This window comes from Nothoprocta perdicaria, unplaced genomic scaffold (genome assembly GCF_003342845.1).
Source record: "Nothoprocta perdicaria isolate Ctin4 unplaced genomic scaffold, notPer1 scaffold_42, whole genome shotgun sequence".
Taxonomy (NCBI): domain Eukaryota; kingdom Metazoa; phylum Chordata; class Aves; order Tinamiformes; family Tinamidae; genus Nothoprocta; species Nothoprocta perdicaria.
The window spans coordinates 1649796-1890137 of NW_020455666.1; the positions used below are offsets into that span (position 1 = coordinate 1649796).

Genomic DNA, 240342 nt, shown 5'->3' on the forward strand with positions numbered 1-240342 from the left:
CTTTATTTTTTTTCCCTCTTCTTCTTCCTTCTTTTATGAATCCTGAGTACCCCAGGTCAAGGAAATAAAGGAGAAAAGCAAGAAGCTGTTTTGCAGCTTCCTTTGTTCTGCAGAGTTGGGACCAGTGTTCCTTTCGAAAATGAAGCCGAGATTTTTTAATATATTCCCTGTTTCATTCTTAGTATGGTTATGGTACCTCTTTCTTTGGATCGTCTCCATATGATGTTTCTAAAATGAGAATCTGTAGATTCTCAGCTGTCAAGTACCGTTTGGTTTAAAGCAACTTCAGAAGGTGGACTTGAGTCCTTTCCCCCTTTCCAGCTGGGATAACCTGGACTGGGAGGAGAGCTCCTGTAGTTGTGGTACACGACGGCATTCCCTGTGTCCCGGCCTGGGAGAGGCTTCCGTGGGCTGCATGCTGCCCTCCCATGGGACAGCCCTGCTGCTGGGGCTCTGCTCCGGGAGACTGGGAGCTGCAAGGTGACCTGAATGTAGTGTGTTGGGTGGGATAAGGAACATACAGAGTCGTATGCTTAGCAGTGCCTTGTCTAAAATACTGTGATTTCTATAGCTGTGCATCCAGTCTCATATGTTCATTCTGCATCTATCCTAGTAATGGTTTGGAAAGTTTCCTCCTCTGACTAGACCATTGCAAGAATCCCCCCAGCTGAAATCTAAGGGCACAAGTAGGAAAGAAATGGTGCTTCAGATCTAAGTTGTTACTCACCCTTGTTGCACAGCAGCTTTGGTCCTAAGAATAAGCAGCTGACGGAATGTTCCACAGGAATGTAAACATGTAACATGCAGTGTAAGCATGGCCAGAGGTGCTTGGAAGCTACCTGGCCACAGTGCTGGGCAGTCTGCTTGGACTACAAGGATTCAGACCAAAGAATACAGTTTTAAATTGATTACTTTGTCTTATTAGTTTTCTTCCACTGACCATCAAGAGAAAACCTTACTATGTGTGAAATAACAAATGATTCTGGAAATGTATAGGTATGTTTTATTCTGTCTTCTACTTTCTGATGTACTTGGTATGTATTACATAACTGGAAATTAAGCAGACTTTCTATATTCACTTTCAAAGTGTGAAGATTAGTTGCAGAGATGATGATGATGGCTAAACATCTATGCAAATGAAAATTTCCAAGGGGTTTTATGTACTGCAATTTAATAGCATCCTAATTACCGCTATTTTGATAACATTTAAAATGAGCACTGAGAAGTGGCAATGGCAGACTAATTAAATGAGAATTTGTTGTTCGTGATTTAATTTATTTTTTTCCTCTGTATTTTTGGATAAAATTCCCTCAAGCTTTAAGTGAAGTCATCTTATGTTGGTGTATAATGTACTGGTAACTCAGGTTAGCTATAACTTCTAACTCCCACCCTCAGTTGTTAATGGTATTCAGTTTTCTTTTAATCCTAAATGAAGGAAAATCTGCATATCAAGCATCCTTTTTGGATCAAATGAATATATACTTCAGGCTTTTCTCATTTCTTGATATGAAATATTTATGTAACCTTTATCATGTTGCTGCTAGAACTTGATCATCTGTAGTTATCATAGTTGTGCATTCCCTGTAGTTCAAAATTATCATAAAATTAAGATATATTTGAAAGAGCAAAAAAAATATACTTGTTCCTTCCCGTGTTTATTGTTGAATGTGGAATATCCTCAATTTTAGCACTTGTTTTGAATTGTCAACGATGAGTGCATTTGCTTAAAAATTTCCATGAGTCAAAAGCCAAGTCCCAAGACTTTGCTGCAGGTTCGTTCGGTCCTTCTAGGGAAGGCCAAAGCTCTGGAATCTCCTTTGCAACGGCAGCGGGTCCGTGTGCGGCGCTCATGCTTGCTGCTCCCTGTGCCGGTACTGGAGCGGCCTGGCCTCTCTGGGGAAGGAGGTTTGGGTTTGCTGAAGTTTCTCCTTGCGAACCAGCGACAGGGGCTGTTCAGGTGTCCCAGGAGTGAGTGGGCTGCTTGCCTGCTGCCTCAGCTAGAATGGGTCTGAAACCATTGCTGGAAAACTCCAGCCCCTCTCAGAATCTGCAATTAGAGACCAGAGACTGTGGAAGGAATTAAAAGGAATCTGGGATGAAAGGACAGTCTTTCCTGTGAGCAAGGTTCATCCTAAATGCCATCTTACATGATTTTGTTGATGTATGGTACAGAAATCTTTGACTTTTTCATTACCTTGCCATGTATAGTTCCTGAGAGAGGATTTTCACAACAAAAGGYTCCCATAATGTGTTTCGCAGTTGAGGTTAAGTTTGGAAGTTGTCTTTATATTGGTTTCTTGTAGACTTTAGGCAAAGAGTGAGAATTCAGGGAAACCTCATTTTGGAATGAGGGAGAAGAAACAAGTGTCCTCTTCTGTAGATGAGTGTCCCCTTTTGGACCAGTGCAGTTGTGTGTCTCAGTTGAAGGTCTAATGAAGTGGTTCCGAGAGAGCCTTTCAGAGTGTTGTGTGCTGCCTATGGCCAAGGCTGGCCTAGGCAGTTGACTTCCTGAGAATAGCAAGTAATGATGTGGCAATATCCTGCCACCTACACTGTGCAGACAGTTACCGTGTAATTTGATTTTTCTTTTTTTTTTTATTTAACTCTGAGTATGTGTGACTATGGAGTTTATATTCTGTTTTTCTGTCGAGCAGCTAGTATTTTTACAGAAATAATATACAGAAGCAAAAATACCTTCATTAAGCCTTCACCTTTTTGCTTCAGATTTTTCTGTCTTGCTTTAGGTCTTCATGCTGAGCATTCTCAGCATGAAGAGCTGTGTTACCTTCACACCTCTGTGTAAGAACCAGTCGTGCCATTCTGTGCCCGCCTAGGGAAACGCAAACCTGCTTAGAAACGTTCTCACCCTGGTTCCCTTCCTACTCTGTTGTGATGATCTGATTTCCTTTGGATAGGAGAGAAAGGAAGGCTTTTTCATTGCAGGAGTGCTCCTACCTTGGTTTCTGAGCACCCTCCTTTTCCCTTGAGGCATGATTCTTGGGTTGTGCACTAAAGCAAAGTGATTCCATCCCTTGCTGTAATACTCTAATGTGGCCTTGGATGTGCGAGGTAGGAGCGTGGGCTTCCTGAGCATTCCCAAACTTCCTCAGCTTTCCCAAACCACATTGTGATTGATTCTTGAAGAAGCCAAGAAAAGAAGGTGGCAGGGGAAGGGCCAGATGAATTACTTCATTGGTCTGTTCCAGAGATTTGCTTCGATCCCTCTTTGATCAGGGGAACTGGTGGCCGTAACTCCATCTGAATTATCTGCAGTCTGTATTATGTGAACACGAGCCCCTTTTAGCTAGGCTACTACCAATTTAAGCAAGACTTAGTGTTGACCAGTGTTAGTTTGACCAGCAAACCAGCCAGTTCTGTGTGTTTGATAGATAACACCAACTTGAAGCAAGAGTCCCTTAGAAATGATTTGAATGAGAATTACAGACATTTGAAGCACTCCTGCAATAATCTCAAAGTATCCAATAGCAACAACATTACTTAGCACACTCATTCCTTCGTTAGCAAAGGAGCTGAATGCATGTAATGGCAGCAGAAGACAAGGAGCCTAGAACCCAGGAGGAACGACTGATTGTCCGCTTGCATGTGCAGCTGTGGTGCGTAAATGTGTGCTGGACCATCTGTGAACAAGAACTTAGGTCTTGTAAATTGTCTTAGATCTTCTGAAGAAATTGCTGACAGTAAAGCTAGAGAGCGGCCCTAAATTTCTTTGTTTCAAACTGAATTTGGGGGTGGGACAGACAAGACAGTGTCAATGCTTTTGGTGCTCTACTGGAGGTATTTCCTAAATCTTTATATATAGATGAAATACGTGACAAAATGCATGCTTGCRAATAGGAACATGTGCAAATCTGAGTTGTGATGTGCTTTGTCATTTAGAGAAAAATTAATGACATAAGAATTTTTTGTTCAGAAGCGTATTTCTTTTGCCTAACCCTTAAGTAGTGAAAAGCAGAGATAGCCTGGRTTGGACTCCTCTTCCTCAATCCTTTCTAGTGTCTGTGTCACTGGGTAGGCTAGTCCAGTTTGCTCTTGTTTCTTGAGTGTTGTGATGAGCACTGCAGTGTAAAGGGAGCGTTTAGCTCTGGTTTAGCTTGCTTTTCTTAGTACCACTACTGTTGATGTTCTCAATTGCCAGTGGCACTCAGAATAAATGGAACCAGCTACATGCTTTAGGGATAGTCATAGTTACAGAGTCATAGTCGTAGAGTCGGTGTCCRAATGGCAAAGCATGGAGTGTTATCTGCATCGCAGAGCCTGCTCTGCATGCATCCAGGGCCCTCTTGCTGCTGCATAATTAGAGCCKGTTTTGCCATCAGCGCCTCTCTGAGCCACCGAAATCCTGAAGAAACTAATCCAGATAGGAATTTAGGATTAAGGATTAGTCCAAATGTTTTTTTGTTCTTAAAGAAAAAAGATTTTTTTTAACTTTTAAGAATATGAGGCAGCTGTTTTCTTGGTAGAACTCTGTTTTAGACTTCTGAAGAACCTTATTTCTTAAGGCCACTTTTATGTGTACAGCTGATAGGCAAGTAGGAAAACGAGTAGAAGCAAGTTTCGGAGCAGAGCACGGGACAAAGTGCAGCTGGAAGAGTTCACATCGTGCATGAACAGCATAGGCAGAGAAAGGAGAAATCTTTGCTCCTTTGTTTTCAGCATTTTTTTTTCCAACTTTCCAAGGTGAAGGGCAGTCACTGTTCTTTAAGGCTGCAGCAGAGCTTTATGGGATCTCACTGCTGGGTATTTTTTTTTTCCCTTGGTGCTAGGCACAAACCATACTTCTTTCTATCTTCAGCATCCCATCTGTTAGCACAGAGTGATGCGTCTGAAGAAAACTGCTTTGGAAAGTAGGGTAGCTGCCCTCACCATGAGGTGTTGTGAAGCCCTGGCAGGTTCACTGCGCCCGTTTGCCTTTGTCCTCAGAGGTACTAAATAGCAAGTGGCTTATTTTTAACTTGTGCAATAATTTTGGCTAGATAGAATGAATTATTTTCATTTGGAGTCTGGGGCTTATAATAAATCTAGTTTGTTGAGATTTCATGTGATTCCACATCCCGAATTCATATTCCCTTAGGAACAGTGCCTTCACCTGAGCTTGTCAGCACTGTTGTACTTCTCTGGCTGAGCTTTTATCTTATTTTTGCTTAATTTATTGCTGTTGGCATGAAGTACTGTGTCCTAGGGAACTAGATCTGTTAGAAGCCTGCAGTTTTCCTAACTATTGGGTGGAAATTCTGGCAATATGCGGAAACGAATGGTCCTCGGTTTTGCTTGGGGAGCTTGTCCCCATCGCTGTGTTCTCATTCGGATCTCCCTGGTATCTTGTGTGCATTCTCCAGAGCACATGCAGGCCTTTAATTTCAAAAGGTAGAGTTTATCTCCTAGACATATTTTGATTTCTGTAATAATCCTAACATTCTGTTTGCCTTAACAGGAAGCAGCTTTTCCTAAGAAAAAGTGTTTTTTAAAAAAAAATTACTGAAAATGAATTTTGCTAAGAATGGAGCGYTGTGGAGCAGGATGCCTGTTTCTGACCGCCAGCTTAGCTGAGGGTTTCTCTTTGCAGTTGCATTTTGCGCTCATGTTCCTCTTAGGTGAGGGCTATGTTTACAAAAACTCTCCGAGATAATTCTGGGCTTGTTTTACATTTCCTTACTTCACGTTTGCTTTCTCATGCTGAGCCCTACACAATAGATTAGGCTTTTTTTTTAAACAAGCATCAGGAAAAGGAAATGATCGAATTTCAAATCTTCGAGTAATATTCTGAAATATTTAAAACAGTTTTCTGTTCAAAGTGGGATATTTGTGTAACATGCAAGTTTGGGGTTGTATAAGGTTCTCTTTGTCCTTTATTATGTTTTTCATAATTTAGTTGTAACTTTGTCTCTTGTCACCTATGTCTCAAAGCCAATTCTGAGCAATCCTCTGTGCCACTTACATAAAACGTATTTTTATATTTAATGAAACTAGACTTCCTGCCTCGAGATATATCTGTGATGCAGGCTGACCTGCCTGAGTTTCCATTATCCGTGGCTTCATAATCATTGTCTAATAGTAGTAAATAAAAAAGAAAATCATTCTTGAGAATATTTGCTCACTGAGCAGGGAAATCACTTTTGACAGACCAAATATGCACTGAACCTTACGGCAAACCTAGAAGAAGGGAGTAGGCAGAGAGGGTTTTTCCTTTCTTTTTCCCCAGTTCTACAAGGCAGGTTGATGGGGGACAGGACAATACAACTGCATGGCAAGATACTTTCTGTTGCCTAAAGCTTTACTCGTAGAAATAGTCATTTTAATTATGTTTATAGAAAGCCAGACATGGGGGAGATAATTAATCCATACACTGGCCAAAAGGAATTTCTGTGTCCATAACCTTCAGCAGTAATTGGGTTCCTTCCCTTAAACAGCCACAGTGAGTTACTATTTCATTTTATAACTTTCTCTTACAGGGTTTTCAGTTGGAAGGACTGCAGGGGAAAAATCCCATTTTCTGCTTTCTTTCTGCCTTTTTTTTGTTGCAGTTGTCTTTGTTCCTCCCTTTCTTCCTGCCCCCTTCTGCTTACCTAACCGCAGCTCCTGTCCTAGCCAGGTAGTCTGGCCAAAATAGCTGCTGCCATCTGGAGCAGTCACCATGAACCTCTTGGTGACTTCCTCTCATTTGAAATGTCAGCTCGGCTTCTTTTTTTCTCCTTTGCTTACTGCTCCTTAATTTTCTTTTCATTTTGTTATTCATTATTCAACAAGGTGACTCTGTTGTTGGGTTGCGCTGATGTACATGAGAAATGTAAAGCAGGAGAGCTCTGGGTTCTTCCTCCTCTGGCTTTCCTGTTGTCCCTGTCCCCATCAGGTCTGGCTGCTAGTGATATGTCACCTCTCCTGTGAGAGGTACTTTGCGTGATGTATTGTGGTTATATTTAGATTCAGTATGAGAGCAGCGATGTCAAAATATTCTTTCAGGCAGTTACCTGCAGTATTTTTTTAATGTATGTAGGCACTTGAATTTCTTCATTTCTAGTTTACATTTTTTTACACTGTCTACACAAAAAAAAATGGCCTCAATCATAAACAATCAGTTTGGTAATACAATAATTTAGTCATATTACATAAACACATTTCTTGCAAGAGACACTGTTTTGAGTGAAACCATATGCACATGTTAATGGGAAATATTTGTCACACTTCTGCTGTGGAAACTGTTTTTCTGCCATTTTTTTGTATTTGTTTCAATATTTATTAACAGCACCATACTGAAACTTCTCAAGAGAGCATACAGCAGATTTTTTTTTTTTTTTTGCTTATTTTAATGCAGTAACTTACTTTAATGCACGATTTAGAACATCTTGAATGTGATTCTAAGCAGAGCTGAGTGAGGATGGAGTCCTGTGCCCTCCCTGATGGAGTGTGTGGCTGTAATTACACTTAGGGGCTCACTGACGTTACATAAATCACTAGAGCCTGATTCCATCAATAGATAAATTCTCATTCTCTGCTTTTGTATAAATCAGTCCAGAGGGACTGTGCCCTGAGGAGCTGCTTCTGAAAAACTTGCCGTGTACCAACCTTGTTTTGACTTCCTGACTTGCTGTTAGAAGTAGCAATACTCACTTGGACCTGTTTCYACTGTTTCACTACAGTAGAGCAGCTGTGTTAAAAACCAGTTTGTTTGGGATTGTGTTGGGGGTTTTTTGGGGCAGGGCAGAATCACAAGCGTGGGCGGGTCTGAAGCAGGTTCCTTTACCTCCCGCATGGAACTTGGCATTGATACTGCAGCACTGCTCCCCATAGCTGGTGACCTGCCGTTGGGAAGGCCTGGCCACTGTCTCTGCTCCCGTTCCCATCTTTTAAGCCTATATTTTGGGAAAGACAAAGACTTTCTTTATTAGCTCTGGCTGTGTTTAGGTTCCCTGCGAGTCTTTTGTGGAAGACCTTTTCAGCAGTCCATTCTCTAAGAGTATCGATAGAGTTGAAGAGACCAACCCGCTGGGCACCTGCTTTTCCCCTAGCAGATTTCTGAGGCATGGCTTCCCTTTAGGAAGGAAGGAACTGGCGCTCCTTCACAGTACAATGTGCTTTTTCCGTACTTTTTTATAATTTCTGCCTGCTTCCTGCTAAAAGTGTTGGGTTAGTTACATGTATTGCCTGGATTTTTGCTGTAGCTTTATAAAGCTGAGCATTGGAAAAGCCCTGCCACTGCAGTGTATTTGCTGTGGAAGAGTCTTTCCTTTCTCATATTAACTGGCATTAAGGTCACATTTTTCTTTCTTTTTTTCTAACCTAGTTTCTGCCCAGGAGGAGAGTTTTATGTGTTTTCAGCTGTCAGGTTTATGTAGTGAAAGATGTTGAACAGGAGGAGCATCTATGGACTGTTTGTGATGAGGAATAGGTGGCACTCTTGTTATTTCTGTTTGGGTTCCTGGAATAAATCAGGTGGATGTGCTCCCTCAGGAGACTCTCCTTTTGTAGGGTAAGTACTCTGGGAAGAGTTATTGAACGTGGAGGGAGAACGTGCATGTGGCTTGCATGGACACAGACTACGTGTCTCAGCCTGGACCTGCTTCAGGGTTCTCTCCAAGGAGACAAAATAGATTATTTTTGGATGTCCTTAGCAATAAGTGCCCAGCTATATGGCTAAGCTAATTTGTCATATGTTTTTTGTGTTACCATATTTCTATACTCTTTCAGGAGGCAAGGAAGAAAGGCACCAAATCCTGTATGGTGTTTTAACTCCGGGTTTTAATACCCCTATGCTTTCTTTGTAGGCTTGTGTAAGAAGCGTAGGTTTATGTTGTCATGATAATAATAGTACTGTTGAATTTAAAATTGGTTTGTTATCAAGTGCTAATTGGTTGATAGAATCTTTATTTATTAATTCCAGGTAGGAAATACTTGTTGCTCTAATTCTATAAGCAGGTTGTAAGATGATAGAGTTTTTCTTCTACATTTGTTTTTGTTCTCAAGAGTGCTATTTTTTCTTGTATTATAAAAATGCTGAAATGTGGAAGAATATGTGCTGACAGAGGGAAGAAATGTTAGGGGAAGCCCACCTGTGCGATGACTGGCGTTTTTGCGCCCTTCCTCGGGGCACCGGTCGGGCGCTGCGTTGAACCGCGCGGCTTTGTTGCTACCATACCAGGCTGGGGGCAGTCGGCGCTGGCCTGGCAGGGCTCACACCAGGTGACSGAGGCGCTCACTGCCCGTCAGGCACTTCTGTTGCAGGAATTAGATAGGAAGCTGGGCAACATTTATCTGCATATCCAAGTCCCTCATACAAAATTGAGCAAGTAGCTTGGAGGAACACACGAAGGTTACAGAGCAGCCCCCACAGCCGAGCCACCTTTGTGGGATTTTCAGCAAACATCTTCTGAGAGATATTGATGCCTCTGAGAGTAATGTTTTGAAAATGCTTTTATTGTGGTCAAGCCCAGAAGCCTAAACTGTGTTTGAGAACATGCCCTGCTGATATATGTGAGCTTAGCTGAAAGAAAATCCTTTCTTTGAAGAGTTTACATTCTCATTTAGATTTATATATTTCTGCATTGAAATACCTAGTTGCAGAAACTCACTGGGGAAAAGAGTTCCTGATTTTAATTGTGATGGTGGTTAAATTCTAGAATTAAAAAAAAAAAAAAAAGAAAAAAGAAAAGATTGAACACGATGTTTTATTTAATGAATGAAGTAAAATTTTATAACTTGTCAGTTTCTTTTGCAGTTGATATTTTTGGTCCTCTCCTCTGTTATCCAGGTTCATGTATTACTCATCCCTCCTTTTCTCTCCTCCAAAGTATTTTAGTTTCTTTCTTTATAACAATACCCTGAAGTATTTGAAATGGAGAGTCCCAAATAAAAATCTGTTTTGGTGCRGGAAGTTTTCTGGATAACTTAGATAATGTTTGTTTTTACTTTCTAATGCCAAAGCAGCTTATAATAATAACAACTTATTAGATGCCATTAAGTCAAATAATTTCATGTGGTTTATAAAATAGCACAAGTCCCAAATGGTGGTAGTTATTGAAGTTAACACTTTTGCCCAACTGTGGGAGTGTTAGCATCGTAGAGAGATTCCAATTTTGGTTCTTATTTATACTTGACATTTCAAGTACTTGACATCCTGATTATTTTACACCTACCTAATTTATTATAGCTCAGAGGATAATGACAATATTTTAAACAGTTGTGAAGTATAGCTATGTGTTATTAAGCAGGTGCCACACTACAAATGGAAGGAAAAAGGTATTTCTAGAATGATTTTACTGCTTTGTGTATCCCAGGGTCAGCTGAATGTGTTGATTGCTTGCTCAGCTCTACAGCTTAGTTAACTGCAGTGTGCTCAGGAAAGTAAAGCCTTAGTAATGTATGATTTACTTTTACTTGCATATATATGTATGTATTTATGCATTTATACACATACAGATATAAACACACATGCACATATATGCATACGCTGGACTGCATGCTTACATTGTGCTTTGTGAGATCTGGGGGTGAAGCTCTGTAGTCACAGGTTTGAGTGGTGCTGGAGGAGGTCTTAAAAGCAACTGTCCTGGATCCTGGTATACACATAATAAGCTATAACATATGCCTGGGATAATGTGAGGTGTTAAAATGCCATAGGAAACTAAAATTATTTAACTGGTTGTAAGTATATGTTGTATAAGGTTCCTTGTTTGAAAGCCATGCTGTGTGTGCAGGTGAATGTGCAGTCGGTGGGATCGTGTCAGACTTGAGTGCATTTCCAGAAGGATCAAACCTGCCTCAGGGAAGGTGGGAAAGCCAAGTGATTTAAAGGAGGAAAACTTATGTTTGCAACTTCTTTGCTTCCTCCAATGTGGATTTTGCCTTTTGCTGCAACTATTGTAGTACACAGACTACGTGACAGGGATGAGGAAATGGCAGAGTGCTTTATTTCAGAGGCACGCAGGGCCCCCTTGAGCACTTGCGGAACACTTGCTGTTCTGCAGCAAGGGCTCCTGCAAACAGTACTAGCTTCGGGCCATGGGCGTGCTTTTTTTTTTTTTTTTTTATCTTTATTTTGCAATCTTGCCACCTGGTGGTATACGGTGGCACTAAGAGTCTGCAGAAATCTGTTTTAGGAAAAACACCTCTGGAGACAGGATCTTCAGTACAGGATTGGAGACTAGATTGTCCTCATGCCTGCTCCCTGTTCTCCCAAGCTTGGCATTTGTGCCACACTGAGGTCATTTCTTCAGGTTGTTAGGAACAAAATTGAGACAGACACTGATTGCTTGGAAAACTTTGTTAAGCACAAACTCAAAGGATGCATTTGGGGGAAATATATATATATATATATATATATATATATATAAAATACATACATATATATATATATATATATAAAAAAGGAGTACAATTAGATTTCCAATAGGTTGAAGTTGGGAATTTGTTTATTTATTTATCCTTTGTTGTGTCCCTGCCATGTGACAGCTGTTGCACTAGGGTCTGTGCAGGTTTTTGCATCGAGTCTGTGTTCTTTCCTGCTCTGATTTCTACAGGCGCAAGAGAAGAGAAAGCCCAGAAATATTATTTGATCCTTGTATGGAATATGTCATCCTGGCACATTATGGACTTTAGACTTCAAAATAAAGCTCTGATACAGTGTGAATAGTGTCGATGTTCAGAATCTTCCAGATAAGAATTATATTATCTAAGAAGTTATCTAAGTTACAGTGACATTGAAGGGGTGTTGTACAAACACAATCACTACAAGCCCAAGCAATGTGAAATGTAAGTAAACGTTGAAGCCATCCAAATATAGTTGGGAACAAGGTGGAGACCGAGGACGTCAAAGAGACCGAGGAAGCGGTGTCTGCAGCGGCCTTGCCTTGGCCCCAGGTGGGCAGATGAGCTCTCATGGATATCTGCACAGAGACCCTTCTAGATGGCAACAACCATTTTCTTTTCTTGTTGGGAGCATTAAACAACCCAAATTCAGCAAGCTGAAGCCAAGCGCTGTGTGGTGTTCCTSTCCATGCTCGGAAGTTCTGCCCCTCGCTTCCTCAGCCTTCTTGCTGGTGTTTGCCATGTCCTATTGAGAGCATGGAGTAGCTCTCCTGGAGCGCCCATGCAGCCAGGAGGGCTCAAAGTTTAGGCTGGTGTTCCTCAACTGTTTTTAAAGACGCTGAAAAATTAACCACTTGAAACTACCCAAAGACTTGCCTTAAAAATACAGCTTATTAAATATCCAAGAGACAAGAGTACTACTAAGGCTGCAACGTTACTAAATGGACAAGGCTGAGGGATTGGTGAGATGGAGGCTCCTSATTCCAAGCTGTCGATATCTATCCTTGACCAAACAGGGCTTTTAACCATGTTATTTTACTAATAGTCTATGCCTATTAACAACCCTGTGTGTTTGCGCTTGTTTCTGCTTGTCCTGCAGGGTGTCTTTCAGGTGGCTCCTTGTTTGTGCTGTTAATTTGCTTCCTTCTCTTGGGTTTGTCAAGTCTAATTCTCCATTTTCTTTCTTCCAGTTTTGAAACCTGCACTGATTAGCTGGCACAGAAAGTTGCAGCGGGTTATGTGACCTGGGACCCTGCCCGTGTGGGACTTGCKCATTCCTACCAGAAGACAGCACTGTAAGTTGTTGGTTTTTCTCCCCATAATTCAATACTAGTTGTTCTAACTTCACTAGAAATCCCCAGGTACCTAGGAAATGCAACTCGTACCTGTAAGTAAGGTCTCAATTTCCAATTTAGTGATAAGAGCCGAGGAAACAGAAGTTGTCTGTTTGCTTTACCATGAAAATGGATAGTTTTCTTCCTCATAACAGGGCTGTTTGTGGGTTTGTGTCATGCAAGAACCTTGGTTATTTCAGAGGCTGAATCTACTGAATGTACAGTGGGTTGTACAGAGTGTGGGATTAGTGACTGTGATGAACGTGCGTTTTAGCACCTGACAGATTGTGCTGGTAAAATAAAAGGCATGAAATATAAAGCACATGTGTAGAGGGGTACTACACCCCTCTACACACACACACCCTGTACCCCTGCACCCTGTACACCCACAAACATAGGTATCCCTAGTGGAGCTGTAGCTTCCTTCCCTGTTCTCCGCTTGCAGCTCAGTATTTTGGGTAAATGTGTTTTCTCTGTACAGTATTTTTCCACAATTACAAATTTATTCTGTATAAAATATTTCCCATATTTTAATTACAAAAGAAAATTGTGTCATTATAGTCTGTGTTCCCAGTGGGAGTGAATAAGTGAAAGTTACAGCAGTAACATTGCGTGGCCTAACCTTTTTTTATATCTAGAGTTACATTGTATTAATTGAAACTTCGTAAAGGTAAGAATTACTAAGTATAGGTAAAGAGATGATACATATGCTATCATAATCTTATCTGAATCTTTTCCTGTTCTTGAAGCTCTCCTGCCTTAACAGTCAAGAGACTTTCTTATTGCATGACTTGTTTGAATTGCTTGTTTGTTCTCAAATACTAAAATTTTGGAAGTGCTCCATTTACGTGATGCTCTAGCAGATGCACTAGCAGAAATCCAAGTAACGCTCTTGGGTACAGAGCAGCATCAGTTTGTTTCAATTTAATGATGAGTCTATTGGAAGGCAGGCAACTAATAATGATGAACCTCATAAACACGTTAACATGAAGTTACCTGTTTTTCTCTGAATGTATGAAAAGCCCCTTTCTTTCCAAATGAAAAGGCTTTCATTTATCCTGAGTTTTCTTTAAAAAAAAAAAAAAAAAAAAAAAAAAAAAAAAAAAAAAAAAGGAGCTCTAGTGATTCAGGAGTAATTATAAAATAAATGCACATCTCTAGTTTGACTCATTACCTTTCATGTTACTCAAGGTTTATAAAGAAGGGACAATGAGTTATAATATTCAAACTTTTATGGAAAGGGGGAAATAGCTCTCAGTGCCTACTAAATTAAATCTTAACCTTATGAAATAAAATCAATAAAGAAAAATTAGTAAGCTTTTAGTCTTGGAGTTTCATATGGTGAAATATGAGATTACTTTTAATTTTGATGATTACAAGGGGAAGTCTGAGCAGATTTGCTTTATGATGGCAATAAGCGTCCTCCCAATGTGACAGTAGCACTGTGGGTTTGGAAGCTATAAGAAAAGGGAAAGAATTAGATTGGCTTATATTTGTTTGTCAAAACTGGAATCCAGAAAAATTTTTTCCTTAAATAAGCAATTGTAGGAAACATAGGAACATAGCAACACTAGCCAGTGGCTTTGCATGACTCTTCCTATAACATGCCCCTGAAATGTGCAGCAGTAAGCAGATGTAGGGCCAGGAGTAAAAAAAGACAAAGAACTGAACAGCAACTGCAAAAATAAAAAGATTTCTAAATTTTACTTAAGTAATAAAGGGAGTTTGCATAGCATATAGCTGCTGTAAAGTGCATACAAAGAGGACTGTTGGAGCTAATATTATTTATTTGCTTTTAGACTGTGTGTTAAACATATATCATTATATCATGAAAGTTTTGAAGTGCTATATTGTACAAAACATTTGCATGACCTTCCACACTATATTGAGAATATGTAACATTTGTATATAGAACTTWTTCAAGGATTTTCCATTTTATCACTAATAATTGCCAGATGAATTTCCACTGGTGCTATACTTCCCACGTACATCATATGCTCATCAATACGTTCTCACAATACCAACTCGTTTGGTCTATAGCTAAAGCTTTCTTAGTCTGAAGAATGCAAATACAGTCCCTGGGACTGAGCTGTTCGGGTAGCGCAGGCCGTGGAGCGTTCCTGGCTGCCGACATCGTGGCCGGGTTTGTGAGCGCTGCTTTAAGGAAGCAGCCGACGGGYGCTGTGGTTGCACCCCTCTTTCGGGATGCCAAGGCGGGAGAGCTCCCCATGAAAGCAGGTGGTCTGTTAGATTTAAATGTCAGGCACTAGAATAGCCAAAAGAGCCTGATAGACTAAAGCAARCTTATTACTGAAAGAGCCTTCTCAGGAATTCAGTTACAAAAATGGACATACAAAAAAAAAAAGGCTTTTCTACTTTCTTGTACAAAGGGCTTGAAATGCCATCATTTTCTTGATGTAATATACAATATGCTTTTCCCCCATCTCTCTTGAAGGGTGAGCTGCARGGCACAGTCACAAAACTTGTATTAAAATCAAAAGACTCTGAAAAACCTGCTTGTAATAGAGCTGTCCTGTTGTGAAGAATACCCTTTGGCCGACTGTTCTAACTCTACCTGGGTTTTGCTGTCTTATAACTTATCTCAAAACGGGAACTGAGATTGAGTTTACATAAGATGTTGTTTGTTTGCATCCATCCCGACTGTGCATATCCTAATGCAAGCTTCGGATAACAGGAGTCAGGAGGTAATGCTGATTTGGCTGGGGGATTTTGTCTGGCGGGGCCACAAGTTCACGGGGATTATTGCATCCTTAGAGAGGTCAAAAAGGCTCTGGCAACTTGCTGCCTTGCTTGCAGACAACCGCATGGCAGCTCCTGCCCTGCCTGGTTCCTAGCAGCTAAGGGAGAGTTATGTCTGTACCTCCTGGAAGTGGGTGCTGTGGCTCCTGCCTCCTGCTCTGCGGTCTCSTAGGCAGCCCCAGCCCCCCTTTGCTTTAAAGCTTTGATGTCAGAGGCAGTCCTGGGCCATCTGTTTTCGTGTTACTTTTCCTGGGAGTATCTGCTGTGTTTTGAAGGGGAAGAGGAGTATGTTCTCAATTTTCTTCCCTGCTCCCCCCTGCCTCGTTAGGTGCCAATATGGTGCTTTTCATTCAGAAAAGTAGTGCAGGAGCGGAGTGCTTCTGTGCCTGCAGGTACCTGTGCGGGTGTCTCTTGTGGTGCAGCTCAGCTAAAGCCAGAGTATCTGTGCCCGTATTTGAGCTGCCCCTCTTAACAGCAGCCCCAGTTTTATTAATTAGCCTCTTATTCTGCTGTCTAAAATGAATGTCCTTCTGTAGCCAGACTATTAGTATTTAATGCCAAATTTGTTGTCTTAAGAGGTTAGTGATGGTAATATCACAGCATAACCAACTCGTTGAGAAAGTTGGCCTGGTCCTGGGTCTGGGACATGGGAATGTGGCAGAAAGTGTATGCTTGGGTTTGATTTCTTCGCAGCTTGATGAGCATTTCTTAATGCCATTGGCTGCACCTTTATATCTCTATTTTAGAACCGATTCTTTGTTTAAAGGCCTTCTTTAAAAATCAGAATACAGGCAAATAGTTACCACACCCTCTAATATTTTAATGAGAAGGATGGGAAGCCCCCAGTAGAAAAGAGCACACAAATTATACCTACTGTTTGCTTTATAACTGTAAATATATAGCCTGCTTTCTGTGCCTTAAATAAAAGACTTTTTCATCATGGCAGTGAGGGCAGCTGCTGCTGGCCCAGGGTGCAGGCGCCATGCACAAGGCTGCAGGTGCAGGCCGCGGCAGAGATGTGTGTGAAGAGCAACGTTCTGCACAGATATTTTTAGCCTTGCACCCCAGAGTCCAGGTCTGATTAGGAAGAGAAAATTGCAACTTGCGTTAACACAGGAAGGTCTTTATAAGCAGGTTGTCTTAGGCAGGAGGAACCTACTTAGGAAGGAGTCTGTGGATGTGCAGAAAGGTTGTCAGTGTGGCCTCGATTACTTCTTGGTGCCCCCGCGACTCCCAGCCCCTTTTTGTCACCTCCTGATGTGTCCCTCTCTTTTTCTGGGTTGCCGACCTTGCTGGGAGTTGCGGCCAGGGCTCCTCCTCCTTGCCGTGCCCACTGCTGAAGAGAGCTGCAGCCTCCCCTCATCCCACAGCTCCCTAGAGAACCGACACAGCCTCGCTGGAGTAGTATGAATCACCCTTGTAAATGTCTCTGTCAGTCTTGCTCGAGAAACGGCACTGAAATGGAAATGAAATCTATGCCCAGCGGGCATAGACATAACTTTCAACAACTAAACTCTATTTTTTTTTCCTTTTTCCCTCTTGTTTCTTTTAAAAGTGCATGCATTTCTGCTTGTCAGTGTGCTCTCTGATGATGTGAAATGAAAATAAAGCACATCCTTTGYGAGGAGAGAGATTAGGGGTGGCGCTGAATCTTAGGCAATTTTTCTCCTGTGCCTTTCCCCAGATTCCACAGAGGAGCATTCCTGAATTTAAAGGCAAATAATTACATTATATACAAACAGTTACTTATATATACAGTATACTAGATATGTTTATATAATACATACATGTGTCTGTATGTATAGAGGTGTGTGTGTGTATATATGTATATCTATGTATGCTGTATTTACATGAATAGGCCAACAGCTGCCCCCATCTGCTGACACTGGCTAGCAGTTGGCATCCAGGGAAGGAATTTAAGTACTAAGGTTCTGGTTTCTGAAATCAGCTCATGGTCAGGAAAGCAGCTTCTTGAATCAGAAATTACGTCTGAATTCTGGCTTTTATAATAATCACAAGTGGGTGGTTTCTAGGCATCATAGATCCCCTGAGCTTTGAAGAGACCCAGTAGATTTGCGTGGTGGATTTTGTGGGTTGGTGGGATTTTGTTCTTAGGAGCAGTGGTCACAGTTGTCCAAAGTGCTGGTAAAGGAGCAGCTGAGGACATAGGTGTCTGTCCGGATGAAGAGGGCATGGAGGGCCCAGGGAGCGAGATGGTGGGTGATGTGATTGGGAAGGAAAGAGGAAGGAAAAGAAACCCGAGGCTAATGCAATCAGAGGGCCAGAGCAGCGCGGTCGTTTTAGTGGTATTGAAGAATAGAATTAAAGGGTAGCAAATTGGGATTTACCAAGGCTAAAGTGGAGGAGATTGCAATAGTTAAGACATGAGATTATTGTGGATCAGAGAATCATTTCTGATTTTTCTGCCCTGTTGTTCTGTGTTGCCTTTGTGGAATCTGAATTAATTTGGGGAAAAAATGCAACAGGAAAGGAAAAGATAAGGGAAAGGAGAAAGAAGAAAAAGAGCTAACCTGAGAAATCAGTTCATGACGATGTGTAGGTGAAATAGGAAAGGCAGAAGTGTGATCCCTGTGAAGCAGTGGTTGCACTGATAACATAAAGTGAGCTTCAAATCATTTTTTCTTTTGGCACATGGAAGCATGTGAATACCCCGGGGTATCTATGCACATGATCATGTGCACGCTGATGTAGCTCATCACCCACAGTGCTACTAAGACTTAAAAGCTTCAGTTCTCTTCCATCTGGAGCCTCATTTAAATCCTTTGATTTCACTGCTGAAAGTCTTGACCCTCGTGATGGTATTATTTTTTCATAAACATTGTGTCCAGTGTCGCTTTTACTAATCTCTAGTTAGATTTCAGAAAAAATTGAATAATTTGGGATTTATAAATTAAATAAGCATCATTAGCTGCTTTTACTTTGAGTTCCCTTTTCACCCTGTGTTTACAAAATACATCAGTGTCTTATGAGGCGTTTTCAAAGTTTTAATGTTGATGGCTCAGTCCTTATCAGTTATAAGAAGTTGGTAACTGGCATAAATTATTCATTTTGGTGGTGCAGCTATTTTGGTGTGCACGCATCATCTTAGATACAACTTTACATAAAGTGGATGGGAAAATGCTAGTTTATATACCTCCTCCACTTATCTATTTAAATGAAAATCCATAAAACTTGGGCAGAAGCCTGTCATTTGGATTTATTTGGAAAGAACATTCTTTAAAAAGACTCTGGGGAAAAACACGGAAGGAGCTTGCGAGCAGTGAATGATGGAGCGGAGGTTTCTCCGTGGGCAGACTCGGAGCTGACCCCCGGCTTGCAGCCATAGATGTTGGCAGTGGGTGAAGATAAAATGATCCAAGCCAGATAAAATAAAATAAAATTGGAAGTGCAGGTAGTCAGTCCATAACATCTGCACGTGCTCTTCGGTATTTTCCACATGAAGCAAGCAACTGCTCCAGAGGGTTTTTCAGAAGGATGGAAAGGAAGGAGAGAGGACAGGTCCCTCGTGACAGATTTTGGAAGAGAGCTGGAAGGGGCTGAGGTTTCTGGAAGTGGATAATTGGAAAAGTTAACCTTCAGTAAACCTTTTCTACGAAGGGACTTTAAGAAAGTATAGATCTTGTGCATCAGTTAGCGTGTTACTCATGTTCCCATATGCCATCTTATGCTGTTCTCCTTGCTGTGGTTGCTGGCTTGAGGTTGCTACTCATCGGTTGTGCAGTGTGTGAAACTCAGCAGCATGAGAAAAATAAAATGCCATAATAATAATATGACAGATAATGTTTTAAATTCAGAAAAAATCCTGAAAATTACAGATCATAAATATATATGCAAAATATAACATTTTTTTCTATAGCTCTCCAAAATTTCATCTTTTTCTAAAATAGTCCTGTAATTCATATTCAGAAATGATGGAAATTCTTCTAAAAGAAAATCTGAATGTTTTTTGCAAAATGGGTTCTAGGGAGCACTCCTGATGCAATTTGACCCGTGTCTTTTACTGCAAATGAAGGAGCAAGAGATTGAAAAATCTCCTAATGTGTTTTTTGAAATCAATGTGTCTGTACAATGTATTTCACAAGCACTGGGCTGCTGGGTTACTGTAGAAATTGTATTTGTGTTTTGATTTTAATTTTATACCTGGAAGGGATTAGAGAATATTTGTTTGAGCTGATGGCCAAGTGATAAAAGAAAATACCTTTAGAATGGGAGATGCATATCACTGGGATGAGTGCGGTATGCTGAGGAATTTCTATCATTTCATCCCTGTATGTGAGTGGCGTCTGAAAAATAGCAGATTCCTTCTACCTGCAGTGCCAAGTCTCCATCTTGTATTTGCTGTTAGTTGATGATGTTTGAACTCAGTGATGTTACATACATTTAGTCTCAATGATCTCAAAGGTCTTTTCTAACCTCTGCTTCTGTGATTCTATGATTAGCGCAATATTATTCATGGTGTTGTTCCCTAGTGAAAAGATACTCTATGCAGCATAGTCCTATCCAAAGAAAAGTGTGGTTTCCTAGAAAGCAGTATTTAGCCATTGATTTCTTTCCTTGTCCTGTCACTCCACCCATTCTTTTTCCAGAGCTGTTCTCTGTTGCTTGTGACTCTGCAAGCTGACAAATTAATTCCAGTGCATTAGGGATTCATGCAAGCTGCTGCTCAATCTCCTATTTTACAATATGCATTTCTAATATGTAACGTTCTTTAATTCAATTTAGATKAGTTTAATTTTGAAGAACCCAAACTCCAGTGCAGCAAAAGCTTCCAAAGCTCATCCATCTTTTTCTTGCTCTCTCCTTAGAATAGTTCTTTGGTTTCTGCCTTGGCCAAGTGTACTTTGCCTCCAATCTCTTCAGCAGCAGAGCAGCGTTGATGGGCAGATTGTAGAGCCTGGCTGGAAGATGTGCCCAAAATCTGTCAAAACTCTGACTAGCCCAAAAATGGGTCAGTCACAACACTAGAGCACAAGCCAGAGCTGTTGCCCTAACTGGCAGAGAGCCTCCTTAAAGGCCAGTGAAATCTGGGTTGCAAAACCAGAAGGAAAATCCCATTTCCCTCTCTCTATCAGACTCTTCTTCCTTGTGGTAAGAGATTTATTGAGAAATCAGMGTGTGCTGAAGCTTTGCTCACGTGGACAGGTGAATGGACCCAGGGGCAGCTGTTGCGTGCAGGTTGGCTTTGTGGTACCTGCCTCTGTGCCATGTCTGACTTGATCGTTGCTTTGGGGACGTTTGTGTGCTTATGTCTGGGCCTAATAAAGATAAGGTAATGGTTTATCACTTAACTTCATTCTGCGAGTGTCAAATATTACGATAGGACAGTAAAAACAGCAGTATCTAGAGGGGATGAAGAAGGAAGGGCAGTATCTTGAGCAAAACCCAATATTTGAACAACAAAATAGGCAGAATAAGAGGAAAAAAAAATCTATCTCCAAACATGTCATGCTTTGGCAAACAACCCTAAGTTACTATTTCTGCTTGGTAACTCTKTTCTGTGGAAAGGTGCTCACGTGCAGTGCGTGCAGCTCTGCCGCAAACCCGTGCGGGCCTCCAGAGAGGCCATGCTGGCTGTATAACCTTCCTGGTGGCTAGTTAATTTTTAGTTTTGTGCTATTGCTCAGGTRCACTGTGCAAATACACCTTGGTCCCGGCTGAGAAAAGCCTGGGCTGGTTTTGAGCACGTTTGTGATGGGAAGGGCACAGATTGCTGTGCATGGATAGGAATAAGCAGGAATTCACTGAGTGCGGAGTGTTTTGCAGCTCTTTGCTCCCTGCCGCACGGGCTGGAGGTCTGCAGAGGGCTGGGCTGTGCCAGGCGCGTCGGAGGCCCAGGTGAGACGAGGTACTGCAGCCACTCTCAGCACGGATGACAGGCAACTGTAGCAGCCCTGGAGAACTGGGTATATTTTTGGCTCTCTGAGAGTGCAGTAGAATAAAAATCATGAATTAGTCGCTCCAATGGACCTTCACTCCCCTTGCAGCACCCGCTCACTATACTGCAAATGCTCCGGATTATGTCAGTTCCCTCCGAGGTATCATTAGCACCTACACACTAGGTGTCAAGTGCTGCTTTCTAAAGAGATTAGTACCTTCCCCTCCCTCCTCCTCCTCCTTATCCTCCTTCTCCCTCACACTTGCTCAGCTAAGTAGAAGAAAATCCAAATTCTCACAACGGTATAGGATGGAAAACCTTTTTAATGGTGCCCCTGATGGCTTGCTGCTTCAAGGAGAGAAATCAGGTACAGGCTTTGCCTCTTCTTCACTAGCACTTTTAAGCTGACCTAATTTCACCTGACRTCAGCAGGTTTAGCTTGACAGGTCAGGGCGAGAGGGCCTGAGTCTTTGCAGCCTTCTCTGCATACCCGGGGTGGTGAAGTGAGGGACAGGGCTCTGATAGGAGGAAGGAAAAGGCAAGTGTTCACCTTCTGTGTAAGGGAAGCAAAACTGCAGTCAAAGCAATGATGAAAACCAAATAAGAGGGAGCCTTGCACCAGAATAGGCTTACTAGGTTTTTTTTTTCCTCTTGTTTTTCTTGCTCTTTGTTAATATGCAATAAGAAGATTTGACTAGTTGGACTCAGTTACTTGCCAGTCAGCTGCAGCAGCCACTTTGGCCTCTTCTAGAAGAATGTGGATTGTAGGACTTTTCTCAGGAAAGACTGCCAAAAAGGAAGGCTAATGAGGAGATTAGCTGAAAGAGAAAAGGGAACAAAGCGGGATTTATTCTTTACCTTTGGTATCGTGTTCATTTGCACACCACCTGTGTGCCCAACARTGAAATCCAGAACTGGAGAGAAAAAATTGTATCCAAGGGGAAAATCCTAATAATGTCCCAAGCAACCTGTGTGGGTATCCAGGAGCAGCTGCTGTTGTAGCAAGGATAGGTAATCGGCCTTCTCTGGTTTAGGTTTTGCTTGCAAAGGTTCAGGACACCGAATAGTCAACTCCTAAGCCCCTCATCGCTGTGAAAACAAGAGGTGAGAAGGAGGCAGCGTGTTTGAGAGCTCCTGGAGGGCCTGTAGCTGTCCTCAGCCCTGTGGGGTGACGGTCGGTCAGCGAAACCTGAAGAGTGCAGGGCTCGAGTCTTTGTAGCAATGCAGGAGATTACAATAAAATCTTTTGTGTAGCCATTTGGCTACTTGKTATTTTGTATTTATGGTGCACTTTGCATCTGTCTATCAAACTCCTTTGTTACCTGAGTATTTAACAGTCTTCGGTTTGTCAAACATTGTGTCTTGTGTGTATAGAAGATGGACCTAGGGAACTCTTAAAAACCTGGCAGAACCCATCTGTTGGGAACTTGAGGAGGTGTTTTCCAGACTGGTTTAGCTGAACATAAACTGTGCTGACCACGTTCCCTTCCAGCTACAGACATCTGTGCAGCCTTGCTGAGCCCAAGCTGACTGAGTGCTAGGGAGGAGATAGGCAGTGTTTCATGTCAGGTTAATGATAGGTAACGGGCACGAGATGTGAGATCTCCCCAGGAATCTTAGTAGAGCTTATAAATGCAAAAGGTTATTTACAGATTAAATGTGGATCAAGGGAGGAAGGGAAGGAAGGATCTCGGTCTCAGCCTTCCTGCGAAGTGCTCCATCTTGGGCTGTTTGTGCAGTATCAGTGAATGTTGAATCCTGCTTTTCCTATGGGGTAGGTCTGCAAAAGTCCAGCTGTTCACCTGAAAGTCCAGAGGGATTCAGGACACTTGCTGTCCCACCTGACCACAGGAGGCAGGAATGGTTAAGTATTGAGGCAAGCCCACGCTCCCACCCTCAGTGTGTTGGCGTCTTGTCACCACTTGGCTTTCGAATACCTTCTTCGAAACACCTCTTCCCCACCCTTGGAAGCAGTAAATTCTGCAGGAAGCGAACGTATCCCGATTCCAACTGGTAGAATAACCTTTGAGTTTGCTTCTGTGTGATTGAATTATTTTTCTTTTACTCTATGAAGGATCAAATGATGTAAAATGAAGCCCTGCTTTTTTAAAGTGTTGAATTTTTCCTTTTTTTTTGTGTGCTTGTAGGGGGAAGGGGAAGYGACAGCTGTCACAGAGATTTTTTTTCCAACTATTTTTGAGGGCAGACTCAGGAAACAGGTCCTGTTAATTTCCTCATAACAAATGACCGTTCTCATATCTGCACATTTTCTCCTCAGTTGACGTTCTGGAGAGCGTAACCACATCTCTTCTGATGCAAGAAGGGTGTTTAGGGCTCTCCCCTGCGCACAGGACACTTACTTAGCTATAAAATGATCTGGCTGACAAGCGAGGGGTACTGTTTCCTCATGTGATAGCTTCCTTATGACGACTTTGGAATGCACATTTTGTTTAGGAGGTGGGATTCGGAATGCAGTTAGTACAAGGAGGGGGTCCAGGTTGAGCTGCCGGCGTGATTTGTACAAGCATGTAAAGCTGCTGTTGGCGGGTTAGTTTGCAGTGAAGCTCATGGATGCACAGTGTTTTCCTCTTCATATCCATTAAATGGCTTTTAGGAGCTGGAGGCGCTGTCGCTTTGCTGAACGCTGTGACCAGGGGCCACACGAGGCTGGTTGAGGCTGCCCCAGGGGCTGCCGTGCTCTCGGTGCCTGCCCCAACGCTCCCGCTTTGTGGGTGCCCCAGCCCTCGGCGTGGCCCAGGGACGCCCCGCCGGCTAAGGGGACCCCAGGACCTGCAGAAAACAGGAAAAATGCGCAGCTCCCGTGAAATCTTGATTTGAAAAATCACCGCCTCTTCAAAAAATATCCAAGCTTGCTGCTAAAATGAGCCTCTCTCCCCAGTTCCAAAAGTTGCATGCTGCAAAATTTCATTTTTTTAAACCGTGGAAAACCTAGTTCTGAGTTGTGTTTACCTATAGGCACTATTTTAACTCTTACATTAAGATCCTCCATTGCTCTTCCTGAGATAAAACTGAAGAAATTACAAGAGGAAAAGCACCTCAGAGGGATTTCATTTTGCAAATAAGATGCTGAGAATTCTCATTGCTGCTTTTCTTGTCTAAATATAACACAGTGAGCAGCTCTGTTACTTATGAATAAGATGATGTTTGGAAGCTACAGCAGCTCTCAGGAAACCTAATTTTCCTCTCCACAAATCGAAGTTATAAGTATTAAATGTAATTAATATGGAATTTCTGTGTTTAACTGTTTTATGGTATGTAAGCACAGAACATTTAGATGTGTTTAGTGAACAAAGTTGAGGGCGTTGACGGAGGACAAAATTTATTTTTATCCTCAAGGTCAACTAGCATCTTCTAGTGCTGACATCAGTGTTCATGAAATACAGGTCTTAATCCCAACCTTGCATCTAATTACACAGTCTCACTGTTTACAGCTTACCAGATATATGTGTTACTCGTTATCTCCCTTTTCCTTGAGATTTTGGAATTAGCTCGGAGCGGTGTGGTTCCGGACCCAGGCATGTGTCTGTGGGGCTCCAGCGGAGCCCTGCGGTGCCTCCCCAGCGGTTAGCGAGGATCCTGCCCCATGCACGCGACACTCTCGCATGTCCGAGGGAGCAGCAGCTGCCGGAGCCGCCTGCTTTCCCAAATGATGACCCACAATGGCAGCTGGATGCCTGACTGCCTACATGACCAGGCCTTTGCTGCCCATGCATAAAACACCCCGCAGCAGTTTAAGGGATGGAAAAGGGAAGGGTGATGCTTTTGTTTCCTTTGCGTTCTTTTTTTTTTTTTTTTTTTTGTGGTGTGTATAGTCATTTCCTATTGGCTTTCTTAAGCTTCCAGTGAGTGGAGATCATGGTATTTACTAGTCAGCTGCTTATTTTCCTTTTTGCTTATTCTTTCTGTGTACATGGAGATCGAGCCCTTAGCTTGCCCATGGCGCCAGGACCTGTGCCTACAACTCTAGGAGCAGGTGCCCATGGATTAGCCCTGGAGCAGGGTGCCAGCAGTACCGGCATCCCAAGTGGCATGTCCCGGCCAAAGGCGGCTCTGGGTCCCTGAACCGTGTGCTGGGGCCCCCCGGCTTCCCAGTTCTCTCCACAGCCTGGAATGGGAGATTTTCCTGCAGGCTCATGAGGGAGCTGACAGAGAAATATGTTATTGTCATTGGATCTTGTTCTTTTTTCCTGTGTAAAATAATGTTTCCTGCTCTTTATGCTAAACATTAGCTGTCAGTTTCTTAGTCTGTCCCAAATGTGCTCCAGGCTTCTGAGTGCTGTTGTCTTTTCGGGCGAAGGGAGAGCACTGCAGTTGTCTCTAAGGAAAGGTGCTTAAAAGTTGCTCAGCAGTCACCCAGGCTTCATGGTTGGTGCTTGCTGCTGAGTTAAGCTGGGGTGTGATCGAGATGCTCCCAAGCCCAGGATGCACCGTGAGCAGCACAAGTGCTCCTGGGGTCTGGCTTGTTTGCCCCGTGCCTTGCAGCTCCCTCATGGGACAGAGGAGACCTGGCTGTTACTTGTATGCCCTACCTGGCTTCTCCCAAGCCCTTTCCTGCCTCACCTCTGACCATCCACAAGCATCATTTTTCTTCCTTTGTGCCTTTCCTGAAGGAAAAGGGAGGGATTGTTTTGCTTTAGGGAACTATGGGAAAACATGCAGCGGGCTACGCTAGGCCTTGTACTGGGCTGTAGGACACCAACTACATATGGGCAAGGTGGGTGCACGTGCATGGTATCAGAAAGCTGGAAATCCTGGAAAAAATCCCAGCTAGTAGATTCAGACTCTTATATTTGGGGCTAGGAAGCAGGTAGTGAATATTGATTACTTTGCTCAGTCCAGAATATGACCCTAACCAATCTTCATTAACAATGTAATTTCACTTCAGATACAATATATATGTGTTACCGTAGGTAGTCTTGGTGTAATATTTAGTGAGGTGAATACATATTTTTGTGTAAATTCTGTTTGTCAGTGAGCATGGCCGCTGTGTGTGCACGGGCCAGTAATTCCTTCCTGAAGGGCCCTGTCGCAGAGCTGAGAGGATGAGAGGCAGCGGAGCCGGCCGCCAGCAGGGATGTGTCCCAGGCCCTGCCAGCGAGGCTGCCGTCCGGCCAGTCCTGGGCACCTCCCTCCTTCCCTTGCATCCCGCTGCCCCATCCTGTGAGCGGCCGCTCTGTGCGCTCCAGGAAGGCCACCATGGATTGTCTTTGGGATGGCTACGCACAGGGCACGCTCAGATGTGGCACTGGCCAGGCTGGTGCCCTCGGCTTACTAAAGCTTAACAGGTCAGGTTGCTTCACCCCATAAGCTATAGATAGGCTTTCATCTTATTATATTGGAAGAAAAAACCTGCAACAGGAGTAATTCTCCCAGAGTGGTTTATGTCTTAGGAAAAGATTTCTTAGCTGTATTGTTTGTTTGCTGAACTATCAAAAGTCCTCATTTAATAGCTTGTTAAAAATTTGTTAGCCCCTTTTAATTGTCGAGAGTGACTGAACCTTGTCCCACCATCATTTCTATTTGTGTTAATCATTTGCTCCTGCTGGCGTGCTATCCGGGCTCGTGCCGATGCAGCCTTCGGCTGTAGTGTGAAGTGAGGCTCTGCTTGTGGCGAGAGTGTCATCCCATGGGATGGATGGGAAGGACAGCAAGGTATGTGGGAGCAACGTGCCTGCTGAGGGATGAAGGCTTAAGGGATGCCTGAGAGGGACATTGCCTTTTCCTGTTTCTGATAATCAGGTCATGTTTGTCTCTGTGGTTCTTTGCTATTATTAGTGTCTAATCTGCCTGAAATATGACTGTGTAACAGTTTAAATAGGACAATTTCAGTTTTCTAAGACAAAACCCAAGGTCATAGTGTGATCTAGCTATGCAAGGGTGGTATTAAAGGCTTGAGGTTGGTATCCATGTCACAGGCTTCACAGTAAAAAAGATGTCTTCAAGTGGATCCTGACTTTGAATATCCTTCTGAATGGAGGATCTGTGTTTTTTGTATGAAGCTTTGACCTGTAAGTGGGAAGAAGAAAGTCTAGAGTGTTTTTCTGCTCTTTTGCATCTGTACTACCAATTATTCTGAGCTTATTCTGAGCCCCTCTGAGCTTTCAGGAAAATGAGTTTTACCAAAAAAGAGAAATGGTTCTCTTACTATATACTAAACCTCACCATATTCCCAATCATCTACAAAGTTTAGATCGAGATCTTTCTCCAAATGCAAATAAGTATACTGTTTTTTAAATCCTGCTGTTTCAATCCAATGCCAATACCCTATCAGTGCCCGAAATGCCACTGAAAGGCCTTAATTTCCACTAAGACCACAAAAACAGTGATTCCGAGAGTGAAGACACAAGTGAACTATTTTCTTCTGGAGCACAGACTAGGGAACTCTTCTTGTAGAAGCCAGAAGTTATTTCAGAATTCCCCTGCTAGTGCCAGTATAATATATTAAGTAAACAGATTAATGCCAGAAGGTATTTGGCAAAAATCCTGTTTCAAAGAGTGTCACTCTTAAACCAGGAGTGTAAGCTGCAGTAAATGAAGTGGTGATTCCTAATCATGTTGAAGATCTCATTCTTCAGATCATCAGGCTTGCGTTGCCCTCAAATTATTCCTCAAAGCTCTCATTAGGCCAGTTTACTGATTAACATTTAGGCATTAAAAAAAAAAAAAAAAAAAAAAAATTCTCACCTGCATGTAATAATGGAAAATTCTGTCTTAAAAATATGGAATGTCTGTATTATTCTGTTTTAATATTTTCAGGCAGATGATGGACTTTTCAGGTCGTGAAGAGGCAGATTTCCTGAAGAGGCTCAGCTAGGGTGAGCTGTATCCAGTGTTGCAGTTGCCGGTGTTTGCTCTGTCAAAGCACAGGTGACCTTTGCGGAAGAGCTCGTGAAGCTGCTGTGCGGGTAGGAGCTCCCTGCACTGCTGCAGCGGCCATGAAGCAGGGCAGCTTAAACTTTATTTGGAAGCTGCTTCTCCAGAGGTGGGATGGGCCCGTGCGCTCCTGGGAGCCTGGAGGTGGTTTGCGAGCAGCAGTGCCGTGACCTGGAGCAGGCAAAAGCCAGAGCAGGCTGCCTCCCACCGAGGCAAGATGTACAAATTGTGTTGGTAGAGCTCATAAGGTACAGAGTTGAGGGATAAGGAGCTAAATGCTGTGTCTTAGGTCCATTGGGTTTGCTTTGAGATACCAAGAACCCTGAAACTGTGAACAAGGAGCGAGGTCTGATCTAGATGACAGTAATTTGTTAGTTGGAAGTAAGATGCGTAAGATGCAGGACGTGTACAGTCATAGTTCTCTTAATGTATGTTTTAAATATGCTTCATATCTTCTGAATTTCATTAACTCACTAAGCAAAGCTCAGATTTGTCAAGTACTGTTCCCTTGAAGGAGTTAACTAGTTAAGCAACTTAAAACCTTTGCCATTTAACATAGTGAATACGCTTATTTTATACTTGGAGGAACCAAAGCACAGTGGGATCAATGACACAGAAACATCCCATGCTCAAGAGACAGCAGGACAAGCCCTTGAATTTGGCTCTTCTGAGCTCTCCTTCCCATCCTGCTTTTATTAGGTCGCATTGCTTCCCAGGGTAACAACATGTTTGTGCAGTTCTGAAATGCAAGCTGTTTCTCTGCAGAAATATTACTGCAGAATGTTACAAAACTGGAGAAACACTGAGTCTGAAAACAGATTTAATTTCTGCTTTTAAAATGTAGCAAATGAGATTTAAAAATATGAAAAGACTGCCAGTCGGCTGTTCTAGTTCATGTATCTAGGTTGGGAATGGAAAAATATTAGATATCTGCTGATGGTTTCCAGTGCTATTGCTTTAATTTTAAGCAACTTCATTGAAAAGGAGGTCTTGGTCCTAAAATCCTGAAAGCAGAATTAAAAYCCTGTTCCTGGTTTTTCTGTCATTAATTATCTCATAAAGACCTTGAAAGATGTTCGTGATGTCCATCAGCAGCACATGTGGAATGAAATATTTCGTTAAAGAAATCTTCTTTTGCCTTTTCATATTTTCTAAGTTGTCAGTTGAAGGGTTACTGGAAAGACAATTTTTCAAGTCGTGTTTCTAGCTCAAAAGCTAAAGTCATCGCCTCTTGCTTCCCCTGAGCATTGCTGTTGTCTTTTTTAAGGTTATTCCCAAGAAGCATCTTGCCATTTGTCTTCCATTTTTTTCTGCTCCATTCCACCCCTTACCTCCAAGTGAAGGTATTAAGCCATTCTTTTATCAGAGCTAAACAATGTGCCGTTAAACCCTGGAATGTGTGCATAGATGAGTTTGCAAACCATTGATGTTTTATTTTAGGAGGCACTGTTTATGTGATGCTGTTTTGCTGGGTTTTTTTTGCTTTGCTATTTTGTTTTCTAATGAGATATCCAGAAAAAGTGGCCGCTTGCACTGTAGCCATACCAGTTGTGCACAGTAACATCCAAGCGAGATGGAGAAGCTCACTTTAAAGTTGTATTAAAAACAAACAAATAAACCTGTAGTTCCTGGGATGACAGTACTGCTGTGTGGCTCGTGCAACCCACCCCTCCCGCTCATGCCAGGAGCCAGGCTTGCGGCAGTGCCCCTGCTTTGCAGCAGCTGTTTGGCCAGGAGAAAAGATGTGTGGCACCTCTGAAGAGCTGGCACTTAGTAGCCGTGAGCAAGGGCACCCGTAAGATGGGTGAGGGTTCATTTAAAGCTGCTTGATTTGGAGGTCAGTGATGAGCACCAGGCAGTCCCCAAACATAGCGGTGCGGCCCTCGCTGCAGCACRCGCCACTCTGCGCCCGGACCTGCCCAGCGGTGGCTGGTGCTGCAGCCCAGGTGTCGGTGTTAGCAGGGAGGACCCCAGCACCAGTGGCCAGATGTGTGCGGTGCTGGCCAAGGGGCTCCCAACTCATCACGCTAGTGGCAAGGTTAAGAACTTGATCGTCGTGCTCTGTGGTACAGGCTGTTGAGACTCGTGTTAAATGAACGCTGGGAGTAGCCATGTAAAGACTCACTTTGTTGGACTGGCTCTATAACATGTTTTTATTTTCCTTTTTGTAACATTTCTCTTCTTATTCCCTTGCATCTTCCATTCATTTGGGGAAAAAAAAAAAAAAAAAAAAAAAGCAAGATGGTCCATTTCCTCCTCAGTGTGATCAGCCATTGCGGTCCCAGACCTGGCCCGGGGTTGCTACAGGGTGACATGTTCTCTGAGAACAGCAGGGCTCAAACTGGCAGTAGCCAAATGAGCTGCTTTTGGATGATCATTATAATTTCTTCCCTCTCTTCATCAAGGAAAGACATTTTGAAAAATCTTTCTAGGTGTATTTTGTTGTGATGTGAATCAGGTTGTTTTTCTTTTAAACTTTTAAAGCTGCTGCTGAAAAGCCAGATTCTCATGCAAAATAATTGCAGAACATCTTGTCTGCTGCTGGAGCAGCAGAGGGTCACCAGCAGGTACCAGCCTTGGACTCAGCAATGCCATGACTGCAGGGTAACTCATTTTTGTTCTGTGATTGTTCTGTTATTGCTTGAATTGAGTTTTGCAGCTGTACTTCCTAAAGCTTTAGCTACTATTGAAGTCTTATTAAGAAAAAATGACATGTCTCTATGTTATATGTAACACCAGGTCTCTGCACACGGTGCCCTGACATGCATGGAATTGCCTGCAGCTTTCTAGTGATAAGGGCAGTTTCATGTGAGGAAAAACACATATGGATTGTAGTTCCAATTTAAATCTCACTTCATTTAAAAAAAAAATAAATAAATGATGAGCATAGATGAAACTCCCTGATCAATGATCCTAGCAGGGTTTTTTTAATAGCTTCCATTTTGGTGCAGTGCAGTACAGACTTCTGGTGTAAGTGGCTGAATTGATATTCTGAGCAGCAAGCGAGGCAGGATGACGGAGCAGCCGCACAGCTCCAGCGAGGAGGGCTCCGCGCGGCGCCTGAAGTCACGGCCCACTGCTGTCCTGGCCTCCACAGAAAAGCTCCCAACTTTTATGTCTATCCTTCTGCACAGACTTGAGGAAAAATGGGGCCATTTTTCTGTGTTTAGTTTACTTGAAGGCTGAATGATTTGAGGTGCAAAATCTGAAGTTGCAGCCCTAGCACACAGGGCATGTACCAACAATAATATCCCTTGAAATAAGCAGCACTGTTACACAGAAGCCCATTAGGCTTTCTAAAGGACTGATTGATGTCCCTCTTTTATTTTTGGCCCTTAGGTTTTTTGGTTAGAGCTTCTCTGTGCTTCCTGCCCAGCTCTGATGTGGTTCATGTGAGCAGCCTCTGCTGTCGCAGGATCCTGCGGCTGCTGGTGTTCACAGGAACAGGTCGATTATTTTCTCTTAAGCAACAGCAGCACAGAGCAGAGAGCAGCTCTAAATAAAATGCACTATTTCCCTAGGAAAGATAAGGCTACTGTTATCCTGAGGGAGATCCCTGAATTTTATGTGGCTACAAGAAAAGGTGGAAAGGTACCATGGCACCGGTGTGTGTGTGTGTGTGTGTGTGTGTGTGTGTGTGTACATGTGGTTTTACAGCAGATGCTAATGGGGCCACTTTGGATGAAGCAAGGAGGGGGCTTTGCCTGCTCCTGCTCTTTGGGCTTCGGGCTTTTGGAAGGCACAGCAGAAACAAATAGAGCAAAAACGTCACAGCCTAAAATAGCTCCTTTTTTTTTCTTTGCTCTTTTCTTTACAATTAGCATGTAAGCAGCACGGGCAAGCTGCCGTGCTGGGAGAGATGATGCTGGAGCCGTGTGGCCCTTTGCCGCAGGGGCTGTCACGCTCCCCACGAGGCGGCAAAGCCAGGGGGCTGCCGGGCGCCTGAGCTCGGGAAGGGCGGCTCTGCGGTGTGCAGCCCGCGCCGGGGCAGAGCCGGTCCCCCCGCGCCGCTGATGCTGATGGAGCTTGACAGCCCTTGTCCTTGACGGTCTCTCCCGCTGCCGAGCCAGTGGCGTGTTCCTGGTACGTTGCCATCTTCCGTTTCTGCCCGCATCCCAAGGGAAGTATTAAAATCGCAAACAACAACATGGTGGCTCAGTCCATTCTCTGGGAGCGTGCCGGCGGCTCCGGCAGCGGCCCGGGCGGCCGAGGCGCCCGCGCAGCCCTCCCCACCTGCCCGCGCGCGTGGTACGGTCTGCGGAGGGGCGCCCGTAACGGCGTGCGCCGCAACCATCCCCTCCAGATGCCGCGCAGCGAGTCCTCCGCTGCGTAACTGAAATCCGCATGGATTTGCCATGATACCTTAGGCAAGTAAGTCGCGACATCCACAGCACGCGAACAACAAGGAAAAGCCCCCTCGCCCTTTTCTGTTCGGAGCATGGTCGTTTGGTGCTTTGCTGGGGACGAGGCGCAAGCAGAGGGGAGGATGGAGCAGAGCGGCTCCGAGCAAGGCACTCCATCTGGCTTGTGCCATGGGCATCTCCGGAGAGGTAATGGGCCCGCAGGGGTCCTCCTGCCGCAGGGTGATGGTGACCTGGGGCCCGCTAGGTGGGAAATTTGGGAGAGATGTGCCTCTCTTCAAGAGAAATGGGCAGGGTTTTGATTTAGCTGTTACTTAACAGTGAAGCAAACACAGGGGGGGRAAAAAAAAGCAGGAGAGATCCTGCTTTTGTTGTGGCTTGTGAGGATCTGATGAGCCTTTTTGTTTATCCAAAAGTGGGGGAAAGATACTACAATGTGAGCACTGCAGGCTCAATTTTTTTCCCAGTCGATGCTATTTTATAACTGGCAAAGGCTTTTCTTTTTCTCCTCAGATGGGTTTATTTATAGAGCTGCTTATGCTTTTTCCTTGTGAACATTTGCAAGTAAAGGGCACACACAAAGACATACAGAAAGTGCAGCACCTTTATGCTGAAGGGGGTTTGAAAATGCTCATGGGGAAAAGGAGGCTTTGGGGGTGATTTCTGGGAAGCGTGCACAGTGGCTCTGTGGCGAGTGGGGAAAGGCTTTCTGCAGTATGCGCTGTGATAACTGATGACTCTTAAAAATAGCTTTATTTATTTATTTTTAAGAAGAATTAGAAGCAAATCCATGCACGCTGCATGGAGAAGCTTTGCCCATCTTGCGAGCAGCCAAGCGCTCGCACAGAAAGCATAAGATTACTGAAGTCCTTTGCTCTTATGTAAAGAGTGATTCTGTGCATTTGATCCTGCCTGCGGAAGGGACAGTTCATCTGTCTGAATCAGCGCAGGCAGCGCTAGCTCTGTTTGCCAGCCTTTGATTTACTGACTTTAAGTTGTCCTGTGCAAGCCCGGGCAGTTGCTCCTGCGTTGCACGTCGTTTCCTAGGACTACTGGGATGATTCCTGGAGGCAGTCCTGAAACACTCGAGCAGCCAGGAGCCGGGGCTTAGCCCAGTGCTTTCCTACCTTCCACAAGGTAAGTACGGAAGTTGCTGCGAGGGAATGGCTGTTCTTTCACGCTAAAACTCTTTCGCCATCAGCTTGCATCCGAAGAGCTGCAGTTATTAGGACTTCTGGTCATTTGACCTCCTCATCCCATTCTGCTAGTGACTCTATTAAAGGATTAAAGCAATGGTAGACTAATTAGGACATCTGGAAGATAGCTGGCATGCCTAATGTGGAAAAATTGTGCTTTGTTTCTGGAATTTTGGGTAAATATGGGATATATGCACTGTGAAATGGATGGGGACTTTTTATTAGTCATTGCTTGCTAAAAGGAGATTGCAGATCTGCTTCATAGTCCTCATTTTTTTAATGCTGAGGTGCATTCCGGATTAGCATTTAATTTGTGAAAGGTCATCCATATGCATGACTAGCTCTCGTCTCCTGCTCTGCAATAACTGTTTGAGTCAGGTATCCAGCAGGTCTTTGATCACGTACAGTTTTTACTTTGTTTCATGTTCCTCTCATTTGATGGAAATTGCTACCTGTGAAGAAGTACTTCATTTTTTTTCCTCAGAGTGCTGCCAAAATGATTGCTTGTGAACAGCAGAATAATATATGTATGTGTTGAGCAATGCAGCATTTTTTTTTTTTTTTTTTTTTTTTTTTTTTTTTTTTTTTTTTTTTTTTTTTTTTTTTTTTTTTTGGTCTTGTGCCTCCCTTTCCCATCCTCTCTGTATTTATTTCTGTAGAGAATTGATTTTGGCCCAGCACATCAATGACAAATGTGCTTGCATTTTTACTGAAAAGGTCATTTTTTTTTTCTGTGTTGCAAATGGGAGCTGAATGAGATGTCTCATGCTTTCTGCATATGTATGAAGGTTTCATGCATGTATATTCATGCAGCTTTAGGAGACAGTTTTATGCCTCTCAATGGTATTACAGGTTACAGAAGAGCTGGCGATGTTGAACTAGGTGTCATACTGTTCTTTTTAAGAGCTTTCAGAAAGTCACTTTTGTAAGTGCATTTTCCTTTCAGGTTTTATGCCGTGTATCTAGGAAACAGTTTTAAAGGATTAGTTCTCTTTTTCCTTTCCCCCCTCCCTCAACATTTAAAGCATACAGCTTCTGTTTCCTGATGCTGTAGAATTTGGGATGCAAACGTTTTCCCCATGGAATTAAAAAAAAACCCATAAATCTGCATTCTGCTTGTATACAGGACCATTGCCGTAGCGTTTGCAGATTTCATTTGCTTTTGTTGTGCAATTTGTGTGCTCGGATGTCCGTTCTGCATATGATAATTTCTTGCTAGACTTGGGAGCGATGATAGAAGTCATGACCTTGTAACTCTGTACCAGCTCTCTGGAGCCCCGTTGTACTGCAGCAGAACTCCAGCAGCTGGCAGCTCTGGAGACCGCACCGCCTCCTTTTAATAAATGTAAATACTTTCACAGGTCAGGCTTAAAATAATGTTCCCCAGGGAAGACAGCAGCCTATTTGACTCACCCTGCTGTGGAACCTTGTAGAGAACGAGCTTGGCTTTTTTACCCCTTTTTTTCCTTGGGTTTTCAAGGAGAGACAAAGAAGGATGTTCCAGTTCACTGGGATTTAGCAAGCAGTGCCAAGCCTTTCTGGCTGATTATAGAAAGTGAATAAAAATTAATTACGCTGATATTATCCATTGTCTGATCAACTGAATAAAATCCATGATTGAAATGACCCATTTCTGAGTAATTTCAAGAAGTCAACTGAACACAGGTTAAAAAAAAAAAAAAAAAAAAAAGCTGAAGTTGATTATGATTCAGTCTTCTGCTCTGGAGAGATATTTTTGCTTAATTCATATATTGAAATGTGGTGCTGCAGCTAAACCCAGAATCCCATGCTTTTAGCCAGCTTCTCTCTGCGTTAAGCAGAGAAGGCAGCAGGGAAGGAGGCCTCCCAGCGCCCGGCTCGGCGCAAGCCTGGCTGCGGGGCCGGTGCCGCTGGGCTGGCTGTGCTGCCTCTGCAGCACCTGCAGTCCCGCCGCGGTGCTAGCAAGGAGGAAACGCTCGCTCAGGCTCGACCTGCCAGGGCTTTGTAATGTGCCCCAGGGAGGCTCAGCACCTGGGGCTGGGTGGAAATAACCTTGCTATTGCATATATCATTGCCTGTATTCCTTTCTCTATAYCCTTATCAAAGATAACCTGTCTTTAGTTGGACAGTTGCGTAATAGAACAGTATTTCTTCTTAGGTCATTTTTTAGTATGTTTTTAATTTTTTATATGAAGGTACATATAGGAAAATTCCTCTAAGCTTGAATTTCATATGTAGAGCAATGAAGGTGATCCCAATAGCATTTGTGATTTTCAAATATGATATGCTTTGAATAGGAAAAATCTGGGTTTTAGGGGGAAATTTTACAGGGTTTATTTATGTCTATGTTTTCATGATTTATGGTCTTATTTTGTGCTTTAAAATGGAAAATCACAGCTGGAAAAAAAGAAAAATTTTTAAAATAAAGTTAGGAACGAATGAAGAATGTTTTAAAATAACATAGTAATAAGAAAATAGATCTGAGAGATGTCATTGTTATGAAGGGCAGGATGTGTTTCTGTACAGCACTGCAAGTCAGTAAAATACGAAGACTCGGAAGCGATGGGGATGCTGGCCCAAGTATCAGACTCTGCCTGGTTGAGATACGGTAACCAAGTTATAAAATACTTTCCTTCTACCATACTGTATGYGAACAAGTTCATCCTGTAGCCAAGGTTTCCTTGTTTTTTAAAAAAGCCCTTGCGCAGTCAGAGCATATATGGATTGTGCACCAGACCATGAGAGAAATCCTAGAGGCAGTGCCTGTGTGAACTGAGAAAAGGACCAACARTAATAACTGGTTGATTTGAAAGCGCTTGTGCAGTCTTAAACTACTGTCTCCATGCGTGAAGATTATGAAATGGGTGGAAGAACTAACCAATTTTATAGGAGTACAGGAATGTGAGACTGAAAGGGAGCTCTGGAGACCATTTAGGTCAACCTCCCTGCTCAAATCAGGGCCAGCTAGAACAAGCTGATCCAGACCACATGCAGTTGGATCTTGAATATCTCCAAAGATGGTGATTCCACCACCATTCTAGGCAACCTGTGCCAGTGTTTGACCGCTCTCACAGTAAAATAAAACAAAAAGAGTCTTTTATCTGAATGGCAGATTCTGTATTTCAGTTTGTGCCCATTGCTTCTTACGCTGTYACTGAGCACCACTGGAAAGGTTCTGGCTCCTTTACTGCCCCCCCTCAGCTGACTGTGCACACAGATAACGTTCCCCCCAACTCCTCTCTTGTCCAGGCTGCACAGCCCCACCTCTGTCAGCYTCTCACCATACATCAGGTGCTGCAGTCATTGCTGTGGACCTTTGCTGGAAAGGTCTCTCTGTCCATGCGTCTCGCCTGGTGCTGGGCTACACAGCCCACCACACACCGCCTGTGCTGGGCGGCGGGGACTGAGCCTCCGACTCCAGCAACACTCTGTCTACAGCGGCCTGTGTTGCTGCTGGCCCCCTTTACCACTGGGGCACTCATTGTGCACCGGGAYCCCCACAGGTCCTCTTGGTCGTAGCTTCTCTCCAGCCAGTTGACCTCCAGCACGTCCCTGCTCCAGGTATATTCCTTCCCGTTTACTGAATTCCATGCAGTTCATCTCTGCTCATTCCTCCAGCCTGTTGATGTCCTTCAGGACATGGTGGCACAGTCCTCTGCTGCACCTGCTACTCCTCCCGGCATTCTGCAAATTCTGAATGTTCTCTGCCCCACATCCAGGTCACTAATGAAGACGTTGGCTATTGCACTGCAGGAGGTCATGAGGAAGGTGAGCAGGACAACTAGGCATATGGCTTTTCCTTTAGATCACCCTTGCTGTGATAATGTCACCGTTTCTTCCTAACCGGTGGTGAAGACTGGAATGTTAAATCTCTGAAGTTAGGGGGACAAATCTTTCCTTTGGCCAAAATGTCTTCCTTGTAGTGTTGTTGGGTTGAAATGGAACTAAAGTTGCAGAATTTGGCCCAGGGATCTCCACTGAACTGAAGCACCTTGCACTAAAAATGCAACAGCATAGTCAATGTCCCGTATGTCTTTACAGTCAACAGTAGGAAAGGTCTAGCACATTGCATCTACATTCTAGATGCAATTTTGCATATATGTACTTTTTATTAAAGACAAAGAAAGGAAAACCAATTACTTGAGTTTACTAAAAGCTTATTTTATATTTTAAAGAATGAAGACTCATAATTGAAGAAATAATTTTAGTTGATAATTTCATTAAGTGCATAATTTCATTAAGTGCATTTCAATTAAGGTGAGTTAAAAATAAAACCATATGAAATGAATTAAAAATGAAATGAATTACAGCCCAGTATGGTTTGAATCTTACTGAAAAATCTATCATGCAAAAGAGGAAATGGGAAAAGGAAGATACTCATTTGTTATGTGTTGGGCAAAAGGATATTTCAGTACAGTTGTCTTCAGTCCAGCTCAGACTTTCCTAGCTCCTGCCCTCCAGGATTATTTAAGTACGTGAAGCAAATGGCTCTCCTCATACAGCCACTCATGTGCAGATTCTTGCCTAGACAAGAGCTGTCTGTCTTCTCAACATGATAAGCTATCTTTCATGTTCTTGTTTAAGTTGTGCTCCATAGTCCATCTCCATGCAATCTTTGTACTTTGATTTTGGATGAGATATCGTGCTTCAAAGCCCTTACCTCTCTATGCCTCAGCCAAAGTTTGATGATAACAAAATAGCCACTTTGCAAGAGGCAACACTCAGCTGTCGCAGTTAAAATAGTGTTTAAATAGATTGTTTTAACAAGTCTCTTGGATGCAAGATAAGTCCCTCTGCATACCACCATAGCACCATTGATTTATAGGTGAATGGGAATTTCCTACTGCTCTTTAAACATGAGGTCAGATGTTCAGTCTTAAGTAATAGTGCCACAAACTATCCCATTAGGCAACAGGTTCATTAAAGCTGACACAGCAGATGAAGAAGCCCATGTGCTGCCTGCTGCTGACCATCCCAGCAGGAGGGTCGCTGCTGGCTGGGCAAGGCGAGGAGGGAGGTTGTGTTGGTTGCCGCTTACAGCTGCTCGTGGTAACTGCCGTGGCGTGTTAACGGCGTCCCCTGGCATTTGTCTCCACGCACCTCTGCTTTCCGGGACCTTCTCCTGCTTTCAGGATCTTTCTTCCAGTCAAGGTCTTCTCTTCCTTGTTTCTGAGCCTTTTTTTTCACTCCAAGATCACTGCTTTTGGGAAGCTCTTTGTGGCCTCCTCTTCTTCCTGGAACCTAAAAGGCCCTAGGTTTCCTCACCCAAGCAGTCTTATGTACAAAAGCACAGCATAAGATCAGCCTCTTTATTGATTGTCTAATGTTTATTAATTGACTCTGCCTCTTCTTAGTTCAGGTATCATCAAAATTTATAGGCAGCCCAGACCAGTTTCAACTAGCTGGTAGCTTGAGAGAGAACCTCAGGTTGGGATATTTGTGCCTCCACTTGTGCCACCTGGTAGCAGTCACAATTTAAACTGCTTTACCTGTGATATTAGCACAAGTACTCTGCTAGTAGGACTAGTGAGAACCTCATTTCCACTGCCTTTTTCTTTTTTATTCTTAACAAAATAGTAATAACAGCTCCTTCTATTGCCTTCTTAAAGCAGTTGTTACTGTCTCTACTCTTTGTTGCCTTGGGTTTCTGTGAGCTCGTAGACCTTGGGCAGGGGTTGCACTCCACAGCAGTGCACTGCTCACTTTGGCGTGTGGGGTATGCGGTTCGGCTTGCAGCTTGGACGAGTAGATTGCAGTAGTTACATTCAGCATCTAACTAACCTTGATGCAAACGCTGATGCTGATGTAGCGTAATAAAAAAATACGCTGCTGCCGTTACGGCTTGTCTCTCTGAAAGGGGCACGCTGTATCACCTCGCCGATCGGGGAGCGCGCTGTTTCCCGTAAGCTGTTCCAGCCTGCCTGCAAATGGAAGATCCAGAGCGGCAGGAGACAGCGCTGGGCTGTGTGCTTTGCAGGCTGGAGGAAGAGGCTCTTGTACTGGCCAAACAGAACCATTTCATGCTGCACTGCGCGTTTACTGCCTTTCTTTCTTCTGCTTGAATTAAAATGAAGATTTTGCAGGTTGCTCTGAAATTATATCAACTAATGTGTAATGCTAAGCCATCATTAGAATGTAATTGTAATGAAATAGTGATTTCAATTTGACTTTTTGTAATTAAATGAGATTGTTATTCCCCCCGCCCCTCCCCTTCTGCTTAAAAGAATGCCCTTTTTGGATAACGCAGCTAGCCTAAGGAAGTCTGCAAAGGTTGGGTGCTGCTGCTCAGTGCCCTCCTCAAGGAGGGTGTTTGCATCGTGCTGTGACTCGCTGCCTCTGTAGTGCCGCAGTGGTTTGTAGCATGAGGTGCCAGTGTTAAATTACTTATTGACTAGGATGGCTGGAAATGCAGGAAAGAATCATTCACTGGAGCAGGAGGATTACAGAAGCACAGAACTAAACAGTATGTTTAATTTCTATGCTGTACACCTCTCTGCTTCCTGTACAGGCCCAAGGACAAGCTCTGAGTTTTGGAAACTGCAAGGCAGTTTCCTGGTTTGCTATTAAATGCTTAGTGCCTCTCCACTCCTCTCTTTGCACTGTGCAGTGTCGGACATGACAGGCTTCCTTGCTACCTGTGCCAGAGGTCTGCCTTGGTTCCCTTAATAGTTGTAGAAGAAGCTCCAAGGGCCACCCCAACTTCCCTCTTGCAGAGTCACCAGTTCCCCTTCAAGGCTTGGGGGTCTGCAGCTGATGTTTCATTACAAAAGCCCATGCAGGGGAGCCCTGGCCCGTGGGTCAGCCATTTCGTATGTGTGCACCACTCCATGCCAAGTTTTCTCTCTGCTTGATTTGAAACCTGTTTCGATGGGTCCAGAATAGCATCAGCTATTTCTGTGTGTTGAGCACTGAGCTAAAATATTAGAGATTGGTACCCTGAGGGGAAGAGGCAGACTTTATTTGCCTAGATGAAAATAGGAGGACAAGAAAAATACATTTTTTTTTCTAGAAAGCTGTGACCTGGTAAGAGGAGACAAGTAGAGGGCGAGTACTGGCCCCCAACTCAAACGCACCTCAGTGTGCGGGGGGGACCTGGCAGGATGGAGCCGGGGGAGGCCCTGTGGGCAGCAGCCCTCTCTGCCGGATGACACAGTTGACCTTGGTGAAGCGTGTCAATGAGGCGTGTTGTGCTCACGCTGTGGCAAAAGCTGCCCTTTGCTGCCCAGGCTGGGTTGCTGCCTTTATTTATTTGGTTATCTTTACCCAAATTTTAACAGGTTGTTCACTGAATGAATTAATAGCCACTGTGCTGTTCCCCATTGCACTGTGGGTCCTTGTAATAAAAAACAGTATGAAAACCAAAGGAGAGATGTATGACAGTCTGCAGTGCTGGAGTGGGATTATATATTTATCCAACTTCCCATGTATACAGATGATTAATATAACATGAACTACAGGGTTTATGGCTTGGTATATCAGTAAGGCTCTCTAGAACTCTAATGTAAAAAGGTAATAAATAGTGTCCTCTTCCCTGCCCTTGTCCTGCTTTTTCTCATTTAGCAATGTACTTAAAAGTTTTAATCCAAAACCATAATGCTGATACCAGAGCTGAGGGCAGAAAGAAATGAAAAAGAAAATGGAAGACATTGGATGTGGTTTTTTTAGGAACCTTTTGAAGACTCAAATTGAGTTGCATGAGGTCTGAATGTAGGAGCCTCATTTACATATCCTTTTTTTGGATTAAGAAGTTATCTATTGCTAGAAAAAGATTTTTTTCTTTTTTTTTATTCTTTTTAAAGATACAATTGTAATACCATGTCTTAAATAGGTCCAGTTTCCTTTTAAGGAAATACTGTTTCCTCTCTAATTATTAGCCTTATCTGGAGCAGATGAAGGTCACAGATACAGAATAGAAGCCAGTTTTAACATTTTTGGTATAATCTGAATGTCAATAAGGTAAATAGCACTTTTTGAGCTTTAATTGGCAGACCCTGAGAAAGGGACAATTGTGATATCCATTTAAAACAGGACTGGATGGGAACACGGTGAAAGAACAAGTAAGTTAGAACTATGCATTATATATTATTTCCTTTAATATATATGAAGAGGGTACTTTCTGTTGAGAGGATGTATTTTTCTGTAATGAGTGAAAAGCAATGAGGAATAGAGTCCCCAATTCCAGGTAAAGTCTCTGCACCAGGTTAGTTGGGTTAAGGAAAACACAGCCTCCCACCCCTTCTCTCTTTCTTCTCTCCATGACCTGGGGTGGGCAGCCTGGCGTGGGCTCTGTGGTGGTGCTGGGCACACTGACACTTGCAGAACATGGAAACTGAAAACTCTGCTAAAGGTTTTCTGCTGATTGGCCAGTTTTCACAGAGATGCTTGAGACAGGTTTTGACCATATGCTGGATTTGGAAAGTAGTAGAAAGGAGAAGGAAAGAGAAAATACACTCTGTGGCATAGAGAAAACCCCAGTTAAGAGTAGCTCTGGGGTGCTGGCTTGCTGCTCAGTTTACTGTGTACTTTAACTCCATTCAAAGTTACTCTTTTGGTGGCTCGGTGGAAAACAATAACGGTTCTGTGCTCCCTCCCACGCGTGCGACCCACTCCCTTCCTTAGCAGTTCTCGTTTGACCTTACAACTAGTTCTCTAGAAACTTTCCTGCTGCCTGCCAGCGATTTCTATTTAGGTCAGGTACACGCGAAGCGGCTGCAAGGGCTGCCGTGCCCGTCTGCTTTCTGCATTTGCTCTGCAGCAAGCCCAGGGCCTCGGCGTTTCAGGTTTGGCTTATTCCAGATTTCACATGGATGTGACTTTCTCCCACATGGCTCTGACTTTTTATAGCAATCAAGTCCCACTATAGTAATAGAAAAAACAAATGGAGGGAAACTTGTGATTGATTGAGATAATAATTTTTGGGGAGCTTGGGAGCTGATTCCTGCAAAGGGTCAGGCAGTGCCTGGCGTGGCCTGCTGGCCCTTATACCACACAGCACAAAAGCAGCCACAGTGCTGCCCGTAAGGGCTTGCTGAAACGCCTTCCGTCCAGATTAGGAAGGAAGAGGGAGCTGACTACTCGGGATTTGCAGTATTGTGAGTCACACATGCACGGAAAGGATGGCCTAAGGAACCTGACCTGGCGGGTGCTTCTGAGGTGGGTGGCCCCATGGAGTTGGGTTCCCCTCTCCCCAAACCTGCTGCAACATGATCTGAGGTAAAGACCTGGCAGCTTCCTGGAAAATGGGGAACAAGCCTGTAAGGGTAGAAATATGGAGACCAGTGATGGGGTTTGAAAGGGTTTAGAGCTACTCAGGGTATGGGACAAATTCTAGTGGAGAATCAGCTTTGTACCACTCTCCACAAGGTCCACATTAGGTCCACAAGGTCCAAAGGCAGAAGGCCTTTGGTGCAGCTCCCTTGGCCTAGAGAGCACCCAGGTGGTGCACCTGACTTTGAAGTCTCTTAGATATGGTCTGACAGTGTGTACAGACCAGCGGAACTGCTCTCAGCCTGCCCTTCATGTAGTCATGCGAGCTGCATGTCCCCAAAGCCGCAGGAGCCATCTGCCTCCCGTGGGCCTCAGCATCCAGGCCTGGCAAGGTTAGTTTTAGCTCTTCGTCTCACTTGAATATATTCCCATAGGAGAAATGTAATTTGCTGTGTGGCTTTGTGAGACTTTTTGAGATGAGGAGTGGAGAATTGAGGTTGTGCCAGTTCAGCCAAGGTCCCTCGTCTTGGTTTCTCTGTGGCCGAGTTCTCCATAGCAATCCTCGCCGCAGCTTTCGGGCTCCGTCTTTCCCCCACCTTCTGGCRGGTGGGCGTCTCGGCCGTCGCTGCTAGGGGCTGAGCTGCCTCGGCTGCGTTCATTAGCATTCCCCAAACAAAGGAGTGAATCAGGATAAATCACAACTAATAGAAATATAGGCACAGATTATCATTTTGCAAGGCTGAAATCTCTGAGGAGATTACGTATTTAAATTGAACAAATACAACTTCATAAATAAACTAAATTAAACATCATCTAATTTTATTTTTGAAGCCAAGTGATTTTAATCCATGCTCAACTTCCCATATAAATGTTTCCCAACTCCGTTTTATTCTTTGAAACATTCTTATTCATATTTAAAAACCAAAAAATGTGCCAAATTGAACCACAGTTGCTGAGTAAATGTAAAAGCTCGGGTGCATTACATAATAAGCCAAGAGCTGGCAAGAGCTCGTGCTTGCTTTTGTGACTGTCCAAGTAGTAGGGTAAAAAATGCTTTTGAGAACCTACTATTTCCCTCTAACGCTATCTGACTGATGACATGTCTGAAAAATGCTTTTCCTAAGTCCCTTGTATATAGTTCAGCAGGAGGTAATAAATTATTAGAGGTCTATATATTTCTCCAAGGAAAATTCGCTCAGGATTTCTGATGCACAGATGGTGTCTACATTAAAAAAAAAAAAAAAAAAAATCTTATTAATAGGTAGAAGGCACACTTTTGCTGCAGAACTAATTCTTAGTTATTAGACCATTTAAACCCCCCATGTGTGTTGTTTTATGATTGAAAATGCACTTTAATAATAAGCTTCATTTATGGATGAGAGAGAACCTTACTACTTTTTAGTGATTCTGTTTTAAGAACAATGAGTGAATTGTAAGTAAAATGGTGAATGATACATATCTTGTGAGCTTTTCAACGTGTAAATTAAGAAAAATACTACAGAAATTTTGCTGCACTTACAAGCAAATGATATGCAATGAATTTTGTTTGACTTAGGTTCACAAAGCTGTGAGCTGAACTCCAGCATTTGAGAGAACATCCCGAAGTATTACTACTGCCTAGTGTAAACTTTATATTTAAAGAAAAGTTACTATATGTACTAATAAGGTTCTGGTCTCAGCAGTTCTGGCACTAACGTTTCTGACAGCCTTCACCATGCTGACCTGCTGCTTTACTCACGCTGCGTGGGATAAGGCTGCAGTCCAGCCCTGCGGAGGGAGGACTCGCTGCTGGATGCTCGTGCTGCTCTTGCAGGTTGCGAGCCTGACCCTGTCGTGACTTGGTGCTTAACAGTGATTTTAAGACATACTTAATTCCCAGATAAATCAGATTTAAGATGTCCAAGACATCTTAAAGCTGGTGTATAAAAGATGAATAAAACAAGAACAGCAATATCTCAAAACAAACCTCTGTGGTTTCTGTCTGGTTTTAAATATTAAATCATTTATTTGAGCTGAAGCACAATTATAGCAACAGTAAAAAAAATCTTATTTATAAGATTTCTTCCCATATTAAATGACTAATATTAATTAATGGTTTTAGCCAAATATTATATAGCAAATTTTAATTTTAAAAAGATTATATAGTAAAATAATCCCTTTATTATTTAGTGTAAAAGGATGCAACTTCATTATTATTATTTGACCTGCTTGCTGCACACAGAAGCAGCAGAGGGGACCGTGCTGCTCCTGTTCAGCGTGTGGGGAGGCTGTGGGCAGAGGAGATCTGTGTTCACCCTGCCAGGAAGCCAGCCCGGTTGAGAAGGGCCCCTTCCCTGCAGGTTTTCACACCAGGATGGGGGCAGTTCAGCCGGGGCTGTCGGCAGCGGCCCCAGGTCACGGTGCAGCCTGAGGAGCCTTTTGCCGTATATTTGAGCTGCTGCGCCAAATGACATCAGCAGCAGCAGCAGCAGGCTCTGACTCATGCAGCTCTATCCCCAGTGAAGGTTTTGCTGGCAGCGGAGCTGGCAGCAAGCTGTTTTTGCAAGTCCTGCTGGAGGTAGATGAATGCCCCACTAGCAGAATAGGCGCCGCAGGCAGGACAAGGACAGCAGCACCCTGTGGTGCAGAGCATCAGGACCTGATGGTAAATTACTGGATTTCTTCCTCCTCTGTAACGCAAAGCAGCCTCAATAGCGAGAGGGAGTGGAGGCTGGTTCTGCTCTCCCCTTCCTTTCCCGAAGGGGAGGTACGGACCAGTGTCCAGACTGGGAGGGAAAGATGTGGCAGCCAAGATGCCCATTTCTGGCTGCAGACAAGGTGCCCTGCGGCAGGGCCAGCCCGAGTTCTCCAGCCACACGTGCAGCCTCTCGCTTTGGTTGGATGGGTAGAACGGAAGGCTCGTGGCCGTGGAGGGGGTGAGCTGTATTAGTGATTTGCTACATTTTCACAGTGTCCTTGAATTTGTTAGCAGCAATGATGAGACAATAGAGGATTTCATTAACACAAAGCAAGAGAGCGGCTCAAAACCTGATGAAAGCCATTTCTCAAGTGATTTTTTTTTTTTCCATGCATCCTAGGAATATCAGTAATACTTAAGTACTTGTCTCTGAAGGATACGCTGTTAATGGRCATCTGCTCTTCAGGGTGGGAACAATGGGAGAGGCCAGATACAATTGTGTGTATTTAAAAATACTAATTAAAACTATTAGTATTTTCTGCAAAGAGCAGTTAGTGGATTTTAACCGTCCCTGTGGAGTCTGATGAAAAAAAAAATCCGACAAAATTTCTGTGATGTTTTCTTGGTAGTACATCAGCCTGCAGAGGAGAAAAAAATTAAAACATAGTTTCAGGCACATTTTCAAACCTGTATTTTGTTTTTTCTAGGGATTTTAACAGTTCTTTAGCTACTGAGCTCCTGGATTCATTCTGTATCTTTATGAATCTGTTATTATGGACATGGTCAAATTCTTTACTTCCTCTCAACTGCTTGTTAATTGCAGCTGATTTTTATCTGTTAATTGAAGCTACTGATTTTTATGTTTTCAGATTTTCTGAATATATTGCCTAACATTAAAAAAAGTAGTTTAAAAAACAAAATTCTAAAAACTGTTTTACTTATATGTATATAAAAATAAAACCTCATCTTCTGCTTGTTGCATATAACCAATATATTAATCCCCTTAAAAATGATACGTCTCAAATAGCAGGTTTTTGGAATAGGGTGATGAGGATTCACTGCTTGAACAGTGCAGGCCTGAACGGCCTGGTAGCATTGAGACTGGGCTCTCGTTCAGTCTGTAACAGTTAAGATTCTCTTATTATGCAAAAGATACTGAAAATCTATATTAAAATGTGCGTACATGAATCATTCACAGTGAGTAACACGAGTTTTGTGCTTGGATGGGATTCAAGCAAAATCACCTCATTCTAGTGAATGTTTCCACTGAGGGGCAGTTTGCCTGGTAGGATGCTCTGGTACGGGGGCAAACACGAGCCCGGCCGGGGACCTGCTTGGGAAGCAGGGGCAGGGCTTGGTTTGCCAGCAGAAATGGATGTATTTGCCTGGCCCTGGATTCGGGTGTTCTGCCTAAGAATTGTCATCAGTCCATTTCTCTAGAGGGAAAAACTTAATAGCAGCCCTCGAGAGGCTGCGTAATTTGCCCTGCCAGCTGTCTAGAGAAAATGTTTCCAAAGCTCTGCGAAAGTGGAAGCGCTAAATATAAGCCGGTACAGTCCCTATCTCTCACTTTTTCTTAAAAGATCCTATTAACCCCGTGGCCTTCCTAAAAAGATGCTCTGGTCCTGAGATAATTTCTGTTAGATTTTTAAAAATAATATATGGTGCATGTGAACAGTTATCATTAGCATCAGTTGGCAACAACCTCCAGAGCAATGGGCATCAGGACTGGTAGAATAGAGCTTAGGGGAAAAGAAAGGACCTGAATTAATTAGTAACTGCTCATTTTTGTATGAATTTTTGGACTAGCTTAAACCTTTGGTCTGTGTTTCCTRAATACACACGTATATTGTTTACCAGCTGTTTGTTATGACATGAATTTTCAATCACGCCTGTTTAAAGAATTTTTAGCTATAGTTCTCCTGAATTATGTAGWGTCCTCCACCAGAGCGAGATAAGACAGCCCACATACATGTATCAGCTGCATAGGCCTAAAATAGCTGCGATATTTCTGAGGGAAGAATTTGCAAGTTGTCCATAAAAATTCCATTTTAAAGAAGTTGGAGACAAATGGAAATAACTCTGGTATTTTAGGCATATTGCTAGGCTAAAGAAGACAAACTTTTTTGGTTGAAGGCAGAACTGKATCCTGCTTCATTTCAGGCTTCCTAAAAATCTCGGAGTTTGTTTTAATGTTTTTCCCAGGTAATAGCTTCCATGGTCTTTTTCTTGTGAAGCTCTAGTAATAATTATTTTATTAATATTTGTGAAATAAAATGTGCATACAGATTTGTATGTGAAATTTTTCTGCATCTGAAAGACTGCAGGGCTCTATGGTCCATTTCACATGAATCAGAGATTCTTCGTTTATCTGGTTTTGGCTATTTTCTCATAAATATTTGACTTGTTTAGAATTTCCTATAAAAAGCAGAAAATCTCTTTATGTTTTAAACACATGCAAGTTGCCTATCACATTCATTTTTACAGCTGTTTGGTTTTAATAGGACTTTCTGAGAGAACAATTAGTATGTCTGCAATTACATCTATATGTATCTGCAATGGAAAAAAGCACGGAAAAAAAACAGGTTAAAAAAAAAAAAAAAAAAAGACTATTAGCTCATTTTCCAGGTGAGACAGATGAAGGCCTGCAGTCAGTATAATCCATGGACAGGTTGTCCATTTTGGGGTGCATGAGCGGCGGGGAGGGGGACTGAAGGAAGCGCTTCGTGTTTTCTTTGGGTGTTTATTTCAGCGCACGCAGGGCAGCCCTGTCCCAGGACGGGCCCTCCTGGTCCCACTGGGCTCTGTTGCTCAGTTAAGATGGGCACATCTTCCAGTGTGGCGCTCCATCTTGAGATTGTTTTTTCTTTCCTTTTCCTTAATTCTCTTTCCTTCTCATGAAAGAAATTTAATTATTGAAATATGAAATAATGTGAGATGAAGGGTACTAGGGTATTGAAGAAGGAGAAGTTAGATGCTTCTTTCTACCCACCAGGAGAGGACTGAGGAAGGAAGGCAGGACTTGCAGTAAGAGTGAGTAGGATACAGCATGGACTGCAGTAATTCATCATGGAAGGAATTAATKTCTTTAGGTGAGTGCTTACTGAATGTTGAGCTTTGATTTGTCAGCAGCTTAATGGGGACTAAGCATAATGTAATTTAGATAAAAATAGTGAAAACTTTGTTAGACTCTTGTTATTTTGGCCTTCTTGGTCTCAAGTACTATTGCAGAACCTTTTTTGAGAGAAAAGGTGGCAGCTTAGGAGAAAAGCTCCTTTCCTCCTGCAAGCAGGAGCTTTCTCGTCCAGGGAGCCGAGGGTGTTTCTGGGGTGCGGGACGGTGGCTCCGTGCAGGGTCTGCGCAAGCCGCCCCGGCTCCCAAAGCTCCCACCGCTTTCCTAGGGAAGATCACCTACATCCCAGTGTGGTCATGAATAATCATGAAGGTAGTGGAAGCATTTTAAAAGAGTGAACAAATGACTTTGAGGGAGGAGAGGAGATTGTATTTTGCTCCCATGTAGACAAGTATACTCTAAAAAGTATTGGCAGTTTCTCCTCTCCTTTCAGGCTTTGTCCTCCCACTCGGTGCCAGCTGCTGCTCTGCATTTCCCTTCTCCTGCCGAGGCTTGATGAGCACTGTTTTTTTTTTTTCTTTTTCTTTTTTTTTCTCTTCTCTTTCATTTCTGATTCCTGTCAGGCTCTAGAGGAGGCAGCCAGGAGTCATGAATGTCATTACATGTGCTGGGGAGAGGCAGGGGACGCAGCGCRCGTCGCTGCAGCTCGGCCTTGCTTTTGTGTTCTTTGTGACACCAGTCTAATCTATGGATTCGGTGCAAGGAAAAATAAGAAGCTATAATTAGGTAAAAATTTCAGTCCTATTAGGTATGGGCAAACCAATACCTAATACCTGGAAAAAAAATAGCTAGGAGATGCTGTGTGCTCTAAATGGAGACAAGGCAAAAATCCCCTAAACCAAAACCAGACACTCTGGAGATGCAAGGCCTTGTTCTATTGAAATTTCCTTTCTGAAACGGTGTGCAGATGTTACCTGTCAATAACCATGTTGCCATCTTGTAACTCATCTAAGTAGCATCAAGTAACAGAAGTTCTATGTGTTTTATGGCTGTTTTTCCCCCTCTGTGGTTTCTTCCCAGCGTGGCTGGCGCGTCTGAAGGGTTGTGGAAGGTAAACCCGGTGCTCTGCAAGCCGAGCACTTGCTGAAGCCAGGCTGCCCACGGGTTTTGTTTCTCAATCCTCCCACGATGCTGGCCCCGTTTCCTTGCGGATGCTACATCTTTCCCCTGTGCTCGGTTGCATTTCCGCCTGTGTCCCCCACTATGTGCCCTTGTGCTGTAACCCAACATCTCCTTGGCCCCTGCACAACCTCCGGTCCCTTCCCTCCTCCCCTCCAGGTGCCACCACCACCCACAACCTGGAGAAACTGTGCATTTGAGGGCAAATGCCTGTGCATTTGAGGGCTTCTGTAGTGAGTGACCAGGCGAGTGGAGCTGCTAAATCACAACTGCTTCACTCCTAGCTGTGGTAATGAGGTTTCTGCCTCTACTTGGACCCAGAGACACAAATTTCCATGGATCTCGTAGGACCTAGGTAATGCTGAGGGATCCGTCCTTGGTCAGATTGGTTTTAATTGGCAAGTGGATTCAAATTTTTGGGGCGAAGACAGAGRGATAGGTGACGTAATTACAGAGGCCTCGTTTATTGGGAAAGGGAGCTAACAGGAGAGGAACGATGTTTTGTTAAAATCATGGAGCAGGAAGCCTGTTCCCTGAGTATAACTCTACATTTTGCCATTGCATTAACATTAAAAACTGAAGCAGAAATAAGCATACTCTACAACAGAACAACAGTAAAACAGTCTTATAGACTATCTGCTGACATTAAGAGAAACTACATGCTTTATCATAGTGTGCTAAATAATGTGTATAAAATTTTCAAATATATGTATGGACCACTAAAGTAAATCTGCTGTTGAAAATGGAGGAAAAGTCCAATAATAGAACAAAAATAATTGCATGATTACTTCCATGATTATGGTATTAGTGAAATAATTATTTGGGAAACATTTTTGCAGCAGATGACCAAAATGTTTTATTGCTTAACATCAGGCTTGGATTAGGAAAATGGATTACAGCCGTGAGTAATGGGATCTTAAACCCACTCAATGRTATGATTTCTGTCAGTGTCTATTTGATGATATTAATCTTAAACACTCTGAGAAATAACTGACAAAAATATTTGCCTTTACCAAATGTTTTGTAGAGATCTTGGACCTGTATGTGTGTTTGTTAATAGCAGACATAAGCTGAAGTCACTTTAATGAATGTGTCTGATTTAGAAAATGATGTGGGGTATAAGGTACCAAAGGGTTTGAGCAGACCACAGATCTGCATAGACCACAGGCTTTACGTGGTCCCATTCAGCAAGGAAAGGGTGATCTCATAAAATAATAGTGTTAAAAATAAAAAGATTAGGTATTTAAACAAGTGCATTACTTAATGCTGAATAAAACGGTTTCCACGCACGCCTCTCAGGGTGCTGAGAGACCCTCTCAWGAAAACCCACAGCAATAACGGAGGTAGTTTCTGCATTTCCTATGCAGCTGTAGGAGTGGCTCATGTAAAGACAGTTTTCTAGTAACATAATTTCATTGCTCTTCTGCATAACTTACAGATGTTTGGCTGAGTTTAATGGTCAGGAGTTGACTGGAAGGATTTTTCTCTTAGCACTGARTAGTGCAAGGTTCTCAATGTCTTTTTTCTCTTCAATTGCATGTAAAACTTAYTGGATTAGAAGTTGTCAGAAAGAGGTGATATGCGAGGTTCAGTCATTGAGAATGTGCAACTTGTGGAAACCTGAAATATTTAATGTTTCTTCCAAAGGTTTGGACACAGGAGTATTTTGCTTCCCAGCTGGGTGGGGGTCGCACTGCATGGTGCCTAACCCCGCATGCCATCCTGACGTGCCTGAAGGAAAGGGAATGAAGTGTTCAAAACCCAGCTTTGTGCCAAACAGAACATGGCTGTATTTAAGTATCATGAATATTTCTGGAGCTAGTGTCGTTTTACAAGGTACCAGTTTTACTAACTATCATTAATAGCCACAGAGGCCATCTCTATGTTCTGTTCTTCTCCTGCAGAGCTGGCCACGTCCACGTGTGGATGTCAGACTCGCCCTGTTCCTTTTCAAGTAGTCTAGGAAGGAGCAGAGCTTTAGAATTTTGCAGTAGCTTCTTTATTAAGTCTTTACAGGGTACAAATTCTAATTCCTTTACGCATCTTTCTGGATGGGTGTATTGTCCTCTTAGATATATTCATTGCACAGATGAACAATGCAGCATTGAAAGGCAAGACTACAGGGCAGGCGTGTGCCTCAGCACTGGCTTCCGTGCCGAGTCACATGGCTGTCCATGGCCAAGCCTGCTGTGAGTGCCTTGCTTTGAGCCCAGCCTGGGGCTGCTGTGCAGAGCTGTGAGTGGTTTGGGTTCCCGTGTAAACTGCCATTTCCTCCGTGTCCTGCATTGACTCCATACGGAATGAAGGGAGGCTGCAACCTTATGTAAGTGCCAGATACTAGAAAGTGGAAGCTTTGGTGCTCTCTCAACTTGCTCTTTGTCAAGCACTCATCATCTGTACCAGCTCTATTGCAGCCACAGCCACAACAGTCACGTAGAGAAAATAAACAACATTGATAACACGCCAAGGAAGACGGACCTTGTGTCATCTAGACTGCTGTAGTCTTTTAGAAAAGTCATCTTCTGCAAAGCAGGTGATTAGGGAATTCAGAGGACGAGTGGGCATTTGACAGCAGAGTAGGAAGTGCTGATGGACAATCCTGAAGGACTCCCAATTTTTTTTTTCCRCAGAACAGAGAGACTCCTGTTGAGTTCAGTGTTGCCAAGGACTTGCAGTGCCATCTACCTTGTCTTCTCATCCCGTGCCTTGTGCCACTTGCTGTGTCATTGACATCAAAATTATCATACTTAGGGCTCAGGATGTACTGAGGTTTCTTTAGGAGAGCTTCTCTGAAAGAAAATTCTTCCCCATATACCAGCTTGTTTCTCTGACTCTGGTGATCTACCTGCAGCCAGGATTAATTTCTAATCTCTGTTGTCCAATTAATCTGATCTTCTCTGTGCAGCCGAGTAGGATGGACCAAGACAAGTCTTCAGTCTTCTAGGATTTTTGTGGGAAACAGAAATGAAGGGCAGCATGCTGTTTCTGCTGTTTTGTCTGTACAGTGTTTGTGTTTAAACCAACATAGGGTGACAGATGGATGTCCTACTTCTGGTTATCGATTCCTCAGTATTGTTGCCCTGTTTGTCTTATGGTTCCATGTTGCAGTGTTTCCCAGAGGGATTTCRGCTCCTAGCTGCTAAAATATATATCTTTTCTTTTTCTCTAGTTATCTAGCCTCTCTTTGAWTTTTTTTTCTAGATTTTACCCTCCAGCCGGAGTTACCTCTTCCAGATTTCAGTCCAAATAGTAACTCAATAAAGAATAGAATTTTAGAGATTTTTTAAGGACCTTTAGTCATATAGCAAAGTAAGGAGACTGAAAATCTGAGCAGATCTTTGTAAAGAAAGGGACAGAACAGATGAGATGGCATCAGACTGAGGTGAAGACAGCAGAGATGAGAAAGGTAGTAGAGGAAAGCAACTAGATCACCTGTCTTCTCATCAAATGCTGCAGTTTACAGAAAATATTTGTAGTGTTTCCAAAACGAGAATTCTTTGCTTGATCAGTGTTACTAGATTTGCAATTACTGATCTTTCTGTAGTTAAGAGGATCTGCTGACATTTTCTTTGCAACCTTCCGCTCAGTAGAAGATTTTTGCAAAGATTGACATTGTTTCCGCCAGTTTGCAGAGGTCTGTGGATTTTCTCCATCCTCTTCATAAATGCTGGTTTCTTTCCTCAAGAGAGGGATTCCCGAGGAGTAATGAGTGTTAYCTCCATGCTGGTTGTTGCTCTGCCCCTATGGGTGGATAASGGCCCTCCTGGGTGAGTGCTGCAGCAYTYGCATCTTGCTTCGTTCGAGTTCTGAGCATAATCATCCTGTTTTACCAATGGCTTTAGAGTTCACTTTTTCCACAACTAACTCATAATGCTTTTTCYTGCACCTCTTTTGTTTACTTTCTGAGCAATATAAAGATTTTGTCACTAAGTTCATATAGGAGATACGGAACATGCAGGGGAAGGCAGACTTTGCAGTGTTTTTTTCATGCTGTACCCCAAATGGATGCTGTAAATTCCTGAAATGTTGTATGAAAGATATGAAATCTATTTGCTTATTCCTTAAGAAATCTGCCACTGGCAGCAATTCCTTGCAGCTATGGTGCCTATGGTTACAATTTCCTTGGAACAATTAACAGTGGTGGCTGGAGGGCTTCTCTGTCCTGAAGTGAGATATATTGTTGTGCGCGCCTTCTCGTGTCAGCAAACGGTTACGAGGAAATGGACAAAGCAAATACTGTGTTAAGGGTGCCAAAAAAGAGAAGTCACAGGTATATTTTATGTTTCTTCCTACAGAACAGTGTTCTTACTGAATCATGCATGGAGTACATCCCCTACGTGTAGGAGCTAAAGTATCAACTGTGACAAATTGTGGCAGATGGGATTTAGGCTTATGGGCACTCAGGTTTAGTAACTTTCTGTCTCAACTCCTTTCCTTGGAGAATGCCTAAGTCATCAGGGGGTGCTTAGTGAAGTCTAAGCTGTGTGGATGTCCCGTAGTAAACAGAATAGAGCAATGTTTTTTGATTATTTTTGTAAAGAAATGAAGGAACCATAAAATGATATATAAATATGGTGAGTTGAAGTGTCAAACTGAAGGATAGTTTTCAAGTTATCTGTGTGATAACTTCAGAGATTCTTCTGAGGAGGAGAAACAGCTTTGCTTAAGTAAGATTGAGATAAATATGCTCTCAGGTTGGGAGGTACATTTTCAGCATGAGGAATTAACAGGACTTGACAGTGTCTTTGAGTTTGACATTGATGTTGTAATGAGTTTTAAATAGCTCATTCCTAAAACCTCCTGCCCCTTCCACTCTTGAGATGGGTCACTGGGTTGGAGTGCCCCAGCGGTGGGTGCCTGAAGCCCTGAGGGACTTGTCCCCAGATGACTTTCTGTCTCTTGAAAAAACTGTCAGTTCATCATGACTCACGGAAATTTTGCTGTCTGGAGACAAAAAAAAAAAAAAAAAAAAAAAAGACTATGTTCTTAACATCTGTTAGAAGTCTCTTAAATCCCTTATGGCCAAGATTTTGGTGCATGAAGATGCTGCTCAAGTTAGGATGACATTGCAGAAGAGGTAAGGGAAAAGAACTGCTGCTGTTCAGCGTGAAAGGCAAACAGAGCACATGCCACCTGCACCTTTGCAGTGCCTGCCAGTTACCTGCTTCTAGGCAATATTGTTATTTCTTATTTTCTCACAAAAGCAAATGCATTTTTCCCCTTATGTATTTTCACCTTATATCTTTCCAGACCTCCCAGTGCTGTTAATTACTGCAGTAAGAATATGGTGGGTTGCATCCTTTTTCCTGTAAGAAAAGCCAACTGGCTGCTTGAAAATGTAGGGCCGTGACTGGACTGGTACCTACAGTTCTCTTAAGAAAGAAAAGGCTGCAAAAATGTAGTACTTGTCATACATCAAGGACAGACAAGTCCTTGAAATTTCTGCAGTGAAATTATTGTGTATCTGACATCTTAGCAGATTTTCAACTGGAAGCTGGACAGAACCAGCTGGTAAAGTATCATAAAAATATCAAAAACTGAATAAAGTCAATGCAGAGCCATTCAAGTTAGAATAGTAACATAAAAGAAAATAGTTATTCTCAAATAACTTTAATTCAGCTAAACCAGAATCAGTCATTTTTATTCAGGAACAAATATATCCAAAACATCACTGTTATTCAGGATCAGTAGTTCTAGAATAACAAGTCCAGATCACATCCAGTATTGCAAGAGGAACTCGTCCTGCAGGCTGATGCTTTCAAGTCTAGAAACAAGAGGTCAGTGGAACAAACAGGCAGGCACAAGAGTTTTACCAGGAAACACCATTTCCTGAGACGCCTATTTGTCAAGTAAGCAAATGTGACCTTATTTCACAGTAGTTGTCAAGGAATAGATTGTTTTTAAAATATGAATGACTATATTGTTTCCTTTAGCCAAGTGTGCTGAGGCTGGAACGCTTTAAATGCTTTAAACTGCTCATGAGATGCATGAGAAGTTGGGTGGCACAGTGGTCAGGAACATTCTTATTACGGCAAGAGGTTCGCAGTAGCCAAGTCCCCAAATTTTAAACGAGGCCCTGGGAACACTGTTGCAACAGTTTCCTTGCTGAAGCTTGTTCCAGTTCTGCAGAAAGACAACCCCCACCAAGTCTAGGAATCAAGGTGATCTTGAGTGAATCTGTTCCTGTATCCCAAGAGGACAACTTTCCAGGTTATGCTGAGGCATGGAGGAGTGTGCATTGCCAATGTAATCGAGCAGAAATAGGAAACTGAGTCAGTCATCCCTTTGTTGCAGCAAATTGATCCATACATAGCATTCCTGCTTCCATGGTTCTCCTTGCATTTGGGGCCTGCTGCTGTTCCTGGGTCGTGCTGGCAGAGCTCCATCTCAGCCCCATGAGGTCTGGCTCCATCCTCCCATCCTGCTGCAGGAGGTGCTCAGGCCTTGTGTACCTAGCATTGTAGACTGGAATTTTCCTAGAGTCAACCAGATTTTTAGGACTGAGTCTATTTGGTACCATTTCATATTTAGAAGAAATAGCATTTTAGTTCTCATACTTAAATAGAACTTTGATTCTGCTGGGCCTGTAATATCTAACTTGAATGATGCTAAGAGGCTTCACCTTTCATTGAAGCAAAAAGTTTGATGCAAGATAAGGCACTGGTGAGCACTGAAGAATAAATCTCTCTTGCTACTTATTTTCATTAATATGTCACCAAGACAGAAGATTGTTCCCCCAACATGTTATCCTTTCTTGGGTCACTTGTTAAAAGAAGTAGTTTGAAAAATGACCTCAAAGAAAAGCACACTGGGATGTGAYGTTTGGGAAATAGAGCTGCTGTGATGAATCAGTCCCTGAATGACTACTTTTTGCTATAAATCATTCATCAGAATTCATCAGAAAAGTAATCTCTGTATCAATACTGCCTTTTGGTTGGTTTGTTTTACCCGAGAGATTTTGTCATTTGGATAAGGGTAAATGATCTGCTTTTCCTGCTGCATCTCCTGAAAAACCTGTGTGTGTGTGTGTGTGTGTGTGTGTGTGTTTTATAATCCGGTATAATATAGAGTGGAATATAGAGTGTGCTTCCTACTCAGGGAGGAGAGCTCTTGTATTGTGTAAACTTAGAAAATCTTTAGTGCTGCTAAGGGTGGCTGTGCGGATGCCTTGTACAAACATCGCAGCCTTTGGTATATTTGGTCTTTGGCTCTGTGAGACTTAAATATATATATGTATATATCTGTTTTGATGATCTCTAATTAAGGATTTTAGTGTTGTAGCTGAAATTCAAGAAAATGCAATAGTTTATTAAACAGCAATCACTCTGCATYCTGCGAATACACAGAACCATAGCAGGGCTGCTGCTGCTATGGATTACATGTGGTCCCACTGCTTGGGCACCAGCTGTCCGAGAACTTCCTCCCGCCGGGGCTGGTGCCTGAGGAAGCAGTTGTTCTGCATGGCGAGAGGTGAGCGGCTGCAGGCCTTGCTGAGCAATTAATAAGAGATGTTTTAAAAAGAACAGTTGCCCCACTCAGGTGACTGTAAAACATACGTAGCCAGAAATTGCCCAAGCTTAGCTGCACAATTACCAGTATTGTAACCCACCATTTTCTTTTGCTAAATGATTTATTAAAAACTTTCTATTCTGTGTTTTATTTTTTCTCATGAAAAGGTCAAGATTCTTATAATGCAACAAGCAATATATAGAAAAACAGGAGATGACAACAAAATCTGAAGTTACTTTTTGGTTTTCGTTCAGCTGAACTGAGTGCCTGAGGATTGGGTGAGGAGATTCTGTACGGGTTTCTTGGGCACTGCTTGTTTGCAAGGCAGCAGCGCAGGGCATGTAGGCTCTGTGTGCTGAAGGTCTTCTGCAGCTTCCCGAGGAGGAATCCGAACGCTTCCAGTGGCGTGGACAGCTCCGGAGACTGCGACTGCTCATCTGCCTTTGGAGGAGTTTGTAATTATAAAGGTGGATTTTCTGTCAATTTTTTTTGCATAAACTCTGTTTCTTTCATGCTCAGTCTAGATGAGCCCTGCATTATAATGCCCTCGCTTCGAATTTTCTGGCATTGGACTATGAGTCCATACATAAGTGTATGTAGATACTGTGCCAGTTCTGTAATTGGGGTCAGATTCCAACAGTCTTAACATGGAAATTCTGGGAACTCCCTACTCAATTCTTCCCAGAGAACAGTTCTCTGGGGTTAGTAGTGCTTCAGAAGCCAGATAAAAATGTTCTTTTTTTATATATTTTATTTTATATCTTTTTTTTTTTAAGTGTTAATGTTTTGGTCAAATATTTGGGACAGTCTCATTGTAGTCTATATTTTCAGTTTTATAATTAGGGAAAAAGCATGATGAGGAATGGATCTGGACTGTGAGGACAGTCCAAATCCACAAGTGCAGAAATGCAATATTCAAATCCTGTGCTCTTGGCTTTGGAGGTCTAACAGCCTGTATAATGAAGTGATGTTTTACAAAGAGGTTTCTAAGTTTGGTTTCCATTATTTGCCCTACTTAAGAAGGGATTCAGTTATTCAAAAAAGACCATGTGGATTTTCTGAGAGAAAAAAAAAAAGTACATATAGAGTCTTAAAAAGTAGAAAATGTAGAAAACAGATATACTTTCTGAAGTTTATTTCCCCTCAAGCASAAAATTATTTTGATATTAGGATAAGTTTGTCTTTTCTGACAGACACATTTGCATGAATTTAGACTTATAAAGATGCTTGCGAGAAAGTTTAATTCACGCTGGCCTCACTGATAGGAGCCTCAGACACTCTGTGGGTGAGGACAAATGCGTGCAGACATCAGAGGCTATAAAATGGCTTTAGTTTGTGTCTGTTTTCTTCCTAGATATAATTCTGTGTAGAACTTTGCTAGTAGCAGCTAGTTAATAAAATGTAATGAAGATATCGTTGGGTGGTATTCTGGGGGCACATTCCTTAGTGAGTTCAGATTGATGCATCTCCCCCTGCCCTATTTTCCTGTTAAAAATATATATGTTAGGTCAGCTTCTAATTGGCACAGGGAGGCAATTGCTGCTGCCTTTGTTACCTTTATAAAATATTCCTGCCCAGTTGCTATCTGTATGTCTAGATTGTGCTGCAGCAGTCTGTCTGAAATACTGCTGCAGTAGCACAGGTCTTTGGAGTTAAGCTTGTCTTTACTATTCTGTGTCTGAGGTTGAATTTCTTCACATGTACAGAATTTGTAGAGCTGTTTCCGAGAGATGCCAGTGCAATGTGAGGGACACTGGCACTCTTATGTTAAACACCAGATTTGGAGGGGCTGTCACCTGGTGCCTCTCTGCTAACACTTTTTATAGTTACAGACTTGTTCTTTTTCAATTCGTGGCTTGTGGAGAGGTGGTATAGGCGAAGCTGCTTGGAAGATGTCTTCTATTTTCCTTTCTCAATTCCCACTATTCCTCCTGGCTGTGATTCTGAGCTCACTCTTCTGCACATTTTTTAGAAGTAGGTCATAGTCCTTCTGGGSTCCCACGGAGAAAAGTTCAAGACAAAAGTATTTTATAGCTCAAGGAACTTGCTGCCGTGTTTGTGGCATCCCCCCATGGGACAAAAACTCTCTGGGTCTCCATCATCTTCACTGGTCCTTATTCCTGCTTTGAAATTATCCTCCCTTTTCCCTCTATGCTTCAAGAGCAATCTTTCGGAGTCTGAGGAGACTCATGGTATCTCACCTCCTGTATCCACTGCTGCTTTTAGATAAGTGGGCACTGTTGCTTCCTAAGAGCTCCTGCAAATGCAGCAAAGCATTTTCCATGTGTGCCTACGTTATCTTGGCCAACGACTTGAACGTGTGCGCAAGAAACTGTGTATAAATGGGGCTAGCAAAGATGATTATCAGATTCTGTGAAGATAACATTCACTTTCTGCAGGCTCCACGCAAGAACTAGCACAGGGCCAAACTGACTTTCCACAGGTAAAATTTTGGAATGATTCTGAAAGAGCTTTTCTTCCACCATGAAGCAAACGTCGGGCACTTTGCTTCTTGCAGGAAGTTTTGCACCACCTCCTGTACAGTCCCACCTCCTCTGGGGAGTTCTGGCTTTGTGAATGAAAACCCCCAGCTATGATTTGCATTTTTCTGTCCTTGAATGTGAATGGACTGAGTGTGGAGTCTTTCAGTATGCAAACCACCACAAAAGTGAATGATCTCCATTGCTAGTAAATTATTTTAATTCTTATATTGGGACTTGGAGCAGCAGCCGGTAAGCAAACGTGCGTGTTCCTGCAGCAGGGAAGGGCAGGCAGCAGCGTGTGCTGGAATGAGCACGAGGCAGCCAGCGGCGTGTGCTGTGAAGTGACGCTCACCTGCAGCCAACGGGCCCCTGCGCCGCATTGTTTGCGCGCGGACACCGTGCGTGTTGGCTGCTGCCGCCTGGTGCGCTCCGTGCCCGCGCGGGTCACACTGCCTTTTGGGCCTCGCAGAATTGCACAATATATTTATTTATTGGCTGCTTTCTGCCCGCACCCAGAGCACGCTGCACAGTATGTGCGATTCCTGGAGGAATCAAAGCAAGGTTTGCTTTCTTTTTCAGCCAAACAAGTGGGAAACAAACTGCAAGCTCTTGGATGTGTGTTGCTGGAAGCAGCTGGAGGGAGCTGCTTCTGGGCAGAGTGTCACAGAGCTGCAGAGTTTGGGTGAAGTGCTGCATAGCTGTAAGGCAAATTTGCGAGTGTCGTTCAGGGAACACTCCATTTTTAATGCTTAGACAAATCAGCATACTTGCAGGACCCAGTAAAATATATACTTACAAATACATACTTCAATGCTTATTTTTATATGCAACATTCTTCCAGACATTATTGTATTTATTCAACCTACTGAGGAAATGCTAAGCTGTATGGATACACAGAACTGTCATTTCAGGGATTCAGCAGTTTGTCACTCTTTCCTATTGTGACAGTGATAAATACGGCATTTATCCATTAAAACATAATGACTTCTATAGGATAATTGGAGGATAATTAAAAAAAAAAAAAAAAAAAGCTGCACTAAAAGCTTTTACTTCTTGATATTTTGTAATGCTTTTTTTCTGACCACAGTTCTACCTTGCTTTTAATGGTGGGGCGGAATGTTTATCAGTGAGAAAAYAATGGTTTTTGAAAGCTCAGTCATTTAACATTAAAGAAGAGTGGTCTGGACGTCGGACTCGTGCAGATGCGCCCTCCCACGTGTGGCGTGCGGGCAGGACTTGCCCCATGTTGCCACGAGCAGAGCCTCGTGGGGCTGGGTGCTCCGAGCATACATATGGGCACACGTGCAAACTTCAACCTTGGTATATACACACAAACAAATATGYATAACATATATCAATATTTTTATGAAAGAGAGAATATACATGTATTTTTAATGTGTGGATTACTATTGTTTGGCTCAATTACTTTTGTGAGGATATGTTTTAGGGTTAGTACTACTAAAGAATTTCCCTTTTCCCTGCTTTCCTCCAAGCTTTAACTTGAGAGAGGTTGAATATATTTGTATTAATCGTGGGATGATAATAGTAATAATTGTATTAAAGTGTTCCAGCCTCAGACACAAGCCTTAGTTTCCCTGTGTCCGCGGGCTCGGTAGCTGGCGGTGCGCGCAGGGCACACGCTGCCCCGTGCAGGCACGTGYTGCCCTGCGCTGGGCTCTCCAGCAGGGACACAGCCACCAGGCTGGCGGCTGAGCCCAGCGGCCTCTGSCCCCTGCTCTGCCACAACCCGGCAYGCGCTGCAGCCACCGACTTGAATCACCTGCACATGCAGTAGAAATGGCTTTTTATTTTTCAAAGTTTGTTAGCAAAATGGAACCAGTAATTCCCATGTGCATTCCCAGAGATGGCTGGTGCTGCAGTCTTGCCCTGCCTCTGTTCTTCACAAGGGTGTCCAGGTTGCCTGGGCATGCATGCCCAGAGCAGAGGTAAYGCTGTGCAGGTGTGTGTGTGCCTGTTCAGAGCAGAGGCAGTGAGGTGCAGGTTTGTGTGTGTGCACATTGAAAGGAGAGGTAACAAGGCACAGGTGTGTGCGTGCATGTTGAAARGACAGGCAATGAGACACAGGTGTGTGTGCCTGTGTGCTGAATGGAGAGGTAACAAGACACAGGTGTATGTGTGCATGCTGAAAGGAGAGGTAACAAGCTGCAAGTGTGTGTGTGTGTGTGTACATGCTGAAAGGGGAGGTACGAGGCACAGGTGTGTGCATGCACACTGAAAGGGGAAGCAATGAGGTGCAGCTGTGTGTGCGCCCTCACAGCAGAGGCACAGTGTGCAGGCGTGCTGCAAGCAGAGGTGAGGGAAGGAGAAATCCATGAGGGGAGGAGAGCAAGCGCTCGCCTTGCAGAAGAGAAAGGTGTGTCCTTGCTAACAGCCTTCCCGGCAGCTCCTGAGTCACTCCCAGGTAAGGACATCATGCTGTGGGCACTTGTGCTTCCCTGCTGTAATGGGTAGCTGCATCACGCTTGCATAATTCATCCCGTGCTGCAGTAATACAATCCCAGACAGCGGAGGATTTCAGGTACAGAGGCTGGTGCTCTAAAGGTAACTTTATTGCTTTGCTTTGCTTTTTGCCACCTTAACTTATTCTGTTTAAATGATATTTTGAGTTCTGGGGAGTTCCTAAGGGTAGAAACTTGAGTTATTGCAAACCAGGAGGCATGTACATGGGCTTGTAACAGAGAGAACAGCTAGCTGGGAGGCAAATGCTAATTGCACTGAAAACGTCCCCTACAGTTTTAGGAATTCCGATGATAAAAAGATTCATTGCAGTAAAAGCATGCACAGGAAATAGTAAATTTTTACTCTTTTGAAGAATTTATTACCTGGTGGTGGTAGTGTACAAGAAATTTTAAGTAATTATCATTAATAGTTGTTGTCAGTTAACATATATTTGGCTTATTATAAATGTAGTTTTTAAAATATAATTTAATATTTAATTTAATAWCTAATATTGCATTACTTCTAAAGGGACTTTTGGAAAGAAAAATTTTTTTATGAAATAATGCATAGATTTTTTGCATAGATTTTTATATTTAAAATGTGCATACTCTCTGCTTAAACAGTCTTTTACTAAAGCAATCAGTATTAGATTGAGCCTTGTTAGAATTTTCACATGCACAGCTGTTCCGAACTTTCCTTATTTTCAGACTAGTAAAGTAGCTGTGAATTTTGTAATTTATCTTGATAAAGATGCAGATAAAGCACAATTTTTACATGTTTATGATGGAGGTTATTATCTTTGGTTCAGAACTAACTAAACTCATTAAATAAGAGGACTAAATATTTCAGAAGAACATGAAATACCTCACTGTTCTGCAACCTTAGTGGAAGTTAGTATAGAGTAAAATAGATTACAGGGTTTTGTACAAAATACAGCAAAACTCTGCAAGTTTTTTGTGTTTTACATAGTGATTTTCCATTTGACCTGAAGTTTAAACGGATTCATGTTCTGGCTGTAGCTGAAATGTAGATGCTGCAGAACATTTAGTTAGATGGAGATAGTAGGATTTGCAAAGGCTTAGATGAAATWTTTAGCTTCACTGCAAGGAACTAGTGGTTAAAGAGGTTCTCAAAAATTCTCCATTGTTTTAGCTTGAATTCCTGAATTCATGCTGCTTGTGAAATATGGGCAGGCAAGTTGCTATTCATCAGTTCAGGTGGAGCTGTACGGAGGATCAAAGCCCGTTATAAGGAGGAGGCTGGCGGGGCAGCTTGTGTAACTGCGCGGGGGTGGCCGCCATGAGCCCCCTTCATGAGGGGGCTATCTTCACTTCAGGAGAGGGGGTGGTCGGGCTCTGACTAATTGCCCTCCTTCATTAAACTTAGCAGGCGTCCTAGTTTTCAAGGAATGTCCTTGCTGGAAGGGACATCCCGGGAATCTCGGCAGCTGGCCTGGAAATGGGGCAGTGCTCTAGTTTTGGCCAAATCCCCTGTGGTGAAGCGGGCTGAGTCGCTGTGAGGCAGCCTGGGGGTGGCGCTCGCGGGAGAGGATGCGGACCTGGGTCCCTTCCCGGGGGCAAAGAGGAGCAAATTGGGGCTTCTCTGAGGGGCTAGTTAGTCCTTTCYATGGCTCATCTGGGAGGCTGAATATGAGTGGGGCATTTGGAGAAGCTTCCCTCTGCCTGAGGTGTGTGGGCAGCAGCCACCACTTGRCTGCCTTGCAGTGTGCTCCACACTAGCTCCGAGGTGTAGGTTGGACAGTCAGATGGGCTCTGAGGTAATGGTGGCTCAGAACTGGGTGACAGTTGCTGCTGGACAGCGAAGAGCAGTCTCAGTTTTCCAGAAGGAAGAAAAGGTGGTGTCGTGAGTTGGCTCTGCATCTCGAAAGCCTGCGCCGGCTGCCCTGCTTGCTTGYGTAGCACTGAGGGTTTCTTCTGGGGAGCCAGTGGCTGTGAGGGCTCAGCCGTGTTTGCGTCATTCACCTCAGGTAAGGACTGGCAGGGCTGGGTTGGGCTCCTCTGGGGAGGCTTCCTATACTTGAGAAAATCTTGGGCATTTATATATATTTAGTGTGAAGTCTTAACTAAAGACAAAGGTTTGAGCAGGAGACTGTTTCTGAATAGCATTTAAATCCCCTTCCTTTCCTCACCACAAGCGTGAGGTGCGGTCATTCCCTGGTTTGTTCCCTTGGCCCTGTGGGGAGGCTCTGGTGCCCATGTGGGCCACTTGCTYTCCAGGCTGTCCTCCAAAGCACATTTTAATGCACAGTCATCACGTTTGCTCTTGCAATTTAGTGTGCAAGGTAAATAGGAAACCCTGCCTTCATTTTACCTGTAGAACTGTGTCAGGGTACTTGGGAAAACTTACTGATTTGGGGGCCTTGAACTGCATCACAAGCATRTAGGTTCTCTTTGTTGTTGTAGAAGAGTGACAAGTCTTTTTAAAAATAAACAGTTATAGTTACTGTGGCTTAATAGTGTAAATACAGACTGTCAACATGAGAAGCAGCTTAAAATAATGCAGTTTTTTATTTACAGCAGCTGACTTGCACCTGGGTAAGTGAAAGCGCTTGTGTTTCAGTACTTCACCTTGTGCCATTTTGCTGCATAATACATCTGCCATTTCCTTTCTTTCTTGGCTGGAAACGTTTCATATGCTCCTACTTCTCATAATTAGAATACAATTCAAAACTTTCTTGAGGTTCAGGGAAATGCAAAACTGCAAAATAGTCCAGGAGCATCCTGCCATTACCTGATTTCTTGAGTGAAGGTAGGAAACTGCCAAGGAGTAATGATAGGCTGCTGGGGGAAGATGCCCTGCTCATGCGGAGGGAAATGCCCCTTACCTGCTGATAATTAGCGGCCAAGACTTCAGAAGAGGTGAAGGAATGAATTTGCCATGTTGAAGGCTGTGTACAACAGTAAAAGCACCTGTGAAACAATTTGTAAGGCTATTTAATGTTGTAAAAATCAAAAAGAGTGTTTGCATTTTCTTTAATTAAARAGCAAGCATTTCAGTGATAATGCATCCTGTGGATTAAGTCCTACAGGTCTCTTTGCTGCTAATGGTATTTGTAAGTGTTGTAAAATCTATATGCCTTGTAACACTCACTTGTGCCTTGTTGCAAGGCACTCATTTTTTTTGAATGCTTTAGAAAGCTCTTCACTCTACTGCTTCTGAAACTTTAGACAACTTTRAAGTCTTAGGTTGACTTTAAAATAGTACTGCACTGAACTTAAATGCTGAATCACTTCATCTAATATAAATTTAATGTTAACAGAAGTTGTACGTTTAAAAATGCTGCAAGTATTACTGAACTGCCATGTAGATATCTATCTGTTATGTGTAACATGCCTGGCTAGTTTTGGCAATGTAAGCAGCAGAAGTGTCTGTAGTGCAAGTTGATGTGGGAAAGCTCTGCTGCAGTGCAGGGTGAGCAGATCCGTGCTCCTCACAATCCCAGAGTGTATCTATCTTTCCTCATTTTCTCATTTTGGGTCCAATTTAGTTGAAGAAAGTTCTCCCTGTTCTGAGAAGATTTTCATGACTTTTCCATTACTTTTCTTCTTCTATAGGTTTTGTAGATTTTTTTTTTTTTACATCTCTGTCTTTACCATAGCACTCATGTCCTTCACAGCAGTCCTTGCCTTCTCTTCTCCACAAAGTGCTTCTCTGAGATACTAGATAGTTGTTTTACTCTTGCTGCAGAATTGCTTTAATATGAGCCAATGCTATAAGACATTTATAAATTAATGTTCTTCTCTATGCTGAGAGATCTGCTAAGACTAATGTTCTTCTCTATGCATGTGTTATCTGTGCAGCTGCTCTCATGCAGAAGTTTTCTGTTAGTATTAGCTTGTTGATTTGTTTTTCGTCTGCTTTGCATGATTCCTCCTCACTTGGATAAACCGGAGTCTTTGGAAATTTGATTGGGTTAACATCCCCAATATCTCTGTGTGCTGCACTGTTTCGCTCTTGTATAAGGCTTTTCTGAAGCCTGATTTTCTTCAAACTGTATCTAGGAAACAAGAGTATAGGTCAATGCAACTTATAAACTGGCCATGGTTCTGCATATTCATTTGGAGTTATTTTGTTGTTTTGTACTCTGTAAAGCAGAAGTATAAAGGAGAAATCAGCACTGCTCCTCAGAGTATTTTTAGGACTTAGGTGACCTGTTAAAGGCATTGTATTTTTTTTTTTTTTTGGCATTCAAAAATAATGATTTTTACCAAACCTGTCTTGAGAATGTTGCGAATGGAGATTGATAAATGAATCAGACTCTTTCCTTCATGTGAGTTAAGTCTCGTAATTTCCTTGAGGTTTTGTGACCTCAAGGAAAGTGGTTCCTGAAGAAGCTATGTGTAAGGAATATAGATAATCATAATTTGTAATATGACATCACTTTCTGCAAATGCACTTTAGGCTTTAAGCAGTGATAACTTTCTGATGAAATGAATATGCTTCCTTAAAAGCCAAACCGGTATTGTTGCTTTCCTTTGGCACCCAGTGCCAATTATGTGCATTCATCCTTGTTTCTGAAAACTAAGTTTTGTTCCCACTGACTTTTGGCTCGTTCTCTCCTTACCCTTTATTTACTCTGCAGCATTGTATAACGGGTGCCATTGTATAAGTGTTCTGGAGAGCAATTTGATCTGGCAGGTAAGACTTAAAGGCTGTCTCCGTGAGGCTGGAGCCAAAACCAGGGCTCTGCTTGGTTTTAATGTGGCTTCCCTTCAGAACCTGTGTAATTGGGTCCGAAGAATTTTGTCTGATCTTGGGCTCCCGAACAGAATACAAACACAGCCAAACTGGAGGAGGTTCAGTGGAGAGCTGCCTCCTCAACAGGCAGCACGTGGAAAAAGGATATGAGACTGCAGATAGTGTGACATTTTGGTTAAATGTAAAGAACTTTGTCACCATGAAGGTGGCTCGTCATAGGAATGGGAGGGACTCACCATCCTTGGACATATTCAGAGTTCAACTGGATGTGACCCTGAGGAAGCTGATCCAAATTTGAAGTTGGCCATGATGTGGCCAGGCAGTTGGAGTGGATGATGAAAAGTTCCTGCCAACCTAAAATGTTCTATGACTACATGACTTAGAAGGGAGAAAAAAAAAAAGTTTAATTTTCACAGTAGAAATGCATGGAAGTCTGAACCTTTATTTTCCTGAGTCATGGTCAGCTGTTATCATTGTACAGGACCTTTTCAATGCTGCTATGGAGGAAACAGGCACTCTTGTCATTCTTGGAGCACGGATTCGAATGGCAGCTCTGTCTTAATAGTTGTTATGATACTATTTGTTTTTCATTTGACAAGTTTACCATCCTATTTGATATTTTTATATTTTTACATGACAGTAACAGGTTTGTGATTCCTTATCGTTCTTTTAAATGATGTGAGCAATGGAAGTCGTGGAAATGGTAGTGGGAGCTGCCGACGCAGCAGGCAAGTGATATCAGCCAGTCTCGCCACTTCTGGCATTCCAGAAGCCATAGAAGGATATTTCTCAACTTCCATTTTAGAAATATTTATGGAGTTGCTTGCCACTATGATAAGGAGCCTGTCTCAAACTTCTCTGCAAGTTTTCCATTTACTTAGGTAAATCATAYGAAAGTTAAGGTATTAGAAAATGCTCACAGGCCTGCTGAGGTCCATGTACTTGTTACACATAGCAGTTTTTAAGCTAACACTGTTCCTGGCAGTGATATTGCAGTGCAGTTTAATGTCTCTGTTTTTAGAGCAAGCTTCCCAGAATTGGCACCTTYGATTAGGTGAGTTGTACAGCAGTGGGATAAGTGAGTATAATGAATATTAAAGAATACTAAATAACATAGTAAACAATACATCCAATAATGAGCATATATCTGAGGAAAATGTGCCCTAGAGGAAGAAAATGTGCTCTCGTAAAACATCTGCTGAACTAACATGAAGATGTGCTTCTAAAATGCAAGGTGGGCTTGTAGAGGCTGCAGGGATGAGAAATGGTGGGTGATCACAGCACTTCCTAGAGGCATGTTCTGCAGAGGTCTATGTAGCTTGAACAGGGATCTGGGGGTGAGGTAGGAAGGCTGTGGTGCTCAGTGTCCACGGGGGCTGTCCCAGCCCACGTTTCGCCTGCTCCTCTGTCACAAGCAGCAATGTGCACCCAGAAATCTTCATTTTGCTGAAGTTGGTCCACAGAGCGGAGGACTTCAGTGCTGTTTAGTCAGTGGTTTCCTCCATATTTAGACAGAACCTTTCTAATGTTCTCCCTGCTGCTCAGGGCATTGCAGCTCTCCGGAGAGGCACGAGAAGGTGGCTGGAGCGGCACTGTGTCTGCACACTGGGTGTACATCCTAGACTGCAGCCGTAGAGCTCTACTTGTAATGCCACACTGGGGAAAAATCCATCAAAAGCAGTGACAAACCCACCAGCAGTGCTTGTGTAATTAAAATGACATCTTGTCTTTGGTTGATTACATTTCTTCCCTTTAAAACAGTGAGCTGAGAAGCAAGAGCTGATGTCTCTTGGTCCTTTGGCTTCTGCACAGCTCTGGTTTGGGTGCCCCTTTCCCCCTGTGACCAGGCGGGCATCTCAGTCACATGCAGCCAGCACCCTGCAGTCCTGGCAATTCTTCCCACCCCTCGGCACTGCATCCTCCATTACGTTAACGTGGCTGCTGCCTATTTAAGCATCGGGCTGCATCTTGAGCGGCAGAGGGGTAAGCAGATTCGGCAAGCAAGCTGTTCTTGTGTGCTTTCCAGTGGCAGATCAGGTCAAGCAGTGAAACGCATAAACAGGAACATACCCGCAGATTCTCTTGTGTCATTGCCTCTTGACCGTGGTTTAGTTGAAGAGCAGGAGTCTACAGAACGCTGCAAGAAAATTTTTCGCTCTGTTAAAATAGGCCACATGCGCTTCTGGCAGTCATCAGAAGGCAGCAGGAAGTGCAACTTCTAAAAATGGTTAAATATGTTTGCATCACACATCTATGTTTTATTATTTGTATTCCAGGGYTTTTTGAAGGTTGCTTGAGTTTGTGGTGGCAGTATGCTGTGTGCCATGCAGACCTGCAGCAAGGCATGTCCCCTGGCCAAACCAAAGGAAAAGAGGATATATGTTTGGAACGGAGTAGTCTGAACCACAGCGTTTATAAACTTTAATATATGGAAGGACGAGGAGGAGAAAGAATGGAAGAAGAATGACTTTGGGTCTGATGGAGAGTGAGGGGGAAAGGTTTTCTGATGATTTCTGATTTACAAAACTGACTACTGAAATGATGAGAATCATGATAGTTTTCAGCCTCGGAAATATGTGGACTGTTTTGGCTGTGTCTGCTAAGGACAAATGACCAAATCCAAATCTGCTGTACTTTAGTGCAAATTTGCTTCCTCTAAGGACTGATTAACCCAGCCTCGGGACCGCTGGGTTACAGGTTTTGTTTCTGAGTAGCTTGCAGCTCTGCAGCCAACACATGGATTTTGAATCCAGCAGCACTCAGTCTTGGGAGCTGCAGTGTTTGAGGCCTGTTGCGTGTGTTTGATTATGCTGTAGTTGTACCCAACCCRCTGCAGGTGTGACCAAAACCACCACTGGGTTTAGTTGTGTTACGGGCATGTTCAACACAAGCAAGCATGGATGCAGGATGATCCCTCATGACAAAATAGGGGGCATTTCCACGTGCAGAGGGAGGGAGTTAATTTTGTTAGATCATTTGTAAGCACACCGTAACACATACCCTCAGGAATCCTTTTCCTCTCAAGATATTTTGTGGATATGATATCAGGTTAGGGGATATGGTTTTCTAATAGGTCACTAGTGAATACTAGCGACAGGCGTCTGGTCAGAACATTGGTATTTTAGTTAGGACTTGAAGAATTCATATGCTTATCTAAAGAACTGTCTCAAAGAATTGTTCCAAAAGACCCCCCTTCGACATTTATTAATTTGCTGGTAAGAAATGAAGCACATGGTATGATTGTGTTTTCAAATCATCGTTGGACTGGTCACAAGCCAAACCAGTCTGTGTTGGCTTTCTTTTTTAGAGCTAAAACCAGAGGAATTTTTTTTTTCCTCCACAAAAGAAGAGTCAAAGAAGAAGAAAGAGGAAAAAACCCAAAATCCTCTTTAAATCTCTTAAGGTTTCAGTAACTCCCTCTTGGTTTTATTCAATAGATAATTGAGTAAAACTCTCTCAGCTGCTCAGCAACTACTCTGGTTGTTGTTGTTATTTTTGTGATTTCTTTGTTGGCCATTAAATATGTGTTTTTGTTTACTTTTTCCATTTGAAAGCCACTGGCCGTCACGGGTAAATGGTGATCAGATGCCAAAACGGGAGATTTTGCCTGCAAAATTTTGCCTCCTATGAATGCACTTTTTCCACTCAAGTGTCTGTGCTTATCTCCATCAGGGCTGCCCAGCGATGAGCAGGGAGCTGCCGCAGGCACAGATGAGCAGGTTGCTGCAGACCCATCTGAGTACGGGCGCTCCTGTTGAGGAGGGAGATGGCGCTGGAGCCATTGGTGGTGCGCAGCTCTGTGCCCTGCAAGGGGCGGGGGAAATCAGCACCCCGGCTTGSCTGTGACAGCTCGGGCATCCAGATGGTGTCAGCTTATCCCGCATTAAAGCACTTTTCACTGTTCCAACCTTAGAGATAGGCTCAAATAGCTGTGCAGGGCCTGTATCTGAGAGAAAAAGTCACGCACATTTGGACAGTTACGGAAAGCAGATCTTGGTGCATCCTGGTGCTTTGGTTTGCACTCCCGGACTAGGCACCTTGCGAAGTCCACCATATTGCACAGGTACAGAAATGGCCAAATGTGTGTGCTTGTGCTGCCAGTTCATGCACATTTGTCTAAGTGGACATCTGTCTATCTATATATATATATATATAATTAGTGACTCCTTGCTTTTCTGCCAATATTAGGGCTCTTCTTTCTCCTGGCAATAGCATAGGACAAGTTATTGCAGACATACTTCCATTTAAGTGGAAGGAGYACAGCAGTAAAGCGATAATATTGTGAACTTGCTTTATATTTTATATATATAACATTTTTCTTTCTCATTTCTTTCTTCATTTTGCCATATATGCAGATAGCGATTAAGAGAAATAGTGAGAAGATTCTTTTCTCTCTCCCCCCTTGCAGCCCCCAAAGAAGTATTACGGTTTCCAAAGAGAACGCTTTATTTTTAAGTTGCTATTAATAGAAGCGAATTAAAAATCATCATGATTAGAATGAGATCCCATCTGAATCTGACAAGAAGCTATTTAATAAAAATTCCAGGCATGATCATGACTTTAAAATAAATCTATATGTTAATGGCTAAATTGTAAGGTGATAATGTGATGGTCTATTTAAAAATGTGTTTATAGGATGATTTTCAGCATGACCCCATAAATAGCGTGTGGTGGTTAGTATGGCCTGTCGTACTGCTTACGTTTTTTGGCTAATTGTGTGATTTTAAGGTTAGGCAGCAGTGCTCTGCATAGCTGTGATCACTTTTTATCTGTCAGTTCATGTCTGCTGCAGTTTTATCAGCTTATTTTTCTGAGCCACCAGCTAGGATAATGTGCTTGAGGGAAAATTATACCCTACATCAGTGGTTTTGTTGCAGCATGTTGTACGTTATTGGTAATTTGAATGCACCCAGACAGAAATAGAAAGGTTAAGTAGTTTTCCAAATGTTGCTGCTGTGAAACAGAAAGAGTAGTGTCTRCACCATATGCATTTTTGAGGGAGAGAATAAATTTGTTTTTTTCCTTTCATAAATTCTTGCCAAAATTGACGTTCTCCTTAAAGCAGAACATAAGGAACTATCTTTTTTTTTGTAATTTTTCTCCCCAAATTCTGTTTTTATTATTCCTTGTGATTAWTTATAGCATCAACAAGCCTGTTCTGTAGGTGTCTGCCTGCTCCGCTGTTGCGCTTCCCTTCGCTCCTGCATTTCTTTCCCAGCGCTGGCATTTCTGCTCTTGCTCTGCCGATGGTGTGGCTGATACATTTATGCGTGTCTGCGTGTTGTTTCTGTTGCACTGTAATTGGTCTTCCCTTTTCCAAAGCTACACCTTGGTTCTCCGCATGCCAGAAGTGAGAGTTGTGCGTTATGGCAGGGTAGACATACATACTTTTAAACCTTTAGTGGATGTCCTATTTAAAACTGCTGCAGAACATCACTGTGTGTCTTTYAGCTTGTGCCCACTGAGATTTGAAACCTCCTTTTGGTTGTTCTCTTTCTGCGGGGTGACCTTGGCTGCCGGTCTCTGCCATTCAGCTCAGTCCTGGGGTTTCTCTTTCCATCTCTGGGCTTGTACATGGGTTTAGGTGGTGCCGTCATTTCTCTGCAGAGAACATTTCTCACCTGTCTTTCATTCTGCTCAAGATGCTCATAGCTACAAATGAGTGGGGAGARCATTTTTTTTTACATTTGGTTTTCTTTCATAGATTAAAAATTTCATTTTCAGTTGGAATAGRTTGTTGTAACCTCATATCAGCAGCAGAGCCTGTCTGGGCTACAGGCAGAGAGAATTTGCAYTTGAATCAGGAAGTCAAAGCAGTTGAAGCTGGAGTCTGTCTGGTAGCAGAGATTTTGTCATTGTTGTTAACTAGCAATATATGTTTTGGAGGGAAGATACTAAGAAAACGGAAGAAAAGAAGCGATGAACAGTGAGCAGTGTACTGCTGTAGCGTTGTATTTCCTTAGCAATCCCCACTACGTGCTGAGGAACTGGATATCTGTGGGAAATAACCAGGTAAGTGCAAGGGAGGTGAAAACCCTTCATTACAAGTGGAGACGATAAGGAACAGGCCGTGGCCGGCATGGAGCAGCCTCAGGAGGATGGATGGGCCTYGAGGCTGGCACGAGGTGATGGATAGGGTCCGGCTCCCTCCCGGTGCTGCTCTGCATGTGGAGCTGGCCGGGTCAGGACTCCCTCTTGGCAGGGAACAGGGGTAACGAAGTAGGGAGCAGGGTGAATGTAAACACTRTCTGAGCATTAGAGATGTCTTGTACACACTGCCATCAGATTAAGGGTTTCCTCAGCTGTATTCCTGTTCTATCCTGTGAATCTGTCATTTAGGAAAACCATGATATTGGTCCACCTCTCAATAAAAATAAATCATCAAAATTATATTATGCCTCACAGTAATGAGTATCCTTCCARCTTGCTTCCTGGGCACTAAAAAGTAAAATTTACTAATGAATTAAGAATGCACATTGGGAAGCAAATATATAGTGCCTGTAGTGAACRGTGACTGACCAGAGACCAAAGATAYTTCAGTCGGGTAGGAGRCAGAAGGATTCTCAATGAGATTTAATAAATCTCTGCAAGCAGATGATTTTATTTGTTGTAAGGAGCTAAAGAAACTATTTCTGATGAATGAATTTCCTGATTGAATCAGATACCAGGCACAGTAACTGTAAGCTACAGGACCTCTTGAAATCTCTTGAACCARCTTCAAGCTGATACCTTCTAGACAGAAAGTCAGATGGTGATTCAGACTCCAGACTTAAGAAATCTGGTGAAATTTAAAATATATAAAAGCAAAGGACAAATGAGGTTTCTTAGAATACTGATGTTTTTASTGTAACATCAATATTTAGGTTTTAATAACTTGCTTTCAGTGAGGCTAGGGAAAAATCTATATTGGATTCTGGTGAGTACAGGCGTTTTTGTAAAAGGTTTTTGTCCTTGTTTTCTGGTTGGGTACCATAATGGACTAYAGTACAACATTCATTTTTGTCAGCAAATAGGGAGAGGAAAAATAAATGAATAATGAAAGATAGTGCTTTGAACTAACTGCTGGGGAATGGCTTGATCCTGCTCACAATTATTGTTAATTACAGCAAGTGCATAATGTGAAACAATCAGCTCCTTGCCTTTCTGTCATGCTAAAGTTTGCTTTCATTGTTTTGCAGGTTTGTTTTTCTCTCTTTTTTTCTTTCATTTAAGTTATAAAAAGTAAAGATGTGGTTAAGTGACMGAAATCTTTGTGAAATTAAAATATTTTGGGAAAATCACAAAAATCCCTCTGCTCAGGGAAGAAATTGAGAAATTCTTGACCCTGGAGATGTTGCTGAGACTGTACCTGAGCAGCATCTCTGTCCCCATCACTGTCCAGATAAGACACCCGGTTTGGATTGCCCACTGAAGGGTGATGATCGGGAGGTTTTTTTGTTGCCTGCAACTCCGTAGCGGGTGGAAGGGACTGTACAGGGCATGCTCCTCTSAGGAGCAGCCATTGTTTGCAAGGCATTTGACTTGGACTTTTTTTCAAGTCTATTAATTTAATCACAGTCTGAATATYCTTAGCTTTTTATATTCTTTCTTTTTTCCTGCTGTGTTTTAGATCAGACTGATAACAGACTTTGGAAGTCAGCCTGCCTTGGAACAACTGCACTGTGTTAGTCTCTGTACAAATTCAGTGCAGCTGTACATGAAAACATGAATTTTCTAAAGCTTATGACAGTGTGGAATGGGTCTTTGTGCAGTCCAGAAATACAACTCCAGAGGCTAGGAATGTGCCTCTTGTGGGCATGCAGTGAATAAGAGGAAACTCAAAAACTGCCTTGCAATTAAAGACTTGAGAGAATAAGTAGCTAATGGAAAAGCTTTTTTTTTTCTTTTTTTCTTTCTTTTTTTTCTTTTTTTTCCTCTAATCACTCAAAGCAAAATAAATTCCCATTAGTAGCAGTAAGAAATGGGAGAGACTTCTTAAAACTTGTGGTCAGTGCAGGTTTCCCTGCAATCCTGGTTACATAGGAGGCAGTTTTTCTTCAGGAGCTTTTCTAGTGATGTGCAGGCTGCTAGTCCCAGATCCTGGAGCTGGTGGATCCCCATGTATTGCATGGCAAAGTCATGAGTGTTTTGTGTTTTGGAAGTGTCAGCAGTGGTGAGTGATGGAGGAGGATGAAGATGATTCCCTTTTCTTCTCCTAACTGCATTCGCAAAGCGGGAAGTTCCGTCTGCAGCCAAGGCAAAGAGCGAATCCACCGGGCTCATCCAGTCATTTTGCTCCTGTCGGCAGCTTGCTTGGCTTTGCTGGGACCACTTATGTGAGGAGTGATGGAGAAGGAGACTTTGTATCAGGCTGTAGCTTGAATAACTTGTGCTGGAACAGGGCGTTGAAGGTTGTTTTATTTCATCCCTTTTTTACCTCTCCCTTAGTGTAGTGCTACAGCATGAAAAAATAGGCAGTAAGTTTGGGCCGGTTTGATTCTGTTTGCCAGAGATCCTGAGTTAATAGGCTTAGTGCATAACTGGAATCACAGATGCTCTGTGTCCCATTATTTGTTTTGTAATAACATATTTATCTTGAAATAACCAACAGTCTGTTACAGAAGATTTGAAAATGTTTTTCTTTATCCCACCTAAACTGGTACAAGGAATGCAAGCTGACTGGAGGCAATTGCCATGTTAGGGTTTATAATTAGATTTGTCAGAGAATTCCCTGGGATAAAAGAAGGAAAAAAATGTTCTTGTTTCATAATCTTTCAAAAAGATATCCTATCTTTGTCCTCTTTAGCAGATATTAGTACAGGAAATATGTTTGCCTTAAAACAAGAAATAAATGCAGTATCATAAAAAAGATTCCAAGTTTTTGTACATGGAACATGCAAATGTCTGTCCTTGCTTTATGCCCCTCATGAATGAATGATACTTTTTTTCTTCTTACAAAAATGAATTTTAAGTTGCATTAAGTTATGTAGAGATGAAATCAGGGATATTTTCAGCCACCACTTAGCTACAAAGTTCAGTTTCTTTTTCTTGATCTACTCTTGGCTTCTTGCTGTTATACAAAAATTTCAGCCTTGTGAAGGTGCCAAGTGACTTCAATTCAGCCCGTGTTGCTGTTCCTTTCTTCTGCATCTTGCGTGTTGCTGATAAGTGAGCTTCAAAGCCAGGGTTTGTTCGTGAGGAGCATGTGAACCTCTGTGCTTTTGGGTGCCTACAATTAGTGGCATGGGCTGCTTGGACAGACAAGACAGCCCATGTATCGTTCTGGACTGCAAAGATTATATTCACAAATACATGTGTTGTTTTTTCCTTTTTTCTTTGATGCGAAAGGAACAAGAAGTTGTAAGAGAAGATGCAACTGGGCCACAACTTCACATTTTTCTCTTAGATTCACTTCTCATGCTGCTACCCATCGGGGTGATCTCTCTCCTGGAGCAGAGATGCATCTAACCTCGTGCTAATGCAGGTGATACCCTCACGTTTTGAGATGGCACTCACCATCAGCTTAGAAACAGTTGAGAGCACAGAGCCATTTATTAGTAAATCCTCAAATTTGGGGGAGTCATCAGGCATGCATCTAGACCTGGTCCAGACCTCCAAGATCTATGAAATCCAGCTTTATAATTCTGCTCTGGTGAAGCTGAGGGGCTGCTTTGGTGTTTTGTGGTTAAGTTTATGCCAGTGATGCAACTGATACCAGATACCAGCATATTTGGTGGTGACATTCCAACACAGAAAATATTGACAAGCTTCCAGGATGAGACTTTCCCTGATTAGGGAAATCAAAGAATAGTTTTCCCAGCAGGCCTTCATTTAGCTCGTCCAAATTGCTTCTGTTTTAATTGGCCCGCGCTTCCTTGAAGCAACCAGACAATGAAAAATTTGATGCGAGTGCTACAGGATTGAACGCCTGTTCCTTGGGACAGCCCCCTGGAGACGTGCACACGCACCAAAAAACATAATGAAACATCGTCCTGGTCTGGAAGAAGAAAGTAGCTCTAAGTGTAACCTTGCAGAGCGCTGAGTCAGTGGGGTCGTTGGGTGATGTTGCTCCTCAATAATGTTCAGTGGTTCATTTGGATTGAAAGTAAAGATGCATCACACGAGTATGGATTTTTATGATCAGCATTTCTTGGACCCCAGCAAGCACACACCCCATCTGAACTTAGTGCAACACTCGAATTTCCTGCCTTTCCACTGCTCCATCTGCAGCTCCTGGACCTTTCCTGAGCAGGAAGTACCACCCTATCCCAATTGCAAGTATCTTAGAGCTTTTGTTGCAGAAATACCCCCCCACACCAAGGAAGCGCGGGGTGGGCGCGTGTCAGGCTCACCCGACGTGCGCTCTGGCGATGTTCCTCGGCTCTTCATAAAAGAACTTYGCGGCTCAGGTGCAGCCTCTGGATCTTGTTGCGCAGTGCTGGAGAGCTCCGTGACGGTGGGTAACGTCAGTGGAGCCTTGAGCCTTTGATGCTTCACTCTCCGCCTTCCAGAGCGCGAGGCAGGCTGTCCCCCGTGTCGCAGTGAATCATGAATGGCACGAGCTCAGAGAGATTTGTTTTTAAAGCACTGAAGGCAGCACAAGCTTCGTATTAGTTGTTTATTGATTAATATTTAATTGGAGGTGAAATAAAAAATTAAGCAGGCGAATGACTCAATTGCATGCTAAAAAGCAGCATTCGTGGCTTGCTGCAGTTGGCAAAGGAAAGTGGAATCTCTAAGAAGAGGGGAAAGAAAGAGCAGGGCTGGCACAGCGAGTCAAGGGAGGGCCTTTGATTGGGGCTGGTGAACATAGAAATGTCCCATGGAGACGTGCTGTGCAGATGGCCTTGCTGACACCGAGTTTAGTGGCCTTGGCAGCACTAGTGCAGAGGGTGCTCATGAGAAGAAACAAATAATTGTCACTTTACTGGAACTTGATGGAGCAGTCATGGGAATTTATATTTTTATTAGAGGATCTTTTAAAAAAACAAAAAATCCAGCAAATCCCTTTAAGTCCTCTTGTTAGGTGAGCATCATACTTTGTTTAGTTTTTTGAACAGTGTGGCTGTTACAGGTAGCTAGTGTTCATGATCTTTATTTGTACAAATCCTGGGAAAAGCTCTTCCTCTATCTTCAGCACGTAAGTAGCAGTGTCATTCATTCTTTGCTGTTATTGATGCCTTATTCTCTTCATAGCGTTTGGGGGAAGGCGGGAGGACTCATGTCATCAGTGGCGGCTGCGGTGATGCACGGCTGCTCTGGATGAGGGATGACTCGTGGACACTTCTGACTTCTTTGTTTTATCCTCCCCCAAATAATGCTATAGGCTATTTCCTTTTTTTATTCAGCATCATGATCAGTCCTGTTTAAAATCAGATGAAGCAATAAGTAAATGAGACTTTGCCCACGTGCTGCACACAGGATGTTGYCTTGGAAGGGGTCGATGCTGCAAATGCTGTCCAGCCTCCAAGCAGGGATGGCCAAGCATTGGAGATGACACAGGGAAGCTCCTCCTTGGGTATTGGCCCCTCTCTGATACTGTTTCTCCCAGTTGCTTGTTGTAAGCCACATTTTGTGCTCAAATCCTGTTCCTTTTTAAACTTAGAAAGAACATGTAAAAAACAGGGTTGGCAGAAGTTCTTAAGACTGCAGTACRTGGCAGTCAATGGGACGGGCAGAAGCATGTAGCAGTTGACTTTGCTGCATCCTGTAGTACCTCAATGAAACTTCGGCACTTTTGTTTCTTGTTTTTCATTGCAATCAACGGAATTRTTACCTGTGAATGAGGGGCCTGGTTGCTTGGTTTGTCTGACTGAGCAAGGCACATTGCACAGCTCCAAAGAGGAGCTACTGCTGCCTAGTGACYATGGTGGGCTTGCTTGCTGTCCCCTGGCGAGGGCAGTGCAGTTTGCTCGGTGCAATGCCAAGCCCCGTGTTATGACAGTGATAGGTGAGCAGAAAGTTACAGTTCCTTGAATGTAAGATTGGAGCTTGAAATAATTTAGGATCCTTTTATATCCTTGATCCGTGCACTCATTTGCAGACCGCATTATTGCACGTGGGGAGTTCAGAATCTGCACTTTGCCCAGGGTGGGTTTGTAATTCTGCCGACCACCAGGTAGATGCTGTGATCTTTTTTTTTTTTTTTTTATTGCAAAAATAAACTATTTAAGTAGTGTGCAGGCAGTAACCTGCTTGAGACAAAACAGAAACATTTAATCCCTGTTAAAACTCTATGTCCAATGCAATAGCTGCTTTCTGCAGCATTTAGACCAGCTTTGTTAGAGTATGGGAAGCAGCTTTCACATGCTGGTTTTAGCAAGGAGCCCACTGTCTCACAGGTGTTGCGAGCGTATCGTGCTGCACACCGCGAGCTGTGCACATGTGTGCACCTCCATGCTCACGCGACTCTGGGCCACCATCTCCGCCAGGAGAGCGAGTCACCAGACAGGCTCTTGTTCAGGCTAAGGCACTGTAGTGTTTTCTCTCTGCTCTGGGGCTTGTTTACCTCTGTAGAAGGCAAGGCTGCATAATCTAATGTATTTAAATGCATTCGGAATTTGTAATGATTGTTCCTAGTTTTTCCACCAATTCTACTTTATGGAAGAGCAGTTTTTTAAATGGTTTTAAGTATTAAAAAATGATAGCGTTTAATAATTTTTGCTACTTTGCAGTCTTTATGAGGGTTTTTGTGCTTGTCATATGAAAGATTGATGTGGCTACATGAACCGGAGCACATGCTGGAGGTTCATCTAGGATGCGGGACTAATGGCTTGCCTATTAATATTCATGAGCCATCTCATTTAGCGGGTGCTCTAGGGGCTCAAATGCAGTAACAGACCCTGCTCTTGGTGCTGTAGCCAGAGCGAGCTCTGCACGTGACAGAGCTGGGGTGTCCTTGTCACTGGCGATAGCTCTGAGGACCGGCAGCGTTTTGCAGCGCATCTCTACGGTGCCTGGCTTGCCTTAAATGCAAAATCAAACTGCAACAGTGCTAAAAATGAACTTGTAATCCTGTTTGTAGAGTGTTGGTGCTCTCCTGTGACGCCTCTTTTCTGGTTGTTCCCAAAGGTCCCAAGGAAGCAATGACCATGTAGATGCTACAGCTCGCGAGCAGCAGAATGGGAAGCAGTGAATGGAGTGGAGCTGGTCTGCAGCCTTGAGAGCAGCCTTTCTGCGGACCACGAGCCACTCAGGGACACCTTGCACGTCAGGGGCATCTCCCCTCCGCCTGCTGGACAAACTGGATTCTTTTTAATATCTTAGGTCGGAATTTGAGATTTCTTTTCTTCAATTTTTAAATAGTTTTGAGATTGTATCAGCTGTAAAGAGTGGAGCAATATAATCAGCAACAATGGGTGACATGACAAACAGCGATTTTTACTCCAAGAACCAAAGAAATGAGGCCAACCATGCAGGAGAGTTTGGGTGCACGCTGCAAGAACTGCGCTCCCTCATGGAACTGCGAGGAACAGAAGCAGTAGTAAAAATTAAAGAGACATATGGGGAAACAGAGGGGCTCTGCAGACATCTGAAGACATCACCAACAGAAGGTAAGTGCTTTTTACTTTCTGTAGTTGAACTGGGGCTTCTTGCATTTGTGTTCTACACATAATGTGAGCAGTGCAGGGGAGAGAGGCCTTGTTTCAAACCTGAACAGAATTCTCCTAATGCTGTCATTACTCCCAGCAAGGACAAAATCGATGAAAAAGCCTTCGGAGAAAAAAGATGAAAAGAGTCACTCGTTTGTCTAGCTTTAGCTAAACCTAGCAGGAGAGTAGAAGAGGTGCTATTGATTAATGCTAAATGCGTTATTTTTTCACTAAAAGGAAGCAAAAAAATATAAAAAAATCAAAATGTATTTTTGACATTCTAAAGAAGCTTTAACTTATATCCTTTGGAGGCAAGAAAAGAGAGTCCTTTCTTCAGAAGAAATTTGAGCTATTTAGACAGCCTGAAGATATGCAGTGAAATTTCAGTGTGTACATTATGCATCCTGGTAGGCCAACATAGAGCATTTATATTTCCTGATTACTAATCTTGCCTAACTTTATTACTACAGATAATTTTGCTCAAGTTATTGTTCGACTTCATATGTGTTCAAGTTATTAGGACTTCTTTTGCATTTGTAACAACTCCACTCTGGACTTTCTTACATTTATATATTCCATTAATAACATTTCAAGATGTATTCTCATAAATGTCTTCAGAGTCATTTACCTGATCATCAGTCATTAATCTGGGTCTCAGCCACCATCACTGTATTTTTATCTCCAAGGAATATTAACACGTTGGGAAATCATACGTCTGTGAATCTCTAATATTTAGCTTGTCTTATAAAGCAGTTAAGATGTTCATGTTATTTTCTTTTTTCAAGAGGAGTGTTAGCTTTTCTCTTTTTTCTTTTTTTTTTTTTAAATGAATCATTTAGTTACCTCCTGTGTTTAAATGCCTGAAAATCCTGAACTGTTGGTTTAATCATAAACATGTCAATTGTAATGTCACACAGTGTGATACTATAAACGACGCTAGTTGATGTGTCCCAAAGGAGCAGCTATAAATGCCTGGTTTTCATATAAATTCTTTATGACCTTGCCTTTAATCTTATGCAGTCTCAGAATTGCCTAATGGTTAGAAACCATAAAACTGTCAAATATACCTTTTCAGCAAAAGATTATTAAGCAAATTTAGTGATGAAGCGGGCAATAAGCTTCAGTAGTACTTTGGCCTTCCTGCGCCATCTTGTATTCCAAAGTATCGGGTGACGAGGGGAGCATTTCCCATCAGGTCTCTGCCTTTTTGTAGAAAGCCTCCCAGGTATCTGATACTGCAGACAGAACCTCTTATCCTACCCAGAAATTGTGCCTAGTGCTAGGGGGGAGGAAGGAGGAAGGGATTGCCTTCAGGGAAAGAGGGAAGGGAAGAAGAAAGAAGGAAGGTCCCTCTACTCGGAGTGGGCCAAAGCTGCTGCACACGGGACAACCTGCTCATCAGAGAACGTGACTCATTCTGCCAGCTCCATGATGTATCTGGGGAATTGCATATAGGAACTATAGAAATTWTGTCTACATGGCAGAATAATTTTTAATTTTCATTTATAAAATACCTACATTTTAATTTATAAATACCTTGCAAGGGATTCAGGGCCTTATATGTTCTTCTAGATGAAGCCTCAGCCTGGGTGAGCCAAGAGCACTTGAGTGAGTTCAGTGAAGTTCTGCCAGCTTACTCTCCTTCTTACCTGCTCCCCGGGCACTTCAAAGGAAGTGCTCGTTGCATTATCTGTTCGATACATGACATCAAGGAAACTTAATTCCTCATATCAGAACAGACTGTGTGGGTCCAGCTAGTGTGGCGTGCTGACTCCAGCAGTATCTATATCTGATCCTGCAGATAAGGTAACTTTCCTAGGCCTTASGCACGCTTGATTGCTTGGACATTAAGGAAGAACCTTCTGGCTTCAAGTAGCAATCAGCATAGCTTTGCAGTTGTGAAGACTCTGCTGTGTTTTAATTTTGAATTAGTCTATATAATAGAGATTCCCAGTGAACACTAGGCTTTGATCTTTTTTTCCTTGTTTTTCTTGGAGAAACAGTTGTAGAAGGAAATGTTTCTGACATATGTAATGTTAGACTCTGGAAATTTTCATTTGAGGGGAATTGCCTATTAGAATTTAATAGAGTATGTTGGAGGGTTATGTTGCACATAAGCATATGGTTAGACATATGACCCTAGCTGTTTGTCTAACCACAATGAGGGAAGTCATGATGTGGAAGTGGGTGGAAGTGAAGATTAGATTCTCTAAGATCAGGGTTTATTCTGGGAGAGGGAAATGCTGAAATGGGGCTTCTTACATGGAAAGTCTTAAGAAAACCTTGCTGAGCACGAGTATGTAGGAAAGAGCATCTTCTTTCAGGTGTGACCCTGGAATTTGGTTTTGCTTCTTGTGTTTGTAAGTAATTTCAGAAGTGATTTTCACAAAATCTTTGTAATTTTATGGAGTGGGGCTGGAGCAGTTACAAGAGTAGAGGGAAGTGCTTGTGTAGGCACATTTCGATTTGGTGAAATGTGCTCTAATCTGAGGTTAGTGGTTTGCTCAGTAGTTAGAAAATAAGCAGCAGTAATTAGGCAAGAGTTCACTCAGCAATTCATCGCCCATGTTAATATTTGATGTGCTGCCTATGGACTAGAAGAAGCAATTGCTTGTACGGAAAGTGCTTTTCCTAAGGTGCTGCTGAGGGGGGCCTTGCATGTGTCAAGTTAATAGATTTTATGTAAAACTCAAAGGTTAGGGGCACAGAGCAGTGTTTTGTGCAGTACCTGAGTGCACGAGGCGGCTCCATGTGGAGCTGTAGGAGTTGCCTGGTCGGGCAGAAGGGTATTTGCAGGCGCCGGGGGGCATTACCAGCACTCAGGCCTTTCTTTCAGCTGTCTTTGATCTCTCTGCTAACTATGAATGCCGTGTGGATCCCAGATCTCCGCTGGGCCTGAGGGATTTTCTGCATTAAAGTCGTCATATTCTAATGAAAAGCTGCCATTTCAGCACTTTTAAATACAACCCCTTCAAAAAACCTATGGAAATATTTTAAACAAAAAAAGTGCTTTCTTGAGTTCTATTTGAAAATACTTTTATTCAGATGAGCTTCCATGATATTATTCTAGTAATAGAGAAGATGAGCAGGATCTCCTTCTCTACCGTATTGTTGTGAAGACCTTGCCGAATGGCCTGTGGGCAGAGCCAGCCTGACAGTAATCTCCTTTTCCCTGGGATCGGAGGCTCCAAGACCCACCAAAGCCTTGCAAGGGGTGCTGGATGAAATGGGATGAGGCGGCTGGCTGCAGGTCAGGCGGGAGAAGCCACGCGCTCTTCCTGAAGCYGCTGCTTGCTGCCATTTCATCCACAACTTCACGCAGGATACGCCACTGTGTAGCAACACATTCAGCTATGTTCCCTTCATGCTGCAAAAATCTTTATTCCTTTTAAGAATTAATTAGTTAACTTCCGTGATCTCTTGGTTAAGACACTGGAATACAGTCATTTGAAATGTGCCTGAAAAGCAAAGCCGTGTTTCGTGCTGCTGCTTTCCCTTTTTTGTAGACAAGAGAAACTGTTGCCGTGGCAAGATCTGCCCTGTCAGGCCTGAAATGACCATTCCAACAGGATGCTACATACTGGTAATAGCATTTGAGTGTGCTGAAGTTTTCCTGTCAGTGTTAAGCTATTACCTGATGGACAAGCTTTTAGAAATGGTCTGGTGGGATGTCAGAACATTTCGGGTGCAACATGATGATTTGAGCCCTTGAAATGTAGTTTTATTATGCAAAATGTCTTTTTTTTTTTCCCTCTCTTTTCTCTCTAGTCCTTCTACGACACTGTAGAAAGCAAGAAGTGAGTACCTAGTAATTAAATGACAATATTTCTAGCRTAGAAGCTGGCTTTTTATTGACATAACTGTCCTCAGCTAGGAGAGACCCAGGATAAATTACTCTCTTGCTCATGTTTGTTATGTAGGAGATGGGGGCTAAATATAAATTAGGCCAACAATAGATATGTTTATTCTTATTATAATATAAAAATCCTTCTATGATTTTTAACTATGAGGTAAGCAAAGATGGAGTATAATAAAAATGGTGCAGTTGCTTTTTAGTACCACAAAGAATCAAGAATTCCAGTTAATGCTAAAAATGGAATATAACTTTATGCCGCTGAGGATATCCTCTTTTTCTGTATAAATATGCAGTTAATAATTTAGTGTTTTGATTTGGAAGGTAATCTTTCTCGTAGATACTGAATTTCAGTTAGGAGCAACACTGAGTTATTATTTTAATTGAGCTACAGAGATGCAAAGACATTTTGAAAAGCATGCTGAGGGGAATGGATGATAGATGTTAGATCCAGGCAAATATAGATATTAGATATAAAATATATATTTCAAAAAAATACATGAAAATACATATTTATAGGAAATAACTATCAAAACTTAAGAAAAACTGAAGGTTGCATAGAAAACATTAAGATTGTGTTTGTTTAAGTATTTATACAGAGAAGGTTGAGGAAGGACAAGATTTCTTTCATTCACTGGTTCATAGCACAAGGAGGCTGTCAGAGACCCAAATCCGTGAAATGATAAACTGTCAAAAATAGATTATGAAAGGGAAGAAACTAATATAAACCTGATTTTAGATGTTTAAGGCAGTCCTAAATATCTCAAGTTCTATTCATAATTAACGTATAAATTCAAGACTATCTTAAAGGTTAGAATACTCTCCCATTCATGAAGTTAATTTTTAAAAAAAACCTCTTTTGCAAGTTCTTCCAAAATAAATGGGAGAAAGATGGATGTGATGCTGGCTGAAGCACTTGGAAATCTTCAGAGCAGCATCTCAAAAGTCCTGTCGAAGAGGAAGTGCTCATCATCTTTGAAGATCTCCATGCTGTCTAATTCCTTGTCTTAGTTTGTGGTATCAAAAAGTAACTTCAGGCCAGTTTGTCAGCGTAGCCAGCCCAGAAGCCAAGCTCATTATTTGCAGTTGTTTCCCACRCATGGCAGGACTGTTGTAAACAAGGGAAAATCTTCCTTCACCCTTGGCACTGCTGATGTCTAGAGGGCTCCCTTTTGCAACATGTCTTTTTCCTTCCTTGTGTGTAAGGTAGGAAAAATGAAATTTAAAACTCCTGTTTCAATTAGTTCCATGGGTCGATATGATGAAGTTTTCTGTGGCTGCTTCTCTATGCTCTGTCGCCTCTGGTTGGCCTGTTGAAGAGCCAGAGCTGGAGTGAACGACTCTGTACGCTTCATGCTGCTATAGGCAGTATGTTTATATATTTATAAAATAGCTGCATTTCTAATGATTTTGGTTAGCGTGTGGAGCATTCTTGGCAACCATAGCTGTTTTCCTTATCTAAAATTTCCATTGTTTGTGTAATGGAACAGCAAGCACTCTTCCAAAGGTTACCCAAACATAAGCATCTCAGATGAATGGCTTAGATTTTTCTAAGTGATAAGTCCCAATTTCATTGCTCGTTTTGTTTCTGTTTTTTGGCATGTCGTGCTGCTGGCTGATTTACTTGGAGCTTTGTTCGTTTAGTCTGAGAAAACTCGAGAAGTATTGCCTGGTGCATTCTTCCTGCATGACTTTTAAAATAGATGTAAGCCAGATCACCTGCTCCTTGGAGACCTTAGAATGGCTTGCAGAGAGCATCCCTCAGTAAAACTGRTACTGCTTTAAAATAAATTTGGGAAAAGAAGAAAGTGAAGGAATGTCTTGTGCCCGTTCTATTAGGCAGCAGCAGAGATTTTCTGAGCCCAGTGCTGATTTATTTATGCCTTCACCCAGCAGATCAGCTTCCCCTCGGAGGCATCATGTTCCGGGCCCGCTGGGCACGGGGCTGGATGCCTAGGGGACTGTAACTAGCTCCCTTCCACTACCCTCGGTCCTGGAAGCCCTCAAGGACCTGCCCCACCAAAGGGAAGTCCTTCCTCACCACTTTGGAGGTGCCCTCACGTGCTGACATTCCCTGTACCAGCCTGTGCCCGAGGCTCCTGCCTCATCTGGGCACAGAGATGCGATCCTGGAGCTTGTTCCCTTTCCAGAGAATGAAAGTGCTGCTATTATGCAGCGTACTCAACAACTGTCTAGTTCAAAACTTAGGAGTACTAGTTTTTCCTTGTTGGCATTAGTAGCTTGTGTATTGTGTGGGGAAAAAAAACGGGACTAGATCTTTAACTTAATATTGGCAGCGTACATAGTGATGGGGGGAATAATTTTGAGACTTCATAAACCCTGGCGGTTACGTCAGCGGTCTAGATTGCAAAGCGGGATTACGTTAGTGGTGGTGCTCCCTTAGAAAAAGGCGATTAGTCCTTTGCTTGGAGGATCAGAAAGGTTCTCAGCTGCGTCGCCTTGCGCATGTGTGTCAGAGCAGCCCCTGTGCTGGCCAAGAGGAGCTGTGCTTTGCATCGGTACCACTGAAAAGCTTGAGAGGAGAGCGCTGTGGAGTGGTGACTGAGTCGCGTTGCAGCTTTTCCTTTGCAGAGGAGGAGTTTGCAGCAAACCCTGGGCAAGAAAAGCAGTACTGCAAGGGAAAAAAAAATGTGGTAGATACTGTGCTGCTTTTGTATTGCAGAGCTTTGAAATCCATAAATATATATAGCGTGTCAGCCCTGAGTGAGACCTGATTTGTCTTCATTTTGCTTGTGCTTTGAAAAAGCTGCAGGAAGAAAGGAAAGTCCATTAAACCCAATGAATAATCCAATCGATGTAGCCAGTCTGCCCTTGATGAAATTAGGCTTTGTCTTTGCAGTACATCAGAGAGGCTAGAGGGGATTTTCTTGCCTCGTTTTGGCAGTGCCCTAAGGAAGAAGCAGTCAGCATGTAGTGGTTTCATTTTTTTTTTGTCATTGGCCCTTTCGGAGGAAAGGCACGAGCACTGTCCACAAGCAGTTGTCTCAGCCGGCACGCAAAGGGATGCAAAAGGTGCTGCTTTTGCAGCTAGAGGTTTAAAGATGCAATAGCTGCCTCCATCTATACTGGAGGTTCCCAAACCCTCCTGTCATCCGTCACCGTTGGCTGCTGCGGGGCTTCCCACCGAGCCCTGGGAATTGGAAAACTTGGCTAGCGCTGTTTGTCGGGATTCCCGCAGGGATTGTGAGACTCTGGCCATGCTGTTCCTTCCACCCCTCCAGTTCACTCAGCAGCGGATTTTGTTTTGTTTTGTTTTCTGAAAGAGAATTCTATTAAATGTGCAGGGAGGGAAGAGTGTTTATCTAGACATGCTTGAAAGTCTCGTTATGGAGTCGGGGCTTTTGCTATGCCAGTTTAAGCTCAGTAGCCTTGCAAGGGAAGTTGGCACCGCAGAAAGGCTGATCCCTTTAATTAATGTGATGGGATTGAGGTAAGAGCAGTGTGAGAGGCAGTGTTGGCTCCCTGCTTCCCACCTCCTTTTGCAGTTGCTACTTGCCCTTCAAATCTAGACCAGACTTACTGTGCCCAACTGATTTCCTAGGAGTTTTCCAGAATAAAAGGATGATGGTGCTTGACATGCCTGTTGTTCGTAAAGGTGAGGTGAGGGGAAAATAAAGCATATGATCAATTTTTTGCCATTACCTCTGTGTGCTTCCAAGACAAACAAATCCGTGTTTCCCCTTGCTGCTCTCCTGCCCCAGGTGATGCGTTCCTGCTTTCTGTCCCACCTGCTTTCGAAACGCCTCCAGAAATGGCTCCCTGACACTGTCACCAAAATGCCTTGTGCATCTGTGTAAATGTTCTAGGGAACAGACTTGCAAATGCAGGAAGGAGTAAGRACAATGGAGGCTCCCATGCACCTGCGGAACTGCTCTCAACTCCAACATGAGGAACAGGAATCCCTTTCCACAGATAATGCTTTATTACCTCTGTATTGGAGACAGAGAGAAGTATCCCCTCCGAGGCCCATGAGGACCCTCACGTCTCGGCCCTGCCGGGGGGCAGCACAAGCCTGTTGGTAGCTGCTTTTTCTGTCATAGTAGCATTTATCAGCCCTGCTTTCCTCTCTGCTTTCTAATGAAAATTGTTAGGGACTGCAGATCCCCTTTCCTGGGCGGCTTGTGAGCTCAGCCATCGCTGAAAGCCCTGGAATACCTTTGCATAGGCTGGGATGCCTTTGGTGACTCCTAGGTGGTTGGTGTCCATCTCCTTCCCATGTAGCACTTGAAAACACTTGAAGCATTTGAGGGCTGCTGGCTTGGCCTGCAATGTGGAAAACATATTTTTCCCTCAGTAAAAAATTGCTTGTATTGGTGAACAATGACAAATTGGAAAGGTAAATCAGCAGCAAGGAGGAGCAGCAGCCTTGGAGTCTGCTAGTGTCACAAGATGTCAACCTTTCTTCCAAAAAGGCATTGGCAAAACGCAGGAGTGCGGACCAGGGCGCGCCGCGGCGGCGGGACGCGGCCCCTGCCTTTGTTCTATTGTGTTGGTGAGGCCAGCGGGAGCCGCGCGCCCGGGCGGCCTGACCCGGCCCTAGCGGCCCCTTGCAGGCCGCACAAGTAACGCTCTGAAGAAAATAAATCCTGAAGAAATGAAAGTGCTTCTAGCAGAACAAGTGTATTGGCTGGGCAAAGGTTGGCTGTCTTCTCTTCAGTGACTTATTCCTGCTGCTTTTTAACAATATTGTTTTAATGCTGTGGCATAGCTGAAGTAACTTGCTCCCATGTGAAGTATCAGGTGGCAGAAGCCATTGGGCTCAAATTGTCTTATTGACTGTTTTAAAGCAGCCTTCTCTCAGCAGAGGCCAAAGACAACCCGCAGTCCTTTATCACGTCCGTGTGTTATTGCTGCGTGTGCCGTGGCCGGCCTGAGAACCAGCCTGAGCTCGTGTCTGCGGCTGGAAGAACCCCTGGGTTTTACCTTGCGTCCTGGAGAGAGCGTGTGTGCCCAAGTGCCTGGAGTTTGGGAAGGGATTTAAAAATAACTCGTAAGGTTGGTGACTGCTTCTGCATTACCAGAGCAGAAAGGCTCTTGAGGTGAAATTATTCTTTTTTTTTTTCTTTTTTTTCAAAACCTAGATGTTATTTTTAATTCCTGACACTAATCCTGTTTAACAGGGATATCAAAGGGTGGCATGTTCTGCCATGAGATGCTCGCAGTGCTTTCTGCTGTCCCACTTTTCCAGAGTATTGATGCTGACATGAATGTTGCTGCAGCGAGTGGCCTAAAATTATGGGGAGGAATCTATTCCTTCTTGCTCTACGCAGTGACTGCCCATAGAATTTTCTGGGAAACCTGTAGTGAGATATGGAGATCTGGAAGGAGCAGTGAGCCACTTCTGCTTTCCTTGGTATATAAGGTGTGTGTGGCTGTGCCAATGTATCCTGAGAGACACACCCCTATTTTCTGTTCAGTAGGCAGTTTTACTTGTGATCTTTGCTGTGTCTTGATTAATTCTTGCAGGCAATTCAAACGGTTAGTGCTGAAGCTGCTCTCTCCCATGGCTCACACCAAACATTCTGCATTTCTCTTTTTTTTTTTTTTTTTTCCCCCCTCTCTATCTTGATTTGGGGCCTTTTGACAAAACTCTATCATCTTTATCTGCTTGCATTGCCCTGCAGAATAGAGGTGTTCACTTTAATATTACTTGTACAACTAGTTGGTGTTGACGATCAGATTAAATATTTCTGCATCACTTTAAGTATCCTTGAGGTATTAAATGCTGAAAATGCAATTGAACCGGATGCATAGAATGGATAACTGAATGGCCTTCTGCAAAGCCAGGCTGCCAGGCTCCTCTTGACAAGTTAACATTTCTTTTCAGGCATCTGTTATGGTTTCAAGAGCCTCAGATTATTCATTTGTAATTTAAATATTTACCATTTAAAATTGCATCATTTCTTAGCAAAAATTAAAGCAAATTAAATTTCTCAGACCTTTCAAGATGATAATTTGTAAAAATGAATTTTGAAAACTTTTGCCCCTTTTCACTGCATGAGGTAATTCATACAAAAATTTATAGACATGTCTTGTTAACTGATAATGTTTTCTTTTAAAAAAGATGGATTTTGATACTTTAAGGCCTTAATCTGGTCTGTGATTCCATCTGTATTGAGAAATCAAGATGTAAATATTCAAAAYGTAGAAAGCGTGAAATTAAAGGGAGGAAAAAAAAACATTCAGATGGGCTTTAAAAGTGCTGCAGTCCTGCAGTAGTGGAAATCTTACCATTTAGAAAGGCCAGGAAAGCAGAGCAGAAGGTGTTAGGAAGCAGAGTAACACCCTCCGAATGGCAGGAATGGAAGAGTCTAGAATTTGCTCCGCCAAGGATGGGTCAAGTGTGAGAATTGGAGCTTGTGCTGGCATGAGTAAGGGCTAGGTGATAGTCTGGCCACAAAATACTAGCTCTGGTGCAACGTCGTCTTAGCAAAGTTTCCACAGAGCCCAATGATCATTTGTTTGGTGATCCGCCAGCTAACGAAGAGGAGCTGGCAAGCGAGCTGGTTAACGAGCACCTCCCTGCCTCTCTGGGGGGCACCAGCTGCTGGATCCAATGTTAGGTCGGTGTATGTAAGTAAGGTGAGCCGGGAGGCAAAATTAATTAATACCTTTGTTGAGTTTATCAAAGGACCCAATCATCTACAGCAAAGCTGAGAGGGGAGATGTCCCGCAGGAAAAAGCTGTAACAAATTTGACCACGTGTCAGTTATTGTTTCCCTTTCTGTGACTCTGTAAATATATACATATGTATATGTGTRTCTATATATATTTACATATGGTGTAAATAATAAATTTGTATTTCCATGATATAAATATTGTATGGTTACATATACGTGTGTGTGTATATRTATATAAAATATTGAAAAGTAACATTTTAGAATAAATAAGATCTGACTTACTGTTCCCTCCCACTCCTTTCTCTGACCAAAAAAAAAATCAACAACAACAACAACAAAAAACTCTTGGAAAATAAAATTACTGAAATGCTTTAAAGATCCTGGGAGCATCTCCTGGGAAGCAAAATTGAGCACAAAGTTGAAAATAAAATTCATAAAAGTGAAGAAAAAAAGATGCAGTAGCTGATAGAAGGCAAAACAACCTGAAAACTTACAGGTTATTTTATTTCATAGCATGCACAAGGAGGAAGAAGATGGAACCTGTAAGAGAAAAATGGGATTTGCAAACTGTTTCCTTTGCAGCTGCTGCTGCTTCTGCATTTTAAGATTCGTCAGCTACTGGATCAAAACATGAGCTGTTTTTTATATGTATTTATATATATATATAATATATTTATGTATATATACACACACACAGGTTTCTTAATATGGACTATGAATTAGGTCGTGTCTGAGTTTGGATGCTCAAACTTTTGAACTATGTTTTTTAAAACTAAATTTCCAAGTTCTGGCTAATGTGGAGCTACATGACATTAATTCTGAAATGTAATTGTCTTGAGAAAGATTAAGTAGAGGTAGTGTACGAGTGCCTGATGGATGGGAGCTGTCCTGGGTTCCCAAGTAACCTAATGAGCACAGACTGATGCTGCTTTATTTTCATCTGCACTTTTATTGACCTGGAAAGTGGAAGTCAGGCTCATTTACAAAATCCATAGCAGTCTGCAAATAAGAAATTTGCTTTAAATTTCAGAGCAATCTGTATCTGAAATAATCCAAGTTCTGAAGTTGGTGTAAGCTTGATGAAGGTTGGCGACAGAGGCAGTTATACCAGCAACATCTGTATGGTTCTATTGAAATTATTTTATATATATATATACACACACACTTTAAATCATGCTAACTGTCTCGTACTAGTTTAATGTGTTTTATTAGAAAAGATGTCAAAGGAAAAATGGTCAAATTGTATCTCATGCTTGAATGGCATTGGTTTGGTTTGCAGGATGGTGTCATTTCCAACTTGTGATTCTATAGGGAATAAGAAAAGTGCTGGAGGATTTTAAGCTTTCACAGATCCTGCTTGTTACAATGGACAAACTTGGCAATTTGGGAGATTAGGAATGACTCTCAGGAGATGTTCCTAGAAGAAGAATCTTACATCTTACTATTTTCTTCAGACCAGATTGAAAATGATGTTTTTAATCTGTTTTCTCTAAAGTAAAAGCAATTTTACTTTCTGCAATATTCCCAGTCATGATTTAGTTGCACTTTTGAAATAATGGATTTATTAAGTGAAGTCTMTTGAGTTTTAGGAGCTGTGTACATGCAAGAGAGATTTTTTTTTCTTTTTTTTTCCTTTTAGTATATCCCAGAGTCAGCATCATTGCAGCTACAAGCAACTTAGAGGATTTTGCTGCCAGAATCAGATGGAAGTGGTTCTTGCCATAGAATTTGCTCTGCACGTTTTAATTCCAAGCACACRTGTGTACACCATTATCTTAAGTATTGTAATCTGATGAGTCCCATAATTAAGTGTGCTGCTGCATTTTGTGGAGTGTCCTCCAAATCCTGTTTAATTATAGATAAGAGGCAAAACAATATACCAGCGAGGCGAGACAGAGGTGGCTGTAGTTGCAGACCGGGGTGCACTATGTTGGTGCTCGTCTTTTGTGCTTTGTAACAGGAAGGTAATTCCTGTTGATATTCATCTCCTTTTAGCAAAAGTGCTTATTGTATGGTAGAGTTTTACAGTACATTTAATTTAGCATATGCAAATTTCCTCTGCCAAAATTTTACCTTCTTTCCCTAAGTAACTATGCAGCCACCAAAAGAAATAAGCTGAATGTTTTCTTGAGGAGCCCCGGGTAGCTGTGTGGAAGCTGCTGTGAAGAGTCTGGATTGTCCGGTTCGCCTTCCTGCTTCGAGACTGGTATTTTTGTTTTCTTTTCTAGAAGAGCAACTTGACAGTTTGAAGTGTAATGGGAGTCTGTGAAGGAATGAAACACATTCACGTGGATTGGCATTTACAGAACCTTTATCGTTTATCTTTTTTACGTTTTTGAATCAGTGTGAAAGCAAGTGCTCTTTCTCGTGGCCACTCCTCTGTGTGGTGTGGAGCAGCTTGCAGCTCCCTTGCTGTTCGGGGCAGCTGGGGCTCAGGTTGTGCTGTGTATCTGAAGGCCGTGCTGTGTATCTGAAGGCGGAGCTGTGTGCCGAAGCTCATGCATCCCGTTCATAGCTGCAGGGTTTCCCTGGCATTTTTCTGATGCGTGCATAGAATAAACAACATTTTGTAGCCTTATGTGTATTGTATGTACTTCTTGATTATTCGTTCACTTGGCAATCTCAAATCAATCCAAACGATTTTGAAATTAATCTATCTAAATATCATTGCTAAGAGTTAGAAGTGAAGTGATTAATCATCTCTTGCATAAAATTCTTTCTTGACTACAGGTTGATGAATGTATGTGAGGCACTGAGTTTGTGAGGAATGCTGTTGTCCCAGCACGTTACTTCAAAAATACCATACAGATAATACGAACATTCTTACATTTATAGGACATAATATTTGTGTATTTGCTATAGTAATTTGCTGGTATGTTASATCAGAGAGAACTATTAAGACAAGTGAAAAAGGAGGAAGGAAACATGTCTCACTCACACTGTTTAATGCTGCCAGCTGCCTTAATGAAATGACCATTTTAGTACCTGGGGCCATGGCAGACCTGGGTAGCCAAAACTGAGAACCTTAAGATGAAAAGACAGCTCTCTCTCTCAAAACTGGTCTTCTAATAGCAGAGAAGGGAAGTCAGCTGCTGCAGACAGGAACAGACTGACAAGGAAAAATGCCTAATTGTATCACAGTAAGTTTAATGAGCCAGGATTGGGTGCTTTGACTTGGCATGCTTTGACTCCTGGCTTGGTAGGATAAGCCTGCACCAAAGGTCTTGCAGCAGTATTGAGTCAGTGCTCAGGTACCAGTACCTATGTAGTGTTGAAAATACCAGTGTTATCTGATTGTTATTTTCAATGCAGAATTTATAAAGAAGGATGTTGCAGCTTCATYTTTGCCTTAGCATACCAAGCCATTTTGCATTTAACAGAACAAGCTTAATATAGACACTCTTTTCTCCTGAGGGTTCACATATTTTGTGCTCTGAAGGTGACATAGTTGTTGGTGAAAGCGAATTTAAGAAGTCCTTTATCAGCAGTGGACTTATGAATAATACATAGGCAGAAAGCACATCTGGCATGGCCATTACATAAACAAAAAGCAGGAGAACATTTTTTCTCTTGAGGTCTCATCTGCGTCCGATAGCTGCAGAATAATAATTGTGATAAATTTCTGATAGGAAAAGCACAATTTGATTTAAATTGTTTTACTGGGTAGTCCAACAGACTCATGGTTTATAAGACAACCACTTACGTATTTCTTCATGCAGTGAAGTATATAAATGCAATTGCCTCTTTATCAGGACTGTATTTACATTTGCAGCTTTAGGTCAAGGGGATGACGAGGCAGACACACRTGTCCTGGGGCTGAGCCCTGCCTGTCCTCCCAGAGCGCTCGTTCCAGTGCTCTGCTCCCTTGAGAAGGCTCTGTGGTCAAAATGCTAATGGTATCTCTGTGCCAAAGGGGGCACAGGGCAGGAACGAGGGGATTTCTCAAAGCTATTTCTCACATCTCTCAAATCTTGTCAGGCAGAGCAACGYGTTTAAGAAATTTAGCGCAGGTAAAATTGCATGGTTTGCATTAGGCATGATTTGTGCAACCTTTAGAACCATGTTTGAGCCTTTGCTTTGTTTAAAGCATAAGCACCGAGTCTGTTGAACCTAAGCATATGTTCAAATGGTTGGACTTCGATTATTGACGTTCTTGAACACAGAACTAGGCTGGGAGTTAAGGAAAAAGAGGACTGAGAGCTCTGAGTGACTCTGTTCTGGAAAAGGGTTGATTAGAGGCTGAGAAGTGTCGGGTCTCATAGTTTCTGCCAAGAGTTGCTGCTCAGTGCACTAGCAGGGACATGGCAGAAGTCCAAGCTGTGCTYCTGCTCCATGTGGCTCAGAGCGCTGGCTTCGCTGCTCTGAAGCATGAAGCAGATGCACTTTTTAAAAGGTTTTATAAGGAATTCAGAATTTTATGGGACCCAATAAATAGTGTGATTGTTCTGGTTTTGTTGCAACCAATTAGGATTATTCTTTCTTTTACAAAAACTAAATAGAAAGTGATGCCCAAAACCTTATTAAGAAAAAAAATCAATGTTTATGCTGTGTCTAGTCATTTAGTAAATAATTTTTTGTGTGCTGATATGCAGCTGGACACTGCATTGGAAGTTACTGATTTCATTTTGTCACTTGGACTTCATTTTCTGATCTCTACTTGCAGTTCATGTTAAATTTGCACCTTAGAAGATGCTCTTGATTCCTGAAATCACATTAGTGACAAGTTATTTAWTTAAAAGCACTATTTATAGGTATTTGAAGGCAATATTGTGCCACTACAGCAGTGCAGTGGCTGCTAGGAATCGTTAAAGATACCATCCARTGGAACCCCATGCAAAAGGCAATAGGTTGTTAAAAATGTAGGGTGTTAGAAGTCCAAATCAGATTGTTGTTATTGTTGTTTCTTGCGGCAGCTGCATCTCCTAATGATGCTGCTGGTGGGCTCTGTAAAAAAAACCATGTGTGTTGTACCATGTGTGTTGTGGAGCTGCTGATCTCCAGCACTTGGCTTCTCCACTGGGACCCATTCAGGTCTGTAGTGACCTGCTGCTTAGCTGCCTTCTGGGTATCTGTGCACGGTTTGCTTGTTCTGGAAGTCTTTATAGTGCTGACTGACCAAATGGTTTTCACTAAGTTTTTTCAAAGGACCTTTAAGAGCTGCATTGAAAGGTTGCCTTAAAGAAGGAGACAACCCTTCTTCCAGGAAGTCCATTCACAGCTTGCAATAGTGATCAAATCCCTGGCCTTGGTGCTTTAAAGAGCATTGGGTAACTTATTATGTATTCCGTTGCCATGTTGGGCTTCACATATTTGTTGTCTGTCTCCTGACCTTATTTGTGGGATAAAGGTGGCAGTGAACGTTGAAATTATCCTAAATACTGTGTATATTTGAATGGGAAGAGCARATGAATGGCACTAGATAGCAGTGTTTATTGTGTCAAGTCTTGGGGATGTCATTTATGTGTAACTACTTCTAATTAGTGCCATTCAAACAAACTAAAATGACTCCAAAGCAGATGCCAGTTGTTGCAAGGGATGTGCCTGGATACTTGTCATTTTGCGTAGTCAACTGGAACTTGTAGCATTGAGAGCACTTTAGYATTAGAGATGGAGGGAAGGGATCAGTATTGGGGCTCAAAGCAGTTTTAACATGGAAAGTTGCGCTGCATGGATGAGTTGGGAAACTTCTGCTTTTCAGACGAGAGTTGCATTCTCTTGGGTCTTGGGTGGTTCTGATGAGAGCAGGAACTGCCCATAGGTGCTTCTCTGCACAGCATCTCCAGAGAGCACCGGGCTTCGTCCTCCTCGTCAGTCATGCTAGACAATGAGAGCTTTGTATCAGTAATTTTGGAGAGTGCTTTGAGAATACAGGAAAAATACCAAAATGCCCCCCTTTACCTAAGTTCTGATGGTGTCTTAGGTAAAGAGAAGCTTTCAGCAATGACTTTGCCTTTGATTTGCGTGCAGTTTGGGAGCATGGTTGAAGAGCAATGTAACTTGAAGCAAATCACCATCCAGACAGTAACTCCTCTCTTCTTAACSATACTTTCCCCACCCTCTAAAATTGCCTTTTATTTAGTTAAGTCTTTCTGAGAGGCTGACAGTTGTCTTTGAAATAGCGCCTGTGCTGCAGTGAGGAACCTCGGAAGAGACCACTGCGAAACTTGGCAGGGTGACAGTGAAGATGCTCTTGGTATCACTGAGGAAACAGCCTCTGGCTTTTGCAGCAATATTCTCAGTGATCATCGTGAAACTCTGCAGTGGGCATTTTCATTTTAAAACTAGYATTTTTAGATGTTTTCCTAATGCAGTTGAACTTGCTGTTTTTCACAGAGGCCACACTTGAAGGCAGTGTTTGCCAAGATGACAATGTGAATAAGCACCTTTAAGAAGGAGKAGATTAAAACTCCACATATTTGCAGCCGTTCAGGGAAGGCTGGTGAGRATGGAGGTAGATAGGGTGTAGATGCCAGGCTTGGACATACATGAGATTAGCYGCCCTGGCTCCCTGTCTTGCCTCTGTTGGCTGGTAATTTCCCTGTATCTTGAAGTGTCCCAGTCAGGCTGATTTCCATGCAGAAGTCACTGCTCCCCTTCAAGAGGTCCAGGAGGTAGTCCAGCCATTGGATGGTTCAGTGCAAAGTACTKAACCATTCTCTGCCTTTTGAAGCTTGTGAGTGTGCAAGAGGTGTCAGTTAAAAGACTAGAGTGTAGGGAGATGTCTCCCAAGAGGCAATAAATCCTCACCCTTCAGCTGACAGACCCACTTCTACTTAATGAGGAAAAAATCACTACGGACATAACTCCACTGCTGTTAATTACTCCGATGATAAATTTGGCCCAATATGGCAGTACAAACTTAGCTCACTTGTATTCTCAGAGATTAACTCAACATCATCTTACGTATGCCCAGAATGATTAGTTCCCTGTCTCTTGAGGTTTGTTCAATTAATTTAGAAGGCTTTCTATTGAGCAGATACTTGCTAGGGAAGCGGGGCTGTGTGGGAAAGGGAGGCTGAGGCTGCTGGTGCGGTGCTGGGTTGGTGGCAAGCACGGAATCTAAGTGGGAGTCGTGTCACTCTTAGAGCTGTTCTCCTGGAGCCCTCTTCTGAGAATCCCTGCAGCCTGGCATTGGTCGCTGTCCTGAAATAATATTCAGATACATAATTTTGCATTTTAATAGTTCTGCTCTCCCTCTGATCAGCTGAGAGCCACTAGAATGCATTTGGAAATTTGTTGCAGCTTCAGAGAAAATAACTTATTTATGGAGAGGTTCCTTAGATCTGCAGTCAGACACTGAATTTTTAAAGGAAGAGTATGTGTCAGAAACTAAATAATTAACATCTATGCCTTCTCAGCATTTTATTTCAAATATTAAATATTACATAAGAGTTTTCCCTGTGGAAATCAAGCCTTTAAAGTGGYGCAGACTCAGCCAGAAAATCACGGTTTTGCACAGTTAAATTGAGACATCCAGAATCCCACAGATATCTCCAAAAAGCGCTTGTAATGTTTCAGCCTTCTGCATGCTGTGGCGTATGCTTAAACTGTGTTTAGAAACACGGTTTGTCTGCAGTCTGTGGTGCCTTTGGCATTGGCACAAGTGCTCTGAGACCCCAGAACCTGATGGTTCAAAAACTCCAGTGCAATTTGAAGTAAACTTTGGTGATTTGTACAAAGCCAGGTAAATGGTCCAAAATGGGGCTTCTCAAAACAAGCTCACAGTGTGGAAAGCGGGCAGGCCTTGTAGCAGGGCTGATGTGACRGTGCAGGTAACGTGCAGCTCAAGTGCAGTCATTAAATCTCTTCTGTTGGGAACCACTGTCCTCCACTGGAAGGAACTAAAACTGCACAAACTCTTGTCCAAACGCACCCGGGGAGCCCTGAGAGCCCTTGCTTGGGGTTGTGGACCCCAAAACGGCCGGGGTTGTAGATGTATAGATGTATGAAGTAGCCGTCTAATGGCTTGAGGGGCAACGTGCTGCGTGTGCTCCCGCCCCTCTATGAACAGCTCGGGTTCCGCTCTCCGGATCCGTGAGCCCCAGGCCAGCAGAGCAGCGGGGAAGGCAGCGGCTGCCGTCCGGCTCCGGTCAGCGCTGCTCGGCCCCTTGATTCTCCCATCCCGCGTGGCCGCRCAGAGCGGGGAGGGGTCTGGGCAGCGACGGCGTCCGACTCCCACGCGGAGCCGCCTCCTGCCTCTGCCACAGCCCCTTCCCCTTGGGCAGGCTTTAAGTTCCCCCATGGTTGTTCTGGAGCTGGGCACGTTTTGGCATCTTTCATGTATCACACCGCTGGATCTCTGCCCTGGAAATGCAGCTCCCCATTTTAGTGTATGAGCTAACCCTGAATTTCAACCTGATTTTCAGGACTTGGGTGGGCTATATGTATTTCCCCTTGGTCTGGCTTTTCTCCCTGGTTTACCTTTGTAAGAWTTGAGCAGATGGATCACAGAGGATTATGTTCCCATTGTTTGGGAGCTTCCCTTTGGYGTTAGGAAGGTTTTGATGGGAATGTGTGTGGGTGGGAGCCGAGTGGTTCTTTGCCAGGTCATGGTGGTTTTCAGAGCAATGAAGGGCTGTTGATAAGTTGTCTCTTGTTATTTACAAGTCATTTACCACTAATTGCAGTGAATACTGTCCAAGTGATTGGTTGACAGTGCACCAAAATTAATGCAGAGCGTAGCCTGAGGATTTGCCGCCATTGCCTTGGAGGATGGGAATGCTGGTCCTTTCAGTACTGGACAGYATGTGCTACCTCTTGCATTTCTAATGGATTTTTGTGGCAGGGGCACTGGGATACGTTCCTAGAAAGACCTCCGTGTCGACCCTGCCCTGGGGGCTGAGGGATTTCGAGCAGCTRCAGAATTTGGCCTTTCCTCCTCCAGCGGTTGATACTCACGATCAGTACTGTGTAGCCAAATAAATGCCAATAGCAACTGGAATTTTTGCAGCAATATTTTAGATTCTCTTTATTGGCAGAATGTGAAATGAGCCAAGGGAGGTGTTGGGCTTTCTTGTTTCCCCGTTGTTGTATGTTTGGTGCAACTTGTTCACCGACTGCAGCCAGAGGAGTCAAGTGAGCTGGTTGACAGCTGCTTCATCTACCCAGACTTTCAATGGTTGTGTTTGCTGTGTAATTATTCCGCTAAAAATTGGGCTTATTTGTAGGGACTCCTGGGTTTTACTGTGGTGTTGAGGTTGTAAAATTGTAGGAAATGAGATTTAGCCTGAGCTGAGCCCACAACATTTAAAAAAAAAAAGTGCTATAGAAGGCAACATGTCTTAGAAGGATATTCCCAGGTAATGGAATCCAAACTGAGCAGCAAGGAATATTTGAAGTGAACTTTACACTCAGGTCTTTGAACTTAGAAGCCTTTCTTAGGGTTTTTGTTACAAACCTTTTGCCTAATTTATTTTTTGAGACATTTTTGTGAGCAACACAATTAGACAGAACAAACCGGTAATTTCCCTGGCAGATAGAGTAATCTGCTTAGTGCATGTATAATATATAAACAAGCAGTGTAATTACCTTTGTTGAAAAAGAAAAGAATGTACCTAAATTAGAAATTAGCTTAATCATACAGGGAAGTTTGGTAACTTAGAAATGCATTTTGCATTTTCATTATTTGTCTTTCTGTGGCCCCGATAAGGTAAAAATGAAAGGGCTTTGATATCCCCTTGAGGGATTTTACCTTCTGTCATTGCAACAAAGTGGCTGATACCATGAATTTACTTTCATAGCACTTTGATGTGGCTGTTGATTGCAGTATTTTTAAGTATTATTGGTAGCACTTTGCATATCTGTGAAGCCCCAAGGGCTCATGCTGCTTCCCTGGGTGGTTTGACACCCCTAGGAAGCCCGTGGGCAACACAGCCCCAGTGGATGCACTCGGTTTGTTTGTTCTCAGCTGCTTCCATGACAAGGGGAGGGCTCAGAATTTGTATCTGCTGTAAAAGTGCCTGTGAGCAGCAGCACTGCCATTAATCTGCAGAGAGCAGCGTCAGTAAAAATCTGCATTAAAACTGACATAAAAATTACTCTGAAATATAATTTTAGGCAGGACAATAACATTGAAATATTTCTCCAGTTGGATAAATCCCTGTCTCTGTATAAGTCGCTTTGGTCCCAGAAGTCGTTGACTGTTTATTTCCTGGCAGTATTTAAAGATAATGCTTTTGTACTACTTATTCCCAGGGGTCGCATGTTTTTTCCACATCAGAAGACTTAGGGCGTGAAGAGATTCAAAATAAAAGACCTTTAACGCAATCTTTGAACTGCATATAATCTTATTTCATAACTGGAAGGTAGATTACACTTAATTTTCTGAAAATTTCAGAAACACTTAAAGCCTTCCCATATAACAAACCCTCAACAACAGAAGTGCCAAACCGAATGCAGCAATTCCAGTGGTATCCTTATTCATCCTTAATTTTGTGTTKTGTGTTAGATGGGAAAGCTTTAAAAAATGAAGCAAACATTTCCTTCTTAGTTCTCCAGTAGTTCTAAAAAAAAACCCACCCTATATATGTGTGTGTGTGTGTRTATATATTTCACCTTAAGCCATAGAGGGACAGTTCCATCCTCTGGAAAGGTGTTTCCACCAGAGACTGCTTATGTATTGGGAAGATACCGTGTCCTTTGGGTAAGCAGATCTTCAAAATCATGTGAAGTGCAGCTTGGTGGGTTTTACCCTGCACAGGCAGTTAYACACACGTTTCCTTGCATCACCAGACATATTTTTAATACCTGTGTATATTCTCTCTGCCATGTATATATCAGGATAAGTACATGAAAGATACATGAGTTAAGGCAAGAGTAAACACTTCTGATCTGTTATGAAATGCATTGTGCAGACTTTATGTAATGCATAAATGCAGATTAGTTGCTCATTTGCAGACCTCAAACTTGTGGCCCTTGCTGGGAGCACCGACAGCCCCTGTGCGTTGCATGGGCAGCTGTAGGAGCCTGGAGCTGCAGGGTGGAGCTCTAGGTAGATATTCCCCTTTCCCTCATGGTGCTAGCACTGACACCACACGAGCCAGGCACTTGGAAGCACAACGTATTCAAATGCTTTTCCTGATGCTCTGAGTATTGACACCTTCAGATGCTTTCAGCTGCCCCAGTGGCCCAGGTGGCTGTTCGCTGCTGCCTGGTTTTGGGGGCAGCGATGCTGGCAGATGAGGGAGGCAGYGCTCCTGGCTGGCTGAGAGCTGGCCCAAGAGTGTGGGGTGCAAAAGGGACATCTTACAYTTGGCTCTTGTACCACTATTGCTTGCAGGTTTTAAGCAAAATTAATGAACTTGCTGTCCATAATGAATTGTGTATGCTATTGGATATGCCAGGCTGAGAAGTAATTGCTTTATGTTTCCCATGCGCTGGTGTTTTGCTGGTCTCCAGTCACAATTCGACTCCCTGCCATGCCAGGCAATGCTATGATGTTGAGGCATCTTTTATTAGCACATAGTGACATAGGAGAGGGAGCGAATATGAGATGCATGGATGATCCCACATGCAGCACAGGTCCCTGCTGTTTGGAGGGAAGTGAGCGACCGAGCAGGCAGCTTCCTACAGCAACGTTATGAGAGGTGCCTCTCCCAGGGACCTTGCTCAGTCCCTCTGCGGGCAGATCCTAGTCAGGGTTTTACTGTCAAGACAAATCCTTGTGTGGTTGTTTTTTTTTTTTTTTTTTTTTTTTTTAAATAATTTATTTATTTTTCCTCTGGGGAGATTATGTCCCTGAAATTCAATGCAGAAGCGCAAGGGTTTTTTCAGAAGGACTGGTGCCTGCCCTGTTCCTTGGTAGGGCTGTGGGATGCGAAGAGTAAAGCTGCCTGCAAAGGGCTCCCTTGCCTGCCTGCTGCTCTCAGCCTGCTCTTCCTGGGCTCAAACGGTTCCAATATTTTCTGCTGTGCAATTCTTCYTCTTCCCTTGTAAGAGGAAAACTTGTTTGTACGACACACAGATGAAATGTGATTGAAGGAGGTGCTTTTGAAGCCGGCAGGATTGATGGATGGATGCCGCTGTGTTTCTCAGGCAGCAAGAGCAGCTCTTTGCTCGCTGTGCGTGGCTCCCTGCATGCCGAGCTCCCGGCAGCACCCGGAGCCGCTCCAAGGGCGAGCCAAGGGTGCCCTGCGGCAGCGCGGCTGAAATGCAGCGCCAGCTCCACCGTTTCAGCCTCGAGGAATCCTGCTTTAAGCAGCCAGGCCTGGGTAGCAAAAGCAGACACCTTAAAAAYGCATTAAAGCAAAATGAGTTTGGATGAGCTTCCTGTAGAAATTATATTCGTGATGGCACATAAGCTGGAGTGCACTGGACATTTATAGCTTAGAAACCCTGCATTTTTATAGCATTAGAGTTGGAATAAATGAGCAAAGTGGATGATTTCAAGATCGTGGYTGGCACACAGCCCCATATGCCCTAGGTCACTCCCGAAAAGGAGTGTGCCGGAGAGCGGTTGTCATTTCCCAGCAAATCAGTTCCCCCGAGGTGGGAAGGTGAGGGCCCCGAGCACAGCCGCTTTTCTTGCTGCCGAGTGAAACTCTAAGATCCTCCCCGAACAGCGGCCCGGGCAGCTCTGACGGGAGGGAAGGGGTTTGAATTACCCACACCGGCCTGTATCAGTCCTGCGACTTGGCAGCGCCCGAACTCCGTGGGCACTAAGCTTAATTGCAAATAAAGGATGTGACACAAGCAAAGCACTGGAATTTAAAAGATTAATGCTCTTAGAGACTTTTTAATGTTATGCAAGCCTGCCTCGCGTTTCTATAATAAYAGGGATTGTTCATTTTTCCAATATCTATTACGATCCTGAGGGCACGTAAATGGAAAGCAGTATTTGTACTTGGTATTAGTTTCACACAGTTCCTTTTGAAGTTTTTTGTTAGCTGCTGGTTTTCATAATCATTAATCAAATAGTGTGTTTCCTTAAGATTTGCAGGCTTGCAACATGGGCAATATTTTGCTTTTCTAAAAGGGTTTCCWTGAATATTATTCAAACTTGTAAACTATCCGCAGACTTGCACTGCCATCTTTGAAAATGTCAGTTCTGACAGTATATGGATGCTGCTACATTCGGATCTTCCCAAATTCTACCTGTTTTGTGCTTATACTCCCTTTTAAAAAAACCATAGAGCTACTCAGGTGTGCAAGGTTAAACAGCAAGAGCGGGCAGATCATTTCCCTAAAGTGATTCAGAACTTTCAAGGAGAGAGAGAACTGTGGTGAAGTGCASAAACAGTGAAGGAAGGAGGCAGAATTATCTGATTTTTAGTGATGCTGCCGCTTTCTTTCTGAGATAAAGCAGCAACTGAGGGATGTGCAGGAGAGGATAAGAAGAGACATTGGATGAAGGCTTGATAAGATGAGCTTCAGAAAGAGGAGTAGGCAAACAGGGASATGAGAAAAAAAATGAATAAATTTAAGAGAACGGATAGCAGAATTAGGGCAACAGAAAAAAAACTCTGCCTTTGAGTGTCCTGAATATTTTATCATGACCGTTCAGTTCATCTCTACTTATCGCTTACATAACGTGCAGAAAACAAATGCATGCCTGAAATGTCTCTATGGCGGGAAGGACTTGATCTTTAGCCCTGTTGTTTGGCCTGCCAAGAAGATGCTCTGAGGGGGTTGCAGCTTCTTATTTAATCAGAATTGTTTCATGATATCCTAGCATGTTACCACAATATTTTAATGGATAATTATCTCTAAGTGCAGCCAAAGCATCCCTTCAAAATGCCTCTGATTTTCTTTTGTTCGTCGTGTTTAGTGCTGAGGCCAGTGTGAGGCTCGCAGGAAGCATTAACGAACTTTCTCTTTCCTGCAATGACACTCAGGCCCAGGCTGCTCATCAATGAGTAATGATGGAACAGAGCAGCCAGTTGGGTCATGTTATCCTTTAAGTGAAATGAGCGGTTCTGAAGAGAGAGATGCATTGCAGTTAGGAGCCACAGTGTTGTACAGTTTGCAAAACACTTAGGAATCTCCTTCTGCATTTCTGGCAGGCTCCAGATGCTGGAAAGATTGTCAGGTCCCCCAGAATTTTCTGTTGGAGAACACTCTTTTGGTGGTTCTGGAGTGGATGTTTCAATGCATTCATATTTGCTGAACTTGGAGAGCAGAGCATCAATAAAAATATATGGTCACTTGTCATGCAGTGGTTCAACAGCCATTGACAAGAACTTGGAAGACTCTTATTCTTAATGCTGGTAGAGCAGCTGGCCAGTTGTAATTTGCTTAAAATCTTGGACACTTATTTGGAGGCATTTGCTTTGAATGAAGCCTTTTGTATAAGGCAGGAGCCATGCAAGAAAAAGAAGCCGAMCAGGAAAGGAATTATGCAAGGAGAAGGCTACTCTGCTTGGCTATCTAGAGAGAAATATCAAATATCAAAATGAGATTACCCATAAAAATGGTTAATGGCACAGCTCTAGTTAAGTTACATAATGTTCAAATGCTGCTTTTCTTGGGGTGAGAATAACTGAGATTTTTTTCTCGGTGAAATATGTGGGCACGCTGTAAGTTGTGATCTCAAATCAAGAGGTCATTTGTGAGATATAATTCTAGCAGTTGTATCTCAAAAATTGTAGCGTTTTGGTAATTGCAAAGGTTAATCAACTTGAAAGTCACTTAGCTTTGCTTCTTAGCAGAACAATTACTGTGAGTCCCTATACACCTAGTAAACTGCACTATTACGTGTCACCATCAAATAGGTTTTCTACAGATGACCTGAAATCTCTTGCTCTGTGTCTGACCTTGACCTTCAGAGCAGAGGGGCAGACTGTTCATTGCACTTAAGACAGAGCCCACCTCTAACAGTCCAAGTCGAGCTCAGGCAAAGGGGATTTGCTCATTCTAAGGCTGTGGATTTATTCTGGAACATGTATTCCTYGTTAACCATTAAGGATGAACCCTTTCCATGTATGTTTGTATTTTGGATTAAGATTGCCTCTTCCCAGCTGAGTTGGATTAAGCTGCCCAATGAATTAATGGGCTGGAAGTGAAGTAATAGCGCAATATAAATATGGTAACTGCTGTGCACTGAAAATGTTTAAGCTGTGAATTGGTTAAATGACTTCTAATGTGAGATTTTATTTTACAGGAAAACTTAAGCTTCCAAATGTATGCTGAAATTTAGCTAATAACTGAAGGGATTGGTTTGGGGGGCATTAAGAGAACATGGTTGTTGTTTACTCTCTGAAGCAGCGCAAGGCTGCTTTCTGTTACGAGACTCTGTGCTTCTGTTGATGCCTTCTGTTATCGTGCTGCTGTTGGGACAGTGTCCCACATTTGGGTTTCTGCTTCCACGTCCAACCCAACCCTGTAAATACTTGTAATGGGGCACACTCTGCAGGAGCTCTGAAGGGGACCTGCCCCAAGCCACCCAAGGCCCTCAGCTTCTCGAGCCTTAGAATATGAAATAAAAAAAAAAGATGTAAATTTCTTCTGGGGCCTTCTTGAAGAAGATAGAGGAAACAGGTAGTGATTGGTTACACAGGTAACATGAGCACAACAGCATGTGGTCTGTTTGAGGGCTGTAAGGTCTASCTATTAGAATGCTCTTGAGTGACTGCATGTGATCAGTGAAGAACACAGCTCTGCTGTCTGCTTTGCTGCGTGCTCCCCTCCCAAGGGAGAGGGGAGAGTCATGTCATATAAGTAGACTCGGCAAAGGGGATTGTTTTTTTGGTAGTTTCATTTTTGACTCCTTTGTAGACATCCTGAAACAGTAGTCTCTTGCTTCAGAAGAAGAGATTTTTACTTCTCTGTTATTACAACAGTAATAATTGAAACATCTGTATAACACGAACACACGTTCCTGACCTCATCTACAGAAAAGTTCTTTTCCACGCTGTTGTTATGGAGCATTTGTTGTCAATTTAATTTTAGCCATTCCTCAAAGCCTCATTGAATAAATGTGAGACACAGACTCTTGGAGCTGCTTATCCTGAAGAATGAGTAGAGATTGCGGTGACCAATAGAGATAAAAGAAGTTCCTTGAAATAGCAGTAGAGATGCAGGGGACTGAGGGTGCTGGACAGCAGCGCGGCGCTGAGGTGGAGATCTGTGTGGCTCGCTGCCCATCATCCCCTGCCTGTCGTCACCTTCCTGTGTGTGACTGTCCCCATGGCAGGCCTCTCTCCTCTGCGGTGTTTCTGGGTGGCCTCCCTGTTGGGGACAGGCTCTTGGGACCTGAGCAGACAAGCTCAAGAGGTCGGTAGTGAGTCCAGGCCATGTGAGCCTAGAAGTTGACATCACTGAGAGGAGAGGCTGTTAGGCTGCCAGTGGATTTCCAGCATTTGCTGATTTAAAGAAAGCCATTGGCTTTTTTAGCTGTATTTAAAAGCACTTAAAGTCAGGGAGAAAACGTACCCAACAATGATGCTGTAAACTGATCCTCTTATTAATAGCACTTCAGAGAAATYCATTTGTGAGTTCTTTAATGAACATTTTTTCTTTTAAGGAACCATGGCAGCAAGTCCTTACATAACTGCCCTAGTATGTTTCCTTAATAACTAGTGACGCAAGACTGCGTTTTACTTGRTATATGCTCAACTGTAATGAATTTCATAGTCAGATGGACACTGAGTTTCTGGAACATTTCATTGACTTAGGGACATGCATGTCCTTTACCCATAGTGTTTCATTTGGAAAACTTCARGCGACACGAGAAGTTAAATTGTGATAAGAAACATGGAAAATCTAAGTTGAAGGCCCTTTTAGGGTTAYGAGTGGTTGGCCGGACAGCTGCTCTGTTTGTATTTCTGTATCTGATGCCATTGAGCAGCAAGAGCCGGCAGTCCTGGCATCAAGAGCGTCACCCTCGCCTGCTGCGGCAGTGAGCACAGATGGAGCTCTTGTCCAACTCCTTCTTGGTCACCCTGGCAGGAAAATTCGTTGTCTGTTTGTTCATCTCCTCGGATGTAACTCTTGCCTTTAATATTTGATATTTCCTCTACCTTCGTGTAGGCTTCTGATAAAACCCTGTCCAGTCRTTAGTTCTGTGTGAGATTGCAGAATGTCTCCCGGAAGAGGGGCTTCTTTTTGACTACATTGAACAAGTGTCTGGAATTGTTTCTGGTTCTGTTTATGGAATTGTCATTAGACTTTATCTCCTAAAATATTTTTTTCTCTGTGTGTATTAATAGCAGTTCAGTTCAGCATTGGTGTCAAGCTTTTACTTTCCATGCAGAACATTTTTTATACATTAGAATTTCTAAATTAGATTTTAAAATTACATTTTTTTGTTATTTGCAATTTACATCTGTCTTTCTGGATATTTCAGGAAATTAAAATATTAGGAAGAAAGTTGAATGAATTTTTGTTTGTAGAATTTGTATTTTTCCTTGCTTGTTATAAATAATTGGTTTTAATTAGAATGTATTTATATTAATGCAAATTGCCTATTCCTCATCTAAATCTTACATTTTTTGAGCAATTGAAATATTCTTTCACAACTTTTTGTTTCGTTTTTTGCTTTAGTAGTGATGGGCTTGTGCTGTTTGTTTCTGCTGCACTCGCAATAATCCTTTCTGCTGCTCCAATTGATTGCAGTGGAGATGACTTTCAAAAGAAATACACTTTCCTAAGAAGCATTAATTGAATAGCAGGTTTTATATTCTGCATGCAGTAACTGAGAAGAGTGGGAAACGACCACGAGCTGCTGTTTCTACAGGAGTTTTTTGAGTCTTCTTTCAAAATTCTTGATTCTTCAGTATGAGTAATAATTAAAAAAAAGGGGGGGGCAGGGAGGGAAGAAAAGAGAAAAAAAGGAAAAAGGCAGCGTAGCAGCAGGGGAGGCRTCCCCCGGTTAGCGAGATGGGGAGGCCAGATGTCCGCGGCAGCTCCCGCTGCGCTAATTGACGTCCGCGCCATCTGCGGCGCCCGTCGGCRTGCGCAGCCAGGGAGCAGCGTCCCGCGGATCTGCCGGCCCGTGCGCAGCGTCGCCGCCCTCTCCCCCGCTCTGAGCTGCTGCCTTTGCCTTGCTCGGAGCACCCGGGGACTATTTAACCAAACTCGTCTGAATAAAGCAGATTATTTGAAGATGAGGAGCGTCTCCGTGATACCTTCTGCTGCCAGGAAATTGGAGCAGTGATGCCATTAGCGAATGGCAGCTTTCTAAAATTAAACATCTTACACTGCCGCACGTTCTCAGTCATCTTTAGCCTCATTTCTCTCTATAGCCTTGTCCTCCCTGCGTAGGTGCTTTMTGCCCATACGCATTTTCCTTTATAGCACCATGCTGCTGCCTCTTTCTGACTTTGTCTCAGCAGTAGCTTTTAAGACTCATGTTGTGACTTTAATCAAATGGTCTTTAGATTTCTTCCCTGCTTCCTTGARTCTTGCTCTCTAAGTTCCTAAATTTAAGTTTGTTAGTGTATGGCTTTCGGGGAGAAAATGAATAGAAAAATTTAGCTGAATATGGTTTGGGGTTTTTTTAGGTGTTTTTTTGAGCAGTGGCCAGATCTCAGAAGGGGAATATTTTGAGTTGAATAAAACATTGCAATTTGTCTCTCAATATTTCTAAATTATTTACAAGCAATTACATCTCATATTTAAACATGAATATGCTTTCATTTTTTAGGTGAATCTATTTTTCAAATTTAGTCTGATTTATTTTACCTGATCCACACTTTCAAAGAAAAAGATTTGCCTCAAAATAAACCCTTGCCTACTTATGGTCCTTATGGAAGGTAATACTTATCATTAAAGGTGAAAGAACACTGGTACATCTAAATTGCAGTATAAGTTCCTTTGCCCTAGACTGCAATGTGATGGTGTAATGGGGGAGATCACTGCTGTCCTTTACCTCGTATTTTCTCAAGCTTTGTGAATGTCATTTGTTCAAGAACAGAAGCATCAATCCAAGCGGCTCGTGGTCAGAAACGTAGACGTCAGCAAAGCCAAGTCCTTCCTCGGGATGAAGCCTTTACTGGGTGCCAGAAGCTCCCGGAGGAACTTGGATGAATCTCGATTTGAAACTTTTATTTATTTAATTGGTTTGGAATCGGGGGCCGTAGACGCTTCTTTGCAGTAGCTGGAGCCTGTGTGGTGCAGTCTCGCAGGGCGCTAGGTGTGCAACGTGCGAGGGAGGTGCTGAGGGAGGCAGGGAGCGAGGGCGGCCGCGCGCCTTCCTCTGGGGAGGAGGATCATGTGTCCGAGGAGCCAGCGGGGACATGCAAGTTTGATGAGTTACCACGAGCTGTCGTCCCTTGTAAYTCGGTACCTGCGGTGACAGGCGGGTGCCCGAGGTGAGGCCGGGAGGTGCAGCCAGTGTCGCTGCTGCACTGAGGGCAGCAGGCCCAGGCCCTGCTCACCACGCTCATGGGCCCTGGACCAGAGCTGCGAACCCAGATACGTCGCTTGCGCTTGRTAGAAGGAGCTGCTGCCAGCTATTCCCTCCTCCTCCTCCTCCCAAGCAGAGGTTATTGGAGCTTTCTGAGTTTTTTCACAAGTCATTGCTTATATACATATGTCTCTGTATATACATATCTATCCACAGGTCTTACTAAATGAATTCACAGGCTTTGTATGGCCAAAAATGACAAGAATTAGTATTAAAGAGCGTCCTTAAGAACTCTATTCAGAACATAATGACAAATCATTTTGCAAAGGCAAAATTTAAGTGCAAAATCTGCCTATTTGTTACTATAGTAGCTATGGTACTATAGCTGCAGTTCTTTAAGGAGAAATAATTTACAGATGCTACTGGGTGTTTTCTGTTTCACTACAATTTCTTCCTCCCCCCCCCCCCCCCCCCCCTTTATTTTATTTACAGGATTATCTGGCGCTGCAGCAGACCTAGAAAAAAGAAAGCTTATTTTTGGGAAAAACTTTATACCTCCAAAGAAGCCAAAAACATTCTTACAGCTAGTCTGGGAAGCGCTACAGGATGTGACTCTTATAATCTTGGAAATTGCAGCCATCATATCTTTGGGGCTTTCGTTTTACCAGCCACCAGGAGAAGGGAATGAAGGTAAAAACTCTTTCTTTTTTTTTTTTTTTCCTCTCACTTGTGTGCATCTAAGCAATAGCAGCTCAGTGTCTGAACCCACTGCCATGCCTAGCCTTGAGAAGGGCACGAACGGGAAACGTCAATTGTTTGCTCCTGTTACTGTCGCTTCTGGTACTGACGTATTTTCTGTGTGCCTGACATTTCTTTATGCAAATAGCTCTACCAAGTGCCATGCACTGAAGGAGCTAAAGAAAATTTGTAATAATCTTACAAAACTTGACTGTTTCTGTCTCTTTTCATCTTTGAGCTTGTGTTTGGTGTTCATTTACTCGCTGCAGATTGTTTACCACATTACAGAGGACAAACATGTAATTACTTATATAAATTGTTGTGCTCTACATATATAAGTGTGTACAGTACTTCAGGTAGTTTATAACACTGAGGGCTTAAGCTTACTGTCTTAGGCTTCAGTTATTTAAATATTTTCAGTGAAAACTGGAAAGGGAAGAGAGAGGCCAGGTCATGTTGCTTTGCTGTTTCTTTTTAAATGAGATTGCAGAAGCTTTCTGTGTTATTTGTAGAAAGTTTTACCCTCTTTCCCCCTCTTTTTCTTTTCCTTTGGAAAGTTATCTTGAATTCACATGCTTAAAATACTCAGTCCTCTAAATACTCACAAGATTACCATTTCTGGCAACTCATCCAGGATTCCTTTTTTTTCCTCTCTTTATTTTTTTTTTCTCCTCATAATGCTCTTCTCTCATAGACTTCTAAAGCTGGTTAAAACATGCTGTGTGAAATGACGTGAATAGCTTGGCAAACGTATGAAGAATGTCTTCCCCTAAATATAGCCTTGAAATGCTTTTTGCATTTGCTTCAGTTTCTTTTGGCTGCTTTCCTTGAAGACCCTTCTTCCTTTTCCATTCACCAGCCAAACAAGCACGCAGCTAAGCTTAGCTCTTGTAGCATATGTATGATTCTTTATTCTTTTCTATATAGCCAGCTGTCTTTTGTTTCTTTCTTACTGAATTTCAAGTATATTACATGGCTTTCAGCAGGTGTCCAGGAAGAGAAAGGAGTCACTTGGTGTTAAATTGAGGAAAAGCTATTTATTACCTCATATAAGTAGACATAGAAGAATACCTTGGGGACATTATAAATCACAAAATATGATTTACAAGAATAGTTCAGCAAAACTGTCTTGAGCAAAACTGTGCAGACTAGTCTCTTAAATCTGTTTGGTGGGAAAGGAATTTTGAAAATAAGTTTGTTCCTTTTTATTTTTTTTTTTTTGAGATAGAGTTGCATCATCAGACTATAAATTTATCTTTGATACTGTATTTAAAATGTTCATTTTCTCATGGGAATGTATAACACRTCTGAGATAGGAATCTGCAAAGCTGAATAGCTCAGCCTGGGAAAATGTGTCCATGTTTTCCCATAGCACCATATTTCATTCAGTGGCCTCCTGTTTTTAGCATTGTTTTCCTGGAAAGTTTAGGGCATATTTTTCACACAAGAAACAAAACAAACTTTTTTTTTTTGGCTACCACTAATTGTTGAACAATTTAAACTGGCTGTGAACCTGGAATGAAGATGTGCGTGGAAATATGTACGTGTTTGCAGGTCGTAGTTGCTTTTTCCTGAGAAGGCATCCCTCTCTTAAAAATACAGCTCAACAGGAACTGGGGCTGCTTTATAGTGCTGAACTGGCCACAAATTGTTAGAGTCTTCTRCTAAACACCTTCAACAGCAATTGCTGAGTTATTGCTGAATCTTCCAATTCATTGCAATGTTTCAAGCCTTATGTCACATATGGGTCTTCCCACCCTGTTGCCAAAAAGATTTTGATGTGAGCACATGGCTGTTTATGTAATCTGTAACAAAGTTTTAAGATTTTTTCTTGGAAACTCATTTTCCTATATGGATTACAAGTGTTGGGGGGGGAAAGCAATTTTGTCCGTGGCCAGGTGTTTTAACATCTCTGTGTGAGTGTGACACCACACTCCTGACTTCTCTTTTCAAGCATAGATCTGTACAGCTTGGCAGAGGAAAAAGGGAAGATGCTTCTTGGTTGAGCCAGCTCCTGCCGAATTCACCAGGCAAAACTCTCCACCAAAACCCAAATGATGTTTGCACAATGTAGCTCAGCAGAGGTTTAGCTGCATTAACCCTTCTATTCATGTGCAGCAAGCCAAGGAGCATGAATAGATAAAGAACCAGGGCCCGTTCCTGGGAAATATGGTGCTCCCAAATGCGGGGTGTTGGCCCACACTGGCATAGCGCTGCTTGGCATGGTGGCCGAGATGCCTCCTGACCTCTCATGACTAAGTCTCTTTGCTGGGGTCTGTATTTCCTTTGGTTCTCCGCTCAGGCATTTCATCATTTCTGTGATGTGCCATATTGCTTGCTCAACGGGACATAAGCTCTGACAAGGAGGTTTGGCAAGGACATGACAAGGACATCCATGTAGGATGAGGGAAGGTTCAACTGACCCACAGCTCTCCTGAGGGATGAAGTCACTTTTTGATGGCTGCTTGTCTTTCTAAGCTTCCGCAGCTCATGGTAGATTTTATACTCATTTGTGCTCGTAGTGTGTGTGTATATATATGTAGAATATCTTGAGTGCACATTTAGCCAGGCCTCATATGTGTACCTGAGTAAAAATAATAGAGCAGCTCTCAACAGCGTGAAATTGCTGTCCACTTCAGTCTGTACTGATGATTTTGTTGTTGGTGCAGGTAGCGAGGGCAGTATCTCTTCACAGCTACAACCCTTGCTTTCCTTAAGTTAGTTGGTGGTTTTGCTGCTTTTCTGATGACATCTTGCCTCCTAAATAGAATTTTCCTCTAGTGATTTACAGCAGACTTTCAAGCTAACAGAAGCATCTGGGAAAAACAAGGATTGCCACCTTWCTGATACAATCTGCAGGTATAAAAAGCCAAAGTTTTGCATTCTGCATGAAACTATTTCCATTCCCTATTCCTTCCCCAAGGGTAGCATCTACCCACCTGTTACTTGTATTGGCAAATGAGCCAAGCTTGTTGACCAGTTTCATCCAGTGTTAAGGTTTGCATGCAGGATTTGTGTCCTGCTCTTGTCTACATCTTTCACATAGAGAAACTGCATGAAACAGAGTCTCTGTCTTCCTGGCTTTTGTTCAGTGATTTGCTTCCTTCCTTTCTCTTTGCCAGTAGCTGTGACAGCCTGTGTTCATTTTAGTACCTTCACTGTCTCTTGCTAGAAATCACTTGTTCCTCCAGTCCCTGGGTCTCAACATTTTTCTTCTTTAGAGTTATTGCCAAGGTAATAAACTTTCCATATTCTGTTTCCAAGAAGTAAGGTCTTGGTGGATTCATTTGTTTTCCTCTGGGGACTGTGTAAGTTCTACRTTCTTCTGATGAAAATCAAGTCACTCTTAAACTGTATAAATATATAAAATGCCTGCTGGGGAAACCTTGAAATAGGTTCTTGTGTATGCAAACACATATTGGCAGCCTGGGAGAAAGGCACAGGTGCCGCTTGGGCAGGAAACAAGGATTGGGTATGAAATTAATAGCAGGATTAGCCCTGCAGGAGCCCTGCCTTTTCATCTGCTGCTGGGAATAGCATTCAGAATTATCAAATCCTGTGGCGGAGCATGATCTGTTCCTGCCAAATGCGAACGTGCCGCTGTTTTTATTGTGGTTTGAGTTTTTGTTTGTTTGTTTTAATAATATTTATCATTTGTATTACCGTAAAACTAGAAAACGATACTAGAAACTCCRTGGTTCAAGATGACATGTAAAGCAGTACCTGTGTGCGCCCCTGTGGCTAAAAGAAAATGGTCCTAGGAGATAAGCTGTTGTTTTAAAGAAGTTAAACTGTGTGAAAGCAGTTCAACTAAATATAATTAAACTTAATTAGAAGTAACCTCAGAGAGCAATGAGCAATGCAGCCCTAAAACTAGTGTGTGCCCGTAGGAGTCCTGCTCTTTGCTGCTGCTTCACCTCGGGTCCCCACGGTCCTCACTCTGGTGTTTCCACTGCTCTTGCCCTAAATTTGTCCTGCTCCTTTTAAAGAATTTCCAGTGATGGAAATCCCGTTTCGTTCCTGCAGAGCTTAAGTGTCTGTGGAGTGTGACAGTTCTTCCCAGCGAAGAATTTCTCTTGTGAGAATTTCAACACATCGCTTTCCTGTTGTATTTTACATGTATATGAAGACCGATTAATGCTGTTCTGATTTGAGCCATGTTTTACCTGTTTGAAGACAGGCAGATTATAAATGCCAATATTTAGCATTTCGTTGGACCTTGACCAGCCTTTTCCATAGGAACTTAAAATCTAACCCCCCTGCCAATACCCTCGAGCAGCCCAGGGTTGCACTGACCTGGACAGAGGAGCAGCAGAGAACATCGTGTAGGTAAGTGCCGGGCYGCAGCCGGTGGCTGTAGCTGCTCGAGCAGCGGAGCTCTGATGGCCAGGCAGGTATTTAGCACTTGRCTGCTGCCTGTTCTGCAGAAAGCAGTAGCTACAAAGCAGGCCTGGGCTGCAGGCCTGAGCTCTGCATAAGGTAAGAGCACCCACGGGCATCCCCAGGCTCTGGGGGGGGTACATGACAAACCACTCTCAAAATCGCTGCATTTCTCCTCTGTTTAGGTGCCCCGTGGTGTTTTCTTTTTTAAGTTTTTCTGGTAAGGCACATAAGTGACCCCCACACACACCCCTCCTCAGCCTCTGCACAATGGGAATAAGGCACAGGCGAGTGAGTGAGGGCTGTTACAGCCCATAGCTGGTGGGACATATAGCCCATACCTGGTGGGACAGCACAAATCCTGGGTGGAAGGGGGCCCAGCTCTTCAACTATGGTCATGTCCCACAAAAAAGGAGCAAGTTAAAAATATGATTTCTATTTATTTATTTATTACATAATGTAATTCTGACTCTTATCCCTAGGATATGCTGTTTATCTTATTATTTAAATAAGTATGTATAAACTTGTAGGTTCCTAAAAAATCACACGAAACTAAAGTTTMTATACAAAATATTAGAATATATGGGTTTTTAATGATTGTGCTAATTAACTGTAGCTTTAGCATGGTTTAAGTGGATCTATATTAGCATTTTATTTTGGACCTTGAGTGCTCTTCAGAAATTAATCTTCTGATTGTACCCCTAGGGTTTGGGCAGGGTACAGCCTGCAATCCCTTACCATGAAATTACACTGGAAAAAGTGGTCCAGGAGCATGTTTCTGTAGCAGCTTGATTTGCAGTGTAAAACTCCTCTTATTAGGCTATAAGATTTGCTAGTGTTGGTAGAACATTTTATTGCATTTGGGTGCAAGACATATATTACAGTGTTTAATCTTTTACTGACATGATTTTTTACCTCTTACTGCTTTATAGCACAAATGATGAAGCCTGGATATTTAATAAATGTAATAAACACAGCAGTTTATGAGCTTGTTTTGTGGCTGAGGTCTGTAAATCTTGCACATCTTTTCSAACCTGGTTTTCTTGTTGGCAAGAGTGTGACAGATGGATGGGGAAGTGATGACACTGAATGAGGATAAGGTGCATCAAGAGCTGACTCCAGAGCAYGTTGCCATAGCCTAAGCTCAGAAGAGCACGTGCTTGCAGTGTCTTAGTTGTGTAAGACTGCAGAAGCTACGTGGTTGCAGATTCTCCTATTCAGTGACTTAGAACCTGTAGTCTATTGGACCTGTAAGAATTGAAATTAGTAAGTATAGTTAGCAGGTAGTTCTTAGGAGCTTGTTTCTCTCTGCAGGGTTTGTAGAATGGGAAGAAGTTGAGAATTAGAGTTTAAATGCTGTAGATACACAAAGCAGCATGTCAATCAGCAGTCACAGTTTAGTGCCATACCCAAGTCAGTTGTTAGTAGCCCTGATGAAAAGCCTATTGAATTTTATTTAAAAAAAAAAAAATCCAAATTTCCAATACTGTAATGCAAGCTTTTGTAGTGTTAAATGTTAAAGGCAGTCATCTTGGTTAGAAATGACTGTTTTAAGGCAAGGAAAAAAAAAAAAGAAATATTTTTGCAAGCACAATTTCTTTATATTAGCAAGCAACCGTAAGTGATGAATTGGTGTGAGCACTCGTTACTCAAGCAGATGCTGCCCTCAAAACCTTTGATTTGTTCTTTAGCTGGGAAGAATGGGGGAGGCTTATAAGGATTTAGTTGGTAAAATGTAGGTAAGTGTAAGCAAGAAAGAAAGTAGGAAATGTGGGAAAGCGTAAGCAGCTCCAGTCTCTTGGCTCAGAGCATCTAGCGAGTTGGGACTCCAAATGTAACATGTTTCCCTATGACTATATATATTTTCATCTGTTTTTTTCAAGGCCTAAATGGGACTTCCATATTTTCTAAGGCTCTCCTAAGATAACTTGAACTGCTGGTTATAGCATTTCTCATGCAGCTTTTTGTACAGCAAGGATAGAGTTGTGACTCAGCCTTTATTAAATTTATCCAAATGAAAAACATCAGCATTCATACGGACAGCTACGTCAGGATTAATACCAAGCTAACAGCAATTCCATTTTCTACCTTTCAGATTTATTCATTAAGTTTTGTTTGTAGTGGTGCAAGAGCCTATTTCAGGTTTGTGCTTACAGTGGATGGTGATGAAAAAAGGCCTCCCCTGCCCAGCTTCCAAATTTCCATACACACACACACACACACACACACACGTGTGCATATATATAATTATTTTAATCCCACCTAGTATATCCACCTTTCAAATTGAGTTTGCCTATTAATCCTGATACTCAGTATCACCAATGCCTCATAGTGCTGCATGTGCTTCTCTTCTGCAAATTGCTTTGCCCTGGTTTTGGTTCAGTCTAAACCGAAATATTTTTTTTCTGATACAAATGAATCACTTCTGAATTGAGAATCAGTTAAAAATTTTTTTAAGGAAGTTTTTACTGTCTCATTCAGTTTGTAATTCCTCTGCATGATGGTTCATTCCTGTGGGATAAATATTTCCACAGATTATCAAAAATGCTTATTTTGTAAATTCTAGCTGGATTGAATTGCAGGCATACTTCCTGAAAACCTAATTATGTGAAATTAATTGCTTTTTTTATGACTGTTTGGATGAAAATATATTGCATATTTATCCTAGTTTATACCTTATTCTAACATACTCATAAATGGCCTACTTTAGATGAGTCTACTCTGAAACTTTATTCAATATTTTCTTTATCTGAAAGTTCCTAATTATGAACTTACTGACTCTTAACCTCCCAACTTGTGCAGAATATCAAGTCTGTCTGTCCCTCTCTTCCCTGGGAACCATCATTCCATCTGAAGGAATTACATCTTTCAGATGTAATAAGTTCTGTGAGGTTCTGCTTATCCAATATTGTGGTTTTCTAATCAAATGGTATTTGTACTGTGATATGAAAATCTGAAGATACAGATCTGGAAATATCATACATTATTTGGTTTCTCTGTAAGAAGCAATGAGAAGAAGAGATTCATGCACAAAATCTCTAAGTCAGCAAGCAAAACCCAATTTAAGTATTGCTCTCTGCCAAGAGCTCATAAGTTTAAAAGAAATACGGCAAGGGTGCTGCACACATAATGAGCTGGGAGAAGAGCATCGCTGCCACATACAGGTGGGCTCAGATAGAAGAGCTGTTGGCAGGAGCTGTCATTTGTCCAGAGAACATTTTGACTCTTGGATTTGCACACCAGTGTGAAGTTTATTTGTTCAGTATTGTTCACAAAGCACCAGGAATTGGAGATCTAGGATGAAACATCAAATCTTCCTGCTCCTCAAGGAGCAGGAAGGTCTGTTAGGCCATGACCTTGTGAGCCTTGCTCAGTGATGGTACCCGAGCCCTGGGCTCAGAGGGCAGCTCTCCTGCTCTCACGGGTGTCCTCAAACGCACTGCCATCGCCCAGGCTCCACTCTACATGGAGCCTGGACCTGCCCAGGGCTTTGCGGGGCTTGTGCTGTTTCCCCCACATGAGAAATGTCAAAATAGGTGTAAATATTTAATACTGAACTCTGAAGTTGAGGGTTATGTAAGTGGCGTTCGGGGACAGTGTCTTCTTTCAGCCTCAGCAGAGCTCTTATGTAACTGGCGGAGGGGCCGCGAAGGGAGCAAGCCGCCTGCTGCTGGCAAGTGAGTGTCCCAAGGTCCCTCCCGCTCGCGCGGAGCATCSGGAGCCAATGTGTGGCTGCGGGAATGCTGCTTGGCAGGTCCCCCTCCGCTCGGCCACTCTGCGGCACCAGGAAACGCGTCTCCTGGCTGAACGAGCCCTGGAGAGCAGGGATGAAGGGCAGGGGATGCGGCGGTAGAGGCCGTGGTGACGCCTGCTCCTCTGCCCTTTGCTGGTGCCTGATTTATTGGGAAGCACTAAGGGGCAAAAAGGTCTTTTCACATTAATATGGCAGTATCTTTTGCAATTCAGAGATCTCACCAAGGAAGGCAGGTTATGATATTTATCTCTCAGATTTCTGGTCATCATTCTTCATACCCAAGTGAATTCCCTTGATGAAATAAGCAGCGCTGCTTGTGAGGTGAGCAGCAGGAACCAGCCCGTCGATAAAGCGCTGCAATGCAGCGGCACAAGGTGCTTTAATCACATCAGCACYGGGGCCGCAGCTGAGCAAAAACGACTTTACAGAAAGCTCTGAAATACAAAGTTTTGAGCACAGGAACTCTTGTCTTTCTGATGACAAAAACAGTTTGACTGACTAAAAAAATTGCTTCTGGGGGCGTTATGAGATTTTCCTAGGGAATTTAAATGCCATGAGGTATTCTCAGCTTAAAAATAGAAATGTGTAGGTTGGAATGAGTAGCTGAGAGGTATGTGCTGTAGGTTGGGACTTAGGAATACAGATGTTCCTGTTTTTTTTCTGTAAGTATACRTTCTCTGGTTTAAAAATTACCATGGTCCATCTTAAGATGATAGGGTTTTTAATTACAATTATTAACTGTAGTCAGGTCTGTTACTGTAGTTCAAGCAGCTCTTAGAAAATCTCTTTGTATCTGTGTTGGGTCTGCCCAGGCCCCTGCGCAGGTCAGGTTTAGGGGATGAAGTTCGGCCCCAGGCCGGTGGGGTTGTGGATGCATTGCTGCTTACGTGTGTTGCTTTGAGGTACCTTTTTTCTCTGAATCCTCTTTACATTTCATTTCTGTCTTTCCCCTTCATCTCCTTTCTACAGAACCATCTTTCAACAGTCTTTGCTGGCCTATTTCTGGTCAAATTTTTAAGCTTTTGTGATTCCATTCTCTTTTCACTTTCTTTGAGGATGCTCTCTGGAGGTGCTCTCCAGAGGACACATCCCCTCTTTCTGAAGTCCTTTCGGCACCTCCATGGGGTCCTGGTGCTGCTGGGGGTTGCAGCCCAGCCGGGGCTTCTGCGCAGCTTTCAGGAGAGGCCCCGTCCCTGCTCCGGCTTCACCTACAGTTGGGTGCCAAGGAAGCCCCAGCCCTTCCCGCTCMTGACTTGCAGTCAAGTCTGTGTGTTCCCCCTTGCAACCTACGTGCGAGTTTTCGGTCCTATGAGGATGGGACTTGTAGGGAGCCAGGCACATGTGTTTACAGTTACGGTAGAAACCATTTCCATATTAGAATCTTGATTATTGACAATGACTTCTCAGGTGAATAGAAGCTGTGTTAGATATAAATTTTAACTATTTCACAGTTCATCATCTTGGAGCTACATTCACATCATCTAGCTGTGCCTTAAAGATACTTTCATGATGCTTCTCCATCTCTGTCTTTCAGTACTAATAATTCAAGTATTTGTATTCAGTAATGTCATGAACCAAGTACTACCTTTTGAGAGCATAAGAGCAATTGTAGATCTTAACACAGTTTTTAAAGGTCATATGAACAGTCATTAGATCATTTAAAATACCTTTTGCGTGGTCTCCTTTGACATACTGTTCTTTCTTGTTTGTCTCATCTGTATTCCTTTTTTTCCCTGTTATGTATAAAAGTCAATACTGTAACACTCTGTATACTAGGGAAAAGAGACCATGTAAGATGTAGAAAGTATATGTTTTTTTTCCTACAAATCCATGCATTTTCCTCCTATAAGTGCATATAGTTCTTTCTATAATTTCATTAAGCAGTGTGATGTAATGGCAGAGGGGAAGAAAAAAATCGTTTTCCCTAAGTATACGAAAAAGAATTCTCCAAACCTATAGGATTTGAGGATCACTTTCTCAATTTTTCTATTAAAAGGGAATGTTTAAATTTATTTTCTATTCAATATTTATTTTCTAGTAAAATGGAGAATTTAATTTTGAAACAAAGCCCTAGTTCAGGAAAGCGTTTCGTGGCAGCTAGGTCACCTCTGGCTTTTCCTCATCTCCTGCATTCCTTACCCACCTGAAATCCTGCCTCCTCGCTGGCTTTGAGGGCAGGTGAACAGCTTGGGCTGCACYTAGAACATCCTGCTGCAGAAATGCTGCTTTGCTTTTGGACAGCAAGAACCACCCCTGACCCGACATCTGGGAGCCCTGGATTAAATTCCATCATCAGGCAGAGCAGAGAGGGATTAGGAGAGGGCAGGGTGGCTGCACGGGGAGCTTCGCCGCCCACCCGGCCGGCTTCATGTGCTCCTTACCCTTGCATTGAGTGCGGAGCCGCTGGGGAGGCGCCTCTCCTGTCCTGGCCCGYTACTTGAATCCTGAGCTGTGCTGGGTGGAAAGTTTGTCCACACGCAGCACCTGCTTGCACAAGCCGGGCTGAACTCCAGCTGTGGGGATTTTAAAATCCAGAGTACCTCAGCATCTCCTCCCTCCATCTGCAAGTCTTATTTCTGACTAGGTTTGACAACTCAATTTCCTTACCAAGGGTGCTGTCCCCCAAAACTTCCTTCCTCCCCTCTCCAGGCCCTTCCTCCATTTGAATGCAGCTCTGTTTGGCTGCACAAACACAACAAAACAAAGATGCATATGAATCCTGGTGCTTTTCACTGGSTTACGGAGAATTTTCTCAGTATTTTAAGAGTAAGATCAGAAATCATCAGTCAATTCTAAGGCTTGTCAAATTTAGGGACACTTTCCCAGATTTTCTTCTTTTCTTGCTGTTCAGCTGTAGTATGAAAAACGAATCATATTGCACCGTCTGAGGGTTGCTCTCACCTCAGTGCTCGCAGCCTGCATCCCATGCATGCTGTTAGCCTGCTCTCTGTGGGTATACAAACGTACTGGGAATTGTTCCTATCCACCTGGGAACAAGCCCCTTCACATAACACACGATTCCCTTGCTTATGAGAGTATATTTTTGTCTATTTGTCAATTGTATTTTTTCACACTAAAATATTTTCTCAGATAAGCCTTCTTTTTTTTTTTTTCTTCTTCTTTTTTTCTGGAGGCGATCACAGCAATCCTGCTCTCCAGGCCAGTGGGAAGAGCTGTGCTAATCCAGGTTAGCGCGTACCCACTAGCCGGCAGTGGACTGACGTGTTAGTCCTTTGGAGCAGCTGCAGCAATTTGCCCAAATGTGAGGGCTTTCAGGGTGGGTTGAGGCTGCTCTACTTGCTSTCTAGCAGCACGCGCGTGGGTCCGGGCCCCATCAGGGGTTTCATCATCAAGGACACCGCTGCTTTGTCTTGTTCAAGCAGTTGATTTTTCAGGTTTGCTGTTATAGGTCAGATTAAAAAGGTATCAGTGAAGTATGACATAGTGTTAAGCCTCAATTTAGCAGAATATCATGTAGAAATGAGAGAAGATTTCAGTGAAAGCCTAAGAAAGCCTGTTCCAGAATAGAGTAAAATAAACACCACCTCAGCAGGACTATGCAGAAGTCCCGAGGAGCTGAGCCAGCCTMAAGGTCAGCCAGGATTTTAAAATGGACAAATAAAATCAATCTCTTGCTGTGCTCACCTCATGGTTTTTTTGTGAGGGGTAAGAGAGGGGTTTTGCTGGGTGAAATGGAGATTTGTGAGGTTTCGTTCTAGATTGTGTCTAATAAGACATGGGTAGCAAGCTTTCTTCTTATATTTGCCAGAACAGAAATAGTTGTCCTGGGAAACATTTTAATCCAAGCAAGGCCAAAGTGAAGCCCCTGATCTAGAAAAAGGATCTAAAATGAAGCATGTAGGATGATTTAAAGGTTAGATGGGCAAAGCTCAACGATCTCTCTAGAGAGTAACATTCTGCCGGTGGAACAAATTGTACCCATGTTTTGTGGCTTGCATTTGCTTCTGATTTTGACCAACTTAAGGTATGGAACCTGCAAAAGGATGCTTAATTTCTTTCCTAAAATTCCTTATCAACAGTCTTGCTCACAAGGTTCTCATGCTTTCCTGCTCAGAAAGCCTCTCAATTAGGCTAAGACTCAGTTAGAACTGCAGAGGAAATTGGTAAAAAGTTATGTATGAATTTCTCTTTGGTCCACTCAGTGGAAATTCAGTCTTTAATATGTCTGTCTTTTGGTGACTTTTGGTAATTTTCTTACTGTTTCTATGAAAGAGCAGCTACTTGGCTAGCTAAATTATGATGGTTGTATTACAAGGAAATCTTTGTGGTTTAAAGGCAGAAAGCTCRTTAATTGTCTTTACGTGACAGGTGATGAACGTGCCAAAGTCAAGCTTTAGTTGTAAACATTCTTTCACCCGATACATCTGATCCATGTTCAACTGGACGCTTCCTCACACTGTTTTTCAGGATGCGGAACTGCGACAGGAGGAGCTGAGGATGAAGGTGAGGCCGAAGCTGGCTGGATTGAAGGTGCCGCCATCCTGCTCTCTGTCATTTGTGTTGTGCTCGTCACTGCCTTTAATGACTGGAGCAAGGAGAAGCAGTTCCGGGGGCTGCAGAGCCGCATTGAGCAGGAGCAGAAGTTCACTGTTGTGCGCGGTGGGCAGGTCATCCAGATCCCGGTGGCGGAGATAGTAGTTGGTGACATTGCACAGGTGAAATATGGTAAGTTGGGTCAAGTAGTCCTCCACTTCTTGAATTTCATTTACATRTCTCCTCCTCCTTTCCCCTATTGCATGGCATAAAGTATATTTAAGACTTAATTCTTAGTACTTGATCCAAAGGATAAGGAGTTATGTGGTTAGTGTTTGGTAGCGTCATTCCTACGTGCTGCCGTTAGGGCAAAAGAAAAGCTTCCTCTAAGGTACTTGGTATAAAATGGCATTTTGGTCACTTTATTTTTGTAATCTTCACTACCTTTCCCTGATGAGCAATAATCCTCTTTCACGGGGGATTTCAGTATGTGGCCTTCTGGGTTCCTTTCCAGTTAGGAGTAAAAGGAATTAGGTTTAAATGCTCTGGAAGGGGAATGGTGTGGCCAGGCTCCCTCCGGTATTCGGAATCATCAGGTTCCTCCAGATGAGCCTTTCTGCTGGGTCGATGCTTTATGGTCCAGTTGACCATATGTGAGCTCATGCTGGGAAAGCAAGAGACAGTAAGTATTTATACATCCCTTCCCTTATAGAGTTAAGAGAAAAATCATGGTAATATGGATGAATGTAGATAATATTAGCAAAAATGACCCAGTGTGGTAGCTGTTCTTCCACTTTTGCTTTCATTTAACATTTTAATATAACTGTTGTTATGACTGTGATTATGTAATTCTAAAAGCAGTCATTCTAAAAGCAATCATTTCTGTTTTTTACCAAAAGGTGATCTCCTACCTGCAGATGGGATATTTATTCAAGGAAATGATCTTAAAATTGATGAAAGTTCTTTAACTGGAGAGTCAGACCAGGTCCGCAAATCTGTTGACAAAGACCCAATGCTGCTGTCAGGTAAATGGGCTGCATTTTGCTGCACTCACCCCATATACTGCTTTGCTCGTGCTCTTTTCTTACCACCTCATCAAGTTTTGGTAATCTCTAGGTACACCTGCTCTTTGTGTGCTGGCCTTGCACAGTTTTCCTACATGGGTACACTTTTGGGTTTTGATTTTGTGCAATTATTTCTGGTTATAACGTTTATAGCCAGAAACAGGAAAAGTATCATTCCAGGAAATGATGATTTTAACTCATTAAATACAAGTTTTAACTAAACTGTTCATTTTTGATGCCTTTTGAAGTATCCTTAAACACCTTTCTGCATTCACTAGAAAAAGGAACAGTGAGCGTGTTAAAAGAAATTGATGCACTGAATATTGTGGATTTGACTAATGGTCAGCAATAGTCAAGATAAATTTGTAATACTTGCATTTTGCATTATTCTACACAATAAATTGGTTGCAAAGAAAATGCAGTTTTTAAATAGGCTGCCTGTCAATAGGTTTTCTCTGGGATGTGATCTCGAAATGAAAAGCTGCCGATCTCATCATGTCAGAGATCCCCAAGCAGCCCAAACAGAAATGGGCCTTTTTATTCCTGGCGAGTGTCCTCGCTGCCGCCCAGCCCTGCGGCGCGAGCAGCCCGGCCGCAGAGCCACGCGGGGCCCTGCGGGCMGCCTGCAGGAGCCGGGCGCAGATGGTCAGGCCAGTGTCTGGCAGCGTCTCCCGTCGTCACCCACGGGAAGGGAAGTGCTGCTTCYGTCTGGCCGGAGGAGAGCAGGGAAAATGCAACAGTTGCATCTCTGTCACACTTTGTCATTTTTGAGAGCTGAAATTTGGTGAAAGATAAATACCCTGAATCAGGAAGTATTATTTACACTGTTGGCACCTGAAACAGCATCCTTTATATTCACTCAGGTTCAATGACATAATTAAACTAAATGAGTTTCAGTGCTTAATGTCCTGTTTAATCATCAAGACAGTCATCTGCGATACTTGAGAAGCAATTCTAAAAGTGCAAGTGCTGACTCAAACAGATGGTTCATTTCCATCTCTATTTAGCACATTTGGTACCACCTAGGAAGGCAAAAATGGAAATAYAAACTCTGAAATACCTGAAACCAAAATAAGCAGCATGTCTTATATGCTTCCCCCTTACTCCTGTGTAGAATACGTTCTTTCTTTGAGGCTGTTAGCAGCTGACTGACCTGGGAGCTGCTCGCTCTTCCCTGCAGCTGATACATCCTTTGAGCTTCATAGAGTTCATAAGTTCAGAGAGATCTGTGACTTCTGCTTACAGCAGCTTTGAATGTGAGTCTGGCCTCTGTATTAGACACACACAAATACTTTGGGGGTACCCCGATGCTCTAAAGGTAAAACAGCTGTCATTAAAACGTGATATTAAGGGACTCATTATGTAACATTTTTTGCCAAGAGTTTACAAATTAATTTGATTACAGTATGAAAGGGTTGCATGGAGTAACTCACCTAAGAGAGTTCTCATGGAATTGAGACTGACAGAACATTACTTTATCCTAATTTAACCTTCATGATTTTTATTTTTTGGTAATGAATGCACACCGCAAGGATGCAAACCAAAAGTCTTTTCACTCAAGAACAAATAACATAAATCTGTTGATCTGCTGTGGTTTTTATTAGGTTTTCTTTTTAAAAGAAGCTCGATTAAGGAATCAGGTCAGCTATTGCCTGGAGAAAAGTAGCTCAGATTTTCTCTCATTTTCTTGCCAGTAAATATTCAAAGTCTTGCAAAGCAGAAATTCTCATAACAGAGCATCCAACTATTAATGTCTCAATTTGTTTTGAGTGTTTTAAAATTAAATGAGGATTGTTTTTCTGGAAAGCTTTTTATTTTTGTGTATAGAGGATATTCTGATGATTATTTCACTCTGTAGTAACTTCAGTTACTTCTAAAAACTGCAGTGATTAAAAGAGTCGTTTAGACCTGCAGATAGGGGCTTTTTGTTCATTACTACTTTGATTGAAGTAAATAAGGTCAAACCCCCTGACTGGTACGCTGCTTTATTCTGGGTTTTTTTTGTCTTGTTTTTTAAATTTCTACTCTGTCTGTCAAGTACGGTTATTAGACTTCAATGTTTTTCAGCAGTCTTATGTTCAGTTTACATTTTTATCCTGAAAACATACGTGCTACTTGGTTCCCATAGTTGCTAATTCTCTTTTCTTACTGAACTACACTCCTTTTGTATCTTTGAATATTAATTAGTAATCAACTTCCAATTAAATACTCAGCACATGAAAATATATATTCTACTTGTGTTGAAAGTTTCACTTCAAAAGCGAAAGAAGTCAGCTCTTCCATGTTTAGTTTGCAGGTTAAGTGAGAAACATACGTTTATTCATTAATTCCATTTATTTAATGATAGCTCATCAAAGTCTTACAGCCCATTTTTTTTATTCAAGTGAGAATGAGTTAATTATACTGCTTTGTAAATGGTGGAATTGACAGAGTTGGGAGGAAGGAGTTTCACTCTGGTTTCTGTAGGTCTTAAAAGACTTGTTCAGCTGATGCTTGCAGAGCCTAGTCTGCTGATCAAGTGGTACCAAGGATGCTTGAAACATYCTTTTGTGTCCTTTTAGATGCACTTTAACCATTTGAATTTGCAAGACTAAGGAAAGTTGATTTCAAAAGGCTCCAATTGTAGAGGGAGAAACTTGAAATCTAGTGGGCAAAGCTGATATTGAGACCTAGGGGTATGCACTGCCTTTCAGAGGATATTTAGGCACACTTTTATAGTCCAGTACAGAGCAAATTTCTTAAAAATCATGTGAATGTCAAAAACAAGTTCTTAACTAAAATGTATTTTTAAGTGCTGTTGTAACTGCAGTAAGGCCCCACGAGCGCTCGCTGCTGCCCTACAGGATACAGAGCAGGCCGCTGTGGCAGCAGCAGCCCCTGCAGGGTGTCCGTGCCCTGAGCCCTCCAGGCACCCAGAAAGCCTCTTTTTTAAAAACCATAACTGTCCRTTACTGCATTTTTGTTGCTGTTTGGCTTCTTTCTGCTGGAATTTTCTTTCTGTTGCGCTGAGGTATTTATGCTCTCAAATGAGGCTTAGGCTTGACAGATGTTCCCTCTGTGCCATGTTTCTGTTTTCCTTTTAAGAACATGAGAGATTTTGATTATTTATAGAAAGAGATTTTGATTTTAAATAGGTGCATTGCTTAGTAGGCCTGAGGATAAGCAGCAAGAAGGGGTAGAAATTTTTGTAAAAACTTGTTTGCAGGGATGCATATTTATTTATCTTTGTAACAACAGCTTCCTGTATCTTTCACTTTTTCAGCTTTTCACATAACACATAAATATAGATAAGGCTCAATATAAAGAGCTGAAGAAGAAAGACTCTTTCCATGGCCATTCAGGTTTCATAGTCTGAATGCCAAGTAAGAGACTCCACTAGAAATAAATAGTATTCCCAGCTGCAACTCTGGTAATGTATGATTAGTTCTAAAATACAGTTTGGTCTAAAACAACAGCATTTAGTATATGAAACAAATAACAAAACACTTCTGGAGTAAGTTTACTTGACCATGTCTTTATCCATAATTAACCTGGTGGTCAATACACTTATACCTGCACAACTGTTTTTTCTCCAACTGTTGTTTCTATGCTACAGTCTTATTTTCACAGCTTTCCATCTATTTTCTTCTCCATACACAGCAAAAAAATTTTAAATAAAAAAACCAAACCCAGTAAACTTCCAATTCCTTGCAGTCATAGGTTGATCTACCAACTTGGAGTAGCTTCTAGTTTGTGTTCCCACAAGCAGGAAGTTTCTGCAAGGCTGTGAATTTAGATGCATCTAATGTTGTTCAAGGTTCAATGATTCATCGCCACATGCCAGTTTTATTCTTATTTATATGTGTGGCAAAAATTGCATTTCAAGGTTGGTGTTTCTTTTCCTGTAAACAATTAGCATAACTGCCAAATCTCTCAAATTAGCATCTGTACTAAAAAGAGGATTAGATTCATCAGAAGAAGATCTCGTATGCCGTCTTCTATGTGCTTTAAAAAAAAAAAAAAAAACAAGAAAAAAAGGAAACATTAATTTCTGAACAATTTGCATAGTTTAATCTTGCACTTTTAATTTGCTAAGTGAAGCAAATGTGTAAGGATAAATAGAACTAAAAATAAGCTGTAAATAAATTTCTACAAAACAAAGTATGAAGCACTTATCAAAAGGAATTCATTTAGTTAATACAATGATATAAGTATCAGATGATCATTTTTGGAATCACCATACATTTTGTCTTGGAGTAATAGAAATCTTATACATTCTGAATTGTTTTTCAAGTATTTGTCCACGTTCTGTTGGTTTTGTGATACTCAAAAAACATCTTGAAGATCTTTTTCAGTACTGAACTTGCAAATTTGAAAACTTGACGTGGTCTTCAACAGGTAGATTCTTTTTTGTGCCTGTCAGTCAACCATAACTAAGAAATATGAAATTCGCTCTATATTTTAACTTTGCTTATGTAACAGTATTCCTTATATAACTGGTATAATCTTAAATAGATTCACAGAAGAAGAATGTTTGTGGCGCTCCTAAAAGATATTTTCCAAGTTTCAATTTAACTATATGAAGCTAAGATAATTGTCTTCCAGAGTAGACAAACTTTCAGTTAGTGGAAACATTTTTGTTGCAAAGGACACATGACGTGTGTGGTTGATGTTGAATTAGAGTTTTGTGGTTAATGCTTCCTAAGCTTTGGGATCAACTGTCCATTCTCATTTGAGAGTGAAAATGAACAGCTTTTTTTCCCTCCTTTATTTCAAGTCTTATATAAAATATTTTAATGGCTGTGCTTTTTAACTTATTAGCAAAATATCTCTAACTTATATTGCATATTTCCAGGTACTCATGTCATGGAAGGCTCTGGACGAATGCTGGTAACTGCTGTGGGTGTGAATTCTCAGACAGGCATCATCTTTACTCTGCTGGGTGCTGGAGGAGAAGAAGAAGAAAAGAAGGATAAGAAAGGTAAATTTCACAACACGTAYGATGCTCTTAGGCAAGCACTTGGGCTTTGCATAGCCAAGGCTCTCAATTGTTTGCAAATAAATACAGTTCTACAGACTTTTGGTACATGTTTTTATCGTTACACATTACACAGGAAAACCAAAATCTATTAACTAGTAATATATTTTGGATAACAAGAAGTTTTTCCAGTGTGAAGTTGCAGACTCTCAGTACATAACCAAGCACAAAGGAATACCTGGGTATGCTCCTGCTTCCATGTCTTTGACATAAATTGATACTCACCTAAAATCTGCTAAAGTTTTGATCCTGTGCACTTGCATCTATGTAATATTTTTTTCTGAAACTCAGCCATGGAAATAACATCTTTCTTTGAACTTCAAAAATAAATTGAGGATAAAATATATATATATATATTTTTTTTCTTTTGCTAAGTCATTCAGTGTCAGTGAATGACTTTATCAGAGCACAATATAAGRCATTTTAATTTCTTCAGATGGATAGGTCAGATTAAGCATAGTAAAAGAGGAAAAAATAAGTGGCAAGAAATGGTAACAGACTGTTTTAACTTTGGTATCAGATGTCAGTTAATGAAATCAAAAAGTCTCCCTAGACTTTCACCTTATTACAGAATGATGTTGTCAGCAAAAGCTTATTTTGTGGGTCGCATGCTAAGCAGAAATGTGATTTAATGTGTGTCCTTCCTAGTTTTTGTTCACAGTCTTCTGTAATTTGTTGAAGTCTACTTTCAAAAATTTTCATCTTAATTAGGAAGTTGGTTGTAAGAATATTTATCTCAGTCATATTTAAAGGCAAACTAACATACATTTTTTGACATTTCCACTCTTTAATAGCTTTTGCAATTAATATAAAGAGCTTTACTGAACGTTTTACATTCTATCAGAGTTGAAGTGCTTGCATGGGACTGTTTCTGTGAGCAGAATCCCTGTTTCGGCGACGCTTTTACAAGCTGTTCACCATTTAATTWGTGCACAAAGGTATAGTACCTGCTAGGTCATCTTTCATGTCAGCGAGTCTGAACAGCGTCGCAGGGCCCGATCTTGCTGYCCCTGCAAGACGACAACTGCGCTGGGCCTCTCGCGAGCCGGCAGTGTCCGTCCTGGCATCGCATGAGGGTCCTGTAGGTGGGAGGTAGAGACTGTGGCAGCTGCTTGCAAGTTAACAGCTCTCTGTAGGTCTTGCACTTCTCTGGCTTGCCCTTCTTTGCATTTTATTTTGTCCAGTACACTGGTAATTCTCTAGCCTTGACAGGGAAAATGAGGTAGAAGGTAACAGAGTGCACTATGTTCATGAATTAATAGCCAGACTTTCTTTCAAGGTGTTTTAAAATTTGTAGAGCAGACGCTAAATCTAATTGGATATAGCTGTAACAACCAGAAAATTCTTTAAAATTTTCTAGTGTTTCTAACTGCCTTGTGCTAGTGCAGAAGAGTGCCTGGGCAGAGCCACTTGCAGACTGTGCTTCTGTCCCTATGGTGTTCTCTCCAACAGAAACCTGCAATTCTCTGAAATCCTCCCAGGTGTAAATGTGTGTGTGTTAGGTTTTTGGGGTGTTTGCCTTTATCACTATTAATGTTTTGTAAAAATCATCATGCAGGTGTGAAACAGGAGGATGGACATCAGCTTCCAGGTAGAGTAAGAACTGTAGCAGATCAAATGGAGGGCTAAGGCATTTCGCTAGCAAGCTGTGGTGCGCAAATCAGAGTTGAACTAATGATTAATATAATTGCCTTTAAATTAGTGCAGTTAAATTAAAGAATCATTTCAAATTGACGGGATTCAAGACACTTGCATGTTTGTTCCTGGCAAACATTTAAGTGTTTACGCATTATTGGTGTTGCAGATCTTACTGCTAAGCTTGAATGCTCAGCTATTCTCCAGAAGTAAATTACTCTCTATTAAATATTGAAATGTGCTATTTGCTATTAGCAGTTCATGCTGTGCTGGTTAGTACGGGTATCCAACTGGAATGAAAATAAGCATGGGTAACTACAACAGCATAAGTTATTACCATTGCAGTAATCAAATTTGCAATTGAAATTTTCATGAATGCACTTCATACAAGGTGCATTTATAAATTTTGTATGTTGTTTATTTTCTTTTCCCAATTTATCATTTGTAAATAAAACATGACCTTTTTCTTGAGTAACAAACCAGTACAGTGTGAAACAGCCTCTATGGGTCAGGTAGCAAGGAAGCTCTTCAGTCTCAAACAGACTTTGTTATCGGACATCTRTGCTCTGCAGTGAACAATCAACCACCTGAAAAAGGGCATAACTCATTTTCTCTTGTATTTGCTGAGATTAATTTTCTGTACTGTAGCATTAAAAAAAAAATACTAAACAATAAGAACCTTCTAGAAAGCTTTCAGTCTTTCTGTTAGGGAAGAAATATTTGCCTGACTAACTTTTTTAATACCAGGAAAATTGCTGAAAAACTATATATATATATATATATATGTATAAAAATATATATATATATATATATTTCTCACAGTTGTATCAGTATCGTAAAATATAGGCAATTGCACAATGTCTGTAATTTGGAATTAAAGTAACTCAGTTTTTCCTCCACAAGTCTATATTTATGAAGATTCTGTATTTCTTCTATTTCCTCAAATTATAGCATACAGTATTGAAAAAAMTGATATTTCTGTTTAAATCTATGTGCATATTAGGCTATTGTAGGATGCAAACCAAGTCCATTTTAGAATGAGATGTCTCTGCAATAAATGGTAATAGGCAACATTATGTAAAATATAAACTGTAACACTGCATTTCTTGCAACATGATGCTGCATATTTTAAAATTACTAGCACATTCCATAAATACTCAAGGGAAATTTTGACCATTTTAATATTTTAAACTCTTTTAAATAAAATCAGCATAAAGAAGCAAAGGAACTTACAGTGCTGTGTACAGTTAATTCTCATCAACGATTTTAACTTTGTTAAACGTCTTTTATGTTTATTTATTTATTTATTTWTATTCCATATGAGTTCTTGCCTTATTTTGTAACACCATTTAATGACATTTTGTTTCTGAAATTTACGCTGAATAATTTAAAACAATGCCTTGGAGAAAACAAAGCCATCGTCTTCCACAAATGTTTTTGTTTCTTTCATGTGAATTTGTTGTTGTTATTATTTATTGTTTGTTTTTCTTTTTATCCATTATTACTCAGTAGATTCTTCCCATCCCTCCTCCCACCCTCCTTCAGCTACAGATGGTGCAGCAGGTGCAATTGCCACTGATAATGCAAATGCCAGCTTAGTCAATGGTACGTCAAGAACCCCTAGCTGCTTGTTATTTGCTGGTTTTCTCTCCTGACTATGTAAGATTCCCTCTTCCTCCCGTGAACTGCACACATGTTGTATATGCATGTGTTAACCCCTCTGAGCAATCGTGTGCCCTGAGCTGTACAGGAGCTTATAAGAGATGCCACAAAGATGCTGCAAAGTTACTGATGAGGAGTTAAGCATGGGAGTGGAACAAGGAGGAACTTTGATCTATTTGCCATTAATAAAAATTAGTTAAAAGGAACAGYTTCGTAAGAAAGACTGGTTTCAAAACTTCTGAGTGTCTTGATATAAAATTTCAGTGTAAAACACTTTATATGTTTATCAGCACAACTTTGAAGAGCACTATAATAAAAGTGATTACATACTCTTTTCTTTCAATGTGGCACTCTCATAAGTATCCATACAGACATCATGTACTTTTGAGAAATAGTGCTGGAGTCAGGAATCTGCCTTAATTTCACCCTGAAATGCTTTAGAAATAACTTCTGCTATTCTGAGCACCTTCCTGGTAAGAGAATGCAAAGCAAAGTTCGTCTCTTCTTGTGTGTAGACAGTGATCATGTAATGAGCTGTATCCCTTTCCAAAAAAAGGAAAAATATTCTAGTTGATTTTCACGTGCCATACAGCTTTGTGGCCCTGTTCCTTAGCATGCTAATATTTCAGCATCTTTTCTGATAGTCTAATTCCAGTATTAAATGGAATGGACTACTGTTAGCCAGGCATGAGAACAGCTGCATTTTTTTCTGATAATCAACACRTCTGGGAAATATTTTGTACAGTTCAGCTCATGTGATAGTGTGTTCAGCAGTGAGCCCAGACTTGGCAAGTGAAGTTAGATCTGAGTGCTCTGAAAAGGTTTGGGAAATTCCCAGAGTCTGGTTTCTGCGTATATTATGCATTGCATTGTCTAGTCAGCAGTGGTGATCTAACTACTTAAAATGTATGGCGGCTGAGGGGAGAATGGAAGTTAAAAATAAGTTCTAAAACAAGAGAATGAAGTTTGTGAGGTTCCTATTTTTTTCCGTCTGGAAGAAAATTTTTTTTTCATTGTTCTATGAGGATTTTCCCAAAGAGATGGCTGAAAACAAGCGTATGTATTTAATGCATAATATCTCTCAGGAGAAAGTACCTTAAGAGGAATATATGCCTCGGTGTGTACTAAGCACAGGAAATGCTATTTTTTGTTGAAAATCAACATAGTGATTGCAAATATGTTGTTATTCTCGGTTACAAAAATACAGCTGACAGGAAAATGTCTTTTATTTTCAGTAATGCTACAGCCACACAGGTTTGCCACATACCTGTTGTATAAAAAGGATCTATGATGGGCTGTACTGGACTCTAGTAGCGAAGTGYTGCAAGGAGGTAGTTGCTTGGTGGTCCTCTGTTCAAAAATTCCACCCATGGCTGTATCCAGATCTTAACAGCTTACAAGTTCAGGCTAGGATTAAACCAGAATATTTTACAGAAAGGTAATGGAGAATCCTTTTATTTTAAAGTAATGCACTTATTTTAAAGAGAATATGGGCTAGAGCAATCACTGGATTCTTGTCCAGCAGACTCTGGCCTTTTTCCTGATTCATTTTTCCCTTGGATTGGGGAGGGACAGTATTTCTCATAAAGAAGGACTATACTAGATATTTGATGTCAGTTTTTTTTCCTCCCATATATAGATTTGCAGATTTGCACAGTGCTTCTGTTCTTACTAGCTGTAGGACATAGCTGACTTGGCCTCAAGACAGCTCTAACTCATCTCCACTGCAAGATGAGACATTCTGGAGTCTCCTGGGACTTTATGTATTTTTTAGCTCTGTCAAGGCACAGTAGAAGGTAATAAGGTTATGCCTTGTGACCAAGGCCAATTGCAAGCAGTTCCAGCAGTGAACAAATAACTCCTAATGCCAGGAATAAGTTTGGCTTATCATGGCTCCCTGCCTCCTCACAAGGGTGGCGGGAGGGAGAGGGGAATCTCTTTTTTGAGGTTTATTTGAAGGAAACTTGTGGTGAGAGCTCTGGCAGCAGCAGTGTCCTGGCTGTGTTCCGAGTAGAGGCATACATTCTAATTAAGGTAAAGGTAACATGCAAGATATTTTGTATGCATATTCACACATCAGAACCTTCAAAGTTGCTAGAGAATACATCATCTCAGGAGCCCTTCTTCCTAGAGCTCCCAACTTTTAACATTGCTTAGAAAAGGGGAAGAAATTTAAATGATTTCCTCCAAATTACAAGCACCCAAACTGTTTTAATTATTTCCAAAGAAGAAATATTTGCAGAATTTATATAAAAATATCAAGTAATTTTGAATTGTTATCAGTATGAAAATTGAATAATTCCTTGTCTCTCTTACTATTTATAGAATGCCCAGAATATTTTCTTACTAATAGGTAGCCAAGTGCAGCCTTAGGACTGAAGAAATTATTGGAAAGAGGAGGAAGAGAAAAATAGCTATGATGAACATTTCTCAACCTAAAACATTAAGCTAAGTGCAATAGCTGCTGAGGTTAAAAAAAAAAAAAAAAAAAAGTATATTTATGTTTTTATTAATGATTGTCCAGTCATTTGTTGGCTATTTTTATGCAGCAAGGGTAGATTAAATTTTTAGTGCAGTGCTGAAAAAGGAACAGATGACACTGCTCTAAATTCGTATATTCAGTCTCTTAAAAGAAGGCTTTCTCCTTTAGTTAGAAATGAGACTCTCTACAGATGTTTTCTCTACTAACTATATTTGAAGCTTTCTTATATTTAAGAAAAAAAAAAGCAGGTAAGCAGTTGTCAAATTCCGTTATGAACTTTTTCTTTTAACCATGATTTTTAGATTAAATTTTAAAAAGCAAGTTTTATTTTCTGTGAAAATAATTTTTTGAAGTTGTTTAGATCGATAGATGAATGTCTCATGGAAAAGCATAAGTCTCTGGAAGATAAATATATACCTTATTTTAAAATCACAAGATATGCAAGGTGGGAGTAGGGTTAAAAATATAGATAAGCAGCTGATGCCAAATGGTTTACATCAGCATATATAATCATGTCAGCACAGGCTGTGGAAGGAGCAGGACTTTACTGCTGTCTTTTTTTATATAAAACCTAATGATATATTTATTATTAATATGTGTATGAAAAATCAAGTTAAAATGTTTTAACTTTTTAACTTTTCAATTGGGCATTAGGAACAACCAAGAGAATGCCAGCCATTGTGCATGTAATATTTATACAATTCAAATGTATAAGATAAATTCTTATGTCACTTTAAGAGATTGCTGCCTCTCATTTTTCAATGCATTTCCAACACCAAAGTTTTCTTACGCTCCTAGTATTTTGCCGTTTTCATGTCATATATGCACACTTGAAAATTTCCTAGTATCAGTTTTAAAAAATGAAAAATGATTTTTATATGCTAAAACGTAGCGAAAATAGCACATTTAAAACTACATATGCACAAGATGCATATGGCATATCTTTAGTATAAATATGAATACAGGATGAACAGCCAACACATATTTATAGCAGTAAATTGCAAAATATGATAACCTTTATATAACTGGATGATGTAATTTTAAAATTATGTCCTACTTTAATTTTTGAAGTTTAATTTTATTACATGTATGTAAATTATTATTTATATTTTGTCTTATTTTACTAAATTTTAATTCTGGAATGGGTTGGACTAAGAAATTCATGCCCTATGTTGGTGTTACTTCATTAAACCCTAGTTGTCTGAAATTTCAATTCAGGGTTATTGTTCAAATTGTGATTTCTAGTGGATATTTTGCTAGCTTCACTCTTAGCTTAGGCAATTTGCTGAAAAAATACGCACCAATATTTAGTATTTTACCTGTTAAAGAGTGAATTTGACGGCAGTTGTGTCTAGGTGGTTCACCCAGCAGTGACTTTATATAYAGAACTAATTATATGGTAATAATGGCTGCTGATCATAAATAAATTTCTGTAACATGCTCATTACTTTTGTCTGCCCTTTTTGTTTAAATTTCCATTGTCATGTTCTGTCCTGGGTGATGACTGTTTACTGTCTGTTGTCTGTTGAAATTTTCCATCATATAGGCAAAATGCAGGATGGGAATATGGAGAACAGCCAGAACAAAGGTAATCTTCTTTCATATTAAGCAGGTTGTGGATTTTATTTTTAACATATAATTAGATTGTTGAAAAATAAAATGACAATTTGTGATTTTTGTCTRTGTGTCAGATTGTCTCTGTTGTTCAGAGTGTTTTAAAAAGAAAAGCTATASCAAATAAATTATAGAGTTTTAACCTATAAGCTTCAGGAGAGGAAAAAAAGATGTGAGTTTCAAATAAGCCATTTATAGATGAGGTTTTCATGTCATGAAGCTCATTTTGAATTCATTTTTCTTGTGCAAGCTACTCTGTATTGTGCATATGCAGTGTATTAGTAGGGAATTTCCGATCCCATTTTGGCTATGTTGTGTCATGTGTGGTATTTAATGGCAGTGTCTGTATTTTTATTTGCAGATCAAGTAATACTAAAAGGAAATTTTAATGAAAAGAGTATTTAGCAATTGCAAAGTATATTATAAGGATGAACATTAGAAGGATTAACAGTTTTAGATGTTTCTTATTTAATGTATAACCTCAGGAAGAAGTTGAAATAGGTATTTCACTCCCTGTCAAGTACCTCTTGATTTCCTTTTTATTATGTGGTGCACCATCATGTTTTTTATTAAGTAAATTAGTAAACTGTAACTTTCTCAGTTAATTTTAAAGATCTTAGAGGTGGTGGACCAGAAACTGATTAGATAAATTCAGCTGTTTATGGTACCTGTTAACTAAAAGGACACTAAGTGTATAAATTTTAAGGTTAAGCAGGCCAGTCTATTCTAGATTAAATAAGCATAGCTTTATATAAACTGTTCATGTCAAAACTGAGCAGATGTTTCATTTCATTCTGTTTGTTCTGTGTAAAACAGACACATACACATATATAAACTATGTCTTTGCATATAAAAATGTCTTTGCTTTTTAAAAAGCGGTCAACTTTTCTCATATGAAAGCATTCTTGCAAGAGAGGATGGTTTAACTATAAACCATGTTTGCATTTTAAGGGAGGGTGATGGTATCTTCACCTGACCTGATGGTTAATTTACGTGAACACAGAATGCCAGGAAAACATTTCAGGAGTTGTTCGCCAGGTATGGTCCTCTGGTAACTGAGGTGCCCATGAAGCCAGGAAAAGTGGTGTGTGCTTCATATCTTGAACCACACACTGCCTTTATAAAATGCTTTCCATAAAAATATGATTTTAAGGATGTGTTTATGAGAAATACTAAATTTCAGGGAAATGCATTCAACTTGAAAAAAATTTTCAGCTGCTAGTCTAGAAAATCCTGCAGTACTGAGATGATGTTACCTGTCAAGTAATTTGCAAGACATTAAGGGTGCTATATATGTGTATATGTATAACACAGAATGCTACTGATAGTAAAAAAGAATCAGCAGTTTACATGGGACCAGGTGAAGGGTGTGTGACGTGGAGTGCCATCCGTGCACACACAGATTTGAGCCCACGTGGGCGTCTGTCTGTGGTGGTAGCTCCGTGTTGTTACCTTCATCTGCGTGGCGAGCAGCCCTTGAGGGGTGCTGGTAGCTGACCGCAGTAAGTATGAAAGCTAGGAGAGCAAAGAGGGCAGATGAGTTTAGGAGTAACGCTGCTGTTCTGCACCCCCAGCCAAGCAGCAGGACGGGGCTGCCGCCATGGAGATGCAGCCACTGAAGAGTGCCGAAGGGGGAGAGGGGGACGACAAGGACAAGAAGAAAGCCAACATGCACAAGAAGGAGAAATCTGTCCTGCAGGGAAAGCTCACCAAGCTGGCCGTCCAGATAGGCAAAGCAGGTACGACACGCGAGCTGGCCGGAGAGCAGTGTGTTACACTGGTTACAGTTCTCAAATGAGGAATTGTGAAAACAAAAATTACTTTATTACAGCAATAGCTGTAGAGGTCATCACAGTGCTGCTGTGAAGATGGCAAGTGGTACTGAAGATGCTTTATCTCTAAAACTCAGCTTGGAGAAACTCTGATTATAATGAATATTGGAATGAAATACAATTTCTCATAGTTGACATTCCCAAGTATAGTAATCACGTGATATTTCATTTTCTCTCCCTTTACAACTTCTGAGTATGCAATCCAGAAACTTCATCATCTTTTCAAAATGCTAGTCATGTAGGATTGCCCTGTTATGGATTTTGAGATTCTGCTTATTCTTTAATAACCAGATTCGTTCTTGCTGTCTAAATATGATACCCTCCAACTTGTAGTTTAATTTAAAAATGAAAAAAAAGCAGGAAAATTAGATCTATGATGCATGATGGAGCTGTATTAAGTATGACTCTAACTATGAAGGACCTTAAAAGCACCTTAAAAGATGTGTAATTCACAGCATCTCTCTTCAATGGTTGTGATTTCCTTATAGAGAATTTATTCTGAAATGCAGGCTTAGCCTTTTCATAAAGCCAGCCAAAGTACAGTAAGCAAGCGCAGCAAGTCAGCGTGGCAAGTCAAACTATATGCTGTAATGAAAACCAGTATTCATCATTTGAACCCTGAGAGAAAATTCTGGAGAGAGAAGGTTATGTTAGCCAAGTCTGTCATTAAAAGAGCGTGTTTTTTGTCCCTGGATCTTTTCTGATTTCTGTGAAACATTTATACGTCTCTCTTCTATAATTCTGTCAGCGTTATAGTTCTCTTGGACCACTTATCACAGAACTGTGAACTGTTTACATGTTTTCCCTTTGAAAAGGGGAAGCACAAGCGTTTATCAAATTGTCAAGAATAAAAATTAGATACCTGTTTTGTGGGCAAATTTTGCAGTATTGCCTCATCACTGTATACAACCTGATTCCTCAGTAGGGATTTCTTTCTAAAATATTGTACATAGCAAGGTAAGGTACAGGAGATAGTTTTTTTTCAAGTCTGTTAAGAAAGGCTTATTTAAAAAGATGAAGAAATAACATGGCGTTTAAATGGTGTTTAAATATGWAGAGACTAGTAATTTGTAAAAGGCAGTAATAAAAGGATAGATAAATGTTGTATTAAGCAAARCTTTAAAGCTGTAGCTTAAGTAATACTTAAGCTAGACTGAGTGAAAACTTTTAAAATGGCAGTAAGACAGTACTTAAAAAATGAGCAGTACCATGCAGGTGTCCTGCAGGATTCAGTGCATTATTCCTTAGACTTTTTGGTCTAGACTTCTTGTGGTTGTTTTAAATGTACACATAGTAATACGCTGTTTTTCTACATTATAGAATTCATCACTATTGGTAGAGGAGTGGTAATGAACAATTTCATATAGACTAGGAAAATAACTTGTTACTAAATTCAAGTGAAGATTTCAAACTGTGCGTATTTTAAGTTGTTTGTGTTTTGCTTCATAGTGACTGATTATTTCTGTTTTCAGGTTTGGTGATGTCTGCCATCACTGTAATTATTTTGGTACTATATTTTGCCATTGACACCTTCGTGGTCAACAAGAAACCGTGGTTGCCTGAGTGCACACCTGTCTACGTGCAGTATTTTGTTAAGTTCTTCATTATTGGTGTTACGGTGCTTGTGGTTGCTGTTCCCGAGGGACTTCCACTTGCCGTCACTATTTCTCTTGCTTACTCTGTAAAGGTAAGAAACCTTAAAAATAATTATCACAGAAAACTCCTATTCAGTTGTTTGCTAATGACTTCTTTAACTTCTGTTGTATTTCAGGAAGACTGGCCTGTAAATCAATGTAATAAAAAGCTAGAACTTTTATGTGCTTTTCATAAATGAAGTTGCAGATGTTTGCAGCCAAATTTAATTACAAAATTAAAGGAAATTAGAATTCTGGAGTTGTAAATTATTCCCTTATCTATCTAGCAGTTTTCTTAGAATGGATTAGTTATCTAGTCAGATAYTCCTTTTATAAAATTTTCATCTGAGATCTTAAAATGTTTCTAAAGTTTGTTTCTATTTTGCATGTAAATAAATTATGGATATAATGAATGAAWAGCATGATTTACATGTAGAGAAACATTACTATTAGAAAAAAGGCCAGCTCTGAAGTATGTGACTTAATAAAAATTGTTGCTTTTAATGTATTTTCCTAGTCTTCTTAAGTCTTCCATCCAACACATGCAGCAAACACATGAATATCCGTACCTGTAGTATCAAATTGTAATACTGCATTGCTTATGACTGGTGATAGTCTGCCCTTTGAATGTAAGATACTCAGGGATTAAGGGTCAAGTGCTTGAAACATTCTGTTTTCTTCTGAAATACCTTAGCTAATTCTTCCTGTTCTAGTTTTTTTTCTTAAAACGCATGCATCCTGCAAAGAATGCAGTAACTAGGGCAATTTATCACAGGCAGAATTATTCCAGGGAGGATTACCACTTGGTTGTCTAGAACTAGGCTTTGGGTTATTGGCCTAGAGCATCAGAGCTGTGGCTTAGTGAACACCAAATTACAGTGAGCAAGGCTAAATATAAGCACTAATGCTTTTTCTGGCTGATATCTAAAATCTCTCAAAGTGAATCTGAAGACTTTTTCTTCTGCTTTTTCTCAGAAAATGATGAAGGATAACAACCTGGTTCGCCACCTGGACGCCTGCGAAACTATGGGCAACGCTACAGCCATCTGCTCCGACAAAACGGGGACGCTGACCACCAACCGGATGACAGTGGTGCAAGCCTACGTGGGTGATGTCCACTACAAGGAGATCCCTGACCCCGATTCCATACCCACCAAAACCCTCGACCTGCTGGTTAATGCAATTGCTATCAACAGTGCTTACACTACCAAAATTCTGGTAAGTAGGCTTTTTTTTTGTCTATAAAATGAAACATGACAGAAGGAGACACCTTCCTTAAAATTCCATAACGTTTGATTTTGATCATGAATTGATAATTACCACTGAGGCTCTACAAATGAAAGCAGAAATTCTGAAAATTACATATTTTGGTTAAAAATAGAGATATTCTTATGCATACAACACCACAACATATTTTAAAAGATACTGCTCTTGTTAGATTGGTATGGTCCAGTCTGCCTAATGGCGACTTTACTCACAGAACAAGTTTTCTTTGAGAAAGAAATTTTTGCTTGACTAAGATGCTGCAAATAGTTCTTGAAAAAAACCTAACAGGATTGGTTGAATCAGTGAGATTAATGACTTTTATTAATTCCAGGTTCTAAAGTATTTTATTCCCTCTGTAAGGGAGGACAAAATGTGAAAAAAAAGTTTGCTTGTAGCATTCAATTCTTCTATAGGGAGTTGATGGAAAGGCCCAAAACTTGTACTTTGAAAGGTCAAGTTTAAATCAAAGACCAAAAGACCAAAATCAATTTTCAGCTTATGAATTTAGGTATTGTTGTTTTTATAGATTTATACTAAATTTACAGTTTTTATAGATTTACACTCAAATGATGCCTGCACTTTGCATTGTTTTAAAAGCAGTCTTTCAAAACAAAAAATGCATTGGTGAAATACTGAGTGCTGGCCCATTCATGTTCTTTTATTCCCAGTATTATTTTAGTAACAGTATAGATAGATGGAGATCAGTACCAAGCAGTTTTGGGAAGACAACTATTTAGAGAGAGCTGCCACCAATGTGCCAGCTGTGCTTCGTTGATTGTGATGAAGGCGTTGGGGAATGGATGCTCTYGAGGACAGTCGCGTTGCATAGCCAGAAGCCATGTCTGAAGTCAAGGCAGAGCTTAGGTAGCCTTCCCACAGTCTTCCTGTGCTATGATGCTCCCACTCTGCTCCTCTAATTGAAAGCTCCCTTGTTCTATTTGAATGTTTGAGGTTAAACACACTAGCAAAGCATTTCTGTTCAGCTTCCATCACAGCTCAGCCTCCCAGAATCTAGGGGTTTTGAGTAAGAAATTAGGAAGGCATCAGCCTGTTTTCAAAAGAGATGTACCTGTAATACTGCATAAATTCAATGCTCCCTCTTTCTCTGAGGCAGTAGAATTTTTTGACAGAAATTTGAGGGACAGTAATAGTTCATAAATTTGCATTTAGTCTCTGTACAGTTTTGAATTTTTCTGTTGTGGTTTGACTTCATTGCTGCTTACTGAAATGAATTACCTGTGCCTGTTAGAAAGTCTCTCACAATGTCAGTTCTATTTTAGCTGTCTGTAAAAGTGGTAAATTGGTGAGTTCTCTGGAAATCATCTTTGTTCCGGATGCCTAATGTGTAACTACCTGAACTTACCTGTGTAACAGTAATGGTGATTATTTAACTTTGCAATATTTCCCAGTTCCAGTATACAGAATTATTTTTCTGACTGCTAACAGTGAAGGCATACTTGTGCATTCATTCTTAGAGCATATTTAATCAACTTGTGAATATTAGCTCAAACCCAAGGGGCATGTAAGTGTTAGGTCACTAAGATTGAATTTTACATATTCTATTATTAGTTATCTAGTTATGCGTACACTGCAAATTGTACTTTGGATGAACTTGTGTTCAGAGTGATCACATATGGGACCATAAAATTAGCCAAGATGCTCTGCTGAATGAGAAATGTTCCCTCTTGCATTATCTTTTGATTAAAGGGCAACTGAACCATTGATAAAAATACAATAAGAAAACAATATAACTGCTTGGGATAAAAGATATGGATTTCCCTGAGAAATTAAATACAAATTATTCCGGCTGAACAATAGAGTCATTAAATCTAGCTCTTGGTAATGTTTTCGAAGGATGATGTATTGGCTGAGCTGATTTAGCATACTGTTAGCTTCACAGCAACTTTAATGTTGCTTTTGTGCTGGTTTTGTGATGCTGTTCCACAGAACACCTTTCTCCTCCAGCCTTAAAATTGATAGCTTCTGCAGAAAGTAAAAATGGCACTGCATACACTGTGGCGTGAAAGCTGGGGACTGTAAAACATCTCTTACTCTTGAGAACAGAATGTGCATTTTCCAAATACTTTGATTGCACTTGGGGTGGAAGTACCTTGATGTTGAGTATGATGGAGCAGTAATGAAATAGAGACTTCAGGTAGCGAGACTAGCAACTGAACTCTTCTGTTGGACTTGCATAAACTGACACTTAAGCAGAAGAGTATTTCTTCAAGTCTCCAGACAGGCGTCAGAAGGCACAGATGACCTACTTGCTGGGGGAGTACAAGCTCTCACAGTAGTACTTGAGTGATTTTCAACACCAACCAAAGGCTGAACTGGTTACTCTCAGGGTCTAACACAGGTTATTTCATAATAAACTCTTTTATCCTTTGATAAAAAAGCCTAAGGAGCAACAGAGCTGCTGGTACCTGCACTAGGTAAATATCTGAATATCTATACCAGGAAGAGTCTTTTCCACCCCGATTATGCAATTCTGGGGATCCGCAGTTATCATTTACTGTTCACACAATGGCAGCACAATGCAGGCACTTGAACTGACGATATGAAAAGAAAGATCTCATAGGAAAGCCTAAGACATTCAGTCCCCTCCACACACTTGTGTCAAAATACAACCTGAAGGAAGCATACAGTAATTCATATATAAGCCTGCTAATGGATGTGTCCACCTTGTAAAACTTTCTGAACAAGGACTCTATGAGACAAAGCCAGAAGGGGCAAATGAAGGAGGGGAGTTAAAAAAGAAAAAATAAAATAAAATAAAATAAAATAAAATAAAATAAAATAAAATAAAATAAAATAAAATAAAATAAAATAAAATAGACATTTTTGTTAAAGCCAGCAACATATTCCCAGTAGAACTTGAACAGTGGGAGAGTGATTCCAAGAACACAGATTCTCTGCAGACAGTCAAGGAGTGATGGGGGGAGGCGAAAGTTCAGCTTTACTAGGAGAGAAAGGAAGCTGTGAATTCACCTTCCTGCTTTTTMTGAATCATTTTCCCCAGAATATTTAATGAAAGATTTTATGAAAATAAGTGGAACTGAATTTTTAACTTCACTATACTGAAGGCAATTCCTAGAGACTTTGGCACATAATTTTATTGTGAAGAATAAGTGGAGTCTTTTTCTTGACTGGTTGTCTGATGCAGAAATACAGGATTGAAAATATATATAAATATACACACACACAATTGTGGAGATGTTTGGGAAGGCTGGCAGAACAGGTAAGTAATCACTAAGAACCATCAAAAAAAAAAAAAACCCATCTACAATGTTGAAATGATAAAACAAATTAAAAATAAGATCTTAGAACAAGAGCTGCTTTGCAGGGATAGCTGAAAACTTCATGTATGTATGGCAAACACAGATGTGGTAGCCAAGCAAATGGTTCTTCGTATGTGTGAAGAATATTTTTGTATCCTAAAGTAGTAGCTATCTAGGTTGCCAGAAGTTACTTTTACTATCAGAAATGGTTGTGAAAGTGTTGTTCTAAATGAAAATTTTGTCTTTTACGGGAAAAATAAGAAAGATGTAAAAGCTTTAGATTTCAGCTATCAATTACTCAAATTTGGCATATCTACTTATTTGTTCTTAATTAAATAAAAACCTGTCTTACTCATAATATATGTATATGTACATACCTTGGATATTCAATTAATATTTCATTTTTTCTGGTTTCATTTCTCTCCGATACRGTTATATTTTCTAGGATGCTTCAGAGTTATTTGGGAGAATATAGAGTATTAAAAGAATAAGTAATGGGGATGTTTCCTACTGAATCATCTAAAGCTTGAAAAGTAGATTTGTGGGTTTCTCCATGCGTATTTCCTGTTATAAACGAGTGAAAAGAGGATAGAAATGTCGACATGGATGAGAGGATGGAGAGTTCTCTGTTGTTTGTTTTCTCTACAAGTATTATTAAAAAAAAAAAAAAAAGGGGGGGGGGGCAGGGATCCTAGCTATTTAGGAAAGACTGGTTATTTCCAACGAGTAAAATAGGCTGGAGTAGATCCAGTAGATCAGCGGTACCATCCCCAACACAGAACTATCACAAGTTCTATTTCCTGAGGCAACAGCAGAAGATCCGACTTTTTTTGGAGCAGCCAAAAGGGCAATCAAGCTAAACAAACCTACTCTTGGAGCTGACTAAAATTCTATTTGAAAAAAACTGTACGGGACATAGGTTTTGTTCTCAAAAATACATTTTAAATTACTTTGATAGTTGAAACGGGAAAGATAGCTTTATTCTTTGCAATGGTGGTCTTAAAACTTCTTCTCAAGCTGTTGCTTCCATTGTTAAAATGCAGATTAAATTACTGTTCGTAATGTGTATTAAGGTGCTGATCTGCTCTTATTTTATCCCAGTAAGTTGACCCATCACCGCTAACAATGTTCCAAGTTAAAATAGATGCATTTAAAAAATGAGGGCAGAAATGGGGACAGAAAGAGTANAAAAAAAAAAAAAAAAAAAAAAAAAAAAAAAAAAAAAAAAAGGCAGTTTGAGGCAAGCTTTCATTTATGTTAATATTAAATGACAACCGAAGTAAATGGGTTGGCCTGAGTTCTATTTTTTCTTCCACAGTTCCTTACTATTACCATTTAGCAGCAAATAAAAGGAGTAGTCCCAGTTGTTGACTTGAAGTCTGTGAAATGTCATTTATCAGACAGAGGCCTAGCTGTCAGTTAGGTTGACTCACTGTGCACTGTGCGGATACAGGTCACCTTGGGGGAAGAAATGGCAGGTGGAGGAGGGCCGAGTACCACAGGATGCAGAATGTTACAGAGAGGGCAACTGGAAAAGAAAGATAAAACTGGAACAAGGAAAGATGGCTAGAGCCTGGCAGCAGCAGCAGCAACTCCACATAYGTCGCAGAGCGTAATGTGCTTCCATTTTAGGCCCTGTCTTTCTGCATCATGTTCTTGGCCCACCAGTCTCAGGTTTTGTCCACAGGACGGTTGGCACTAGTCATTTTGGAATGGTTTGAGTTAATTTTGGTGACAATTTGAGCAGAGGCCATCCTTCATAATGGTTTTCATATCTCTGCTTTCTTTCCTCAGGCAATGCGCAAAAATATACTGCAGCTTTAGATCATGTGTCAAGCTTTCAGTGACTTGTGTTTGAAGGTTCAGCAGGATGGGTAGAAGGAAGAATGCAATTTGGCTGCCATTTTTCAGTAAGGATGGATCTGTCAAAAGTTTAGCTTTGCATAATCCTGGAAATCAGTAAACAAAGGGAAACGTATCTGGGGGAATTTTTCACTTTAGCCAGTGTAATGACTTGCTGTCAGTGTCAGCCGGATACAGACGAGACAAGGAAACAGGAACAAGTCTKAATCATCTTCCTGCACTGTCATTATGGAATACACTTGGAGTGGAAAAATCTCCTGCTTCTGGTGTATTTCAAGCAGTCCAGAAAAAGCACAGCAAAATGTATGGAGAGGAGAACCCTGCACTGGCAGGTGGATAACCTGATGTCAGGTTTCACTGGTTATAATTTTTTCCTGTTTGGAAAAGAGCTAGTGTATGTGCAAGAGCTCATGAAGCTCCACTCTGTGGTTTACACCTCGTATTCTGTCATTTTAGAGGTACAATAAACTACCAAATACATGATATGTGGAGAAATACAAGGGAAAACTTTTGCAGAAAATTTGGGGGGGGGGGAAAAAAAAAAAAGCATGATTTTTAGCTTGTTCCAGAGTGCCAGGATCAATAGGACTGGATTTAGGAGGTCAGTAAGGCCATCTTGCAAGTAAGTAATTTTGAGGCCAATACTATGAATTTTTCATTGTCTGTTTTGGGTGAGTACCAGGAGAACCTTGCAGATTATACATATTCTTGGCCTTGAAGTGCTCATTAGATGATGTTAAGGCACTAGAGTATTATCTGAAGCTTTTCTTTTCTTTTTTTTTTTTTTTTGCATGAAGTAATGTATAATTTGGCTAAATTTCCAGTGACTTTATCTTCTTACTGACACCTGATTTATTCATAAAATTGAGAATTAAATCCTGTTGTGCATCACTAGCCCTACTGATCAAGGCACACATGAAGCTGAAGACAGGATTAATTTGTTGTGCTGCTAACATACAGGTTTGACTGACTAAATGGTGCATTTGATCCATTTAGAACTCATATCAAGGTTAATGCCAATCCAACCAATGATAATGGAAGTAGAACTGAAATATAACATCACTTACGCAAAGTCACTTTAGAGATGGCAGTGGCTGTCTTCCAAGACTGCAAATATGCCACATAGCAATGATTTGGATTGGGGAAATAAGGAAAGCAAATAGTGTTATGTATAAGATTTTTGTTTGTAGAAGACAAGTTGTTTATTATTTTGGGGGGGAAACTTGCCTTTCTGGCTAGGTTGTACAGTACCCTATTTCCATGAGAAGCTTGATTCTATAGTCATAAATATGATTTATATCATATGATTTACAGTCATAAAGTTAGTATTCCTGATAGAAAAGGAATTTAATTTGGATTTGAATTATCATTTCCTTTATTTGCAACATTTCTGAAATGTCTCAATTAGAAATCATCATGATACTAAGTAGGAAAATGTGGAATGGTCAAACCTGAAAACAAATTTCCGAGAAACAYGGAAAATCTATGTTTGGTTAGTTCTAGCTGTGTTTTATTTCCTTTGTAAATAAGCGTGTTTATTTATCTCTCTATCTGTATCTTGCTCAAATTTCTCTTACTTATTAGACATAAGAATTGGTATAGACTGAGCTTTGAGACCTGAAATGACAAACTGAAATCTAAAAATCTCCATCTTTTGCAAGAATTTTCATCTGTTCCATATCTCAATTTTTAATTTTTGTTCATGGCGTATTAAGTAATTATATAATGTAGATTTATAGTATATGTGGGACAAGATGATGGGACTGAAAATGCAGCTCAAAGTCTCTCTCTGTATATTTGTTATAAGCAAGACAATCATAAAAAATATATTTTTCCCCTTTAGAACTTTCTCATAATGTATTTGCTAAGCTTTTTCTTAGAATAATATAGGCAATAAAAAGACAGCCTATAAGTGCATATCGATGACTGTGTAAATAATAATTAGAGTGGTAGCAACAGATCACTTAATTAACTGTCCCCGCTGCAGGAATAGTCATTAGGAGAGCAGTGATCTTCATGCATGACTTGTCTCTGAGGTTTTTTTAGAATGAGAAGTACAAGTATAGCTGTTATTGCCAATAGAAGAGATGCCCAGCTACTAATTRAGGTAAGTCTGTGTAGAAGAGAACACCTGAGTAGGAAAAGCTTGGGATGGGTTGCTCTCCAGTCGGGATTTTCCCTGCACCAATCAGGAAGAGTTTTCCCTTGGAAGCTCTGGCGAAGCTGTTTGAGGAGGGGGCTGCCAGGGCAGGCCAGGATTACAGAGCAGGGGTTGGAGTTGCCCCCTCAACCTCTGCTGGCCAGCAAGAGCTGCAGTTTTTGCAGAGCTGGATGGCAGGAACTGCAGTTGTGCAGAGCCAGCCAGCTGCGGTTTTTGCTCTCAAGGGGTCCAAGGAAGGACTTGTTGCCTCAGAGCACATGAGAAGTGTGGCTGGTGGAGGAGGTGACATTAATGTCCTCAGATACAGTTCGTTGTTTCACTGAATCATAGAATTATTATGGTTGGAAAAGACTTTTGAGGTCATCAAGTCTGAAGTTTCGCTATCCAATGAACTTCACTGACAGTGCTTTTCCATAATTCCTGCTCTCCTGCATAACTGTTGGAGAAGGGGGTTATGTTCCTGCCTCAGCAGCAGAGGAGAAAGCAGTGGGAGGAARAGATGGGTAAGCAGAAAAATCCAGCATTGTAGAACGTGGCACGACAAAGGATTGCAGTACTAGCTACTACAGCTTATAATCCAGTTAAATCTTACTTATTTTCTTTTTAATATCATCTTACAGAAAACRAAGATCAAAAAGCTGCTTCAAACTGGCCCACAGCTTTGCAGTCACACTGTGGTGGCTGTGCGTTTTATTTATTCCTCCTGGTACCGCAAGATGACTGTGACTAGTCTCTTGCAGATGTTTTAGTGACCGTAATACCATTAACCCTGTTAGTTCCTGCTTGCATGTATGAAAATCAGTAAATTAATTTTTCAAATTGCTATGACATAGCAAGAATTTTCCTGACAACTTCTGTATAGGGTTGTCTGTCATTTATGCTACTTCTAAGTGCTTAATTTCCACTTGTCTTGGACTGGTCCAACAGGACTCACTTCTAGGGATAACTGCCAGCTCTTTACAAATAAGACTTTAGAATTTGCCTTTCCTGAGCATTTGCAAAATGTTTTCTTCTAGATATATAACTACTGTTCATACATGTTCATACACACTGTTCATACTGTTCTTACAGATTGTTCATGTCTGATCGCTTTTATTTTTTATAATTAAAATGAGCTGATATGGAGAATAATTAATACGTGTTTTAATGCTTGTGATACCCTACTGAGATAAAATCTCTGACAGTTTGGAGCTAAACTGATATGGTGGTTAGAGTTCAGTGCTAACAAAAGCTCATGGGAGTACTATCAGGGAGCTTGTTGTCTTGATGGGAGCTTTTGTTTTTACATGAATCGGTGAAAAACACTTCAGGTCCATCTGTTTTAATAAGGGTTTTCTTTGGGTTCTCTATGGTTCAGGAACAGAACGATAATAATTTCAAAAGTTAATTTAATACCATTTTCCTTTTGAAAAAAATGTGGCTTTCTACTAAAGCAAAGATACAAAACCAACCTTTTTAGAAAACAGAAGTGGATGATGAATCAGCTCATAATGTTGCATAATGTAATACAGCATTAATTCTGTTCAATTTGTATAACACATGGCTTATAAATAATATACTATATAATTTGTAAGAATATTTCTCTGAACATGAGATGAGTCAAAAAAAGGAACACTGAAGTACAAAAGATCAGCAATATAGTGTAGAAAACACCTTATTAATTTTAGAACGATGAATGTGCAGGAGTTACTTTGTAGACTTGAAAAGACATTAAATTGTTTTGGCGTTGTTACTCTTTGTGAACAAAATAGCATTTACTAAGTATTCTAATTTTCTTAATGTAAGCAAAAGACTACTTTTTCTTTCCTCCCTTGCCTTCTGAAGCACAGTTAGTCCTAGAAAGTTGGTGCTAAATATGTCAAAACTAAACTGTTCTGTAGCATCGTTCCAAGTAGTGACAGCACTGTTCTGACAGATACTTTGCGTGGAAAAAATTCAGGACTTTACCTGTTGGAACAGCTACTAACCTGTGTGTGCATTTTGCTAAGCCATATTTATTTTTCTGGTGTTCATCTTATTCAGTTAAGTTGCTTTGTGATGTTCTTCATGACAAAGGAGAAGTACTGACAGTTATCAGGGCTTGTCTGCAATGGTCATACATCTCACTTGTAGCCTTGCTTCTTTCCAGCTCACAGTAGTAAAAGGCATGGAGAAAATTAGGCAAATTAAAATAAGTATTAGATGGCATTTAGATAACATAACAGATGGTGTGCACTGTTATTTTTTGTTGTTGAAAATCAAATACAATGGATAGTAGAGAGCATGGATAAGATGCGCTTTGGTCTTTACTGGAGGGCTTTTCAGAAAGCTTGACTGATTTTGAATGAGAGAGTTTACAGTTACTATAAAAGGAGGAATACTGCGTAACTGGAATTTCAATGAAGTCACGTTCAGAAGCATTGCTTGAGGTCCTTATAGGGCACCTTGGAGAGAGAAGGACTGGCCATGGCAGGAAGAGAACAGTTTGCCTGAATTTGAATGAATGACTCAGCAGACTTTTTCCAAATGGACAACTGCTAGTTAGTTGACTACTATGGATAAAGAAAATGTATCCCTCCTGCCTTACATTTAAAAGCTGAGGGGGGTTGATGTTTGCAAAGCACAGTAAGTCTTAGTGTTGGTTCTAAGATAGAAGTAGACTTATTAAACTGGAAGAGTTGCTTTGAAATTGCATTTTCATCATCTGACGAAGTCAGCATTATGTATTTGTCTCCTTCCTATATTTTCTGTGTCTCCARTATGCATGGAGCCAGTCTGATATCTGCATGCCATAAAATCTCAGTTTAATAGACCTAAAACAAGGTAGCAGATGTTACCCAGTCATTATGGAGGCACCAATTAGAATTCTACATTAAGTGCAATTTCTATTTTGCATTTAAATCAGAAAGTTCAACTTAATTGTCATGTATGGAAATATAGCAAGCTTTTCCAAAATCTCCAGGACAAATTATCAGTGAAGCTGTGAGATTTGTTAGTCACTTCTTAATTTTCATCAATTTTGGTTTTGGTTTGAAAGGTGTGTCTGTCAGCCTGGTCTGTTTTAAAACATTTTTAATTGGGAAGCAGAATATTCTTGTTTTGTTGCAGTTTTTGCAGTTAGTATTGACTTAAACCTTGTATTTAAAGAGACTTGACTGTTAATTAAGTTAATAATTACTTTGATTATATATATGATTATATATATGTGTGTGTGCTGCTCTTGTTGCACTTGGACAAAGCTGGAATGGCATTAGTGTCAGTCTAATTGGCTGTTCCCTGTGAATTACTGTGCAATAGGATTAGGGTGGAGGTTTTTAGCACTTCAAATTTGGGAATTAAATGTATTTTAAAACTCAAGAAAACCCGAATTGTCATTAAACGATAACGTATTGTGCAAAAAATGTGTGAACAATTTTGGTCAATAATAGGAAAGTGACCTCATATACTGATGAATGAGTTATTTACAAAATATTTGGTGGAAAGTGTGGAGAAAAATATGCATCTGTAAGATTCTATTTACTATAATCTAGGAACACGGAGGCTAGAGCATCTCAATTATAACTGTATCATTATTCAGGGATGTCTTAGCAGGACACAGTTCATTCTTTGGCCACAGTTGAGATTTGCAAGCTTTTGAAAAAAAAATTCATCTTTTATATAAGACATCCAACCTTCTGTGTTAGCTGTTTCTGTCTTGACAYGCAGAGTATTTATAAAAAATTATGAAAGCTAGGGAGTAGTACTAGGGAGCTAAAATGAAGGCAGAGAAGGAAAAGGAAAACCTCACGGAGTGTGTTAACKTGAGATTGCTAATGACTTCTTCTGTCTGAACAACGTATGTGTCAATATTTGATCCCTCAGAAATACTGTTTGGTTTCACATGTTGGAATGTGTTGTTAATTCCTCAAAGTAATTGTTAATCTTTATGTAATTTGAAACCAGGACACCTTGCTCTGGATCCAAATGAATTAAGTAGATAGCTAAATAGAATTAAATTCAGTTTAGTTAACGACTTCAAATATTGCTTGTACTATAAGATATCCAAGTTATTATTTCTCTAGTTGTGGAGCTCAAGAAAATTGGAAATTGTGCCAGAATTATTACTCCCAATTCTTCATTTTAAAAGATAATATTCTTGCATAAACACTGCAAATTGTTTAGGTTTGTCTACACATTGTGTATCTGATAATTTATGTAGAGACTGTATGAATGTTTTGTCTACATTTTTAACATTCATTTTTGTGCTTGGAGCCAAGCGGGGCCGCGAGGTGAGGTGCGAGCGGGCTGGACTGCGCAGCACGAGGGAAGGGGCAGGCGCCCCCATCACTCGCACACAGCAGGGAACGGGAGGAGCGGCTGCTGCTGCATCCCAGGGCTGCGCTGCCATTCCCAGGAACCTTGTGAAGTTCAATATGGGGAAGTGCAGAGCTCTGCACTTAAGCAGCAATAAACATAAGCACCTGTAAAGGCTGGGGRCTGACCTGATGGGAAAGAGCTCTGAGCAGAAGAACCTGGGAGTCCTGCAGGACAAGGTGACCATAAGCCAGCTCTTTATGTATGTAAATAGGTAATAATTGTCCAGACAGGATGTGGAGACAGTGATACCAACCTCTGTCCGTTCTTTATGCTTGGTTTCCTCATCTTTCAAAATCACTCTCATGGGAATTTATGGGCAGTATCATTTTTTCCTTGTTCCTGCTATGTGAGCTGCAGTGAGCACAGCGAGGGTCTGTACTCACTGAGCCACTTGCCTGCTGCTCACCTCACTCTGCCCTGTTGATTGGAAATGTCATGCTGCAACATCATATAGCTACAGCTAGCTCCTTTTTATGATCGCTCTGCTGCTGTTTGAGGCAACAAGRAATGTCATAATATGCAGTTTTTATRTAACATTACATCTGAATAGCCTAAATCCATCTCAAGTGCTAGCACGGAAATTGCATCCTACTATGATACTACATTAATTAAGTACATTGATCCATCTTTTTCAGATGTCTTTTTAGAGAAAGGAGAAAATAGTAAATAATCATGAGCTAATCTCATGCAGAAAGCCTGACTCCAAATATCCTCTTAAATGAATGTTGTGGCAATCTAATTATGTCAGCTGTACCTACCTAATTCCATCATAGTAGCTATTGTATCAAATATACAGTGGTTTAGTCCCTTTGCAGTAATGACTCAAAAATTCCTATTACCGATTTCTGAGGAAATTTGAGCAGCCCTGATAGTTCAATGGTTGTTAAGTAACTAAGACTCAATATAGTAGCTGCTTGCCAATTAAAAAGGTAAGGTTTGCTGGCAAAAGGCAGTAACTTCACAGTGCATGAAGAGCTTATAAGCTTACAGCTTTGGCAATGGGACCGGGAAGCCAGCYGGGCTCCGTGTCGGAGGCTCGCCATGCAGCACGGATATACCCGGACACTGGGATTTGGCAGTGACACAGAGGTCTTCACGTGTGGGACTGGGCAGTGCTGAGAGGGCCCTGCTGTGGGAGCATGTTTGCGGGGAAAGGCAGCCCCACCAGCCACTTTTAGTAATAACTTACCAGAGTGGGACCTCATTTTTAAATGATGTCCAAGTTCCTATTTCCAACTTTTAGTCCTCAATTGGTGTCGCTGGAGAGCGCAGTGCCCATTGTCCTGCAGATGCTCGTGGTCGGGGCTGGCTGCAGGACAGCAGACGTTGTCACGTCCTGCCCCAGTCACAGCAGCTTGACCTGAAATTTGGGACAGCAGCATGATTTTAATTTAGGCAAAAATTCATGTTTGAATACTTTTTCTCTTTAAAATTTCGTATTTTCAACTTGTGAGCCTGAAGAAATGAGAAAAAGGACAGATAAACAAGGATAGTACRATTTTTCAAGGGAGTTATTAGGCCTCTTCCTTCACCTACCACATTCTAACTATTTGATTCTTCCCATCCAATTCTCTTTTATACAGCGCATGCTCTTGGTAATCGGTGAGCTCGGAGAACACTCCCTCACCAGTGGGAGTATGTGCGCGTTCCCTTTTCCCACTGTCTGCTATCATTAAACTCTTCAGGTTCAAACTCCTTGTTTAGACCTGTACATTTAATTTTGGATGAGCTGTACTACCATTCCTCAAAACCGATTTCATGCCACCCTTTGATTATTTCTGGCTTCTGTACATCCCTGTATTACACTGTTACGTAGTGTTATCAAACATAAATCCTATTGTATTTAGGAAACTGATGGCCAGTCTTTGTTACCAGAATACACCCAGTATGTATTACAGGCCTCCCAAATGTTTTTCACTGTCTGTTTTAGAGCCCTGCTCCAATGCATAATCAGAGGTAGCAAAATATTATGGAGCCAGCTGACGCAAGTCAGGATTTTAGGAGTTGTCCATCCTTAGAGAATTGTGGACCTCAAGGAATATTCTTTATAACTGATGCATTCTGCTAGAGCTTTAAGGAAGAGATTTTGTATCAGTTACAGTATAAATACTTAAAATCTTTTGAAGGTACAAAGAAAATAAACTTTATTTTCTGATGATTGGCAATAATACAATGGAACAGGAACATTTACATGAGTCTATTCAGCAGTGTGCATAAGTGTCAGAAAAAAGCTTTAAGCTTTTAATGTTGGACTTGTAATTCAGGGAAGAGATGAGGACGGTACACAAGGTTAGTTCTGTGCGTTTCTTCTGACGCCAAAATGATTATGTAACCTGCTCAAAGAAGTTAACTGTTCTTTTTCAATCCTTTATGCTGACCCCCTTTCAAACTGACTTTTGACTTGAATTGAATTTTAACAACATTGTATCTTAGTGTGATAATTTGGAGTTATAAAATGGCAAGAGACTATCAGTAAGCATTATCTCTAATTTAACATGTTGCTTTTTATTTTCTGTATAGAACAGAGACAACTGTCACACATCAATGTTAAAAACTGCTTAGAATTTAAACTGTGTAGGGAGAAATTGTGATCTCATTCAATGAATGTTATTATATACTGAAATACTATTTTTCCATATTTGTCTTCAAGAATAGATAGAATTGATTTTATTAATTATGACCCTGTAAAAACGAAGTAATATTTTAATTGCATACAGCTGATGGTAGCTATTTGTAGTGAAACCATATCTTCTTAGGATGCTTTGATTWTGTGCTTGCTTTCCTTTTATTTTATAAAGAATTGTTTCAGAGATTTCATTTAAAAATGCAGTTTGCTTAATTAGTACTGTGTTATTCATGTGTATAATCAGTATGTCAGTTGTGGTCTTCCTGCAGAGCAGGTGGGTTATATAGCTTATGTAGCCAGAGTCTACCTACAGTGTGATGTTCAATGTATGGTCAGTAGAATCAAAGRAAAATTCCATGGTTTAGATTGCCTTGTTTGCCAAGAGAGAAGTCAGAAAAAGAGCTTTCTAAACAATGAACAGAAGTGAAGTAAAATTTGTGAAACAATTTTTGAATTTCAAAAACCATATAGACAAAAATCCTACATCTAATTTTTATTTTTAGAGAAAGTAAAATAACATGTAATTTTTTCTTAATTTGATTAAAAATGTATTTTTCTGGGTTTGACTTCTGTGAATAGAGATGGAATACAGCATTCACTATGGTTATAATATTCTGGCAAAATTAGTTTCTTAGTTCAAGAAGTTGATGTATTCATAATAATTATTCTAAAGGATTGGTTCAGTCTGTACAGAACACAAAGAATAACATGAAACATTTGAAGACTTCAGAAAATGAATATTAACATTTGAATTTAGGATATAAAAAGTTAACCTTGAAAAAAGATGAATCAAAAAGTAAAAAGCTGAAGTTAAGGCAGGCTCAGAATGTTCCACCTTTCTCCCTTTTTAACCCTGCCCTTACTCGTCAGTTGTTTTCCAGAAAAATAATTTTGAAGATTCCTTTTGCGATCTGAATTCAACAATACGTCAGTGCTTGCTTTTGTTATTTTTAAGCCTATAATACAGCCATATTTTGACCCAGTTTGGGTTTGATAGTAGTAACAGATATATTTTAAACATATATTCTGCAGTTTGTTTTACATGTGAGGATTTAAAGTGCACTTAGGATCCTGTTATGTAAATAATACAAAGACTTGGAAGAAACATTTGAAGTCTGTAAGAACTAGTGGAAAGTGATTACTGAAAGAAGGTAATCAATCCCTGCTCAAGGTTTTACAATGTGTAGCTGTCCTGTGACTAGCAGCAGCTCTTGCACCATGTATTTGAGAAGTAAGTGCGTTGAAATATACGTGCCCCTTCACAAATCAGAGGCTCTTTTCCCCTGGTGTCAAGGGAGTTTYTTTTTCCATCTTCAAGAAAACCCTTCCCTCTTAACGACTCAAAAGGAGTCCTTTTGCCCTCTCCTTTTCATGGTCTTGCAGGTGCCTTGCACTGCAGTCGTGTGCCAGAAATAAATTTAGATACAGCACAGCATGAAGTTTTAACATCCAGCAGCTTCTGCGAAGGATTGTCGAGAACAATCTGCAGTGAGACTGGTTTTGGCATACAGATTTTGAGCTGAAACAGTCCGGCAAAGGAAGTGCCATTTGCCAGCTCTCACCACCATATGCTTTATTTTAATGTAGCGCACAAAGAATATGGGGACAGCAGCTGCTCTATAGGGAGGTGGCCACTTGTTAGTAGATTTTCAAACTTTTCTGAAATGTCTATGCATTTTCATTTTACTGGATTATTTTATGCTTTGCATATGTAGGGTATCTTAAATAGAAATCTATTTTTAGACCACGGTAAGAAGTGAAAAGTGAGATAAAATTATTGTAGAAGAACTCTGATACTCAGTTTTATAGCTGTGAAAGGTAAGTAGTTTTTTGTTGTTTAAATAACCATTCACAGCTGGTTACGTTGAAAACATACACATGAACTAAGTATTTTCTAGGTTTGTATATCTGCAATGGAATTAAATTTACTGTCTGTCTCTGGTTTCCAATGTGTGCTTGACCTTCCTCCTCCATAGAAGTCGATGTCAAGATTCATTGATTTCAGGAGGAAGAGATAGCTAAAACATGAATGAGAATTTAGAGCTAAAAGGGAAAGAGGTTTGACATGATGGGTGCAGAATAATCAGTCTGCATCACGGCAGTGCAGCCATTTACCTGCCTGCTTTGGGAAACGTGAAGTTCTTAGCATGTTTCTAGAATTCTGTGCCCAGAATGTGATGCCTATTACCTAGCTTGTTTATAAAAACTTTGTTTTAAAACATATTCTGCTCACTCCTACCTAATATCTTCATATTCCTTGAATGTAACAGTTCTGTCAGACAGGAATAGCTACAGTTGGCTTGTGAGTATGTGGAAATTAGAGTTTCTTAAGTGATTTTTATGATCTGGGAGGAATTTACAACAGTGTAAAAAGAACTAGAGAAAATGACTGCAGAAGGTAATAAAATTATTATATTGTATTACTGTATTTGCGTGGCAGTGTTCTACATTTACTCATAATTCAGATGGATCATGTATGTAGGAGCTAGAGCTGCTACCATTATTTTTGGAAAGAGAATTCTCTCTGGGATAGAGATTTTTAGATTACAGTATATTGCTCTCTATAGACAAATCTCACTCAGAAAAAGAAATCACTTTATATACCAAAAATACTTCTGTTGATGGAGAGATGATTCTGACAGAAAAGCTGGATTTTTCACTAACCTCAGTTCTAGGTCAGTCTGTTCTTTTCTATCTGTCCTTCTTTCCTAAACCCACTGCAGTTGGTGGGTGGTTCTCTGTAATACTTAGTTGATAATACTTAGTTTAAAGTATTCTTTTCCCCTTTTTGTGGTAGCACTTATTGCAAGAATTAAAATTTAAGTAGGATTACTAGTTTGTAATTTGCGCTTATCGCTCTCTACATTGTCCTTCATTCCATGACTGTCTRCCAGGTATGCTGGGCTCTAAAGCCTGAACATGGTCATAATTCTAGCCACAGTATTGCAACCCGAATTCTGCAAAGCAGGCAAGAGTTTCAGTCACTGAACACTTCAGTGTTTTCTTGAGTCAACCCAAAATCTTTTTTGCAATGGTGTGATACTTTGTAAGCTGTGAAAGGACTTTTCCTTCTCTTGCTTCCCATAGGTTCAGCTTTAGACCTAGGTTAAGCAACCATTTCCCTAATTCTGCTGAGTGCAAGAAAATGAAGTTAGCAGCAGTGGGTAGCTCCCATCCTCATCACTTCAGGCTGCCTGAAATCTCCCCCAACACAGCAACTTCTGGCATTGAGGTGTATTGCAAATTAATTCAATTGCAAAAAAAGGAAAAAAAAAAAAAAAGAAAAGAAAAGAAAACACCTTTGTAAATGAAATCAGTGGTGGTTTCTATTTTTCCTCTTCCTGCTTGGAACAGGAAGTGCAAGCTGTCTGAGCAAATTGCCAAGTGCTGAGAACTTTCAAGAGTTGCAAAATGATTAATGCTCTTATCTTTCCTTCCTCCCCCCCCCTTTTTTTTCTTCAAATATATAAGCTTTTACTGTCTGATGCAGCAGACTAAAGTATGGTAATTCTAGAAATGGTTGTTTTGATATATAGAAATGTTATTTTAGAGATTCTTTGACATACCTTTTTAATGGAAACTTACTGTTGTGATTAGATGTAGATTCATGTTAAAATATAAAACGCCTGGTAGATAGAAAGGACATCTCTTCCTTTAATTGACCATTATACCCATGAAAGCCAGCAAAATAACAGTTCTAAGCAAGTGATAAAAGAAAATAATTCTGTTTGTGACAAATGAGAATTAATTATATAGAACCTAAAGAAAAGGACTTTTTAATGATACATTGCCTAACCACAACAAGCTCTTCAATTGCTTCTGGCTAATTTAAAACAAAAAAGAGACCAAATGTATTTATTTGAACAGGAGAGTTTTCCTCGTTATGAGCATAGTTGCTTCTGTTCAGTTATAACTCTGTGAGTTATTTGCTACTTTTTAAAAATTTGAAGAGGTGACTGCCYTGCGAGGGGTTTAAATCTCAAACCCTACACTGCAGCTTTGTCATAAATCGGGCAGAAGTCATTACATACTGCTAATTGTGAGATGAAATCGTATCTGTTTTTTTTTTTTTTTTCTTTCCTTCAGCCACCAGAAAAGGAGGGTGGGCTGCCTCGCCAAGTGGGCAATAAGACAGAGTGCGGCCTCCTGGGGTTTGTCCTGGACTTGAAGCAGGATTATGAGCCCGTGCGCAACCAAATCCCCGAGGAGAAGCTCTATAAAGTTTACACTTTCAACTCGGTGCGCAAGTCCATGAGTACTGTCATTAAAATGCCTGATGGCAGCTTCCGAATGTACAGCAAAGGGGCCTCCGAGATTGTCCTCAAGAAGTAAGTCCAGCATACTGCTTTATTCTGCTTTGAYAATGCAGAACAATTTGACAATACTAAAATATACTTTGTTTTTTAAACTAAAAAAAGATGCTCCAGGATCCTTAATGCAGCTGGTGAACCTCGTGTCTTCAGACCTCGGGACCGTGATGAAATGGTGAAGAAAGTGATAGAGCCCATGGCCTGCGATGGCCTGCGAACGATCTGTGTGGCCTTCCGGGACTTCAGCAGCAGCCCAGAGCCCGACTGGGACAACGAAAACGACATTTTATCAGACCTGACTTGCATCTGCGTTGTGGGCATTGAAGACCCAGTAAGGCCAGAGGTATGTCACATGCCTATGCTATAAAGCACTTCCCTGAGAGCTGAAAATTGAGCTAGTTGTGTTAYACTCCCGAAGACGGAGCATGTTTTTTTCCTTGGCGAGGTGCAGTTTGGTAAGTGCAGTGATTATTGACCCTTCCCACATAAATCACAAGTAATCTTGGAGGAAGCTTTTTGTTTAACAAAAGCAGTTGCCACTTCACTAGTTGAACTGGAGACCTTAGGAGGAAGAAATATTCCCCAAAAATCTACTAAAGAACAAAAATAAAAATTTCAGAACACCCATTAGGCATATAGTATCTGACCTAGTAGGAAGAAAGTATAAGTAAAATTATAGTATAGCTGCCAATAGTTAATATGTTGATACGGTGATTTCCTGTTTTGCCAGAAATAAGCACRTTTATTAGAGACCACTGAATTTTATGATTTTTCAGAATGTTTCCTGTAGGAGCAAAAGAACCAAAAAATGAGCAATATTATGAGAGTGTTGCTAATATTTATCCTGTCAAATATGGTAATTAGGTAATTTCAATGCAATGTCACCCACCTCATGGCCTTTAGTTTTCTTTAAGTTTCTTTTTTACTTGGAAAGCCCCCGTTTTTCCTTTTCCTTAATAAGATCTTTGGAACTAACACACAAGAAATTGTAATAGTTGCTGCCAGCCACCTCCTGTGCCATTGCCAGTGTGTATCCCTGGCATGGCTGGATGTAAGAGCACCTGCAGCGTCACTGCTGTCCCACTGGCCCTGGTTTCAGAGGCAAGAGCACCGTGCCTGTGCCGAACACGCTCCAAGGCTGCTGCCCTGCACTTGCTCCACTTTGGCTTCCCTGGCTGAAGGGAATCATTCATCTGCATGAATCATGCAACAGTCATGTCCAGGAGCTGGCCAGCTTGAACTGGAGTTAAACTAGGGGAGATACGGGAATTTTATGCTGTATACTGCACACCACCTTGTTTACTTAGGTTTATTAATTCAGAGGCTAAATTCTGATTTATTCAGTATCAGTAGCTCTTTTATCATTCACTGAACTACCTGCTAGATATTTTGCTTTTTTATTACATCTGTGTTTATGCTGTTTTTGCATCAAGACCAAACAGAATCATGTCTTGCGCCTGTAGAGATTTGTCTGTTCGACAGCCTTTTTGAATAGATTTCAGTGAGTCTGATTGTTAATAGTTCGCCAGAGTACAACTACAATCTGTTATTTCTTGGAGAGAAAAACAGAAATTTCACCTGTTTGTCACTTGATTCCAATGCGTGTTACATGTGTTTAGCTGGGTAACTTAGGCATGCATGCATTAAAAGGTTTTCTTTGATGAAAGAAAATAAAATCTATTTTTTAAATTGTATACTTACATTCTGCAAACGGATGGAAAATGTCTGCTTCCACTGCCTACTCAGTCTGCCAACACTCTCTCTTCCCTATAGCAATAAAAGAATATGAACAATATTTTAGCCATAATTACTGTACAGAGTGTTCAACCAGATACCACCCACCAGCTGTCCAAAAATAAGAGGAAAATAGAATTATTTCTCTTTTCATGTATGAGTTTGAGGTACATTTGAAATTAGGTTGTCCTCCCATGACCTTGCTGAATAGGACTGGCATTTTATCTGAATATTTCTAGGTTTTGTGTTCGTACTATAATTTATTTTTCTCCTTCCTGATTCTTGCTCCAACCCATTATACTCCATTCGTGAGGGTCTCCAAAGCCAAAGCAGATATTAAAGGCATTTCATACTGGCAAATGAAGTATAATCAGCATTATCAATGTGGGCAAATCAGAAGACATTTTCCTAAGTAATGCACGTAATCCATTTGTATATTCCTTCTTGAAAGCTGTTTCATAACTTTACAAACTCTTYCAGTACTCCAAGCAATGTCTTCCAGGATACAACTCAGGGGAAGACTAAACCTCTGTTAGTGATCATCTTCTTGCTGGGATAGTCCATCTAGACAGTCTCATTCCACAAACAGCATGTCTGAGTGWTCTTCCTCATAGTCAAGAGAAAAGTACTGATCCAGTCGTCCTCTAGATGTTAGGTTAAAGAGAACTTTTGTAAAGAAGCAGCCTTGCTGGCCCCATGAAATCATCTGAGGTGCAGCATTGGCCATGCTGGGCCATAGTGGTAGCAACATCCTGCCCCAGCAGTGCTCCCGCTTGCAGCTCTCAAGGAAGTAAAGGAACCTACCAATGTACAAGATAATGCTGCATGGAAATGAGATTCAATGAGATCAATCCACTAACTTGCATTGAGCTTTATGATAGAGTGAGCTGGTAGCTCCGCAGTGATACCTACCTTTATGTAAGGCACACGCAAAACCATGATGAAACTGCATTCACTGTTTTAGAGTRATTAATAAGCAATAAATTATCATTAATTATAGCAGTTGAAGGGAATTTATTTTCTATCCAACACTGAATTCTAACTATTACCTTTCTATTGGCATTTAACTTCATACACCCAGGTGACTGTATTAAAAGAGCTTTCTTTAATTATTAGGAATCCACTTAATAGCATTTGCACATTCTCTTTCCAAAAATTCAATACAAGTTGTATCTGATGTCAGTTCACTGTTTAGTCCTACATTAGTCTCACAGATCTGGTTATGCATTGAATTCTTGCATTGCATATATTGTGCAACAGGAAAAGTCAGTCTAGTACCAAAATGAGCATAACCGAGTATAAATGAGCATAAATGGGTATCAATTTAACCTCACGTATATTTAGGAATTTCACCTGATGATATGCATGAATTATTGTATGTTCTTAACTTAAAATGACTTTTTAGATAACCTTTCTGAAAAGTGTGAATTAGTAGATAATTTTTCTTTGAAAAATGTATTCAGTTCATGTTGTCATGTATGTGTAAGCTGCTATTTTCAACATGCTRTATTTTGATACTAAAGGTTCAAAAAAGCCACAGAGCTTATTTGCAGAATCCTTTGCCAACTGATATGAATAAGTTTTTGTGTTCTCCCTTGAATCACCTGCAGTGTAACTTCAAATGAATAAAAGACAGGTAGCCTTTATATGTATGACATCCATTTTTGCTTCTTTAAGCTTCTCAATTTCAAAATAGTCTGTGAGGAAACATCTGGTATCTCTTATCTAGGAACCTTCACTGATATATTGCATTTGTAGGTCCCTGAAGCCATAAGAAAATGCCAGCGAGCTGGAATTACAGTCCGCATGGTCACTGGAGACAACATCAACACAGCACGTGCCATTGCCATAAAATGTGGGATCATTCATCCAGGAGAAGACTTTCTCTGCCTTGAAGGGAAAGAGTTTAACAGAAGGATTCGAAATGAGAAGGGAGAGGTAATTCATATTCTAAAGCTATAGATGTTATAAAAAATAGACTGAACACTGAAAAATGTTGTTTCTTTTGCACTGATGTGTATACCTAATTTCAGTAAAGACTACCCAGAGAGACTGGTACTTCTCCCTAGCGGTAACTTTTTGTAATCTAAAATGCTAGTGAAAATCTAGTCATTGCACTTGCCATGCATTTGCAAACAGTGTAGTCATGCATTTGCAAATTGCTTGTGCAGAGCGATTATCAGTTTAGCACCAGCTGGCAGTTTTTTGAACCGCAGCACTGGTCCTTATATGTAATCAAATCCAAGCACATGAAGAAGAGTTTTGTTGGCAAAGAGGAGAAACAACTCAACAGTACTATGTCTGCATCTCCTAAAAAATGCAGTCTGTAGAAAGAAACGGCTMATCTCAGTTCTTTATACCACTTTATCTAATTCATATACTTGTATATCCACTTAGTATAATGACCTGCATCATTTAATCTACTGTTCATGAATTGTTTAGTTTCTCTTATGGAGGTAGCATATAGAGTATTAAAGCCAACTTTTTAAAAAGTGCTGTGTCTCTGAGTTCATCACTAATGGACAGTCATTTACTCCTTACAACTGATAGACTGCTTCAACATAGTATTTGCTATATTGAGTTTGCTCTTATCACTAGGAGTTACACAAGCAAAATGCTCCTATAAAATGCTTCTTACTGGTAAATGTGTTTCAGCAGCATTAAAGGGCTTCTCTTTCATCCAAAATCATGTTTTTGAGTGGAACTATCCATAAAGGCAGTAAGGAAAACTGTTTGGATTCTATAGCACATCTGCCTGCAATAGTCAACAATGATCTTGGTTAGCAGAAAACTTTTTTTTTTTTTTTTTAAACTTTTTTTTGACCTTGCCTTCCATTTCAGTATTTATTGTTACTGCTGTCATTCGTTATGAGCTTTCAGAGGAAAGTTCCATATCTGAGTAGTTGAAGTGAATCATCTGCCACATGGAAACAAATATAGCTGAATTTTCCTCACCAGAAACTAAAAATGTTACTATTATTCTCAGATTGAGCAAGAACGGATTGACAAAATCTGGCCAAAGCTTCGTGTGCTTGCTCGCTCATCTCCCACTGACAAACACACTCTGGTGAAAGGTAAGCACAATCTTTGTGTGAGTGTGCGTATAACAGCATTAAATTGTGTGTGCTTAACTTGTGTGTGTGCTTAACTTGACTGCATTGTGAACTGTTAAAACAATATCTGAGCTGTTGTTTTTAATGATGTATCAGTGTTATATATGCAGCTCAAGCAAGTTTTTTTGGCAGCCAAGTTTCCTGTAATGTAATGTTATTTTCCTYATGACTCCGCATTAGAGTAGAATGAGGCTCAGTGGGAAGGGAGAATGTGTTTGCTGTGCGGGGGGCAACGCTAATGAGGACTGGCTTCTCTTCATGTAAACAAGGAGGAGGATGGGCTTTCTCATCTTTGTATATGCCTATTCATGAAGAAAAGAAGAACAAGCTCATTTAGAGTAAATCACAAGTGCACAAGTTTTTGTGYATCTGTTGTCAGACAATAATTGTGAAAAAGCATTCTAAGACAAAAACTTCTTGTCACAAATCAACTGAGATCACATGACTAGGTGTTCCTTTAGCATTAATTGCAAGTAGATGGGTATTTTAAGATAATTCCATTTTCCTATGGGTTTATTTAATTCTACAGTTACGTGGCCTTCCTTTAAATTTCTGGATATAAATTTAGAATCTAGTTTTGTCCTATAAAAACAGGACAGTATGTTTTCTTACCATACCATGTGCAGATGCAATCCTCTTGTAACAGAGGGATGTGTTTACAGTGTTCTTTATATAGCCTTACTCAAATCTGTAACCCACACTTCTTGATGGCTTGATAAGGTCTTCTGTTGACCTTCAACATTACTCGTAAAAGTCAATTTATTCAAGTTTATGATCAGGGATAGCATCTTTCCTGGCCATAAAAAAAATACTTTCAGAAAGTTCAGATTAATTCAGACCTGGGTAAATCAGATAAAATAAAATGGATACCCGCTTGGATGCAGCCCTGTGCCACGTGCTCTAGGTGACCCTGCATGTGCAGGGGGTTGGACTTGATGACCTCTGAGGTCCCTTCCAACCTTGGGCATTCTATGATTCTATGATACTTCAGATTAAGTAAATCCCTTGGGAGTACTCATTAGAATCATGCAAAATTTTGCCTTAAGACTTTTTTCCTTCCTCCCTTTAAAGAAATGAATAGCTGAAAAGAAATAGGGAACAAATTATTGATAAATATTATAGGTTGTGCATTTGATAGTCCTAAAATCATTTACTGCTCCAAATGCCTTATGTAACTAATACCACAGAAGTTTTAGAAATGCAACAAGGTCAAATGGTACAAGCATCTAATGAATTTCAAAAATGAGTCAATGGAAACAATGCATTTTTTTTGTTTGTAATACTCCAAGGGCCATTAAAAGTTACAAGAAACTATTTAAATGTTCACTACTTTTGGCCCTGTTGTTAAAATGTTAAGTGTTTCTCAGACACTTGAGGGATCTAGAGTGTCACTCTAGACACTCTTTGATGTATTCTATCTGCTCTAGGGCAAAAAGACACATCACAAAATAAACTTTTTTATATTTAATTTTTCATGGCATACAGCTGCTGGAGGGAGTATTTTTTTCTCCTTTACGTAGAACAATCCCATCCAGCAAAAGGATTCTTCTTATTTTGCATTTCTGTCTTCAGTAGTGTTAGAGACTACAGAAAGGCACTATTCAGCATTGCAGCCTGACAGATAGTGTTCTCTCAAATATTTGTGGCTTTGAAGTAGATGTAGTTTTAAAAACAAATGTCAAATTGAATGTCTCTCTTAAATACCTCAAATCTAACTAAAAAACAAGTTCTTATCGTCTTTAACAAGTCTACTGGAATTATTTCATAGCATTTTACCTTAATTTGACATGCAGCTTCAAAAGTCACTTATACTGATATGTTATTGTAATGACGTTGCTCATATATTCCACAGTTCTTAAAAATGATATAGCAAACGGCTACATAATACTGATTTTAAATATGGCAGTTTATCAAAAAGATATTGGAAATATTAACTATTCATTTTATTAGAGAAATTAGTTTGGACTTATTATTTCCTTAAAAATTAATATTCTATTCTGTTGTGAGGTTGTTTTACCAAAAAGGAAAAGGAGAATTTAATGTTCAGTAAAGTTGGGCATATTTAATATTGACCATTGTTACTAAGTATTTGAAATATAATGGCAGAGTGGTATTTTACTGCTGACCTCATTATCATCTATTTTCACCTGATCAAAGACAGATAAATAGGTGTAAATATGTGTAGATATACAGGATGATCAACAACCCTGCATCAGTAATACCTGAACTGATGAAGATTACCTCTTTAAGTGTTTTACTGTAGCCGAGTATTCCCCATTCTTTTCTGCTCTCAACGAGCTTCTTACTAATGTGACACTGAAAGTGTCTATTCTACAAAGTTACAATAAAGTGGTATTTATTGTGCCCTTGATGCTTTTGATCTGAGTGATGGGTATAGAGTTTCCATGTAAAAGAAATGCAACAGACTCTATTCATAAATAGTCTTTACAATTATATTTGGAATGGCTGTATCTATTTGATGTGAGGTGGGAAGTAATGTGGTTCCCCTCTAGTTGTGCATTTGATGCCGATATCTTTTACAACAGGCTTGTGCGGCTAGTGCATCTTTTTAAACAATGCATAGCTGTTTCATGAAAAAAGAAGAATAATCTCTAACTCATAACAAAGTTGCCTTTCTCTGAAAAACATGATGCCTTACAGGGGATGCAGTACTACTCCCCTAATTGTAGATGTATTTCTAGATGTATTTTCTGTTGAACAGAATTATTTTTAGGAGAGAAAAACTGTTGTCAGATACCTTAATATGACAGCATAGAGCAGTGAAATAGCAAACACTATTTGTTTTGGAAAGAACATTTGCTGCATTTCAGGAATTCTTTTTCTGTACCTTGCAGACACTTGTTTTACTAAAATACTGTATGTAAGCATTCAGTTACAGTATTTTGAAGAATTGTCCTGGCACTTAGACATGATTAACACCAAATTTTCTTCTTAGCTGTTGATAAGGAATGAAAAGGCCAGTGAACAGTAAACAATTGGGCATTATCTTCACGGGCAGTCTGTCAGGTTATAGCCTTATTCAGAACTTCACTGATCACTGAAGCAGTTCTCTGTAGCTCAAGACTGTGAAGAGACAGCATTTCCTAACAGAAAGATATGAATCAAACAAACCAAAAAGAAAAAAAAAAAGCGAAAAGAAGGAAAAAGAGAAAAGGAAACAGAGGAGGAAAAAATGGCAATTGCTGGAAAGACAACTATTCAGCAATGTGAGGAAGTGAGGAGGAAGAGGGGGAGGAATAGCTATGGTGAATCATCTGAATTCTAAATTATACTGTTCCATTTTAGAAATGAGGCCAACAAACAAATGAAAGTTCCTCAAAGATCTTCTCTCTTCCTGAGAATAGCACTTAAGTCCATCCAGATCCATCTGTCTCATGYACTTGACCTATTTCTGACAGCACCAGCAGTGTTTGCCTAGCTGGGTATGAGGGGCTGGGCTGTGGTTGGAATGAGAGAATTTAATCTCTGCCTTTCCATGGTTGCCAATTACGCAGCTTTGTGCTCTGGAGGGTGTTTTTGCTTATCACAGCTGCCCAGTTTGCTGTGATAGATAAAGATAACAACTAAACCTTGTAAATGACTCCTAAACCTTACAAATGACCCAGGAGCATGCAGCAATTGGCTGACGAACAGGGCTGGGGTAACATGCTCACTGGCACGGGGCCGCTGCTCCTCCCCGTTAGCAGGTCATTTGCTCGAGCCCCCTGACCTTCCTCTGGGCTCTGTTCCCACTGGGGATCCAAATGAGAGAGGTTAAAAGCAAAGATGAAGTAGGACTGATTTTTCAAGCCTCCTGCTCTTTAGCTCTTTGGAGCTGTTAATAGGTACTTCTGCAGAAGCTTACAGTATTAATTTAACATCACTGACTATGTTAATAACAGGAATATAAATACTTTAAATGGAAGCGCAGCAGGTGTTTCTGCTTGTTTAGTAATAGCAAAACTCTAGCAAAAACTCTAAAACTCTAAATATTAAAGACATTATCAGAATAGTATGCAATTTAAGACTATGCTGCCAGTGGGAAGCTTTTTTTTTTTTCCCCCCCTCTGATTTTCCTAACATCAAAAAGAACACAAATCTGCTGCCTCTGTACTGCTTTGCAGTCTTTGGGTCTCCGCTAAGCCTGAACTTTGCAAAAAGGCACCTTTTCCTCTCCCATGTGCCATTTCCTATCCCTACGTATTTATCTGATATATGAGCTATTTTTTTGCCAGAGCAGAACGGCAACTTTTCAGACTAGGTAAGGTAATTGTTTTTGATAAGATACAGTTTTATGAGAAAAATAAATAAATAAATGGGGCAAAAGAATGACAGAATTTCTGTTCCAAAGTTGTTAATAAGGAGAGTTGTTGTTCTGCCTTGTACAGAAACCTGTGTTCCTATATACAAAGGAAACTGACATGAAAAACACATCTGGAGAACAGTTTCCATCCAATTAAAACACAGAGCTGCTTCTGTAACCTTATATATGCTCTTCATGCATTATTTTCCCCATCCGCATAGGTGGAAAATAAAGTTGTTTTCTGCTAGTTGTATGAAATACGATTGTTTAAAGTGTATTAATTATGAGAAAGGACTATAAATTATTATGATGTTTGCATTAAAATGTGTGACTCCATAATTTAATGAATTTTTGTAATCTCTGTTTGGCAGAGCAGCACATGTTTCTCTTAAAATGCTTAAAATTCATCAATGCCATTTGTTACTTTAAACTGGTTTTGAAAGACTTCCTAATGAAAGAGATATTACAGTTACGACAAATTAGGAAAGTTTTAAGGATTATCTAAAGTCTTCAGCGAAATATTTCTGATGAAGTTTAATCAGAGACTTGTACTGAAATGGTTTGTCTTAGATGCATGATTTTACATAGTAGAGATGCTCTCATTACCTCTGAAGTCTATGCAAGTTTTGTTGATGTTTTAATGTTGCGGGATCAAACCTTTCCATAGGAATTCTTGCAGCGATGTCTAGTAGCATACATTTGTGATGACACTGCTCATTTTCCTTAGGAATAAACTCTGCTAATGCCTGTAGGACTTGCACTAGCTGTATTACACAGATCCTGCTGCTCTTTGTAAGGAACGTTTATGTTATTGATTATTTTATATGCATGTATATACACAGATACATATATACATTTTTTGCAGGTATTATTGACAGCACACAGGTGGAACAGAGACAGGTTGTAGCTGTGACTGGTGATGGGACCAATGATGGACCAGCACTTAAAAAAGCTGATGTTGGCTTTGCAATGGTATAATCTTAAGCACATTTATTGCTGTTTGTGTCACTAGAAACTTGCCATACCGTGTTTGCCATAACAGAGCTTCAGTGTTGAGCTTAACATCAATTAAATGTTGAGAAAATTAGTTTACTTATTACTTTATTAGTCGGGCAATAAATTGGAGGGCAACTAGTTATGTTGCTTCAGAATCCTTTACGATGACAACCACTAAGGTCTTATTTTTATATTTTTTCAGTATTTTATCTAAGGTAATTTCTGAATACACACGTAACTTTATGCTGGTTAGAGAAATGAACTCAAGTGTTCTTCACTGCAGTTCAGTACTATTTTGATTTGGTAAAATCTGTCACTGTAGGCATAGATGTTATCTTCTCAACATATCCTACCTCTAAAGACATACTAAGAATCTGTAGTATATAGAGATACGTAATACTACTTTATGTTAGCAGTTCTGTTCATGTATATTAATAAACAGGATAGCAACAGTAGCTTAAGCAGCAATTCAGTAGTCAGTAAACTGATAATTTATCGGTTTATCTCATCATATAAATTCCACTGCTTTCCATCACCTCTTTATCCTTTTTCAAAATAGTCTCAATTTACCAATTACCTAGCAAATTTACAATGCAAAATATACTCAGCAGTCCCTGTTTCTGTGCTGGGGAGTCTCTGTGTAACTGTGGTTTTTGAATGAGCAGGCAGAAGTCTGTGCTCTAATCATCTTTGTATTTTCTAGTAGGTAATTTTATTCACAAATACTTTTTTCCAGGGTATTGCTGGTACAGATGTTGCAAAGGAAGCCTCAGATATTATCCTCACAGATGACAACTTCAGTAGCATTGTGAAAGCTGTAATGTGGGGCCGTAATGTCTATGACAGTATCTCCAAATTCCTGCAATTCCAGCTCACTGTGAACATTGTGGCTGTGATTGTGGCTTTCACTGGAGCATGCATTACCCAGGTAAGGGGAACCTCATGCAAATCCTCCCAGGCTACCTTTTCTTTTCAGTGAAGCAGGTTTATATTTAATTCTTACTTTGTAAGCAGAAGGCTTTCTGAAGTTCTTAAGAAACTGAAGGAAGTGCTTAGCATCAAGCTGATAAATGTGAATACCTCCTGACAGAAAGGAACATCCTGATACATGTTCTCCTGGAAATAAACTGCATGTAGGACCTATTAACTTGGATGCTGTCTCCATACAATTCTCTCGTTTTAATTATTCTGGTCATAGCAGAGCTTGCGGTGATAGGCCAGAGAATGTCAGGAAGTGCAAGAAAGAAGAGGTTATATGTCTTTGTCTTTTCCCTTCAGAGTATTTCATGATTAAAGGCACCTTTCTGAATGGTTTATGTAGTAAGATTGTTGTTTTTAAGATAGAAGGGCTGACAAACAGAAGTAACACTAGCAGGGAAGCTTTTAGACTGATGATAACTATTTTGTTGCTTTAAGGCAAGTGTTTTGAATTTTAGGGCAAATAACAAAATGATCAAATGGCACATACAGCTGGACTTCAATCTCTTTTTCTCCTTCCAGATTAATCTCTGTTGCAGTCCTGATGAGCATGTAACATATCTAGGTCTTCTGCAGAAGCTTACATGAAAACAAACCAAGTAGTTTGTCATATTGCTACATTTTGATTAAAAAATTAAGTTCTCTTTGGTTCATCAAGAAAACAGGATGCACTTCAAGTATGAGGGTTTCCTCTTTCATTAGAAAACAGCAAAACATGCTATTTTTAGTACTATCACTTGCTAACCCTAAAATAACATGTACTCCAAGAGAAGCCTCAGAAAGGTGCTGTTACAGGAGGCCTCTTTTGGCTGCAGCACACACTGTGGGAAAGCTGATGCTTGCGCGTGCTGCGCATCGCACAGATGCAGGTAAATTCCATCTCATGTCCACCTGAGCAAAACAGTAAGTCATTAGCTCTGCTCCAGGGTAAATTTACATTGCAATCATGGAATTGCTACTCGAAATTAGAAACCCAGGTACTTCTACACAACCATGACGTCAAAATTTCTCCCAAGTCTTGCCTGACATTTAGAGGCCTCATCTGTGCTGAGCATGAAGTCTGTCGGGGCCCACCTTCAGCAAGCACCCTTGCAAGAGCTGAGTGAACAGAGCTGCCATCATCTAGCTCCTCCGCACTAAGCGTGAGACAAGAGAGACTATTTTAAAGCAAGTCTTAGTAGTTGTAATGTGCATGCTCATGCAGCATGCTCCCTTTTCTAATTCTGGACCTTTCTTTGTTCTTATTTGGATCATTTCCATTTTCTTCTGAAAGGATCTGGATTAGGCTCAAAGTGTGTATACTGCTCCAGGGGTCTGTAAGGAAGCCCAGGACTGAGCATCTCAACTTCACTGTTGCTTTTTTATAGATTTTTTTTGTGTAGTCCTCCTAGAATTGTTGTATTTCTACCCCAACAGCATCTTATACAATTACTTAGCATTAAAACCACAAACCCAAAGGAAGAGTTTTGCAAGGAACTAAAATTAAAACTGAAAAAAAAAAAAAAAAAAAAAAAAAAAAAAAAAAAAAAGGGCAGCAGCTGATTTTCATTGGAGTCCTGTTTACTCTCAATTGCCTGAATGCTGATAAATCTCGAGTTCTCCTTTCTGTCTCATTCAACAAGGATATTGCCTTAAGAATGAACAATATTATGTTAGGCTTTTACTTAGAAGTTTCTAGCCAATGAAAGGACATTGTTTGTTTGGCTTTACTAAAAATTTCACTTGGCAATATAATGTACCCTCTGGTTGCTATAAAAATAGCACTAGTACAAAATGTATGAATGCCCTGAAAAATGTGGGGTGCAACAGGCTGAGTACACCCAATTAGATATAACAGCCTGCAAAACTGTACACAGATTTATAATAGTAATTTTGACTGAAACACTACAGTTCTTAATAAATAAATGGAGTTAAAATCGAAAAGGCAACACAGCTTTCTGTGACCTTGAAAATGAATATAATGAAGTCTGCACTTGACTGTATTTTACTTTGTCTTTTTTACATAGTCAGTTTGGCTTTTTTGACACATGGAACATATTTTTTTTCTACAGTTACTCTTCAGGTTAATATTGTAACAGATTAGCCTTTCTGTGATATTTTATCGTAACAAGAATAAGAAGACCTCTAATTAGGTTGTAGCATTAGACCTCTAATTAGGTTGTAGCATTTCTTCCATGCCTCATATCAGGGCTCTCAAAACACACTTGTCCTGGAATTCAGAACTTGCATACTGGGATGTTTTAAGCATGAAATTAAATTTATATTTAATGACTCAGTTTTTGGTATTTCTTTTCCTTAGGCTTGAAGGTAAAGAGACAAAAAAAAAAAAAAGATTTGTTTTGCCTCGTTTTTCTAATGTGGACTGCAACTAAATAGACAATTTCATTCAGTCTTGATCCTGCAGGACATAGGAAGTACAGAATTAGTGCTGTGTACTAGCCACCTCAGGCAGGCTGGTGTCGTTTTGAGAATTGTTGCTTACATTGTTTCCCATTTTCTTCTGCTTTTGCTAACTCAATATACAAGCCCAAAAATCCTTTTTTGGACTAATAATCAACCTCTGCATCGTGGCTCTAGGATTATATGAAGCATCAAAGAAGATGCGCTTCAGCAGCCAGTGACTGCCCATGTGCTCGTTACTGTGCAGCCACCACACACGCATCAGGGCCATGAGGTCTGTCCCATGTTCGTGCAGTTTGTGTGATAAAATGCACCTAGGCTGTAACTAATTAACTGATTAACTTTCAAATAATCTAATAAATTTACCTTTGTGTATTGTCCAGTGCATGCTTTTAAAATGGTGAGGATGTGGTGATCTTGGCCAGTTTGACATATAATTTTCCTTTCTATTTAGCAAGGATCACGTTTCACGTTAAATCAACATTTCTTTTTCCAGTGGATTAAGGAGGTACAGGGTTTTTTAATTTATTTGACTTCATTCACTGGATAACATGTGGTTGCAGAGTCCTAGATGCATCTTGTATGGTTTTTTTTTTTTTTTTTTTTTTTGGGGGGGGGGGGCGGGGAGCTCTGCCGACAATTATAATGAATTCAGTTAGTCAGTGCTACTCATCCTCAATTATCCTATGGAAATCCAGGCATCCCTCACAAGACCAGAAAGTTCACCTTGTTTCCTTTCTCCAGCATATACACAGTGCCAAGAAAATACTGCGTCATTATATTTGCAGCTGTTGAAAAAATACTAGGGTTATGTACAAAATAATCTTTTAAAACATACAGTTCAGGCAAATGGAAGCAGCTTGGTATTGGAACTATAAAGCTGGCAGATTTATTTATGTGCCAAATTAAAAATCTCTATCTCCAGCTGTTGAAACAATATAGCTATTCAAAAAGGCTGCAGTAGAGTAAGAAAAACCAAATCCCTATAACATTTTATATTCAAATTATTTTTCTTGTACTTAGAGAAACGCTTAATGTTTTAACACATACTAGGAACCGAAAACAGTGACTCTACAGAGCATTATGTTTGGAAAAATAAATGTTAATTAAAAACACAGAGCAAACTGCTGCATGAATCACTTATTGTTTCCACAGAACTTGCTCAGAAAATGAGAATGATGTATTCCCTTCCATGTGTAAGGCAGTTATTTACATGGCAAGTGGTTAGAAGTTACATGAAGTTACTGGAGAAGTTACATGGTTGTAACTTCTTACTGCAGAACCTCTATTTGACAAATCCTATAAAAACAGCACTAGCAAATTTGAAAAAGCTGTACTTCAAAATTGAAGTATTTATTGTTCAGCTCTGTTTCTTGAAGATTAAGAGGCTTGGAAGCAGAATCAAGAATGCCACTTCTAGTCAATGTGTAGACAGTATGATTTAGCAGCAGCTAAGCGAGGACTGTTTTTTTGTGTGTGTAAATGTATATAAAGTTAACTTAACAGAACTGCTTATTTTTGTGAAACTGTGTGTTTCTTGACAAATGCGAGTAAAGAGGTAAGAGCAGGAACACCTTTATATTCCCTTACAACTTGTCAACTAAATCAAAATTAACAAGCTCTAAAATTTTTGAGGCTCTGTATGTCACAAAGGATTTGTAGTTTATTTCCAGCCTTTGGTGATTTGTACTTTTATGTATTTCCAAGATGAAGTGTAATATCAGTTGATTTAAGGGACATTTTCCTTTTACCTTTAGGCCAATGCTTACCTATTCCAAGGTCAAGTGGAAAAGAATTTGACAAATAAGTGGCGATTTTTGGGTGGTTTGCAGTTTGAACAGCCTTCATACATGAAGTTTGTCCAAAAGTGAATGAAGTGCTACTCAGTAGCAAACCTAGAGTGAAAAGAGCACTGAATTTGCATCTTGCTTAACAGCATAAGTGACTAAGATCTGTAATGGAAGGCTAAAGCTCCTTAGCCTGTATTTTCCTCAGTTTCCACAACTAACTGGAAATCAGACAGAGCTGCAGTGGAAATTTCATTCCACTGCCTTCACAGAGTAATGTGTATTTAATGTTTTGGCTTTAGCTTAGAATGAGCTTTCGCAGTTGACTGAACAGTGTAGCAGTGCCAATAATAGATGATTATTAGAGGCACCATAGCCACCCAAGGTGATTGGCAGTGTGAAATGGTGAGAACATGCTGTTGCCAAAAACTGCCAATTACAGTTGTGTGATTTAGAGACTGAGAGAATTCACAGATCTGGAGACCAAGATAATTTGACCTCTTGTTATGTTAGGAATATGCCAGGCTGTTAGACACTTAAATATATCCATAGCAGACACATTTCTTCTATTGACATGGAAGCACAGGAAGTAACAAATTCAGCTTCTAGAATATCTCAGAAGAACAGGATGTTTCTGAAAACAAACTTATTAATCAGGCAGGTGAAACAAGGCAATTCTCCAACAGAAAGCATGCTTTCCTTATTTTTCTATATTGGTCCAGTTTTCTGAGTCCTCAGAAATTGCTTTTACTACAAGTGCCCTCCTTGTTTGAGTCATCAGCATTAATAATGAGATCTCAAATTTGTGACCACGTTGTGATTGTTTATGGTTTAGTTTTTTAGGTATCTCTAACAATATATACATTTCCTTTTTCTGGAGCTTCGTATCAAACTAAACTCTCAAGATAAACCTGTGTAATGTGATCCATGGAGGGATCCAACAGGAGGTCCAAGATCCAAGGACTAACCATCCTCTCTTCCCTAGTGCATGCAACCTGTACAGCTTAAAAATAGTAGGCTGCTTTTTACGTTCCCTTCGAATAAGAATAACCTTTATAAAATCAAAGATATCAAAGTATCTGTGAGTCTAAGTTTTAGAGTGATATTTCTCAAAAAAAAGACAAAGCACCCTTATCTCGAGGGAAAGTCACCAGATACAAATGACTTGCTCTTGTTCTCTAACCTTACTTTGGATGCTGAATGGATACTGGCCCTCACTTCTTGAACTTACATTACGAATGTTTCATTTTGGTCTTGATTTGGCTTGTATACTGGGTATCTATTTACTTTGCTAGAGCATCATGATAAAATACATTGCATAAGGAGGACTCTGAACTTGAAACTTTCATGTTTTTGATTAGCACCCTTATTAATTAGAGTTTTAAGAAGTTGTGAATTATGAAGGAAATACTACTAAGTACTCGAAAGGGTATTATTACAGTTGCCCTAAGGAATTACAGAGATCATTAGCCAAACCCTTCTAGTAGACAGTCACCAGCATTTTCTCCTGAAATATGTGTTATTTTTGTTTTGCTCTAAACATCTAAGCATCTAATGTCCATTGTAATATGACCATAGAATTTTTCCTTCTTGATGTAAGTGAAGAGCTCCTTCTAGTGGTTGGTGATCTAATCCGGACAGAAATAATCCTGACAAGTAGTAATTCTTTTTTTTAATCTAGTGAACATTTTTATTCCATAGTTTCAAATGCTATCCTGTTTTAATGAGCTTTAATGAGTGAAACAGTACTTTTACACTGTTATTTTTTTCTTCCAGGTGAAATACGTAGTTATCTTAATCCTATTTGAGAATTCGAGCAAGACGCTGAAAATAACACATTATAGAATGCATTATAATGTGGTTAATGTTATGTTTTGTAAGATTTGTGTGTTTGTAAATATTCCTTATCGGAAAAAATGCAGTGGAATAATTTCATTTTGCCCCAAAAGAAATAAAGATGTTTCGTAACATGATGTTATGTAGATGCGTAAGAAATACAAGACAGATAGTACTGGGACTGAGCAAAGGTCTGTATTTTAGTATCGTGTCTTCTGTAGTGCTTGCTGTTGCACAGTGAGATGGAAGGACAATAAATGAATTGACAAAGCTCATTCTGGTATCTTTCCAGGATGTAGTTAACTTTCTAATGTGTCTCCACAGGACTCTCCTCTAAAAGCTGTGCAGATGTTGTGGGTCAATCTAATTATGGACACCTTTGCCTCACTCGCTCTGGCCACGGAGCCCCCGACAGAAGCCCTGCTGCTACGAAAGCCATATGGCCGAAACAAACCCCTTATATCACGCACCATGATGAAGAACATTCTGGGCCATGCTGTTTACCAGCTTACTCTTATATTCACACTTCTTTTTGTTGGTAAGAAAGTTTGTTAGGATTATTGTTTAGGTCTGATGCAGCCTGATCTCGAAGCCTGAAACATCAAATGCGTTAAATGTAGCCATTTTATACAGTGGGATCAGGAGAAAATCAGGGGAGATTTAACAGAGCCAACAGAAGATCAGTACAAAGGGGACAGTTTACTCACCTCATGTGTTCCTTGTGCTGTAAAGGGTTGCTCTGCATTTTTCCCGCCTCCTATATAGACTAGGCTTGGGTTTCCACAGTACTTCTAAGGATGTAACATAAAAGATTTTGATCAGAGTGTTTTCTACTCCTTCTGTATAGATATTACAAAAATTAAAATTCATTTTATCACTACGTAAAGATGCTCTAATAAGGAAACAACAAAATGTTTGCCATAGTCAATCAAGTATAATAAGGAATAATATGGAAATACGGCTAAGTCGTCAGTGCTGCATGATACAAATAATTTTTTTTTTATATTTAACCATCAGTAATAAATGAAAACAAACATCTAGTATCTCATTAAGGCCTTACTAGCAACAGATGCCTTAGCTTGAATCTGGAAGAGGGAAGGATGTTTCTTACTGCAGGGAAGAGTAGGTGATTGCTGCTGTTTCATGATGATGAAAGAATTTAAACAGCTGATAATTTTTTCAACCAGAGACTTTTCTTGGCATTGCTTTTACTATTGAACTGCATGTGTTTTCAGATTTTTTTTCACTTATATACAGAATTCCATATAAGCTGTAAATGTGAGTTTGTAGTTGTAGAAACCTTAGGTTTTCGATCTCATCTGTGAAAGTCTTTTCTGCACCTTACTAACAAGTAGGAGCTTATTTAGGATGCTCAAAGGAAGTGATGGCCCCTTCATGCTACAGTGAGACTTGCCAGGTTTTGGAGAGAGCTGATATTTTATACCATGTTAAGATTACAGTGTATTTTGAGAATTTCTTGCCAGCCTAATAAAATTGTCACTTTCCGCTCCTCTAAAATAAGCACACAAGCTCTGACAATTCATGTGGTATAACTCTTGGAGCAAAAAAATGTTACAAACTTTATGAGAATTTTTAATGGCTTCTCCTGAGTGCTGACGTACAGAACGCTTTATGCTGGACCCTGGTGAAAAGGACTTCTTTTTCATTCCGGTTACTTCTGTGTGTCTCTGTAAACCCCATGCAGTACTTTGAAGGTCACAGCCCACCCAATTTCCTGATAATCCTAGGAAAGTCTTCTCCTTTCTAAACATTAAGGAACTACACTTTATCTGCTGGTGATGGGAAACATTAAAATCCTTTTCCTCATTATCAATTATGTGACTGAAGCAAATTTTGGGAGTAAGGAGACAGCGCTGATTTCTTTTTCTCATTGACCTCTACGCAGTTGGGTGGTATTTTAAAATTAGTTTTTCGATTATTAAATTCCAAGTTTTTTTWAAAAAATCTGTTTTGATCAATACTTCATCCTTTGTGATCTGTTTCTGTAGACAGGCTAGTAAATCAAGTTTATGTTTCCTTTCCTGCCTGTTATTTTTACAATGTGGCAATATTTCATTTATTTTTTCCTTTATTGTTTGTATGCATGAAAGGGAGTGTTTCCAATAGTTTGCTAGTGTATCTCTGCTTTCTAACCACCTAACTTCTGTAGCTTCATATTGTGGTAATATTAATCATATTAAAATCTTCATTCAAAAGACTATAAACTAGTTCATGAGGAAACATGAAAAAACCTTTTTTTTTCCAGAAATTGGTATTATAATATCGTGAGATAAGGGAAATTTTTTTTTTCCAAATTTGTTACTTGCTTTCTTACATACTTTCATATGAACGCTCCAGCCTTCACTCAAGACAGTACCTGTTTTAGTAATTGGGTGTTAGCTGTAAGCTTTGTAAGAAAATTAGTCCATATAGTACGTTTTCAAAATTTACCACATTTTAACAACTAGTCATCATGGACTGTATGACATATTCTTATGTTGGTCATCTCTGTAAGTGACAGTCCACGTGTCAAAATTGACTGTGATTCATGACAGCGTGCTTTCAAAGCAAATCAACAGGATGATGTAAACCAAGTCTAAAACAAGGCATGTCTGTGTTTTTATCATTAACATACTTGAATGATTGACAAGAATTCTCATGTACCGAAATAGTTAATAGGTAAAGAAAAACTATTGAAGAATGACTGCTTTCAACTTTCACTTGAACATACAGTCAAGAGATCCCTAACTCTCTAACTCTCTGGTTTAAAGAACTGACTCCTTACCATAGTTACTCAAAATATTACTGAAAACTATTCAAGTAAATATACTTAGTTATTAGATAAAAGTCATCCTTTGAGAAGCTACTCAGAAACTTGAGATGCCTTCTGCTCACTACAGTTTCAAATATGGCCTGTCTTAAAGTAAGTGCAGAAAGCAAGCTGGCAAAGCAGAGCAAAAGAGAGGCAACTAGTAAGACAAACAAGGCTAATACGAATCTGATTAATTTACTATTGTGGAAACCTTTATTTTTGTCTTCTGTCTAGGTGAGAAAATGTTTAAGATTGACAGTGGGAGGAACGCACCACTTCACTCTCCTCCTTCAGAGCACTACACCATTATCTTCAACACTTTTGTCATGATGCAGCTTTTCAACGAAATCAATGCACGCAAAATCCATGGTGAAAGAAATGTCTTCGATGGCATCTTCAGAAATCCTATTTTTTGCACTATTGTACTGGGTACATTTGCTATTCAGGTAATCCTTTGTAATCTACCCTATACCTAGCACTCCCTAGCAATAGCTTTCAGAAGTCCACTGCAGTCCTCACAACTGCTGGAAGTTGTGACATTATTGATCAATTCTGGGATCAGACCCGTTTCACATGGAAGGAGAGAGATATGGAGTTATCTGAAGCTGTGTCACAGTGGTTCAAAACCAGAAAAGGGAATCATTTGATAAACTATATGTGGGAGAAAGGACACCAGTGATGTCCTTTAGAAGTTGATAGCAATAATCATTCCAGAACAGATGGATTTGCTAATAGGAACCAAATTGCCTCGAGGACATCATCTCTCAACTTTGTTATCATGGGAAGTGCTTGAAGATTTTCAGTTCTAGACATAACAGTACTCAGCTATCTGTCTGAAAGAAAAACTGCCATCCAGCTGCTTCATAATTCAGAACCAGCTGCTGATTTTACCCATTTACCCAGCTGCTGATTTCTGCTACCCCTGCTTCCCTGCTTCCCTAGTAGTTGAAATGATAATTTCAGTTCATCGTCCAAACAGCAGTCCAGGTTTGCAGTCTGTCAATGAATCAAAAAGGAAATTTAATGGAAAAAATACTTAATTTGTGACTACTTAAGTCCAGTCATTATTCTTGAGATAATGAAAGGTCATTCTATGCAATTTTACAATGTATTGCATTGTAGAAGTACAACTTTGAATAATGTTGCTTGCTCATGCATCTCAGAATGGTATTTACTGTTTTGGCTACTTCTCATGGTACCAGGTTGTGTAAACCAAGCCTTTTATTCCAAGTAAGGGTGATTACCTATGGGCATTTAGTATATGTAGATGGATGTGTGCGTTTATGGAAGTGTCAAGAGGCAAGTACAGTCTTATTTTTATTTAATGTCTAAAACTTGTTTAGATCATTGTCTTTTTACTACAGTTTTCAAGAAGTACAGACTAACTGGCTTCAGTATTTCACTTCCTGAGCCCAAAAACTCCAGTTAACCRTCCTGTCCCACCTCCCTTCCTCAGCACCAAAGAAGTAAAAGCTAACTGCAAAGTGGTCCACTATAAAAGCTAAAAAAGAACAATCCTATTACAATACAGGCTTGATAAGAATCAGAAAATACTTCTTCAAGAGTTTCAGCAGTTTGATAAATAAAAGGATAGTTAATACTCCTAAACAAATATTACCTTTCTCTCGTTTTTCAACCCCTTTTCTATTTACAGAAAAAAAAAAAAAAAGATCTTTACAGTGAAGAAAGATGGATTAAAATTTATCTCATCTAGCATCTGTAAATCTCCCAGTGTGTAGTGGTATCTTTCTTCTTATCTTTCTTAACATCACATTTACAGCTTTTTGTTTCGTTCCTTTTTTCTTTACCATCTCAAATCATTTTCCTACTTCTTATCCACAGCCTTCCACCTTCTGTCATCTTTCTTCTTGCATTTGTACTTCACATAAAATCTATGCCCATACCTGTGCTTGTTTGCTCAGAGTAAGACAACCATTTTATGTATTAGTGTCATTTCATATTCTAGACTAGCCAATTAATTTTCACTTTTACTCTGCAGCCTTTAACTATTTAAGCCACTGCCCTGTGACTTCAGGTTTTGCAGCAGCACTACTAATAAAAAATAACAATAAAATTTTATTTGCAGTTAGCGAAACCAACTCACCCTAACCGGGCTAAAAAAAAATATTATCCTTTCTTCAAGGTACAAGTAAGTGCTTCTGCTGTGCATTTTTTTTCCATCCTCTTTCCCCAACAGTACTAAATTTTGCCAAGTTCATTATAGCGAAGATAGCCTAAGTGTGCAGTGGACATTCCAAAATAAACTATGTCAGGCTCAGTAAATCCCTTAGCTGAGGATGCTCAAATGCTGGGCAAGTATTCTTGGGCAGTCCTACTTGCTTCCTGGACATTTATATTTGACTGCTGTTAGACCGCCTAATAGAGCCTCAGAATGAGCTAGTATGGCTATTTTGTACATAGGATGAATACTCCATTTTTGACCTTTAATTCGAAGTGCCTGTGTGTTTTATTTTCAGTGGTTGAACTTCTGTGACTTTCAGGCTCCAAAAAAGAACTTTGGGTAGACCTGCCTCTTTGGCTAACATGTCACTTACTATCAACTGATCTGTTTGGAACATAAGACTGTATAACAACATAATTCTGGGTTTGAGTAATCTTCACATTCAGTCTGCTTAGCAGTATCTGCTTAATAATATGCTTGACTGTTCTATGGCCAAATAGGTTGGAATCAAACAGCCAGAGCTGTAATGTGTAGAAGGAAAAAGTAAATCTCAGGTAAAGTATCACTGTAAGATTCTTATTATTTTACCCTCTTTTTTGTTGTAGATAGTAATTGTCCAGTTTGGAGGAAAACCATTTAGCTGTTCTCCCCTGCAGCTTGACCAGTGGATGTGGTGTGTATTTATTGGATTAGGAGAACTTGTATGGGGTCAGGTAAGCATTATTCAGGAATGTGCATATTTCATCCATTTTTATGAAGTGATGAAAGATTTGATTTTGCAGTCACACACACAAATAATGTTTGTAATTATACTACATTGTTACTTTCTTGATCTCTCAAAAATGTCCTATTTGACACAACTGAAACAGAAGTAGCTCTGTAAGTACTTCAACAACAGATAGCAGTAAAGATAATATATCCTGTTGTTCCTTTTGATTTTTGTTAATTTTCATATCTTTTCTTTCTCTAAGCAGGACATGCTAACATCAAGGTCATCCTGATTTAGGCTTTTGTGTTAAAAAGAGGTTTGATTCATAGCGTAGTCATCTTATCAATAATGAGACACACACACACACACACAAAAATATAGATCTAATAGTGCAAATGCATCTCTTATGCATTAGAGAGCCCAACATATTTGTTCCGCCACAGTTAATTTTTGAAATTAAAAATAAGTTCCATTTCTAAGTCCACCCACTCCTTTTGTTGCTTAATCTGCCAGTCTTCTCAGTTCAGTATCACCTTGTTACTAAAATAGCATTAAGAAATATTGTGATCTCCTATGCATTTAATGTATACCTGCGTGTATATTAATTCTTGATTATGATCCCATCCAATGTTATGTGCCAAGGATGGAAGAAAAATATTTTTATCCTAGAATAGATATGAAAAGGTGACACCCAGGTGTCATTTGTAAATTCTGCTTAAATCTTTGTTGCCGTTAGCGAATATAGATGAAAAAGAAATTAATTATATCAAAATTAAGTGCTGCAATTAGTTATCTGGAAGAAAACTGTACAGCTTTGACTCCAAGTATTGTTAAAACATTGTACTACCCTTCAATGTCCAAATACGTATTATAACAATAACCACAGTGCTTATTTTTCCTCTGTAAATGCATTTTACTGGTTTTTAAGTTGATACTACCTGACACAATAAAACAAATCTTAAGTAATAGTTTACTTCTCTCAGGCAAACATACATACGGATCAACTAGTTAGCCACTATGAAGAGACAGACAAGAAATTTCAATTGCAACTGGAATATTGAGATGATTCCAAAAGAATTATAATTGTTGGTTTTTATTTTTTCCCCTATACTGGGGAAAAGAAAATGAAAATGGGAAAGCTTTTTGGACAACTAGTCTACAGGGTTTTTGTTTAGTTGGGGTTTTTTTGAGCTGTAAGATCTATATGATGACAACTTCTATGTACACCTTGCTGAAAACCACCTCTATTAAATTGCATTAATATAGTTATTACTCCAAGAGAGGATTTGAGCTATGTCATTTGCTGAGGAAAACCTGGTCAGTTTGATAGCTAACTTCTGAAGTCTGCTAGGTCCTTCAAAAATATTGTTATGTTCTCTAAATTATTCATTACTTTTGAAAAAAACTGTCTTAATTTGGTAGCTTCTGGAGAACAGCGTTTAGTTCTTAAACCTACAACCAGTCTATTGAATCTACTATTACCTGAGTAGATGTATGCACATATGGAAAAAAAAGCAAAACAAAACAAAAACTCAACACCTGAACTCCCTAAGAATTAGGGCAGAATCTGTCAGCCTGGCTGAGGGAGGTCCCGAATAAGAGGTATGTGCCATCATACGGAATCACTATCAAATGTAGTATTGCTTGTTTCTATACATTGTCTTGCAAGCATATCATCCAGATCAGTTTCATAAAATATTATACAAACAATATTAAATAAATTCTTTCTGTAGAGTTATTTTCATTTTTGGAAAACTAAAGCAGTTCCAGCAGGTATTTTAATAACTACACTTACCTTGTTTTCTTCCTGTTCTGTTTTGCTGACATCACATCAATCTCATTAATTTTCCAAGTTCATGTCATGTTTTAAAAAAGTGCTTTAAAAATGTTTCTCAGAAGTGTAGAAATGAGAAGAACTTTTCTTTTTTCTTTTTTCTTTTTCCTTTTTTTTTTTTTTTTTTTTTTTTAAATAAAAAACCTCCTGTGTAGTCCATCTGTCCAACTGGAGTGGTGCTTTGATTCTCTGATTTTCAGGTTTACTTAGCTTAGAATTTGCTGCAAATTATGTGGGCTGAACAGTATCATATGCAAGAGGACTGCAAAAATGAACAGCAAGGCTTAGGTCTCATACGAAAGAAGATGGACCCAGAAGGTGGATCTCGAAGAAATCATTATCACAAACTTGACAATAACTTTCTACAGCAGATAGCAACCTTTCCTTACTTTTAGATGTCCCATAGTAGTAATCTGTCTGCAAAAAAGCCTTCCTGTTTCAGCTGGTTTCATTTTTCATACACTTGGGCTTCAGACGTGATGTCTTGACTTCTGAAATGAGAATAAAGAAAATTACAGCATGCTTATGCTAAGTGCATCTAACAGTTAACTTTGTAGGAGATTTTTTTTTCAAACATTCATGATGATTAGCTTTCCAGGTAACATGTCTTCTTGAAATAACCAAATGCTTGTATCTTTATTCAAGCTGATGAAATCAGAACAAAGAGAAAGTGACTGCCCAATATTTACTGAAATGTATTTAAAATAATTGTGTTATAACAGAGTCTAGTTACAATATTGGCATTTTTTTAAAAAAGAGTATTAGCCATCTCTTTTATTACTTCCAAATAATTAACTGTAGTGGCCAAGAAGACTAGGGAAAAGAAATGAGTTATCTAAAATACATCTATAGTAAGGGCACAGAATGGTGGACATACAAATAGCCCAACAGGGGCTGTTCAAACCTCTAGCACCAGACACCTCATCTATGTTACATGCTACAGAGAGGATTCTGATTTGTTGTATCAGTCCTGTTTTAGTTTACTTTTTAGTTTAATTTATATTTGGTTTAGTTTCTTTTAAATACGTATAACCACAAGTCAAAATTCCACCATTAATTTTTTAGGAAGGATGACACTTCTTTCCAGACTGGAAACAGCTCCACAGTTGTGTGTTATCCAGGTGGTTTAATAATGCAAGTAATGCCGACTATTTACATAGCAAGAACTCCGTTAAGTGCCCTGAGCTAAAATGGAGTTGGATAAATATAAAGCAATGTTATGAATACGCTTATCTTAGTCTTCCAGAGAGATTGAAGTCTCGCTAAAATATCAGGGCTTTTTTGTAATTAGCAGATTGTTATACTGTGTTATTGAATGAGACTCGTGTTTTCAGCATTTTTTTATAATGTAATTTTCAGGTTATTGCAACTATCCCAACAAGTAGGCTGAAGTTTTTAAAGGAGGCAGGGCGGCTCACTGAAAAAGAGGAGGTCCCAGAAGAAGAGCTTAATGAAGATGTTGAAGAGATCGATCATGCAGAGAGAGAACTTCGACGTGGACAAATTCTCTGGTTCAGAGGGCTCAACAGAATCCAAACCCAGGTATGCTAAAAGTAAAGACCTACAGGGGTCTGGAAATAATAAACTTTTTATCTGGCCAAAATAATGTCACAAGGACAGAGTGTATGTGTGGGAAATATGGTACTTGTTAATTGTCTTACTATTTTCCCATGAGCCTATGTTACAATGAAGTGGGCAAAGTTAGGAAATAATATGTCACGTGAGAGAATGTGAAAATGTTATAAAGTGGAAATATGCAAAAAAGGGAATACTTTGCACATCATTGTGAATAGACAGCCATTTTTCTACTGGAGTTGGGGAGACAGCTGGTAAAAGGTGTCATCTGGGAAATGTTAGCTGTCACAGTGACTAGCAAAAGGTTATGAACAGCTTACACTTCTAGGTCATACCTTAAGTGTAAAGGACCATTTGATTAAAAAAATCTTTTCTGTTCAGTGTCCATCACACACATATCGTGAATTTACTGTCTTTCTTRTAAGGTCATGAAAAATGTGAATTTTTAGTAGTAAGGGCCTAAGCATGCCTTAGCTATTGAAATGTATTTGCTAACTGATATGGGTGATCTGTTATAAATGCCTTCTTTATAACTTCTTCAGAGTACAAAAATCAGTGTCATTTTTGAAGAACAATGAAAAGATTAGATGACTGCTATATGTGAATAGAACCACTATGTTAAGTTTGGTAGATGTTATGTTATTTAGTAACATTTGTCCCATAGTGTTGAAGATGAACTATTTTGAACAATTCTGCCCTTTCCATCTGCAGTGAAGTAGCATGTTTTATAGCATGTTAGTTGTTATAATGTTAAGCATTTGTGCCAACTTGCAGAAGATAGCAGCTTTAGTAGCTACATACTCCTCTGACATCAGATGGTTCTGTGAAAGTTTTATTTGCTGCTTACAAGAACAATTAGAAAATTCTCCCCTTTCCCTTTTCTTTAGAGAATCCTTTAAAAGCATTTTATCTTAGAACATTTTGTGTTTGAGATTTTTGGCTTAATTTGGAATTTGTAGCACTTTCTTCCCCTTTCCATCATGTTTTTTTTTCTAGAGAAACAAACATTTTCTGGAGGTACAGACATTCATTTCATATAAAAAGTGAGGTAAAACAGCAGAAACTAGGGCTCTTTTTAAGACACCATAGCACAGAAAGAAGGAAGAAAGGAAAAGTGTCAACTGTTAGAGATAGTAGAGATAGTTAGAGATAGGCTTGGTATGTTCCCACATTTCTGAGGTAAGTAATTAAATACAGATTTTCAGCTTTGGGGTTTCGTGTTTGGAATATGAGTCAGGAGCACTCATCAGTAGAGAAAATTCAGAATGTCTCAATTCTTCTCACCATAAAGGTGACAAGCAGGTGCCCAGGTAGTGGTTATCATTATGAAGAGATGATGCCTAAATGTGCATTCTTTTCTTCCTCATGGCTATAGGAGGAGTGTTATCTCTTGGCATTTCTGTCAGGATGTCTTTCTGGTTGTGGTGAGTGTAAAAAAATTACAAGAACGAAAAAGCAAATTACAGACTTTCAATTCTTTTTCTAGTCTCTGAGGCAGCTTTTAGTTCTCCTGTGTATCTTTGTCCACTTAATTCACAGATAATTTTTTTTTTTTTACTATTTAAAACAAAATAAACATTAATTATGTTTCTTTGCTAACACACATCTTCTTTGTTTCCTTTCTGCTCTTAGTTGTAGATGTATCCCTGGTAGGATATATTATTTCCTTTCTTGCCAAGAGGCCTCTGTGATTATTTTTTCCCTTCATTTTGTTTATTCAGTAACCTTGATTTTTACATCCATTTCTCATCTTTGGAATGATAATGGAAAAAGGAAATGGGCCGACAGATTCATAAAGAGTTCAGAAAACAATTACAAGGATGTCACTGGAGAGTGATGAATCTATATGCAGGTCAAATTAGATCCTTTCTTGGCTGGACCTTGAGTTGAGTGCATTTTGATGCACTATGTGCTGTGGCCCAGCCAAATGAATTCATACTTGTACTACATTTCTCAGGAGGCCATCTAAAGAAGAGTTGATGGAAGAAGATGAGGATGTCTGTAGCATCCTTGGGGAGCTGGAGGATTTGCAAGAATCCTCCGATGTCTAATGCACTTCTGGAGATACAGAAGAAGAAGGTAGAGCATCCCCTCACTTTATATATGTAAGAGGATGAAAGTAAGATTAGGAATAAACTATAGACTCTCTCTCACAACATGATTGATCATTCAAGTCTGAGCAAAACCAGTTCCCACCATCCTACACTTAAGCTGTGTTTTAAATATTACATATTTTTTTACTTTTGATTTGGTCATTACTGGACAGATAGCCACATAACCCAACATAAAGCTTTCACCCTTCTTCACCCTTAAGAAGGTTGTAAAGAATATACAATAGCGTTGTTTTGTTTTTTTTTTCAGGTAACTGACAGATACCACTTCTCTTACTCCAAAAAAGATCATCCACCCTGACAAACTTTACAGTATAATTCTTTCTGCAGTGTATTTCTTTGCAGATACTGCTTTTTCTCACTGTCTCTCAAAACAGATCATTCACACTTGGCTCCAGGAGAAGGATTTCCACCACTGATTCTTCATATTGAAATCTTAGCTATACCTCTATTTCATGCTGTTCTTGCATGAATTTACTTAAAAAGAAAGTTACAAGAAAAAAAATYCTATTAACTAAATTGACTTTGTTCATGTATCATGAAAACTTTCTGTAGTTACCTCACTTTTGAGTATGGAAAAACATAGGAATTTTTAAGTAGGAAGGCGTGAATTCATCTCAAACCATGTATCGGGCTTTCACAACACAGGGGGTGTGTTCCCTGTGCTTCAATGCTTGCTTTCTCTGCTGAAAGGGGGAGAAGCTACCTAAAAAACACCATAAAACTAGAACTGTCTTGAGGATAAAAGCAGAAAGCTGCGAAATCCATGGTTGCCATATTAATTAGTACAGAAAAAACTCTGTATTTTTAAATGTTTCAAAATTTAAGATTTCTAGAAACAGCTACTGAAAAAAAGCATATTCCCATTTAGGTATAGAAGTGTAAATACTTGCTGGAAATATGCTCCTTGTTAAGCAGGAGAGAAAAAAAGTTTTGATATATGTCTTGCCAAGGCTATTTTGCAGGCTTAAGTACAGTTTTTTAAATTGCTAATTTTGTAGATGTTCTACAGTAGATCAGATGTCGATGTTCTACAACACAGAAAATGCAATAATAACAAAAGATGAGTGAAAAAAATCCAAACCTGCAAATAAACTACAAATATAGAACATTATTTTTCTTTCATCTAAATAAGCTTTCATTTTCTTCTTTTTAGCAACTTGAATTGTTCTAACAAAATGCATTATTTTCTTATTCCAAAAGTATTTAAAATTAAAATGGATTATTTTTTCGTTTGGAGTAGCTCTCTTTAAAGGTTTCTGGCTTTGGAAGATAAACTGCTGGAAAAAAATTCTTCTTATTTCTTGCCTTCAGGCTGAATATAACCATGTATGTTCAGTCCTTTAGATTCTGAAGAACTATTCATCCTCACCCTATAGATTCTGGCAATGAACATCTGTAGTTACTTTCCTCAGCAGGAATAGTGAATTACACAACTGTAATTCTTTTTCTCTGGAGATATTATTAAATACAGATCTTCTCCTATCTTTCCCCTGTTACTTGTATTAGGATTTACTCCTTTCAATTTACTAGAAAGGCCTTTTGTAGAAGGTTCTTTGGCTTAGGATTTATCATCTGTCTCTTCCACAGAGATAGGCACTTTAAGCTTTCAGTAAGTCTTGAAAATCTTGTTTAGAATGTTCTCTTTTGAAGAGTGCTCTGTCACCTCTCTCATGAAAACCCAGGATCTGTATTTAATTTAACTTCTAAACAGATAATATTTCAGGCAAATATTTAACACAACTTCCTGTGTAACCAGTGGCTTTAGCCAGATATTCTTTTCTAGGTGTCAGTGTACTAGTTAGTGTAGCTAATGATGCACTTGTATCCCTACTTTACATGCTGAATCACCCACTAGTGCATGTTTTTAACTGTGATATTGGAGATGTAATCCAAAATAAGTCTTCTGCAGAGCAAAACACTGACAGCAAAGCTGCAAAACTATGTGAAGGCTGCGTAATATTGTCTATCTGCTGATGTGGCTATTTAATACACATTATATCCATGATGCATTGTGAAAAACAATGGGTCAATGAACAAATCAGCTGTTGTATGTTTATACAGTACAAGTTCATTGCATAGTGTGAGAATTTTACACCTTTAATCCCTTTTACAGCTCTCTGATAAGACTTCCCATAAAAGCATGCAGCAACATAAACAATAATCTCTAAAGACTAAGACATGGCAGGGGATGACTCTGTTTTATAAAAGGTGAAGCCATATGCATTCATTTATTCCTAAGAAATTATTATTGTTCTTTGCATGGTGAGAAAACGTTAGCGAATTATAATGCTTTCATCTTGAAAAATTTAGGAGTGCTTGCAGTAAGGTTTGAACTGTTTTGATAAAGATACCAGTTTACTTCTCTTCAACCATTTTGTAGGCAGTCTCTCTTGAGAAACCTGGGTTGCAAGAATGCCAGTGTGGGAACAGTAGGTTTCAAATCAAGTGGTTGGCTGTGTTCTTCTAATGGATGCTGCTACTGCTTTGTCATGTTGTCATGATCCATATGCAACAAACAGGACATTTTGGGATTTACAGTTTATAGGAATTTACAGTTAATAGTTATTCTTTGCTATCATCTACTGCCATTCTCTGGCTTTGCCTTTACCTCTTATACAGTCTGAATTTTGGGGGTTACACTAGTAGAAAAGATGGTCTTAAAATACTCATTTCTTCCTTTAGCTCCTCTTCTGAGGTCATGAATAAAGTATTCATGAAGGTATTCAAAACATATTTATCAAACAGCAGATAAAATACGCATAGAAAAACAACAAGTAGCAAATGATAACGTGATTTACTGCAATATTCAACCCAGGTCATCATTTTCCATGTAACTTTTAAGTGCTTTGTATAAAGATTAATTTTTTTTTCTAATATATAGTTGTAAGAGACAAGTATTCATTATAACTATGTTTAATTTATATGAACTTTCATAATTGAAAAAGATAAAGTATCTTGGTACACTTTCTATTTTATGAAGTTGCTATACTGATAACCTTTTTTCCTGTAAACAAAAAGAAACCTTGTTTTCAACATTCAAAAGGTATTTTTTTTAATATAAAACAGATAAGTAACTGAATTTTCCTCCCTCTAGAAAAACAACCCTAGAGAACAATGTAATTTTATTCTCAGTAGGAAAAAAATTGAGATTAGCTATGTCAAGTATTCCAGCTATATTTATTTTATTGCTATAAAAATACAATGCCTATTTATTAAAAAAAAAATTACTTTTAAAACCTGTAGTTGTTTAAACTGATGCCTCCTGTGGAGCTGTTTCATTTGGACCATTTCTTATCTAAGACATTTAAAGGAAACGTAGAAGTATTTCTCTCAACGGAAGTAGAACTATATGCACGGTTGTTTTATTGTTTTTCATTATTATTCCTGTCAGTTGTGTGCAACTGTATCCATACTTTAAGCAACTTGTCTCATTCTTTCCTCCATTACAGATCGAAGTAGTCAATACTTTCAAGAGTGGCACTTCCTTTCAGGGGGCTCTAAGGAGACAGTCCTCCGTCACAAGCCAGACCCAGGATGTAACCAATATTTCTAGCCCTAGTCACGTATCGTTATCCAATGCTCTTTCCTCTCCTACCAGCACATCTGCTGCTGCGGCTGGGCGTGAGTGTGTATTCTTAATGCATCAGATCTACAGAGATGCCAACTTATGTAGCAGTCATTTGAGACTGAGCTACTTTGCCCTTTTCCATTTTGTCCTGTTATGTTTATTAAGTGACAAATACCCCAAGAGAGCAAATTGCTGTATTACTTTGTGTACAGTAGATACTCTTCCTTTTTCATTACAAATGCTGTTAATATTAGGAAGGAATTTCTAGTCATTTTTTACTCAGTATATGAAGATTCCGATTTTATTTGAGGTTCCCATGTCATGTTTTCCTTATCTCATTAGATGTATTTTCTATTAGAAAATATATATTAAATTATTCTACCAAAATATTTCATTAAGCAAAAAAAGAGCTTGTCAGAAAACAGTATTCCATCTGGAATTCTGTATACAATATAGGTCGCTCATGTTCAGGAAAGATATAATCCAAGTGGCACATGTACAGGAGTTATTAGGAAAGAGTAAGGAAATAAGAGGACCCAACTTTTGATGCAAGCATGAAGAATTAAGGCTTACATGAATGATATATTCAATGGGAGACAGGCATTAAGGCAGAAGGGAGTTTGCGAAGTTAAAGGAAACTGCTAAAACAACAAAACAAGTATGGCAATAAATAAATATATCTTAGCAAAAAGTAGCAGGTTTAGAAACCTAAGTCCTCAAACACTTTTCTTCTAGGTTCAGGTGAAGAATCTAGTGAAGAGTTTCTGAAGCCTAAGTTTCTCAGCTGCTTCACTAACACTAAAATGGATTCAGTGGCCCAGGAAGATTCTTTTGAGATCTAACTTTGTGTTTCTATTTGTATTTCGGAGGAGACAATAACAACTATTTTTGTCTTGCAAGTGCTATTAGCATTAAAAGAGCAGTTTAGTTTACTTCATTTACAAGTTTGTTTCTTGACAACATAATGCAACACATTCTTCATAGCATTTTTAATGAAAAGTATGCCCGACCATTCCTCAAGTTAGGTTCTGGCAGACGAGAGAGACATTTCCCTTTGGGAGGGGGAAATAACTTCGATAACTGCACCTCAGATTTTGAAGCAATTACTTTCCTTGTCTTCAGGAACCTTGAAAATACTGCATGTGCAGATAAACTGTAAGCAGTTTCAAGGGATAACTAGATACGCAGTGTATAGTGTATTGCAAAGAGAGAGTGGGACAAGTACTTTAGAGGGCCCAATATAAGATACTGTACAAAATGCACATTCCAATTATCAGGATATCCAGGTATAGTCATTTTGGATACCCAAATTGGGCCAAATGTTAGCCCAATTCCAACAGGAATGTACAAAAGTAGAGTCACAGAGCTCTTAAGTGCAGTGCTTTAGTATTTAAGCATTGCTCTTGGCTTCTGAAAGTTTGGTTTATTGTGACATGTTGCTGACCTGTAACAAACTTAACAAAACCAAACTATCTACTACTTTAAACAGGAGTTGTGTTTTCAGTCCCTACTGTGCTATCTGAATCATATACGCTTGGAAATTTTAATTTCAGCATTACCAGATTTTTTTTGTTTACGAAGGTGATCTGTATATTTTTTTCACTGAAAGTTAAATAGGGTTTAAATTAAAATAGGTTGTTTTCTACAAACTTCGGAGGAGAAATAGTAACACTCTGAAATTAAAAAATACACTTTTTTCTATTATTTGGAAAAAAGATTGTTTGATTCATCCAGACTTCATTCTTCCAATTTATAAATCTGAGTTGCACAGAAGAATAGTGCATGCTTAAAAATAAAACTGTATGTCAAATACTGCCACATCTGCAGCATTTTGTGAAATGGATTAGCAAGTCATTACTTGAAATTTTAAACCATTCATACATATTCACACACTGAAATCTTTCAAATGGCTGCAAGATGCTTTAATTAAAAGCAATTTATATAAAGGAATACTTATTAGAATACCAGTTGTGCTGCCTATGGTTAGCTGTCAGTGTGTTAGCCAATAAAAAATTATGCGTTTCAAGGCGTTAGTATTAATGGATAACGAGGTTCATGTTATGAGTTACTTATCTCTCTTGATAAGCCTTGCAGCTTTAAAAAAACATAATGCAGTTTTCTGCAAATAAAGCCGGACTTTTTTATATATGGATTTAAAAAATATGATACAGAAAAATTATTTAAATGCAAATTAAATATGTTCATATAAAGCTACTGGAAATGTAAAGCTATAGTAGAAATAAAATCCTATATGCAATACAGTCTTGACAATTTTTTTCASGTTTTGTTGTATTTTTTGCATGTACACACACACACACACACACACAYATATATATATAGTATCTCTGGAAGCCTGTTATGCTACTGGCTTAGAAGTAGTTTTAGGTTTCAGGCTGTCCCTAAGCTCCRTACCATTTTTCTGTCAATTGAAAATAATGTTTCAAAATTTAAGAATATATTCATATGTAATTTTTTCTATACTGTGAAAACAAAATTGGCTCCAGTTGTGAAACAGAGCATCTTTTTTTTTCTTTTAAAGCTCTAAGTTAGTAAAACAGAAGGCTAGACTTTGCTTAAAATTATGTTCTGTGTTTAAAGACTTTACTAGTTCTTAGATTAATTTGGTAGATTAATTTGGCAGATAAGTAGATCTAACTGTACACAAAGTAAACAAGTTATTCTTTATCATAATCTATTTGTATCCAGTTCTCAAATGTTGCTTATATTATCAGTAGATAAAGCTTCTAAGAGATCATCTTAATTTTTCCTATCAAGATGCTTATTTAATATCCCTTTGTACCTGTTCTTCCTTCTTCCCCTCATTATCATATAATTAATGCCATGCCTAAATGAGGAAACTGCAAGTCTTATAACAGAAAAAGCCCATTCTTTTTGTAATTTAAAAACATTCTGAAGTGTAGGAAACATTGCAAACTCCTACCCCCTTCTCCTTCCACAAAAGGCAACCTTCCTAATATGGGATCTGCAGAAGTTTCTGTATTTGCAAGTTGCTTTTTCTTTGCTATATTGCACAGCCCATCACTTTTGTGTGAGATTTCTGGAGATGAATTATTTCACTGAATCAATCACAATTTTGTTATTGTGATTAGATAAGATTGAAAATGAGAAGTCTAAACTTTGGAGCTGCCAGTTAAAATCTTAACAAATAACCACAAGATATTCAGTGTTTTTCCATCACACAGCTATCTGAATTACACCTTAATTGCTTTCAAGTAAAAGAAATGCGCATATTCTTAAAGCATCTCTTAAAGTTCTACTTTTTGTGGGCAGAGTGCTATGATCTTTTTTCATTCTCCCTTTAATTTAAAAATACCTGTAAATTATCCTACTTGTGAAGCAATTGCCCTGGATATCTAGCAACCTATAACTATGGAACAGCTGCCTTACACTGTGGCATAAGAGCATAGATCACCTGCAAAGAGACACTGAGCAAGCTTAATTCTAGAGCATACTAATGTATCTTTATCTTCTAATAAATCATTTTAAAGAGAGTGTTCTAGACAGTCAGGCTTTCCTATCAAGACAAAAAATATTTACTATATTTACCATTTAGCTTTTTGTTTTATAGATTCCTTGTTTTTTGATTAATCATCATTCAGCTGGACAGCCTTTGCAAATATAACATAAGATTAAAATCATACGTTTGGATCATATTCTCTGTGTTCACACTCAGGAAGAAAAATGGGTACAAGCTTCTTAAAAAGCCCCAAACTGTACTCTAATTTAATGGATGCTAAGGCAAAGATTACTGTCCAGCCTTGATCTGCCTTCAGATCATGAACCATGTTCAAATATATCAGCTTTATAGAAACTGCCAATTACTTTCCATAACAATGTAGTTTTACTGTCATATGAGGAAGTTGAACAAGAAGAATCTGATTTTAAATTAAACCAGTATCTAAGCATATATTTATTAATACTGCCTTGTTTCGCCRTATCTTTAAAGTGTCAGCTGGGCATCTGAAAAGACACACTAAAGCTTACAGGCTCCCATGAGGTATAGCAAAAATATCAGAATCATAGTGGGAGATGTAAGATCAAGAACAAATTCTGTGTCTTTCCTTACAGAACCTAACGAGGTTTAAAGGTTAAATATAAAACCTAATCCTCAACTAGATATGCAGCACAGCACTACGATTTTGACTCTTAACATAGAAATAGTTTCTACTGTTATACAGGGTTATGTAATAGAATATCTAGGCTTTGTCAAAGATGACAGAAAAATATTAGGTTCCATATTTTTTTTAACAGCCCTAAAATCAATGGGAAAAGAGATGCTGTATGAGTGCCTGTTCTGCATACAGTTCTGATCCCATGCTCTAAAATTCAGTGGTGTAGTAATCATGTGGAACTTAGAAAAATCAGAATTGGGCCTGAGTATTTTGCAGTATATGCAAGTATATCCTCCCCTTGCTGCATGTAGTTTGAATTTCAGCATCACTTACTGGATTGTGTTTTTATGTAGAAGGACAGTAGCACAGACTGTGTTATGTATCTGATTCAGTCAGCAGAAACTTAGAAAATATTTGTTTAAAACTTATTATTTTTTATTTTATCTTTGAATTTGCTGGGCTACTATCTAGATATGGTCACAATATATACAAGTGTCTCCAGCACATACAGTAACATCTCCCCCTGTGGATACCTGATCTTACTCACCTAAAAATGGATTAAAAAATAAACTATGACATTTATACTGAAGATATGTCTTCTATTTTAAACTTTATATATACTTGAATACTTGACCAAGCATTTGCATAGACAGTCTTGATATAGACACTATCAGATACACTAAGAGTTGGCATCTCTTTGCAAAACTGACCTCTTGTTTACAATTTTATACTAATCACCTTACTGATCTTTCAGTATTGAATTTATTTGCTTTTGCAGTGCCCTACTCTCTACTGTCTGAATATTAAATGTGTTTGTTTTCCCAGAGGGCTAGAGAACATTGGACAAAAAGGTTCAGCAGGAGAGAGTGAAATAAAAAGAGGTTGTGAGTCTTTAACCTTGAGCCTGAAATGAATGTGAACCAAACTCAAGATACTTGGCTTAAAAGAAGCCAGGTAAACATTCGAGTATAAGCCCACACACTACCAACCATAATACTGCTGTTGATCCTGAACAGGCCTTGTGTATTCTGCCTAGATTGTTGTATTTAGGGGTGAGATTTCGAATGTCATCTTTTTCTTCTGATGGGAAAAAATTTATAATATCTAAAATTCTATTTCTTCTATTTTTGTTGCCTGATGCAGTATAAGAAATTTTAACTTTCAAGGTGGGATGAAACTGAAGAGTTTTTTCTATTACAGCTACAGAGAAGAAAGAAGTGGAAACTTATAGCCATGTCAAAAATGTCCTGAAGTGTTGTCCCCACAGTCTTTTGTTTAAAAGCAGTTCATTTTCTCTGTTGTCTCCATTACTGTGAGAAAAGGGAACTGTATCACACTGTTTGTCTTCCCTTGGCATTGTCAGTATCATAAAGAAATCTCATTACATGAACTCCACATTTTCCTAATAAACCAACACTTTAGTAGGTTCTATCCATCGTGGGTATGGCCCTGCTTTACATACTGTACAGCTCTAACAGCATCATGTGAAGTTGCATAGCCTGCTTTTATCTTTACAAAGTAACTACCCTAAATGGGTTTTGTTTTAGCACAGCCTCTAAACAGTCTTATGCTACATGTTAATTCAAATAATATTTAAGTGTAAGCATAATATTAAAATTATCTGTTGCTCTTGGGGCATATTACTATGCAATTTAGAGTTGTTAGAGTAGCGTAATTTTATATAAATTAAAATGCAAGCCTTTGCAACTGGCCAACCTGATTTGTTTCTGCAAAGCTTTTTTTTTTTCCCCCCTTCTCTCTTGTAAGCAGTCAATTGCCAGACAGACTGTAACAAGATTTTGAATTACATTGTAATGCAGAAATTCTGTCACTGAATGAGGCAAAACACTAAAAAATAGAAGTCTCCTTCTAAGATGCCAAGCTAAATCTGAAGAATAGGGAATGAAGCTTTTACTTCAAGGAAAAAATTAATGGTGAAGACAAATACTCAACCCTGAAATTGTAGAGACATTTTTAGTAAAGAAGGTAGCTTTCTATAGCTCCTTAGTAAAAAAACATTTACTAGAAAGCTGACCATACTTGCCTATATCACCATTCTGAATTCTGAAGATGAACCACTTCCGTTACCAGCATATCTGAGCTAGCTAAGCTAATGTTTCTAGTAAAAATCATGCATGTAGACATTATGACAGTAATATCTGAAGTTTCCTGCAAGTCTCAAAATAGTGCGTGTTAAAACTGCGGGCTGATTTTCCAATTTTACCTTCAGCCTGTTATGTAAATGCATCAAGTCCATGCAAAAGATGCTAGTGTAGCATTTTCTTCCAGTAGCTCATTTGTTCAAGCAGTAGCACTGGAGGGACTGGACTCAGGTCATGGTAAGCACGTTTGCAGAACTGATTTTCAAATACTAACCTAAAGCTACAGTTTTCCCTAAGCTGTATAAGAAAATAGTTTGCTGCAGATTGACTAAAACCTTGTTATTAAATGAGTATTAGATTCTAAATCTTGGTATTAATTTGGACAGAGTGTCTTTAGAATATTTTAAATCTTTGTTTATACGACTGTATCCTTTTTTTGAGTCTACTTGTCCAAGTCAGAATAAGCTGAATTCCCAGTGACTGCACTGGAGGTTCTCGATACAGTGCAATTTAGTTGCTGCTTTGATAACCTTAAATACAGGTTTGTCACCTCAAGAAAAGCTTTTTCACTGAAAATCTCTACAAAATCTGTTCAAAAGTAATATAAAATCATAAGCCCTCTTATTTAAGTAAAATTATAYTTGCATTTATTAAAAATTTTATATCTGGCAGACTAGAACCTAAAACTGTGCAACAGGAAGTCTGTATTCAAGAGAATTAAAGTATTTTATTCTAGCAAATAAAATGTAGCAAACATCTTCAACTGAATAAGATTACTTGTTTTTTTAATTCAGAAAGCAGAAAAATAGGTAGCTTCTGTATTAGAAAGCAAGAATGTCAAAAAAGGATCCCTGATTTAAAATTGAATAATCTAGTAACATATTAAAAATTACTTTGAGAAGCATTTTTTTTTTCAGTATTAGCCCTTCTCTTCAGATAGAGCTCAAATCCTACATTCAGTAATGTAAATGAATCTCTTATCCCAGTATAAAATCATCCTGTACCCCAGCACAATTCAAAAAGATTCTGGTCGGCTAAAGCCTTGCATTGTAATTTGAGATGTTACATAAAGCAAGCATCTGCTATACCATTTCATGCATAAAAATTACTTTTTCTGTCCTTCTTTTGCACCTTTGCTACTTTATGGAAATCTAGACTCCTCTAGCATTGCAAGACAGATGTGGTCAGGCCCTTCTGTACCACTCTGTACCTCATTTCTAAGACAGTCACATGAATGTGTTTTTTGCACTGCTCTTGTAAAAAAAGACAAGGATGGATAATTGAACTGATTGGAGGCCATTTATTTGAAATTTTACCTGATTTTCTTCTGCCACTAGCGTTTTTGAAAGATGAGGATTCACAATTAGAGACCATAAACATAAGACAAAATCCAAAGAGAACAAAGTACCATTCAGCCATTTTTTTCCTCTAATCTGCCGAAATCCTGTACAACTTCGGACTCCAAATACAGGATCAGCTAGATCCCATTGATATAACACTGTGACCCATTCTGTTGCTAAAATTGTGCCTGCCAGTTAGAAGAAGAATTAAAGCTTTAAGGATTAGTGATGTATTAGACCAAACAGTAACTTGCAGCATATTCACATGTAAAACAATACACATACCTACTGCCAAACCATTTAAATGTGTGTGGAAAAACTTTCACAACGCCTGCTCGCACCCTTTCTGCCTATGCCTGTGTTTTGGTCTACCCCCCTCCCACCTCTCTCCACCCCAAGAAATGCTAAAAAATCACTCATAAACTACATGGAAGTAGAAGGATAGAACTCATATTTAGTCATAAAACATCTGACAACAGATACATTTTTGCCATTCTGTTCTCCCCTCTCTGCCCCCCATTCAATCCACACCTCTCCCCCTCCAAGAAAGTTGCAGTTTTCTCACTAGTAACATCCAGCACAATCCTCGCTGTCTGCTGGGAGCCTGGGCTGCCCGCAGGGTTGCTCCCTTGCCCAGGCACGGAGCACTGACTGCCCCACCCTCCAGGGCCCCTCAGCCTTTCATTTCCTATGGGGAAAGCAACTTGGCACTGTCACTGCCCGTCTAATGGGCCTTGCAGTTTACTTTCACGTCTGTTTTCATTGTCAGGTAGTTTAGATTTATCCGGGCATAAATTAGCTGACTAAAGACTGCATATATGGCAAAAACTGTGTCTTTTTCACAATTTAGTCCTACAAACAGTATTACAACTGAGACGCAGAAAACAAAAAAAACTTGCTGTTTCACAATGTAATTCAATCCAACCCTAAAATCAAAATTCTATTTTATTACATGTTCTATATATATTTAAGAAGTTAAACGGCTAGAACAGTGGGTCTATACTCGAGTGTTTACCTCACATATGCATGAAGGACAAATGAAAGTTGGTTCAACAATACTATGTTCACATTATCCAGGCTTCCAAGTGTAGTTGTTGTGTGCAAGTTATCTCTGTTCATGTGGTAACTGTGACTTTTTTTTTCCCCCTGTGGTAGCATGATTTTGCTTAGTAATTTTTGTCTGCTTGGCTTTTTGTGCTCCTGGCTGCGTTCATTTAGATTTTGCTTTAAAACATTTATATTACTTATTGTTTTTACATCTGGCTCCTGTGTGTGTCTCATATGTACCCATCCTATTTTGTCTGTGTTCTCTGCTTTTCTGTTTGTAAAGTGTGATATGTTATGTGTAATGTTCCTTTTAACAACACAAAGAGACTTTTTAAAATAAATTTTAAAAAAGCCTTCCTACTTAACTCAATGCAAAACTGTCAACATGCATGGTTTTACATTTGCATTACAATTAACATGGCTTGTCTTTTACTAGGGATGTACCACACGAGTGGACGTTGGTTTTCTTTAACGAGTACTTCCCATCAGTTCTTTGATGGCTTTAAACTTGGTTTATTTTAACATTGCAGTTGATACACAATGCACATAACTGAGCCACTCGTTTATGCATATAACATCCAGAGACTATGGACTTCAGCTGCCTGCACTGCCCTAACCATATGCTACATTTTTCACAAAGTATTCTCTAACACCGTGCTGCCCCTTTTAGGTGCTCCCTCTGACATCTCTTTCCTTTCTCCCCCCAGATCCGCGTCGTGAAGGCATTCCGTAGCTCTCTCTATGAAGGTTTAGAAAAACCAGAATCTAGAACCTCTATTCACAACTTTATGACTCATCCCGAGTTTAGGATAGAAGATTCCCAGCCCCATATCCCACTCATTGATGACACAGACCTAGAAGACGACTCTGCTCTCAAGAAAAACTCAAGTCCACCATCTTCGCTGAACAAGAACAACAGTGCTATCGACAGTGGAATAAATCTTACAACTGACACAAGTAAATCAGCTACCTCTTCTAGTCCAGGAAGCCCAATACATAGCCTGGAGACATCACTTTAGCTGAAGTCACTGAAAAAAAAAAAAAAAAAAAAAATCTAAAAAATTAAAAAAAAAGAAACAGCAACCGAAATATATAAATATATATATTAAAAACATTGCTGGCTGAAAAGCTGTTTGAACTCTTACTTGCTCTGAGACAAGTGAATGAATTGTTGATCACAATGGTTTTGGGAAAGAATGAATGGCTGATTTACATACCCGCTCTTGTTCCCTTTCAGAAAAAAACAAAACAATTCCTCCTGCATGAATGTACTGTACACTTCCAGCCCTTCTTTCTCTTTGTTTCTTTTTGTTTGTTTTTTTCTTTTTTTTTCCTCCTCCTTACACAGGAACTGCAGAGGACTTCTTTCTGAGGCTATTTATCCAATTCACTGGTCTGTGAGTTTTTTGAAATGCTTGTGTGGCATGGACTCAGTTGTATAGATTAATTTAAATAACTTTTTTGAAGTTGCAAAGCTTAACTTGCACAGTAGATTTGCACCAGTTGGACAGAGGAACTTAAACATTTACGAGACTATATATAGAGATATATACATATAAGTATATACATAATTAATTATATATATGTATATATCTATCTATATATATATAGTTATATATATATAAAGTTTCTTTGTTGGCATGTTGCCTTGTTTCTGCTCAAATTGCTCTGACTATTTTAACTTATTTATGTCCTAAAAAAGAATGTAATTTGTTTACAAACCTGTAGATAAATATCCTTAACTATTTGTAGGGTTAAGAAAGCACTTCCTGCCGAAGTAGTATAAAAACGGCTCAGCTCATCGAAAATGTCTGTAATATCACACCCTGGATATTTTAGTACAATCGTGTTCTGATTTCTGCCTGTTTTTTTGTTTTTGTTTTTTTTGGTTAAATAATGTAGATACTGCTAGTAAATAACAAAAGAAGCCAAAATATAACATATTGGATGTAGCATTGTGGTCCTATATACAGGGAGGTAAAAAAGGCTTCCTTTGTTTCAAATAAAAATCAGAATGATCAGGTTCTCTTTTTTCTTTTTCCTYTAATAAACTGCTTGAACTTGTTTTGGTGCAACATATGATAATGGAGGCTGTTTCATTCTTTATGACAATGGCTTCCTAAAAATATTTTGAGAGAGCTATTACATGAAACTGAATTTATAAATAAAGATTAAAAATAAGTTATATTTGGTTTGTCTATATGGAGATCAAAGTAATGTTAAACTATTGTGATATACTGTGTTAATTCTTTTCAGTTAGTAATTTAGGCATTTATTTCCTTACGTCTTACCAAGAATGGGCTGTTGGCATTTTGGATGAAAATCAMTGTAGGTTATCGATTTTGTTTTTTAATTTCTGCACTATTTAGGTCTGAAAGAAACTCTGTGAATTACGGAGATGTGCTTTGTGTGATTTCTTTTTTTTTTTTTAACCAAGCTTGTCTTCCTGTTGTCACAAAATATACTGTAACACAGTACTACATTGTTTTACCTTATTATTGCACTTTCTACAAAGAAAGCTATTTTGAAAACGTGCAGTACAGAGGGTGAAGAATATTTTTCAAGATGGTAACAGCCCTGGTAAAATTTATGAGCTTATATAATTGCTATGTCAACCACCTGAATGCTAAGCACTTTGTGGATCACGGATTTTTCATAAATAATTTTTGTATTTAATATCAAGTTTGCTTGGAGACTTTTCAGCATATGATCTTTTCCATAACTGTACAGTGCAAAAGACATTCTGAACTACACAATTGATTATGCCAGATGTGTTGAAATACACTCTCAAACTAGCTTGATAAATTGGTTTGTTAAGGTATTACTGGTTGTGTAAAATTTGGCAAATAACATGGTGCATCTCTGCAGTCACAAGAACTAATTCAAGCCAGAACTCTCCAAAACAAGATTAGACTCACGGCCAAACTGCAGACTGAACTGATTAAAATGTTTTAAGGGTGCATCAGGACTATTCAGCCAGGTAAAGCTTGAATTGCCAGCTTCCGGACTTTGTGTAGAAGCTTGAATGTTTTTGGTTCAAACTTGTAGTTCACTATCTGGTCCACTTTTCACTGAAGCAACAGCAGAACAGGTCTTTGGAGGCTATACAGCTCTGTTTTCGACAGATAATCTTACCCATTTCTTAACAGTAAAAAATCTAGCATGAATACATGATTATTTTAGCTAATTCCTAGCAACAAAGTGATTGAAACTCAAGTCAAGATTGTTCTTCGCTTTGTAAATATGGTGATTAACCTTTGTATAACATGTATTGGGTTTCTATGGCCTACTTGGGATATCATATTCAGAAGAAACAGAAGTATTATCTATTTGCAGGGAAGCCTCTAGCTTTGGACTTGAACATCTACAGAAGCTACCAATACTGGAAAGATATATTTTCAGCATCTTAACACTGAGTATTTGCCTTTTGTTTTCAAATACTTTCATGTTTTTTCTTGGTTTCAATTTTTTATTTTTTCCAGCAGGAATACCCCTCCCTAAAGTACCATTTGCAGACTTGAAAACTGTTAAGAAAATGAACACTGCATTCTGTGTATATATAGTAAAACATATATAAACTGAGATGCATAGAACATTTGGGCTTTTGTGAGCAGAGACTGTGCTTTATGTATATGATAAATGATAGATTTTTTTTTTAAAGCAGAATAGTTAAGACCTTTCAACTACAAGTCGTGTATCACAATTCTTTTATTGCTTGACCTCTCTGTGATGGGAACAATGGATCAAAAACCAAAATGATCAGTTTGTTAAATCTCCCTGCAATATATAAATGCTCGCTCTCTACGTACTGTACTTAGCAGCATGAGATTTGTGGACAACAATACAGTGGTACATTGGCAGTCCATCCCTCTAGGGGTTATTAATATATGTTCATTCATCTTGTTTTTATGAATTTTTTTATCTAGACAATAATTGTAAATAAAGAACTTACTCTGTCTGTTCATTTAATACTATGCAAAAGGTTATGCTTTCTATTGTTATTCTTATTCCTACAGTGTGATGCTGGAATGTTTGTGGTTTCAAAAAAAAAAAAAAAAAAAGACAAAAGTAAGTAAAATATGTGATGTAAATTATTTTATAGTTTGAAACAAAATGATAAAGTTTTACTCTTGCTGCTTACTGTCTAATAGATCTCTTTTGGCAGGAGCACAAGTGGAAAATTTAAAGAAATAAATTCACAAAGCAGCATGAACAATAATGGTCTGAACGGAACAGCTTTCTTTATTTTCACTTGAAGTCATTAGATCTAGCTCTTGATTCCCACTGGGATATTTAATGTGAAGGTGTATGTAGACTTTCTGGACTGAAGTAAGAAGCCTTCTCATCGATCAACAATTACGCTGACTACTTAGGCTTTTATTACACACACGCAATAAGGCAGCCCAGAGTGCCTTCTATTCCTGTGTGACTACAGTGCAATATAATCCTTAGGAAGGTAACTTTGACTATGCTGGGTGGTTGTGCAAAATGGTGAGAATGGCTGGTGGGAATGCTGCAGTGAAGCTGGCTGAAATTAGTGTGTGAGAATGAGTATGACAGGTGGACTCCCTGTGGGTTTGCAAATGAAGCATTATTTAAATGTTGCTCCTAAGATGGTCATGGTTTTCCATTATTTTGGACCATATGGCTTATACCTCTTTTATTATTATTTTAAAAATTTCTTTCTATATTTGCCACTGAGAGAAAAAAACAAGCTTCAAAATCCTCTACAACTTCAGACTAGGAATAATTCCCCATCACTTCAGACCTGCCCTCAAAACAGTGCGTACACAGTGTTCAAAATTCATGTTGTAGTGCTCAAACACTCCGTCCTGAATTTCCTGTTTTTTTTCCTACTTGCACTAATGCAATTGTACTACTGACCATAGACTATTATGGCATTGTCTGCAACGAGATTTAAAGTCAGACAAACACAGAGTTGTTATTTTTCTGTTTTTTTTTATCTACTGCACAAGCTCTACTCTTCTCTAGATGTCTAATATTTCAGTCTAAAGTTCAAGGGAACCGAAGTATCTAAATGCTACTAGTGCTACCCTTGGAATTCACGGTGGAAAACTGTCTTAGCTATACCAAGTGTGAGGTGAGTAATGGTTATATGATTGTATTTTTAAAAACAGCACCCTTCAAATTAGATTTGCCTGTCTTTTCACCGAGATTTCAACCTTTCATCCAATGACAAATTCTATATAACAAAAATTTGGTAGCAGCTCAGCAATTACAACAAAAGAACACTACTAAAAATGGGGAGTTACTGCTTCTCTACTAACTTCCTATTCTTTGCGAATAGATCAAATCGAAGATTCTGAAAGATATTTAACATTTACAGTTATTAGTCCAACAAGTCAGGCAGACATTCTGATTCAGAGTAACTATGGCACTTTTTATTCTTGCTATTCTGCTTTTGCCCATATAAAATATACTACTAAAAACAGCAGTTAGGATAGTCAAGCTCACATAGATATAAAAACAGGTTAAAAGGAGGTACACTTACCCTGTACTAAATGCTAATGTGTATATTTGCCATGAGATGTTTAACTGATATGGTGGGGTGAATAGTTCATAAATAGTGGATGCAGGAAAAGAAAGGAGAGTAAGGAGGAGAGAGGAAAAATGCAGACGCACATACAGTTTATTATATACTGAAATAAAAAACTAATTGTTCATTATTGAATTCCACATACAATGGAATATTCATAAGCTATCCTCTGTTTATCAGCCTTTTCCAAATAAAGTCCAAATTCATTAAGAGGCTTAGGTTTCCAAATTGTGCTTTCACTGATCTATGAAACATTAGCTCATCTGTTAGTCAAAAACCTGCCATCTGACTGGAAGATGAATCGGAAGAACTGGATGATCTACAGTATTCCCTTCCACCTTCTTTTTTTCCCCCCCCCTATTTTATGATATAAAAATGGGTGTCATAAACTATGGTATTGTGTGTGTTATTTACATAGCAGAGCAGCACACTACTCACCTGTGCTGTGGGAGAACCAGGGTTCACCATTTTAAACTTCCGTCCAGTTTGTATTACTGTATTACTACTGTTGCTTTTGAGGAAAAAGAAGATCTATTTCCTCTTTGCCTTTGTATTCCTGCAGCAGTGTGAGATGCTGGCAAGGACAGAACACAATTTATTCATGGTTCAGATCAGAATATAAATTGCATTGGATTAGAGAGCCAAAATCTGTAAATCTAATTGCATCATTACATGCAATTTTTTTAGCCAACACTCAGTTTTGTTCATTAAAATASATCTAAGAGGTACTGAGTAACACAGGGAAAAAGTCTGGTCTTTTCTTTCTTTTGACAAATAGGCATTAGCAGGCATTTCATAGTCTTTGTGTAGTTCTATAATAACCTGTAGAAACTAAAGACTGATCATCCAAGTTATTTATTAAACAACACAGACTACTGAAAGACACAAGTCAGGGGAGGTATTTGTAACACCCTTTTCTCCCATATGTTCAAATGCTCTGCAGCTGACGAAGGAGAGACTATTTTTGGCTGGTACCGAGTGTGAATAAGCCTAGATGTATCTATGCTTATTCTGTCTGTGATGAGTTTGTTCAGCATTTCAATCAAGTTATAAAGTCCTCCCCTTTGTGTGTGTGTGTGTGCACATTTAAGAATAATTACAAATTGAGTTGGTATGAAAAGTGTTAGCCTACTGCCAAATTAAGTGACTATTTCTGCAGTTACAAAAACCTGAAAACAATTTATCTAGCTTTCTTGAGAAGCATTACAGAAAACTCATASTATCTCTTTGAAAGGATGCTATATGTATATGCAAGGCCTTACAGTGTTTCCACCAATGCATTATTTTAAATTGAAGCTTTGGGAGATGCATTTTAATTAAACAACTTATGAATAAAGGGATATAAAATAGTCAATTATTTGATGAAATGTAATATTAATAAGTTACCCCTTTCTTATCAAAGCACTACAAAAATTTTTCTCACGCTTACTTGTCCTAAGTATAATTAATTGTAAATTTGAACTGTTCAAGAGTTATCTTATAAAAGACGAGGATTACAAGAGATCATGGCTTCCCACTTTTTTTTTTTTAAATTGGTGTTGCTGGTTAATCCCAGCTGCTCTCTATCCAACTCCATGATTGGTCCCTCTATTTCATGGAGGCTAATGCTATTGCTGGGTCAGAGCAATTAATAGCAAGAATGTACATCTAGTTCAAATCTGTTCTAAATTAAAATGACTGTTTTTACCAAGGCTAAAACAAAGGAAGTTTAACAGCTGTCTTTAGTTCCCCTCGCCCCCACTATGCTAAAGAAAAGAGCATTCGGTGCTCTTCAATGTCTGTATGTCTTACCATTAAGGTATGATAGTGCATCACACAGAATTACGCCTTCAGAAACCTGGCCTATGGATGGAGCTTCTTTCTCACTATGCAAGATTCTCACCACATTCATCCAGGTATGATCATGGTGACTATAGTACTAGCTGATCTCCATTTTTATTTCTATTTATTAAGGTTCTGATCGGTAACTCATCTTCTGGTAATTAAATATGCTATACATTTTTAAATATATTATATAATGTTTGCTTGTTGGTGTTAGAGAACCGTAGAGAAAGGACCGTAACTGACAACTAGCTTTAAGGTAATAGCTTTAAGGTAATCTGTTGGAATCTTTAGGGTTGTGGTAGACAAGAGCAGTTGCTCCATAACTGCTGTAAGGCAAGAGCATTCCCTTCTAGACAGGAGCTTGCACCTGACAATCCACCATCATGGTTCACACTGGCCAACATTCCTCTTAGAGGTCTGAGTGAAGCCAGAGGATACTGACCTCTTCAAAGAGCTGTGAAATGTACCATATGTGTTTTTTGGTGGAGTTTATCATCAAGAATTAAAATCACTTTCAGGCGGTTTTATTATCCTATTTTGTCTTCCATGTGGGGGATGTGGTTATTTTCTTTATTGCTATTATTCCTGTGCTATTTTCTACAATCTTGAGGTGGTAATAATGGTCTTAGTGCAATACTCATATATCCTTGTGTTCATGTCCAATAGCATATTTTATCTCATGATTCCTGGGCAAAACTGATTTTTTCAGTTTATGAGAAAACAGAGAAAACTTCACTGCTCCAGAATGCTGCAGGGAGGCTTCAATTGCCTTTCATTCCATTTTCATGTTAAGGACTGTGGCATTATCTAATAATGATGCAGCCTTTTGGCTCTTCAGTATTTCTGACCATGTGATGCTGCCAGTACATTTTGTTCTTGAAAACACGCATGCTGATCTAGTGTGTGTCACTGGCAGAATATTCTTATGGTAGTAGCGCACCAATAAAAACCACTATTAGTCATTCCAACAGAGTGCAACTCTGCCTTCCTCCCGAACACCTGACACTTATTAAGAGCAATTTCCTGTACAACTTTGAATTATCTTGTATCAGAGAATACTTTGTTACTTAAGATACAGTTAAAAAAAAGTTTGCTTTAGACTTATATTCTTCATAAAGGGAAATCCCAACAGTCTCTCCATATTTAAGTGTTCAGTTGTATTCTTGGATCCTCAAATGAGACAAAATTCGCATTATAATTTCAGATTCCTTTCCCCAGCAGTTCAGGTAATACATATACTATTATTGAACAAAYCATGCGTTCATAAAAACCTCAGAAAAAACTCTCATAATTCCCCCGCAATCTGAGATTTCCTAAGGAACCAAAACAAGTAGTTGAGCCTGACACTGACTGATCTTAAAAACATCTTAAAAGGTTAATCAACAAAATATCCTCTCCAAAATTTCTCAAAGTAGGAAATCCTGAAGTCTAATTTAAGGTAGCAGCTCCTCATGAAATTATTTTGAGCTCAGAAAATATCTAATTCTGATTCTGAGACTTGGCAGGCATTATCACAAAGGACAGCAGAAAACATGTTGCTGCTATAAATACCATGTTTGTTCCTGAGGCTACAACTAAATGGCCTCCGAATGCCAGAAAAGTGAATAGAGTTCTGCTCATTCATTCCTCTTACTAAGGCCCTATGAAAACCGTCTTTGAAAATGACACTTGAAAAAGAGAATTYCTGTTTAAATAATTTTAGTAAATAGAAATATGATTCATTAAATAGTATGCAATTTTACTCCTGATAAAAGCCCAACGTCTCTTTTACTTACAGATGTATACTCATTAAATTCTCTTCAAAAGGTGATGTCTCTTTCCCTTCCCTTTTGCACCTTATTCCTGATACACAGCTACAATCTGAAAAGCTTGAACAGGAACTGACATATTTAGAGTATGGTAAACTTACGGCTGACACTATGTATTAAAGTTTGACACTATGTATTCAAATTCAAGTTTCTTTTTCTTGGATATTGTATCAGTCTTCACAGATAAATTACGACTGTTACTGAGTGAAACAAATGAAGCCATATGGAAATCTGTGGAATTAGGAGCCATGCTTCATCCAAATACATGCTGAAACAGAATGCCATCCAAAGGCATGCCAGGCCAGCCATGATTGTGAATTTCATGAATAGAGAAATGTCATGAGCACAAATACAGAAGTCTGTTCGTATTTACTGAAGTAGATTGTGAATGTACACATTGATATAAATGAATGAGAGAAGCATAACAGTAACTTTAAAGGAAAAACAGCACGTTCGTTTCAGAAAAGTAAATAGAAGAATTTGTAGTGTAACTCAGAGAACAAAATAGAGAAAAGGAGTTTTAAGTATTTAGCTCTAAGTATTGTGTTAACAGGAAAGATTTTGGACACAGACTATTACCTACTTTTGGTTTCCTAATACATTTAAGAAAACACAGCTGACAACAAAGATTTTGTTACATTTATGATTATATTTTCCTGTATTCCTGAAGTTTATTCTCTTTTAAAAGGCTAAGACTAAAAAAGCTAACATCTTCATCTGTAAAGGAATAAAACATACTTTCACAGCTACATATGTCACATGATCCCCTATTAAGATTACAGAGAGAATACAGAAAATATTCCAACATACTAGCCACTATACTTTATTTTTTAAATGTAATACTAGAGAATTAAGATGTTAGATCAAAAGATTTCATTCTGATATAACATGTAGTTGATATTTCAGTGCTCAAATTAGCCACACAGTGTCACCCTAAACCATCCAAAAAAAACTACTAAGAGGCATTCTGCCTAATGATTAGCTTGCAAAAGTTTTACTTGCAAGGAGTCTGAAGAAATGTTTCTATTTCCTATTAACAAGTAACAGCTTTTTTTTTTTTTTTTTGAGAAATCCACCTCATGCTGCGTGACACCTGTAGCAAAGCTCTAGTTATCTTCTGATGCTCATGAAATTCTGCAGGAATGTCATCTTCATGCTTTAGATTAACAGCCATTTGCAACATGCATTTTTGTTTGGTTTGAGATCTTGGCCTCTATCTTTTTTGGTTTTTAATAGAAACTGCTAACACTAGTGTTTCAAATTTATAATGATTCTGTGATCAAATAATTTTCAAATGCAAACTACATATTTTTGCAAACTTTCGGAAGGCAATGTGTTTCAGAAAAAGCCTAAGTACTTAGGATAATTAATTCCACTGAGTTACTGCAGTGAAGTTTCAAGATAGATCATTAAGTATCATATTGCACTTTTTCATCTTTTTGAATGTGCAACTGAAATGTGATTAGCACTATCAATTCATTTTTATTATAACTTGGAAGGAATGGGAAGGAAGTCATAGTGAAAACCCAACAGTCCTACTAATTCCCAGAAATTAACCAACAGCTTACCTCAGGGAGTGTAGAATGTATGGAACTCAAAGGGATGCATTCTGGCTTTGAGTTCTGTCTTAAATCCTGGAGAAAAAAAAAAAAAAAAACAAAAAAGCAAACGTCTGAATAAAAACAAAAAAAAAAATAAAAAAAAAAAAAAAAAAAAAAAAAAAAAAAAAAAAAAAAAACAAGAATTCACTTTTTTGCTTCCTCTGAAGTAGGTAACCCGATAAACAAATTGATAACACTTTCAAACGGAAAAAACTGTTACGAATTCCCTCCCTGCCCCCTTCATGTTAAAGTTTTTCAAGTGTTTTGCAGTAAAATGCATTTTATAGCATGTCTACTGCTCAGGCTCATCTTGTCAGACTCCAGAAAAAGCGTGTGACAAATGACAGACAAATGTTTATGTTTGAAAACCTTAACAGAAAATTATACTTTTGTCTATGCTTCTCTGTTTGTGAACACAGCGCAACAGAACAGGCGTATTTCTAGCAGTGACTTTATAACCTTCATCCTGGGGCTCTAAAAATGGCCATGAGCTTGGGAAGGAATCAATTCCACAAGTTTAAATGTTATTTAACTAGAAAGCCTACTTTGATCCTGATTCATGCAAACATCTCCACTGAAAGTAAAAGACCCGAAAGTAAACTAAATGCTCATATTCTGTGATTTTAAAAATTCCTTCCTAAAACAGACAAAATTCTTCTCTTCCCTGACTGCAAATAAATAGGGGCTGGCAAATACTAAATATAATATCAGCTTTCTAGTTGGAGGAAAGCCAGGAAGCCCTGGCAATACAGCATTTGTCTTCCTTAGACTTGGGGGGGTGGGGGGGGAGTCAAGGCTAAATGCTTCAAAATGAACTTTGTCCATTGGCTTGATTTTAACTTTAACTTGTGGGAAGAACTGATGTTCCTTTTCTTTAGGTGTGTAAACATAACCAAGCCATTTTGTTAGAATCCCTGATGATGTAAGTCATGTTACCAGGAAATATTCTCCGAAAGGACAGGGAAAAAAATCTGAGTTGTTAAAAATCATGAGATCCACCACACTTCTTCAGGTATTGCAATGGCCAAACCATCTTCAATAAATATTCAGAAAAATAAATGTATGTTGTCAGTTTGGCTCATGAGATTCACTCACTTAAGAGTATTGAAATGGCAAGTAGAAATGTTCTAAGCACAGTAATTTATTGCTTTTGATACTCCTTTTAAGAAACATTCCTGATTTTGCAGCTAAATTAAGAGTGAACTTTCTTTACAACAGATTATACATATGGGCATAACCCACTTTAACTCTTGTGACTTGCCGTCTCTCAACTATCCTAGTACTTAAAACTAATGACATCAGTCTAACTGAACCCAAACTGAGCAGATGGATTTAATCTGTCCTTCCACATAAACCTGGCACACGGTTCTTGCAAACAAGGTCACTATCTTGTTGTTAAATTTGGTGACATTTGAATCGAAGAGCTGATGATTGCCTCTCTGTACCAAATATTGATTTTCATATTTAGTTCTCAGTGCCACTCATCCCGTCAGATGTGACTCTTAGGTCATCCATTAATACTTGTGTTTTGGGCAGATTAGGAAAAATACAATACACTTTACCTTCAGGAGTTAATTCTACAGGACAGTCAGGGCTACTGCTTTCTCTGAATGTCTGTTTAACTCCATCTGTTTTGTGAGTTATGGCAACTAGTGTTACTAGCACTGGTACATGCTGCATACCCACGTCTCCCAGTGATTTCAGAGTCGCTTTGTACTTTTAAAGCTCTCGAGCAGATTTTTCTATCAGACCATGCTGAGTGTTAGAAGTATCTTTACTTTTGAGGGCAAAATGCTGTCAAAACTGCAGACTTCCCTTCCTAAACATAAACCATTGTTCCAGTAGAAACTTTTTAAAGCTAAAACACAGTTACTTTAAGAATGAAGGCATGGCAAAAGGATCCTCACTTCTGGTCACTGGCGCAACCATTATTCTTAGAATTACTTCCTACATCTGTCTTGGTGCTTCAGTGATGGCCTGTTTGTTTCCAAGATGTTAATGCATCCTCATTGAAAATCAAGTATATGGCTGAGTATTTCAGAGCATTCTTACAAATACTTCCAACAACAGACATTATTATCTCTGTATTTGTCTCTTTCCAGATTTCAAGATTATTCAGTTTCTATTTTAACCTACTTCAGTAGAATTCTTCCTCACCTTTACCATTGACTATGGTAAGGATATAACAATAGCACTGCTAAAAGACTAAATCAGAGATGGAATTGAGTTTATGAGAGTTATCACTAGCTACAGAGTTTTTTTAATTTGTTTCCAGCATGCATGCCTTGTGTGAGCATCATTAATCACTAGTACAATATATGACATTAAAAAATTCTCAAAAGAATATTAACTTGAAATATAATTTATTTTTACCATAGTCAATTTCAGTATAGATTTATAATCTTTGATGCTCACCATACATTAAGAAGTAAATATTTGTAAATATAAATCAATGTGCAGCAAATGATTTCAGATTTCTGTCTTAAAAAAAAATTCCTTGGATGCAAAAAAAAAAAACCCCATCACCATAGGTGAGTATAAGCTTGACATCATAGCTGTTTCCTCAGAAACAAGCAATAAGCTGGCACACGGTGCTCGTGGAACATGCTCAGTGCATAAATAAGGCAAATCTTTCCTCTTCTGTTCCAAAATCTAATTTATAGCTCCTGCTGTCAGCTACAGCAGCAAGAGCTGCCCAATTTACCTGATATGTAAAAGCACAGTCCAGGTAACTGGCAGTGATACACGCTGTAGTGCTAAAATGTTGATTATGGAAAGCAAAATAGCATGTCTTTTTCCAGTAGGAAGTTCAGCTTCCCTGCATAGCGACTTCTAAAAGAAATCTCAGCAAAGTCAGTTCCACTTGCTTAGCAGGGATTAATTAGCCATATAACAAATCACAGAAGCAAAATTTTATCTCTCAAAACTCATAAACGAAATGAAAACTTTTATTTCCATTCTTCTTATAAATTGTTACATTCTAAACCTTGTTTATAATCTCAGTGTTCCGACGGCACTTCAACTGAAAATAATTCTTCGACAAAAAAGTACAGAATCAAATCCTCAGACTTCACAGGCTTCCCAGGATTCCTTTTTTTTTTTTTTTTTAATATCAGTAACATCTGCTTTAACATGGAAAAGTTTTCTGATCTCTTCACTGCAGATCTGCTGGTTGGCATTTGTATATAACAAGTGTGTCTTGAATACACAGTGACTCATTCACAGACACCGACAGGCTAATGGAGTTTGTAACTGAATTTATTCAAGTCCATGCCCCATCTGATTGCTCTGAAGAATAAGACCTCTGTTGGAGGTGACTTGAATCACACTTGTTTTCCATTGCTAAACTGAGGTATATGTTACTGACAGTCCTTCACAAATAGTCCAAACTTGGACTTTAAACTTAATCCCATGTTTACATATGTATAAAATTCCTTGTTCTAGGCTCATGACTAATGGTGTTGCTGGATTGCACAGTTTTGCTGACTCTTTTAATAGTATCACCATACTTATAGATACTGAAAATAATAGTGAAATGGAAACTAAGAAAAAAATCATAAAAAGGATTTGTCTCGCTCACAAAAAAAATCCAGAAGTCCTTATTCTACAATAGCTGTTTTTTTTGTTTAACTCTTCCTTAGAGGTCTGAAGTACATAATTTCCAAATGCATGTTAAGTGTATAATTTTATAAACTGAAATGGAAATGTAAAGTGCAAATGAGAAGTGTTTGCATCTTTCTTCCTGTTCCCAGTAATCTAACCATGAAGGTTTCTTTCACATTCAGAGGCTATGGAAAACTTTCAAAGAAAAAAACTGTAAAGTTCAGAATTGTGTAACATCTGCAAAGGGTGAGTTACAAGTAGATAAAAAGCCTCAGTGTAATGACAATTCATCAGCTGTCTATGTACTTGCTTCATGGGGGGCCCCATTTTATAGTACAAGTTAATGCTATTGCTACTCACACAGAATATCAAGGTCACAGTGTGAGCAAGGGGAGACCACAAGCTGCCATCTTGAGTACCATTATCTTTTGTCTGACACTAAATTCCAAATTTCAAGAACTATAATTGCTCAGCTTTGCCCGTTGCTGGGCCAATGCTTAGGAGGTATCTGAATGAAATGCATGGTAAAAAAGGGGTTTAGATTTGTCACACTCATCCACAGAGCTCATCATAATTGTTTTGTTTTGCTGTATCGTGTCTTTTTATTCTACAGGCAACCAGGACAGATACTAGCTATCAGGAGAAAAACAATATTATTTTAGATTGAAAGCATATGAACATAAACACAGCTCATGTATCACAGGGAGGTACTAGCTAGAYGCAAACTACATTAAGAGGTCAAGAACTCTTCTAAGTCTTTGCATGCCCTTTTATCAGCAAGCAGAATCCAAAAAAAAAGGCCAAAAACATGCAAAGAATAAAAACACAGCTAGAAGAGGCAATCTGTGGTCAATGTTATTTTAAGAAAAAAAGTAATATTTTTCTAAATGTCCTTATTAAATACATACACGAAAATGTTTATGAGGATGTAGTTCCCCTCCAAAGAAATGTGGAAACAAAATAGCATCCTAAATAAGTAAGATGGGAATACGTATATTCATCACAAACATGTAGGCTAAATTTCTACCATACCCTTCCACTGAAATCACTTAAAATCGTATCTTTTGTTGTTATGGATGATCCAAAAAGAAACCTAGGGAATACTTCCTACTCAAGTGATCTCATTTTGTCTAAAATACTTAAAAGACTATTGGCACCATGAACAAATACAGACAATTTTTCCAGCCTTTATAGTAAGATATTCAGTTAGGAGGGGGAAACCTGACTGACTTCTGAATGTGAAAACAGTCCTGTTTCAGTGACAAGACAGAGGTACCCTCACTCCAAGTCTGCCAAGTAATCAYCACCAACTTCACCATCAACCATACATGAAGATGATGGTGTTCCTTAAACTGTACAGCTTGGATGCCAAACTACAAGCTGTTGAGCACAATGTAAACTAGGAAGTTACAAACTCCTTCAGACTAAAACGGTGTTCTTAACGAGTTAACAATTCGTGAAGCTAGCAGCTCAGCTGCAAATACAAAGTCATTTATACATAGCTCAAAATCCGTGTCTGATTCTGCAGCTGATTTTCCCTGTTCATTCCTTATCAAGTTGTAATGATTTTCTCTGTAATTACATTGTTCTGTTTTATTTCTAATGGCACCCATAATTTTATAAAACTATTTTCAGTTTCAATTTGTCATCAACAATAAAATCTCAAATTGCATACATTGACGAGCTGATCTTCAATATGCCAAAATGAAAGCAAAAGAAAATTAACCAGACTGACTAAAATAAAGATCATGGTTGATTAATGGAAAAGTCATAGCCTTCTGTCAATGGCTGTTGTGACAATCTGCAGTTAATTTAGGACTTGTCTATGTCATTTTGACTTAAGACAATTTAACCAATTCAATGAAGCCAACGAACACTTCCAGTTTTCAAATAACAGATCATTTGAGGTTTTTTTTTAATGAAGTCCTCAATAAGAATACACAGCTACTAAAACTAAATGACAGTTTTTTTGATCTTCTCCAAAGTTTTCCACTGAATAACAATTTTGCTAAATAACAAATAACCAAGTAACAATTATTGCCTGCATTAATAAAGGCAATATAAGGTATTTTAAAATTCAAAGATCTACTTCTTCACAGAAACAAGAATTTGTGTCCATTGTGTCCACCTGCTGCTGTACAGTTAACACTTCTCTATTTTCTCCTCAGTTACGTGTTGTATATTAGATAGTCTGAGCACCTCCTGCAGTAGGGACTAAAACTCAGGTTCCCTAAAAAATGCCGTAATTGCAAACTCTTGGTGCCTAACAGAGTCTCCCAACAGAGGTATTTCTCACCTCATCTCTGCTTCCACTTTAATTATTGCCTATTTCTTTAACATACTGCTTTTTGATACAAGAAAGATTAAGTAATTACAAATGCAAAATTTGAGCTGCAAGGTCTTTACTACAGCTCTAAATACTGAAACGTAAGAAGTCAAATCAGGATAGTCCTGAGAATTCTCAAAGTAAACTGCTGCCCTTTATGTGAGATGTACTTTGGATTTTGAGTATTTGGCAGGCTATTTGTCTTCTGGGTGGTCTTAACACATCTCAGCTCTTCTGGCATCTGAACGGACTTTTACTCTTTTCCAAAGCAGCTGGCCATATCCTCTCTTTTTTAAGAGTTTTGTTCAGCCACTAGGTCCTTTCAGTTTCACGCACAAACTCCAATGCAGAGAGACTTCTGATGATCTCTAAACCGAACAGTTTGTAATAAAACTGCATTATACAAAAGCTTCAGCAAATAAATTGCTAATGAAAGGACCTTAAAAATATCTCTAGAATGAGCTTGTTTAGAATCCTTTCATTTCTGACCCTATTTCTTAACTGTACTTCTGAGAAACTTTATATTTTGCTATGTACTTCCATCTTTCAAGCAAGACAGATATTAGGACATTAATCTTTTAAATCACGTCATGTGCCTACTGTAAGGTAAGAATTCATGTGCACACAATGTTTTGGCACAAGAATGTGTCCTGCAATGCACCTCACAGGCAAATTCAGAAGAGGAGTGAGGGGACACAGAGTGACGAAGTCTTGGCAAGTGTTGGCACTTACAAGTCTATCAACAAAATGGTTAAAGTAGACTTTTTAATGGGCAGATTTCAGCTTCTTTCAGAACAGAGTATGTGCCATTCAGGATAGAAAGATATGTGAGGTGATAGTTTCAGTACACTTGAATATTGCATGTCATCAGTGTCAGAGCAAAAATATAAAGAAAGCTAATATGTGGAAAAGCGGAAAGAACTCAGTCTTCCCAAGGAGTGAGACAAGGTGGGAGGGGAACCTGAAAAATTCCCAAAGAAAAAGCATTATATTAATATTACTAGAGTAATAAAAATAGTAATAGAAAACCTTGTCCTTCTAACAAACAGCATCAGAGTAAGTGTGTTTCATTATTTTCTGTTAAATCTAAATCCATATTAACACAATACTTAAAACACAGACTGGGAATATTGCAACTCTGAATCACAGAGCATGACCTCACAATGTACGTATCAGCCTAACTGCTATCCCTCTTCCTTATACTTTAATACATTGACTAGTAACACTTTGGAAAAGATTAATAGTCTAGTGAAACACTGAAGAATTTGAACAGAAAAAAGAAAAGAAAAAAAAAGAAGTTGTATTTCCTAGCAGGTTTATCATTTTGTCACTTATGCTGAAATCCATTAGTGGCTGCAAACAGCTAGCTTCTCCCAAATCTTAGTCACATTGATATACAGCCTGACATAATTCCATTACTTTTGACTGTCATGTTACTGTATTATGATACTGGATCATTAGGAACTTAATTCAGAATAGTTTGCTGCTATAAATGCATTTTTTTCCTTAAGCCATATCCGAATTTGACATTATTTATACCAAACACAAGCTGTTGCTAAAAGTTTATCTGTGGAAAGTCATCCATAGGCTAACATTAAACTTAAGTTGCAACTGATTTTGTTCATTTTCAGATCATATTTACAATTGAAATAGACTCTCTGCTATTTACAATCTAAAATTAAAAAAAAAAAAAGGAAATTGTTTGCAGGTCTTTCCTCTTTGCACGCTATTTCAATTTTTCTTGTTCCTCCAGGAGAGCTCCCACATGTCTGGATAAAGGTGAATTATGTCGTGTTTATTTGCTTTGTCCTTCTTTGACTGAACTGTCTGTCCTTTTTTGACTGAACAAGATAAATACCTATTATTTGTATCTTAAGATTCCAAGACAGAAACAGGTATTTTGTGCTACAGTGGTTACCTAACAAATGATTTGAAATACATCAATGCTTAATCAAGTACTGTGATGACTTGAATTATTCATATTACTAAAATAAATGCTTGGCAAATTAAAACTTGCCCTGTAAAGAATATATATATATATAAATATAATATGTATATAATATATACATATATAAAAGTTAAAGTTCATATGTTTGCAGAATTTGAACATGTGATTTTGAGTCTGATGAAAATGTCATTCATCTGGGAGTGTGTAAACCCCAAAAATGTGTAAGCCCGTTCAATTTATTTTCATCTGTTATCATCAATTCCATATTGCTGAAAGGTCGTGTCCTCAGAATATGCTCCACTGAAATAATGCTATCAGCCAAGTTTTAGTCTCAATCTTTCACTAAATCTGGATGATCAAGTTTAGTATCTCTAGTTCTCAATGTTTTTCTTCAGTATTCATGTTGACTTCCAATGCAACTTGACTTTAGCTATACTGAGGGATTCAAAGCTCTTAACAGATTTGGGCTTTCGGCTTCTCATCAACACAGTATGTTGTTATATACACCTAAAAAGCAACTCCTTGTGCAAAATTTGCTTTAATTTGCGCTCTTTTTTAATTCACCAATAGGGACTGCAAGTAGTCATGAAATGGATGGCGTGGTGATAATGCCCTTACACTAGAACCCTCATTCAACTGCAGCTCAGCAGTGGTGCTCCCCCAGACTGCAGACATGCTGACTGATGAAAGGCAGAGATTGTCCACAATCAGTGGCGATGTAACATGTGTTAGAAGTCTGAATCACAGACAGAAGAACTGTAGAATTCAGGAAAATGATTACAAAAACTAAGAAGGAAACAATTACATTTCTGGACTGTTTTGTTTTTATTTTCTTATGGGTCTATTTGGACTTGTGTTTTATCTTATATAACATAGAAAATCCAGTTCTGTAATTTCCCTCACGTTCCAGCAATCCCCCAGACCTTAGTTTTTGATTATTCACTTGTGTAAATTGTTCTGTTATTTGATGTTTTCTTTATTCTGTTGCACATTACTACTTTTCTTTAGCAGAGACCCAAGTCCTCTATGTGCATGAAGACCAGCATCCTTTTGCAGTATGTTACAAATAGACTGAGAAAGAGATATGAAGAGGAGTGAAAAAATCAATCTATATTCAAATAGCAAAACAACTTCCCAAGATCACATCACTAGCAGAGCTATTCAGAAACAGATGCTGGATATCAATGTCCTGAGTGTAGTAATAGGCCTAAAAAGCCTCACCTGAGGCCCTTATCCCACCCACCCCCTGCCCAATGGTCCTGAGCACCATTTAAGCTCAAGGTCCTCACCATCTCTGTAAGTGCTGTTGTAGTGAAGTGAACGCTGGTTTCTGTTGAGCTGAATTTTGACCCATTGATGGCTTTCCTAGCTCAATGTTGGAGCTGCCTTGTTCACTGTGGAGCTGCCTGGCAATGTCTGGTTTGTGTCTGATCCTGGTTACTATTGTTAAACTTGCTTCTGTCTCATATTTCTAGCTTTACATCTTTACTGTGAACTCCTGTGATCTGTACTTTTGGCTGACTCCAACTATCTCTCTGGGCCTGCCCTGTTGGCTGGGTTATTGTGGTTGATTCCCTGTCCCTTAGGGACAGTTGGTTCTTGCTGTACCCTGATGCTGGCTGGCTCTTTAGTGTTCTTATAAAGTGACCTATTAGACCATGCCACTACTTAATTCATACACCTTACTTTCCCATGCAAGTCTTTGGCTTTGTAGCATTACAGACTCTATTTTTTATTCAGCAGGTACTGCAGAAATGATTCATTTTTTTTCTTGGCATAAAATTGCATTCCCTGCTCTGACATATTTGCAGTTATCCCAGCGTGCCTCTATTCCAGCTTGCTGTTTGCTCTCTTTATGCAGCTGCATTTGGATTCTTACCAATCTGGCATCTCAGATTGTGAATAGCCCTGCCTCATTTATGCAGGCAATGTGTGGGTGTTTTATTCTGTGGGGTTTTATTTTGTTTTTGTTTTTTTTTTTTTAATCCAAGTTTATACTTGCCTCTTACAAGGGCCAAGAGAAGGAAAGCATATGGTTGCAGAAGAGTCATAGCGCTAAATTACACAAGAGGAAAATCAAGGAGGCCTCCTAGTGCGGGGAAGGCTTCTGATAAATATTGTGTATTGACTTGTCCAGAGAGTGCAAAGACCATAATGGGCATTATAATGTGCTCTTAATTTATCTCATATATAAAAAAAAATGTATATGTAAGAAAGTTATGTATGTTCTTCTGTTATTTATGCAGCATCAAAAGGAGTGCAGAACATATTCCTACTTGAACCAGATAACAGAATGGAAGACTAGATAGTCATAAAATCATTATAGAACTGGCTCTTTTTTCTTCCCTTTAGGCTTCCAAAGCTATTCAAGAAAAAAGATTATTCTGATGATTTGAGATAATGTGGGGAAACATGGGTTCAATTTATTATTATAGCACTTACAGGATAAATTGCTGGCATGCATTCATATCTTAAACTGATATGAAATGAAGGTTCAGCACCACTGTGTCCCCACTCCACTCAAGTCTCACTGAAATCTTGAACTCCACTTGGGTTTAGGGATTAAATTTCATTTAGCTAGTAATCTAGCACCTTGCTGAAGGTTCAGTGCTCCAAAGCTTCACCTTGAAGTGTGGATGGGTGATAAAAATATTAAACGTCTAACAAATAATGATCAAATTCTCAGAAAAATATGAAGAGAAGTATCATCTGGATTCACTTAAATTTGACTCATGAGGGCAATGTTTTAACATGCTATATGCCTGTGAAATTTGTTTTCTATTAATAGCTTCTATTTCTTTCTCTCAAAGCAGGGGACTATGAAATCTTGACAGCTGTTGAAAGTAGTTGTTTAACTCAATGTTAGATTCTTTTGTCTTATTTCTAGTGCAGCTAATCTGTGTAAGTATCCTAGCAACCTTTTTCCCCCCCCTCATTCAGTACTGTAAAGGTTAGGTAAGGATTCTAGAAAGATTGGCCTAAAATATAAAACAAACTGACAGAAGAACATTTCTTAAAGGCACAACTTGCTTCAGTAAAACTGACAATTCTAACGCTTCTTAAGAGAGAGGACAGGAAGCATATAAACAAGCCTGAAGTAACTTTTAACAGTTTGTAAAGCTATGAAATTTATGACTGAATAAGGTCATGAACTTCACAAAAGGCTACATCGGAAGTAGGAAACACTTTCTACAAAGACCTGGGAATGAGCACTTTACTACAGCATTAGATGAGAACGAAATTTGAAAGGGAGGGGAGGATGAACTGAAACACTGGCAAACAATAGTATGTTCTATGGTAACAAAATCACTTTTTGCAATCAAAATCACATGCTACTGAAGTATATGCTTTTGAGTTGACTGTTTAGAAATTCCGGTAAGATCTGCATCAATCATCCAGTACTTAAATAACTCTTATTGTTATTGTCAATAACTCTTGTCCCCATCTCTCCTGCTCGAGGTTTGGGTGCAGCTGTGCAGGCACCAGGAGTTATTACGCTGTTAGAATTCACCTCCCAGGCTGCCACTACATCTTGATATGCTTTACTTTGGACTGCAAGTAATACTAAAATTGCCCATTTCAATTAAATACTTGCTTCTGACCTGATGGAAGGCTCTAATACAAATTGGCTTATAATTAGCAGACTATATTTAGCCAATTATGAGATTTTTAACTGAGCAGTTAAGATCTACTAGATTTTTAATTGCATCCCCATGGAACTGAGGTTGAATAGTTTGTCTTGACAGCTGGAAGCTGTGTAACCATGTTAGATATGCAAATTATCTGGGCTTCTTGCTTTGTGGATTTTTTTGGATAATTTGAAGATCATCTTCACCTATAAAATGTGAGGTCACCACTGATGCAAATCCAGGAACTTCTTTTTTGCGAGTACTTATGATTTTATTTAAACACATTTTAATTTTTTCTTAAACATCACTTTATTCCTCTATCTCTAGAGGATACTTACTTTGATATAATATCAAGGGTGGTCACAACAGGCATGCAAATAAATTCATCAGTGTAATGGAACTTCCTTGAATATTATGAAATAAGACTGAGTCACTTRATGCTTAATGTACTTATTTTCACAGGCTTTAAATTAAAGCCTGAAAAATCTCCACATACTAAAGCGTTTTCATGGTCAAAACTTAGAAGCCTCTACAATCACTCACACTCAAAGTAGTTACTGATCAGTGCTTCAGAGTAAAGTTATCCTGAAGTTACGTGTTCTCAAACACATTTTATTCCATAAAGCTAAAACCAAATCCCCTACATTTTTTTGTTTTTTTTTTTTTGCTTAAAATCAACCACCAGGGGGAGCCTGCATTGCTTATGTGGTACAGATGTGTACAGGCACAACTAAGCAGTCGGGTTTGCTATGAGATACATACTAGGTGGTTATTAAATCTGCTTCCTATGTGGCTCTCTCCCGAGATCTCTTAAGTGGAAGGCCATGGAAAMATGATCAGAAACAGACTGAGAAACCTCGCGATCATGCTGCTCTTCCAAACATTCTCCAGACACTGGGGAAACGCCCAGTGTAATAGTTCTCGATCCTGCGGCCAGGACAAAGGCAATTCAACTGCCTTTATCCTTTCTCCCCTTTTGGAAAGGACCTATTTAATCTAGTGACACTGCTGATTGCTTATATAGAGTGAGCAAGGTTGTTAACAACTATTACCCTATAGATCAACTGAATTTCAAGACTACAAACCGTCATTTAAAGACTACCAAAAGCTATTTCTGATGCCTTTAGAAGAATCAAAACAAACCAAGAAACCTTTTTTTCTTTCCTGCTCCCTCTTTCCCCAAACCCCTCTCCTTAAATGAGTGTGCTTGCAATCACAATTTTTCTAAATGAGCACCAGGGGATGCAAGGTGTGTAAGACAAGGCATGTAAAAAGATAACTCCTTATTATCTTTAACATGGAGCCTCTCTTTATTCGTTATTTTGCACTTACCTGACAAGCGGTTCGCTGCAGTTCTACATATCTCCGACTGCTCTCACCTTCCTACCCCAGCAGCTCAGCGTTGCCTTCCCCGCCCCTCCCACGCGCCTTCTGGAACATTCCTGCTCCTTCGAGGCAGCGGCGCACGAGCCCCCCGCCCCGCCCCCCCCACTTCGCCCCTCCCACACGCTTCTGGAAGGTTCCAGCTTCTTCCAGACGCACCGCGCGTGCTCCCTGCCACGCCCCTTCTGGAAGGTTCCAGCAGCTGTCAGGGGTGGCAGCGGTTGCACTATTCCTGGTCAAGCTTGGCAGTGTGTGCTGGTGGCGGTTTTGGTGGAGGCCCCAGTGTTTTTGTCTTCCATTATGTTAAATGCAGTTGTGTCCCTGCTGTTTACCGCAGGATAATTTGCTATTGGGGGAAGCTGAGAGGTTTTTTTTGTTTCCTTTTTTTTTTTAAATATATTTAAATAAATTTTCCTTTTTTTTTTGTAGTGAAAACAAAGCCTCTTTCAAAAACAGTATTGTTTTTACATTATAAAAGCAAATCCTTATGCACATTTATCTTGTCTGATAAATACAACTTTTATGAGCTATAGTGGAGATGTAGTTTAATTCTTTCCCAGTTCATTTGAGAAAATGCAAGTATATAGTGTATGTACAACATACGTGCATTAAGAAGAAAGTGTGTGTGCACATTTGGATTTACTACATGTTCTTATGTGTGTTCCGCTGCAAAGAAGCAGTACTTTTTAAGCTTTGTATTTTAACAGATGATTTGCTTAGTACACCTTTTAAAATGCAAAAGGCAAAACAATCACAGCATGATTTCTGCTTCTTACCTGGCTTTTTTTTTTTTTTTTTTTTTTTTTCCCTTTCTTTAGTTCAGGAAGGGAGAATGCAGGGAGGAAGGGGACAGGCTGTTCTCACTGGTGGCCAGCGATAGGACGAGGGGTAATGGCCACAAGCTGAAACACAAGAAGTTCCGTCTCCAGGTGAGGAGCAACTTCTTTACTGTTAGGGTGACAGAGCAGTGGAACAGGCTGCCCAGGGAGGTTGTGGAGTCTCCTACTCTGGAGGTCTTCAAAACCCGCCTGGATGCCACCCTGTGCCACATGCTCTAGGTGTGCCTGCTTGAGCAGGAAGGTTGGACTAGATGATCTGTAGAGGTCCCTTCCAACCTTAAATATTCTGAAACTTCTGAAATTCTGAAACTTCTTTTTAGTGTTGCACATTCAACAGCATAAAGAATCAGTGAAGATACTTGTAAGGTGTTGATACAGCCATGATGCTGTTTCTGCAGAAGGATACAGCTTTAGGAGAACTGTGGCAGTGTCTTTTCCAATCTTGTTGCTATTCAGGCATTCCAGTATAGATGAACTATGGTGAATTTAAGCTGCTTTTTAAATGTACTTAACAAGCTTACTGCGGTAGTTATAAGCATCTGTGTTATTAAAAAGATACATATCATTCATATAAAGTTGTGGTTTTTTACTTTGCTCCATACATTAACCTTCTTAAATGGAATGAAATATTTGATCATTTGTCTCATGTACCGTATTTTTTGATTGCAGTGCTAAGGTTATATCAGTAGAATTGCATTAAAAGAAGAGTCAAATCATCTGGTCTGGCAAGGAGGACTAGATCCCACATCGATATTCTGCATGCAGCTTTGCATGCACATGTAAGTTCATGGAACTTACAAAAGTATAGTATTTTATCTCAAAAAAAAATTTTTTTGTTTGTTTTTAAATTTAGTCAAGGTACTTAAAGGATTGAGAAGACAAYTGACAAGCAGATCTAATGTGATGGTACAGACCTGCTCTCCTGTGAAAACTAGGATAAAAAGTATATATTCAGATCATAATGCCTCTCAGCAGCAGTTGCTGAGTAGCTGGACTATCTGCAGCATGCTGTTTGCTTGCTGCAGAGCACCCTTAGGATGGGTGCCTAAACTTTCTGCTTCTGCTTGTGTAAGTCATTCATTCTAGGAGTCACTACTTTTGTAAGTTCCATGAAAACAAGTGCWAAAGCAAAGGACACAATATAATATATGGACTTTGTTTCAGAGTGTTTTGTTTTCTACTTTGTTATGTGTCTCACAGATGCGTGTGAATTTGAGATGAGAGAGGGGATGAAAGGTCCCGGCTGCTGGTATGAGAACAGCAACCTTGCCTGCAAGGAAGCAATTACACTTAAAACAGTCTCAATCAGAGAAATTAATAGATTCATGAATTATTCATCTGCTATAAACCAGAAATGAAGAAATGGAGGGGGAATGTTGGGAAAGGCTTATATAACCTGAGCTTAGGTATGAAAAGAGGTAAACTTAGGGCATTGAGGATATATGGATATATCACTGGAGATGTGGCAGTCTCAACAGGAGATGTAGTATTAGTAATAATAGTGGCTACATCAGCCTGCTAGAAAAAAATCAGGCCATAGCTGTTAAAAGGGAACTGCTGAAATATTAGTATAGCAATGGGAGGAGCTTGGGCACCAAAAATCTAAGGACTAGAAACACTTGTGTAGGGTTTGCAGATGGAGTTTATAAGGAAGCAGGAACATGGTGGCAAGCATGCAGCTATTTGAGTGGTCTGCTTTAGTTAGGAATGATTATTGACTCCTTATTGTTTCCTCATTATTTCCTTATTGTCTCACAATAAGAAAAAACAGGTTATAAAAATAAGAAGTTAGAGGAGGAGGAAAATACACCAAAAAWTTTTAAAAAGAAATCTTCTGTTACTGAAAATAACTTTGATTTCAGGATTTGCAGACAGGGATAGTTAGTTTTGATCTAATCTTTTATCCTAATCTGTATATGGTTACAGCAGTAAAGTTTAACATTTAATATGAATRATTTCTCCTAGTAATAGCACTAATAGTTGTATCAGGTTTATTTTCATCAAGGAGCTATTTTTCATCAGTAAGCTAGTCCAGTCTTAAGATGTCTGTCTTAAGACTCTCTAAGTTTTGTGGGTAGAACAGACAGTGGAACGACTTATTTTCACATTCAGTAGTGCTGTGGTTAGTTTTGTTCAGTATCAATATTTCATATTGAACAAGGCACTTATGTTCCATCTTTTCATCTTGCAACAAAGGATGCAACTTTAATGTGTTTGTTTCCAGGYTGCAGTTCAAAGTCTTATTTCACACAATGCATGTTCTCCTAGCCTCATGTTCTGCTCATGAGCTTCTGCTGGGAGAGGGAGGTGATTCTTCAAAGAACAACCAAGTAATTCATCCCTGGAATGCTGGGGTTGTGCTTGAAGTCTAGTAGTCCCTCAAGAGAAGTAGAGAGTTTGCTTGTAGCAGAATGGAAATTGAAAGCAAAGCCTCAAAGGTAAGGAAAAGAGGTAACTTCCAAAAAATCTAGAGGAGCCTTATGGGTGCATCTACATCATCAGTTCAGCACTCTGGAGGGGGCTTCTTTTTTTAGGTGCAAGTTTTACCCGAGACTATATTGGTGTCTTTATTATAATACTCAGATATGCCACTGCTGTACATGTAACATTTCACTCTCTTTCAAAGACTGAAGCTGCACACTGGGCACTGTTTTGTGTGCTCCAAAGCTAAGGGGCAATACAAGGTCTCGCAGCAGTTAGGATTTTTTCTTTCTTTTTATTTAATGCCTCTGCAATGATGCTAGACACCTGGCTTGGTTGCCTGAGTGATTGCTTCTCTTTCTGCAAAAGTAAAACAGGCCTCTGTTCCTGTAGTCAACCAAATGAAGACTCTCCACTTTTATCTCTYTGATCTAACTAGAAGCTCATTTCTATCATAAGGAGGATAGGAATAATTGCAAAGATTTGTTTATATATATAGTTTTTGTTTTCCCTGCCTTGTGTGTGTTGTCTGGTTCCCTGAAGATATTTTGTAGCTTGTGCTGTAGCCYTACTGTTCTGTTTCAGTGCTGATATGCACTGTCACTAGTGGATCMTTGCCCATGGACATCAGAAATGCATCCAGTCTAGGAGTGACATCTCATCTTGGCTCTAGGAATGCAGAACAGACTTTTCTGGTGATATGTTCAGTTTCTAAAAATAACTACACATCAGGTAACTAGAGCATTTTTTTCAGGACCTAACTTTAAAACATAAGAGCATGATGTACTGAATCCCTGCAAAGCTACTATTTCCTCTTTCTAGAAAAATACAGAAAAGGAAAACTTCATAAAGAAGAATATAGCTCTAACTTGTTGACAAAGATTAACTTTGTTTTACTTCAGATCTTGTCCTTCAGAATATTTATGTATTATTCTTAACTAGTAGTTATGAACTATGTGACATAATTTTAAATGACATGAGTGCAAGTACCATCATATGCCAACTCCTCTCTCAGCTGAAAGCCCCCCAAAAATAATGCAAGAAAACATCCACGTTGAAAGTAATACACTTCGTATTTTTTTCTTGATATATTAATGGTGTAATTTGATCTGAAAATGGATTGACGAATGATTTTATGAAGCACTGGAGAGTCTGGGATTATTGCAGTTTGGTTAGTGACATCTATAGATGTGTTGTTCAGACTGTTATTATGAATAACAGCAGCTAAATGTGCAGTATTGGAACATAAGCAGAATAATTACTGTCTTCCAGTAATTTTGTTACTTGTAAAACTGATTATAAAAGCAGAAGCCAACTTGTCAGCTTGGGAATTCAGCAGGAGGTGGGAATGTTTCAGTAAAGGAACTGTCTGTACTGCAACTCAGTAGACAGTGTATTTCAGTGGCAGTGCACCTACTAGAAAAGTGTTTGAGAATGTTAATGACTTTTAGTTTCTTTGCCTGGAATATGCTGCTCTGGTCAGCGTGCAGGAGTAGATTGGATTCTGCTTTTACAAACCCTTCAGTTCACAAGCTAATGTAGCAGCATCTTAGGTGGTCCAGCATTGTGTTCAGTTTGCAGTAATGGTTTGGTCTTCCTCAGGAGCAGAAAAGGTCAAACAGCTAATGAACTTATTTAAAGGAATATCAAGTCCTATTTCAACCTCATACTCAGCTCTGACAGCATAAGGTTGATGAGCCAAGGGCCCATTTCTGCAGAGAAACCTATTTTCTAGCTAATGAAGTGCGTGCTCAAGTGTAGATAGGGAAAAAAGGAAGACAGCTGTTTAAGAAAGCTTATCAGTGGAGCACTGTTAAACACAAGAGTGCAGCAAGTAGTTTTTGCTGCTTACCAGCATTCCTTGCTATGTTAATACTGCAGCAAGCCCTTTTCAAGGAAATGGGAATAATACGACCTTTTTTTTTTTTTATAGCTGCTAACATGCAGCTTAACTGTTGCAACCTATAATTGTACTTTTATATTCTGTCAATGCAGAACAGCTTGAATGGAAGAGGCTTTTTAAAAATATATTATGTAATAGTGATTTTATTTATCAATCCAGATCACAATTCTTTGAAGGAGCAATTATAGAATTCATTTTCTAAGGTGTTAAAACAGTCAATGGGTGGTTTGAACAGATTGTTTGGAAAAGGTAATGGAAAACTATGCAGATGCACTTGTTTCACCCAAGTAAAGAATGCTTGTGGGTGAGAAAGTTCTTTCTCCTGGGTATCCATAATGCTGCTTCTTTAATTCATCTACCAGTAAGTTGCACAGTTTGTGTTTCAGCTAAAAGATCTGTTATAATGTTTGTTTTYTATGTGATTTTTTTTTTCTAACTTTGAATTTCACTTTTATATGGGATAGCCTTCAAACACTAGGCACCTTGAAAGATTCACTAGACCACAGCACATCCAGACAAGAGTTTATAGCTGGTAATAAAAACAGGCAAATTTGGCTCGGTTTCTTAGTTTTTTAGTTGCCAAGGTTTTACTCAGTTCTATGAATCACTACTTGGAGCAATTAGGCTGAGTGCTCCCAAGCTTACAATACAAACGAACATAGTAAAATTTGCAGGCTCTTTAGGAAGCACCTTTAGAAGTACTGTAGAAAATGATAAAATATTGCAAGTAGTTATATATCTTGTATCTAGAAACTGGTGTTAATATAGTACCTACCCTGGACTATATTGTCATAAATCAGTTAATACTATTTCATAACAGGTGTAAATGGGAAGCCTATTTTGAACAATTTGAAGCTCCTGCTATAGAGCTTTTGCTATCTGTATGTAGACTTTGTGTGTTAATAGCCTTTCCCTGTCCTGTAAAATTTAGAGGTGTGGTTTTTGTGTNTTTTTTTTTTTTTTTTTTTTTTTTTTTTTTTTGTATTTGAGGATAATATCTTCAGCTAATCTCAAGAGAAGGAACTGACTGAAAAATTCAAACTGATGCTTCCCTTTTTTTCCAGGAATGATGCCCCACTGTGTGTATCTTTGGCTTGTATTGGGTGGAAACCTGATTATGCATCTGACAAAAAGAATTATTGCTTTTTTAATGAACAGTAAAAGTGGGAGAGCAGACTTCAAATATTTTCTAATCTTAGCAGTCTCGTGTATACAAAGAACAGGAAAGATACTGCTTTCATGCCAGTATGCAAAGTAATATACTAAGTAACATATTCTTGTCCTTAATCCAGATATTAGCTTGAGCAGTGAATTAAAATAATTGTTAGAGTGAAAAATACATGAAAAATATTTTTTAAGCTACATTAACAGGTAAAGTTATTTTAATGCTAAATAATGCAGTTCAGTTTTTGGCACAGAGACCTTTATAGTCCATCAGTAGAACAGAGGTGTTTCTAAACGTTCAGGTATTATCCCTTGCAAGCCAAGATTAAAAATTTTGTTCCCACAACTATTATCAGGCATGAACTGAAATGAAGATAAAATGTTGACAGTGCAGTCTAGCCTAAGAGCTGACCTAGTAACTGTTACTTACCATTACTGCTCATTATGATGACGGTACCTGTAAAATTGCACATTATCTGTTTTTCCATGTTAACTTTTTAAAATAATACTTATAGCTGTTGATTTAACTGATCCAAATCTTAATATGTTTTTGGTGAAATTCATCAAAAATATTTATATTGGAAAAACACTGTTTGCATTTTTTTTTTCCTGTGATCTGTTTTGAAGGTGGAATGAATGCTTTTCCAGTGCACTGGCTGTTCTCTTTGGGAAGATAGCTGACGAGCCTAATTTTTAGGCTGAAATAGGAGCAGTGGTCATATGTGGTAAACCTAAAAAGGATGATGATGTTTTTCAGGGATGAAATTATATGTTTCTGAAATTCAGATGTCTTAAGTTTCCTGAAGATCTGAATTTACTGTTACTTATGAAAATCTTTGCTTTTGCATAAAGTGAGCATTGCAAAAAATATTTATATTTATGTGATAAATTTCATATCATTCAAAATAGATGAAAAAGCTTACGATACTGGAAGTAAACTTCTGGTGTTTCAAGAAGAAAACCAATGAAGGAATAAATTGAAATTCTTCTGTGTGAGTGAAAAAGGGCAAATCTATAGACTGTCATCTGAGTTCTAGTTATAGAAGTTTTTTGGTGAACTGCAGAGAGGGAAGAACTGTAGAAACATAAAACTTAACTTTTTATGTCAATATGGACTAGTCTAGTTCTAGAATGGCCATTTTTAAATGGCCATTATTCCGTACTGTTGCTCTGTAGTTTCCAATATCATGCATTTAGAATTGAGATGAATCTTGCAAGAAATTTCTTGATACGTTAGGGATATGTCAGTCAGTCAAAGGATGGACTGTTGTGTGTATGCACCGGGTGTTTTATCAGGAGTTAGCACTTATGTGAAGATAACTGAAGGTTATTTGAGTTGAATCTATATCTGATTTCTATAGAAAAAGGGAATTCAAGTGCTTATACACTTGAGATCTTTGAAGAATATAACTCTTTACCACGCTTCTGGTGTCCACCTGTTTTTCAGTATGGAATTTGACTTTCACAGCACTTGCATTATGTCCCAYCTTGAACACTATTATTTTTATTATGTGTGTGTCTAGAGTATTTATGTACCTCATTGATTGCTCTTAATTGAGACCAGACTTCATGTTAATTGCCTTTGGGGTGATAACAGACACAGGATCATTTCCTGAGAATGTGTGGTTCAGTGTTCATTGCTCTTAATTTCTTCATAGTTCTGAAAGCAGAGTTAACTTTCAGTCAAGAAATAGAGTTGGAAATTTTTCAGAGACGTTGACTTATTTGACATGAGCTGATAGTATTAGAATTAAAAATAAAAGGTTTGTAGAAGGTGGGTCTTGATTGTGAGGAAAATATTTATAGAAAAGTAATATAAACCACAGAAGATAAGTGTGTTAAAGATTTATTCATTTAGTTATTCTTGTTTCTTCAAACACACTGTTTTTTCTTGAATGTTTAAGTTCTATAATTTATAACTGCTTTGTCTAGTAATAAAGTAACTTGGCAAATTTTGAGGGTCGTAAAGAAGCTTCTAAAGGTTCTCTGCTGTTGTACAAACTAAGTGCCATTCATTATGGTATTTTGACCTTCCACATCGACTTTTTGAATGCAGCTCAGCAACTTTTTTTGGCCTCTTCATTCTAATGTGACCCAAACACTTCCTGTGCAAGCCATTAGGCAGCAGCCAAATTTTGTTTTAATCATGTGGATTCAGAGATGAGTTGTTTTTGTGTCTGACCGGAATTCTGGTTTGCAAACATAAAAGAGGACTTAGAACTTTAAGATGCTGTTAGCAAAGTAGCTCGGGAACAAATCCTTCAAGCAATCATGTGGACCCACTGTGCTGGAAAAACTATGTGTACATGGGACAGGATGAACACTCTCATATAGCAGTCAGCATAATTAAACTGGGATGCCTTGCTGAACAATGTCACAGTACTTTCCCCAACTAAGATACTGTAACACAATCCTATTTCCCCAATAAAGATCAGTGCTAAAAAAGTATGCTTCCAATATATAGCAACATTTGGCATATAGCCATCATTGCTGTAGTTCACAAAATCCTGATTTAATACAGTTGTATTATATATAATATAGCTGCAGTCTGTGGTGCAGATTCATTGGCCATGCAATATAAATTACTACTCCTTTGAAGAGACTTTGCAAGCACATGGTAGAAAGCTGTCTCTTTAGAAACCTATTCTCTACTCCTACAAATTTTCTCTGTATTGAGAGTAGTTGGAATATTTTCTGTGTCTCAAAGGGCGAACTCTCTCAGCTRCAGGAGAGAGATGCAATGGCCTGGTTCAAGGCTCATATCCCAGAACTGAACTGTTAAAATCTTGATAGACTGGAAAAGGCTTAAAATAGAAATACCTGTATAATTGCAAGTCCATTTAAAGTAGACCTCTGAATATCTATTTATTACTAACCAAAGAAGAGAAATTGTTTAAATTAACAGCTAACTTGACTCTCAGTGTTCCTTTAGAAACAACAGCATTAAAAAAAATCCTGAGTTAAAATCCTTTTTTTATTATGTGCAATAAATATCATCTTAGTAAATCATACAGTTAATTATTCCTGCTAATTATTACTTGTAAAGAGTAGCTTTTTTCTTAAAATTGTTATTGTCACTGCACCTGAACAGAGCATCAGAGCATCAATTTTAACAACTGCTTTTATATGAAGAGCACTGCAATACTATGCCTTCCTAATATAGAGATCAGTCCAATATTATCTGAACAAAGACTTGTCTAATTTGCCATTGTGCTACTGGTTTACATCTTGTATAAATTTGAAGTTGATATGACTGGATATGAAAATATGGGGACTTATTTTCTCATAACATGCATATTTTATGTGATGCTGTTCAGTGACATTTATAGAGTGGAGAAGAAGTCATTTAACAGGCCTGAGGCGGAATGGTGGTTTTCTACGRCTTTTAGAAGCTAGCTAGAACTAGCTTTTAGAATGCTCTAAGGTTTTCGTGTTTTAGCGTATAATATTCAAGACCTTTTGACACTTTGCTGCAAATAATTTTAGTGGGGAATGAAAGTGACAAGTTCCTGACAAATATTTTGAGATTACTGCAGAAAATGATCTCATTACACGCTATGGCTTACATGGACAGCTTTCAGTGTGGCTTAAAGCAATCAGCTCTGCTGCCTGTGTTTTGAATTTGAAAGGAATACTTGCGCACACAAAGTATCACATCCAGAACATTCTTATTCTAGAGCACTGTAATGTTAGCAAAGAACTGAGAAAATAATATGTTTTCTGGAAAGATAGATGCAGTTAGACAAGGAGCCATGAGATATAAAGTCATGCCTGCTTAACCTCATCTGCTTTATTCACAATGGTCATTATGTTATTTCTTTTGACCTCAATTTTAGAGACTTAATTTTGTGTTAGATTTTGAGGCTTATCTACAACCTGCTTCCCCTTCTTTGAGTACTGATTTTATCTTGCTAGCTAGAATAGTCATAGCCACTTCCAGGTTACATTTTAAATGGCAAATAGAAAATTAGATATGATCTGGTGTTGCTGGTGGGAGTCATTATGTTCTTGTATCTTTTCCATTCACCTTTTCAGTGGATTGTAGTAGAATTGACATTAGCATGTGAGAGCTGTTCCCTATTACAGCTTTTTAAGCTGTCAAAAATGCAAGAAATTCACACACCAGCTGAGGCACAAAAATGGTTCTTTTTACTGAGTATCTTAAAGTCAGAATATTCTATATTTTGGCTCTTAAAGCACTGAAATTTGTCCATTGTTGGACAACAGAGTTTTTTTACGAGTCTTTTGGTTTTGATCTATTCACCAAGTTCTGCATTTACTGAATCACAGAATATAAATCCACAGGTGATGGCTTGATAGCAGTTAACAGCTAATTTTCACAACCCTGAGGAAAGTATTTTAGTAATAGGAGTTTTAGAATGAATGCTCAACTACTGAAACATCTTTGAAAATATCTAAACATTTTTTCTGATTAAAACACAGTGACAAGAAAGCAAAGCAGCAGAAAATATTGAGATAGTTGAGATTTCACCAACAGTGCACAGGAATGAAACTTGACTGAAACATGTGCAGTATAGCATCATCTGCTCTGCAGGAATCTTGCTGAAGGCAATTAATTGTTAATTAGCAATGTGCCAGCAGACAACTGAAGAATAGATTGTTTCCCAGGTTAGTTCAAGTAGTCATATGTAATTTATGTGCTAGAGCAGGTGCAGTAGCACAGTGTCTGTAGAAATGCGCTAGGCTGGCTGCAAGAACTAAACATTGTGTTTTATCTCAAATGCTAGGTAATGCTTAAATGCTTACACTGCTAAAATGTAAACCATACAGAAGATGATAAGGTGTATTTGACAAGATCCATTTAAAAAAAATCAGGTAATTTGTTTGCCTAACATAGGGTCTGCTCAAAAGCTCAAAATTAGTTTTTCACGGTAATATTAAAAAATCTTCATTATGAATTAAAATGATCTTTTAGATTTTTTTCCTTTTATTTCAGTTCAGAAAGTGAATCACACCACTCATTCACAGGTTACAATTGCATTCTTTTTTATGGTAACTTGCAGTTGCTCATTCTGATGTTTTTGAGCTGTGTTAGAATGTTCACTGCTGCCCTACTTCATTCAACTTAAGTATTATATAGGTTGCTACTTTTATGAGTAATAGTTACAGTTGTGCAATCAGGAATTCACAGTGAAGGTTCAAAATGGATCCCTYCTTTCAGGGAAGGAAAACTGTATGGAAGAGCAGACTAAGCTTCTGAGCCAGAAGAGGGGAATTTCATTTTCTTCAAGAAATGTTGTGTTACCTAAAATGTAGTATGACCTGATAAAAAGCCTTCTTGGAGCACTTGATCTATCAGCCCATTATATGGAAAGAAGAATTGCTATATGAATAATTTATTTGATGGGTGTTAGCCACTTGATACTAAAACATTTTCAATATTTGTAGTTGTATATTTTGATACAGGTGTGTTTAGTAAGTTAATCTGAGGTCATTTTGTTCTGCAGATAACACTCACTGAGTCTGGAAGGCCAAAATCCTTTTTCAAGATCTGCCATTGGCTTTACTGTGTGTTCAGGCATCACTATGTTCATCTGCCATAGTTTAAGATTGGGAAAGTAATTACCCATCTGAATTAAACATTTCAAAATATAGATTTGAAATTTTCATATGGATTCAGAAAAAAAATTATTTAGATCTCAATTAACTAGCATGTTCTTAAATGACATTGAATCTAGAGGTACTAAGATAGTATAACAGACTTAAGACGGCTTTGGAGAGGGACAACTAGATTCTGGCTTTACTTCTGCCTCTAATTTAATATTCTTCTGCTACTGGTAATAATAAAGATTTTACTGAAAATATGTTCAGAGGATATGAGTCCCAATCATCCTTTTTTCAGGTTGTGGCATCTCACTAAGCATGGGATTGGCGTACTGATGAAAAACATAGTGGTGAGAAAACTGCAAGCTCAGGTTTTGATGTGGAAGAATGACTAGGTAGTTACTGACGGTGATGAGACTCTGGTCCTTTTATGCTTTAAAATATCTCACTTTCTGGAACCTTATTTGGTCTGACTTGTAAGTCAAGTACTGCCATTTATATGGATAGCTATTCTCTTCGCACAAACTGGTGCCTTTTACTCTGCTATGTGGGCACCTCTGGCTGCATACATTTTCCGAAATACTTGAAGTTAGCTATTTACAGTGAATGTATATAAATATATTCCATGTTGCTTTATTCAGATATAAAAACCTCAAGGTTTTGACCTTTGACACATGAAGTTTATGTAAAAAAGAAAAAATACTTATGCAAAATGCGTGTATTCCTTTGAAGTGTCATCAGTCTGAAAAACTCATGTTCAAGATGGAGTGCTTCATAAAGCAGAGTCACAGATCAATAGCAATGGCAAGCGAAGGGCTCAAASGACCAACAAAAATAAATGAAAAATTGTTTTTCACAGTTGTCTGGAACTCTGAAATCGGGATCTTAAGCATTGTGAGACATGGGCTATAAATGTAAAAGAGGGATATCTAAAATGACATCTTTTAAGCCTTTTGAAATAGAAGTATAACAATCAGTTATCACTTAACTTAAAATTTTTATCTGCARCAAATCTTGCTCTTTTTCCATTGCAGAAAATGGATCTGTTGCAAATCAGAGAGCTTCTTGCTGATAGACTTAAGTAAAATAGCTTAGCAAGAGTTGTATGAAAACTCCTTTATCACCTTAGACTCTGATCCAAAATATTATGTGTCAGATCAGTATCACTAATGAAATTCTGTGTACTTTCCTCTCTTTTGTGTGGCTACTTACACATGAAGAGCCTTACATTGTGGAATCTTAGACAAGATTCTAAAGTCAAGTCTAGTCTAAACCAAAACTGTTAAATCTGGTTAGGGTTGTTGTGTTCTCCACCCTCACCACCTTTATTATATTGACACAGTTCTGTATTGTTGGAATAACGCRGAAGTCAACACTTACTGATGTAAAAAAGAGTAGAGATAGAGCCAAGCCCTTTCATTTCCAAAGCTACATAACCTGGTTTTTGCTCACATGACATACCTATGTGAAAACATCATCGATCCCACTCTTAAGAAATGAATTCTGTTCACCATAAATGTATTCCTAATGAGAGGCTTTTTTGTACAATGATTTATTGTCTCTTTTTCTATGCTATTCAGGAAAAATGCAAAAATTCTAGAGGGTGGCATTCAGTCAAGAGGCAAAARAAATTTTGCAGTGCAGCAAGCACAGGCATGTTTTAAGAAATGTTCTCATGCCTATCTGTGAGTTCAGCTCTATTGCATGTTGTGTGTAAATCTCCCAAAAGAGTGAAAGAAAGATGCATGAATGCATGATGAGGAGCACTAGTTTAGCACGTGTACTGAGAAGTAATCCAKACTCCAGATATTTGGGTGTTTTTCCTTTGTCATTGATGGCTCTGCAGGTTTGTGTTGTTTTTTTTTAATTGTACTTCTGCCCCTTTCCCCCCGCCGAGGTTATCAAGATATCTGCAAAAGTTTGTGTTGCAAACACTATTTTAATAAAATATTCACAGGGAGCAGAAGCTAGCAATTCTATGAGCTTTTCAGTCACTGTGAGATTGAATGGGAATCAGTGCAGAAATGCCGCATTAGATAATTTTTTGTTTTCATCATTTCRAATACTAAACAAATCAGAAGTGATTAAACATCTTTTGCATTTATCAGTCATCTTACAGATTAGTCTTTAGAGCAGGGCTCTTTGATGTGGTATCGTTAGTCCCATTTGTTCATGTTCATTTGTTAATGTTCGGGTTGTGACCTGGAGTTCTTTCCAGTATTAAAAGGTTCAGTTTATGTTGATATATTAAAAATAGGCTCCAATAGGCTGGGTATACTGGCATTATATCAGTGAAAGCTTTGCCATCATGCATATTATGCAAAATTTATTTATGAATAGAAGACTGGTGTCTCATGCATTGAATCATTAGTTATGTATTTAACTGTCCCTTAGTTTTTCTCAGTTTTAGACTTGTTCTTAGGAATGAGATGAGAATTCTGTTTCGTCTTTGATGTTTGAATGTAGTCCATTGAGCCTGCTCAGTCTGGCTGGAATACAAAAAAAAAAAAAAAAAAAAAGCCTGTTTTGATCTCTGCTGCAGACTGGAAGGTGGAGGCAGAATCTTGGAGCTGAAGGTGGTTTGTACGAAGCTAGGAAGAATGGAATGGATTTGTCTTGTCCACCCTTAGTTACTGGATACTAGATGCATTAAGAAAAAAAGACTCCTCCYCTCAAAGATAGTGAAACAAACAGAACCCCAAATCAGCTTCTGATAATTATATAATTTGATTTTAAAATGGCTGAAAATTTGAATTTTGCAGTTCTGCTATAGTATTTTACTTTTACCATAGCCAGTTTTGTGGGGGTTTTTTGGGTGTGGGTTTTTGTTTGTTTGTTTGTTTTTGGTTTTGGTTTTTTTTTTTTTATTTTTTTTGGACTTCATGGTATAGACTTGACTAGAACTATACATTTTGGTACCTGTAAGAAGAAAAGGGACCTCATCTTATACCTTCTAAGGTAATGTATTTATATGATGTATAGTTGATAGTGAATCTACAATGTCTCTGACAACCCTGACTTGAGACATACAAAATATAGAAGCAAAATTTTGGGAATTTTAACCACAGGAGAATTTTCAGTTTCTAGGCAAAATGTATGGCAATGTATGTAAAAGAGTATGGTCAGCATCTACATTTCAAAGTCAGCTAAAATATATAAAAAAAATGTATCTGGCCATCTTTCCACTGTCTTAAGCAAGCACTGGATAACACTTTTTGCTAGCAGTGGAAGAGATCCATAGGGGTACAGGGCAAGAGAGAGAATTTGTGTGTAGGAATACACTGTCTGTGAAACAGCATCCTTTGGCATGCTTAAATGTAATCCAGAATTTCAGAGACAGTGCTCGTGAGCTCGTCTCCTCAGGCTGCAGAGCAAAGTAGTGGTGATGCCAGCTGAAACTGAAGGRATTTGAGGGAAGATTTGGAACTGAAGGGATGACTTGTGTCTTCCTATTTGCCAGGAAGAAGCTGCAGAAGCAGATAATTGTTTTCTTGGTGGTAGTGCCATGGGCCATTTCCATATTTTCCAAGTGTACCTCGAAAGCGCCCACATTGTTTCCACACTTTCTAAATATTCCTGTATCCAGTATATCTTTTCTCTCCCCACTCCCTCCACGAAAGTTAAAGTAATCTGATTTGGGAGGGCTTGGGTTTTAAATTGCCAGTCC

The 240342-nt window shown here is 39.6% G+C and overlaps 1 protein-coding gene and 1 long non-coding RNA gene across 6 annotated transcripts; one reads left to right on the forward strand and one right to left on the reverse strand.

Moving 5' to 3' along the window:
- The first annotated feature begins 33357 nt into the window (after positions 1-33357).
- Positions 33358-204424, forward strand: ATP2B2 (ATPase plasma membrane Ca2+ transporting 2). 5 transcript variants are annotated; one of them, XM_026046138.1, is made up of 22 exons: positions 33358-33701; positions 80097-80578; positions 110886-111083; positions 123694-123951; positions 124659-124784; positions 129658-129783; positions 137166-137207; positions 138808-138972; positions 140538-140752; positions 141675-141917; positions 160318-160559; positions 160650-160884; positions 164034-164213; positions 165262-165349; positions 170557-170663; positions 171424-171615; positions 178013-178226; positions 180735-180946; positions 183288-183395; positions 186585-186767; positions 192364-192535; positions 201812-201906. In XM_026046138.1, the coding sequence occupies exons 2-22, from the start codon at positions 80380-80382 to the stop codon at positions 201835-201837; spliced, it is 3531 nt and encodes a 1176-aa protein (XP_025901923.1). In that variant the 5' UTR covers positions 33358-33701; positions 80097-80379; the 3' UTR covers positions 201838-201906. The 5 variants fall into 5 exon arrangements, with proteins under 5 accessions (XP_025901923.1, XP_025901924.1, XP_025901920.1 ...); XM_026046135.1 differs by lacking the exon at positions 192364-192535 and adding an exon at positions 133021-133080 and having other exon boundaries at positions 33402-33701; positions 201812-204424; XM_026046139.1 differs by lacking the exon at positions 137166-137207 and having other exon boundaries at positions 33359-33701.
- Positions 134252-224784, reverse strand: LOC112953135. Its single transcript, XR_003250525.1, has 8 exons — positions 224733-224784; positions 211862-211927; positions 185615-185716; positions 178396-178479; positions 162243-162308; positions 154795-154965; positions 151238-151398; positions 134252-134544 (listed from the first exon to the last, which is right to left on the reverse strand). It is a non-coding gene; the product is annotated as an uncharacterized LOC112953135 (long non-coding RNA).
- Positions 224785-240342: the final 15558 nt, after the last annotated feature.

Excerpts from the sequence above, each read along its gene's own strand:
- ATP2B2 (XM_026046135.1), top strand. The coding sequence starts at position 80,380 with ATGGGTGACATGACAAACAGCGATTTTTACTCCAAGAACCAAAGAAAT. Across the intron at positions 138,973-140,537 it reads CGTCCAGATAGGCAAAGCAG|GTTTGGTGATGTCTGCCATC; the intron begins GTACGACACGCG and ends TTCTGTTTTCAG. Across the intron at positions 160,885-164,033 it reads AAGACCCAGTAAGGCCAGAG|GTCCCTGAAGCCATAAGAAA; the intron begins GTATGTCACATG and ends TTGCATTTGTAG.